This window comes from Dendrobates tinctorius, unplaced genomic scaffold (assembly GCF_039654945.1).
Source record: "Dendrobates tinctorius isolate UK_male_01 unplaced genomic scaffold, ASM3965494v1 ptg000060l, whole genome shotgun sequence".
NCBI lineage: Eukaryota > Metazoa > Chordata > Amphibia > Anura > Dendrobatidae > Dendrobates > Dendrobates tinctorius.
This window is the reverse complement of record NW_027361728.1, coordinates 81,762,588-81,991,970: the sequence shown is the minus strand read 5'-3', so window position 1 is coordinate 81,991,970 and position 229,383 is coordinate 81,762,588. Positions and strand designations below refer to the sequence as shown.

Here is a 229,383-nt window from a genome sequence, read left to right as displayed (position 1 = left end):
GGGAGAAAACTATTGTATGGGCACACGTCGGGGCTCGGAAGGGAAGTAGTGACGTTTTGGAATGCAGACTTTGATGGAATGGTCTGCGGGTGTCATGTGCGTTTGGAGAGCCCCTGATGTACCTAAACTATTGAAACTCCCCACAAGTGACCCCATTTTGGACACTAGACTCCCCACGGAACTTATCTAGATGTGTGGTGAGCACTTTGAACCCCCAAGTGCTTCACAGAAGTTTATAACACTCGGACGTGAAAATAAAAAAATCATTTTTTTCCACAAAAATGATATTTTTGCCCCCAATTTTTTATTTTCCTAAGGGTAACAGGAGAAATTGGACCCCAAAAATTGTTTTGCAATTTGTCCTGAGTAGGCTGATACCCTACATGTGGGGGTAAAACACTGTTTGGGCGCATGGCAGAGCTTGGAAGGGAAGGAGCACCATTTGACTTTTTCAACTCAGAATTGGCTGGAATTGAGATCAGACGCCATGTTGCATTTGGAGAGCCCCTGATGTGCCCAAACAGTGGAAACCCCCAATTATAACTCCAACCCTAACCCCAACACACCCCTAACCCTAATCTGAGCCCTAACCCTAGCCCTAACCCTAACCCTAGCCCTAACCCTAAGGCTGTGTGCACACGCTGCGGATTTTGCTGCGGTTCCGCAGCGGTTTTGGCTGCTGCGGACCCGCAGCAGTTTCTGCTGCGGTGTACAGTACCATGATTCCCTATGGGAATCAAAAACCGCAGTGCAGACGGTGCGGAATTTTCCGCAGTTTTCAATCCGCAGAAAGAATTGACATGTCAATTCTTTCTGCGGATTCTCCTGTGGTTTGCCATCTCCTCTATTGAGGAGATGAAAAACCGCAGGACAAAACCGCAGAGCAATCCGCAGGTAAAACCGCAGGTCTTTTGACCTGCGGTTTCACCTGCGGATTTTACAAAATCCGCGCGGATGAATCCGCACCTAATCCGCAGCGTGTGCACACAGCCTTACCCTAACGGGAAAATGGAGATAAATACTTTTTTTTAATTTTATTATTTTTCCCTACCTAAGGGGGTGATATCGGGGGGTGTGATTTACTATTTATGGCGGTTTTTATATTTGGCAGCTGTCATACGCTAAAAGACGCTTTTTATTGTAAAATAGTTTTTGCATCACCACATTTTGAGAGCTATAATTTTTCCGTATTTTGACCCACTGAGTCATGTGAGGTCTTATTTTTTGCGGAACGAGTTGACGTTTTTATCGGTACCATTTTCGGGCACGTGACATTTTTTGGTCGCTTTTTATTCCTATTTTTGGGACGCAGAATGAACAAAAACCAGCGTTTCATGAATTTCTTTTGGGGGGGGTGCGTTTACACCGTTCCGCGTGCGGTAAAATTGATAAAGCGGTTTTATTCTTCGGGTCAGTATGGTTACAGCGATACCTCATTTAGGTCTTTTTTTATGTTTTTGTCGGTTTTATGCAATGAAAACTATTTTATATAAAAAATAATTATTTTTGCATCGCTTTATTCTGCGAGCTATAACTTTTTTATTTTTTCGCTGATGATGCTGTGTGGCAGCTCGTTTTTTGTGGGACAAGATGACGTTTTCAGCGGTACCATGGATATTTATATGCGTCTTTTTGATCGCGCGTTATTACACTTTTTGTTTGGCGGTATGATAATAAATCATTATTTTTTGCTTCATTTTTTATTTTTATTTTTTAAGGGGTTCGCTAAAGGGGTTAACTAATGGGACAGTTTTATAGGGCGGGTCATTACGGACGCGGCGATATCTAATATGTGTACTTTTATTGTTTGTTTTTTTTTATTATTTCCTAAAAATGGATTTATTGGGGGAATATTTTTTTTTTTGGCGATTTTTTTTTTTTTTTTTTTTTTTTTTTTTTTTTTTAATTATTTTAACACTTTTTTTTTTTTTTTTTACTTTATTAAATAGTCCCAGGTGGGACATCACTGTCCTGTGACAGATCGCTGATCTGTCACATCACAGATCACTGTGACAGATCAGCGATCTGACACAGGCACTGCAAAAGGCTTCCTCATGCCTGCGCTTTGCAGGCACTGAGGAAGCCAGCTTCCTCAGGCCCCCGAAGGCCCCCGTCGCCATCTTGAATTCGGGGGCCTGGAGGAAAGGAGCCCCCCGCAGCAGCGCTGCACATTGCGCTGCTGTGGGGGGCTCAGGGAAGCACGGAGGGAGCCCTTTAACCCCCGGTACACCGTGATCATGTTTGATCGCGGTGTGCAAGGGGTTAACGTGTCGGGGGCGGTCCGTGACCGCCCCTGACACATTGTGCCGGGTGTCAGCTGTGATAATCAGCTGACACCCAGCCGCGATTAGCGGCGCTCACCACGTGGGCGCCGCTGATCGCGGTAGACGTACTATCCCGTCCACAGTCATACGGGCCCGGGTACCGTGGACGGGATAGTACGTCGGATGTCAGGAAGGGGTTAACAACAAAAAAAACAAGCCTCACAATAATAACATACCATACAACGAGGTGCCCTGATGTGAATACACTTAAAAACAGCTGCAAAAGTTATAAAACTGGCACAAAATTAGGCATCAAAGTGGACAATAAAGGGTGTTAATGAAAGGGTTAAATGACTTTGGGCCACTTTTTAACCCCTTAAAAACATCAGTTACTTATTCAGATCTGTGATCAGTTTTATAATTTTTGTAGCTTTTTTAAGTGTATTTACACCACACTGCATTGTATGTTATTATTGTGATGCTTATTTTGTGCTGTTAAACCTATAAAAAACAGAAAAGAAAAAATTGCCGAATAAGAAACTGATGAATAAGAAACCAACTTCAGCCTCGTCAGATTAATAGTGTTACCATCCTGCCCAGTGCCCTCACTTAGCCGAACGCTGCGGGGAGAAAATGCACTTTATTCCCATTCAGTGTTCGGGTTTTAGTCACGGGGTGGAGGCAGCGCCGGTGCGGGTTCAGTCACCGCTCTGAATAAACAGAGTAATGACTGTAACTGCACCCCCGGCCCTGATTGACAGACTTGGGTATACTAATAGATCACAGACTGAATATGAGTCAACAGTGTGATGCAGCAGCAAAAAAAAGCAAATGCAATTCTAGGATGTATTAACAGAAGAATACAGTCTAGATCACGTGAAGTCATTATTTCCCTCTACTCCTCTTTGGTCAGACCTCATCTGGAATATTGTGTCCAGTTTTGGGCACCACATTTTAAAAAAGACATCAACAAACTGGAGCAAGTTCAGAAAAGAGCAACCAGAATGGTGACCGGTCTGCAAACCCTGTCTTATGAGGAAAGGTTGCAGGATTTGGGATTGTTTAGTTTGCAAAAGAGAAGACTGAGAGCTGTCTACAAATATCTAAAGGGCTGTCACATTGTAGAAGGATCAACTTTATTCTCATTTGCACAAGGAAAGACTAGAAGCAATGGGATGAAACTGAATGGGAGGAGACACAGATTAGATATTAGAAAAAACTTTTTGACAGAGTGATCATTGAGTGGAACAAGCTGCCACGAGAAGTGGTGAGTTCTCCTTCAATGGAAGTCTTCAAACAGAGGCTGGACAGACATCTGACTGGGATGATTTAGCGAATCCTGCTTTGAGCAGGGGGTTGGACCAGATGACTCAGGAGGTCCCTTCCAACTCTATGTTTCTATGACAGCCCTCCCCAGTGCAGATATAACAACAAAATGCAAAGAAGACATACACCAAAAGTAGGGATCACCATAGAAAAAAATCACAAGTTTATTTCATAGAAAAGACAAAGCACCAAAAAAATGTAAAAACATTTAAAATATACAATGGTTATTAACCATAACCTGTATAGATGGGAACAATAGCCCTATAAAGTATCCCCTAGTTATACATGAATGACATGTGTAGCATAGGTAAGCATATACAATACAAAACAGCCTTGTATAGAGGTGCAGGTTAGATTCCTAATTACAGACTATAACCATATACTGTACATCATGTTTACATAAATAGCCATCTGGTGTGTACAAGGATTCTAGAAAAAAGCAATCACAACCAAACACTGTGGGGTAGAATTTTGGCACCAAATATCAGTCCACTAGGATAGGGGCTAGTGCACTAGCCAATATCCAGTATATTAAGTAACTCACTAAGCTCTAAAGGTGTGGAAGGGGTGAAGAGATTACAAAAATAGCCAATAGATTGAACATCCCTTCCTCACATACTTTACCACCCCAGACGACAGGCTGAAATAAGACATGCTCACTAAATACAGGTAGCCATTATGCATAGATTAGTATGGAAGGGCAGAGTACCGCTCCCATAACCCGACGCGACTCGTCACCATCGTGACTTCATCAGGGGTAGAGAAGAATGATGGGTCACCGCTCTGAATATATAGAGTAATGGCTGTAACTGCACCCCCGACCCTGGTTGACAGCCCTCCCCAGTGCAGGGAATCAGTCAATGCGAGGGTGCAGTTACAGTCACCGCTCTGTAGACTCAGAGCGGTGACTGAACCTGTGTCGGCACAATCTCCGTGACTGAAATGTGAACACTACATGGAGAATAAAGTTAATTTTCTGCCTGCAGTGTTTGGCTAAGTGCAGGCACCGGGCAGGTTAGGAACACTATTAACCTGCAGATTAATCCCATATCTGGGGTTGATAGCATTTTTTCTGTTGACAGGTTCCGTTTAAGAGGAGCCTCTGAAGATGTCTTGTAACCATGATGAAAGCGTCTGTGGGAGATGTGCTTATATCTCTGCCATCACATCTAACTGTGGAACAAGAGGTCGTAAGGGGCGGAGATAGTGGTGGTGACCGACACCAGTGACACCCCACAGCTTCTACACCCTCCAAGTACGCAGTGAAGGTGTATGCATACACCTCGGCTTCATTGTTGCTCTGCGCATGCCCAGGGAGGCAGCAGTGATGTAAGGACACAGACAAACGCCAGATTTTCAAAGTTGGCGCTAATGACTGACAGAGTTCTGTGTCACCACTGCATCACTGTGAATACTAAGTGGGTTGACAAATTTGGTGCACATACACCCAGCTTACTGGGCATTAACAGGGATACAGAGATTTGCAACTACACATCCCCACACATGCACGTTACCATATACATGGATGCACACATACATCACCAAGTATATACTCACACATACACGTCACTAAGCACACATACAAATGCATTCATATGCACATCACCATGTAAGAGGATGCACACATCACCATATACACACTCATGTCACTATGTACTCACTGATACACACACAAGTCACCACCTACACACTCACATGTCACACATGGTGACACACGTCACCACGTACACACTCATGTCACTATGTACACACTCATGCTCACACAGGTCACCACCTACACACTCATGCTCACACAGGTCACCACCTACACACTCACACCCACATCACCACATACACACTCATGTCACTATGTGCACACTCATACACAAACAAGTCACCATGTACACATTCATATACACGTCACCACGTACACACTCATGTCACTATGTGCACACTCATATATACACACACAGGTCACAACGTGCACACTCATACAGTACACACTCAAGTCACCATGTGCACACTCATGCACACATGTCACCACGTTACACATTTACACCCACATACACACTCATGTCACTATGTACGCACTCATACACACACAGGTCACTACGTGGACACTCATACACACACAAGTGACCAAGTGCACACTCATGCACACATCACCACTTACACATTCACACCCACCTCACAACATACACACTCATGTCACTATGTACACACTCATACACACACAGGTCACCACGTGCACAGTCATACACACACAAGTCACCACCTACACACTCATACACACAAGTCACCACGTACACACATGTCACCACGTACACACTCACACCCACATCACCACATACACACTCATGTCCCTATGTACGCACTCATACACATACAGGTCACCACGTACACACTCATACACACAAGTCACCACGTACACACATGTCACCACGTACACACTCACACCCACATCACCACATTCACACTCATACACACACAGGTCACCATGTGCACACACATACACACAAGTCACCACGTACACACTCATACACACAAGTCACCACGCACACCCACATCACCACATACACACTCATGTCCCTATGTACGCACTCATACACATAGAGGTCACCACGTGCACAGTCACACACACAAGTCACCACGTGCACACTCACCCATAGTGGTCACCACATACATGGTTGCGCATATACACAGTGTCAGACTGAAGAGCATTGGATCCACCAGAGGATTTGATTCAGGGGGCCCCCTTTATCCCCCACTTAAGAGTCCCATGGCAGCTGATTATTCTGGCCATTCTCTCAATTGTTTAAAGGAATTAGGAGGCTACAAGGCTACTGCCATTTGGTATAGCCGGGGTCATGAAGGGGTGGACATGATCTGCAACAATTACTGCCCTTACTGCTGTATGGGGCCCGATCAGCAGCAATACACAGATTGGCTTGCAGGTCAGAGGCCCCGCTCTTGTTCTTCTGCTGAACGGGCCTCATCGTGCACTAAAATACTGTGCACTGGGGCGCACACATCGGCGCTGGACCTGGAGCCTTTTTGGAGCTGTCCACGGCTGTTGGCTGCGCAGCTCAGGCTCGGCTGTAGCCAGGGCCGGTTTTAGGCAAAGTGGAGCCCTAGGCAAAGTTTAAAATGGGGCCCCAAATGCTAACATATTGCACATCACACAGAAGCATTTTGGTTGTAATTACATGCACTGAGTTCAGGACGCTAAATGAGTGTAATCGACAATATTGAAATCATTCAACACTTGTTTCCCGGCCTCTTTCCACCGTCTGAGAAAGAATGATGTGGACAGAACTATCACTAATGGATCACTAGCAGATCACCATACAGTATCATGTTATCAGCAGCACATCTACAGTTTACACCCCATAGTCCTCCATATAATATAATGTGCCCCATAGTCATCCATATAGTGTAATACACTCCTCAGTCCTCCATATAGTATAATATACTCCTCAGTGCTCCATATAGTATAATGCACCACCATAGTCATCCATGTAGTACAATTCATTTCCCATAGTATAATGCACCCCATAGTTCTTCATATAATGTATTCCCCATAGTCCTCGATACAGTATAATGCAGCCCACATAAAGTATAATGCAGCCCCCATAGAGCATAATTCAGCCACCCCACAGAGTATAATGCAGCTTTGCCATACAATATAATGTAACCCCCCATAGAATATAATGCAGCCTCCCTTTTATAGTATAATGCAGTCACCCCTTAGAGCATAATGCAGATACCCCACAGAGTATAATGCAGTCACTCCACAGAATATAATGTAACCCCCCCATAGAATATAATGCAGCCTCCTTCATCTATAATATAACGCTGTAAGCGTCACTCTGTCCGAAGCCTTTATAGACTGCGCAAGCGCGATGCACCTGTGCAGTCTGGCTCCAGACAGAATGAGGCGGTGAAGAGTGTGTATGGCGCCAGAGATGGCAGTACCTTACACTGCATACCGCCATCTCCGACGCCATTCTTACATACTTACCTGACTGGGAGGAGCGTTGCCGCGGCGCTTCTCTTCTGCCGGAGACCGGGGCGAGAGTGCGGTTGGAATCACGCATGCGCATAGCGCGATCCGCCGCCATTTTACTGAAGACACACTATGTGTGTAGTTTTAATATGAGTGAGGGGACCATGCATACCACGATAGGGGAGGTGAGAGGACCATGCTTACCAGGATGGGGGGGTGAGGGGGGGTACCATGCATACCAGGATTGGGGGATGACAGGACCATGCATACCAGGATCAGGGGATGAGCGGTACCATGCATACCAGGATTGGGGATGAGGGGTACCATGCATACCAGGATAGGGGGTGAGGAGACCATGCATACCAGGATTGGGGGGTGAGAGGACCACGCATACCCGGATAGGGGGTGAGGGGACCATGCATACCAGGATAGGGATGAGGGAGTACCATGCATACCATTATTGGGGGGTGAGAGGACCATGCATACCAGGATTGGGGGATGAGGGGTACCATGCATACCAGGATAGGGGGTGAGGGTACCATGCATACCAGGATAGGGGTGAGGGGGCCAAGCATACCAGGATATAGGGGGTGAGGGGACCATGCATACCCGGAAGAAGAAATGGGTGACTTGAATACCAGGATTGGTGGGTGAGAGGACCATGCATACCAGGATTGGGGGATGAGGGGCCAGGATGAAGAATGGGGTGCCATGCATACCAGGATAGGGGGTGAGGGGACCATACATACCAGGATAGGGGTGAGGGGGCCATGCATACCAGGGTATAGGGGGTGAGGGGACCATGCATACCAGGATGAAGAATGGGGTGCCATGCATACCAGGAATGGGGGGTGAGGGTGCATACCAGGATAGGGGATGAGGGGACCATGCATACCAGGATAGGAGGTGAGGGGACCATGCATACCAGGATAGGGGGTGAGGGGACCATGCATACCAAGATGAAGAATGTGGTGCCATGCATACCAGGATTGGGGGGGTGAGAGGACCATGCATACTAGGATTGGGGTATGAGGGGTACCATGCATACCAGGATTGGGGGATGAGGGGTACCATACATGCCAGGATAGGGGGTGAGGGGACCATACATACCAGGATAGGAATAACAGAGTACCATGCATACCAGGATTGGGGGATGAGAGGACCATGCATACCAGGATAGGGATGAGGGAGTATCGTGCATACCAGGATTGAGGGGTGAGGGGACCATACATACCAGGATAGGAATGAGGGGTGTCATGCATACCAGGATAGGAGGGTGGCAGCACATACCAGAATGGGAGACCATATACCAATTAAAATGCTCGCCACCCGGGCGTAGAACGGGTTCATAGCTAGTATAGTATAATGCAGCCCCTCCATAGAATTTGTCAACTCCCTCAGAGTATATTGCAGCCCCCCCATAGAATATAATGCACCCCCTTATATAGTATAATGTAGCCCCTCCATAGAATACAAAGTAGCCCTCCTCATATAGTATAATGCAGCCCCATAAAATTTAATGTAGCCCCCTCATAAAGTATAATGAAGCCCCCATACAATATAATCTAACCCCCTACAGAATATAATGCAGCCCCCCATAGAATACAATGTAACCCCCTCAGAGTATGATGCAATCACCCCCCATAGAATATAATAAATATAATACAGCCCTCCATAGAATATAATGTAGCCCCAAATGAAATATAATACAGCCCACCTCCCTATAGAATATAATGCAGCCCCCCCATAGAATATAATATAAAATGTACCCCCCATGGTATATAACACAGTTGCATAGTACAGTATGTAGCCCAGCCCCACCATGGTATACAGCCCAGCCCCGCATGGTATATATAGCCCAGCCACATATGGTATACAGCCCAGCACCATAGTATATAGCGCCCAGCCACACATGGCATCTACAGCCCTGCACCACATGGTATATACAGCCCTGCATGGTGTATATATAGCCCAGCCCCATATGGTATATACAGTCCAGCCGCGCATGGTAAATACAGCCTAGCCGCACATAGCATACCCCCCCGAGAGTGGCCCTACAGTCCAGCACACACAGCTATATATTTAAAAAAAGAAGAAAAAAAAAACACTCCTCACCTGTCCCCTCCTCCTGCTCTCCCTTGCACACAGTGAGCACGCGATGACGTCATCGCACACCCGCTGTGTCAGAAGCAGCGGGGAATGATGGGAGAGGGAGCGTCAGCTGACGCTCTCTCCTCCATCATTGCTGTGAACTCTACGCCGGTATAGTTCCCTGCGGCGGGGGAGTCGGCGCCGGGGGCAAGCGGGCCCCTCTGCTTCACAGGGGCCCCATAGTGGCGGCATGATGTGCCACTAGCTGGAGGCCCCTGGGGGAGCGGGGGCACTAGGCAGCTGCTTGGTCTGCCTGCCCCTAACGCCGGCCCTGGCTGTAGCTAGAAAGTATGGGCTCCCTGCAGGTCCTGACTACAGCCCACACATTCTAGCTGTCTCAGTAGTGAATGTGCTAGAATGTATGGGCTCCCTGCAGGTCCTGACTATAGCCCATACATTCTAGCTGCTTCACTGCTGAAAACACACTAGACGTCCCGGGTGGGACTGAGGTAAGTATAAAAAACATTTTTGTTTTTTAAATGGGTGAGGTGGGGGGGGAGTGAGACTGTAAATGATGACGTGTGTTTGAGGGGTTACTGCACATGATGAAATGATAGGGGGCTACAAATTATGAAGTAAGGCGGACTGCAAATGATGATGCGGGGGTGATAAGGACTGCAGGCAGATGACGTGTGTTTGAGGGTGTACTGTACATGATGAAATGATAGGGGGCTGCAAATCATGAAGTAAGGGGGACTGCAAATGAAGTAAAGGGGGATAGGGGACTGTAAATGATGAAGTAAGGTGGACTGCAAATGATGAAGTGGGGGTGGTGGGGCCGCAAATGAAGTGAGTGTGAGGGACGTGGGACAGAAATTGAATTGAAGGTGGGGAGAGCAAATAATGATGAATTTTGAGGGTGGGGGAGAAAATGATGTATTGAATGTGGGGAAGAGCAGTTGATAAGGAATAGAGCGTGGGAGAGAGAAGACATGACAATGAATTGGGGCAGAAGGGGCATGTAACTATAATGAATCTGGGTAAGGGTAAGAGTGGGAGGTTAATAGTGGGGGGCGTTGAGGGTAAAGTGACTGGTAATGAATTGGGGGAAAGAATTCAGGTGCTAATTAATGGGGAAAGTGGCTATGTATAGATAGTGGGGGCACAGTGGCAAATTATAATTTATATTTGGAATGAGGTGGTGGACTTTGATATTAACCCCCCCCCCCAAAGGCCAGCGATGGAGCATTGCTAACTTGAAGATTGAAGGTCCTCGGCCCACCCACCCCCAATTTCTAAATTTTGTTATTTTTATTGCTGTATGTTTTATTAGAGGGAAGAGACATGCATCCTTGTAGTTGTGGTGGTTGTTGTATTTAAATATTTGTTGGGTGGCTCAAGCCAATTAAGGACCGAGCCGCTGTTTACAGAATTATTTATTATGATTTATTAATTGTTGATTAAAACAATTAATAAAACATTGCAGCCTGTTTTTACAACACATGGCTTATATCTATTATTTTAAATTAATTTATAGTTAATGTATAGCGTTTATAATCGCATGCAGCCGCCATATATGATTTCCAAGCTGGACAGGGGTCAGCATGGTGACTTAGACGAGTTTGCACAAAGCAGTTTTCTACACATCGGGGGGCCCGTCACTTTGACACGGCATATTGGTTACGAACTCTTATTGACATGTGCCATGATTCTGATTTAAGAGTGGTGCCAAATAGATTTCATAGGAGTAGTTTCTTTGGGCCAAAAGGGTTTAGGGTGTTTGCACAACTAGTAGGCTTATCTATGTGTCCAGTAAAAGCACTGTAGATATGTCGGACAGAAGGGATTCAGACTGACCAGAGGTCGTGATGGACTGGTAACTGATGACAAATGGTGGCAAGAGATGGAAGTAGACACTGGTAGAAACTGCAGTGCAAGGGTCACTTTACCCAAGAGCCTTGATCAGCGTCGAACTGGAGCACCCTTGGGCCCACCAGAGAAAATCATTCTTGGGGCCCACTATGTAGCTACATAGAAATAAATACAAGACCACCAATTGTGTGGTAAAACACGGTAATATCAGAGTATAATATAAGGTAGAACACATCTTAATTACGTAGGAGGGGTTGGGGTAGCCCCCTCATAGAATATAAAGTAGCCCCCCTCATAGAATATAATGCATCCCCCCTCATAGATTATAATGCAGCCCCCCACAAAATATAATGCAACCCCCTCACAAGGTATAATGCAGCCCCCCTCATATAATATAGTGTAGCCCCCAGAATATAATGTAGCCCCCTGAAAGAATAATGCAGCCCTCACACAGAATATAATGCAGCCCCCCACAGAATATAATGTAGCCCCTCATAAAATAGAACACAGCCCCCTCGTATAGTATTATGCTGCCCTCCTCCACCTCCATTATTGTTCTTCACCTCCACCCACATCATTGACCTCATCACCTCCATCATTGCTTTCTCCCCCACCACCACCATCATTGCCCATTCCACCACCTCCATCATTGCCTCCTCCCACACCACCACCATCATTGCCCTTTCCACCTCTATCATTGCTTTCTCCCCACCACTCTCATCATTGCCCTTCATCTCCTCCATCATTGCCTTTTTCCCCCACCACCCCATCATTGCCCATTCCAACACTTCCATCATTGCCTCCCCCGCCACCATCATTGTCCTTTCCACTACAACGATCATTGCCTTCTCCCCCACCACACCATCATTACCCACTCCACCACCTCCATCATTGCCTCCTCCCCCACCACCCACATCACTGTTCTCTCCATCACCCACATCATTGCCCTCTCCAATATACACACACAAAGCATCGCACCACTCTCACACACACACACAGCACCACATGCACGCAGACAGACACACAGCACCACTCACCTCTCTGCATGTTTCCCGCAGCCACAGCATATCCGTTGCTGGCAACTTTCTCTCTGAAACAGCCATGCGCTGAATGATGATGTCATTCAGCTGTGCTGCTGTGTCAGACAGGGAGCACCAGGCAGGAAGCAGGACAGCATCGGATCCCTGCAGCTCTGCTCCACTGTCATTTTCTCATGTAGGCAGCAGAGCTGCAGGGATCGCTCCCTGCCCGCCGATTGCCCTCAGTGTTTGCCGCCCTGCAGGGGCCCACCTTCGGGGCCCCGATGCAGCTGCACTGGCTTTACATGCGGTATGTCCACCCCTGCAGACAGTGTTAGCCTCAGTCTGCAGCTAACACTGCCCGCTATTAAAGTGAAATGAATATTCACTCCTCTCCACGTCCATGAGGGCGTGGGGAAGCATGAATATGCATTTCTCTTTAGCAGCGGCGACAGGCTCCTGTCTCCAGCTGCTGCTCCGCTGACTCATGGGCCCCATAGCAGCTGGGTGTGCCGCTATTAGCGACACGCCACTGGCTGGGGGCCCATGGAGCAGCGGGGGGGCCTTAGGTAGCTGCCAGCCCTGTATGCCAGCAGGTGTAAGTGCCTGGGCCCACCGGAGAATCCTCTGGTTCCCTGGTGGGCCAGTCCGACCCTGGCCTTGCTCCAGAAAGAGGTAAACAGAGTTTGGCCAGCCTGACGAGATATGATAGGGCGACAACCTAATATCGTTGTAGGTGGAGGCAACCGTTCCTTTCCTGAGTGACCCACAGGACTGACACCACTGCTAGAGTATTTGTAGGTAGTGAGAGTGAGGGTCCCTTTTACTAGCAGTGATAACATCACTTAGACTTGCCTTCAGGTGTTTAGTAGAAGACCCAACAATAGCAGTGCCTTCTTGTGCTGTTGTATCACCTACTGTGCTTGTGGCAAAAGTGGAGGTTGTGCAAGTGGGGAAACACACTTATGTATGAAGAGGTATGTAATGATATCTAATTGAAAAAAAACATGTTCTCATAGTAATAACTGTATAGTTAATACATCGATCAAAAAGTAATTTTAACCCTTTAAAAAATTCCTATCTCTGTCTGCACAGCATCAATTACCATCTCATTTTTTGCCCTTTCAATGATGTTTTTGATAGGGCCAATTCAGGAGAATATGTCAAATAATTGCAGATTTTATTGAGTTTTTGCAACTTAATTTGAGAATTGTGGGAGTGCGCATTATTCAGCAAGATGTTCCTGGAAAGTTTTTACTCGAATTCCAAACTTCATCTGACATGGTTAACTTTTCTTAATTAGAATTTCAAAATCACCTTTTCTGCTAAAACTTAACATGTGCACATGTAAATGTTAATGCTTCTTTCCATAGCAACGTGATTTATTTTTGTCTGCTAGAAATATTCAAGGCTCACTATTTATCAAAACCTCCTTGAGCAGCATTGTGCATACAAGAGGCAAGAACAAACGTACCAAGAAAAAACTGTCGGACTAACCAAATCATCGCCACTGGTGCAGATTGTTCCTAGCAAATCAAGAAGGTGCCACAAATGTGCTATTGCTATGCTGTCTGGTTGTTAAGCCTCACTTTACAACTTGACTTCCAGTTTAATAATTTTTGTTCACTTAGATAGCATCATTAATTCCACAGTGCTTTACAGACATCACTCTCCCCATTGGTGCTCACAATCCGAACTTCCTACCAGTATGTCTTTGGAGTGTAGGTGGAAACTGGGAAACCCAGAGTAAACCCACGTAAACATGGGGAAAACATACAAACTCCTTGCAGATGTTGTCCTTGGTGGAATTTGAACCCAGGACCCCAAGCACTGCAGAACAACAGTGCTAACCACTGAGCCACCGTGCTGCTTGTAAACATCTACTCCAATTTCCCTCAATTTGTTACAGGTATTATAGATTTTTTTAAATAATACACTAGGTCATTTTTTTCCTTCATCAATTTCTACTGATTTAACTCTCTTTTTTTAATTCTCCCATGTAGTGATGGGCGAACCCCTAGGTCAGGTGGGTTCAGTCAAACAGTTAAAAAATCTGAGCCAGCAGCTGTGACCACGGTAAAATGTTTACCTCCGGTCACAAGAGTTGGGCTGATGGGAGTACTACTGCCCTGGTCTCCTGTAAAAAAAAAAAAAAAAAAAAAACAAAAAACAAAACAAAAACAAAATTAAAAGCAACCATTTCCCTCACCTGCCCGACATACTGCCCCACACTGTAATCCATGTCTGCAAGAAGTGATTTTCAACCTGGATGGTGCCAAAGTGCAACTGTCCAGACTGAAGACCTTTGAAGGATGAGCTGCTTTGAGCACAGCATCAGTGACTAGCAGGTCACTGAGGTTGTCTTCCCAGCTCACTTCGCTGTGAGTTGGGCCAATGAACTGCGGTGACCTCAGTGAGATTACTGCTAGTACCGTGAGACTTTCTCACAGTGCAGCACTCAGCTCAGTGGGTGCACTGCAGAAATTTTTTTTTATTTTTTTTTACAGGAGACAAGGGCTTCAATGGAAAGGGGAGTATTATTGTTTACTTTCTGTTTTTTGTTTTTGGTTTTTTTACAGGGTTTGAGGGCACTGGAATAGAATGGGAGTAAGAGAAGTGTAACTTTGTTTTTGATTTTTAAATAAAGTAAAACTGAATGCATTTTTAGTTCAAATAAAGGACTTTATTCTGGCTGTGTGTTTACGAGTGGTGTTAGTAATGGATAAGTGTCTTATAGAGTCCTCACCATTACTAACCCATGGGCTTGATGTCACCTAATAATACAAAGATGACATCAACACCACAAATATTAACCTCACTTGCCACCACCACAGGGCAAGTGGGAAGAGCCAGACAAAGTGCCAGAATTTTCTGGGGTGGCTGCGGGTTGCTATTTTTAGGCTGTAGGGAGCCAATATCCATGGCCCCCTACCAGCCTGAGAATACCAGCCCCCAGCTGTGTGCTTTAGCTTGGCTGGTTGTCAAAAAAAGAGAGCAACCCCAAGCTGTTTTTTAAAATTATTTAAATAATTTTAAAAAAATGGCATGGGGACCCCTTTTTTCTTGATAACCAGTCATGATAAAGCTGACAGCTGAGGTTTGCAGCCTGTGACTGTCAGTTTTACAATGCTGGCTATCAAAAATAGAGGGGAACCCACACCACTTTAAAAAAATGTATTTATAGCGCAGTTGTCAGCTAATGAATACTCCCATCAGTGGTGCCTGCTCTCATTGTTATTAGCAGCAGCAGGTGTAGACTAATGGGAGTAGTACTCTGTAACTGGAGGTAAACCTTTTACCGCTGGTCACAGCTGCCAGTGCGCTGACTGGCGATAATAATCTTACCGCCGATCAGAGCCGCCGGTGTTTTCCTCGCGCTGTCATGCAGATGATCCTGATGTTCGGGTTGCCGAATCCGAACAGTAACACAGACTTCCTGGAGAAGTCCGTGCCCAAACAATATGTGTTAGGTACGGCCCTGAACTTTATTGTTCGGGTTGGTCCATCTCTACTCCCATGGCTACATAAGCATCAAAATTAATTTGTTCTGGATGAGAATTACATTAGCTGAGACTTAGGTTTTAGGTTTTCTAATATTGGTGACTTTGTGGAACGGAACTATGTAATTGACGCTGTGGGGTACGGTAGATGGGTTTCTATAAACTCAGAATGGGGTGGATGTGCAATTCCCGTCAGCAGGAAAGGCTAGCATTTCACCCTAGGAATAGTCAATATAATTGAAACAGCCCTTTCATACATTTCAAATTAGACCTTTTCTTGTCTGCATGTTTAATGCTCCTTAACAACACACCTGTCTAGGTGTTTTCATGCATTTCCACCAGTCACATGTACTGTATATCAATGCGTTAGGAGCCTACCCACAATATCTGCTTATAGCTTAAACATTCTAAACACACACCTCCCAACTGTGAAGGATAAGAAAGAGAGAAACCCTTTCTGGTGCACACAGAGTACTGTGGCTATTTTTTTTTACAGCTAAGTCACAATCCTAATACTGGGAGTTTGAGGTCCCAAAGGTGCCCCTCACACACATTAATACCGCGCTCATTGCCCCTTTATACACGCATTATGATTCACCCACTGTTTCCACCCATATAGTATGATGCTCCCATAAAGCCCGTCATGCAGTTTAATGACCTCAAATTCCCCACCCAGTATCAAGGCTGCCACCAGGAATTTCAGGGCCCCATACTGTTCTGGCACCCTCAACTTTGTGCTTAAGAAAAGCGAGTTGACAGACAGCTAAACTCTTTCCTACCAATGCTTTGAGGTAGATGCAGGGAGTCTTTTACAACTTTTATTGATGGGATAAGTGTAAAACTATAAGAAAAATAAAAAGTACTCAGTACAAGGAATACAACATATCTAAAGTACATAGTATTATGTATGGTACAGGACATTCCCAGTGTAAGTGCACAACATGGCGGTAGTATAAACATCTGTAATATCAAAAGACTACTTTGATATGAAACATATAGAACAAAGAAGCTACATAATACAATATGGTGAGCTCTAACAAGGGGAAAATAACTCGCCAACTGTGCTATGTGGAGGTAAACAACCAGATGGGCTGAAAATCAGGGAGAGATAATCAGCATGGCAATATCCATGAGGCCAAAATGGCAGCTGGAGAAGAAGGGGGCAAGACTAATGCAGAGGCTGATGGGAGCTACGGAAGCCTTGATGAGCCTTAAATACTAAATTGCACAGTAAGCAATGAAACAGAAAGTAAACTGTAATTAGAACATTGTCAATAGATGGTGAGTTGGATAAGTTATCACAATACACCACAGTTCTAGACAACCATAGCAAAACTCATTATATGCATTTGTATAAACGCATGACACATACTGGAAAATTTTCAGGCCCCCTTGAGACTCCACTCAGGCTCCACCCCTTGAACCTTCCAAAGTCCCACCACCCACTCTTGGAAAAATTCCACTTCTGCACCGTGTCCCTCACCAATCACACATTAACAGTTATCATCGAACACCATATCACAAACATAGCCAGCAGCTTTTGTTTTGGCTAAAATAACTTTTTAAGGTCATTTCTCAGCACGGCTGCTACTGAAACCCGCCGTTCCATAATACTCATTGCTGTCTCTTATAGAGACGAATGGGAGGCATGAAGGAAGTGGTCACCGTGGATATTCAGCAGAATGTCGGCATGGCTGTCCGTGCCAAACTTCTGCTTGAACATCTGCCATGTGAACTGGCCCTAAACATTATCCCATATGTTGTGTATATGATAGAGGATAAGTATTAGGTTACTAGAATATGCCCTTTGAGACAGGCAACTGTACCTTATTGCAGGCAGGCAGGCAGCAGTCAGCGTTGATCTTAGTAGTACTTAGTTTGTAGACAAGTAGCAGGCAGAGACGTGCCACACAGTCTGCCAGGCCATTTATCAAGTGGCTCAGCTGTGCTGCGTCGGTGCAAGCTACACTTATGTCTCGCCTAGTCCTGGCCCCCCATCTTTGCTTCTGCTCACCGGGCTTCATACACGAGTAATGGTAGTAATGCCCTGATGGCGGCCCTGCACAGTATAATGCTTTCACACTGATCCCACACAAAGTACTGAGAACAGAGTATTTCCAACACACCAGAGTTGTAGTTTCTTTCCTTTATTATCCAAACGCATCATCAGAGCAACGTTTCAGCCAACAAACTGACTTTTTCCAATCATAAGCAAATGGCAAATAAGAGACTTGCTTATGCTTGAAAAAAGCCATCTGTAGGCTGAAACGTTGCTATGATGATGCATTTTGGATCATAAAGGAAAGAAACTACATCTCTGGTGCCTTGGAAATACTCTGTCCTCTGGATGTACTGGTAACTTGGTGGGAAGCATGGTGCCTGTGGCATGGTGCACACACAAAATACTCACCTAGGCATGCTTTGACTATGTGAAGAGCAGATTTCCTGTCTGTGCTATGTGTGTTCCAGCAGATCCGATGTAGAGATATTATGCTTCCTGTGCTGAGCCACAGGTTGGACAGGTGAATGGTGAAGCAGCGAGTTGTAAAGATGCATATACATTTGAAAGCTGGACCTCCTGTTAATGCCCTCCTGTGACTAGACCTGGACATTCCCTGCTGGATCGTATATGGAGGCATGTAAACACTTCTGCCTAGCTGAAAAAAATTTCCTTTTAACAAAGTCCAAATGCCCATTGACCAGACCATGGGAAAACAGTTCTAGTACATTACCCCTGACAATACACAGCTACTAAGTCCCTTGTAATAGTCTCGGAGACTGTAACCTCTGCAGCCCTAGTCTCGTACTCTATGACTGACCTCTCTTAGGGCTTCTAGTTCCAGGATCCTTTCTTCCTCACACCTTCCTTTTATTAGTCAAACAAGTTCTATTACTCCTCAGGATCCAGTCACTCCTTTAAAGGGAATCTGTAATCAGGTTTTTCCCATCAAATCTGAAAATAGCCTTAAAGTAGACACAGACACCGATTCCAGTGATGTCGTTTACTAGGTTCTTAGTGTAGTTTTGATAAAATCACTGTTTTATCAGCAGGAGATAATCACTAGAGGATTAGTGGAGCCTGCTGTAAGGTAGTCAAGCATATTCATAAGTTTTGTATAACCCCGCCCCCATCAATGATGAGTTGCTTTTTATGTACACTATACAGGGGCAGAAAACTGCCAATCAGTGGTGTGTTGGCGGGGTTATACAGGGCTCAGCATTTAGAGAACTACCAGATCTGCAGCAAATAAAAAGGGATTTTTATAAAAATGACAGCAAGCAGCTATAATAAGGGTCTCTGCCCCTACTATCATACTGCTTTCAGATAAAGGAAATCTGCCACCAGATCTTGTTGCTCTAAAGGTACTGTCACACTTAGCGATGCACCAGCGATCCCGACCAGCCATATGATGCGGTCAGGATCGCTGGTGCATTGCTAAGTGGTCGCTAGTGAGCTGCCACACAGGCAGATCTCACCAGCGACATAGCAGGGGTCGGGGGTCATTACTTACCTGTCAGACGAGGCGATCCTGACGTTCTCCCGCCTGTGTCCACGCATCGCTCGTCGGCACCACAGGAAGCCCAGCAGGAAGCTGACGACGAGAAACGGTCCAGGACGTTCTCGCGTGATCAGCGATAATCAGCGGGGGAGCCGGTCGGAGGTAAGTATCACACATAGCGATATCACTGCTACGTCACAAAACCAGTGACGTTACAGCGATATTTCTAGCGATATCGCTTAGTGTGACAGGCCCTTAACTGTTTAAGGATTTTTTTTTCGAAATTTTCCCAAGGCTACATAAGTATCAAAATGAATCTGTTTTCTGGCTGCAAATTGTATTAGCTGAGACTTAATATATTTCAAATGAGATGGCTTTTCAGCCGCCAAAATACGATACCTAATGAAAATGGAAAAGGTTATTAAATATAATAATTGGCTAAATACATTGGCTGAATGCATTATATAAAGGAGACATCTGGAAAAGTGATATGCTTCCCAGCATTTTCATGCTGCATGCAAAATTATTCTGCCAATGGGATTTAGATGCCTGAATGTTGGATGTGGAGAAGCTGCTAAACACCATCACCCGTCCATGTCTGCATTACAATACCACCGATATGCAGCCACTACTATATATTTGAGCCTTTAAAGGGTTGTCTATGTATACAACCCCTTTTTATGAGCTGTATTAGGATATGGGGAGTGATAGATGGGATCCCCATCTGCACTGTGATTCTTTCTTGAAAAGAAACCTGTCGCTTTGTACATACAGTCCGATCTGTGTACAGCATAGTAATAGTATAGAGAAGAAAGTAGCTGAGCAGAATAATATATAGGTTTGGTGAAAAAGATTTAGTCTAACTTATATTGTATTAATTGAAATCCCTGGTGTTTGTATGCATTAGTCCAGTGGGCGGTCCTACTCAGTGATTGACAGTTATTTCTGAAAACAGCCATACAGGGTAGACTGTCAACCACTGAATAGGACCGCCCACTTCACTCATATAAATAAAAACAAATTGGATTTCTATACATAAGATGCAAGTTTTACTGAAACTTTCATTTAAAAATATCTATTAATATGATCAGCTCCCCCTGCTCTACCAACCTCCTGCCTGCAGATCAGATATCCTATTCAACGTGAAAGGTTCCCTTTAAAATTGGCAACATGCTCAGTGCTGGATCCTAGGTGGATCCTGCTTCAGGCAAGCTTGGACTGGCCCACAGGTGGACCCCTGTGCAAGAGTGGGCCATCACCCTCTTATATGAGCAGTACTTGGCATTATATACTTGAATCACTATATACAGACAAAGGCGACATTTAACTCCTTTAACAATCTCACGAGTTCATTGTTATATAAATTTGTGATTAAGGATAATGTTACATTTGCATGTAGCTGAAAAGTGGGGCCCTGTGTGACACAAGTCACTTCTCACGGCCAAGCTGTGAGTCAGAGTGGTCAAGGAGTCCAAGGTCAGAAGCCAGGAGGGTACATCATGAAAAGAGGGAAGAGAAAAAAGTATAGTCAGGTAACATTCCGAGTTCAGAGTACCAGGAGGATAACGGATCAGAACTAAAGGGGTTAAACAGGTAGATGGTCAGAACGAAGTCCAAGGTCAGGCAACAGATCACGCATACATATCTCAAGGCACAGGAAAGCACAAACCTCTTAAACTGAATGTACGTCTTGCAGAGTTCTGGGAGACACAGCTCAGTTAAGAATGGCCATTAACTGCAATAATGAACACATGGAGACAGCTCACAGTCTCAGATTGGATATTCGAGTTGTTAATCAACACACTGAAAGCTCAGCATGCCCCTGTACCAGATTAGATGGTCAAGCTGTCAAAGTACTGACCGCTTCCGCACTCCCCTATACCAGATTTGACGGCCGAGCTGTCAGTAACTGCATCCCAGACACACTGAGGGGTGGAACTGTGACAGTACCCCCTCTTCGAGGGGGGCCACCGGACCCCCAGGCTTCCCAGAAAATTTTAGATGGAAGGCCCTAACTAACCGATCAGCCTTCACATCTCGAGGAGGGACCCAGGATCTCTTCTCTGGTCCGTATCCCCTCCACTGGATGAGGTACTGTAGGGAATTACGAACCGTCCGAGAAAGCAGAACCTTCTGAACCTCATGCTCCAGGCCACCATCTACGGAAAGGGGAGGAGGCGGGGATGAGGGAGACAATGCAGAAGGGACATATTCCTTTAATAGGGATTTATGGAATACGTTATGGATGCAAAGGAATGGAGGAAGCTTTAATCTAAATGCCACAGGATTGACCACCTCCAGGATCTCATATGGAACAATACACTTTGCACCCAACTTTGCCAATGGCACTTTAAGTTTAATGGTCCTAGAATACAACCAAACCTTATCTGCAATATTAAAAACAGGACGCATCGAACATCTTCTATCAGCCTTTCGTTTTTGGCGAATCTGAGCAGTTCCAATATTGCATTGAAATTGCCTCCAGACATCCCCAAGTTTCTGCATGGTGAGCTACACCCCAGGGCATTCAGAGCTAATCCTAGAAAATGGGGATGAAAACCATAATTACTGAAGAATGGTGAGGTCCCGGTAGATTGATTTACTCAATTGTTAAAAGCAAACTCAACGAGAGGTAAAAACAAAGACCAGTCCTCCTGCCGAGCTGCCACAAAGCACCTTAAAATTTATTCCAAAGACTGATTTGTCCTCTTAGTCTTACCATTGGTTTCAGGTTGATAAGCAGATGAAAAAGACCCTAGTTTACTGCAAAAAGCATTCCAAAATTTAGGGACAAATTGTACTCCCCTATCAGATACAATGTTGAGAGGGATCCCATGTAACCTTACATTATGAGAAATAAACAACCTGGACAGTGTGTCTGCATTATGTAATCCTGACAAAGAAACAAAATGAACTTGTTTGCCAAATCGATCAACTGCTCATCAGACATAGGCAAATCTGGAATGAAATCCATGTACAAATGAGTCCATGGTCTTTCAGGAATAGGCAATGGAGCCAATTCCCCAGCCGGCCGGCTATGACTGACTTTGGCGTGTGAGCAGACTTCACAAGCTGATACAAAATCTTTAATATCATTATGCATGGATGGCCACCAAAAAAGTCTAGCAATGACTTTCCTTGTGGCAGTAACCCCAGGCTGACTACTTAAAACAGAGTCATGAAATTCCTGTAACACCCACAATTTTAGGTACACAGGCACAAATAATTTGTACCCTGGAGAAGTGGAAGGAGCCAATGACTGGACTTTACAAATCTCCTCTTCCAATTCCGAGGTTACTATAGACACCACAATAACCTGAGGAATAATGGCGGATGGAGGTTCTGGAGTAGAAATGGAATCTACACTACAAGATAAAGCGTCAGCTTTCACATTCTTAGACCCTGGCCTGAAAGTAATAGAAAAATTAAACCGAAAGAAAAACAAGAACCATCTGGCCTGTCTAGAAGTTAACCTTTTAGCCGATTCAATGTAAGCTAAATTCTTGTGATCCGTGATCACCGTAATGGGATGAAATGCCCCCTTCAAAACATGCCTCCATTTCTCAAAGGCCAATTTGACAGCAAGTAACTCTCGATTCCTAACATCATAATATCTCTCCGCATGTGAAAAATTTTAAAAAAGAAAAGCATATGGACACTGGTTAGTTAGAGTTTTGGACCCCTGCATTAAGATTGCTCCCACTCCGATCTCAGAAGCATCCACCTCAACAATGAACGATTCTTGGAGATCAGGTTGGATCAGAATGGGTGCGGACATAAAACACTCTTTTAATCTTTCAAAAGCCCTGATAGCACACGGCGACCAAACCTTGAGATTTGCTATTTACGTGTAAGGTCCGTAAGTGGTTTAGCAATCTGTGAAAACCCCTTGATAACTTTTCTATAATAGTTGGCGAATCCCAGAAAACACTGCAAAGCCTTAAGAGCGCGAGGTTATGGCCTGCATCTTCCCAGGGTCCATCTTAATCCCTTCTGCTGACAAGATAAACCCCAGGAAAGAGATTTCCTGAACAGAAAAAACACATTTCTTTAATTTAGCAAATAGAGCGTTCTCCCTCAGTCTCTGTAACACAACACGGACATGTTCCTGGTGAGTGTCCAAGACTGGCGAGAAACTTAGAATGTCATCGAGGTAAATCACAACATATCTTCCAATGCAATCAGAGAAAATATAATTCATAAAATTTTGAAACAGAGCAGGTGCATTAGATAATCCAAAAGGCATGACAAGGTTTTCAAACAGATTTTCAGATGTTAAAAAAGCCATTTTCCACTTATCATCCTTCCGGATACATATCAAATTGTAAGCCCCTCTAAGCTATAAGATTAAGTTTAGAAAACACCTTGGCCCCCAGAAGCTGATTATATAGGTCAGGGATGAGTGGAAGTGGGTAAGTATTTTTAACCATGAACTTGTTTAGTTCTCGGAAATCAAGGCAAGGACAGAGACCTCCATCTTTCTTTTTAACAAAGAAAAATCAAGCAGCTGTAAGGGATGAGGAAGGACGGATATGACTAGTGATGAGCGAGTATACTCGTTGCTCGGGTCTCCCTGATCATGCTCGGTTGGTCTACGAGTATTATGGCGTGTTCAGAGATTTAGTTTTCGTCGCCTCAGATACATGATTTGTGGCTGCTGGACAGCTTGAATACATGTGTGGAATGTCTGTTTGTTAGGGAATTCCCACATGTATTCAGCCTGTCTACAAGTCGCAAATCATGCAGCAGAGACGATGAAAACTAAATCTCCGAGCACGCCAAAATGCTCGGAGATAACCCGAGCAACAATGCTACTCGCCCATCACTAGATATGACCCTTCCGTAAACTTTCGTTAATATATTCTTTCATGGCGGTCTGTTCAAGCCCTGACAAATTGCAAAGGTGAGCTTTTGGCAATTTGGCGCTAGAAATAAGATCAACAGCACAGTCATAGGGACTATGTGGAGGTAATATCTCTGCCTCTTTTTCCGAGAACACATTTCCGAAGTCCTTCAGGTACCCCTCCCGACCCCTTTGACAAGTGGAGCATATTTGTACATTTTTTAGACATTTCTTGGAGCAGTTGGGGCTCCATTTCACAATCTCCTTCAGACACCAATCAATAACTGGATTGTGAATTTGAAACCATGGAAACCCCAGTACCAATCCAGCAGGTAAATTATCCAACACAAAACATGAGATGGATTCAGAGTGGAGTACCCCCACTTGGAGAGTGAAATCCACTGTTGCTCTCTTGACCAAATTGTGAGCTAACAGTGTCTTGTCAAGGGCGACGACTTCAAACTAACTGTCCCTAACCCTAACTTCAGAACCAGTCCCGAATCAATAAAGTTAGCAGCAGTCCCACAGTCAATGAACGCCAATGTTGATAACACCTGATTCTCGAAGGAAATCGTATTTATCAGTACTTTATCAAGGGAAGAAAAGTGTACCTGGGAGTTTGGGCGACCTCCTTGGTCGTCACCCAGACTCAGACGTTCTGCCAATGGTTTGGTTGAGGATGAGTTGGGCAATTCTTAAGAAAATGTGCAGAGAGACCACAGTACAGACAGTTCGAGATCTTGTCTCTGTCTTCTCTCCGCAACATGAAGACTGGCAAGTCTAACCTCTGGTAAATGGACCTCCTCTAGTGAAGTATAACATGCGGCCTGCTGTTCACCATGTCTCTCACGGATTCTGCGGTCCATTCATATAGCCCAAGTCATGGCCTCCATCAGAGAACAAGGGGCATCATGGAGGACCAGAGCATCCTTAAATGTTTAGAAAAGACCTCTTTGGAACTGGCACCTGAGAGCAGCATCATTCCATAGAACTTCGGTAGACCACAGCTGGAACTCAGTACAGTATTTCTCAGCTGTGCGACCCTCCTGTGCCAGGTTCATGATCTTAGCCCCCTGCAATCTGGATTCTGTCTGCTTCATCATATATCAGACCTAAACTCTCAAAAAAGGCATCAACAGAAAACCATTCATGGGCTTGTGGGGACAAAGAAAATGCCCAGGTCTGAGGACCCCATCGCAGTAGGGACATGATTATTCCCACTTTCTGGAACTCCTCCTTCAGTCCTATATTATTTTTAATTGTTTTTAATGGCATAAAGATTACTCTGAAAATTTTACCAGAAACTGGAACAATTCTTATTTTTTTCCTGGAGTGTCATTGATTGTTTGCAGTGCTCATATCATGTCATCATGTCAAATCAATAAGCTCATCAGTGACACTGAATGGCTCGTACCGTCAACTCGGGCAGAGATGCTGAGCTCACTGAGTTACCGAAGTCCAGATAGCTCAAACTTCCTGAGGAAGAAAAGAGTTGCCCTTCGAAACGCATTGCTTGGACATTTGATCTATCTCATTCTTCAGACAAATATCTAAGATTTTAAACTTCCAGGATTAAGATTTCTCCAATCCAGGTTCCTGCTATGATCTTGTGGATACATTTGGCCGTACCCACAAGATCCCAACCAACTGGACATAGCTAGTTTTATTATATATTTCTGTGATTTTAATATTTTATTTAATTTTTCCTTCCTAGAATATTGGAAACACTATAATGTACAGTGGTCTGAGCCTCATAATGCTGTCTAACCAGTGATCAGCAGAGCTTCTGCTTGTTCTATGGGAATCAATAAGAGCGTATTGGGAATGGCCCAAATCACAGCATATGATTGTACAGGTGCTTCTCACAAAATTAGAATGTAGTTCTTGACCAAGTTTGCACACACTGCAGCAGGGATTTTGTCCCTGTCCTCCATACAGAACTTCTGCAGATATTTTAAGTTTCATGGCTGTCGCTGGGCAACATTGAGTTTCAGCTCTCTCTAATGATTTTTTATTGGGTACAGATCTGGAGACTGGTTAGGCCACTCCAAGACTTTGAAGTGCTTTTTAAGGAGCCACTCCTTCGTGGCCCTGGCTGCGTGTTTCGGGTCATTGTCATGCTGGAAGACCCAGCCATGACCCAACTTCAATACTCTTGCTGAGGGAAGGAAGTTGTTTGCCAAAATATCACAATACATGACCCCATCCATCCTTTATTCAGTTTGCTGCAGTCATCCTGTCCCCTTTGCACAAAAACACCCCCAAAAGTATGATGTTTCCCCAAACAAGTTTCACAATTGGGATGGTGTTTTTGGGGTTGTACTCACCTTTCTTCTTCCTCCAAACACTGAGTGGAGTTGATACCAAAAAGTTCTAATTTGGTCTCATTTGACCACATGACCTTCTCCGATGCCTCCTCTGGATCATCTAGATGGTCATTGGCAAACTTCAAATGGGCTTGGACATGCGCTTGCATGCCCTGCAGGAGTTTAGTCCATGATGGGTTTGTGGGTTACTTACGGTAATATTTAAGACTGATGTCCCAAAACTTTTCAGGTCATTGACCAAGTCCTCCTGTGTAGTTCTGGAATGATTACTGACCTTTCTCAGAATAATCCTAACCCCACAAGGCGAGATCTTGCATGGAACCTCAGATAGAGGAAGATTGGCAGTCATTTAGTGTTTCTGTAAAGTGCCCAAGCAGAATTGTTGTGGGTGATTTCCTGCCTCCACCCACTCTGACACTCTACAGACAATACATATCCCCATCCCAGTGTGCTGCTGTGTATGAGGTGTATCACATTTACTTCTAGCCTGCAGGCTTCCATTGTCTCCAGGTTTTCCTCTTCTGGAACCTTGGCAGCAATTAAACCAAGGGACACAGGTTTTGTAAAAACAAACTTTTGCTGGATAATTGGTAGTCTTTACACACAGGCATATAGGATAAGCCCCCAATGGGTTGTCATCTTTCCCACAGGTACTGAACACAACTTCAGCCCTGGTTCTTGGTATAGGTAGTATGTCCCTTTTGCCATCTTCACTGGCACGAGTAAGTCTTCTCAACCACTAGCAGGGCACCAGGATTGCAACACCTCCTGCCTCATAGAGTCTGAGTCCATCTTTCCCTGTAACTTTACAGGCTGAGTACGTGTAAGGCCCCCGATGTCCATTTTGAGGTTCCCCCAGGCTGGTGGACTGAATAACAGTGAAAGGTACTTTTGGCAATCCACTGTCTCAAGTATTAGGCCCACATTGTCTCTAGCAGCCCAATACATGAGACCGCCACTGTCACTTCACACTACTGTCCTGCACTGAAATGTCACTTACTCAACTTGGCACTAACTCTCATTTCTCCTCCCCAAACTGGGCTGGTCATTGCAGTTAACCCTGCCTAGGCTGGACTGCAGCCCCAGTGGTTGTTACCCTTGAAAACATACATGAATATAAAATAAATTTAACCTCTTAGAATATCAGTGAGCAGACCATCAGCTCTATCACTCCTACATTTCTTCTATTTTCTAATAATTGTGCTAACAGTTGTTGCCTTTTCACTAAGCTGCTTACCAAATGTCCTGTAGCCCATCCCAGCCTTGTGCAGGTGAAACAAGGTGGCACGGGGTGGTAGTCATGACCGAGTCTATTAAAGCAACAGTCCATAAGCCCCCAACCCTTTGCACATGAAAAAGACAGGTACGGTCTCAATCCTACAGCACAGTTGGCTACTTTTTTCCCACTCACTGCAGCCACTGGGGATGAAGGTCCAGGAAAACACGACAGGCACAGTTCTGATCCAACAGGGAAAACTTTACTGTACATTGAAACAATGCTTCTTGCTCTGTCCCTGCTGTTACTTGAGGCAAGTCAGTATCTGTCTTTCTGATGACTGCCTGGCAGACGGAGGCAGTGATCTGCGGCAGCTTTGTCCCGTCCGAGGCACCTTCTGCTCCTGGCTGTGTGGAGTGTACTGCCCTGGGCAAGCTTGCCCAGGCACTGACTGGAAGACAGGAACCCACAACATATCAGACTCTCACCTACCATGGAAACCTTCAAAAAGAACTTGAAGACCTACCTCTTCTGAGAAGCCTACAACTTGCAGTAACCACCGATTCACCAAACCGCTGCACGACCAGCTCTACCCTCGCCTACTGTATCCTCACCCATCCCGTTGTAGATTGTGAGCCCTCGCGGGCAGGGTCCTCTCTCCTGTACCAGTTGTGACTTGTATTGTTTAAGATTACTGTACTTGTATGTATTATGTATACCCCTCCTCACATGTAAAGCGCCATGGAATGAATGGTGCTATAATAATAAATAATACTAATAATAACTTCCTGTCCCTTTAAGGCTGCTGATCAAACTCACTTAGTTACCCTCTTACTAGCCCTAATCTAACATATGCAGGCTGTATATTACAATGTACAATAGTAAAATATTAAAACAATATCAGACATACAAACACAGCACTTAAATAACAATCATACATCATATTAACAGAGTAGTTTATAGTCAAACCATCAGGGCACCGCATGGGGCACAAATGCCCGGCAAACAGGAGAGAGGGAGCAACTGAGGGTCCCCGCCACCTCCTTACACCGGTCTACAATTTTGTCCCTGGTGTCCTTAGACAGCTCTTTGGTCTTGGCCATGGTGGAGAGGTTGGAGTGTGAGTGATTTAGTGTGTTTTGGGTGGGGTGTCTTTTATACAGGTAATAAGTTCAAACTGGTGTAATTAATTCAGATAATGAGTGCAGAGTAGGAAAAAAAACCTAACAGGTCTGTGAGAGCCAGAATTCTTGCTGATTGTTAGGTGATCAAATACTTATTTCATGCAATAAAATGCAAATTAATTATGTTAAAAATCATATAATTTGATTTTCTGTATTTTTTTTTAGATTCTGTCTTTTACAGTTGAAGTGTACCTACGATAAAAATTCCAGACTTCTCCATTCCTTCTAGGTAGGAAAACTTGCAAAATCGGCAGTGTATTAAATATTTATTTTCCACACCGTATGTAGATCAAATTAATCATGTAAAATTTGTGACATCCTTCAGAATGAGGAGAAAACAAGGTAATTGCAGGCCAAACATAGAATCATATGCTGTGATTTGGACCATTCCAAATACATTCTCATTGATTCACAGACAGCAAGCATAAACTCTGCTAATCACTGGTTAGACAGCATTATGAGTCCCAGATCAGTCATCAGATACCAACCATTGTGCTGTTGTCCAAATTATAAATGAATCGACAGACCTCATGTCAGAAGCGGAGGCTAAAATGATGTATTGTGTAGAGGAGGGAGAACAATATGTTTGGCCTTATTTACAGGTTACCCATTATGTTTTGAAAGATATAATGAATAATTTTGCTTTTTTTGAAAATTTTTTTCTAATATATATGGAATTACAATCCTCACTTCAAAAAGCAATAACACAGGTCAACGAAAAAAATTTTTTTTTCTGGTGTCCAAAATATTTTAATGAATTTGGGGTATTTTTGGGGTGCTGATTCTGAATATGTCATCAGTTTTGCCAGATTGGCTCAAGTTTTTGAGATTTTTGGTATCTTATTTATAGCACTTGTTGGTAAATGCGACGCATCATCTCATTAATTTCTTTGGATTAGTACTTGAACTGAGCAGTTCTCAATATAGTTTTGTGTTAATTAGTGTTCTAAAAGTTTGTTCATAGCTTGATTTTTGCACTAACTTTATGTTGTTGTCTGTTTTCCAGTGAAAAGCATGAACTCATCATGAAGAAGTTGTCTTAACGATCCAGACTCATTCTGTTACATTTGTGGTGAATATACACTGCCAAAACATAGAAGAAACATAACACACTTCGTAAAAAAAGTGTATTTTGCCTATTTTGGGGTTATGCTTGGGGACCAAGACAAGTTTTGGGCACCACACATAGTGTGCAAAGCATGTATCGAATTATTACGAAAATGGAGCAAAGGACAAAGAAAAAGCTTCAAATTTGGTGTTCCAATGGTGTGGAGAGAGCCAAAAAATCATCATGCTGACTGTTATTTCTGTGCAGTGCAAGTGCAAGGATTCAATAAGCATAAGAAACGAAAATGGGAGTAACATGGAATCTGCAAGAAGGCCTGTCCCTCATTGTGAAGATGTGCCTGTACCTGTGTTTACCATAAATAACAGTCATCATGATGATTTTTTGGCTCTCTCCACACCATTGGAACACCAAATTTGAAGCTTTTTCTTTGTCCTTTGCTCCATTTTCGTAATAATTCGATACATGCTTTGCACACTATGTGTGGTGCCCAAAACTTGTCTTGGTCCCCAAGCATAACCCCAAAATAGGCAAAATACACTTTTTTTACGAAGTCTGTTATGTTTCTTCTATGTTTTGGCAGTGTGTATTCACCACAAATGTAACAGAATGAGTCTGGATCGTTAAGACAACTTCTTCTTGATGAGTTCATGCTTTTCACTGGAAAACAGACAACAACATAAAGTTAGTGCAAAAATCAAGCTATGAACAAACTTTTAGAACACTAATTAACACAAAACTATATTGAGAACTGCTCAGTTCAAGTACTAATCCAAAGAAATTAATGAGATGATGCGTCGCATTTACCAACAAGTGCTATAAATAAGATACCAAAAATCTCAAAAACTTGAGCCAATCTGGCAAAACTGATGACATATTCAGAATCAGCACCCCAAAAATACCCTAAATTCGATGAAATATCTTTGGCACCAAAAATGCTGTTGACCAGTGTAATACATTCAAAGATACCTCATTATACATCTTATAACAGAAAAATGCCTCTTCATGGAGTTGCCTACATTTTTTCAAGATGGAAACCTGAGGCTAGATTAAAAGAATGAAGGCTGGAATGGAGGTCTTTACTCTCCAGCACTGAGTGTCGCCGCCAGGGGTGGATTAAGGGTAGCCAGGGCCCCGGGCTGTTCAGACTCTGTGGACCCCCTCGGTCATGTGACGGGGTCGGGAAGTCACTAGTTTTCATGACGCATACGGTGTGTTAAGGGACGGGAAGGGGTTAAATACTGAGGTAAAAAAAACTCTGCAAATACGCAACATGTGCATGATACGGAGGTAAAAAAACACCAAATGCTCAGCGTGTCCACTAGGCCTTACAAATACTGAGGCAAAAACTCACCAAATACTCAGTGTGTGCACGAGGCCTTACAAATACTGGAAGGCTTCCACCCAACATCTAGTCCTGACTCACCTGTACCTAACATCGAAACCAACTAATAGTCTGCAATCACCTGCTGACCTGGACCCATGACCTGTCAGACAAGTTACTTCACATGAGTCACACAGAGGCTTCTGCTTCGTGAACTTCCCCAGATAGAAGAAGCAGCCTCCGATGTGGAGCCTGTGGCCAGATACACAGGAAGAGACGCTCCTCGTCACAGGTTGTGCCCAACATGTCAGCAGAGGGGGTAACGCCACAGACAAGTCGCGGTTTCCTCACACACTGGACACGACGCTGCATCTGGCGACAAACAAGTGCACATTGCGCAATGTTAGTCATGTCCCAGATGTTCAGCATATGGAGAACCATGGGGGGACCAAAAAAGACCTCAGGATTGGAACAGGAGCTTGGGAAAGTGGACAGCGGTCGGAGGGGCAGGGTTTATATAGGGGTCGGAGTAAGTAAATATATATGCGGGCAGCGCACACATGCACAATCCTCAGGTTGTATAACTTTCAACTGGTCAAAACATTTCTCTCAGTAGGCCAAGAAAGAAATGTGGCAGGAATAAAGTACACCTCATAGTAACTTATGTGTGAGGCAGAGGTGACAAGACCCGCCATCTCGTGCCCACCTTACTAGAGGTGCCCACTGCCTACATATAACACAGTTGATGGAAACAGATGACTTCCACTATGATGATTGGTTACCGGCCGCCCGACCACACCCATTTCACAACTAGTCACACCCATGTCCACGCCCCAACCACACCCATTTAGCACTGCTGATCACACTGACTGGTACTGAGGACACAGTGGCTGGTACTGTGGGCACACTGACTGGTACTGAGGAAAAGAAAGAACAGAGAGAGAGAGAAAAAAGAGAGAAAGAAAGAACAGAGAGAAAGAAAGAAGAAAGAAAGAGAGAAACAGAGAGAGAAAGGAAGAAAGAACAGAGAGAAAGAAAGAGGACAGAAAAAAAGAACAGAGAGAGAAAAAAAGAAAGAGGGGAAAGAAAGAACAGAGAGGGAGAGAAGGAAAGAGGGGAAAGAAAGGACAGAGAGAGAAAAAAAGAAAGGGGAAAGAAAGAAAGAACAGAGAGGGAGAAAGAAAGAACAAAGAGAGAAAAAAAGAAAGGGGAAAGAAAGAACAGAGAGGGAGAGAAAGAAAGGGGTAAGAAAGAACAGAAAGTGAAAGAAAGACAAGGAAAGAGGGGAAAGTTAGAAAGATTCTATAAAGATACTTTACCAGCCCGGCTCACATTTTAGTGCCCACCTGAGCCTCCTGGTGCAGGACATATCATGATCCACTCACATGGCCAACATCCCCGAGTCCAAGGTGATCCCGCTTTCCGCGCTGTCGGAGAAGGACATAGGACATGGTGATGATCTGAAGCATTACCTGAAGTGCCTCCATGGTTCCGTCACAATCTCCTCCAGTCAGCTTCCAGCATGTCACTTCTGATAGAATGTCACGTGCGAGTTTTCAAGTGCTCCTCGGGGCTCCGCCGTATACTCCTGTGTCTGCGGGAAAAGTAAGCTCCCGGTCGGGGCAGTGGGGCAGACTCTCAAAATCTGGGACGGTTGGGAGGTATGAATGCTCCCCATCATACACCTTGTACACGTATGGCTCCACACACCTCATAAACACACGGTTCCGCTTTGTATGCCTCGTACACACGGCTTCGCTCCGTACACCTCGCACACACGGCTTCACTCAGTACACACATGGCTCCACTCCGTAAACCTCGTACACATGCGGCTCTGCTCCGTACACCTTATACACACGCAGCCACACTCTGTACACCTTGTACACACATGGCTGTGCTCCGTAAACCTTGTACACATGCGGATTTGCTCCATACACCTTGTACACATGTGGCTCTGCTCCGTAAACGCACGGCTCAGCTCTGTACACTTTGTACACACAGGGCTCTGTTCCGTACACCTCATACACACACAGCTCCGTTCCGTGCATCACGTACACACTTGTCTTCGCTCCGTACACACACGCAGCTTCGCTCCGTACACCTCGTACACACATGTGGCTTCGCTCCATACACCTCGTACACACACGCAGCTTCGCTCTGTACACCTCATACACACACGCGGCTCTGCTCCGCACACCTCTTACACGCACAGCTCCGCTCCGTACACCTCGTACACACGTGACTTCGCTCCGTAAACACACGGCTCAGCTCTGTACACACACAGGGCTCCGTTCTGTACACCTCGTACACACACGCAGATTCGCTCCATACACCTCGTACACACGCGCGGCTCCGCTCCGTACACCTTGCACGTGCGCAGCTCTGCTCCGTACACCTCGCACACACGCGGCTCTGCTCTGTACACCTCGCACAAACACGCAGCTACATCCATCCTGTAAACCCCTCCTGACCCCACACATAATTCCCTCATCCAGCACCATGACAACCTGCACAGCAGTCCCACATACAATACATTGAGAGCTGTGTGCACAGGACATGTGATTATGTCACAGAAGGGGAGGAGTCAGGTGTCACATGATCAGGGGCCTCCGACTGAAGCCCCTGATCATGTAACCCCTGACGACTCCCCTCCTGTTACCTCATCACAGGTACTGTGCTCAAAGAGCAGGGATTTATTAGTGAGGGGCTGGCGCTGCGGTGGCCGGTGGGTCTGGGAGGGTGAGGAAGGGGTCGGTACATGAGGGGGCGTGGAGCTCTGGTGGTGGATTATAATGGGGCAATTTTCCTTGGGCTGGTGGGCCCCCCACACCACTGGGCCCTGGGCTACCTCCCAGATTGACCTCATTATAATTTGCCACTGGTTGCCGCTTTTTCCTTGAATATAATAATAGCCAGAGATTGTTCAGGAGACCACATGGACAATGCCATGAAGACTTGTCTCCCATAGCGCACATATATGGAACGTCATTGGTCTGCAATTGTAAAGGGAGATACCAGCAATGGATCTTGATGAATTTTGTGCCCATGTGCATTGAGTGGCAGTACATTCCTCAGGAAACCATTAATAACCTCATTGATAGCAGTCAAGGCGTGTAATTTTTAGGGACTTCTGTGCTTGATGTTCATATTTGATACTGAATAAATCAAGACGTTTAAGAAAAAAAATTACTTCCATTATTTCATAATTTGCAAATTGTTAACAAGTCTATCCATCCCATTATTTCCGTAATACTATTACTTTTAATTCTTGCTATTGCAATATCAATGTTGAAGTTTCCTGAAACATTTGCACAATATATACAGTTGAAACCAGAAGTTTACATACACTATATAAAAAGACACATATGCATGTTTTTCTCAATATCAGAGATGAAATCAGAATAAACCCTTCCTGTTTTAGGTCAATTAGGATTACCATAATTATTACCATTTGCCAAATGCCATAATAATGAGATAGAGAATGTTTTAAGGCATTTTTATTACTTACCACTGGCGTAACTACCGGGGTAGCAGCCGAAGCGATTGCTTTGGGGCCCGGGTCCCCGGCTCCGAACGGCGCTACCCCAGGGGCGGACCTACCGCCCGTGCAGCCCGTGCATTGCCCGGGGGCCCCAGGGGAGAGGGGGCCCCTCCAGCACCGCATGGCTAATTATTCAAATTAGCCATGTGGAGCACCAGGCGCAAGGAGGAGAGGAGCCAGCCCTGAGGTGAGATGATATCAGCGTTAGTCACGCTGTGCTGCGCTGCTGCTGTGGGGGAGGAGGAGATAGACTATCTCACTCACTGTGCCTGTGGCGCTGGCCAGACGGTGGCTGTAGCCGCAGGTCAGTCAGTCACTTGTGTGTGTGTATGTGTGTATGTATGTGTGTATGATGTATTTGTGTATGTCTGTATGTATGTGTGCATGTCTGTGTGTATGCATGTGTGAATGTCTGTGTGTTTATGTGTGTATGTCTGTGTATGTGTGTGTATGTATGTGTGTATGTCTGTGTGTGTATGTCTGTGTGTATGTATGTGTATGTCTGTGTGTGTGTATGTGTGTGTGTATGTATGTGTGTATGTTTGCATGTCTGTGTATGTTTGTGTATGTCTGTGTGTATGTATGTGTGTGTATGTCTGTGTGTGTATGTCTGTGTGTATGTATGTTTGTATGTACTGTATGTGTGTGTGTCTGTGTATGTGTGTGTATGTATGTATATGTGTGCATGTGTGTGTGTATGTATGTCTGTGTGTGTATGTATGTGTGTATGTCTGTGTGTGTCTGTGTGTATGTATGTGTGTATGTCTGTGTGTGTATGTATGCGTGTATGTCTGTGTGTATGTGTGTGCATGTATGTCTGTCTTTGTGTATGTCTGTGTGTGTGTGTATATGTGTGTATGTATGTGTGTGTGTATGTGTGTATGTCTGCTTGTGTATGTCTGTGTGTGTGTATGTGTGTGTGTGTGTGTGTGTCTGTGTGTGTGTGTGTGTAGGTTAGCCTGGCCCTGGAGGAGATGCAGACATGAGAAGACTATGATGAGGAGAGAAGGCCATGATGCCTGGGGTGATGGGAGAAGGCCATGAGGGGTAATGGGAGAAGGCCATGGGGGGTGATGGAAAGAAGGCATTGATGGGGAGAAGGCAATGATGGGAGTGATGGAGAGAAGGGAGTGATGGGGAGAAGGCAATGATGGGAGTGATGGGGTGATGGAGCAGGCAATGATGGGGAGAAGGCAATGATGGGGAGCAGGCAATGATGGGGAGAAGGCAATGATGGGGAGAAGGCAATGATAGGAGTGATGGGGCGATGGAGCAGGCAATGATGGGAGTAGGCAATGATGGGAGTGATGGAGAGAAGGCAGTGATGGGGTGATGGAGAAGGCAATGATGGGAGTGATGGGGGAAGGCAATGATGGGAGTGATGGGGTGATGGAGTAGGCAATGATGGGAGTGATGGGGAGAAGGCAATGATGGGAGTGATGAGGATAAGGCAGTGATGGGATGATTGAGAAGGCAATGATGGGAGTGATGGGGAGAAGGCAATGATGGGGGTGATGGAGAGGGCAATGATGGGGTGGTGGGGGAAAAAGAAATGATGATGGGGTGGTGGGGCAGAATGCACTGGTGGTGGTGGTGGAAAGGGCAATAATGGGGGTGGTGGAGGAGGAGGAAATGATGGAGGTGGTGGAATGGGCAATGATAGGAGTGGTGGGGGAGAAAGCAAAGATAGTGGTGGGGGAGAAGAAAATGATGGAGGTGGTGAAGAGGGCAATGATGGGGTGGGGAGATGACAATAATGGGATGCGAGGGGAGGAGGACAATGAGGGGTGTGGGGGATTGGGATGTTAGGAAGGGGGACTTATAATGGCCTTAGGAACAGGGGGAGGTGGAGGAAGACGTTATCGCTTATTATGTCTAACACCGTCCCTTAGTATATAGTGTACTCACAGGGCTCACAGGGCTCTATATAATTCAATATGTAAGGGACGGTACAGTACATAAGAGAGGGCACTGTGTAAGGGACAGCAATATACATAATAAAGGAGACTATGTAATATATATACATGTATGTGTGTGTGGCTATATAATATCAATATATATATACAATATATATGTATGTATACATATATATATATATATATATATATATATATATATATATATATATATATATATATATATATATAGCTTTGATGCCATAAAAAGAGGGGGGCCCAGACACATTTCTTGCACAGGGGCCCCAAGCTGTCAGTGTCCGCCCCTGCGCTACCTGGTAGTGCAATTTAATTAAGTACATTACTGCGGCACTCCGGCGGGTGCTGTGGGTGGCCAACACTGTCTTGGGGGCCCGCCGGCCCGGTGCGTGTAGTATAGAGGATCCGGAGCCCCGGCGGAAAAAAATGTACACTATGATTTTGCAGCCTACACTGCATTTCTGTGCCTGCTGTGCGGAGCGAAGCACATATTGGGCCCGCCTCCCTGCCTGCAGCCAGTCACAGAGTGTATTGCTTCAGACTAGTTCAGTCCCACCCCTTCCCTGAGCACTCGCTGTCTATTAGCTCTCTGCAGAGCTGCCTGCCGCATGGACCTCTGGGAATGTCTTGAAGGGGGTGTGTCTTTGAGGGGGTGTGTCTTTGAGGGTGCCCCGTTTAAAAGTTTGCTATGGGGCCCAATCAGTTCTAGTTATGCCCCTGTTACTTACTGCAAAGTCAAAAGTTTACATACATTTCATTAGTATTTGGTACCATTGCCCTTAAACTGAATGACTTGGGTCAAGCATTCAGGATATCCTTCCACAAGCTTCTCACAATGGTTGGTTGAAATTTGGGCCCATTTCTCCTGCCAGAACTGGTGTAACTGATCCAGGTTTGTAGGTCACCTTGCTCGCACCTGCATTTTCAGCTTTGCCCATAAATTTTCGATAGGATTGAGATCAAGGCTTTGTGATGGCCACTTCACAACATTGACTTTGTTCTCCTTAAACCACTTTGCTACCATTTTGGCAGTATGCTTTGGGTCATTATCCATTTGGAAGACCCATTTCCGCCCAAGCTTTAACTTCCTGGGATGTTGCTTCATTATTGCCACATAATCTTCTTTTCTCATGATGCAACCTATTTTGTGAAGTGCACCAGTCCCTCCTGCAGCAAACAACCCCACAACATGATGCTGCCACCCCCATGTTTCACAGTTGGGGTGGTGTTCTTAGGCTTCCATGCTTTTCCCTTTTTACTCCAAATGGAACGATGGTCATTATGCCCAAAAAGTTACATTTTAGTTTCATCAGACCAGAGGACTTGTCTCCAAAAGGACTTTGTTCCTGTGTGCATTTGCAAACATTAATATGGCTTTTTTGCTTTTTTATGTTTCTTTTGTAGTAATGGCCTGTATATGACTGTATTTCCAATCATTGAAATATCCAAGAAATAAGCATTGTAAAGGACCATAGTGGCATGAAAGATACATCATGCTAACTTCCCTTTGAAAAGATGTTTACCAGTGCCAACAGCTAAGAACTCTCATCAACCTTTGTGACCCAGCTATAGCCAAAAAAGAAAGGTCTGACCAGAAGAGGTGTTCTTGGGAGAATTGAAAAAAAAAATGCCTTGAACGTGGAAATAAGGTCAAGTGACTCAACTAAGTATGAAAACATAGGAACATGACCTGGGGTGCAGAAAAATGGCAGCAGGTGCTCTGGACTGATGAGTTAAAACGTGAAATATTTGACAGTATAGAAGGCAGTTTGTTTCACAAAGGACTGAAGAGCGGTCTTATGTGTCTGCAGGCAACAGTGAAGCATGGTGGAGGTTCCTTGCAAGTTTGGGGCTACATTTAGGCAAATGACCTTGGGGACTTGGTCAGGATTAATGGAATCCTCAATGCTGAGAAATACAGGCAGATACTTATCCGTCATGTAACACCATCAGTGAGGTGTCTGATTGGCTCTAAATGTATTTTGCAACAGGACAACGACTCCTACTGTAGAGCCAATGTCATAATTAACGATATTCCGGATAAAGAAAAGCAAGTAATGCTGGAAGTGATGATATGGCCTCCACAGAGCCCTGGACTCAATCACCAAATCTGTCTGGGATTAACTGAAGGCACAGAAGAATTTGTGCAAGTCTACATTCACAAAATCTGTGTGCAAGTGTATTTAGAAGAAATTATGCTGTTTTAAAAGCAAAAGGTCATCACAAATATTGATTTAATTTCAATTTTTTGTTTGTTCATTCACATTCCTTTTTTCTAATTGCTAAAATTAAAGGGGTGATCCAAAACAATACTTTATTTTAATCCCAAGTGTCTGTCTATTTAATGTCATAAACTAATCTCTTTTCTATTAAACTTTAATTAAAAATTACCTACCATTTCTTCACTACTCTGCTTTTTTTTGCTTTTTTACTACTTCCTCTTTGATGATACTTCGTTTGAGAATCTCAGTTTATGCTGGAAAAGCTAAATGAATCGTCATCGGGGTGCAAAGGCTGCGGTCACTGCCACAGCCTCTGCTCCATCCCTGAAACAAGGCGTTATCAGTGATGGGCTAGTCCCTGTTCTACTGAGCATGCGTCAGTTGTCAAGTTGTCAATTCAGACGTATGCTCAGTAGATTTTTGTCTCTGTGCACTGATCATAAGCAACGAACCAGCAAGAGAGTGCACTGTCAGTGCACGTTGTAATAAGAAAACCCAAAGTGCAGGGAAAGCAGAGACCCGTACTGCCCTTGCAAGTGACGTCAGTAGAGCAGGGACCAGCCCTTCCCCTAAAAAGGATGTCACTGAAGACAATTTGTTTCAGGAAGGGGGGCACAGACTGTAGCAGTGACCACAGCTTCTGTCCTCTGATAATGACTTATTTGACTATGCTAGCATGCACTGGGGAATCTCAAATGAAGCACCATCAAAGAGGAAGTAAAAAATAAGCAGTTATAGTAGTGAGAGCAGTAGGGACTTTTAATTAAAGTGTATTAGAAAATAAATTAGATTATGGCATTTAGGATTAAAATAAATATTAATTTCGGCCACCCCTCTAAGCTAATGACATTTATTTGAAAGAAGCCATACTTTGTAGCCATTTTGTGTTAACTGAAACCTTGGTACCTGCTGATATGAAATCTTGCTGCAAGTTTCTTGCAGTCACAAGATGGTTTTTGACCACCTGCCATCTCATGAACCTGGTATCAGCCATTGATACCATTCTTTATATTCCTCCTCCTGGCATACATCTGATCAAAAAGAACCAATAAATTGAGTTTTGCTACATTGTTTTACAAAACAAAATCCCCAAACTTCTATGGCTTATTTATATTCTCTTGAACCTGGAGCTGACTTTTCTTGTAATTTTGGGTCAGCTGAGTTGTATGCCTTGGAGTTTGGGCATGGATGTCTTCAGTATGTACCTTACTGTGCAAAGTGATAACTCTGTGCATGCTGCCACTAGATGCTACAACAGGTCTTTTACAATCACTCGTTTTTGACAACTTTCCTCCCCAGGAATTTGGATGAGTTCCTCTTTCTGCCCCCTCCAGGTAGTGTGGCCAGTGTTCCTATACGTCTGAATTTGTGAACGCTGCTTCCAGGAGTATTTTTAGGAAAATGCAGTGTATTTCTATATCTTTTCCTTATTTATGAAAGCCTGTCTGGGCCAATTCCATAGAAAAATTGTTGTAGTACAATCTGTTGAAAATGCTGTCTATATAGAAAGATGTCAGAAGATACAGAGCAATGTAGCTTGCTAAGGGAAGAAGGCAAGTCACCAGAAGCAGTGTTAATGTTCTTCTCAGGTCCTGACTCTCCTGAAATTCATATGGATGCTACTTTGACACATATTAGTGATGATAATGTCCTTACTGCGATGTAGAACACGATGGCCCTATATAAGTAAAGTAAAATAAATTCCACTTATGTACATATTGATGTAGTCCACATTCAACACTTCTTGTCAATGGTGTTCCTCAAAGTCAGTGGCCTCTTTCAGCAGCATAATACACAGTGCTCTGCTGCACGTAAAGCTCAAGAATGGTTTGAGGAGCATTAGAAAGAGTTTGAGTTGTTGACTTGGTCTCCAAATTCCCCAGATCTTCAACCATTAAAGAATCTATGATGTTAGAAAAACATATTTGATCTACAGAGGTCCCACCTCACAACAGGACTTGATGTTCTACTAACATTTTGGTGCCAGATGGCACAGGTCACCTACAGAGGTCTTGTGACAGAACTAATCAATATTAGCCACATGCTTTATAAAGCATAGCATTATAAATTTAGCCACAGCATCTGACTATTTCCAGGGAGAATATTTAATCCTTAAAGAAGCCCTGCCATGTATTAATTTTTTGAGTGTATAAATATACCCACCTACCCCTGTTTTTTCCGGTGTCTAGCGCCGTTCTTCTCCTCTTCTCAGTGACGTCACCCTTCTGCAGTATGTTATGGTCACGTTGTGTGACCGGGAGGCGGCTTTCAGAAAGTAAGCCCTTAGAGCATCAGTAAAAGAGATTTCTGGTTCACACATAAACCATAGAGTGATCCACTAGACACAATTGTGTACCTACATTACATGCATATACACACACATTTAATAACAATATACATGGGGGTGCTTCTTTAACGACACCTTAGGTATCCCGCTACTTTGCCTATACCTATCTCAGCCCTGGTTATTGCAGATACCTATCATTTTTATTATTAGAGGATGTTTTACACACCATAAATGCCACCATTGAATTTCAGTATCTGGCTGTTGAGTTGCCTGATCTGCAGATGTTATCATATAACCTGAACATGATTTACATAGGCGAAAACAATAAAACACAGCTAGCATTCTCAGAAATGTATCCCATTACTGAATAACCTTGAGTGTCTATCCAAGAATTTACAATTGACATTCACAATTCACAAGCCATGATTGTTTATCTTCTCCACCAAGGTGACCTCCTCACCAGTCACCATCCCCTGATACAACAACAAATTATCCAGCTCCGTGTAATCTCCATACAAGCGACCACCAGAGCAGACGCTGCCATGTCCATCCGTACCATCATTAGTGATGTTCCTACTGTTTACACCCATCACGTAATCATGTCCAAAAATCAACAGTCTCATTCATTGGGTTAAGTCCATTAACCAATTTGGGTTAGTTAAGAGTTTGCCATAAAGACAAATACCGCATGCTGGAAATGACAGTTCTACAAAAGAAGACGACCACCCCAGGAAACATTTTTTTAGCGTTTTAATTATAAATCAAGGATCCTATTTCTAGCTACAGGCTCTGTAATGTACTATTATCATTCTAGCCCCCTGACTGCCAGAGCTGATAGAAATAAATGATTATTAGTGTCAGTGATTACAATTGCCAGAGAAAGGAGACTCAGGAGTGGAATACATTATCCATTTGTCAGAGGCTCTCCAGCAGACTGTGACTTGCATAAATGGCTTGGATCTGAATCAAGCCTCTAACCGTGAAGGGGATATTTCATCCGCTCAGACACTGGCTCAGGATGTGCCTGTGCAGACTGGGAAAACGTGCACATTCCTCAGGACTGGAGGATTTCAGCACCAGGAGCTGTGGACAGCAGCAGCACTGACTGTGGAGGTAGAGAAAGGCAGGCACTGGGGATCAGGGCTCTCCAAGCTCCACACAACCAAGCCACTGAAGCTTTCCTACCACAACCACCTGATACCAGGAGGATTCCTTCACCAGCATCTTCACCAAGGCTGAGGGATCTTCCAAGACTGTGGAAGTTCAGGCTGGGAGACAAAGCAATGCGCTCCCCAGCACACAAGGTGCCCATCTTGCTTCTTAGAAGGGGACATTAAAGGGCATTGCCACTGTTCTACTGATTGTCATATATGTTTGTGGAGATAGCTTTTCTCATTGCGGGCTTCATCCTGTGGGTTAGCCAAGGAATAGCTGCAACTTCATGGCAAGAATAAAGCTCATGCTTCCATACCGGCAATAATCTGGTGTTTGCAAGTTTTCTTTATAAAGTGGATGTGAAATCAGACCAGAAAATGGTGAGTAATTTATATATATATGTGTATGTTTTATGAAAACTGGGCTTTCTACCTTGGATTAGAAATTGTAGTTACGCTCAATTTGCAATTTTTTATTGTTGTGTGTCTACCTTAATGCACTAGATGAGGATACCTGTAATAGGTTTCTCCGGTAGGAAACCTCATTAATAATTCATCCTTGTTGAAATCACTGTTTGTGCCACATGTTGAACTAAACTCTGCGACACCTGTTTATATATTATATACTCACAGATTGAATATAACCTCTAAAATATAATCCTAAGGGTGAAAGGCAGAAGATGTCACAATTCTATCACAGTGGCACACTTTGCATGATAGATTGGGCACAATTTGATAGATATGTTGGACACATTACTTACAGCACCTCTTTGTTGGCTCAATTTAGACAAAATATTTGCACAAAAATTGTGGAACATGCTGTTAATAAATCAGGAGTATTTATGGAAACCACTAAGCGACCGTACCTTTTTTCTAGATAATTTTGAAAAATGGCGCAATAGAGGTCTAAAACATGTAACATATATGGTCACAGCATTTACATCTGTTTGTATATGTTACTCATCTCACAATTTGGTTCTTCGATATTTCTTATATTACACACTGAGTATATTTTAAAGCTGCCCGCATTATTATACTGTATAATGGAAAGTCTGGGGTCGATGTTTCCTTTATATATTCCTGATACACCCAAAGTGTGTAATTAGGTGATATTGGATTGCATATTGGACCACCTCTTCCATGACAACGTACACAATTGCAGAATGGGAGCCACCAAAATGCTGCATGTGTCTGCAATTATTAGGTGACGTGCACAGTTTGGCAGCTGAAAATTGACATTGCCATGTAAATGTCACCCACAGAATTCACATTTATGTCTATAGTGAGTAAAATACATTTGCAAGATTGAATTTGTTTATCCAAACATTTGCTGCTACAAGTTGTCTTCTTCTCGAAGTCTACCACCTGACTGATGCACATCAATGCAGAGTTCATGCCATCTTATTATAGTTCTGAGATGGAGCTTGCACCATTCTCCATTTGGAAATTTCTAGAAAAATATCTTTCCATCTTCACTTTTAATACTTTCCATGTTTATCAGATCCTTCTCAGATTGCAAGTCTTCTGGTGACAAGCTTATTATGGAAGGTCCTGATAGTGTGAACCATGACAGTCAGCTACTATTTATCAGGGGAACGCCTGTGTACATGTTCGTAGTGAGGAATTATATCAAGCCTCTTACAACCATTGACCATTTATTGATTTCAAGAGACAGCAGTAGTTGATGTGATGTTTGGCTCCAGCAAATAGAGGTCAACTACAAGCTCCCAACTGCTTTACATCACAATCAGTATTTCTTCAATAACTACACTGTTTCTTTGCTGAACCACAGTCAAACACAGTCATCTGCAATAAAGGCATATCTGAGGTTTTAGAAAAAATCCAGAGCATAGGTCTTATTGACATATTCCAAGTAATACAAAAATACATAGACGTGAACAATGGATATAAAAATCCCTGTTAAAATGTTAAAATGCCAGGTTTGAGTCACATAAAATCATATCAAGAAGAATCATTTCAGAACTTTTTCCACCTTTCATGTCACCTAATCTGTAAAACTCAAATGGATAATAAACTGAAACATTTTCAGGTGGAAAAAACTATAATAATGTGTTTGCATATGTATGCATAACCCTAAACTATTACTTTGTTGAAGTATGCTTTGAATTTATGACAGCATTCAGTCTTTTTTTGGTGGTAGTCTGTCAGCATGGCACATTTAGAATTAGCAATCTTTGCCTATTCTTCCTTGCAGTAGCGCTCCAAATCTGTCGGTATTCCCTGTGTGCAGCGCCCTTTCAGGTCATCATCAGATTTTCAAATGGATTCAGGTCCATGCTCTGGCTGGGTCATTCCAAATGCAAAATTGACTGATATTTAGAACTGTGCATAATTTCCTCCATCTTGTCTACAGCCCCAATCCATTTTCAGATAAACGGCTCCAAAGCATAATGCTGCCTCCTCCATGCTTCAATGTGTGTATGGCATTCTTTAGATGATGTTCAGTGTTGGCTTAGCATCAAACATACTTTTTGGAATTATGGTCAACAAGTTCAACAAAATAAACACAAAAATCCATTCAAAATGTAACTACAGTGCCTTGCAAAAGTATTCGCTTCCCTGGAACTTTTCAACCTTTTCCCACATATCATGCTTCAAACATAAAGATACCAAGTTTTAATTTTTGGTGAAGAATCAACAGCAAGTGGGACACAATTGTGAAGATGAATGAAATTTATTGGTTATTTTAAATTTTTGTGAAATAAAAAAACTGAAAAGTGGGGCGTGCAATATTATTCGGCCCCTTTAACTTAATACTTTGTTGCGCCACCTTTTGCTGCAATTACAGCTGCAAGTCGCTTGGGGTATGCTCCTCCCCCTCCCTGTCTTGCTCTACACATTTCTTCTTGCGTAGAGCAAGACAGGGAGGGGGGAGCAGTTGAATAAGCCCCGCCCATTGGACCGGACCATGGCAGTTTACATACATCTGAACCGATTTAAAAAAGGGATTTATGCATGAAAGGTGCGGGGTCAGGGGGAAGCAAAAGTATTAAGAGATTCCTTATGTGACACACAATTGAATGATATCATTATATGATATCGCAAAAAAGGGAAGACAGATTCCCTTTAAAAGTCTTATTGTAGACTAAGGCTACTTTTACACATTTTTTGCGGTCTGTTATTGCGGCCCGTTTTTGCAGGCCGTATTGCCGCATTTTGTGTGGTCCGCTAGTGCGGCCCGTTTTTGCAGACCGCATTGCCGCATTTTTTGTGGTCTGCCGCATTAACGGACAGCAAAAAAGCTTGCGGATCGCTGTTTTTTTCCAATACCATGGAAATAATATTGGAAAAAAAACGGCGTTCCATAAAACCGGATGTCACGGTGCACCGCAAAAACATACCTCCATTTGTTTTTGCGGCCCCATTGATTTACAATGGGGGCTGTGGCCGTACACCGTATAAAAGATCAAGCAAGCTCGATCTTTTATGACGGGCGCAAAAACGGCCCTCACGGCTGTACGGCACACGGCGCAACGTGGAATTTTTGCGGGCCGATTTTGCGGCCCCATAGAAATCTATTGGAGCCGCAAAATCTGCCCGCAAAAACACGGTAAGTGTAAAAGCAGCCTAAGGAACACTGTTGGCTATTATTTATGTTGAGGCTCTGTACTCCGCCATCCCCCATGATAAAGGTATTGAGGTAGTAAAATATTTCCTGTCTATGAGGGGCCATCAGTACCTCACCCACAATAATTAAACCATTAAATTGTCACATTTCTGTCTCGCAAGGAACTTTATATTTTTTGATTGGAGACTACCAACAGCTCTGGAGCACAGCAGTGAGGAAGTTCTGTGCTCCATGAATGCTAAATTGCTCCTGGGATGGATGGTAGAGAGAGTGTTTTTTGGTAATGATGACAACCCTGACATTTAAAAGATTAAAATGTGGTCGCTGTACATAGACAACATTTTTGGCATATGCAAAGGGTCAACTAAGGATTTCACTGACTTGCTTAAACTTAACTGTAAAAATCTGTGACTTCATTTCACCCTTGAGATGGATCATGATTATTTACATTTTTTACATGTGCTGATCAAAAAAGTAAATATGGTGAAGTTGAAACTCTTACCTATGGAAAACCCATCGCCGCTAACTCTTTGCTAAAATGGAAGAGCAGTCACCCAAAACTCCTGAAAAGGGTTTATCAGAAGAAGTCAATACTTAAGGATACGTAGAAACTATTCTTCTGAAAGACAAGAGAGCTGAAAGGCAAGTGTCAATAAAGGGAGGTACCCCAAATGAAGGGCTAAGAAGGCATACAATGAAGCCAAGGGAAGACTGGGACAGCTTTCCTTATCCCAGTTCAAAAAACACGTGGTGAGAGAATCACCAGATTTGTCAATGGAGCTCATGAAGTATGAGCAATTTTGGAAGCACATTGGACCATCCTAGATTTATAAAGATAATAAAGACAGGAAAGATCTGTATCCCAAGTGGCAAATACCTGTAGGACAGACTAGAGCATATTCATAGACACCCAAATCAACTACCTGGCTATCTCGAAATACCAAAGTGCTATAGATGTGGAAACTGTGTGTCGTGCCCATATGTAGAGAATGGTGTAAATTTTAGTGGCAACATCACACAAAGGGTGTACAAGATCAATGACTTCATAAATTATCGCACACAAGGAGGAATTTATATAGCACCATGTGCTTGTGGATTGGAATATGTTGTAAAAGCGAGACGCAAGTTAAGGTAGGCGAGTTGAGATACGTGATCACGTGAGGGATATTGAGCCCAATGGAGACACTCCTTGGCTAGATATGTAGATAATATACATAGGGGTAATGTCATGCCAGTTAAATTTATAAGCATTAACAAGGTGCCTAAACCAGCAAGAAGAGGGAATTGGGAATAACTAATTTTACAATCAGAGACAAGGTGGAGCTTTCTTATTAATACTATTTCACGTTATTGGTTTAAATTTTATGATTTTTTTGCTGCTTTATTTAACCAGAACCATAAGTATATGAACGTCTTGAATAAAATGTGATAATCTTCCCTCTCTTTTCTGCATCAGAATATGATACCGTAAATTTAAACTACACACTTAATATCTCTGTCTTATAGAATTAGCAATACTTTTGTAATCAGTAAAAACATCTCCATGTGCCAGAGATAACCTGGGTCAATTATGTAGATTTGACTAATTTTTCTCCAGCCCCATCCCTTTCATTAGGCTTATCATGATACATTGAATGTGAAGGGGACGGAGTTATACAAGTGAGCTGTATCCTGACTCGTATAGAGCAGGGTTTCCCAACTCCAGTCCTCAAGGCACACCAACAGATCATGTTTTCAGGATTTCCTTTGTATTGCACAGGTGAAGCAATTATCACTTGAGCAATAATAAGGAAATCCTGAAAACATGATCTGTTGGTGGGCCTTGAGGACTGGAGTTGGGGAACCCTGGTATAGAGGTTCCTATATTGAAGGGGTGGTTTACATTTCTCTAAAATCAGAAATGACTGGGACTCTTGCAGTTTAGTCAACTGAAAATTATGTGGCTGATGCCAGCGTCTCGGAACAGACAGAATGAATTATTAAGTCTTTTAACCGCTCTACTTTCTTAATTATCACTAGACACTTTTGATTGCTTTGATTGGTGGTGTGGGGGATCACGCTCTCGGTTAGCCGCTTGGAGCACAAAGCCACAGGGTTTTACTAAAAAAAACAAAATGATGCTTATTTCCACTGGTGGTACAGTACCGAAAACAAAACCATAAACTTAAAATCCCTATCCTTGTCCAGGCGGTAGCTAAACAATACAGACCTGGCTGCTCATACACGGCTGAGCTAGTCTCAGGTTGGTCACACAAACAGCTATCGTCCATAGCAACCAGTGATGCTTGCAGTTGGCGCACACTGCCTGTTTTGTCTCTTGTCAGAGAGATTCTGGCTTGTCTCTCCCCAGCTCCAACACAACGCACTCTGGTCACCTTTTTCCAGCTGACTAATTAATGTAAACATCTAGCCTGGTTATATGCAGAGCTAGCCAAGGGCTACTCATTAGGACCTGTGCTGCTAGGATTTAACCAATTGCACGTGGCGCAGGTAAGGCTATTTACTGACTGGTCACTGCTCTTGAGCTGTTATTCTAATATTGTAACCCAGTTTATTCTACAATCTAAAATGTGCACTAGACTGCCCTGATGAATTCTGGTGGAAGAAACGTGTTCGGACGCACATAGGGTCGTCTGAAGGCGATTTACTTGGGTTAAATTTCTCTTGTGTCTCCGCTAGAGAAATTGACGTGCTGCAGTCTGGAAAGATGCGCTGCATATCCGTCTCCGCAGGTGAGCCGCTGGCGTCTGTGGACGCATAGTGGACATGGGATTTCTTGAAATCCCATCCACTATGCTGTAACATCTGCTGCCGGTTGTATGCTGCACAAGTACACAGTGTCCAACCTGCAGCGATTACTGATCATGTGCACATATCCTAAGAGCTTACACTCTACAGGAGATAGAGGACGTAGTGACTTCTGATATGTAAAATAATTCTGGCATACAAACTGCACTCTATTGGAAACATAGGATCTCAGATGGCCCTAGTACTGACTCCACTATACAAGGTATGATAATTCGAAGATGTCATAGCTGCAGGGCAATATGGAGAGGCACAACAGAGTCATACAAAATGAGGTTAGCCTTCTCTCTAACGCTTCAACAGTGTTTGAAATAGTGATTTTTTTTTTTTACCAACCGTTAAATTAAATTTTAAAATGTTCTAATTTGCTTGAAACCGCAAATTTCAGGAAATTTCACTCAAACTCAATCCTCGATTGCTCATCGATAGAGAGTGTTCCCTTTTTTTCATAAACTGCAGACAATTTTCATTTTGGATTGCAGTGTATGTTTTGGGGATTATATATAGACACTGTGACAGGGTCACTGTCGCTTTATGTGAGGGGAGATATGTGTCCCGAAGATTGCTTTCTTCCGTGATGTGAAACCCATAAGTTTCTCTTCAGATGCTATGTGCTGAAGGGGTTAACCAGCCATTATAAGGGTTTGGATTTTGGTGAGCAGGCGAGAGATAGGTGGGACACCTACTCACCATATCTCCCCCTCAAGGGTGTGGTTAGAGAGTTAAATGTGCAGCCACTGTGTTCTTTTTTCTGCGTTGTGTGTTTGGAGAGGACAGTCTCCAGAAGGTTGCTCCAGGAGGACATATGGTGGTCTGAGTGGGCGAACCCCTCAGAGATACGAACCTTTCTGTAATTTATGTTTCATTTTTCCATTATGCCAGAAAGGCCATGTTTATTTTGTTAAACCCTGCTATGGTTTATGCTGTCCTATTATAAACCAGCAGGTGATTTACCCAAGAAGTGTTCCTGTGTCTACCTCTGAAAGCAGCTGAGTGAGTCAACCCCTCACAACACATTGTTTTCCCATAGTATCTTGTGATTTGATGAGATCTAACAACTGTCAGCTTCACTCCTGAAAATAATTCATCCATTTTTTGCTCACAACACTGCATTAGTTGATTATATTGATCTATGTAATGTGCAATATTGCAGTGTAAATCATAGCTCTGATTCTAGTGCTACTGGTTGTTTCAATCCAAACAGACATCATTTGTTGTTTCCACTGACCTTAACATATAATTCAGTTTACACTGTGTAGGTAAATCAGGTCTCTGATCTCTTTTAGAAATGATTGTGGCTTTATATTCTTTTACTCATATCTGATTAAAGGGTACATCTTAAATTAGAGCTTCTCACAATTCTCCTGTTTTTGCTAATAATATAGAGTTGCTATTATTTCCCAATTTATTTGGGAACACAGTTTTTTTTGCAGTTTTTTTGTGTTTTTCTCGTCAGACCATAACACATTTTCCTACATGTTTTTGGATGACTTGATGTAGGTTTTAACAAATACTAGCCGGGCTTGAATGTTTCTCTGTAAGAAAAAGTTCCCATCTTGCTACTCTAGCCCACAGACCAGGAATATGAAGAACGCAGGAGATTGTTGTCACATGCAGTACACAACCAGTATTTGCAAGAAACCCCTGCAGCTCCTTTAATGTTGTAGGGAAATGGACTGACCTATGGACCTGTCTGCAGTAGGAGGGTGAATGCAAAATGTGCAGTGAAAGTACTTGACGTGGACTGCTGTATACGTATGTGGGGAGACAGCTGGAGACAGTGGAAGATGGAGAAGTACTGGATTTGGCCTCTAGGGGGAGACCAAAAACAGCAGGATAAGGAGACGTGCAGTACTGAAGTTTGGCCACAAGATGGATGCAGGGAGCAGTGAGGAAAGGGCTTAACAACAGCTTAAGGCTACGAAACCATAGATTCATGGGGGGCAGAGTTACAGGAGCTCTAGAGGGGAATTCCCAGGGAGGGGAATAAGTAGTGAGAGAGAGTTCCACAAGGAAGCTAGTCCAGGAGGAGGAGCTCAGTAGAAGAGGAGACAGAAGGGAGAGACGGACAGAAGAGGAAGCTCCGGAAGAGACTGAGGAGAAAGACGGTCAAGGGGGTGGCCCTGACAGGAGGTCCACAGGACAGAGAAAGCCCGGGGGGTACCAGACGGACGGACTTGGATATGGGAAGCGCTGTGGCCGTGGGCCTAATGGCAGCCACAGTGAAAGCACAGCTAGAGACGTCACTGTAAGAGGAAAGAGAAGGTGAAAGGTACCCGGGCCTGTGCATGGAAGTTGTGGTGCAGCTGCTGTGTGGTGCTGCGGTTGTCGAGAGGACGGCCAATAAAGAGGACTTGTTGAACGCACATCAGTCTCTGTCTTAAGTCTGTTCGCGGCAGCGAAAAAGGGACCACCCCCCGGTCGGCACACGTACCTACAATGTTGCTGTGAGATTCTTGTGAGCCTCCCAAGCTTATTTTCTTCTTGTCTTTTCATCAATTTTTGAGGGATGTCCATTTCTAGGTAATGTCACTGTTGTGCCAAATTTAAGCCACTCTTTGATGATCGACTTCGGCGTCCAATGGTATATCTAAATGCATTGGAAATGTTAATGTACCCTTCTTCTGACTGATAACTTTCAGTACTGCGATCCTTTCGCTGTGTTGTAAGCTACTTATGCACCATGGCTTTTGCTGAAAAACATAACTAAGAAAATGTCAGGAAAATCCTACTAAAATAGCTAAAATTTATATGCGGTTAATCAGAGTCACTGTAAATGAAGCCAGCTGTGTACTGACTACTATATAACATGACTAGCTGAAGAGCCCGGTGTTGCCCGGGCATAGTAACTAACTGTGGTTAGTTATAACAAATTATAATGATTATATTGCACATAAAAACATTTCACATCATATATTTAACACTACAGATTTGCAACACAAATTAACTAAGCAATTACCTAAGTATCGATAGTATTTTATTTTCAACTCATTCAAGAGCCTTTTGATAAACAACATTTTTGGTTTTTCCTTTTGGTGCAAAGATGAACAGATTTTTGGCAGTTCCAACTCTTGAACAGGCCACGTAAAGTTGACCATGAGAAAAGCATGGAGATTGCAAATCAACCCCTACTACTTTCATGGACTGTCCCTGAGCCTTGTTAATGGACATTGCAAATGCCAGTCAAAGTGGAAACTGGAGGTGTTTAAAATGAAAAGGCAGATCAGATGGAATGAGTGGAATTCTTGGAATGAAAATGTCATCTCCTTTGGCACATCCTGTTGCTGAGCTGTGTATCTAATCCTATCCTGTGTGATACCGTCTACTGGGCTGTGTATCTAATCCTGTCCTGTGTGATACTGTTTGCTGAGCTGTGTATCTAACTCTATCCTGTGGGATACTGTCTCCTGAGCTGTGTACCTAATCCTATGCTGTGTAATACTGTCTCCTGAGCTGTGTATCTAATCTATCCTGTGTGTTACTGTCATGATCCAGGTTGGATTATGACAGATAAATGCCCTAGTAACATTTTTTTTCCTTAAGCTGTGTGCTTAAAGATAGTCTTGCCCCCGGTGGCCATTAGGGTCATTGCACTGTGGTGGTTTCAGTTCTAGTTTTGCCCCCGGTGGCCGTTAGGGTCATTGCACTCTGGTTACTTTAGTTTAGTGCACGTGATTATAAAGCAGGTGTGATTGCTCTGGCTCTGCTATAAAAGAGTGTCAGGTGTTGCAATCACTGTTGGTGATATTGCTCATTTGCAACCAAGTCTAGTGGAGGAAGGAACTACAGAGAGGAGTTCCTTGCAGCTCAGGAGAGCTCTGGTGTAAAGTCTGGTGAAGGAAGGAATTACAGAGAGGTGTTCCTTGCAGCTCTGATAAAGCTTGGAGAAGTAGCAGCAATTCTGGAGGAAAGCTGCATTCTGGTGGTGGACTCTGTTGCTTGGAGCAAGAGCAACAGAGCAAAGCTAAGTGGTGTTATCCCTGTTCGTGACTTCCCTTATGTGTGTTGCAGTGCAGTGGTGGGATTAGTTTCTGCACCATCCATTTCATTAGAAAGGGCTAGGTGCAGGGCGAGCTAGGGTTCTTAGGTTCCAGCTCGGCAACAGGTGCAGAGCCTGTATAGGGACTGTTAGGAGTGTAGAGACTGGCTCAGGGGAGTGCAGGAGGTCTCCACGTCACCGTTCCCTATCGCAGGGCCCTCCATTGTATCGGTTTCCCTGGTGCTTCCCCTTATTATTTAAATTCGCCCTGTTGGAGGCGGTGTATCCAGTTTCACGTGTAATTCTGAAATTCGCCTGCTGGAGACAGTGTATCCGGCTGCACGTTCTATTATTTAAATTCGCCCTACTGGAGGCGGTGTATCCAGGGTCACGTGTGTCAAAGAAATTCGCCCTGCTGGAGGCGGTGTGTCCAGTCACACGTTGACCATCACAGTTACTGTCTGGTGAGCTGTGTATCTAATCCTATCCTGTGTGATACTGTCTGCTGAGCCATGCATCTAATCCTCTCCTGTGTGATACTCTCTGCTGAGCCATGTATCTAATCCTCTACTGTGTGATACAGTCTGCTGAGCTGTGTATCTAATCCTATCCTGCGTGATACTGACTGCTGAACTGTGTATCTAATCCTATCCTGTGTGTTACTGATTGCTAAGCTGTGTATCTAATCCTATCCTGTGTGATACTGTCTGCTGAGCTGTGTATCTAATCCTATCCTGTGTGATACTGGGCTGTGTATCTAATTCTATCCTGTGTGATACAGTCTGCTGAGCTGTGTATCTAATCCTATCTTGTGTGATACTGGGTGTGTCAGAGAGTGGTCTGTGTCTGCACAGTAATAAGTTGTGTTATTTCCAGCTTTACAGAAGGATGATAAACACCATAGAAATTATAAAAATAATAGGCCTCAGTTACCACTACTGTCTACAAGGAAAACTGTTGCTCATAGAAACCAATCACTGCTCAGCTTTCATCTTTTAAACAGCTCTGGTGAAATGACAGATGCTTAGTGATTGGTTGCTATGTGGAGATGGCGTGGCTGACACACACACACACACGCATATACACACACAGACCTACACACATTTATATATATATATATATATATATATATATATATATATATATATATATATATAGATTTCAAATGTGATTTACCTAATTCAGAACACAACCACATCTGCAATTATTAGAAGGTGTTTACAATCATGCAACCACATTATTTTAATTAAGTTATTTTCATTTTCCCTTAATATTATTTCTGTTTGTTTCTCAAAGAATTTGTACAGATTATTGATGACATTAAAGGTGGAAAACCTTCTGAAATGATTCTTCTTGGCAGGATTTTTTTTACATGACAAAAACCTGGCATATTAACAGGAGCGTGTAGACTTTTTATATCCACTAGATATAAAAAGTATTGTAGTAAGAAGTCTTTAAACAATAAGACATTATAAATATATTGTGTGTCAGCAATGTAATCTAATTACAGTATGTAAAAATAATAGTCATACAGTTTAGTTACATACAGTATGAGCCCTGGTGCCCTACAGACCTATACCTATAAGACACGAATGTTAGAAAGGACGCATAGGTGGAGGGTTTCTATTTGCATTGGATTATACACCTCTGCATTTTTATATGGTAGTTTAGCTATGCATTCAACTGATTATATGTACTTTGTATTCCTTCCAGTATGGATTCATAAATACCTGCTTGAAGTCACTGGTGATTGAGAAATATGGAGAAGAAACATGGGATTTACTAAGGTAAGTTATTAGCAATTAATGTATATTACTTATGGTGATGTTTTATTATTAGGTTTTAAAAGAATAATAATTTCACTAGTGTTTTAACTATATTTATATTAATATACTTTAGCTCTACTAAAATGTTGTGTGTGCTAAAACTTGCATTGTAGTTGTTTTAGATCCTACTAAACAAATGTACATGAAGCAGTGGTGTAATAGGTTGGGAAAGTGGTGACTACCCTGGGTACCAAAGTCTGTGGAGGCACAACATTTTTCCATGGTAATGTAAGAGTGTAGTGAGTGCCCGACTAGCAGCCAGCAAGCTAAATGAGAAAAGTAGCAGAGGGTTGCTTTAACAGCTCGGTCAATGCTGCAGATTATTTTTTAGGCCAGCTTAACATTTGCGGATGGCCGAACTGCGGAGGGCTGCGGACTTCCTCCGTTAAGCTCTGCCCACTGCCGCACCTCCTCCGGTCAGCTCTGCCTATGTCTGCATGCGGCCTGCATACCTATCTTTAACATTGGGTAAGCAGGACGTGCGGATGTATGCAGATTCCTCCGCATGTGTCGTTTTGACGATGCGGCGACCTGCGTCGAACCCAACATGTTGCAATTTGATGCGGTCACCGCATCGTCATAACGACGCATGCGGAGGCATCCGCATACATCCGCACGGCCTGCATACCCAATGTTATAGATAGGTACGCAGGCCACATGCAGAGGTAGGCGGAGCTGACCGGAGGAGGTTTCTGCGCGCGCTTTTGCTTTTTAGCCTCAGACACGCCTCCTGCTGCCAAGTGCAAAGGTTGGTCCGGTTCTTTAAGCTTTTCCCCGGACACCAGAGGAGACATCCCCGACAGTTACGGACCCAGCGCAAGAAAGGTACCCCTAGCCCAGTCCTTCTGCTTACAAGGTGAGACCACAAGGATATATCCTTGTATATGCACTTAATGATGGCTCCTGCTTTTCAGCCCTTTTTGGGAGGTGCAGCTCAGTGAATGGATCCCCTATGTCACAGAAAAAGGGATTTTGTTCGCAGTTCAACGAGAGTCAGTGTAAGTTTGGTGCATCGTTTAAATTCAAGCACTGGTGTATAGGTTGATGAGGCAGTCATAGCATGGCCCAATGTTTCAAACAGTTTAAACGAAAGTCAGGCAAGGGTCCTGGAAAAGGGAACACCCTGGTGAAGGTTGCGGCAATGTTCTCTTTTTGAAATAATACCTGGATGCAGAGGCAGGTTCCTTGATTCGATTTGGGTTTTTGGATGTGTTTCCAGGATCCCGTTTAATCCTGGGGCCCCTATATTTAGGCACAGTAATTAAAAATAAGAAAGGGAGCATCCAGATTTAGTAGAGGAAAAGTTGGGCAAGAAGGTGAGATTGGGTTGCTTGGCAAGCCCGTTCAAGAATCCTCCATGGCCTAATTTCAGGATGTCACCTTTGGGGGTGGTTCCTAAGAGGGAACCTAACAATTTCCATCTTATTCACCATCTATTGTACCCAGCTAGTGTTTCTGTTAATGATGGCATTTTCCCCGAGTTGTCTTCCTGTCATATGTGACTTTTGATGGGATAATGGATTTGGTGTAGAAAGTAGGAATGGGGGCACTTATGGCAAAATCTGACATTAAGGCGGCTTTCCGTCTGCTTTCTGCCAACTGGTAGCTTTCATTTGTAGGGCTGCATGTAGGATGGTTAATTTTATGTTGATTGCTGTTTGCCCATGCCTTGTTCTATCTTTTGTTTTTTTATTTTAAAGCTTTTAGTTCAGTAGCCACGGCGTGTAAGCGGTCTCAGGCACATTTTTGTTTACATCTCTCGAGAGATCAGAGCTAATTTGATGATCTGGGATTTATTTTTGGAAAAACACAGCAAGCATTCATTGTGGATGGAGAAGGTAGTGTATATCAGTTGTTTGCAGCTTTATACAGATGCTGCAGAATCAGTTCGTTTTGGGACATTCTTCCAAGAGCACTGGTGTGGGGACATGGCCCAGTGCATGACGATCGACGAATTTTGTAAAGAAGATAGTTTTACTTGAAATCTTTCCTATTATAGTGGCACTTGAGCTCTGGGGGTCTGTGTTGTTTCCATTGCGACAAATTGTTGATGGTTCACGCGACCAACATGCTTTGGGCCAAGTCCCTCCTAGTTGTAGCTTATTTGCATAATTTTGTTTTATTGTATTTGGAATGGAATGTATAGCAAGACATGTTCAAGGGGTGTCCAACGATGTGGCTGACGGGTTGTCTCATTTTTAGTTTGACAGATTTCAGAGTCCGGTGGCTTGGGCAGACGAAGCAGAAGCAGATTGTCCCATCTGGATGTTGAGCTTGATAACTATGTGATTTTCAGTTTAATCAGGCAATCGGTGACTGAGGCTACTTGTTGCCGATATAGGAAAATTTTGGACGAATGGGAGAATTTAGCCATTGAAACTAGTGTGGGTTCTTCTTCTTATAAGGCTAGGATGTTTCTGTTACTGTCTTTGGAGGGTCAGGACATTGGGTCTGGCAGGTCAATCTAGGCGATGACACAAAAGGTGGCGGCATTAGCCTTTTTGTTTAAGTTGTAATTGTCTTTGGGATGTGCTAAAGTATTTTTTGCTTAAGCAGATGTTGCAGGGTTTTCAGAGGGGTTCTTATAGTTGAGATAAGAGGAGGCCAGTTTCCTTCAAATTGTTGGGGAGGATGCTGTGCTGTTTAAAGTCAGTCTGTTTTTCAAACTATGATCTCTTTTTGTTTTCAGCTGCTTTTATTTTTGCCTTTTACAGCGCTTTTTGTATTACTGAATTTGTCTGTCCTTCAAGGCAGGTAGAAGGAGGCTTGTTGTTGAACAATGTGCATTTGATAAAGGACAGATTGGACTGTTTTTTCGCGGCATTCAAAAACGGATCAAATTGGTCAGGGTAATTTGGTGGTTTTGTATGTGGTTCTAGGGCATGATGCCTGCCCTATTATGGTGATAACATGCTTTTTGGATGTTAGGAGTGGTTATACAGGTTCGTTCTTGCAACACCAGAATGGTTCTCCACTTTCCATGCGTTAGTTTATTGCATTGCTGAAGTAATGTTTGTTGTATTTGGGTGAGAATCTGTAAGAGAATGGGCCGCCCTTATTCTGCATTGGAGCTATGACTGAGGCATCACACTGGGGTTTGGATGATGAACTTGTCCACCGTATTGGGCATTAGGAATCTTTGCGTTTACGTAGCTGTTTGGATTTGCGATATATGTTGGGGGTACATATGGGACCAGTATGAGTACTAAAATTGCGTTAGTTGTTTTTTACTATAGATGCGTGCTTAATATGGATCCTTGGCCACTCGTGTCCTGGGGGGCGATGCAAGATGATGTGCATCCTGATGGGGTCGGGTGTTGCCTGAATCCTCACATTATTGCAGAGTGGACAGACCACCGAATATGCTTGTATTACATGTGAGAGGTAATGACATTGGCGTTAGGTCTTCCCGGGAGTTAATTTTGGGATATTAAATTTGATTTATTAATGTTGTCTACTTACCCAGGATTATCGTCATCTGGTCAGATATCGTGGTGTGGATGACATGGAGATACGTGAGATCATTTGACCGATTGAACAAAACAGGAATGGCAGGATGGTGATTTGTCACAGGGAATTGGAGACATCTTTGAGGGATTATTTACAGTGTGAAGGTCTTCATCTCAACGCTCTCAGTGCTAACTTGTGCATGCTGAGTTAGATGGATGGTATTGAACAAGGCTTGGAGGTATGGCAAGTCCAGGTGTCATGCGACCAGGTATTTGGCATGGGAATAGGTCTGGTAGAGGCTTGTTAATTTGCCATGTTCTTCAGTGTGAAAGCAGGGAATAGTGGCTTTTTTCCAGTCCAATGCAATTAGCAGGCCTAGGTCCTGAAAGGTTAGAGGTATTAATTATGGGATATTAATACTCTCTCCTTGGGCTGGTGTGGTGCTGCCAGGGAGATTCGTAAGGTGTAGGGTTTGCCTGCGGCCAAGACCTATTAGCTGTTTGTAGCTGTCATAGAGAAAAATTAAAATCCATAAGACCTCTCCAGAGAGCGGACATATCGCCCTCACATTGAATATATAGGATTAATTATAGCAAAGGAATCCTGTAAGTTGGGGATCTCATAAAATTCTCTAGTGCATCCCATAAACAGCGCCCACATGAGCTTACATAGGGGAGGTAACCCTTATCAAATAAAAATCGGAATGTGGGTATCTGTCATTGACACTCTGGAAGACATAGTTCGCTGTGCGAGTGTTCCATTTTTTTAATTGGAGTGCTTTCATCCATAAAGATAAGAGCTATTCCTTCAGCATCGTGTTTAGTAATTCTCTTTCGATATTCCTTTGTTATTTATTATAATTATATATATCGTATTGTTTTGTTCACATTTTGTATCATCTTTGTATGGTATATTTTTTCTAAACACTACCTTCTTTACTGAATTTAATATATAAAATGCAATAGCTCTGTTCCTCTTGCTCTGTAAACTGCATCCCTGAATCCATAAGCTAAATGTAATGGGTGTCCAGTTGTCCTGTATAAATTATTGGTGGTGTTAGCTAGTGGTTCCCTTTTGTTATTGTGGAGTATACAGTGATTGTATGTATCGTAGTATACAGTATGTATTCCATACGTTGGAATCAGAGGTGTATAGATCATACGCTCACTGTAAGTTCCTCAATAACTGTCTAATTATTCTGGTACTTAGCCTTGCTCTTCCCACTTGCCCTCTAGCTGTGGCAAGTGGGGTAATATTTGTTGGGTTGCTGTCACTTTTGTATTGTCCAGTGACATCAAGCCCATGGATTAGTAATGGAGAAGCGTCTATAAGACATCTATCCATTACTAATCCTATAGTTACATGGTAAATAAATACACAGCCAGAATAAGACATCTATCCATTACTAATCCTATAGTTACATGGTAAATAAACACACAACCAGAATAAAGTCCTTTATTTAAAATAATCACAGACTCCTTTTATTAAATCTCAATTAACCATACTTACTGAATGCCTAATCCCCGATGCCCTCGTCTCCTGCAGCAAAAATAAAATAATAAACCAACATATAATACTCCCTGTCCGACGTAGTCCATTCACCGAGTGTGCAGTAGTCTCATCGAGCCAAGCCTGGTTTTGTACCGCAGCAAGCATGATCCACAGTGCTGTGACCGACAGTACCAGCGGTAGCGTTACCGCAGACAGCCGCTCACACCCGTAGACATGCACATATTCTCCGCTCACACGCAGTCTCCACCCACACATAGTCTCTGCCCACACACTCTTTCTCCTTCTAACCTCATTTCCTTTTCTGCAGCATTTTTGGCAGCACATCCACAGCAAATCTGCAAACCTTTCTACACCTGCAGTTTTGCTGTGGATTTGACTGACTCAATGGAAGTGAATGGGTGCAGAAACGCTGCAGATCTGCAAAAAGAATTGACATGCTGCGGAAAATAAAATGCTGCAAATAAGGACGGAAATTTCCGCAGCATGTGCACAACAATTCAGGAATGCCATTGATTAACATTGCTTTAATAATCACTTGCGGATTTATAGCATTTCCTCTCGGAAAAAATGCTGCAGAAATACAACAAATCCGCAACGTGTGCACATAGCCTTAAACTGAAAATAGCACTTTTTGCGGCCATTATACTGTAAGAAGGGCTGTGTGAGTACTACAGTTGGGGAATCATACTGTGATAGGGACAACATGTTTTGACGGGGATATTGAGGAGGGGAATACAGTAGGTTCATCATACCGTGCGTGTGGAGGAATTCTCTGTGAGGGTATATTACGGTGTTTGGGGGGCACTTTTGTTGGCTTCATACTTTATTGTATGTTCTATCCAAAGTTATTCAAGTCTACGGACATTAATTTCAGACACTGGCACCAACATTCTCTCCTCCCTCCAGACCTTCAGGGGGAAACAGAGCTCTCCCTTTCCTGTTTCCCCCTCTTCACTTTGCTCACCGGGCATCTTCCTACTCTGGCATGACAGATGGTTATAGGAAGAGATTGATTGCGGTTATTTACTGCTAAGTGTGTGCAGCTAAATATAATGTTAAAAGTGCCACCATTTTTCTTAGCCCATTTTGGGGGTTTTGTGTATAATTATGTACAATTTTCCTTTTTTTCCTCTGTTTTTTGTATGTTGATCTAATACACACAAAGGAAATAAACGAGTATAACAAAACGTGTAATTCCAGTAATTTTCTGGGAGAAGTACTTCATTATCTGGAACTATTTCAAGGGTGCCAACACTTTCGGCCATGACTGTAACTGCACATAGGACTGGCCAGCAACACGATCATAACCAGAACTTTCCTCCACCAACAACAGTTTCATCGTTACATGCTCTCAAGTTGACCCCAGAAGAAGCAGATCTTCCCTTGAAAAGTCTTTTGCCTATACACAAGCATGACATAACCTTTATTGGATTATTATTAAAAAATATTGAAAATGCTCTGGATAAAAACTACTGCCGTCTTGCGCATTTCGGATCACTTATGAATCCTTATTCATAATCAGTTTTTAGTAGTACCGCTTCCCAGATGGCTGGTGCCAATTGTTGCTTCTGCTGCTTGCAGCTCCTATATTCTTATTGCCTTTCGCCGTGGTATGGATATGGATATTTTCTTTTATATTACCCCAACCATTGCTACTTTTTTCAATTAATATATTCTTTTAGACTGTAATGCGTTATTTTGTCGAATTCCGTGCGCAAGTGTGCGCATGCGATTTTTTGACGCCGTTGGACGGACCCAAAAATGCAACAGGTTGCGTCTGGCGTGCCTAGGCGCACACCTTAAAAAAAACGCATGCGCATGAAAACACATACGAACGCATGCAAACGCTAGACCATGCGCACGCCATGTTAAACATAGAGGCGCATAACGCATGCGCATGGACGCACACGATGCGCTGGGCAAAAAAATGCTAATGTGAAACCAGCCTTATGCATTTTTTTGAATTTGCGAAAAACGCTGCAAAAATGCTGAAAGTTTTGACATGCTGCGAATCCGAATAAAAGTGTTGGACCTAAAGAAACGTGGAAAAATGCACCATGTCAATGATATTTTAGAAATCAAATTAATTTTGCTACTATTATAAAGCACTGCATTTTTGCATGAAAAAACACACAAAAAAATGCAGCAAAAGTGCTAAAAAAATTCTAACTGTAGAATTTGCTCACTTCACTTTGTTCATGGCTTTTTCTTCCTATCCCTATGGCTAAACTGTGAACTGTGATGTCCTCTCATTTTACAGGTTCACCACAAAATAGCTGTTGCTTTAATAGTTCATCCTGATTGGCTGTGCTATACCATGTGTATAATGAAGGCAGTAATTTTATGCGACCTGGGCATAACAGATTCAACATTCTTTTGAATTTTCCGGGTTCAGTGAATTCCTACAAAATTCAACATAAATTTGATTTGCAATGAATCTGTGCACTCGTCTCTAAGTATCACAAGTTTGCCCAAGACCACGCGGATAATTTTGGATGCTAGGAAAATGTTCTATGGACAGACGTGACAAAAAATGGAGCTTTTTAGCACAAATGCACAACACTATGTTTGGAGGGAAAAGAACAACAACACTGTAGAAAACTGCACAAAAATGCACAACACTGGAGGGAAAAGAACACTGCGCACCAACATCAAAACCTCAGGGAAGGTTCACAGGAGTGTATAAAAATGGGTCCAGAGTTCGATCTGGAAAATGCGGACGATTTTTTTTCACTTGTAATCCATCTGCCATCCATGTGCAGTCCGTGTGCAATCTGTTTTTTTTTTTTTTGCAATAGCTATTAATAATTTACAAGACCATTTACAGTTTCCTGTGCTACAGAATTACAATGTATCTGTAAAAAAACGGATGCTATACCACGTCTCTGTATTGCATCCGATTGTTTTGTGCACCCATAAACTTCAATGACCAAGTCATCTGATTTTCAGAAGAAACTAGTGCAGGCTGCAATCTTTTTCACAAGCAGATTCGGGCATTTAAAAAAAATTGCTCCTCTGCACTGCACCTTTGAATAACAATTGTGCGGTTCTATTTTTCATGTACAGCACTCGGACCGAAAACAGTAGTTGGAACGAGCCCTAACTGTGAAGCATGATGTAGGGGGTATAATATTTTTGCCTTACTTTGCAACTTCAGGGCCTAGCCACTTTGTGATTATTGGGGGAATCATGAATTTGAAGGAGTTTAACACCCAGTGAATGACCTCAAGCTGAAGAGTCGTTGGGTGATGTATCAAGACAAGTCACAGTCCTGACAGTAACTATATGGAGATGTTGTTAAATGACCTAAACAGGACTGTACACACTAGGCATTTCTGAAAAATTGATGAAATGAAATGTATGTGCAGGGAGAAAAGGTCCAAAATTCCTACAAAAGATACAAATGTTATTTGTAGCTACAGGAAACATTTACTGGAGGTGATTTCTAAGGAAAAAAGGGTTTACAGATCATTACATTAGGTTTTGCCTGCACTGTGCATGTTCGCTCAGTGTTCTCAATAAAAGAACATGATCAGTACAACTGACTGTGTATTATTACGGTAGTTTAGTTCTTAGTTTTCTTTCCTTGTGGGAGAGATGCTGCTTTTTTCGTACTTAGAACCAATACATTTTAATTTGCAATCATATTCTAAGGCTAGGCTATCAGTATGAAAGTTCAAAAAAAGTCTCTCTAAATGGAGCTCTCCAGTGATTTGATATCGGTGACACCCGGTACCACCACTGATCTACTGTTATTAGCTCCGAGGGGGCTGGATGTAAACATGGAATGGCTGCTACACATTCATCAGAGCCTCGCAGGTCAGCTCCATTCATTGTTTCCATCCCCAAAACTACGTAATAACAGCAGATTAGTGAGGGAGCCGAGTGTTACCAATACGACATGACATTAGAACCTCTTTCTTGATTCTTCTGTGCTTGATGTTAGTCACATTGGTGTCCTCATTCAAGAATTCCGGCGTCTTAAATGTCTGTGTATGTAACTGTTATATTAAATGTGATGTTGCCGTTCCAAGCAAATGATTGCATGTAATGTACAAGGAAAATTGTTTTACAATAATAAAAATAAGCAATGTACATTATAATCACAGTTTTATGCTTGTGCAATATTACATTTCTTAATTTAGCATCGAGAACATTGTGCGTTGTGAGTCATTAGATTTATTCTTTTAATTTGGTGACAGAATCATGGAATTTGAAGCTGTCTGAAAGTAATTACTTAGATTTATAGCTAATACTTCGAAGGCAAAATTTCTTGTCTTTTACTAGGTGACCGAATGAATACATTTTCCACCTTTTTATGTAATTTATGTCAGATTATTGAGTGTTCTTAATCATATCACTTAAAACAGGGTGAAAACTGGAGTGCAAGACACCTTCATGACGTATGAAGTTTACAAAGATGAAATTACACTGCAATTAGTGGAAAAGGCTTGTCAGATGTTGGGTAGGTGTGCATGAAAAATAGCTATTTTGCCCAATTTACCAGACAGTTTTTGCAAGAATTCTATCATAAAACTGAAATATTTGCGCTCCTCGCATTTTCATAAATGTGAGCTAAGCTTGGACTGGAGGTGCATGGCCAATTACGGCTGGAAAATTATTTGTTGTTATTAAGGCCATAAGAGTAGCTTCAATTATTACATAAATGTTCAATTATTGTAATGGCACATGGCAGCTAAAATATGCACCAAATTCATTAGATAATTAAGACTGGTATGCAAAATATCAGTCTTGATGAATTGATACCTTTGCACTTTGAAAAAATAAATTGTTCTTATTGGTTGATGTTTTTCGAATTATATATTTTACTAATACATTTGTAATATTCAAGAAACATTACATACAGTTACAGACAAAAATTAATTCATACAGAATGCAAATAAGGTCTGTTAGTAAAATGTACACATTTTTTGCTGCTTGCAATCAAACAAGAACATTTTATGTAGCTCAACACAAGTGGTTTCTCTAAATTCAGCACCAAATGACAATTTTACTAACTACTCCTGATTATTCAACCTCTTAATGATAGGAGTCTTTAATAGAGGTGAGCAAACTTATTCGGAAAATATTTGCCTATCTCAAATTCGGCACAAACGTAGCGTATTCATGTTCGGCTTCCCGAACATTTTTCCTCAGTTGGCTAAATTCACGTGCAGTTCGGTAAATGATCGAGTGTCCACTACTGCTGTTGTTAGGACTTTGGCTAGGATAGTGGTACTGTATGCTGAGCGGGGTGGGGGATGTGTTTTGTGAGAGGAGGGGGTGGGTATAGGTCAGAGGAGCACGGACTGTATTTATTTATTTTAAATTATCTTAATATGTGTAGTGTCTGGAAGCATATCATGGTGCAGAAACCATCCACAATGTCCAGACACAAAGGATTCTCTCATTGGTTGCCAAAGTCAGATGTCCCACTCCATATAAAATGGATTTTGTCATTGTAACAGCGCAGAGATGTTGGCTGCTCCTGCTGCAAGTTGTCACATAGTTTGATAGAATCCTATGTGAAATCTACCTTCCAGCATCTAACTAGATTGTGCAGGCAGGAGTTCACATTTCCTAATCAAAATCATTTGGGCTAATATTATGGTGCAGGCATGAGGCCCTATTTCCTGATCAAAAACGGATGGGCTAACAGTGTCTTACAGTCAGGAGGTCACATTTCCTAACCAAAATCGTTTGGGCTAATATAGGGGTGCAAGCACCAGGCTCCATTTCTTGATCAAAATTGTTTGGGCTAATACTGTCTTGCAGTCAGGAGGTCACATTTCCTAATCAAAATTGTTTGGACTAATATTGTGGTGTAGGCAGGAGTCCCCATTTGCTAATCAAAATCATTTTGAACTAATATTGTTGTGAAGGTACCAGACCCCATTTCCTAATCAAAATTGTTTGGGCTAATATTGGGGTGCAGGCAGGAGTCCCTATTTCCTAATCAAAATTGGGCTAATATTGGGGTGCAGGCAGGAGTCCCCATTTCCTAATCAAAATCATTTGGGCTAATATTGTGTAGGCACCAGTCCACATTTCCTACGTGGATAATACTATGCTGTCAGGGCAGGAAGAGGAGGAGGGTGACTCTCATGGCGAGGAGTGGGATAACATAGAGGATGACTATGAGGTTGTAGATCAAACTTGCTGTGAACCTACAGCCATGCAGCTGAGTAGCTCAGCAGAGGAGGTGGAGGAGGAGGAAAATAAGGACGTTACATTGCTGCTTGCTGCACAGACATGGAGTGATGCAACCATGACAAGTGCTGCATCTTCAGCCACAATTCTTGCTATGGTCAGCAGCGGTCTTGAGCCTGCAGTTCGCAGGGGCAGCAAGGTTTGCCTAGCCTGTGCCTTTTTTGAGACTGCAAAGGATGACCCAACTCGCATTATCTGCCAACTTTGCAAAAAAATGACTCGGTAGAAGCAAAAATTGCAATGATTTGACTACATACAAGGGCCAGCACATGCTTGATCAACATGCATTACTCTGGTCTCGCCAACCAGCGGCTGTCCCATCAACAGCTTCTGCTGCTATTTCCTTCTCTGTCACCTTGGCATATGTTCTCAGACAGGTCTCCAGCCACAGTACCTCCACTTATTTCTCCACTACAGTCAGGGAGGGAGAGCCCGGCGGCTGTTATGGAAGTGGAGAATCCTGCTGTTTTTGTTTCAACAAGCCCACCACATCTTTCTCAATCGACCATAACATCTCTGCCTGCACCTCACTCACAGTCCAGTAGTTTGTCGTATTCACCCTAATCCATCCTCAGCACTGCAGCCAGCCCTCGATCTTGCTGTTGTGGTCATGTAAAAGAATGTTTACTCCTACATATGCCAAAGCTAAGAGCTCAAACTCCACCATCTCCAATCTGTTGGCCACGGAAAAGCTGCATTTCTGCCTGGTGGATACAGACAGAAGGATGAGGAGGAAGAGGTAATGGGCATGCATCAGTCAGGAGATAAAGAGGATAATGATCCTTCTCTGTTGTCCATGGTTGGCGCAAGGGGATGGAGGAAGCAAGCTTGAGTGTTACCCCACCATCCACACAACAATGACTTGGACCTCATGGAAGCATCTGATACATGAATGTCTTCTTGTTTCCCTATCTGTAACATGATGACATTTTGTTAGGATGACAAATAGTGCTGACTACTGGGTTGCCACTCTGTTTGATCCACTGTACAAGAGTGAATTTTGCCAGATGCTTTCTCCCTCCTGGAAAGGGACATGCACATATTGGGGTATCTAAACATGCTTGTAGACAATCTTAAGCGTGGTTTTCCCCAAGACAGCAGTGAGGCACACCGTGTGCATCGCAGTTATAGAATTACAACATCGGGAACGTCGAGTCGTTAACTCAAAAAATTAGCAGTAGCAGCAGTGTAAGTGGCATAAGCATTTTCTGTGAGTCGTTTCACTCATATTTTAGACCAACATGTGCACCAGCAGAACAGAGTAGAAGTCTGACACATTGTGAACGACTGGAGAGGATGGTTCAGAAGTATCTCAAGTTTAATATCAATGTGACCACAGGGAATTTGGACCCTTTTGCATTTTGGTCTTCAAAAATAGAAGAGTGGCTTCAGCTTGCCTGTCACGCCCTGTAGGTTTTGTCATGCCCGGCAGCCAGTGTTCGCTCATAACTTGTCATCAGTGTGTGGTGCTGGTGTAGTCCTGATGAATAAGCGCATCCGGCTGTCCCCTGAGAGTGTAGACCACCTAACTTTCATCAAGATGAACAAGTCATGGATTTCCAATTACTGTTGCACCCTAGTCACAGACTTGGTAGACTAGGCAATCCTGTAGTTTTTAGTGGGCTGCATTGATCTCAAGTTACTGCAGTCTGTGACAACTTTGTTGTGGCTTCTGTGCCTGCTGTTGATACTGCTGCTGATGTTACAAACAACTTTTTGAAATGTGGAGACTCCAAGTTGAGCTTCATCTGGTGGGTTGTCTGTAGTAGAATGGGTCTGAGAGGCCCATTATACTATTTCTACTCTCAGGAAATTTATGCCACTTTACTGATGTGTCCCAATAATTATTTGAAATGTGGACACTGCAAGTTGAGTCTCCATCTAGTGGGTTGCCAGTAGTGGAGGGGGTCTGACAGCTTGAGAGGTCCATTATACTTTTTCTACTCTGGGGAAATTGATGACATTTTAGTGGTGTGTGGCAATACTTTTTTTAAATGTTTGAACTCCAAGTTGAGTCTCCTTCATGTGTGTTGCCTGTAGCAGTAGGGCTCCCAGACCACCAGGCATTCACTTACTCTGTCAACTACCCATGTTACTATTGTTAAATGTTTCTAACAATAGTAGTCTACAAAGATGATATTTGTGTCACCTGAGTGTGGCTGAGCAGAAAAGTAGTTTGAGCTGTTGTATGAGGCATCAGGGCTCCCAGCACAGCAGGTTTACACTGGTCTCTCACCCACCTCTTCTTACTTTAAACTTAAATTCAAAGTAGTAAATGTTGGCCCAGACCCCGATATCTCATGCATGGCCCATGGCTGACTTCGGCTGTGCCATTATCAATTTTCTACTGTGGGTGAATTAATGATCAGTCAAATACCTGTGTTATTTTGCTTACATTTTTCTAACATTAGTAGACTACCAATCTGATATTTGTGCCACCTGACTGTGTCTGAGCAAAAAAGAAATTTGAGCTATTGTGTGAGGTATCAGGGCTCCCATCTAAGCAGGATTACACCTGTTTTTCATCCACCTCATCTTAATTGAAACTTAAATTCAAAGCTATAAATGTTGTCTCAGACTCTGATACCTCATGCATGGCCCAGGTCTGACTGTTGCCGTGCCATTATCAAATTTCTACTATGGGTCAATTGATGCCACTTTTCTTGTTTTCTGTCCCTAATTTTGGGAAATGTTTGGACTCCTAGTTGGGTTCCCTTCATGTGTGTTGCCTGAATTTAGCAGGCCTCTCAGAGCACCAAGCCTACACCTGTCACTCATCCACCTGTTACTGATCAATGTTTATTCGGACTCCCATGACAGCACCACGAGAGAGGGGATCCGCCCCATAGGAACAGGAAACCTACAGATACAAAAGGGCGGTACCTCTCCCACGCATCAGTTGGTTTCCTGTTCCTGAGGGGACGGGATCCTACAGAAGAATGGGATCCCAGGCCGGCCAGCCGACACCGGTAGCGAGGGGGTCTCCTACCTCGGCTTGGTTCGGATTTTCTGGAAGACGCCACGGTGGCCCAGGATGGGTATCACGGCGGTGGCGTGGACAGCAGGGAGCGGCGTCCGGAGGATGGCCGTCTCCGGAATTAAGCCGCCGCCGGTAAGTATTTTCCCCCCCGGGATTCCCGGCTCCGGCGGCGCAGATAGGTTGCCAGCGCTGTGCAGAGGGCTGCGACCGGGCGCTGCTCCGGAGCTCCCGGGCGTCCCGCGGAGCTTCCGGCGTTTCCGGGGTAGCGGTGACGTCAGGGGGCGGGCGGAGGAGGCGCTTCCGGGTCAGCGCGCTACTGCGCATGCGCGGCGATCCCAAGATGGCGGCGCCCATCGGAAACGCCGGTGGGGCGCCAGCTGGGGTAGGGAGATCCATTAAGGGGGGGAGGGGCGCGGCATGGAAACTGCTGACCGGAGGAGGGGTATTTAGGCGGGACCCGGGCAGGGTACCTTGCCTTGGCCACATTACTACATGCAGCAGTGTGCAGCAGCAGCAGCAGCAGTGGTGATGGAAAGCGATCGAGAGCAGCAGCGACAGAAGCAAGGGCAGCAGCGGCAGACATCACTGCCGCCCCTGGATGACCTTCGGCAGGTCAAACAGAAAAAGAAAGGGTCCCGTGACAGTAATGCGGGACGAAGTGACCAGTCCACTCGTAAAAGCTCCTCCAGGCAGACAGGAGCATCGGCTGAAAGAAATCCCCCTCGTTCTCCGGTACTTGATTGTGGCACTGGTAAGTGATCTTCGTGAAAGTTCACTCAGTGACGGGACCCCCCTTCTGTGTTTTTCTTTTTCTAGGGAAAAAAAGCTACAAATAAAAATAAACATAGGGAATGCGCACTCTGTGCATGCCCATTACCAGACGCGTGCCTCAAAAGATTGTGCCCCCCCTGTATTCAGCAGACGGTGGCAGAAGAGTCGCCTGCAGTAGCGGCGAGTTTGAGAGACATTGTCAGGGTAGAAATGAGGGAAACCCTAAAGTCCTTGTCTCAGCCGCAAAGTCTAAGGGGCGAGGTCCCGGCGGAGTCTGATTCCTCAGCAGAGTGGAGAAAAAGCAGAGACTCCCAGGCTTCATCTCCCTCGTCCTCTTCAGGAGAAGAGGACTCGGGGCGATTTTGTCTGCCTCTTGACCGGGTAGACAAGCTGGTCAAAGCAGTCAGAGGGACAATGGAGGTAGAGGAGCCTAAGCCCCATTTATCCATGCAGGATGTCATGTTCGGTGGGCTGGAACAGAGGAAGCGGAGAGTCTTTCCGTTAAACCAAAAGATACAGGATCTGATCCACAGAGAGTGGAAAAGACCGGACAAAAGAGGGTCGCTACCACCAGCCCTCAAAAGGAGATACCCCTTCGACGATCCGGCAGTAAGTTCTTGGGACAGAGCCCCCAAATTAGACGCTGCCATTGCGAAGGCATCAAAAAAATCCTCGCTCCCCTTTGAGGACATGGGATCCCTTAAAGATCCCTTAGACAGGAAAGCTGATACCTTCCTGAAAAACACCTGGGAGATGGCGGCCGGGTCCTTAAGACCAGCAGTGGCTTCAACGTGCACGGCCAGGTCCATGATGGTCTGGTTGGACCAGTTGGAGTCACAACTAAAGCAGGGTACATCAAGATAAACAATTCTTGGGGCCCTACCGACCATCCAAGAGGGAGCAGCTTTCCTAGCAGATGCCTCAGCGGATGCAATGAGAATGGCCGCCAGAGCAGCAGGTCTCTCTAACGCAGCTCGCAGAGCCCTGTGGCTAAAGTGCTGGCAGGGAGACATCCAGTCCAGAGCAAAGCTCTGTGCGATTCCATGTGAGGGCGAATACTTATTTGGAACTGTCCTAGACGAGCTGCTTGAAAAGGCGGGGGACGACAAGAAAAAGTTCCCAAACCTTTCATCAGCGTCCTACCGTCGCCCATTTGGTAGAAGGAGATTTGGCCAGGGGAGAAGGCGCAACTCTTCACCTGTTAGAGATCGACCCAGATGGGAAGACAGAAGGAGACGAGGTACGGGCTATATGTTTACACGCTCGTCAAGAGATCAAAAGAAATCAAATCAATGACTAGCGGTTCCCGTAGGGGGTAGACTGTCATCCTTCTTCCCGGCATGGTCGCAGATTACGAATAGTGACTGGGCGCGCAAGGTAATATCCACCGGGCTTAGGTTGGAATTTACCCAGATCCCGCGGGACACCTTTAAACTGACCCCCTTAAGATCTTCTCATCTTGAACAAGCGGCTTTAGAAGCGGAAGTCTTGAGCCTATGTCAGAAAAATGTTCTGGTAGAGGTCCCAGAGGCTGAAAGAGGAAGAGGGTTTTACTCTCCCCTGTTTCTAATCCAGAAACCTGATAACACATTCAGAACGATTATAAACCTTCGTTCCCTTAACGAATTTTTGATTAATCATAAATTCAAAATGGAGTCCATTAATACAACAATAAAAATATTGTTTAAAGGTTGTTTTATGGCAGTCATAGATTTGAAAGACGCGTACTATCACGTACCTATCCATACAGACTTCCAGCAGTTCCTGAGGGTGGCAGTTTCAGTAGAGGGCACAGTACGTCATTTTCAGTATAGAGCCCTTCCCTTTGGTCTCTCAGCAGCACCCAGGGTTTTTACAAAATTAGTGGCCGAAGTTATGGCTCACTTACGAGAGGTTGACGTCTTAATCATTCCATATTTAGACGATTTCTTGATTGTAGGAAAATCGATGGGTCATTGTAAATCCCAGATAGAAAAGGCTAGATCCAGGTTAGAAAACCTAGGATGGATTTTAAACTACGAGAAATCCCGACTCCAGCCCTTAAAAATACAGAAATTTTTAGGATTGATACTAAATTCAGACACTCAGCGGTGCCTGCTACCACTAGATAAATTACAAAAGATACAGGAGCAGGTTCTTCGGGCAATGGATAACCCATCTATGACCCTCAGACAGGCCATGTCCCTGTTAGGTTCTCTAACTTCATGCATCCCAGCAGTAAGGTGGGCACAGTTCCATACCAGAACCCTTCAAAACGACGTCTTGATTAATAGCAGGGCCCTTGGAGGCTCCTTACAAGGTCGGATGTGTCTAAGCCCCTCAACTGTTACATCACTAAGATGGTGGCTTCAGAGCGAGAACCTAGCGTCAGGGGTGCCCTGGATAGCACAGATAACCCGTATTATAACCACAGACGCTAGTTCCTTTGGTTGGGGAGCCCATATGGGGGACATAGTGGTACAGGGCCAGTGGGATTCTAATTCTGAAATCTCATCCAACCAGAGAGAACTATTGGCGATAGAGCGAGCAGTCAAGAAACTCATTATCTACCTGCAGGGCCATCATGTGAGGATACACTCGGACAACCAGGTAGCGGTAGCATATGTCAACCACCAAGGTGGAACCCGCTCCAGCGCTCTGATGCAGATAACAGAACGGCTCCTCCAGATAGCAGAGAGAAATTGTCTATCTTTGACCGCGCTCCACATCAGCGGAAAGGACAATGTAAGAGCAGACTTTTTAAGCCGCAAGGCTCTAAGACAAGGAGAATGGGCTTTGAACAAAGACATTTACCGCCAGATTGTCCACAGATGGGGCCAGCCAGAGGTAGACCTCTTTGCCACCAGAGAAAACAGAAAAGAAAGATTGTTCTGCTCTCTGAACCCCAGGGAAAATCCCCTGTCGGTGGATGCCCTACTGATAAGATGGGACTTTTCTCTGGCATACGCCTTCCCACCATTGAATCTTCTTCCCCTGGTAGTCAGGAAGATCAGAGAGGATCAGGCAAGAGTCATACTGATTGCCCCCTTTTGGCCCAGGAGGACCTGGTTCGCGTGGTTGAGGACCATGTCGGTAGGCGATCCCTGGGTACTACCGAACCTTCCGGATCTCCTCTACCAGGGGCCAGTCAGCCACCCACAAGTAGCAAGACTTCATTTGACGGCGTGGTGTTTGAAAGGTCACTATTAAAAAATAGAGGGTTCTCCAAGAACTTAATTGACACCCTCCTAAGAAGCAGAAAATTAACCACCACTAATATTTATGCTAGGACCTGGAAACGCTTCCTATCCACCTTTCACTTTGACATCAGAGATGGAATTCCCACGAAACATATTCTGGAATTTCTCCAGAAAGGTTTCGAATTGGGTCTCTCCACAAGTACGCTAAAAGTACAGGTTTCAGCCTTAGGGGCCCTGTTTGCAGCTGATATTGCAAAAGATTATTGGGTAGCAAGGTTCATCAGAGCAGCGGCCAGATCGAGACCTATACACAAAGACAGATGCGTACCGTGGGACTTAAACTTAGTCCTTACAGCCATGACAGAAAGTCCGTTTGAACCTTTAGATTCCGCCTCACTAAAGATTATATCCCTTAAAACAGCATTCCTGGTAGCAATAACATCCGCACGTAGGGTGAGCGACATACAGGCACTCTCCAGATTACCTCCTTACACAGAGTTCTTACAGGATAGAGTGATCCTAAGGCCAGATCCAGCATACCTTCCCAAGGTAGCAACACAATTCCACAGGACACAGGAGATAGTTCTGCCTTCCTTCCTCCCTAATCCAACCAACCCTAAAGAGCAGAAACTTCAGGCATTAGATATTAGGCGGTGCTTACTGACATATTTAGCAGCCACGGATCCTTGGAAGAAGGAGAACGCATTATTCCTATCCTTCCAAGGTTCCAGAAAAGGATACAGAGTATCAAAATGCACATTAGCAAGGTGGATTAGGGAGGCTATCTCTCTTGCCTACACAGCAGGTGGCGGTCCGGCTCCACAGAACCTGAGGGCACATTCCACTCGGGCCATGGCATCATCCTGGGCAGAGAGATCTGGAGTATCAATTGATCAAATATGTAAGGCGGCCACCTGGTCATCTCCTTCCACCTTTTTTAACCACTATCGGTTAGACATGGGTGCCTCCTCAGACCTCACCTTCGGGCTAAGGGTGCTGCAGGCTGTAGTCCCTCCCTAAATTAGTTTACATCTCTGTAATTCTCTCGTGGTGCTGTCATGGGAGTCCGAATAAAGTATTAAGTTACGTACCGGTAACGGTATTTTTCGGAAGCCCATGACAGCACCCTTAGTTCCCTCCCTTGTTCACATATAGGGGTGCACTCCTTAGAAGTTTGTTCATAGAATCACCTTATGTGGGAGATGGTATGAAATAATTCTGTTAAATAGGGTAGATAGGTTGTATATATCATATGTTGTGTACTAACCATGGTAGCCTCTCAAGCTCTGTAATCCAACTGATGCGTGGGAGAGGTACCGCCCTTTTGTATCTGTAGGTTTCCTGTTCCTATGGGGCGGATCCCCTCTCTCGTGGTGCTGTCATGGGCTTCCGAAAAATACCGTTACCGGTACGTAACTTAATACTTTCAGCTAGGAATGCTGGTCCAAGCCCTGTCCCAGGCCCTGTCCCATGCATCTATGCTGCACAATTATACTATTTGTATTCTGGGTCAATAGATGCCACTTTTTCTGGTGTCCGCCACTAATTTGAGCTGTTTGAGAAACTTTTTTGCCGCCCTTAAGGTGTTGTCTTTGCTTTTGGTTTAGCCTCCTGTTGAATTCAATAGGGTTCAGGTATGTTCGGCGTACATGTTCGGCAAGCATCAGGACGTTCCCGAACCGAACCTTGAAAAGTTTGCTCATGTCTAATCTTTAACACTAAGTTGAGCACCTTTGTCTGTTCTAATCTGCTTCAAATGTGATGCATAGCCAAACATCAGCTTCAGGAAGCATTTCTGAGTAATCTTAGTCCATTCCGCATGGGCAATGACCTCCAGTTCCCTAATAGTCTTGGTTTTGTGTGGAATTTGGGATATGCTTAGATCACTGTCCTGCTGGAAGGTCCAGTGACGCTCAAGCTTTTGCTTCCTCGCAGATGACATGATGTTTTAAACATGGATTTATTGATACTTGTTTGAATCCATCTTGCACTCCACATTTTGTAGTGGAGCAGCTGCAGAACATTACTGTAGGTAGGGTGTCCTTTTCAGCTTATACTTCATTCTTCCTCCTCAAGACCTACCTCTGACACAAAGCAATCAAACATTAGTGTTTTGTTTCATTGTTCCGCAGAAAAAAATCCTGAAATTTCTATGGCTTATTTATATAGCCTTGAGCATAATGAAGCCAACTTTTCTTGTGATCTTAGGTCAGCAGAGGTGTACGCTTTGGAGTTTAGGCATGGAGGTCTAAAGCATGTCTCTTAATATGTAAAAGTGATATCTCAGTGCCTGCTGCTACCAGATAGTGCTTAAGGTCTGTTTGGGGTCACTCAAGGGTTTATGACCACTTGCCTTCCTAGGAATCTGGTGCCGATATGAACTCTGCTTCCAATTGCATCTCTAGGGGGCCGCTGGAGGTAGAATCTGGTGAGGATGGGCCGCATCAGGTTTTCCACAAGAAAAGCCCTTACAAAAACATTCCAATGTTATCAAATGTCTATATTTTTTCATCTTATTTTGTGTTAAAAAATAAAAATAAATTAACAAAATCCTAAGAAAAAAATAAATCAATCAGTAATAAATAAAATGAAAATAATGATAATACAACAGATATAGAAGACTGAAGAAACCACATATAGTTGCTGACTAGAGAAATGTAATTATTATTATTCAGATTCAGATGTCTGTATTAACAGTTCTTTAACATTTAACTTTCTGAATATAAATGGAACATTCAACATAAACTGTTTTGAACATGGCTTCTTCTGCATACTTATTGCTGCTAGAGATCTGGCAGCGCCTACTCTCGCATAGCCGAGCCACATTTGGCTTAAGGGAGGAAGCATTTGAGACCCTCAGTAGGGCTTGAAGATGCACACTCCTCAACATGTCTAGTTATGTAATGACGTTTCAAATTGTATTTTTTGTGTACTGCAACTTTCTCTGTGCAAATAAGACACGTCGGGATGCCCCTGTGCTCAACAAAGAAATATTGCGCTTCCCACTTTTCCTGAAATTGTCTGTGCTCATCACCAACCTTTCTCTTCACTGCAGGCTTTGAAAAAAACATGTTTGGGGCTGTGTAGTAGATCATTCCACTTGGTGTCACTGTTTCAGTGTTACAATGTTAACCGATTTGTCTTTTCCGCTTTTTTTTCTGTCTCGCTGAGCAGCAATTTCCGCGGCCACCTCCGCTTCTGAGCCTGGGGTAAGGGTGCAAGCTCACAATAAGGCCGGCTGATGTCCCACCTCCGAGATCAATATACCGAACCGCCCCACCTCTCAATCTGAACCCGGCGCATCTGAGTCTGTGGCGCGGTCCGGTCCCTGCTCAGCTGCTCCTGCTGCATGTGTTGTGAGTGTGATTCATACGCCTTGCCTGCTGACAGCAGGCTGCTGTGACTGTGTAGCCGTCATCATACTCACCTCCTCCTGCTGCAGCTCCGATGGTCCAGCGCTGACATCTTCTTCCTGTAGGAGCGCTCGGTCACACATCACATGGTACCGCTCATTAAGCTCATGAATATGGGTGCCACACCTATGAGAGTGGAGTGGCACCCATATTCATGACCTTAATGAGCGGTACAACGTGTGACTGGGATTTCAAATGCGAGACTCGGCCGTGTTTCTCGCATGTGTGATCCCGGCCAAGGTGAGGGCGCAAACTATTGTCTCGAGGGCCCATGAGGTGAGGGCCACAAACTATTGTCCCAAGGGCCGCAGTTGTCCCGCGGGCCGCGACTTTGAGACCCCTGATTTAGTGTCTTTGTTATCTTTTTTGTATCCTTTTTCTTGCTTATGCAAGGTAATGATCTCTTACCTTTCTGGACAAATTTTTTGACAACCCAAGAATATTAGTGAACTGGAGACTATCATTGGCTATGAGATATAGGCTAAGATTCCTCAAGAACACTGCTAGAAGCTGGTGTCTGGCTATACGTCAAGTTTGCAGCAGGTCAGAACAGCCAAAGGTGCTCTACTGAGTACTAAAAATGTTTGTCATTAAGGGGTTGAATAATTCTGTAACTGCAGTAATCAGTAAAAGTGGCATTTTATAATACATTTTGAGAAATTACTTGTTATATTAGTTTTGATGAGATATTTACTTTGTCCTTTTGTTTAACTGGTTTAAGAAAGTTTTTACAATTTGGTAATAAACCAAATTTGCAATGAAGTTTTGTATAATTTAATTGCAAGTGTATATGACCATGCATATACGCGTGGATATTGTACATTGGGTGCCTAGGTATACACATGATACACATGCAGTATTTGAATCATCTGTTATTGATGGAGATTGGAGACACTAATTAAAGTGCAAGGTGAAGAGGAAGACCAGCAACCTAATGGCTTGATACTATCAAGATAACATTGGAGAAGACCCTAGTGGACCTATTTATGCTTGCACAAGATAGCTCTTCCTACAGATCATTCATTCATCAAGTCGCCATAGCTCAACATTGAGACAAAGGCAGTTAAAAAAAAATTAAAATAAATTAATAGGATTATTATCAACTCTTAGGCCTTTTTTTCCTCACAAACTTTGTTCTGTAGGTTTCAGGAAATGACTGGTACCTAAACTACACTACATCTGGACAAAAAACAGAAGGCTTCTCCTTTTGGTTTTACTTCAGCTGATACAATCTAAGACTAAAGCAAGGCACTTACAGTATCTACAGTATGTCCTACTCCCATCAACACCCTACTGGTAGCATAGAAAGAATCAGAAAGTTTAACTTCCAGATTCTTGAAGCCGCATTAGTTTTATGGGATTGAAGAAAGCATTACAGCCTGATAAACTGTGTTTTCTTTCTGCTTTTCCCTTATTTATTTCTACTTTTCTAGTGTTCCTGTAACACAGAAGGAAAATATAATCAGTCAGGAAAATGTAATGTGACAGTCCCCATAGATACTGGAGCTATGGCCGGATTTATGGAGATGTGTTACATTTTACGAAACATTGATTATAGTGGAGGGGGAAGGGTGCAGGAAGAAGAGCATTGATGTAAGACACACTATAGGACACCTGCTTTAGTATAGAATTTTAATAACATTACATACATTAAGTAAAATGCTATTCATAAGGCACCATTAACATAGGGGGCGTTGACAGAAATCATGTTTAAGTATCGTCCCCACATAGCAGAAAACTAAGTGCTGATGATACAAGCTTAGAAAAATGGACTCCCAAATGTATCATTTAAAAATAACAAATGTATTACATCATATTAAAAAAGAACAAATATATATTCATATATAATAACTACTTGCGCTAGCTAGGTAGATCCGGGAGAAACAGCGCTATATCAAATCTGGCTCTGAACTTACACGCGCTGCTTATCTACCGCCGTTAGCGGCTGTCACGCGTGTAGGGGGACGTCTGTCACCGGCCGGGACAGCGTCCGATACGCACGGTTGTGTACCGCACTCTAAAGGACTCGAAAGTTGGCACCTGAATTTAATCTGGTCCGTCAGAACTGCCGCTCATAAACCGCGAAGTGTGCTCCGGGTACTTGCATTGCTGGCTTTATCGCTTGAACTACCGCTGTTGGAACTGCTGCCTTTTCATTGGAACACTGTGGAGCCAGGATTTTTCTTAATCATCTCGTACTCTATGTGAATGAAGGTATTGTTCTGTTTGTGTTGCGATTTGATATAGCGCTGTTTTTTAACTATTGTGGGACGCTATCATCTTGCTTGGGAATAGAAGCGGGTGCATTTATTATACACATCTAAATTTATATACATGTTTCTCCCGGATCTACCTAGCTAGCACAAGTAGTCATTATATATAAACGTTTTTTCTTGTTAGGACAAATTAGGTGGTTTTGTCCATATTTGCTGCTGCTGGTAGCGGGATTTAACGACTTGCGCCTCTATATATATATATATATATATATATATATATATATATATATATATATATATATATATATATATATATATATATATATTCTAAATATATATTCATATATTAGTGTCAAGGTCACCTAAGGAGGATAGAAAAATTGTAACAGATCAATATGATAGAAGCATTATTTAAAACATTATTTCATCATAATTAATATCAAGAAGTATAGAAAGTCGAAAGCGTACCATAAAGTGTAAGTGCAAATAGAGGGAAACTACTGCAATGTGGTATACCCAAAATCAAGTACTAATTATAGGAATGCAATGCAATATGCTAATATATAATCACGGTACATGTAAAGTTCAATAGACATAAGTGCAAATATCATCCATGATATATATAACAATAGTGCCCTCTATTTGAAGCAAAATGCGCGTCGGGACATCGGCAATAATATGAGGATATGAGGCACTTTTTGCTCCCTCTAGTAGTGGCTGAAGACAGAAGGAACATTTGGACAGATTTATGCATCAGGATTCTGGCAAACTGTGCTAACAATCGGCGTACATAAGATGTACCAGATTTCTTAGATAGTACCTTAATACTTTTCAAAAGTGTCTAGAAAAGTGAGAATAGCTAAGTGGAGTTCTAAAATGTGGCAAGTTTATTTTTATTAATAAATGGCACCACAATCTGGAGGCAAAAGCTTGTCTAAAGCTTGTCTATGTTATTTTTTAAATTTGTTGTTTTCTATTTGGGTTCACCTGCATTGCACTACGGGCATATTATAACGTTTTATCTTTTTGTCTAAACAAAGTTTAATGAATCCTTTTTGTTATGTTGCATTTGAATATTAAATTATTCTAGAATATGAATTTGTCTGTAATTGAGACGATATTATTATTTACTATTCCCCAGGTGTTTCGCCAGAGGCTGTTCTACAGCAGTTCGGAGAGTATTTCTTTGAATTCTGTAAAAGGTCAGGCTATGACCACATGCTGAGGACACTAGGCGGAAATCTCTATGAATTTATTGCTAACCTGGATGCCTTACACAGTTATCTATCGTTATCTTACCAGGTGAAACCAATTTTAAAGAAATGTTACAATGTGCTTAGCTAACAATCTGTTTAATTACTGTCAGAGCATGCAAAAATATTAAAATTTGAGAGTCCTCAGTGGTACCTTTTAATAGTTAAATGAAAAGATGGTAACAAATAGCAAACTTTTGAGACTACTCAGGTCTTTTCCTCAGGCATTATATTATGTGTGGTGCATAGAAGGAAACAACATCGTAACTGAAAGAATAAATATTTCCTCTTGGGATTATTCTATGTGATACATTGTATGTATCCAATGGCTTTGTTACATGCTCACACAGTCAGATGTAATGGAGAGTGGGACCTATAATGAGGGCAAAATGTAGGATTCATGTTACTGTGCTATCCTGGTAATAGAGCAGCCTGGTATTTATATGTCTGTATCTCATCCCAAATCGGGTTCAGGATAATTCCTCTCTTTATTTTATTTCCTAAAGTGGATGTTCATGTGAAAAGGGAGGATTGGGCATATTTATGCAACCCAAAGAGGAGAAGGTTGGGACAAACATTTTAGACCTATCTCCTTCATGGGGGAAATAAGTATTTGATACCCTGCCGATATTGCAAGTTTTCCCAGCTACAAAGCATGGAGAGGTCTGTAATTTTTATTGTAGGTACACTTCAACTGTGAGACACAGAATCTAAAGAGAAAAAACAAAGTCCCATCGTATGATTTTTAAATAATTAAATTGCATTTTATTGCATGAAATAAGTGTTTGATCACCTACCAACCAGCAAGAATTCTGGCTCACACAGACCTGTTAGTTTTTCTTTAAGAAGCCTTTCGATTCTGCACTTATTACCTGTATTAATTGCACCTGTTTGAGCTTACTGCTTTTTATAAAAGATTCCTGTCCACACACTCAATCAGACTCCAACCTCTCCACCTTGGCCAAGTGTGGGCTAAAGACTCCAGTGACAAAATTGTAGATTTGCAGAAGTCTGGGATGGGTTACAGGACAATAACAAGCAGCTTGTTGAGAATGCAACAACTGTTGATGCAATTATTAGAAAATGGATGAAAGACAAGATGACTGTTAATCTTCCTTGGTCTGGGCCTCCATGCAGGATATTGACTCATGGGGTAAGGATGATTCTGAGAAAGATCAGGAATCAGCCCATAACTACATGGGAGGACCTAGTCAATGACCTGAAGAGAGCTCGGACCACAGTGTCAAACATTACCGTAACACACTACACTGTTATGGATTAAAATCCTGCAGGACACACAGGTTCCCCATACTCACTCCAGCACATGTTCAGGCCCGTTTGAAGTTCACCAATGACCATCTGGATGATTCAGGGGAGATGTGGGAGAAGTTCATGTTGTCAGATGAGACCAAAACAGAACTTTTGGTATCAACTCCACTCGCCGTGTTTGGAGGAAGAAGAGTGATTACAATCCCAAGGAAACTGTCCCAATCGTGAGAAATGTTGGGGGAAACATCATACTTCGGGGGTAATATTCTGCAAATGGGCTAGGACTCCTGCACTGTATTGAAGGGAGGATGGATGGGGTCATGTATTGTGAGATTTTGGCCAACAACCTCCTTCCCTCAGTAAGAGCATTGAAGATGGGTCGTGGCTGGGTCTTACAGCATGACAGTTAGGAATCTGGTTTCTACAATGCCTATGCAGGAATCCAGATTCTCACATTTGTCTCCAGAGGCTAAGTCCTTCGTCCCTTCTTCTGAGCATGCTCATGGGATGAGCTCCCATTGGAGTTCGGGAGTCAGGTGCTCAGGTCCTGCTCCTGTTTCCATTGGTTATGCTCAGGGCTCTGGGGATTTCCGGCAGGTCCCATACGCTATAAAAAGTGCGCATGGCCGATCCGCCATGCGCTAGTATTCTCATACTTGCTGCCATATGTTTGATGACGGATGCTTGGACTGGTGACTGACTCATTAAATATCCCCCTCCTTGGTTATTACGAATTTGTGAGTGATTGGGTCAGCCAGTAGCAGCGCTAGTGCCAGCGTGCTCAAGCCTCATCCATTGCAGCAGCTAAAGCGTCCTGCATTGCGCCAGCATTTCTGGCAGTGCCTTGCCAGCGGCTCTATACTTGCCGCGCTGCAGTTGCAGCACAGTGTGCGTTCGCGGTTGCAACGCCTCTGCACCAGATGTCTAACGGTACGTCTAGACGGAGTCAGTCTTGGCGACTCCTGTGACCTTATACCGCGTCTGTGTCGCTGAGCTTCTGTGAAGTTCTAACAGACTCAGTGTTTGTATTTGTGTTCTTGCTTGCAGCTCTGTGTGTGAAACAGTCTGCTTTTGCAACATATGTTTATGCTTGCAGCTCTGTGTGTCCAACAGAGCTTGCTCTTGTGCACTAGGTGCAGTCAACCTTGTGCATTTACCGCCTTAGTGCTCTGCCTCTCTCAGCAGCGGTTTTGTCACCTACCGCACGGTGGACCCCGGGCGGCGAACATGCTTTATTTATATTTTTATTTAGCGTGTTCCGCCGTCCTTAACAATGACAATAACCCAAAACACACAGGGCAACTAAGGAGTGGCTCTGTAAGAAGTATTTCAAGGTCCTGTAGTGGCCTAGCCAGTCTCCAGAACTGAACTCAATTAAAAACCTTTGAAGGGAGCTGAAACTCAATGTAGCCCAGTGATCGCCCCGAAGCATGAAAAATCTGGCGAAAATCCGTATGAAGGAGTGGGCCAAGATCCCTGCTGCAGTGTGTGCAAACTTGGTCAAGAACTACAGAAAACATCTGACCTCTGTAATTGCAAACAAAGGTTTTTGAACCAAATATTAAGTTACGTTTTTCTATTGTATCAAACACTTATATCATGCAATAAAATGCAAATTAATTATGTAAAAATAATACAATGTGATTTTCTGGATTTTTTTATGATTCTGTCTCTCACAGTTGAAATTTATCTATGATAAAAATTACAGACCTCTCCATTCTTTGTAGGTGCAAAAGCTTGTAAAATTGGCAGTGTATCAAATACTTATTTTCCGCACTGTAGATTTCAGATCAGCTGCCTATGTCTACCTTATATTTCCTATGTTCTTATTTCTTATTTTACAATATGTATTAAAAAAAATCTTAACTTAAAAAGCATGATTAAAATAAGGTTATAAAACACAACTTTTAAAAAATGACAAGGCCAGTCCGAATAACTGTTTTTAGCTCCACCCCCATGGAAAAAAATATGTCCAGAATATTAAAATAGTTTCTACGGAAATAGGAGCACAATTTAAAAAAAATTCATAGAAAGAATAAATAGTGAAAAACAGACATTTATTTTTTTCTTTATATTTTTCATCGATATCTGCAAAAAAGAAATGTAAAATTGATATATAAATTAAGTCCCATGTGTCACAATAAAAATAGGCAAAATATATTTTGTAGTCCAGTGGGAATTTTTTTTTTAGAGCAGTTAAAATTTCATGTATAATAAAACCCCAAAACATGTCTGGAAAAGAAGGGAGGAAAATGGTCCGGTCATAAACTGGTTAAAGATAAAGTAATGTGTATTTCAGAAATTATTTATCTACTCCTGATTTTCAGCAAAACAATTAATCTCATATATTCGTGTAAAATCCGATCTGAGTATAAGCCGAGGCACCTAATTTTTTCTTTTGCTACGAAAAGCTGGGAAAACTTACTGACTCGAGTATAAGTTCGGTATGCATTATCCCCTCATCCCTATCCTGGTATGCATGGTTCCTCATCCCCATCCTTGTCTGCATGGTACCTTATTCCCATCCTTGTCTGCATGGCACCTTATTCCTATCCTTGTCTGCATGACTCCTTATCCCCATCCTTGTCTGCATGGCTCCTTATTCCCATCCTTGTCTGCGTGGCTCCTTATCCCCATCCTTGTCTGCATGGATCCTCATCCCCATCCTTGTCAGCATGGCTCCTTATTTGCATCCTTGTCTGCATGGCTCCTTATCCCCATCGTTATCTGTATGGCTTCTTATCCCCATCCTTGGTTGCATGGCTCCTTATCCCCATCCTTGGCTGCATGGCTCCTTATTCCCATCCTTGTCTGCATGGCTCCTTATTCCCATCCTTGTCTGCATGGCTCCTTATCCCCATCCTTGTCTGTATGGCTTCTTATCCCCATCCTTGTCTGCATGGCTCCTTATTCCCATCCTTGTCTGCATGGCTCCTTATTCCCATCCTTGTCTGCATGACACCTTATTCCCATCCTTGTCTGCATGACACCTTATCCCCATCCTTGCCTGCATGGTTCCTTATTCCCACCCTTTTCTGCATGGCTCCTGATTCCCATTCTTGTCTGCAGGGCTCCTTATTCCCATTCTTGTCTGCATGGCACCTTATCCACATCCTTGTCTGCATGACTCCTTATTCCCATCCTTATCTGCATGACTCCCCCACCGTCTTTTGTCACAATGACTTGTGTATAAGCTGAGGGAGGTGTTTTCAGCACAAAAAATATGCTAAAAACTCAGCTTATACACAAGTATATGCGGTATAGAGTTTATCGAGAATGATGAGAAAAACAGAATGAAGTGAGAGAGAGTTGTATGAGCTAAAATTCAGAGGAAGTCTCAGAGAACTTACTGCACTGGTTCTACACCGATACATAAGGTTTATAGAAGCTATGTGAGGAAAGACACATCTTGGAGTGTTAAAGACTGATTAACCCCTTAACGACCGCCAATACGCCTTTTAACTTCTTCCTGCCATCCGACGTACTATCCCGTCCACGGTACCCGGGCCCGTATGACCGGGGACGGGATAGTACGTCGGCGCGATCAGCGGCGCCCACGTGGTGAGCGCCGCTGATCGCGGCCGGGTGTCAGCTGATTATCACAGCTGACACCCGGCACAATGTGTCAGGGGCGGTCACGGACCGCCCCCGACACGTTAACCCCTTGCACACCGCAATCAAACACGATCGCGGTGTACCGGGGGTTAAAGGGAAGCAGCGGCAGGGAGGGGGCTCCCTCCGTGCTTCCCTGAGCCCCCCACGGCAGCACAATGTGCAGCGCTGCTGCGGGGGACTCCCTTCCTCCAGGCCCCCGAATCCAAGATGGCGACGGGGGCCTTCGGGGGCCTGCGGAAGCTGGCTTCCTCAGTGCCTGCAAAGCGCAGGCATGAGGAAGCCTTCTGCAGTGCCTGTGTCAGATCGCTGATCTGTCACAGTGATCTGTGATGTGACAGATCAGCGATCTGTCACAGGACAGTGATGTCCCACCTGGGACTATTTAATAAAGTAAAAGAAAAAATAAAAAAAAGTGTAAAAATAATTAAAAAAAAATCGCCAAATAAATTAGAAAAAAAAAAAAATATTCCCCCAATAAATCCATTTTTTGGAAATAATAAAAAAAACAAAACAATAAAAGTACACATATTAGGTATCGCCGCGTCAGTAATGACCCGCCCTATAAAACTGTCTCATTAGTTAACCCCTTTAGCGAACCCCTTAAAAAATAAAAATAAAAAACGAAGCAAAAAATAATGATTTATCATACTGCCAAACAAAAAGTGTAATAACGCACGATCAAAAAGACACATATAAATAACCATGGTACCACTGAAAACGTCATCTTGTCCCGCAAAAAACGAGCCGCCACACAGCATCATCAGCAAAAAAATAAAAAAGTTATAGCTCGCTGAATAAAGCGATGCAAAAATAATTATTTTTTATATAAAATAGTTTTCATTGCATAAAACCGACAAAAACATAAAAAACGACCTAAATGAGGTATCGCTGTAACCGTACTGACCCGAAGAATAAAACTGGTTTATCAATTTTACCGCACGCGGAACGGTGTAAACGCACCCCCCTCAAAAGAAATTCATGAAACGCTGGTTTTTGTTCATTCTGCGTCCCAAAAATCGGAATAAAAAGCGATCAAAAAATTTCACGTGCCCGAAAATGGTACCAATAAAAACGTCAACTTGTCCCGCAAAAAATAAGACCTCACATGACTTGGTGGGTCAAAGTACGGAAAAATTATAGCTCTCAATATGTGGTGATGCAAAAACTATTTTTACAATAAAAAGCGTCTTTTAGCGTGCGACAGCCGCCAAACACAAAAACCGCCATAAATAGTAAATCAAACCCCCCGTTATCACCCCCTTAGTTAGGGAAAAATAATAAAATTAAAAAATGTATTTATTTCCATTTATTTCTAGGGTTAGGGTTAGGGCTAGGGTTAGGGTTAGGGGCGTGTTGGGGTTCGGGTTGGAGTTAGAATTGGGGGTTTCCACTGTTTGGGCACATCAGGGGCTCTCCAAATGCAACATGGCGTCTGATCTCAATTCCAGCCAATTCTGAGTTGAAAAAGTCAAATGGTGCTCCTTCCCTTCCAAGCTCTGCTATGCGCCCAAACAGTGTTTTACCCCCACATGTAGGGTATCAGCCTACTCAGGACAAATTGCAAAACAATTTTTGGGGTCCAATTTCTCCTGTTACCCTTAGGAAAATAAAAAATTGGGGGCAAAAATATCATTTTTGTGGAAAAAAATGATTTTTTTATTTTCACGTCCGAGTGTTATAAACTTCTGTGAAGCACTTGGGGGTTCAAAGTGCTCACCACACATCTAGATAAGTTCCGTGGGGGGTCTAGTGTCCAAAATGGGGTCACTTGTGGGGAGTTTCAATAGTTTAGGTACATCAGGGGCTCTCCAAACGCACATGACACCCGCAGACCATTCCATCAAAGTCTGCATTCCAAAACGTCACTGCTTCCCTTCCGAGCCCTGACGTGTGTCCATACAGTAGTTTTCTCCCACATATGGGGTGTCAGCGTACTCAGGACAAATTGGACAACAACTTTTGGGGTCCAATTTCTCCCGTTACCCTTGGGAAAATGAAAAAATTGGGGACTAATTGATCATGTTTGTGGAAAAAATACGATTTTTTTATTTTCATGCCCTGGCATTATAAACTTCTGTGAAGCCCTTGGGGGTTCAAAATGCTCACCTCACATCTAGATACGTTCCTTAGTGGGTCTAGTTTTCAAAATGGGGTCATCTGTGGGGGGTTTCCACTGTTTAGGTACATTAGGGGCTCTCCAAAGGCAACATGACACCCGCAGACCATTCCATCAAAGTCTGCATTCCAAAACGTCACTACTTCCCTTCCGAGCCCCGACGTGTGCCCATACAGTAGTTTTCTCCCACATATGGGGTATCAGCATACTCAGGACAAATTGGACAACAACTTTTGGGGTCCAATTTCTCCTGGTACCCTTGGGAAAATAAAAAAATGGTGACTAAAAGATCATGTTTGAGGAAAAAATACGAATTTTTTATTTTCACGCCCGGGCGTTGTAAACTTCTGTGAAGCACTGGGGGGTTCAAAGTGCTCACCACACATCTAGATAAGTTCCTTGGGGGGTCTAGTATACAAAATGGTGTCATTTGTGGGGGGTTTCCACTGTTTAGGTACATTAGGGGCTCTCCAAAGGCAACATGACACCCGCAGACCATTCCATCAAAGTCTGCATTCCAAAACGTCACTACTTCCCTTCCGAGCCCCGACGTGTGCCCATACAGTAGTTTTCTCCCACATATGGGGTATCAGCATACTCAGGACAAATTGGACAACAACTTTTGGGGTCCAATTTCTCCTGGTACCCTTGGGAAAATAAAAAAATGGTGATTAAAAGATCATGTTTGTGGAAAAAATACGAATTTTTTATTTTCACGCCCGGGTGTTATAAACTTCTGTGAAGCACTGGGGGGGTCAAAGTGCTCACCACACATCTAGATAAGTTCCTTAGGGGGTCTAGTTTCCAAAATGGTGTCATTTGTGGGGGGGTTCCACTGTTTTGGTACATCAGGAGTTTTCCAAACGCGACATGGTGTCCGATCTCAATTCCAGCCCAAAACGTCAAATGGCGCTGCTTCCCTTCCGAGCTCTGCCATGCGCCCAAATAGTGGTTTACCCCCACATGTGGGGTATCAGCGTACTCAGGACAAATTGCACAATAACTTTTAGGGTCCTGTTACCCTCAGAAAAATAAGAATTGAGGGTGAAAAGATCATTTTTGTGGAAAAAATATGATTTTTTAATTGTATGGCTTTATGTTATAAACTTCTGTGAAGCCCATGGGGGTTCAAAGTTCTCACCACACATCTAGATAAGTTCCTTAGGGGGTCTAGTTTCCAAAATGGTGTCATTTGTGGGGGGTTTCCACTGTTTTGGTACATCAGGGGTTTTCCAAACGCGACATCGTGTCCGATCTCAATTCCAGCCAAAAACGTCAAATGGCGCTGCTTCCCTTCCGAGCTCTGCCATGCGCCCAAATAGTGGTTTACCCCCACATGTGGGGTATCAGCGTACTCAGGACAAATTGCACAATAACTTTTAGGGTCCTGTTACCCTTGGGAAAATAAAAATTGGGGTGAAAAGATCATTTTTGTGGAAAAAATATGATTTTTTAATTGTACTGCTGTACGTTATAAACTTCTGTAAAGCCCTTGTGGGTTCAAAGTTCTCACCACATATCTAGATAAGTTCCTTGGGGGGTCTAGTTTCCAAAATGGGGTCACTTGTAGGGGGTTTCCACTGTTTAGGTACATCAGGGACTCTCCAAACGTGACATGGCGTCCAATCTGAATTCCAGCCAATTTTGCATTGAAAAAGTCAAGCGGCGCTCCTTCCATTCTGAGCTCTGCCATGCGCCGAAACAGTTCTTTCCCCCCCACATATCAGGTATCTGCGTACTCAGGACAAATTGCACAATAACTTTTGCAGTTCAATTTCTCCTGTTACCCTTGGTAAAATAAAAAAAATTGAACCTGAAGTATTTTTTTTATGAAAAAAAGTTAGATGTTCATTTTTTTTTAAATATTCAAAAAAATTCCTGTGACGCACCTAAAGGGTTAATAAACTTCTTGAATGTGGTTTTGAGCACCTTAAGGGGTGCAGTTTTTAGAATGGTGTCACTTTTGGGTATTTTCTATCATATAGACCCCTCAAAGTGGCTTCAAATGTGATGTGGTCCTAAAAATAAAATGGTGTTGTAAAAATGAGAAATCGCTGGTCAACTTTTAACCCTTATAACTTCCTAACAAAAAAAAATTTTGGTTCCAAAATTGTGCTGATGTAAAGTAAACATGTGGGAAATGTTAGTTATCAAGTTTTTTGTGTGCCGTATCTCTGTGATTTAAGGGCATAAAAATTCAAAGTTGGAAAATCGCGAAATTTTCAAAATTTTCGCCAAATTTCCGTTTTTCTCACAAATAAACGCAAGTTATTTGAATGAAATTTTACCACTAACATGAAGTACAATATGTCACGAGAAAACAATGTCAGAATCACCGGGATCCATGGAAGCGTTCCAGAGTTATGACCTCATAAAGGTACAGTGGTCAGAATTGTAAAAATTGGCCCGGTCATGAACGTGCAAACCACCCTTGGGGGTGAAGGGGTTAACGGCGGTAGTTAAGGGCACTTAAACCACAGCGCCGTGAATTCACGGCGCTGTGGAAAAAGTGTATAGCCCCCCCCAGAGTTGGATTTTCTCCAGGGTCTCGGCTGCCGGGGGTAGTCGAGACCCAGAGAACATGATTCGGGTCGGTCTTTACCGACCCCACTTTTGCGATCGCCGTTATTAACTGTATAATGGCAACTGCAAAAAAAAGAAGCCATGATTTTGCATTAACTTTCTTTCTCCTCTGATGTGATCGCACATCAGAGGAGAATGAAATAGGGTCTCTGATCCCCCCGGTTCCTCCCGGTGGTCCTCGGGCCCTCCTGCCTCCTCAAGTGGGCGCCACCATCTTCTTCCTGGAATAAAATGGTGGGTGCATGCGCAGAGTGCACCCACCGAATCTGCCGGCCGGCAGATTCCATTCATTCATTGAATGTACAATTTGATTAATGTGATACACTCTATCACAGTGATCAAAATAAAAAAATAGTAAATAACTTCCCCCTTTATCACCCCCTTAGTTAGGGAAATATAATGAAATAAAGAAAATATATTTATTTTCATTTTTCCATTAGGGTTAGGGTTGGAATTAGGGTTAGGGTTGGTATTAGGGTTAGAATTAGGGATAGGGTTAAAATTAGGGTTAGGGTTGGAATTGGGGTTAGGGTTGGGATTAGGGTTAGGATTAGGGTTAGGGATTAGGGTTAAAGTTGGGATTAGGGTTGGGATTAGGGTTAGGGGTATGTTGGGGTTAGGGTTGGAGCTAGAATTGAGGCGTTTCCACTATTTAGGCACATCAGGGGGTCTCCAAATGCGACATGGCGCCACCATTGATTCCAGCCAATTTTGCTTTCAAAAAGTCAAATGGTGTTCCTTCCTGAGCCCAAACATGTGCCCAAACAGTGGTTTACCCCAACATATGGGGCATCAGCGTACTCAGGACAAATTGCACACCAATTTTGGGGGTCTAATTTCTCCTGTTACCCTTGGGAAAATAAAAAGAGGGCTAAAAAATTTATTTTGTGGAAAAAAATGATTTTTTTATTTTCACGGCTTTGCATTATAAACTTCTGTGAAGCACTTGGGGGTTCAAAGTGCTCATCACACATCTAGATAAGCTCCTTGGGGGTCTAGTTTCCAAAATGGGTTCACATGTTGGGGGTTTCTACTGTTTAGGCACATCAGGGGCTCTGCAAATGTAACATGATACCCGCAGAACATTCCATCAAGGTCTGCATTCCAAAATAGCGCTCCTTCCCTTCCGAGCTCTCCCATGCGCCCAAACAGTGGTTCCCCCCCTGTACTCAGTGCAAATTGCACAACAACTTTTGTGGTCCAATTTCTCCTGTTAGCCTTGTGAAAATAAAAAATAGCGGGCTAAAAAAAATCATTTTTGAGGAAAAAAAATGATTTTTTTATTTTCACTGCTCTGTGTTATAAACTTCTGTGAAGCATTTGGGGGTTCAAAGTGCTCACAACACATCTAGATAAGTTCTTTAAGGGGTCTAGTTTCCAAAATGGTGTCATTTGAAGGTTTTTTCACTGTTTAGTCACACCAGGGGCTCTCCAAATGCGACATGGCGTCCAATCTCAATTCCAACAATTTCTGCATTGAAAAAGTCAAATGGTGCTCCATCCCTTCTGAGCTCTGCCGTGCGCCCAAACAGTGTTTTACCCCCACATATGGGGTATGGGTGTACTCAGGACAAAATTCAAAACAACTTTGTTGGTCTAATTTCTCCTGTTACCCTTGTAAAATAAAAATTTTGGGGCAAAAAAATCATTTTTTTGGAAAAAAAATTTTTTTTATTTTCATGGCTCTACGTTATAAACTTCCGTGAACCACTTGGAGGTTAAAAGTGCTCACCACACATCTAGATAAGTTCCTTAAGGAACTTCCAAAATGGGGTCACTTGTTGGGGGTTTCCACTGTTTAGGCACATCAGGGGCTCTCCAAATGCAACATGGCATCCAATCTCAATTCCAGCCAATTCTGCATTGAAAAAGTCAAACGTTGCTCCTTCCGTTCCAAGCCCTGCCGTGCGCCCAAACAGTGGTTTACCCCCACATATGGGGTATCGGTGTATTCAGGAGAAATTGCACAACAAATTTTATGGTTCATTTTCTCTTTTCACTCTTGTGAAAATTTAAAAAAATTGGTTCTGATGTAAAATGTTAATTTTTTCCTTCCTTCAGTTCCTGTGAAGCACGTAAAGGGTTAATAAACTTCTTGAATGTGGTTTTGAGCACCTTGAGGGGTGCAGTTTTTAGAATTGTGTTACTTTTAGGTATTTTCTGTCATATTGACCTCTTTAAGTGTCTTCAAATGTGATGTAGTCACTAAAAATTTTTTTTTTTAATTTTGTTGTAAAAATGAGAAATCGTTGGTCAACTTTTAACCCTTATAACTTCCTAACAAAAAAAAAAAATTGGTTCCACAATTGTGCTGATGTAAAGCAGACATGTGGGAAATGTTATTTGTGAAGTATTTTTGTGGTATATATCTCTGATTTAAGGGCATAAAAATTAAAAGTTTGAAAATTGCAAAATTTTAAATTTTTTTGCCATATTTCCATTTTTTTCATAAATAAACGCAAGTCCTATCGAAGAAATTTTACCACTAACATGAAGTAAAATGTCCCAAAAAACAATCTCAGAATAAGCGGGATCCGTTAAAGCGTTCCAGAGTTATAACCTCATAAAGTGACAGTGGTCAGAATTGTAAAAATTGGCCTGGTAATTAAGCTGCAAAGTGGCTCCGTCACTAAGGGGTTAAATATCCTGTCGTTAAAGTAAGGGAATACATATCAAAATCCACAGCTTTAGGGCTCATCCCCATTTGCGAGAAAAAAAAACGGTCCGTTTTCTGGATGAAAAAAACGGACCAGTTCTATGCAATTGTCATGAGAGTGTCATGAGAGTGTCATGCGATTTCAGTGTGATTTTCAGTGTAATTTTTCAATATGACATCCGTATGCAATGCGATTTTAACATGAGGTTTTACAAAGAGCAGTCCTCTTCATGTAAAAACTCATGTTAAAATAGCATCGTAAACTAACACTGTACACATCGTTTAAAAAAAAAAACCTTCAAAACACACACACACACACACACACACACACACATATATATATACATAAGAGAGAAAGATAGCAGAATAGCCGTTAATTCATTTGTTGGCTTTTGTGAAATAATTGCAAATGCCGACAGGATGAGACATGGTTTACATATAGTAAACCATTTTATTTCATTTAGTTTTTTATATGTACGTATATACACATATATATCTAATATATAAAGCTCATGTGTGTGTATGTATGTGTGTATGTCCGGGATTGGCATCCGCACCGTCGCAGCTACAGCCACAAAATTTGGCACAGTCACACGTCTGGACCCCGAGAGTGTCCTAGGATATGTTGTGAGGCGAAATTTTAACCCCGCGCATTCCAATTCACCAAACAATTTTGCCCCTATCTACATCATGGGGAAAAAGTGTGTGTGTATCAAGCCCCACCCCTTATTATGATGTCATAATGGTTGCCATGGTGACGCTGATGTCATCATAGGTTGCTAGGTTGCAAGCCCCGCCGCTCATTATGATGTCATAATGGTTGACTATAGGATGGAGGATGTGTGATGGGTATATGGGCACTGGACTATGGGATGGAGGATATGTATGACGGGTATATGGGCACGGGACTATGGGATGGAGGATGTGTGATGGGTATATGGGCATGGGACTATGGGATGGAGGATGTGTGATGGGTATATGGGCACTGGACTGTGGGATGGAGGATATGTATGACGAGTATATGGGCACAGGACTATGGGATGGCGGATATGTATGATGGGTATATGGGCACCGGACTATGGGATGAGGATATGTATGATGGGTATATGGGCATGGGACTATGAGATGAAGGATGTGTGATGGATATATGGGCACTCGACTATGGGATGGCGAATATGTATGATGGGTATATGGGAATGGGACTATGGGATGGAGAATATGTATGATGGGTATATGGGCATGTGACTATGGGATGGAGGATGTGTGATGGGTATATGGCCATGGGACTATGGGATGGAGGATGTGTGATGGGTATATGGGCACTCGACTATGGGATGGAGGATATGTATGATGGGTATATGGGCACGGGCCTATGGGATGGTGGATATGTATGATGGGTATATGGGCACAGGACTATGGGATGGAGGATAATTATAATTTGCTATAACTAACCACAGTTAGTTACTATGCCCGGGCAGCGCCGTGCTCTTCAGTTAGTGTGTATATATATATATATATACACTCACTGGCCACTTTATTAGGTACACCTGTCCAACTGTGTGTTAAGACTTAATTTCTAATCAGCCAATCACATGGCGGCAACTCAGTGCATTTAGGCATGTAGACATGGTCAAGACAATCTCCTGCAGTTCAAACCGAGCATCAGTATGGGGAAGAAAGGTGATTTGAGTGCCTTTGAACGTGGCATGATTGTTGGTGCCAGAAGGGCTGGTCTGAGTATTTCAGAAACTGCTGATCTACTGGGATTTTCACGCACAACCATCTCTAGGGTTTACAGAGAATGGTCCGAAAAAGAAAAAAAATCCAGTGAGCGGCAGTTCTGTGGCCGGAAATGCCTTGTTGATGCCAGAGGTCAGAGGAGAATGGGCATACTGGTTCGAGCTGATAGAAAGGCAACAGTGACTCAAATTGCCACCCGTTACAACCAAGGTAGGCAGAAGAGCATCTCTGAACGCACAGTGCGTCGAACTTTGAGGCAGATGGGCTACAGCAGCAGAAGACCACACTGGGTACCACTCCTCTCAGCTAAGAACAGGAAACTGAGGCTACAATTTGCACAAGCTCATCGAAATTGGACAGTAGAAGATTGGAAAAACGTTGCCTGGTCTGATGAGTCTCGATTTCTGCTGCGACATTCGGATGGTAGGGTCAGAATTTGGCGTAAACAACATGAAAGCATGGATCCATCCTGCCTTGTATCAACGGTTCAGGCTGGTGGTGGTGGTGTCATGGTGTGGGGAATTTTTTCTTGGCACTCTTTGGGCCCCTTGGTACCAATTGAGCATCGTTGCAACGCCACAGCCTACCTGAGTATTGTTGCTGACCATGTCCATCCCTTTATGACCACAATGTACCCAACATCTGATGGCTACTTTCAGCAGGATAATGCGCCATGTCATAAAGCTCGAATCATCTCAGATTGGTTTCTTGAACATGACAATGAGTTCACTGTACTCAAATGGCCTCCTCAGTCACCAGATCTCAATCCAATAGAGCATCTTTGGGATGTGGTGGAACGGGAGATTCGCATCAGGGATGTGCAGCCGACAAATCTGCGCCAACTGTGTGATGCCATCATGTCAATATGGTCCAAAATCTCTGAGGAATGCTTCCAGCACCTTGTTGAATCTCTGCCACGAAGAATTGAGGCAGTTCTGAAGGCAAAAGGGGGTCCAACCCCTTACTAGCATGGTGTACCTAATAAAGTGGCCAGTGAGTGTATATATATATATATATATATATATATATACACACGTCAGTGACACACACATACTGTATATATATATATATAATATATACATAATATATGTATATTATATATGTAACATATGATATATATGATATATATATATATATATATTATATATAGTTACATATCTATAATAATAAATGCCCTAAGCAGCTTCCGGTTGTAACACCTTCCGTCCAGTTGTAACCGGTGACGTCACCGCACACCTCTTTCCATGTTAACCCTCAACACACCACTCCTCCTCAACACACACACTCCTCTCACCTTTCACCATCTCCACTCACGTCCACTCACTCTTTCACTCCACATACGACCCTTTCTCTCACTCCGTCTCTCATACTCACACCGTCATCGCCGCTGATCCACGATCCCCGACATCTTCCGCCGGCGCCATCCTGGATCCAGACGTCCTCCACACCGGCGACATGTTCTTTGTTCTTGAGGCGACGCCATTTTGGATCGGCGAAATCCCGCGATTGTCAAGATGGCGTCGCCGCAAGAACACGTCGCCGGCGTGGAGGACGTCGGGATCCAAAATGGCGTCGGCGAGATTTCGCCGACGCCATTTTGGATCCCGACGGCGTCCACGCCGGCGACATGTTCCTGCGGCGACGCTATTTTGGATCGGCGAAATCCCGCGATACTCAAGATGGCGTCGCTGCAAGAACATGTCGCCAGCGAGGACGACGTCGGGATCCAAAATGGCGTCGGCGAAAACTCGCGAGATTTCGCCGACGCCATTTTGGATCCCGACGTCGTCCACGCCAGCGACATGTTCTTCCGGCGACGCCATCTTGAGTATCACGGGATTTCACAATACTCAAGATGGCGTCGCCGCGAGAACATGTCGCCGGCGTGGACAACGTCTGGATCCAGGATGGCGCCGACGGAAGAAGATGTCGGGGATCGTGGAGCAGCGGCGATGACGGCGTGAGTATGAGAGACGGAGTGAGAGAAGGGGTCGTATGTGGAGTGAAAGAGTGAGTGGAGATGGTGAAAGGTGAGAGGAGTGTGTGTGTTGATGATTAACATGGCAAGAGGTGTGATGCTATCGCATCCTCCCAATGCGATAGCATCGGGCCATAATCTAGTAATATATATTTATATCTAATATATTTAATATATATTATATATTTTATATATTTAATATATTAATATATTGTATATACATATCATATATATAATATAAATATATATAATACATATATATATATATACACGTTAGTGACAAATACAATTATTCTAATGTTGGTTCTAAATTATGGATATGTATTTATTTAATACATGATTATTTCAAGGAGCAAAATGTCATGGGGTCCCCCTATTATTTATAGACAGCAACGCTATACTACGGTAATTGTATATGTCTCTGACATATATATATATATATATATATATATATATACATATTATGTGTATAGACTAGACTATATATATATATATATATATATATATATATATATATATATATATATAAAATGTATCTTATATATGAAATGTGTATGTATGTATATATCTGTAAAATCAATACAAAACCCGACATGAAATGACACATGGTTACATACAGTAAACCATTTCATTTCATGTATTTTTTTATATGTCCCTGACTAATAATTAGATTAGGGTTTTTGTGTAAAATTTGGGAAGCCGGCTTTTGTTCATTCTTACTGTGCAATATATATATATATATATATATATATATATATATATATATATACATGTAAAATATATATTGTTAAAATATATATATGTCAGTGACAAATACAATTAGTATAGTGTTGCTGTCAAATTCAAAGAAGCTTTATTGGCAGGACTAAATACTAAATACTAAATACTAAATACACATTAGTTTTGCCAAAGCAATTGTACAAAAGGGAATAGGGATAGGGACTGTAGGGATGTTGGGAAGGGGCTGTAGGAAAGGTGGATGGGGGCAGATCCAGGATGGGGCTATAGAAGTCCATGGCATAGGGAAGGTGGATGGGGCAGATCCAGGGTGGGGCTATAGAAGTCCATGGCATAGGGAAGGTCAATGGGGGGATGGGGCAGATCCAGTGGAGGGCCATAGAAGTCCCTGGCTTATCATAGTTCTCTTTCTCGCAGTCTATGACATTCGCTCACATACTGCGCTGCTATCTCCACTGCTCTCTCTTCTCCCAGCAGGATATATGTTTTCTCTTCCTCCTTCATGGTGATGAAATCCGGGAAGAGATGTGAGTGTCTCCTGAACTGAGTGTCCCTCACTGCTGAGTATTCGGGGCAGTGTAGCAGGAAGTGGGTCTCATCCTCCAGGGCCTCCTGGTCACAGTGTTGGCACAGTCTTTCCTCCCTGGGCTTGTAGCTCTGCCTGTGTTGGCCAGATTCGATGGCCAGACTGTGGGCACTGAGTCTATATCGGCTCAGGATCTTGCAGTCTCTGGGGTCTGGGAGTTTCTCCAGATATGGGGCCAGTCTGTAGTCTCTCTGTAGACTCCGGTACATGGTCAGTTTCTGTGAGCTGATGATGTCGTTCTTACAGTCACTTATGTACCTCTCCTGGCCTTCATCTACCATCTTCCTGATTCTGGCTTTTGTCAGGATGTTGTGATTGGTGTTCTGGTCAGGTTGGGTTTGGCTGAGCTGTTCCAAGGATCCTGGTTTTTCTGTTTCACCTACATGTGTCAGGGCTTTATGGTGATGGGAGCTTGGATTGCTCCTACGTAGGTGAGCCCGGAATGACAGTGCCCTCTTTAGAACCATTAGGTGTAGAGGGAATCTGCCCAGCTCAGCCCGGCAAGCACTGTTGGAGGTGCTCCAATGGACTTGGAGAAGATGCTTGCAGAATTCTAGGTGGAATATTCCTGTTGGGTTGGAATCCCACCTTGACCAGTCTAGGTAGGTGTGAGGACCCCAGACTTCGCTGCCATACAGGAGGATTGGGGCGATAAATGTCTATAAATTATAGGGGGACCCTACGCCATTTTGTTCCTGGAAATAATCATTTATTTAGTAAATACATGCCCATAATTTAGAACAACACTATACTAATTGTATTTAGCACTAACATGTGTATATATATATCTTTTATATACATATATATATTTTTAGTATATTTTTATTATATATGATATGTATATATAAAATATTAATATATGCATAGATCAATGGATGGTTCGACAGAGAATGTAAAGCCGTACGGAAGACCCTGAGAACAGCCTCAAACAAGAAACACAGAGACCCCAACCACCCGGGTCTGAGGGAAGGCTATGAAACCATACAAAGGCAGTACAAAACCATCCTCAGGAGGAAGAAGCAGAGTTACAGTGCCTACAAGTAGTATTCAACCCCCTGCAGATTTAGCAGGTTTACACATTCGGAATTAACTTGGCATTGTGACATTTGGACTGTAGATCAGCCTGGAAGTGTGAAATGCACTGCAGCAAAAAAGAATGTTATTTCTTTGTTTAATTTTTTTTTAAATTGTGAAAAGTTTATTCAGAGGGTCATTTATTATTCAACCCCTCAAACCACCAGAATTCTGTTTGGTTCCCCTAAAGTATTAAGAAGTATTTCAGGCACAAAGAACAATGAGCTTCACATGTTTTGATTAATTATCTCTTTTTCCAGCCTTTTCTGACTATTTAAGACCCTCCCCAAACTTGTGAACAGCACTCATACATGGTCAACATGGGAAAGACAAAGGAGCATTCCAAGGCCATCAGAGACAAGATCGTGGAGGGTCACAAGGCTGGCAAGGGGTACAAAACCTCCTTTCCAAGGAGTTGGGCCTACCTGTCTCCACTGTTGGGAGCATCATCCGGAAGTGGAAGGCTTATGGAACTACTGTTAGCCTTCCACGGCCTGGACAGCCTTTGAAAGTTTCCTCCCGTGCCGAGGCCAGGCTTGTCCGAAGAGTCAAGGCTAACCCAAGGACAACAAGGAAGGAGCTCCGGGAAGATCTCATGGCAGTGGGGACATTGGTTTCAGTAAATACCATAAGTAACGTACTCCACCGCAATGGTCTCCGTTCCAGACGAGCCCGTAAGGTACCTTTACTTTCAATGCGTCATGTCAAGGCTCATCTACAGTTTGCTCATGATCACTTGGAGGACTCTGAGACAGACTGGTTCAAGGTTCTCTGGTCTGATGAGACCATGATCGAGATCTTTGGTGCCAACCACACACGTGACGTTTGGAGACTGGATGGCACTGCATACGACCCCAAGAATACCATCCCTACAGTCAAGCATGGTGGTGGCAGCATCATGCTGTGGGGCTGTTTCTCAGCCAAGGGGCCTGGCCATCTGGTCCGCATCCATGGGAAGATGGATAGCACGGCCTACCTGGAGATTTTGGCCAAGAACCTCCGCTCCTCCATCAAGGATCATAGAATCATAGAATCATAGAGTTGGAAGGGACCTCCTGGGCCATCTGGTCCAACCCCCTGCTCAAAGCAGGATTCGCTAAATCATCCCAGTCAGATGTCTGTCCAGCCTCTGTTTGAAGACTTCCATTGAAGGAGAACTCACCACTTCTCGTGGCAGCCTGTTCCACTCATTGATCACTCTAACAGTCAAAAAGTTTTTTCTAATATCTAATCTGTGTCTCCTCCCATTCAGTTTCATCCCATTGCTTCTAGTCTTTCCTTGTGCAAATGAGAATAAAGTTGATCATTCTACAATGTGACAGCCCTTTAGATATTTGTAGACAGCTATTAAGTCTCCTCTCAGTCTTCTCTTTTGCAAACTAAACATTCCCAAATCCTGCAACCTTTCCTCATAAGACAGGGTTTGCAGACCGGTCACCATTCTGGTCGCTCTTTTCTGAACTTGCTCCAGTTTGTTGATGTCTTTTTTAAAATGTGGTGCCCAAAACTGGACACAATATTCCACATGAGGTCTGACCAAAGAGGAGTAGAGGGAAATAAAGACTTCACGTGATCTAGACTGTATGATTCTGTTAATACATCCTAGAATTGCATTTGCCTTTTTTGCTGCTGCATCACACTGTTGACTCATATTCAGTCTGTGATCTATTAGTATACCCAAGTCTTTTTCACATGTGCTGTCACTTAGCCCTATTCCTCCCATTCTATATATGCTTTTTCCATTTTTATTGCCCAGATGTAATACTTTGCATTTCTCCCTGTTAAAAACCATTCTGTTAGTTGCTGCCCACTTCTCCAGTTTATTTAAATCTTTTTGAATCCTCTCTCTCTCTTCTCTAGTATTAGCTATCCCTCCTAGCTTTGTGTCATCAGCAAATTTAATCAGTTTACCCTCAATTCCTTCATCTAAATCATTGATAAAGATGTTGAATAATACAGGGCCCAGGACAGAGCCCTGTGGTACCCCACTTGAGACATTCTTCCAACTGGATGTGCAGCCATTTAAGACCACTCTTTGGGTCCGATCACTAAGCCAGTTATGAATCCACCTAACAGTTGCCTTGTCCATTCCATACTTAATCATTTTTTCAATAAGGATTGTATGAGAGACTTTGTCAAATGCTTTGCTGAAGTCAAGATATACTATATCTACAGCATTTCCTTGATCCACCCAATCAGTGATACCGTCATAGAAGGAAATTAAGTTAGTCTGACATGACTTATTAGTTACAAACCCATGCTGACTCTGTTTAATCACTTCATTCTTATCCAGGTATTGACATACATGTTGTTTAATAATTTGTTCAAAGATCTTTCCTGGTATAAAAGTCAGACTCACCGGCCTATAGTTACCTGGGTCCACCTTCTTCCCCTTTTTGAAGATAGGAACAACATTTGCTCTTCTCCAGTCTTCTGGCACTTCTCCTGTTCTCCAAGAATTTTCAAAGATTATAGAGAGGGGTTCAAAAATTTCTTCTGCTATCTCCTTCAGTACTCTGGGGTGTAATTCATCTGGACCTGGAGACTTGAATTCATTTAGGTTAGCTAAGTGTTTCCTCACTATCTTTCTGTTTATAGATATCCTGGATTCTTCTATTCCCTTAATAGGACAGTGAATAACAGTTGATGTTACATTTCCTTTCTGAGAGAAAACAGATGCAAAATAGGAATTTAAAAGTTCAGCCTTCTCAACATCCTGTCTTACCATTTCATCATTTTCATCCTGTAAAAATCCTATAGCATCTTTGACTTTTCTTTTACTTTTGACATATCCCCAAAATCCTTTATTATTGCTTTTGACATCTCTTGCAAGCCTCAATTCATTTTCAGCTTTAGTAATCTGATTTGTGCCCTGCAGGTTCTGCAGACAGCATTATATTCTTCTTTAGATATGCCTCCCTCTTTCCATTTTATAAACATTTTTTTCTTCCTTTTTAGCATGTGCTTAAGTTCTGTGTTCATCCATCCTGGTTTCCTTAAATGCTTCCTATTTTTCCCTCTTTTCGGAATTGTTAACAACTGTGCTTTGAGAATTTCATTTTTCAAGATTTCCCATCCTTCCTGGACATTTTTGTCTTTAAGGATATCCAGCCATTGGATCCCTCCAATTCTCTTTCTGAATCCCTTAAAATCTGTCTTTCTGAAATCTAACCTTGACGTCTGAGTCTTCACAGGTCTTCCGCCTCTAGTTATCCAAAATTCTAAAATTGCATGGTCGCTACCTCCTAGGGTCCCAGCCACTTTTACCTCCTCAACCATTTCCTCCCTGTTTATAAGGATTAGATCCAAGGTAGCAGTTCCCCTTGTTTTCTCCCTTACCTTTTGGAAGATAAAGTTGTCAGCAAGAGAGGATAAGAATTTCCTTGACCTGTTAGTTTTGCCTGAGAGAGATTCCCAACAAATGTCTGGATAGTTGAAATCTCCCATGACAACTATGTCATATTTTTTGGAGAACTTGGCCATTTGATGCATAAAGAGTTCATCCATATCTTCAGCTTGCACAGGCGGCCTGTAGTAAATGCCTACAATGGTGTCCTTTCCATTGTTCTGTCCTTGTATTCTTATCCAAACAGTTTCCACAGAACTCCCAGTCTCTGAAGCTTCAATCTCTGTGCAGATATACGCGTTTCTAACATACAATGCGACACCCCCTCCTCGTTTATCAAGTCTGTTTCTTGCAAATAAGTTGTATCCTTCTAGTCTTGTATTCCAGTCATGTGTATTGTCCCACCAAGTTTCAGTGATTCCAATGACATCATATTTCTTTTCCTGTGTTAGTAGTTCCAATTCTCCTTGTTTGTTGCCCATGCTTTGTGCATTAGCATAGAAACATTTTAGTTTGTGATTGGTTTCTCTTTCTCCAATATTTTTATTAATTAGATTCTTTTGTCTTTGTTCTTCCTTTCCACTTCTAATAGCAGAGTTCTCAATAGCATTTGTCAGGTGTATGGCTTTTTCTGGTCTTTTGCTTCCCTTCCCATGATCTTAAGATGGGTCATCATTTCATCTTTCAACAAGACAACGACCCAAAGCACACAGCCAAGAAAACCAAGGCCTGGTTCAAGAGGCAAAAAATCAAGGTGTTGGAGTGGCCTAGTCAGTCTCCTGACCTTAACCCAATTGAAAACTTGAGGAAGGAGCTCAAGATTAAAGTCCACATGAGACACCCAAAGAACCTAGATAACTTGGAGAAGATCTGCATGGAGGAGTGGGCCAAGATAACTCCAGAGACCTGTGCCGGCCTGATCAGGTCTTATAAAAGACGATTATTAGCTGTAATTGCAAACAAGGGTTATTCCACAAAATATTAAACCTAGGGGTTGAATAATAATTGACCCACACTTGTATGTTTAAAATTTATTAAAATTTAACTGAGCAACATAACTTTTTGGTTTGTAAGATTTATGCATCTGTTAATAAATCCTGCTCTTGTGTGAAGTTTGAAGGCTCTAACTTATTTGCATCTTATCAAACCTGCTAAATCTGCAGGGGGTTGAATACTACTTGTAGGCACTGTACATCTCCACCAAACTTAACCAACTCCAAGACGCCCTCCAAGACAACTCCTTCTGGGAACTATGGAACCACATGGGCACAAAAGACAAGAAAAACAACATCCATATCCAAAATGGCAACATCTGGCTCCAGTACTTCAGAGACCTCCATAAAGACATTCCAAAGGAAGAACTAAGCCAGGAACAGGAAAACATAATGGCAAAACTAAAAGCAATGGAGCAAAAAGTAAAAAATTTCCAAAACCCCGTGGATGCACCTATTACATTACAGGAAGTAGCAGAGAGAATCTCTTCCATAAGATGTAGAAAAGCTGGTGGCCTGGACGGAATCCTACCAGAAATGCTGAAGTACAGGCCGCAATGGGTAAACTCTTCAATATTGTGCTAAGTGCCGGCTACTTCCCTCATACCTGGAATCAAGGTCTCATCACACCCATCCACAAGAATGGGGACAGGTATGACCCAGCCAACTACAGAGGCATATGTGTCAGCAGCAACCTGGGAAAACTGTTCAACAGCATCATGAACAAGAGGATCCTCAGTTTCCTCACCGAGCACAACGTCCTCAGCAAGAGCCAAGCAGGGTTCATGCCAAACCACCGCACTACTGACCACATCTACAGCCTACACAGCCTCATTCAGAGCCACGTCCACAATACAAAGAATGGGAAGCTATACGCCTGTTTCGTGGACTTTAAAAAGGCCTTTGATTCGGTGTGGCATCCAGGCTTATTCCTGGAACTGCCGGAGAGTGGAATAGGAGGAAAGACCTATGATGTTATCAAAAGCTCCCACACCGAGAACCTCTGCAGTGTGAGTGTGAACAGCAGAAGAACAGCTTATTTCCAGCAGAGCCGGGGGGTCAGACAAGGCTGCAGCCTAAGCCCAACGCTCTTCAACATTACATTAATGAGCTGGCTACCGCTCTGGAATCTTCCACAGCACCAGGTCTCATGACGCGCAGGTGAAATTCCTGCTGTATGCAGATGACTTGCTGCTTCTGTCACCAACCGAGAAAGGCCTCCAAGACAACCTTAAAATCTTAGAGAAATTCAGGTCCACCTGGGCTCTACCGGTCAACCTAAAGAAAACCAACATCATGGTGTTCCAGAAGAGAAAGAGAAAATCAGACCAGCACCCTTCATTTATCCTCAACAACTGTGCCCTTACAGGAACTGACAAATATACCTACCTGGGCCTAGAGATTCACCGATCAGGGAGCTTCAAACAAGCCATAGAGACCCTGAAAGACAAGGCATGCAAAACCTTCTATGCCATCCGAAGGAAACTCTACTGTTGTGAGTTCATTTTCCCCTTCACCATTGAGGTCTGATGAACTCCCTCTTCTGGTGAAGGAAGGTAGTGAGGCTGATTAACAAGCACCTGAGCAGAATGATGATGACTGGGTGACTGGAATTGCTGACTGGATATAAGGCAGCCGACGCCCTTCTGCCTTGCGGGTGATTTCTCTGAGGGATTCTAGGAGACCAGTCTGATTCCTGCTCCTCTAAAGCTAAGTTTTCTGCTGTGCTTTTTGCATTTGTGTTTTGGTTTTGTTTTGCCTTGTTTTTCTGGATTTCTGCCATTCCCTGCTGGGGTGAGCTGAATTCCTTTTTGCTCTGTCTTCAGAAAATACCTGAGTACTGATATAGTCTTTTTAAAGCCTAGCGTCTTCAGGGCGTTTTTCCCTATCAGTCTGTTGGCTCTTGTTTTAATAGGGTTTTTGGCGGATTGCAGACAGCAGCTTTTCTATCCTGTCCTATTTAGTTAGCTTGGGCCCCATCATTTGCTCAGCCTATCTTTCTATCTGTGTGAGTGTTTTTTCATCTTGCTTCACCGTCATTATATGATGGGGGCTGCCTATTGCTTTGGGGTCTGCTCTGGGGCAGTTTAAATTTCCCTTTCTGTCTTTAGGCTATTTATTTCTCCGGCTGTGATCAAGGGGTCTAGGGCACCGTAGGAACCCCCACGGCTACTGCTAGTTGTTGTTGTTAGGTTCAGGGGTCTGCAATCTGATAGCTGCCAACTTCTCTGGTTTTCTGGACTTAGCTAGTATTTCTGTTTTTGCTTCCTACGGTGGCTCATGCATAACAGAATCACCCGCCATACCGCAGATCCTAGGGTACTCAATAGCAGGAAAGAATTGTAAAAAAAAAAAGTGTGTATATTTTTTCCTCTATATCTCTGAGGCCGTAGGGGGAATTTTTTTTTCTCTCAATGGAGGTAAAGCAATTGTCTGATCATGTGGAGCAGCTCGCTGTGGAAGTGCGGGGAATTTCCGCCTACCTTGCTCATTCACATGCTGCTGAACCAAAGATCCCTACTCCTGATGTGTTTTTTGGGGATCGGTCTAAATTTTTGAATTTAAAAAATAATTGTAAATTATTTTTTGCCTTGAAGCCTAACTCGTCAGGGAGCTCCGTGCAGCAGGTTAAAATTGTCATCTCTTTGCTGCGTGGCGATCCCCAGGATTGGGCATTTTCTTTGAAACCAGATGATCCTATTCTGACTAATGTGAACGCATTTTTTCAAGCCTTGGGGTTGTTGTATGACGAACCTAATGCTATTGATCAGGCTGAAAAGACCCTGTTGGCATTGAGCCAGGGTCGAGATTCTGCAGAATTGTACTGTCAAAAATTCCGAAAGTGGGCGGTTCTAACTACCTGGAATGATAATGCCTTGGCAGCTCTCTTTCAGAAGGGTTTGTCTGAAGCCGTAAAAGATACTATGGAGGGATTTCCTGTTCCCTCTGGTCTTGACGAATCTATGTCATTAGCCATTCAGGTTGATCGGCGTTTACGTGAATGCAGGACTACACGAGAGGTGTTGCCACCTGTTGAACAAGTGTCTGAACCTATGCAATGTGATAGAGTTTTGTCCAGGGAGCAACGTCAGGAGTTCAGAAGGCGTAATAAGCTGCGTTTTTTTTGTGGAGATGCCTCGCATATTATTTCTGTCTGTCCTAAACGAAAGAAACGTTTTGCACACACGTTTTCTGTGGGTGGTTTTCAACCTAAGTTTCTTCTGGCAATTACTCTGATCTGCTCCCTGTCCACATTTTCCGCCAAGGCTTTTGTGGATTCGGGAGCAGCCCTGAACCTAATGGACTTGGATTTTGCTAAACGTTGTGGATTTCCTATGATACCTCTGCGGACGCCTATCCCTTTGAGGGGGATTGATGCTACTCCTTTGGCGAAAAATAAACCTAAGTTTTGGACCCAGGTGGTAATGTGGGTCGCCCCAGACCATCAAGAAAATTGCAGATTTTTGGTGTTGCATAATTTGCATGATACCATTGTTCTGGGGTTTCCCTGGTTGCAAATTCATAATCCAGTTTTGGATTGGAAATCTGTGTCTGTGGTGAGTTGGGGTTGTCGGTGTGCCCTTAGTGAGGCTCCTGTTTTTTCCACCTCTCCTCAGTCGCATGATGTTCCTGACTATTTGGCGGACTTTTATGATGTATTTAGTGAGAATGAGTCTGCGTCTTTGCCTCCTCATAGGAGTTATGACTGTGCAATTGAACTGAGCCCGGAGTGTAAATTTCCCAAGGGTCGGCTCTTCAATTTATCTGTACCCGAGCACGAGGCTATGCGATCCTATATTAAGTAGGCACTGGAGAAGGGTCATATTAGACCATCCTCTTCACCCTTAGGTGCTGGGGTTTTTTTCGTGGCCAAAAAGGAAGGTTCATTAAGGCCTTGTATTGATTATCGTGCCCTCAACAAAATTACTATTAAATATCAGTATCCGTTACCCCTGATTTCGGATCTATTCTCCAGAGTTAAAGGTGCTTGCTGGTTTACCAAGCTTGACCTTAGGGGGGCGTATAATCTTATCCGCATTAAGCATGGGGATGTGTTATGATTGAGTCACCGTAGGAGGCAAAAATAGAAATGCTAGCTAAGTCCAGAAAACCAGAGAAGTTGGCAGCTATCGGATTGCAGACCCCTGAACCTATCAACACAACTAGCAGTAGCCGTGGGGGGGCTCCTACGATGCCCTAGGCCCCTCGATCACAGCCGGAGGACTACATAGCCTAAAGACAGAAAGGGAAATCTAAACTGCCCCAGAGCAGACCCCAAAGCAAAAGGCAGCCCCCCACATATAATGACGGTGAAGCAAGAAGAAAGAACAAAACACAGACAGAAAGATAGACTGAGCAAAGATGGGGCCCACGCTAGCTTCGATAGGAAAGGACAGGAAGGCTGCTGTCTGCAATCCGTGAAAAACCCTATGAAAATAAGAGCCAACAAACTGACAGTAAAAAAGGCCCTGAAGATGCTAGGCTTCAAAAAAGCTATGTCAGTACTCAGGAATATTCTGAAGACAGAGCAACAGGCAAAAGGAGATTCAGCTCACCCCAGCAGGGAATGGCAGAATCCAGAAAAGCAAGGAAAACAAAACACTAATGCAAAAAGGCAAAGCAGAAATCTTAGCTTTAGATGAGCAGGAATCAGACTGGTTTCCTAGAAGTCCACAGAGAAATCACCCGCAGGCCAGAAGGGCGTCGGCAGCCTTATATCCAGTCATTAACTCCACCCTAGCCAGTCATCATCATCAGCCCCAGGTGTTTGACAATCAGGCTCACTACCTTTCTTCACCAGAAGAGGGAGTTCCTCGGGCCTCAGTAGTGAAGGGGAAAATGAACTCACAACAGGGATGAATGGAAGACGGCGTTTAATACTCCGGAGGGACATTTTGAGTACCTGGTGATGCCTTTTGGGCTCACTAATGCCCCTTCTGTCTTCCAGTGCTTCATGAACGACATTTTCCGAGACTTTGTGGATAAATTTTTGATTATCTATCTGGATGATATTTTGATCTTCTCCAAGGATTGGGATTCTCATGTGGAACATGTTCGGACTGTGTTCCGGATCTTGAGGGAGAATTCCCTGTATGTCAAAGGATCGAAATGCCTTTTTGGGGTACAGAGGATTTCATTTTTGGGATTTATTTTGTCTCTGTCAACTATTGAAATGGACCCGGCCAAGGTACAGGCCATTTATGATTGGGTTCAGCCCACTTCTTTGAAGGCCCTCCAGAAGTTTTTGGGTTTTGCTAATTTTTATCGGAAATTTATAGCAAAATTTTCTAGTATTGCCAAGCCATTGACTGATCTGACTAGGAAGGGTGCTGATGTGTTGAACTGGTCTCCGGAGGCTGTTTCTTCCTTTCAGGAGCCGAAGCGAAGATTCACTTCTGCCCCGGTTTTGCGGCAACCTGATGTCTCACTCCCGTTCCAGGTAGAGGTGGACGCTTCTGAGATTGGTGCAGGAGCTGTTTTGTCCCAAAAGGATCCTGTAACATCTAAAATGAATCCCTGTGCTTTCTTTTCCCGAAAGTTCTCTCCATCTGAATGTAACTATGATGTGGGGAATCGGGAACTGTTAGCCATGAAATGGGCATTTGAGGAGTGGAGACATTGGTTGGAGGGAGCTAAACATCAAGTCGTGGTCCTCACTGACCACAAGAATTTGATTTACCTGGAGTCGGCCAAACGCTTGAACCCTAGACAGGCTAGGTGGGCCTTGTTTTTTACACGTTTTGATTTTGTGGTCTCTTTTCTTCCTGGCACTAAGAATGTTAAGGCAGACGCCCTCTCTAGGAGCTTCTTTGCTGATTCTCCTGTGGTGACCAAGCCTGCTACCATCTTAGGTGAAGGGGTAGTTCTTTCTGCCATCTCACCCGATTTGAGACGTGCTCTGGAAGAGTTCCAGGAGGACAAACCTGAGCGTTGTCCCAGTGGAAAGTTGTATGTTCCTGACAAGTGGAAGAAGAGAGTGATGTCTGAAGTTCATTGCTCTGCATTGGCTGGTCATCCAGGTATTTTTGGTACTAGAGATCTGGTGAGTCGGTCTTTTTGGTGGCCCGCCTTGTCTCGTGATGTCAGGAATTTTGTGCAATCCTGTGGGACTTGCTCCCGGTCTAAACCTTGTTCTCGCTCTAGTGGGTTGTTGATGCCTTTGCCGGTCCCCAGGAGGCCATGGACCCATATTTCAATGGATTTCATCTCTGATATGCCTGTCTCTCAGAGAATGACTGTTATTTGGGTGATTTGTGATAGGTTCTCTAAGATGGTTCATCTTGTACCACTCCCTAAGTTGCCATCTTCCTCTGAGTTGGTGGCCCTGTTTTTGCAACAGGTGGTTCGCTTGCACGGGATTCCTGAGAACATTGTATCTGACAGAGGAGTTCAGTTTGTGTCTAGATTTTGGAGGACTTTCTGTTCCAAGCTGGGAATTCAGTTGTACTTCTCCTCTGCTTTTCACCCTCAGACCAATGGGCAGACGGAGAGAACAAACCAGACCTTGGAGTCGTATTTGAGATGTTTTGTTTCCGCTGATCAGGATGATTGGGTTTCATTTTTGCCCTTGGCCGAATTTGCTTTAAATAATAGAGCTAGTTCTGCCACTTTGATGTCACCTTTTTTTTTGTAACTTTGGGTTTCATCCTCGATTTTCATCAGGGCAGGTGGAGCCTTCTGCCTGCCCAGGTGTTGACACTGTAGTGGAGAGAATGCACCAGATCTGGGACCAAGTGGTGGATAAGTTATCTCTCTCCCAGGAAAAGGCCCAGCGGTTTTCCAACCGACATAGGACCATTGGTCCCCAGTTTAAGGTTGGTGATATGGTTTGGTTATCATCAAAAAATATCGCTATGAAAGTGGCTTCTCCTAAGTTTAAGCCTAGATTTATTGGTGTTTCATAAGTCCTTGTTGAAGAGGTTTGTTGAACCAGTTGTTCCTGGGGTGGCACCTCCGGACCCTGTATTGGTTGAAGGTAACATGGAATATGAGGTAGAGAAGATACTGGATTCCCGTCTGGCTTGACGGAGACTCCAGTATTTGGTTAAGTGGAAGGGTTATGGTCAGGAGGATAATTCCTGGGTCTCTGCCTCTGATATTCATGCCAAAAGATTGGTGCGTGCCTTTCATCGGGCTCACCCTGATCGCCCTGGTGGCGTGGATGATGGTTCGGTGACCCCTCCTCAAGGGGGAGGTACTGTTGTGAGTTCATTTTCCCCTTCACCATTGAGGTCTGATGAACTCCCTCTTCTGGTGAAGGAAGGTATTGAGGCTGATTACCAAGCACCTGAGCAGAATGATGATGACTGGGTGACTGGAATTGCTGACTGGATATAAGGCAGCCGACGCCCTTCTGCCTTGCAGGTGATTTCTCTGAGGGATTCTAGGAGACCAGTCTGATTCCTGCTCCTCTAAAGCTAAGTTTTCTGCTCTACTTTTTGCATTTTTGTTTTGGTTTTGTTTTGCCTTGTTTTTCTGGATTTCTGCTATTCCCTGCTGGGGTGAGCTGAATTCCTTTTTGCTCTGTCTTCAGAAAATACCTGAGTACTGATATAGTCTCTTTGAAGCCTAGCATCTTCAGGGCTTTTTTCCCTATCAGTCTGTTGGCTCTTGTTTTGATAGGGTTTTTGGCGGATTGCAGAAAGCAGCTTTTCTATCCTGTTTTATTTAGTTAGCTTGGGCCCCATCATTTGCTCAGCCTATCTTTCTATCTGTGTGAGTGTTTTTTCATCTTGCTTCACCGTCATTATATGTTGGGGGCTGCCTATTGCTTTTGGGGTCTGCTCTGGGGCAGTTTAGATTTCCCTTTCTGTCTTTAGGCTATTTATTTCTCCGGCTGTGATCGAGGGGTCTAGGGCACCGTAGGAACCCCCCACGGCTACTGCTAGTTGTTGTTGTTAGGTTCAGGGGTCTGCAATCCGATAGCTGCCAACTTCTCTGGTTTTCTGGACTTAGCTAGTATTTCTGTTTTTGCCTCCTACGGTGACTCATTCATAACACTCTACCATCTAAAGCCACCAGTGAGAGTCTGGTTAAAAATCTTCGACTCTATCATCGCCCCAATCCTCCTGTATGACAGCGAAGTCTCGGGTCCTCACACCTACCCAGACTGGTCAAGGTGGGATTCAAGCCCAACAGAAATATTCCACCTGGAATTCTGCAAGCACCTTCTCCAAGTCCATCGGAGCACCTCCAACAGTGCTTGCCGGGCCGAGCTGGGCAGATTCCCTCTACACCTAACGGTTCTAAAGAGGGCACTGTCATTCCGGGCTCACCTACGTAGGAGCAATCCAAGCTCCCATCACCATAAAGCCCTGACACATGTAGGGGAAACAGAAAAACCAGGACCCTCGAAACAGCTCACCCAAACCCAACCTGACCAGAACACCAATCACAGCAACCTGACAAAAGCCGGAATCAGGAAGATGGTAGACGAAGGCCAGGAGAGGTACTTAAGTGACTGGAAGAACGACATCATCAGCTCACAGAAACTGACCATGTACCAGAGTCTACAGAGAGACTACAGACTGGCTCCATACCTGGAGAAACTCCCGGACCCCAAAGACCGCAAGATCCTGAGCCGGTATAGACTCAGTGCCCACAGTCTGGCCATCGAATCCGGCCGACACAGGCAGAGCTACAAGCCCAGGGAGGAAAGACTGTGCCAACACTGTGACCAGGAGGCCCTGGAGGATGAGACCCACTTCCTGCTACACTGCTCCAAGTACTCAGCAGTGAGGGACACTTACTTCAGGAGACTCTCACATCTCTTCCCGGATTTCACCACCATGAAGGAGGAAGAGAAAACATATATCCTGCTGGGGGAAGAAGAGAGATCAGTGGAGATAGCAGCGCAATATGTGAGCGAATGTCATAGACTGCGAGAAAGAGAACTATGATATGCCATGGACTTCTATGGCCCCCACCCTGGATATGCCCCAACCCCCCATCGACCTTCCCTATGCCATGGACTTCTATAGCCTCATCCTGGATCTGCCCCCATGCCCCCATCCACCTTCCCTATGCCATGGACTTTTATAGCCCCATCCTGGATCTGCCCCATCCACCTTTCCTACAGCCCCTTCCCAACATCCCTACAGTCCCTATCCCTATTCCCTTCTGTACACTTGCTTTGGCAAAACTAATGTGTATTTAGTCCTGCCAATAAAGCTTCTTTGAATCTTCGAATCTATGCATATATTATATGCATATATATTCCCTATATCTTTAATATAATATGTTATATATATATTATTTTGTGTGTGTATATATATATATATATATATATATATATATATATATATATATATATATATATATATATATATTATGTACATACAGTGGGGCAAAAAAGTATTTAGTCAGTCAGCAATAGTGCAAGTTCCACCACTTAAAAAGATGAGAGGCGTCTGTAATTTACATCATAGGTAGACCTCAACTATGGGAGACAAACTGAGAAAAAAAAATCCAGAAAATCACATTGTCTGTTTTTTTTTCATTTTATTTGCATATTATGGTGGAAAATAAGTATTTGGTCAGAAACAAAATTTCATCTCAATACTTTGTGATATATCCTTTGTTGGCAATGACAGAGGTCAAACGTTTTCTGTAAGTCTTCACAAGGTTGCCACACACTGTTGTTGGTATGTTGGCCCATTCCTCCATGCAGATCTCCTCTAGAGCAGTGATGTTTTTGGCTTTTTGCTTGGCAACACGGACTTTCAACTCCCTCCAAAGGTTTTCTATAGGGTTGAGATCTGGAGACTGGCTAGGCCACTCCAGGAGACCTTGAAATGCTTCTTACGAAGCCACTCCTTCGTTGCCCTGGCGGTGTGCTTTGGATCATTGTCATGTTGAAAGACCCAGCCACGTTTCATATTCAATGCCCTTGCTGATGGAAGGAGGTTTGCACTCAAAATCTCACGATACATGGCCCCATTCATTCTTTCATGTACCCGGATCAGTCGTCCTGGCCCCTTTGCAGAGAAACAGCCCCAAAGCATGATGTTTCCACCACCATGCTTTACAGTAGGTATGGTGTTTGATGGATGCAACTCAGTATTCTTTTTCCTCCAAACACGACAAGTTGTGTTTCTACCAAACAGTTCCAGTTTGGTTTCATCAGACCATAGGACATTCTCCCAAAACTCCTCTGGATCATCCAAATGCTCTCTAGCAAACTTCAGACGGGCCCGGACATGTACAGGCTTAAGCAGTGGGACACGTCTGGCACTGCAGGATCTGAGTCCATGGTGGCGTAGTGTGTTACTTATGGTAGGCCTTGTTACATTGGTCCCAGCTCTCTGCAGTTCATTCACTAGGTCCCCCCGCGTGGTTCTGGGATTTTTGCTCACCGTTCTTGTGATCATTCTGACCCCACGGGGTGGGATTTTGCGTGGAGCACCAGATCGAGGGAGATTATCAGTGGTCTTGTATGTCTTCCATTTTCTAATTATTGCTCCCACAGTTGATTTCTTCACTCCAAGCTGGTTGGCTATTGCAGATTCAGTCTTCCCAGCCTGGTGCAGGGCTACAATTTTGTTTCTGGTGTCCTTTGACAGCTCTTTGGTCTTCACCATAGTGGAGTTTGGAGTCAGACTGTTTGAGGGTGTGCACAGGTGTCTTTTTATACTGATAACAAGTTTAAACAGGTGCCATTACTACAGGTAATGAGTGGAGGAAAGAGGAGACTCTTAAAGAAGAAGTTACAGGTCTGTGAGAGCCAGAAATCTTGATTGCTTGTTTCTGACCAAATACTTATTTTCCACCATAATATGCAAATAAAATGAAAAAAAAACAGACAATGTGATTTTCTGGATTTTTTTTTCTCAGTTTGTCTCCCATAGTTGAGGTCTACCTATGATGTAAATTACAGACGCCTCTCATCTTTTTAAGTGGTGGAACTTGCACTATTGCTGACTGACTAAATACTTTTTTGCCCCACTGTATATATATTGTATTTTATATATATATATATATATATATATATATATATATATATATATATATAAATATATATATATAATATATATTACATATAAATTATATATATACAGTATATATATATATTATTTTATGTATATATATTATATATATATATGTGTGTGTGTGTGTCACTGACATGTGTGTATATATATATATATATATATATTCTATGTGTTCTAGTTTTTTGTGAGCTGTCATTGTGATTTTCCAAATATATAAGTATATATAGATACACCTATTCTATGTGTATATATGTATTATATCTTTTGTATTAGAACATGTCAGTGTGATTTTACTGTATAGCCGCATATGAATTACCGGCTTTTCTCATCTATCTATCTATCTATCTAAATACATATATATGTGTTGGTGTCACTGACATGTATATATCTGTGTAGTCTATGTGTATATATCTATTCTATCTATTCTTTTCTGAGCTGTAAGTGTGATGTTACTGTACATCGCATATGAATTGTCGGCTTTTCTCCTATCCATCTATCTATCTATCTATCTATCTATCTATCTATCTATCTATCTATTAGAAATACATATATACATGTCAGTGACATACACACATATATATATGTATTTATAATAGATAGATAGATAGAGAGATAGATAAGCCGGCAATTCATATGCGGCTATCATCACACTGACATCTCAAAAAAGAATAGATAGAATAGATGTATACACATAGAATGCATATATATATATATATATATATATATATATATATATATATATATACAGTATATATATATATATATATACATGTAAGTGACACACACACACATATATATATATATATATATATATATATATCTGTGTATTCTATGTGTATATATTCTATACTAACATGTCAGTGTGATTGTACAGTAGCCGGAGATGAATTGTCGGCTTTTTTCAAAGGGCACCCGTGCGCATGGTGCGAGTGCTGTCAGATATTTTATCGCACCTATTGACTTGCATTGGCGATTTTCACCTGAAAATTGCAGCAAATCGCAGCATGCTGCGATTTTTTTCTCAGTCCGATTTCGGCTGAGAAAAAAATCGCAAATGAGATGTCACACATTGCCTAGCATTGGTCAGAGTGCAATCCGATTTTTAATCGGATTACACTCATCCGATTTTCGCACCAGTGAGTATGAGCCCTTACAGACAATATTGCATCTAAAAACTGTCTCTGCCTCATAAAATGCATTAAAGGGGTTTTCACATGAACAGAGTTCATTTTCATCAATAGATCTTGGAATAAAAATAAGTTTCACAATTGGAAAAGAAATGTTTCTGTTCTGCGATAATCTTATAAATGCGTCCCCCTGCATACTGCGTAATGGCTGTGACTGACTGTGCAGGAACATGGTCTGATCATACCACAACTCCTGGTCAGGGGGAAGCAATAAAGAGTATACAGACAGGACAGCATGGGATCACAGCTGATTCTTTTTCCATTCTACATGACGGCACCACGAGAGAGGGGATCCGCCCAGCGAGGACAGGAAACCTTCAAGATAAAAGGGGCGGCTCCTCTCTCCGCATCAGTTGGTTTCCTGTCCTTGATGGTGAACCCTCAAGATGAAAATCTCTTGAAGATTCTGGAAGAAAGAAGAGGATGCCTGGGTCGGGTGATCAATGGCAGGCACCGGTCTGCTACACCCGTCACCAGGTACCGGTAGTCGCCTCGGGGGCCATATATTCCTATGCCCTCCTGAGCGAGTGCATAGCCACAGCCCGTGAGGCAGATACCCGGGTGAAGTCTGGACCTCGGAGACCACGATACGCGTACCCTCCCTGTTGACCGACATGCCCCATAGACGTCCACGGAGGCCACTTTTGTGCTCCCTCCCTGTCGACAACCAGTGGCCATGCAGCCCGTGGGGCACATCGGTGCCCGGGCAGATGAAAGTCTCCTCGGAGGACCCTTTGGAAATCCATCCCTGTCGAGCGCAAGTCGGACACCGGGGCTGCCCAGGAGAGTACCTGCAGTATGGAGGCTTCCGCAGATGACAAGGTCCATGGGGGGCCACAGGTATGAGGGCAGCAGCAACAACAGGTGTCAGGGCGATGGCAGCATGGGAACGCTGCGATGGCCTAGGCGCGTACCGGAAGGCACGTGCAGCTAATAGGGACACCTGAATGCGGTGGGAATGCCGGCAGCAGCGCGTTTTCCAGATGGAGAGGTCGGGAGCGTGCACCGGATGTAGAGGAGGCGCGACCCGGAAGTAAAATCTGCGGCACCCGGGAGGCAGCAGGGAGCACGCACAGGAACAAGCGCGGTAGGCCATATGATAGGAGGTGCGCACTGGAAGTGCCGGGTGCGCGCGTGCAAGTAATTTTCGGGCATGTACACAAGGGGTGAAGGCACCGGGTAAATAGCGTGCACCGGATGTGATTGCTGGGTGCGCGCAGAGACCAGCTGTAATGCGCAGGCGTGGCATAACCAGGAAGCGCAAGCGGCCGGCAGGTGCAGGATCAACCAGGTGGGGCAATTAATTAATTAAAAAAAACAAACGCCAATGCTACTATTTAAAGGCAAAAGGAAGTGCTGGCAGGCGTCACTACACCAGTATTGGGTTGGATGTGACTGCTCTCATCACAAAACAGCAGCAGCAACTAAGCAGTTTATAGAATGGAGAGCCCTTCGCCAGAGCACTTGCAGCCGTGCCAGGAGGCGAAGGAGAGGCGGTCGCGCTCGGAGGAGAAGAGTCAAACACGCCGCAGCAGCAGTGGGAGCCGCTCAGGCAGCGCACGGGCGGATCGTCGCCGCAAAAAGGAGGGGTCCTTAGTCTCTTTGGGAGACAGTGAGAAGACCAGTCAGCCTCCAAATCGGTACCCATTTTGTGAAGCGTCCGAGTGGTGAGTGAGCTTCGAGAAAGTCCAGCACTCTAATGTCTGTTCTCTTTCTCTCTCTCTTGTCTCCTCTCTCCCCTCTTTTACATACATTGGCAGGGTGGAGTATAGGAGGTCCCTAAGAAGAGTAGGGAAAAAACTAAAAATAAAGAATGTCCTTTATGCAATAGTCCCTTAGGAGCATCCTGGAATAAAAGATTGTGCCAGGATTGTATTAACAAGACAGTAGCGGAAGAGACACCCTCATTCTCTGACAGTCTGAGATCCCTAATTCAAACAGAGGTTTGCAAATCAGTGAGGGCATTACAATCAGCGGATATGGATAGCAAAACTAGAGATAGATCCAGCCCCTCAGTGGTCTCTCAGGAGGACTCCACAGGGTCAGAGGAGGACTCAGATAAAATCCGCTATTCAGATAGTAGTTCTGACGAGGAAGACACATTCCCAGTAGAAGCTACAGATAAGCTTATAAAAGCAATCCGGTCTACTATGGGGCTGGTAGATGAGCGAGCAAAAAAGACAGCTCAGGAACTCATGTTTAGTGGACTACAAAAGAAAAAACGTAGAGCCTTCCCTATTAATGAACAACTGGAAGGACTCATAAAATGGGAATGGGAAAAACCAGAGAAGAAGTCCCAGATAATCAATTCCCTAAAAAGGAGGTACCCCTTTGAGGAAGAGGCATCCTTGTCCTGGGATAGAGCTCCAAAAATTGATGTAGTGATATCAAAAGTCGCCAGGAAATCCTCCCTACCCTTTGAGGATTTAGGTTCTCTAAAAGAACCTCTGGACCGAAAGACAGACAATTGTCTTAAAACGGCCTGGGAGGCCTCGCCTGGGGCACTAAGGCCCGCCATCGCGGCCACTTGTGTGGCTAGGTCCCTGAATATATGGGTGGACCACCTGGAAGACCAGCTAGAGCAAGGAGTCCCCAGGGAATCTATTCTGGAAGCATTGCCGGCCATCAGAGCAGCGGCAGTCTTTCTCGCTGAGGCTTCAGCAGATTCAGCCAGGCTAGCAGCAAAGTCAGCGGCCTTAACCAATGTAGGACGCCGGGCAGTATGGCTCAAATGCTGGCTGGGGGACACTCAGGCAAAGTTGAAACTCTGCTCTCTGCCATGTGAGGGAAATTTCATGTTTGGACCGGCATTGGATGACGTGTTGGAGGAAGAAGAATTTCCCAAAACAGCCATTTCAGGCCTTTCGGTGCTCCTTTCAGAAGGGCCGAAAATTCAGAAGACAGCAGTACAGGGATCGAGACAGAAACAATTCTGACAAGCGATCCAGAGGTGGGACAGGCTTCTATTTCGGCAAGCCCTCCAAAGACGCCAAAAAACCCTCCCAGTGACGGTCCTTCTCAGGTGGGGGGAAGGCTCTCTCACTTCCTCCCTGCCTGGGAGAGGATCTCATCCAGTACCTGGATCCGACAAATAGTAGGGTCGGGTCTGGAATTAAGATTCCACCACTGGCCGCCACGAAGATACATGCAGACTCCAGTACAGTCATCTCAAGAAAAACAAGAAAGTCTGGAAGGAGAAGTACTATCACTTCTAGAAAAACATGTCATGGAAGAAATTCCGGAAAAAGAGAAGAAGGAAGGTTTTTACTCCCCCCTATTTCTTATAAAAAAGCCAGACAATTCCTGGAGGACCATTATAAACTTGAAAGGCCTCAACAAATATCTGATAGTTCCATCATTCAAGATGGAAATGATAAGGTCAGCGGTGAAGCTCCTCTATCCTCAGTGCTACATGGCAGTCCTGGATCTCAAGGATGCTTACTATCATGTCCCGATCCGGCAACAAGACCGCAAATATCTCAGAGTGGCGGTCCAGATAAGGTCTCAGTGGCATCACTTTCAATACAGGGCTCTGCCCTTCGGTGTAGCGACAGCCCCCCGAGTCTTCACAAAATTAATTGCAGAGGTCACAGCGCATCTCAGGGAAAAAGACACTCTGGTGATACTGTGGCGCCCCCAGGGGTATGGCCGCCACAGTGGCTTTGCCTTCCTCCAGGGGAAGGGTAATGCCAGGCTTGGAGGCAATGATGGGTCTCTCTCACAGTCAATCCATACATGCAACACAGTTCAACTCCAGGCCAGCAGGGGGAACTCTGAACCAGGATTAAGGGGAGGGGTGCTCTCTGAGGGCCAAGAGGAAGGAGTGGTTAGTTAGTCTGCAGAGGGTGAGGTGTGCAGACATGTAGAGAGAAGCTGGAGGTTGAGCTGCGGAAGGCGAGCTCCCTCAGCTTGAGAACGCATGAACTGGAGCCTGGTCTCCACGGCTGTACGGATACTAAAGGTCCTACAGCAGATACCAGAGGAGTAGGAGGCTGTAAATGCCCTACTCCCATCTAAGACTTGAGGCACAACAGCAGCTTGGATAGAGAGCCAGGACTCAGAGAATGGAGTCCCCGAGAGAGGCTACAGCTATCTGCCATGCAAGTACAGTTCTTGGGAACATCTGACAGGAGGAACTTCAGAGTAACTTAGTACTGGAGTGCTTCATTCAAACAAGCGTTAGGAAGGAGACTGCACAGCCCGTCTGCTGAGAGAGAATCCCTGAGTTGCTTCCAGGCTAGCCTGCTCCGTTACCATCTGTAATCAGGACCCTGGACTGGAGTTATCAAGTAAAGGTACAGAAATTGCACCCCGCTGTGTCTTGTCTGCTTCCTACCTTTCCGGCACTGCTACATCCCCGTGCCAACCACATCTACACTGCCCTGGGACTATAGCTTCACCTGTGGGGAGCTATTACATCTTTGCTGCACCATACCATCTGTGCCAGCGGATCTGTCTGCAGCGTCGGCTTAACATCTCCCTTGCCGAGCACCACAGGTGGTGTCACGAACTATTCCATTCCATTAACTACATTTCCCCATTACTTGGGCGCCCAGGGCCACGGACCGGGTCACTGCTGCTGTGACACATTCCCCTGACACCGGCCCGGTACCGAGTACCCCACAGCCCTGGGAGGGCAACCCAATTTGGCATCACGAACAGGATTACGGAGCCCGGTATCCCCGGGTCCTGTGTGCCATAGACTTTGTTTGTGTAAAAGACTGTGTGAAATTGGCGCCAGTTGCCGCCATTGCCGCGCTGCTTGGCGCGCGTGGGAAGAAAGAGGCGGGCCTTCGTGGGCGGAGCCTGCCGCAGAGCGCGAAGAAGTGAAGTGCCACGCGGGAAGAGAGGACAGCGCGCGAGAGGAGGAGGAGCTGAGGCCTACAGCCTGGAGCGTCGGGCCTGTGAAGCGGCCGCCGGTGAGCTCCCACAACCCCCGGCCCTAGCAAACGTTAACTAGGGGGGAAGAGGATGTCCGCGCCGAATGGCGATGCAGCGGGAGGCGCTGTTGTCAACCCCGCAGCACCGCCAGGAGGAGCGCCCACCGCAGCGGTCTCCATAATGCCGCTGTCTATGCCCTACATACCGGGAGCGGCCTGGCTACCGCAGTACTCGGGTGAGTCGCATACCCTGAGTGAATTTAAAGAGAGACTGTGCAGTTTGTTTAAAGTATACCCTCTGTCTGAAAGCCAGATAGTGAATATCCTGATTGGACAGCTAACGGGTGCAGCACAGAGAGAGGGGGAAAGCCTGGCAGGACACTGATAAAGAGACTGTTGCAAAGATCCTGGCCAAGCTGAGGAGCACCTTTGACACCCGCACTGCAGCTGAAATCAAGATGAGGTTCTTTGGCTGTAAACAGAAGGCGCAGGACAGTATCAGGGATTATGCTCTCAACCTGCAGGAGGCGCTGCGAGCAGTTAAGCAAGTTGATCCTGACAGTCTAAAGGAAGAAGATAAACTGTTAAAGGAGTAGTTCATTGAAGGACTCCTATCTAGTACCCACAGAGGACAGTTGCGTATTACAACCCTGCAAAACCCTGATCTGAACTTTGCTGATTTTAAAGACAGGGCTATTCGGGTACTGCAGGAGTCCTCTGACAGCCGTCCAGCGCCCCCTAGGCGCTAGCGATCACCTACCGTCAGGAAGAAACATCTTTTCCTTCCATCCCTGTGGAGGCTGATGCACAGACTCTGGATAAAGATCCAACTGAGGAGCTGCGTCTTCAAGTCCAGGAGCTGACCAAAGGGATGGCTGCACTTACCAAAACCATGCAGTCCCTACAAGTGTCCTCCAAAGAAAAGATCCAGCTTGCTTCCGGTCCAGAGGATGTCCCTTGGCTCCGGAGGAGGAGAACCCCGCCACTTCAAGGAAGGAACAACGATCGCTATGACCAGGACGGACGTCCCATCAGTCGTCGCTGCTAAAAGGCAGGTCATCTTGCCAGGTACTGTCCTTTAAACGAGCAACCCCTGGGGCAAAGGGCCAACCCCCAGGAGTAGGATCCCCAGGCCCAAAGAACTGGAGAGCCAAGTATGTGGGAGGGAGACCAATCCTTCCTGTGGTGATTGACGGCATCCCCATGAACGCTTTGCTGGACACTGGCTCCCAGGTGACCACTATGCCGTACATTCTGTACAAGAGGCATTGGGCTGATTCTGAACTTATCTGTGGCCTAACTGATGAACTGACAGTAGTTGCTAGTAATGGTCAGTCTTTACCGCAGATAGGATGTAAAGAAATTACTGTCAAAGTGGGGCGGGTAGAGCTAAAGTCTCAAGGTTTAATAGTTGTTGATATTGACCGACGTGAATGTAATCCCATGATGACTCTTGGTACAAATGTAATTGAAAATTGTCTGTCCGAGGTTATTGTCTTGTTGCAACAGGTGGCTGAGACTGCTGGTTCCGGAGAACAACGAGTCCTGCAGAAGGAGATCCGAGCCCTGATGCAAAGGCAACAGGTAGAACTCTCTGGCGGAGAGATCGGCAGCGTCAGAGTGAGTGATGCTTTTCCCATTGCAATGCCCTCCAGATGTTAAATGTTGGTTTGGTGTCGGGCAGCTATAGGCCTTAGAGGGAGAGATTACCATGCGTTGGTAAAACCAGTATACTCCGAGAGCAGGCCCACTGTCCTGACAGCCAGAGGGGTGGTTGATGTACGAAAGGGGAGAGTACCTGTACACCTTTTGAATTGTGGGGGAAGAGGAAGCCATAATACCTCGGTACGCCACAGTTGCTAAGCTACTCACTGTTAATAACAACTCTTTGCAGGCAGCAGAACCCTTGGTCTCATCTGATCAGGTGGAGGACAATGGCTCTGTGAAGCAGCCAGATGAGTGGTGTCAGCAACTGCAGGTGGGAACTGACTCTACACCTTCATAGCAGAAAAATGGGGTTTACAGAGTGACACAAGAGTATGAGCGGGTATTCAGCAAACACCCACTAGATTTTGGGCAGGCAAAGGGGGTTCAACATCATATCCCCATGGAAGACCATCCACCCATAAAGGAGAGGTACAGACCTATACCCCCAACACAGTACCAGTGTGCTAAGAGTATGTTGAGGGAGATGAAGGAGGCAGGGGTCATCAGAGACAGTTGTAGCCCCTGGGCAGCTCCAATAGTGTTTGTAAAGAAAAAGGATGGTACCATGAGAATGTGTGTTGATTACAGGAAAGTTAACAGCATTACACATAAAGATATCTACCCATTACCTAGAATTGAGGAATCATTAGCTGCACTTAAAACTGCTAATTACTTTTCCACCTTGGATCTCACCGGTGGGTATTGGCAGGTTCCCGTGGCAGAGGCAGACAAGGAGAAAACAGCATTTACCACTCCAATGGGTCTCTGTGAGTTCAATTATATGCCATTTGGACTCTGCACTGCTCCAGGAACATTTCAACGGCTGATGGAGTGCTGCCTGGGACACATGAACTTTGAGACGGTCCTGTTGTACCTGGATGATGTCATTGTTTTCTCCAAAACCTATGAAGATCATCTGGAGCACCTGGCTGAAGTGTTTGAAGCTTTGTCCAATTTTGGCCTGAAGGTGAAGCCCTCCAAGTGCCACCTCCTGAAGCCCAAGGTGCAGTACCTCGGTCATGTGGTCAGTGCAGAAGGTGTAGCACCAGATCCTGATAAGGTCACAGTCATCCGGGACTGGCCAAAGCCCAGCAACCTTCATGAAATACGCCAGTTCCTTGGACTGGTAGGCTACTACCGAAGATTCATCAAGGGCTTTACTGAAATAGCCACTCCTATGCAAAATCTCCTGGTGGGGCAGTCCAAGAAGACCAAACAGAAAAATTCCACCTTTGAATGGACTGAAGAGTTGGAAAGGTCCTTCACCAGATTGAAGATGGCTCTCACAGGAGACGAAGTTCTGGCCTACCCAGATTATGACAAACTCTTTGTGCTGTACACAGATGCCAGCAACGTGGGACTAGGAGCAGTACTGTCACAGGTACAGAATGGGAAAGAAAGAGTGATCTCCTATGCCAACAGGAAGCTGCGCCCCACTGAAAGGAACCCTGATAATTACAGTTCTTTCAAGTTGGAGTTCCTTGCCATAGTCTAGGCTATCACTGAAAGGTTCAAGCACTACCTAGCCTCTGCCAAATTCACTATCTTCACGGACAACAATCCGTTGACGCATTTGGACACTGCAAAACTAGGTGCACTGGAACAGCGATGGATGGCTCTGCTATCGAACTATGAGTTTACCATCAAGTACCGGGCAGGGCACAAGAATGCCAATGCTGATGCGCTGTCCAGAATGCCTAACCTACCAGAGGCAGGAGAAGACCCTGAGGCTCTTGAAGAGAGAGAGCTACCTCCCTTCCACCGGCCACTTGCAGCCCAACGTGCTCAAGGAGTGAGGAACCGAAGGTCTGGCTTGAAGGAGGTCACCCTGAGTCCATTGCCCCATCATGATTGGGCAGAAACGCAAGATAGTGACCCTGCAGTCCGCCTGGTGAAGGAGCTGCTGACACCAGCTGACTCACATCCAGAGTCGGATGCTCCTGAAGAAACTCAGCAGTTGTGTAAGGAGAGAGGCCGGCTGTTCATTTATGAAGGGAAGCTGTGTCGGAGGAGTATCAATGCCCGCACTCATGAGCTGGTTTGGCAGGTGGTAGTCCCAAAGAGAGAGGCATCAATGGTCCTGGAAGCATACCACAATGGAGCTGGACACTTCGGATGGAAGAAGTTGGAAGTATTGCTCCGAGAGAGGTTCTACTGGGCTGGTAAGAGGAAAGCCATTGAGAGGTGGTGCCGGGAGTGTGGGCAATGTAACCTGCGCAGAAAGGATCGAGACATCCAGAGAGCTCCTCTACAGCCAATCATCACCAATCAGCCCCTTGAGTTGCTAGCCTTGGACCATGTGAAGCTGGTTCCAAGCCGGTCAGGCTACATCTATGCACTTACCATTGTGGACCACTACTCTAGATTCCTGGTAGTTGTGACTGTCAAAGATCAAATTGCCAGGACAGCGGCCAGAGCGTTCCAGCAGCACTTCTGTAGACCACATGGGTACCCGGAGAAAGTGCTTACAGATCAAGGTCCAGCTGTCGAGGCAGAAGTGTTCCAAGAATTCTGTAACCTGTATGGTTGTAAGAAGATCTGGACAACGCTGTATCACCCACAGACCAATGGCATGTGCGAGAAGATGAACCAGGTAGTGATTGACCTCCTGAAGACTTTGTCCTTGGAGGAGAGGAATCTGTGGCCAGAGAAGTTGCCCGATCTGGTGGACCTCTACAACCATATCCCAGTGAACTCCACCAACTGTACCCCAGCCTATTTAATGAGAGCCAGACCTGGTAAGCTGCCTATTGACTTAGACATGGGAGTCCTGACACCTGAAGTAGCGTCACCAGATGTTGATTGGGACACGGAGAGGCAGCAACAGTACCGGAGAGTTCAAGAATGCGTGGAAAGGAGTCTGGCTCAGGCAAGGCAAAAGCAGGAGAAGCTTTACAATCAAAATGCACCTGCCGTTCCTTTGTCGCCAGGGGAGCAAGTCTTGAAAAGGAAGAGAAGATTGCACAAGTTGGATGATCAATGGGAGGCTGAACCTTATACCTCTCTGCCCTCGAACTTTGATAATACTAAGGTATGCCTTGTGAATAAAGATGGAGGAGAGACCTCAGCAGCGGTATCGAGAGATCAATTGAAGTTGTGTCCTGACTAGTTGAAGGAAAGGAAAGAGGAACCAGATAACATCCAACCCATAGTGGAAGAAGAGAAGGTCAGCACAGTGCTTGGAGAATTCCCTGCGAATTGGACTAAAGTAAACGATGCTATAGTGGTGCCAGTGTTGATCTTTCCTCAAGTGGTAGCACAAGAAGACGTGACTTAAGAAAATCAGGAAAATCAGGTAGCAGATGCCACACCAGCAGTGGAGCCAGAGAACCCTCGCCCTGCCAGTGGTGAATCTGCCATGCCCCTGGTGAGTCTAAGAGTCCATAGGAGAAGGCTACCCAGTTTGCCCACACAAGGTATACCACCCCTTAGATATCGCATATAGCAAAATAGAAAAATGTAAATGTTGAAATTGTGTATGTAAATATGTAACTGTTTTTCAAGTTTTGTGCCTACAGGTAACCTGTAAGAGTTTCCTTTGGAATTTGTTTTATGGACACTGAACCACAGGACTTGTGTGTGATCAAAAACTTTTACCATTTGCCCAGGAATGAACCATGGACATTGATGCTGGACTTATCATCATAGGACCATTTTTGAAGCACTTGGTTTTTGTACATTTTTCGCTTTTAAATCTTGTACAATTATTATTGTAAATGTTTTCATATGTTTCCTGTTTTTTGTTCAGCCCAGGACTGCTGACTTGCACTAGGGGGGAATGTGGCGCCCCAAGGAGTATGGCCGCCACAGTGGCTTTGCCTTCCTCCAGGGGAGGGTAATGCCAGGCTTGGAGGCAATGATGGGTCTCTCTCGCAGTCAATCCATACATGCAACACAGTTCAACTCCAGGCCAGCAGGGGGAACTCTGAACCAGGATTAAGGGGAGGGGTGCTCTCTGAGGGCCAAGAGGAAGGAGTGGTTAGTTAGTCTGCAGAGGGTGAAGTGTGCAGACATGTAGAGAGAAGCTGGAGGTTGAGCTGCGGAAGGCGAGCTCCCTCAGCTTGAGAACGCATGAACTGGAGCCTGGTCTCCACGGCTGTACGGATACTAAGGGTTCTACAGCAGATACCAGAGGAGTAGGAGGCTGTAAATGCCCTACTCCCATCTAAGACTTGAGGCACAACAGCAGCTTGGATAGAGAGCCAGGACTCAGAGAAGGGAGTCCCCGAGAGAGGCTACAGCTGTCTGCCGTGCAAGTACGGTTCTTGGGAACATCTGACAGGAGGAACTTCAGAGTATCTTAGTACTGGAGTGCTTCATTCGAACAAGCATTAGGAAGGAGATTGCACAGCCTGTCTGCTGAGAGAGAATCCCTGAGTTGCTTCCAGGCTAGCCTGCTCCGTTACCATCTGTAATCAGGACCCTGGACTGCAGTTATCAAGTAAATGTACAGAAATTGCACCCCGCTGTGTCTTGTCTGCTTCCTACCTTTCCGGCACTGCTACATCCCCATGCCAACCACATCTACACTGCTCTGGGACTATAGCTTCACCTATTACATCTTTGCTGCACCATACCATCTGTCCCAGCAGATCTGTCTGCAGCGTCGGCTTAACATCTCCCTTGCCGAGCACCACAGGTGGCGTCACAAACTATTCCATTCCATTAACTACATTTCCCCATTACTTGGGCGCCCAGGGCCACGGACCGGGCACTGCTGCTGTGACACATTCCCCTGACACCGGCCCGGTACCGAGTACCCCACAGCCCTGGCAGGGCGACCCAATACCATATCTGGACGACTTCTTAATAGTGGGAAGAAATTTCTCTCACTGTCAAGAACAAGTCAAAATAGTGATGGAGACACTACAGACCCTTGGTTGGCAACTGAACCTCAAAAAATCCAAACTGGTACCAGCAATGATCCGGAATTTTTTGGGCCTAACAATGGACTCGGTGGTGCAGGAGTGTCGCCTCCCAGAGGAGAAAGAAGGGAAGATCAAAAATCTAATCATGGCAACATTAAAAAAAAACAGAAATGACTCTGAGAAGGACCATGTCAGTGTTGGTGTCCTTAACTTCCTGCATACCAGCAGTAAAATGGGCCCAGTTTCACACAAGAGAACTTCAGTAGTGTGTTCTACAAAACGACCTGAGGCTTCAGGGGCAGTTAGAGCAGAAGCTCACCCTCCCGGACCCTGTACTCCAGTCACTCAAGTTGTGGTTACAGATAGAGTCCTCTCCAAGAGGAGTGCCCTGGACATACACAGCCACACAGCCTCCAGAGTAGTCACAATGGACGCCAGTCCTTGGGGCTGGGGAGCCCATCTAGACACACGGTGGCTCCAGGATCCCTGGGTCCAGGAGGAAAGAAATCTATCCTCAAACGAGTGGGAGCTACTAGCCATCGAAAGGGCGCTGGAAGGATTGTTGACACACCTAAGAGGACATCATGTGAGAGTCCTATCAGACAACCTTACAGCAGTCTCATATGTGAACCACCAGGAGGGCACCCGTTCTCGGTCCCTGATGCGAATAGCAAAAAGGATCATGACTCTAGCAGAACACCAGTTCCTTTCATTATCGGCCCTGCATATTCGAGGCGTAGACAACCTGAAGGCAGACTTTCTGAGCAGGAACCACCTGAGGCAAGGAGAATGGTGCCTAAAAGAGTCCATTTTTCAATGGATTGTGCATATGTGGGGGAAACCCATCATAGATCTCTTTGCCTCAAATACCAACAAGAAGGTTCAAAAATTCTGCTCCCTAAGTCCAGCAGACAGGCCGTTGGCAGTAGACGCCTTCAGGATAAAGTGGACACCAGGTCTCATGTACGCCTTCCCTCCAGTATGCCTCATTCCAGCAGTTCTGAGGAAGATCAGGGAGGACCAAGCCAGAGTAATTATGATAGCTCCCTTTTGGCCGAAAAGACCGTGGTTCTACTGGCTGAGAGTGATGTCGGTGACGGACCCACGGGTGCTCCCAGAGGACCACGACCTGCTAACACAGGGTCCCTTCTATCACCCTCCTAAGTCCAGGCTGCATTTGACAGCCTGGAATTTGAAAGGTCACAGTTAGAGAAAAAAGGTTTCTCAGTGGGGTTAATATCCACCTTACTCAGTAGCAGAAAACCAGTGACTACAAAAATTTATAGAAGGATATGGAGAAAATTTGTATCTACCTCAGGCCCGATACGGGAGGGAGAAGTACCGATGGGGCAGTACTGAAGTTTCTGCAGAAGGGTTTAGAGTTGGGGTTAGCTGTCAGCACCCTCAAAGTTCACGTTTCAGCCCTGGCAGCATTATTCAACTATGACCTGGCAAACAATAGATGGGTGGCCAGGTTTATCCGGGCCTGAACTAGAGCTGACTCTGTCCCGTCTCCTATGCCTCCTCCCTGGGATTTAAATTTAGTTCTATCATCTGTGACAGAAAGTCCATTTGAACCACTAAACGCAACATCAGATAAAGTGTTAACTTTAAAGACAGCTTTATTAGCGGCACTCACATCGGCCCGTAGGGTTGGGGACTTACACGCAGCAGACCCGCCATACACTCAGGTCATGGACGATAGAGTTGTGTTAAAATTAGACCCAGCATACCTCCCTAAGGTAGTGTCGAAATTCCACAGTACTCAGGAGATAGTCCTACCATCCTTTTCTCCTAAGCCCGGTAACCAGAAGGAGGAGAGACTTCATTGCTTAGACGTTAGGAGATGTATCCTACAGTATTTAGAGATGACAAAACCTTGGAGAAAACAGAGGGCCTTATTTGTCTCATACCAGGGGGCAAGAAAAGGCCTTAAAGCCTCTAAGCAGACTATAGCTAGATGGGTGAGAGAGGCCATCATGCTAGCGTATAGTAGTGCAGGCAGGGCTGTTCCAGAGGGCCTAAAAGCCCACTCCACGAGGGCCATGGCGACGTCCTGGGCTGAGAGAGCTGACGCCTCCATCGACCAAATCTGTAAGGCGGCCCCTTTGTTCCTCTCCATCTACCTTTTTCAAACATTACAGATTAGACCTATCTGCTACCTCTGAACTCACATTCGGGAGAAGTGTTACAAGCAGTGATCCCTCCCTAAAGAGAATACAAATCTCTGTAACTCTCTAGTGGTGCCGTCATGCCGTCATGTAGAATGGAAAAACACGGGTATTACATACCCGGTAATGTGTTTTTTCATGAGACATGACGGCACCCTTATATTCCCTCCCTATTGATCATGTCATTAGTTGGGTGCATTATTAGCATTATACACTCCTTGGTGTTGGAAATTTAGTAGTGTAAAGGATGTATTATTTATGTGTATACTAACCTGCGGAGTTCCTCTAGTGCTCTGTAAAAATGCTTATGCGGAGAGAGGAGCTGCCCCTTTTATCTTGAAGGTTTCCTGTCCTCGCTGGGCGGATCCCCTATCTCATGGTGCCGTCATGACTCATGAAAAAACACATTACCAGGTATGTAATACCTGTGTTTTTGTCAGGTAAAACATTGCTTAAAAACAAGCAGGGAAATGTTTCTTCTCACAGAAAGAATCAGCTGCAATCCCATGATGTCTGTATGCTCCTTTGTTACCTCCCCTGCCCAGGAGATATGGTATGATCAGACCCATGTCCCTGCATGGTCAGACACAGCCATTACACAGTACACAGGGGGGTCAACATTTATAAGATTATCTCAGCACAGGAACATTTTTATTTGACACATCAAACAAGTAATTTTTATTCCAAGATGTATTTATTAAAATGAACTTTGTGGGAAAACACCTTTAAGGGAATCTGTCACCAAATTAACAACTTTTTGCTTACAGTCAGCTGTCCCACAATGACCCATGTGCTCTTGTTCTGTACAGGCCATGAATGCCCCTTCTTTCAGGGTAGAGATGAATGATGATGGCTCAATGCATCTGCATTATTACTCAGACAGAAGAGGACTGTGTCACATTGTTCCAGGTAACACCACTCCACATCTTATTCTTAACTGATAAGGCTATGTGCACACGCTGCGGTTTTTGCTGCGGATCTGCTGCGGTTTTGGCCGCTGCGGATCCGCAGCAGTTCTGCAGACAGTGTACAGTAGCATGTAAGTCTATGTGATTTACAATCTGCTGTGCACATGTTGCAGATTTTTAACTGCGGAAAAGCTGCAGTTTTGCATCCGCAGAAAGAAATGACATGTGACTTCTTTTCTGCGGATTCTGCTGCGGTTTACCATCTACTCCATTGTAGAGGTGATAAACCGCAGGGGAAAACCGCAGGCCAATCCGCAGGTCATTTTACCTGCGGTTCCGCAGATACAAATCTGCAGACCAATCCGCAGCGTGTGCACATAGCCTTAATGTAACAAGCGATGTGCGTGTAAATAACACTTGACGATTGTTGATATTGTACTTTGCTTAATGGCTTAATTATTGCATAATTATCTTTTCCTGCTTATGTATAGTGGATCTTTCGGCCTAGCGTGATGCCCTATATAAGATTACTATATTACAGCTACGGCGCATTATGCTGTTTGCCTGCTAAGAATATTGAAAGAAGACAGGAAATATAGGCCAGGATTAATTGAGACTGGCGTTATACATGACCATGTGAATGATGGGGTGTGATGGAGAAAGAGGAGCCCGGTGCGTTAGGAGCTGCAGGTCCGCTGTCCGTTATCTTTTGCAGCAGTGATGTCATCTCTACAGCGCTGCAAGTAAATAACTAAGGTCTTCGAGTGATTTGTGCCTTCAACTTGGGCAGCGCAGCTGAGCTCAGATATCGGCTGCAGCGCTGTCGACATGATGTCACCGCTGCAGACAGTAGCAGACACTAAGAGCAGCGGTGGAGACTCGGAGCTGGATGCGAAGACGGTGAGTAAAGCAGATTTTGAGTATTTTATTTTGCGCAAACTGCACGCAGGAAACAAAGGTTTTCAGAGACCAGAAAACCCCTATATTCTTGGCGACTGATTATGCATAATAGAACAGGCTATAAAAATGGGCTTGGCTGCTATAAACATTAATATATCTATTTTTCTATTGCTTAGGTATTATGGGGGCAGTAGCATTGGACTTTTTCAAAACTGAAATTTCAATGGAGATAATAAGTCAATCAGATGAGGAAGAGAGAACAGGAAAAAAAGAACACATTGTTTTTCTAGTTACTCAGCGACCAATAGTTCCACCCAAATCTTCCAACAAACAGACATCGCAACAAAATAATAAACAGGTTTGTCGCTATTTTCTCCTGTTTGCTGCTAGTGTTCTCATTTCCATAGCCGTGGTGATGGAGTACTTGAATTTATGCACAGTATGTCCTCCAGCAAGAAATTTGGCCTTGAGAGAAAACAATAGTCCCCATATGTCTCCTACTGTGTGAATGATGTACAATTTGATAGTGGCGGCAGACTGCGCCAGAAGAAGGATATTTCATGCATGGCTAAGGATGTGAGATATAACAGAAGAGCTGCAGATAGCAGATGTATTGAACAGTCGTGGTGTGAACAGTATCTATTGGATCAGTCTGAGAATGACAGTGAAGCCGACTGCACCTGGGTCTTTTCCTACGCTGCCTGCATTCTTGGCCCATAATACACCCGCATCATCCAAACCATTTTCTTCATTTTTATATCTGTGCTACAAAACAGCTCCTTGTAGTTTGACCGTTAGGGCTCGCTCACACGAGTGATGATTCTCTCTTACAAGAAAATCGGATCAATTATAATAATGAACAAAATATGAAAAGAGTCAGCCCACCTGTGTGAAGGCTTCTCCACATCCATACCTGCAAGGAAATATTTTTTTTATACATGTATTAATAAATTTTGGGTTTTAACCATTAATTTCCCGCTGGATCTCGCTATTTTTACCAATTATAATAATGACACTTGGCTTAAACGCTGATGAGAGTTAGATCTGATTGTCAGTTTACTATGATCTGATTCTATCACATGGGAGAATTTTATCACAGGAGCAAAGAAGACGGAGAACTTAATTTCTCCATCTTCTCCATTGACTGTGTCTGCATAAATCAGACTACGCTCGGTTGACATCCGAGTGCAGTCCGATGTTTTACACACACCTGTAGACTTAAATGGGTGTACGTGATCTGACTTGCAGAGCCACTCACAGCATGCAGCGATTTTTTTTTTCTCATGTCGATTTGAAAAGATTTTATCCTCTTTCTGACCTTGGACATACTATTCCATCCATGTGCCCTGGGACTTACTGCCCATGGACGGAATAGTACGTCATACGCAATCAGCCGCGGTCACGGGGGTAGCGCGGCTGATCGCGGCCGGGTGTCAGCTGATTCTCACAGCTGACACCCGGCACTAAGTGCCAAGAGCAGTCATGGACTGCTCCTAGCACTTTAACCCCGGGCACACTGTGATCAAACATGATCGCAGTGTTCCGGTGGCATGCAGAAGCATCGCGCACTCCTGTCGCTGATCTGACACAGTGCTGTGTAAAGTGTCAGATCAGTGATCTGACATGATATAATGATGTCCCATCCTGAGACAATGTAATAAAGTAAAAAAAAAAAACGTGAAAAAATATTTTTTTTAAATTCCTAAATAAAGATAAAAAAATTCCCCAGTAAATACATTTCTTGATGTAAATAAAATAAAAGAACAATAAAAGTACATATATTTAGTATCGCCATGTCCGTAATGACCCGACCTAGAAAACTATGCCACTAATTAATCCCTTTATTGAACCCTAGAAAAAAAAGGCAACAAAAATGGTTTGTCATCATAACGTCGAACAAAAAGTGGAATAACACACGATCAAAAAGATGGATATAAATAAACGTGGAACCACTGAAAATGTCATCTTTTCCTAAAAAAAGAGCCGCCATTACAGCATCATCAGCGAAAAAATAAAAAAGTTATACCTCTCAGAATAAAGCAATGCAAAAATAATTATTTTTTGTATAAAATAGTTTTTATTGTATAAAAGCGCCAAAAACATAAAATATGATATAAATGAGGTGTCGCTGTAATTGTACTGACCCGAAAAATAAAATTGCTTTATCAATTTTACCACACACGGAATGGTATAAACGCCCCCTCAAAAGAAATTCATTCATTAATTCAATTAATTCTGCCTCCCAAAAATGGTAATAAAAAGCGATCAAAAAATGTCATGTGCCCGGAAATGGTGTCAATGAAAACGTCAACTCATCCCGCAAAAAACAAGACCTAGGCCAAAATATGGAAAAATGTGGTGATGCAAAACCTATTTTTTGCAGTGAAAAGCGTCTTTTAGTGTGTGACAGCTGCCCAACATAAAAACCAGCTATAAAAACCTGCTATAAATAGTAAATCAAACCCCCCTTTCTCACCCCCTTAGTTAGGGAAAAATAATAAAATAAAAAAAAGTATTTCCATTTTCCCATTAGGGTTAGGGTTATGGGTATGGTTACGGTTGGGGCTAAAGTTAGGGTTACGGTTGGGGCTAAAGTTAGGGTTAGGGTTGGGGGTAAAGTTAGGGATAGGGTTTGGGTTGGGATTAGGGTTAGGGGTGTGTTAAGGTTAGGTTTGTGGTTAGGGTTATGGCTAGGGCTGGGGTTATGGATAGGGGTGTGTTGGGGTTATGGTTGGAGTGAGAATTGGGGGGTTTCCACTGTTTAGGCACATCAGGGGCTCTCCAGACGCGACATGCGTCTGATCTCAATTCCGGCCAATTCTGCATTGAAAAAGTCAAACGGTGATCCTTCCCTTCCGAGCTCTGCTGTGCGCCCAAACAGTGATTTACCCCCACATATAGGGTATCGGCGTACTCAAGACAAATTGGAAAACAACTTTTGGGGTCCAATTTCTCCTGTTACCTTTGTGAAAATAAAATATTGGAGGCGAAAAGATCATTTTTGTAAAAAAAAAAGATTTTTTGTTTTTACGGCTGTACGTTATAAACTTCTGTGAAGCACTTGGGGGTTCAATGTGCTCACCACACATCTAGATAAGTTCCTTAGGGGGTCTAGTTTCCAACGTGGTGTCTCTTGTGGGGGGTTTCTACTGTTCAGGCACATCAGGGGCTCTCCAAATGCAACATGGCGTCCAATCTCAATTCCAGCCAATTTTGCATTGAAAAGTCAAACGGTGCTACTTCCCTTCCTCGCTCTGCCATGCGCCCAAACAGTGGTTTACCTGCATAAATGGGGTATCAGCGTACTCAGGAAAAATTGTACAACAACTTTTTGGGCCCAATTTCTCCTGTTACCCTTGGTAAAATAAAAAAAAATTGGATCTGAAGTACTTTTTTTGTGAAAAAAAGTTAAATGTTCATTTTTTTTAAATATTACAAAAATTCCTGTGAAGCACCTGAAGGGTTAATAAACTTCTTGAATGTGGTTTTGAGCACCTTAAGGGGTGCAGTTTTTAGAATGGTGCCACTTTTGGTTATATTCTATCATATAGACCCCTCAAAGTGACTTCAAATGTGATGTGGTCCCTAAAAAATATGGTGTTGTAAAAATGAGAAAGCGCTGGTCAACTTTTAACCCTTATAACTTCCTAACAAAAAAAATTTTGGTTCCAAAATTGTGTAAATTAGACATGTGGGAAATGTTATTAAGTATTTTGTGTGACATATCTCTGTGATTTAAGGGCATGAAAATTGAAAGTTGGAAAATTGCGAAATTTTCAAAATTTTAGCCAAATTTCCATTTTTTACACAAATAAACGCAAGTCATATCAAAGAAATTTTACCACTATCATAAAGTACAATATGTCACGAGAAAACATTGTCAGAATCACCGGGATCCATGGAAGCGTTCCAGAGTTATGACCTCATAAAGGGACAGTGGTCAGAATTGTAAAAATTGGCCCCATCATTAACATGCAAACCACTCTCGGGGGTTAAGGGGTTATTAAACTGATACATTGATAGCTGTGATCTGATGACAAATTGCAGAGAAATGCATGTTTTTTTGTAATGTGCAAATAAGGTGATAAGATCTCTGGGCAGGATAGAGATCTCCTTGAGAGTCTGCATCTGAAGCTTACCATTGATGCAACCTGTGCAGGCCAAATGGTAAGGGGGCGCACTGGCACCTCTACAACAGCAAGCAGTTTTTGTAAAATAAGTTATAATTTAAATAAGTAATTCTTGCTTTGGGGGGTACCCCCTCGTTTATGTGATTGCTCCATATAATGCAAATGTTTTACTTTGCTCTCCTGCCCGGACAGAAGAATAGGACAATTGAATTACATGCAGCAATAACTGCTGACACTTCAATACATCACTTTTTCTTCTTTTATGTTCAACTTTGAATGCCATTTTTATTCCCTACCACTGAAGCACCTCTTCTCAGCCACATTTTCCAACCATATCTCCTAGCACATTATGGGTTGATATGATGAAATTCATGTAAATTGGATGCAACTTTGATTTCACTTCTTTACTTTTTAGGTGATTTGGCATTCAATCTTAAACTAGTTGATGATTTTGATTTCCATCACTTTGTTCTCAACAATTTCCACAACTTGCATAAGTAAAGATTTTCTACTTTGTTCCCTTATTTTTATTTGAGCAGTTTATTTATGATAATCTGAATCATGCACTTCAAAGTTATTCACATTACTAGAATAGTAAACACAGATCTGTCAACAGATTAAAAATACAGAACTTGAAAAAAATAATAAATAGATCACTTTAACACGGTGAGACTGGTGCACGTACTAAGGAAATTCAAGTCAGAATTGCTGTAGAGTCCTGATATTACAATAAGAATTGTTTGAATCAAGCTAAAGAGTGATTGAGTTCATGATTCCAAGTATATTCAGTCTTTGCCCCATCCAGGGGGATTGACCGGTTCAGCTTGTACTGAGCAGTGTGAGTTCTCAGCAGCAGGAGGGACACAGTGGAGCTACCAATCAGACTAGGTGGGTAAAGATTTGTGTTTCAACTTTCAAAACTGATTATGCAGCCATCTGACATGGATTTTACAATAAATACTCGAGTCTCCATAGTTCTAAGAGATTTATGAAATAAATGTATGGAGTTTGTATTGTGAGATCTGGAAATAGATCCTGTTTAATTTTAATTCAGATTAGTCTTTTTCTGTATTCTTCTAATGTTTGCTTAGTTGTTCCTTCTTGCTTAGGTGCCAATAGAGTTGTGGTCTCTAAATCTATCTCTTACTGTTGAGCCATGTGTTCACTGAGAGGCTGTTTGGTTTTAACTCCATATAGGACATAGTAAGACTAAGTTCTCACAATGAGCTTTTGGTGAGCTTTTGACGCTGCAGAATCCCTACACCTATTATTTAAATTAGGTTACTTGCACTTTTTATTGTGTTTTTTTGTGCGCTTTTTTTAAGATGTGTTTTTGATGCTGCATTTTTTTCTCTTGTTGGTGTGTCATGTTATAAATAAAGCTGCTTTGTTTTTTTTATACTTCCTGGTATTTGGCTTTGACAAAACTTTATTGACATACCTACGTGCAGATTACAGCTGTTTTTGATGCTTTTCCACTTTAGATGTTTCGTTTTTTACACGCAAAATTTCCGCAAACAATATGAAGAATTTCGGCACAGAAAACTCAAAGAACCTGCAAGAGAAATTGACATTCTGCAGATATGAAACACACTTTACAGGTCAGTTTACACTGTATTTAAAAGAAGTACAGTGGGCAGGAGATTTTTATAAATCCCATCCACTTTGCTGGAACTGTAAGACACTACGTTTTTGACGCAGCAACAATGTACAACTTCAAAAACTCACCTAAAGCTCATCATGGGAACATAGCCTTATTCATCCAAAGCCAGTTGCTTCTGTTGTATTTAGGTGTAGTACGGCATATGTTCCTGTAGTTACTATATGTACTGCGATATACGGTACTTTTAGTCTCTCTAGCTCCAAGGATCGCTTCAGCTAATATCTGTTGCAGAGTTGTCCAGATTCTCAGGGTGTACAATTAGACATAGTGGAGCAAGAGAAGGGATCTAATCTCACTCCAGTGGATTTGCTTTATATGACAATTGAAAGAACGTTGTCACAATCCATTTTTGGATCTGTGTCAGATTCTGGATTCTCTTATATAAACTTTTTTCCTTTCAGGCCATCTGGGGTTAATATTAGTTTTCCCCCCGGTGGCCGCTGGTTTTACTACATGTTTGGTTAGTCTGAGTCGGCTGATGGTGACCACTCCCACCTTCCTATAAAAGGTCACCTGAGGCATCAGCTGGTGTTGGTGATACACTTCCTTCTGGATACCAACCGTGGTCAAGACAGGAGCTGGCTGAGAGCAGTGGTGCTTCAGCTGAATGCTGATCTGGTGCCTTACTCTGCTGCTTGGTGCATTGCAGCAGATAAAACTAAGTTTTATTTTTTAGTTGATTTAACCTCGAGGTGTCTGTCTTATCTTTCCTTTGGTTTTTGGTGAAGTTCACTTTTTTCTCTGCCTCACCTCCTGGGGAGGGGGTTGGGGGTTTAGCTCAGGGCTAAACAGGAAATAGGGACAGGTCGGTGACTTGGGCCTCACTACCACAAAGTGTACCCCCAAGTTAAGGAAAATCAGGGCACCCCCATTAGCCTGAGGAGCAGTTCAGGGGCCCTGGTTCCTCATCCCCTGTTTTCCCTCTACTGCCCTGTGACAACGGTTCAATTCAATATCATTTTGACTATAGATTTTTAATTGATTGTGGTTTACCATATTCACTATCATTGTGACGAAAGTAGGCTATTTCTACAGTTCCAGTAGTAACTTCATAACAATTTTTCTAGATTACTTCACAGAGCATTGAAAATGCTGTTAATAAACTTCGAGATAGAGCAAACCAAGTATCTGTGTGTCCCGTAAAGAAGAAAAATCATTGGGGGACTATTAGAGGAATTGTGCAGTTTGGAAGAGGTATTTACACTTGCAAAGTCCTTTTGTTACCTTTTCAAGAAGAATTAATATGACATTTTGTTGCATGAAACAATTGTGTCTTGTAATATATGGTGTTTGCACTGTGTTTTATCTTTTGTATTGTGTGTACAGACTGAGGAAATGCAGCATTAAAATTTAAGTTCGGGACATTAAAACTTTTATTTGTGCTCGTAGCTCAAAGTATGAAAATGCATGAGAAAACCTATGAGAGAGTGCCTGCCTAAGGGGTCTTTCACAATACATTCTGGCACCCATTTGTGGGTCTCATCAGTGCTTACATTCAAACCGCCGCAAAACAGGATTCAGACGTGTACGCCTACTGGAGACAGACACTTAGACGCAGTCTACCACATCTGAGTGTCCACCTCCAGTATGCCAACATGCTTGAAAATGATGCACGACAGAGCACACATTCGCATACGCCTGAATACAGTTTTGCGATAATGTTTAACAAATAAATGCAAAAAAGTCCCATGTTTGTTTGTTTTTTCTCTCTCTATCTATATTTTAATCTATTTATCACAAATAGATTATACACAGATAGATAGATAGATGGATGGATGTTATAGGCTCACCAAGTGAGGTGAATGTAAACTATAGATCTGGGTTTGCAGTAGAATTAGATTTACAAGACAGCATGTGGATCAGTGAGAACCAGGCCACAAGTTATGCAGGATGGCATATGGGCCACCCAAGCTTGAAGCAGCATATGCAGCTGGAGTGCAGTGACATATAGAAACAGCTGAGAAATATATGCAATCAGGTACCTTGCAGTGGAAGATGGTTAACCTCAGGAATAACAGAGACGTACAGTATATGCAATCAGGTACCTTGCAGTGGAGGTAGATGGTTAACCTCAGGAATAACAGAGACGTACAGTATATGCAATCAGGTACCTTGCAGTGGAGGTAGATGGTTAACCTCAGGAATAACAGAGACGTACAGTATATGCAATCAGGTACCTTGCAGTGGAGGAAGATGGTTAGCCTCAGGAATAACAGAGACGTACAGTATATGCAATCAGGTACCTTGCAGTGGAGGTAGATGGTTAACCTCAGGAATAACAGAGACGTACAGTATATGCAATCAGGTACCTTGCAGTGGAGGAAGATGGTTAGCCTCAGGAATAACAGAGACGTACAGTATATGCAATCAGGTACCTTGCAGTGGAAGATGGTTAAGCACAGGAATAACAGAGATGTACAGTATATACAATCAGGTACCTTGCAGTGGAAGATGGTTAAGCACAGGAATAACAGAGATGTACAGTATATGCAATCAGGTACCTTGCAGTGGAAGATGGTTAAGCACAGGAATAACAGAGATGTACAGTATATGCAATCAGGTACCTTGAAAGCAGCAGTGCAACACAACCACAGGAGCAGCAGAGTTGTAGTATGCAATAGTTCTAAGAAAGCAGTGCCAAATAATTAATCAGGTACCTTAATAGCAGAAATGAGTTGGTAACAGAGCTATGTGTATATTAGCAACAGGATTCACTGGATTGAGCTAAAAAGTAGTATCGGTATGCTACAGTAGAAAGCAGTCAGGAGTTGTAAGAGGATAATTAGCTACTTGCTTGAAGCCAAGTCTAGAGGAAGATAGCTCCTGTAAATAGCATGTGGTAGCAAGGTGCTGGTATACTTCCTAAATACTCTGGCAACGCATTACTGCCTAAGTTATTCTCAAAAGGCCTTGGGTGATGAAAGAGATGCTTTCGAAACTACCAGAAAGAATAGTGCTGAGGGAGTTGGCCATACGAGAAGGGGGCAAAGCCTGGCAATGGAGATAGATAGAATGTGATTATTGCTTTAAAAATATAACACAATCTGAAAGAAAACCCCTCCAGCATTAAGCCTGGTATAACTGATATTTTTGAGGAAATAATGCAGATTTCTTGCCCTCTGTGAGGACGATGTCTCCACTCCTACAAATGTAACGTCTTCACCCTTTCTAGCTAATTCCACTAGTTTCGCTCCATAAACTCAGATATCACTTTATGTCTTATCTGCTGAATTAGTTTTATTACATTGCCAATCCCATCAGTACACAGACTCGGCGGCTGCCTATCACTTTGTCACTGACCCTGATCTTAGCTGATGATATTTCCAATTACTAACCTAATAGAATTAACATGAAGTTTGTTGCAGGTAAAATGTTAAGAGGATTTCTGCCTGTGTATCCAAAGTCTCTGTGGGTCGACGTTAAAACATTTTGTAATGGACTTCCATTTCATATAGTGTTTGATGAAGAGGTAAGAGATTCCATCTAACTACGCTGAAATCATTCGTCATTGAGCACTATTACTACAGTTGTGTTATAATAAGAGCGAGAATAACTGCATATGTGCAGCAGAGGATGCTGGGAAGTAATGGCCAATGAGCGATGTATGGATAGCAAGGATGCATGTATTTCTAATTATTATTATTATTTATTTATATAGCACCATTGATTCCATGGTGCTGTACATGAGAAGGAGTTACATACAAATTACAGATATCACTTACAGTAAACAAACTAACAATGACAGACTTATACAGAGGGGAGAGGACCCTGCCGTTTCGGGCTTACATGCTACAGGATGGTGGGGAAGGAGACAGTAGGTTGGTGGGTTGGCAGCAGTTTCAGTGTTGATTGAGGTGAGATCACCGGTAGTGGTGAGAGAGAAGGAGGTATCGGGGTCATTGCAGGCTGTAGGCTTTCTTGAAGAGGTGGGTTTTCAGGTTCTGTCTGAAGGATCCAAATGTGGTTGATAGTCGGACTTGTTGGGGCAAAGAATTCCAGAGAATAGGGGCTATTCAGGAGAAGTCTTGGAGGCGGTTGGGTGAGGAGCGAATAAGTGTGGAGGAGAGAAGGAGGTCTTGGGAGGACTGGAGATTACGTGAGGGAAGGTATCGGGAGATTAGTTCAGAGACATATAGATGGCCTTGTAGGCCAGTATTAGTAATTTGAACTGGATACGCTGAGGGAATGGGAGCCAGTGAAGAGATTTGCAGAAGGGAGAAGCGGAGGAGTAGCGAGGAGAGAGATTAATTAGTCGGGCGGCAGAGTTAAGGATGGACTGGAGAGGTGCGAGGGTGTTAGCAGGGAGTCCACAGAAAAGGATGTTGCAGTAGTCAAGGCGGGAGATGATGAGGGCATGCACAAGCATTTTAGTAGACTGAGGGTTGAGGAAAGGACGGATTCTGGAAATATTTTTGAGCTGGAGGCGACAGGAGGTAGAATGAGCTTGGATATGCGGTTTAAAGGACAGGGCAGAGTCAAAGGTTACTCCGAGGCAGCGGACTTCCGGTACTGGGGAAAGTGTGATGTCAATAATTTTTATAGCTAGGTTGGGTAAGGAAGATCTGAGAGATGGAGGAAAGATGATGAGTTCTGATTTGTCCACATTGAACTTGAGGAAGCGAGAGGAGAAGAAGGAGGATATGGCTGATAGACACTCTGGGATTCTGGACAGCAGAGAGGTGACGTCTGGGCCAGAGAGGTAGATCTGGGTGTCATCAGCATAAAGGTGGTAGTGGAATCCGTGGGACTTTATGAGTTGCCCCAGACCAAGTGTATAGATTGAGAAGAGTAGGGGTCCTAAAACAGAGCCTTGGGGGACTCCAACAGAGAGAGGATGGGATGAGGAGGTGGTGTGGGAATGGGAGACGCTGAATGTGCGATTGGAAAGGTATGAGGAGATCCAGGATAGGGAAAGGCCTTTGATGCCAAAGGTGGAGAGGATCTGTAGTAAGAGGCAGTGGTCAACTGTGTCAAATACAGAGGACAGGTCTAGAAACAGGAGTATAGAGTATTGTTGTGAGTTCATTTTCCCCTTCACTACTGAGGCCCGAGGAACTCCCTCTTCTGGTGAAGAAAGGTAGTGAGCCTGATTGTCAAACACCTGGAGCTGATGATGATGACTGGCTGAGTGGAGTTAATGACTGGATATAAGCCTGCCGACGCCCTTCTGGCCTGCGGGTGATTTCTCTGTGGACTTCTAGGAAACCAGTCTGATTCCTGCTCATCTAAAGCTAAGATTTCTGCTTTGCCTTTTTGCATTAGTGTTTTGTTTTCCTTGCTTTTCTGGATTCTGCCATTCCCTGCTGGGGTGAGCTGAATCTCCTTTTGCCTGTTGCTCTGTCTTCAGAATATTCCTGAGTACTGACATAGCCTTTTTTGAAGCCTAGCGTCTTCAGGGCCTTTTTTACTGTCAGTTTGTTGGCTCTTATTTTCATAGGGCTTTTCACGGATTGCAGACAGCAGCCTTCCTGTCCTTTCCTATCTAAGCTAGCTTGGGCCCCATCTTTGCTCAGTCTATCTTTCTGTCTGTGTTTTGTTCTTTCTTCTTGCTTCACCATCATTATATGTGGGGGGCTGCCTTTTGCTTTGGGGTCTGCTAAATCTTTAGATTTCCCTTTCTGTCTTTAGGCTATGTAGTCCTCCGGCTGTGATCGAGGGGCCTAGGGCATCGTAGGAGCCCCCCACGGCTACTGCTAGTTGTGTTGATAGGTTCAGGGGTCTGCAATCCGATAGCTGCCAACTTCTCTGGTTTTCTGGACTTAGCTAGCATTTCTATTTTTGCCTCCTACGGTGACTCAATCATAACAGAGTATTGTCCGTTTGATTTGGCTGTAAGTAGTTCATTAGTAATTTTGGTCAGGGCTGTCTCAGTGGAGTGATGGGGGCAGAAACAAAATTGTAGATTGTCAAAGAGCAAGTTAGATGATAGGTGGTAGGAAAGTTCAGCATGGATATGCTGGTCCAGGAGTTTGGAAGCGAATGGGGGCAACGATATTGGGCAATAGCTGGCTTTTTAAGGATAGGTGTGATTGTGGCATGTTTGAAAGCAGAAGGGAAGGTACCGGACGTTAGTGATAGGTTGAAGAGGTGGGTTAGGGATGGGATAAGTGTGGTGGTGAGGTTGGAGAGGAGGTGGGATGGGATGGGGTCGAGTGCACAGGTTGTGAGGTGCGATTTGGAGAAGAGACGACTAAGCTCCTCTTCAGTGATGTTATGGGGTTTGGGCATTGGTCTGGCATACAAAGGGGTTGTGGTGGTTGAGTGATGAAGAATTGCCTTGTTTGGTCAATCTTGTTTTTGAAGTGTGTGATAATGAATTATATGGGAACAGTCCTGCATAAAATGTTTGCTATATATTAGAGGTCCGCAACCATAGAGTTGTTCAACTGTGGCTGTAATGTTTTCTGCAGCAAGTGGCTGCATTTGTTATGGGGTGACGCTACCTGGGTCTATATTAAGAGGACTATGGCTGATGAGATTGGTATGGTGACCACTGTTATGTGAGTCCTGTGGCTTGTTCCAATATGGGAATATCGTAGCTCGTCATATAATGGGTGTTGAAGTATTTAATTATCTCAATCTAGAAGTTTCTGGGATTTCTCTAACGGGTTGGGGATGATACAAAAAGAAATGCACAGAAATGTGACATCAGCCGACTCTGATCTGCTTTGTCATTTGTTACATGTAGTGATGAGCGAGTATACTCGTTGCTCAGGTTTTCCCGAGCATGCTCTGGTGACATTTGAGTATTTTGGCGTGCTCGGAGATTTAGTTTCTGTCTCCGCAGCTGCATTATTTGCAGCTGCTAGCCAGCCTGAATACATGTGGGGATTGCCTGTTTGTTAGGAAATCTGCACATGTATTCAGGCTGTCTAGCAGCCGCAAATCATTCAGCTATGGAGACCGAAACTAAATCTCTGAGCACATCCAAATATTCGGAGATCACCCGAGCATGCTCAGGAAATCTCGAGTAACGAGTATACTTGCTGATCACTAGTTATATGCATACCTAAAAAACATTTTAAGGTGGCTCCACAAGTGCGTTCAGTCATAGAACATACAGAATAATCAATGATCTTCAAATCATACAGCAAAAAAATCTTAATATTGACTCTAGTTTGCAAAGATTTCTCCATCATTTCACCTCTGAAAATGTCCATTTTGCCAAACCAAAAGACAACTTATTCAAGACATGGTATCCACATAGCATGAGACAGATTCCTAAGAACATTCGGTCTCACTGTAACTTTTCAATGACAAAGTCTAAAAATAATGTAAATAAGGCATAACATATATCCTGATATGACACCACTGACACTGACCTGTATCACTAGCCATGAGGAGCCCACTTGGCCAAAGGCCTCTATTAAGAAGGTTCTCATAGAGGTTGACTCGTTTATTTTAAATCTAGTCTGCACTGATGGAAACACTCATATCTGTTCCATGAAGCAACACAATTGAACGTTTGGTGCAGAAATGCCTGTTTATTTAATCAAATAGTAATGGGGGTCAAAATGTTGTACAAGATAGGTACAAGGAATTTCAGATAATACGAACCATAGGGTCCATATAGGACAAGCCATAATGCTCACCCATGTAATAACAACAGTGCATACCTAGCAGCCATACTACCTACAGAATATCAAAGAAGTCCTCCAAACTTAGCATCCATATAGAACCAGCCAGCTTGGCCTTAGTCATAGAGGTCTCAGTGCCCCAAAATAACAGTCATATTGCTCACAGCCATACAGCTCCAGAAAAATAACAACAGAGCCTTTGGCTATAGTGCGTATAAAATGGGGCAGTGATATAGTTTCCTGCTACAGGAGGGACTGACTTTACACTAATTTATATTCATGGAAAAGTATCTCTACTAAGTACTGCCAGTTATTTGGTAGAATATCTGACATATTTAAAGCACCACTCCAGCATTTTTTTTATTGCAGCACTGAAGTGGTGCAACTAATCTAAGTTCCCTGCCCCTAGTATTATACTGACAAGCTGCCATCGTCACTTTTTATCGGCGCCACTCCGTTGGGTCTTCTGCAGGGTGTGACAGATATCAGCCAAATGGCACATTATTCAGTCTCCTAACCTGCAGTCAGTTACTGGATACTATAACGGGTGGTAATGGGCAAAGGGTGGCCAAAAGCATAATAGGCACTCACGGCAAATTGGCCATCAAGTGTATAGCAAAACTAGAGAAAATTTTTTTGTTGAAAGCAGCAATATATTGGAGAAATGTGATGCTATTTGCTTGTGTTATGTTACATTATAACTATCTATTCGCATTTTCAGCTGAGGGTGAAGCAGGCTGGTGTGAGCATACAAAGGATTGTTCCTGGTCTGCAGACCATGGGGATTCGACTAGATCAGTATTTCAGCACAGTGCACCCTGAAGTTACCCTGACTATTTCTAATGTCAGAAAGTTCATTAATAGTCAGTTTGTATTTAGGACAAAGCGAGAGATGATGCCTGAGTCTTGGAGGGAGCGGCCAATGCTGGAATTGAGAGGTATTGTTTTTAACTAGTTTATTCCTAATATCTACATGTGTTCCTTAACAAAAAAAAGTATATAAGAAGTTTTTGACATTTATATTAGGTACACAATGGAAGATAATGTAAGTAATTATAGGGTTTTCTTGCCATTGATGTTCAGGAGTGCACTGTTCCCTTGCCTCCCGGCTTTTTGCTTGCCAGAGTTGATTTTTTTTTAAATTATCCGATGAGAAGCATAACTATTTAAACAGCTGAAATATTTTCTTAACTAGTGTTTTTTTCCTAATTTATATCCAACTGTTTTGTCCATTATTATATTGTAATAATTTTTATGCTATTATAACACCTGCAATATTGCAGGGGAAAAATGTCTATTGCTCAGTTCCGCTCGTCTAGGTTTTTTAGGGTGCATCGCATTCTGCATAAGAAAAAACGTTTTATGTTGCAGTTGATGTAATTGAGTTTTTCAACTTCTAATAAAATACAGCTGCTGACTAGCCTCAGTATCACTGGTGGACACAGACAAAAAAAGGGCAAAAACAGTATGTGGGCCCTTTGCAGTCCAATAGCTCATTATAATGCACAATTCTACTTACTTTGGAGATAGAAATTGGCCCCCTTAGCCCTTGTACACCCGAGCGGCTGTATTGCACCCAGGTTATGCCAAAGGTATGTCCGCTCCTGCTCAACATCATGGGTGGATCAGCAGCAAAAAAAAGTGCTGTTTATTTTGTTTATCTATTTTGCAGCTGTTTTACATTTTTTCACATGTTGGGTAACCCTTTTACAAGTTTTATTTGTGATGGTCTTGGCTGTTATATTAGCTTACATATTCTAGGTTCAACAGCTTAAATGCTTGTGGTTTCTTACCCATTCAGACTGGTGCAGCACTGTCCTTGCAGCCTTTAACATAAATGTGAATGCCGTGAGCTTCACGGTTGGTGATGTTGATCAGTTTCTAGTTTTCATAATCTCAGATACTTATACAGAGCAGGGAATAGATGAGTGTGTGTCTGTCAATTCACAGCTTTATAAGTTATCTGAACTTTAATTATGGAAGTGTTCTTAAAGGCCAAAGTACATGGGCCCCTTGGTGCTGGTCATCCTTTTTGTGTGTCATATAGATGTAAGAAGAACCAGACCACGGGTACCTGTTCTGTGCCGGGTCTGGAACTGTCTGGGCTGTCTCCTCTGTTGTCCGGGGGAAAGCTAATGAGACCAGACAAACTGACACATCCGGGAGTAGGGGATGTGGCTAAGCGGCTGCAGCCACAGCGCACGCGGAAGTACTTAGTTTTGGCAAGAACAGACAGCGCGCGGCAGGGAGAAGTGAGTGCTCTAGCCCTCGAGCCCGGTGACAGAGGAGACCCACGCCCGTAGATCCCCACGGCGACTAGCAGCATCCACCAGGTGAGACGTGCAGAACGCCTGTTGGTTGCCCTGAAGCGAGGTGCCAATGCTCCGGGCTCATGAGTACCGCACACGCATCACCTCAGAGAGACTCCATGTGGGACCGTATGCTGTGCCCTGATTTCCCAATATACGTCCACTGGTCTATGTTAAACCCGAAGAGCAGGGCTGCCACTAGGAATTTCGGGGCCCCATACTACTGGTAAAATTTTCGGGGCCCCCTTGAGACTCCGCCCAGGCTCCACCCCTCAAACTGTCCAAAATCCCACCGCTCTCTCTTGGAAAAACTCCACTTCTCACCAATCACACATTAACAGTTCCCATCACCAGATCACACATATAGCCGGCAGCTTTTGTTTTGGCCAAAAGATTTTTTAAGCCGCCACCATAACACGGTAGACTCTTTTGGCCATGCCCTAATCTACTGTAACCTATTAAATATTTGTTAAAATATGTGATACAATTTAGGTATATTTTTATTTTTCAATTTTTAAAATGACCAATAATATCACATACAAGGAACAAATACCGCTACACCATGTCCAGACCACGTATTACCATCACATACTGACCTATAATACCACATACAAGGAACAAATACATCCACACCATGACGAGACCACATATTACCACCACAGTGACAGAATAATATCACATACAAGGAACAAATACCGCAACACCATGTCCAGACCACATATTACCACCATAGTGACTGAATGCTACAATACTGATCAGTAATAAAAAAAACACGATACTATCACCTTAAGTGCCATTATACACAGGAGATCTGTACTTAGTATGCAGTGTCTGTGTACAGGTAATACAGTAGTGATCAATGACATTATACACAGGGTCTCTATACAGTGTATAGTGTCAGTGTATAGGTAACACACTAACTCACCAGTGATGTCTCTATGTGAAGTCCTTCATCTTTGTTTTTCATCTTTCATCCAGCACAGATCGCCATCACTTCTTCCAGCCAGGGCTCGTCTCTGCAGGAAATAACACAGTTACCTAGAGCTCTGCTTGCAGAACACATTACTTATTTTTGCCAATTTCTACATTACATCACATGAAGAAAAAAAGGCGACATAGTGTCGCTCTACACAGTAAGAGGACCACCCCCCCATTTAAAACAGTATACTCAAAAAATAAAATAAATACATCACTGCAGTAATAATATCCCTTAATTAGACCCTGTGGTAATAATATCCCCCATCCTAGCCCCTGTGTGTCTCATTCCTGGCTTCAGCCATACGTTCTCCTATCCCACCCTCATGAGTATCCATTCTGCCCCATATGATCTCCCCATCCTGCCCCATCTGTCTCCATCGTATCCATCCTGCCCCATGATCCTGCATGATCTGTCTCCAACCCTGCCCCATCTGTCTCCAACCCTGCCCCAGTGTCTCCAGTCATGCCCCCATGTCTTTGATCCTGCCCCCTGTGTCTCCAATCATGCCCCGTATCTCCATTCTGCCCCATGTCTCCAATCATTCCCTGTATCTCATTCTGCCCCTTCCTGTGTCTCACTGTCACATTCTGCCCCGTGTCCATTCTGCCTCCTCCTGTGTCTCACTGTCACATTCTGCCCCCATCGTGTCCAGCATTCTGCCACATTGTGTCCAGCATTCTGCCCCATTGTGTCCAGCATTCTGCCCCCATCATGTCCAGCATTCTGCACCCATCATGTTCAGCACTCTGCCCCATTGTGTCCGGCATTCTGCCCCCATCGTGCCCAGTATTCTGCCCCCATCGTGCCCAGCATTCTGCCCCCATTGTGCCCAGCATTCTGCCCCATCTTGTCCAGCATTCTGCCCCATCGTGTCCAGCATTCTGCTCCATCATGTCTGCATTCTGCCCCCATCGTGTCCAGCATTCTGCCCCATTGTGTCCAGCATTCTGCCCCATTGTCACCAGCATTCTGCCCCATAGTGTCCAGAATTCTGCTCCATCGTGTCCAGCATTCTGCCCCATCGTGTCCAGCATTCTGCCCCATCGTGTCCAGCATTCTGCCCCATCGTGTCCAGCATTCTGCCCCATCGTCACCAGCATTCTGCCCCATCGTCACCAGCATTCTGCCCCAATGTGTCCAGCATTCTGCCCCATTGTGTCCAGCATTCTGCCCCATTGTGTCCAGCATTCTGCCCCATCGTGTCCAGCATTCTGCCCCATTGTGTCCAGCATTCTGCCCCATCGTGTCCAGCATTCTGCCCCATTGTGCCCAGCATTCTGCCCCATTGTGCCCAGCATTCTGCCCCATTGTGCCCAGCATTCTGCCCCATCGTGCCCAGCATTCTGCCCCCATCATGCCCAGCATTCTGGCCCCATCGTGTCCAGCATTCTGCCCCATCGTGACCAGTATTCTGCCCCATACTGTCCAGCATTCTGCCCCATCGTGTCCAGCATTCTGCCCCATTGTGCCCAGCACTCTGCCCCATCATGCCCAGCATTCTGCCCCCATAGTGCCCACCATTCTGCCCCCATCGTGTCCACCATTCTGTCTCCATAGTGTCCAGCATTCTAACCCATCGTGTCCAGTATTCTGCCCCATCGTGTCAGCATTCTGCCCCCATCGTGTCCAGCATTCTGCCTCATTGTCACCAGCATTCTGCCCCATTGTGCCCAGCATTCTACCACATCGTGTCCAGCATTCTGCCCCATCGTCACCAGCATTCTGCCTCATTGTGCCCAGCATTCTTCCCCATCGTGCCAAGCATTCTGCCCCCATCGTGCCCAGCATTCTGCCCCCATCATGTCCAGCATTCTGCACCATAGTGTCCAGCATTCTGCACCATTGTGCCCAGCATTCTGCCCCATTGTGCCCAGCATTCTGCCCACCATTCTGCCCCCATTGTGCCCTCCATTCTGCCTCCATCGTGTACACCATTCTGTCCCCATCGTGTCCAGCATTCTGCCCCATCATGTCTGCATTCTGCCCCCATCGTCACCAGCATTCTGCTCCATCGTGTCCAGCATTCTGCCCCATTGTGTCCAGCATTCTGCCATCTGCCCCGGGGCCCCCGGATCGCCACTCTCAATAAATAAAAATTAAAAAAAAACACAAGTTCTTCTTACCTGGCCGCGCTCCAGCGGCGAAGCTCCGTTCCACCATGCAGAAGCGCGCGCTCGCCGGCGGCTGACAATGACGTCAGACGGCGGACGTCAGCTGCCAGCCTCCGATTGGCTGGCGGCTGTTAGGCTGTTAACTATTGACGTGCGGGTGCGGACCCGCATGTCAATAGCGATCAACTGCCGCAGCGCCGAGGGCCCGGTTTAGCGTGCCAGTAGGTCCGGGTGAGCAGAGGAGACCGGGCCCCACACGCCAGTCAGGGCAGTAATGCCCTGATGGCGGCCCTGCCAAAGAGTGCCGAGACCTATACCCTCGTGGCTGCATCAGTAGATGGACTAAAGGCTCAGCAGAAAGTACCGGAAGTCGCCAGAAGACAGATCCTTGTTATCCATAGGACTTCATCGGATCAGCATCGCACCCGCCATTGTGGGCACCATCTTTGGTTCAGCAGCATCCATGACCCAAGAACTAACCTACACGATAAGTCAGCCAAAAGAACTTCTGTTGTTATAGTTACTGCTATTTTCCCCCATCATATACCCTACGTTTATTCACCTATTCCCTCATTTAAATTGCTTTATCTACCTGCGTGGAGTATTCCCCTGTTAATTAAATCCTTTAACCCTTGCTTTGCCTCTGTTGCCTCACTGCATCCCACGACCTGCTCATATAGATGGATCTGCTAAGGATTGAAAACCAGTCAACCAAGTCCATAACACTTCATTATGGGGATAGTACAAAGTTAACACTGAAGCAAAACCAAAGAAATGATCTTGAACACATGTTGGTGGTATAAGTGCAATGCATAAGGTGTGCATTCACACTGAGGCCATTTGTCAGACAGAACATAAGCTAAAAACAAAATGAGCAAATACCCTGAAGTAAGTAAATAGTAAGAGTACATATAAATATCATAGGCTAACTATCTGACACTGCATTGATCAAAAAAGCGTAAAAGCCATCCCACCTCAACAAGGTGTACCCAATCAGGATGGACTCTAACTCTTGTAGTTCACCTATGTTTCAGCAGACCTCAAAATAGATGGCGACAGACCAGTACCCAGACCTGATTGTTTTGCAACTGTCCGCTAAAAGCTATATAGACAAGATACCCAGCCCAAAAAGGGGGAGCCATGCGCCTGTATTTAAAAAGTACAAAAAACTAGAGCAAAACCAAATATATGAGCCAGAACACATGGTGGTATACAGTAATTGCTACTTATGCAAAGCAGGGAATAGAGGAGTGTCTGTCTGACAATTCACAGCTTTATGAACTATCTGCACATTCATTATGGAAGCGTTCTGGTAGGCCAATGCCCCTCTGGGCCCCTTGGTGTTTTTCAGCCTTCTAGTCTTTCATATGGATAGATCTGCTAAGGATTGAGAACCAGGCCACCAAGTCCACAACACTTTCTTATGGGGGGTAGTGCAGTATTGCAAAGTTAACACTGAGTATTTGAATTTGCAGAAACACATTGGCAATACATGTAGTTCAAGATCCATATTATGTTTTGTCTTTAGGTCAGATGATATGGATGGAGTCTCTTGAATGCATGCTCTATCTGTGCTCTCCTCTGCTGCGCAACTTGCATGAGTTGGAGGAGAGGCAGATGCACATCTCTGACATAGCTCCTCATGATGTCACTCGGGACCTTATTCTACTGAACCAGCAAAGATTGGCAGAGATGGAGCTATCTAACCAGCTTGAGAGGAAGAAGGAAGAACTGAGAATACTGTCAAAACATTTAGAAGAAGAGAAAAAAAAGACAGAAGCTTTACTGTATGCCATGCTTCCAAAACATGTAGCCAACCAACTGAAGGAAGGCAAGAGAGTAGAAGCAGGTGAGTTCCTATTTATTTCTCCGTTTCTTGATCCTTTTTACCCAAATTACAATTCAAAATTTAATAAATAAGGTAAAAGGAGAATTCCATGAGTAAGTGGTGCGATATCGTATTACATGCTCTCTGGTCCTGCAACTGAGGGACACTGCAGCATATTTGGCTGCAATCCCCTGACTGCTTGGCCCCTCTTCATTCAGGTCTTGTGGGATCTCCCATGGGATGACGCCAACAGAAGGTTATTCCAACCCCCAGGAGCTGTCCCTGCCCCACTGTTACATGGGACCTCGTGTGACCGGCAGTACATCTGGTCTCTCCAAGATACCCGGACCTATTCCCGCCCTCCATCCCCATTTAGATGTTTGTTTGTTTTTTCAAGTTGCAGCTGCGGAATGGGTGGTGACTTTGATGGTGATGATACCTGCACCGGGGAACCGGAAGGCAGATAATTTCCCTACACCCAGTTGGTTGGCAAATTATTGCCTGGTGTTGAGCTGCAACCATAATCTTATGCCATGTAAAAGAGGAGAGTTCTTGATAATATCTCTCCAATAAAGCAGTTATGTTTCCGAGAAGAAATGGTGTGGTGTCATGTCATGTGAGTCAGGGGTCCGGGTCTCAGCAGTCTAGCAACTGTAGAAAATGTGCTCTGTCATTGTAATATTAAGGTTAATAACTGGAATCTAATCCCTCATAGAAAAATCCCATAAATATCTGTGGTAATTTTATTGTGAGCATACAGATTTCCCTTATACATGAACTTCCAATTTTCTATTTTGCAGGTGAATTCAAAGAATGTACAATACTGTTTAGTGATGTGGTCACATTCACCAACATTTGTGCTCAGTGTGAACCTATCCAGATCGTCGCCATGTTGAATTCTATGTATCTTCGATTTGACAGATTAACAACCGTGCATGATGTCTATAAGGTAGTAGTTTCAAATGAATATGCATGAAGTGGTTTCAAACGTTAGAAAAGTTGACCCCAAATGTTTCCTGTACCTTAAATTAACAAGTACAGATACAATAAGGCCACGTTCACATATTCAGTATTCGGTCAATATTTTACATCAGTATTTGTAAGCCAAAACCAGGAGTGGGTGATAAATCCAGAAGTGGTGACGTGTTTCTATTATACTTTTCCTCTGATTGTTCCTCTCCTGGTTTTGGCTTACAAATACTGAGGTAAAATACTGACCGAATACTGATAGTGTGACCATGGCCTAATACTCACTAACCCAACTGCAGCACCAGCGCTCTAACAATGCTTTAATCTCTGTGTCTTGGCTGCAGCGGTAGTGTTATGTCGAGAGCTCACATCACTTCTGCAGCCAATCACCATCCTCAGTGGCATGTGACATGTACTTCAGCAGAATTGCTTAGCTTAGAGATTGGCTGCAGTGGTGATGTGAGCTATTGTCATGATGTTACTGCAGCAGCCAAAACACAGAGACTAGAGCAGTGCCAAAGAGCTGGAGCAATGGAGGTTGTGTACAGGGCAGGCGTCAGCACTCGGGCAAGTTCTGGGGCCCTGGCGAGATGGGAGGGGCCCACTCACGCTGTCTGGGATACCCGCCGGCGCCGCCACGTGCCCCATGTACCAACCCCATCCTGCGCCCTCCCCCAGGGATCCACGCAGTCCCTTACAGCCAGCAGTGATCATCGCTGCGGCTGTAATCTTGTGTGTGGCACAAGACCTGTGATGAGGTCACAGGAGGGGAGGAGTCAAGAGTCACATGATCAGGGTGGCTGCAGGACTCTCCTGTGCTGGTCGCATCATTATGGTGCTGGTCTGGATGAGCTATAGTTTCTGTGTGGGGTCAGGAGGGGTTTACAAGGTGGATGTAGCAGAGCTGTGTGTGTACGAGGTGTACGGAGGGGAGGCATGTGTGTACGAGGTGTACGGAGCGGAGCCGTGTGTGTGCGAGGTATACGGAGCAGAGCCGTGTGTGTACGACTTGTATGGAGCGGAGCCGTGTGTGTACGAGGTGTACCGGAGCAGAGCCGTGTGTGCACGAGGTGTACGGAGCGAAGCCGTGTGTGTACGAGGTGTACGGAGCGGAGCCATGTGTGTACGAAATGTACGGAGCTGAGCCATGTGTGTACGAAATGTACAGAGTGGAGCCATATGTGTATGAGGTGTACGGTGCGGAGCCGCATGTGTACGAGGTGTACGGAGTGGAGCCATGTGTGTGCGAGGTGTACGGAGAGGAGCCTTGTGTGTGAGGTGTGCGGAGCCGCATGTGTACGTGGTGGTGTACGGAGCGGAGCCGTGTGTGTAGGATGTGTACAGAATGGAACCCTGTGTGTACGGAGCTGAGCCGTGTGTGTTTATGGAGCGGAGCAGAGCGGGGGTGTACAAGGTGTACGGAGCGGAGACGTGTGTGTACAAGGCATACAAAGCGGAGCCGTGCGTGTACGAGGTGTATGGTGGGGAGCATTTATACCTCCCGAGTCCCAACCATCCCGGATCCAGCGAGACAGTCCCGATTTTGAGAGAGAGACTGCCCCAGCTGGGAGCTTACTTTTACCGCGGACATAGGAGTACACAGCGGAGCCCCAAGGAGCACTTTAAAGCTCGCACGTAACGTTCTACCGGAAGTGACGTGCTTGAATCTGACCAGAAATGAGGTAATTTCAGGAGGATATTGTGACGGCACTTTAGGGAATGCTTCAGATCCATCACCGTGTCCTCCTCTGACAGAGCAGACAGCGGGATCGCCTTGGAATCGGGGATGTCGGCCATGTGAGCGGATCATGATATGTCCTGCACCAGGAGGCTCAGATGGGCACTACAATGGGAGCTGGGCTGCTATGGTATCTTTATAGAATATTTCTTTCTTTGTTTCTTTCTCTCTCTCTCTGTTCTTTCTCTCTAATCTTTTTTTCTCTCTCTCTGTTCTTTCTTTCTCTTTCTCTGTTCTTTCTTTCTCTCTCTCTGTTCTCTTTCTTTCCCCTCTCTTTCTTTCCATCTCTGTTCTTTCTCTGTCTGTTCTCTCTTTCCTCTCTTTCTTTCTCTCTCTGTTCTTTCTTTCCCCTCTTTCTTTCTTTCTTTCTTTCTTTCTTTCTTTCTTCTTTCTTTCTTTCCCCTCTTTCTTTCTCTGCTCTTTCCCCTCTTTCTTTTTCTCTCTACCTCTCTGTTCTTTCTTTCTTTCCCCTCCTTCTTTTTTTCTCTCTCTCCCTGTTCTTTTTTTCTGTCCACTCTTTTTCTCTCTCTGTTCTTTCTTTCTCCGTTCTTTCTTTCCCCTCTTTCTTTCTCTCTCCCTCTCTGTTCTTTTTCCCCTCTTTCTTTCTCTGTTCTTTTTTCTGTCCACTCTTTCTTTCTCTGTTCTTTTTCTTTCTTTTTTCTTTCTCTCTGTTCTTTCTTTTCCTTCTTTCTTTCTCTCTTTGTTCTTTCTTTCTCTCTTTGTTCTTTCTTTCTTTACCCTCTTTCTTTCTCTTTCTCTCTGTTCTTTTCTCTTTCTCTCGCTGTTTCTTTCGCTCTCTGTTCTTCCTTTCTTTCTCTCTGTTCTTTCTTGCTTTCTCTCTCTGTTTCTTTCTCTCTCTGTTCTTCCTTTCTTTCTCTCTGTTCTTTTTTCTCTTTCTGTTCTCGCTCTCTATTCTTTCTTTCTTTCTTTCTCTCTCTCTTCTTTCTTTCATGAGTACACTACTAATCAATAGCCTCATTCACATGAACGTGTTTTGCCACAGAGCGAGTGTCGTGGTATGTGTTAAAGGGGGGGGCCCACTGAGACTCTTTTGCCCGCGGGCCTCAAAAACCTGGAGCTGGCCCTGGTTGTGTATTATCCATCTTTGTTACTTTACCTTACAAGAATCATTGGGGGTCTACTTTTATAAAAGTGGAAAATCCCTTTTAATATTTATTAGGATGTAAAGCTTAATTGCTTATCCCAATTCCTTTTGTCCCACTAATGCCAATATCCTCTTAGAATAAAGACCCCGTTACACATAACGATGTCCCAGCGATCCCACCAACGATCCGACATGATGGGATCGCTGGGACATCGTTAGGCTGATCGCTGGCGAGCTGTCACAAGACAGCCCCTCCAGCGATCAGGACCAGCGACGCTGGACGCTTGTTTCTAATATAAACATCGGGTATCCAGGAGCCGCGGCTCCTGGATACCCGCTGTTTACCTTGGAAACCAGCGTGTACGCCGGTTTCCAAGGTAAACAGCGGGTATCTAGGAGCCGCGGCTCCTGGATACCCGATGTTTACATTAGAAACCAGAATCCAGCATCGCTGATCGCTGGTCTCTCGCTGCCACACGCAGTGATGCGTGCTGGACAGCGGGAGACCAGCGATCGAAAAACGGCACAGGCTGATGCTGCACGATCAGCGATAACCGGCAGGGGGGCCGGTCGCTGATCCCCGTCACACACAGCAATCTCGCTGGCGAGATCACTGTGGTGTCACAAAATCAGCGATTTCGCTAGCAATATCGCTGTGTGTGACGGGGCCTTAAGTGTGGGAAGAGAAGGTTGAAGATGGTGCCCTTGGTCAGGAACGGACTGGGGCTGAAATTCAACCCTGGCATTTGAAATCACACAGGCACCTGCTGTCCCCGTCCCCAAGCACCAGATGGGATATATTACCTTGGATGGAGGAAAGCAAGATTTACTACAAGACCAACATTTCTAATGATACTCGAGGCCTGCTGGGATAAGTGACGGAGTCAGCGACTTTGTGCTCCGTCACAACTCTTAACAGTATGGGTGTCTTCAGGACATCGATTCTGTTAACAACGTAGCAGACAAGGCAGCCCTCGACCAGAATTGCCAGATGGCCAGTCCGGCCCTGCCCTTGTTTGTATTTGAGCCCAGTGCTGCGAGGCGGCAGTGCTAACTCCTGGTTCACCATGCTGATGTTGACCATAGCTTAATTTCTCATTCTGTTACTCTCACTTAATAATTTTAAGTAAATACCTATTTTCTGGTTCCCTCTATAATAAAGGTGGAGACTATTGGCGATGCATACATGGTTGTGGGCGGTGTACCAGTTCCTGTTTCTACACATGCGGAAAGAGTTGCAAATTTTGCTTTGGGAATGATACTTATGGCAAGAGAAGTACAGAATCCCATCACTGGAAATGCCATCCAGGTAAACATTTTGTTCTCAGACTTGGATTACATAAAAAAACAACAAAAACAAACAGCTCATTTTCTGGAATACAGGATAACATGAATGAGATGCCCCGCTGACAGAAGATCCCTGCTGACTTGCCTATCCAAGTAGTAATCGGCTGCGTTCAAATTGTTCCCATGTAGCTGTGACACAAATCTTTCTTTGTGTTCCAGCATCAGGTGCTCGGAACTCCGTCCAGACTAGGTTTGGATCATCAGAGGGAGACAAGAGATGGGCGTCCCAGCTCCTAATATCAGTCTTTTATTTAAACTTTCTTTTAAAACATATTATACGGCAAAATCCTCAGTAAGCGTGGATGTGCACTAAGGCACTGCAAGTCTAGCAACACGTTTCGATCGTATAGATCTTTGTCACAGCTAAACTTCAAAACACAGCATGCAGTCTTTATATATTGTATAAACCAATCATATGATTGCCTTCTGTCAGATGACAGAATGTATTAAGGTCCTGAAAGGTCAAACACACAATCACTGATACACTGTACCGAAAATGCTGTGAGAAAACAGATAGATGAAAAATTACATTCCATAAAATTAAAATCAAAAAGCAAGATCATCAGTAGTGAAACATAATTTCATTTCTGTTATTGAGACCAGTGGAGTATCTAGTTTCTAGATTATATATCCAGAACGCTTTGGGTGTAAGTAGGCGTCTTTTTATATCGCCTCCGCGCCTAGGATTTTTTAAATGTTATAAATCTGAGACAATTAAAAATGAAGTATCACCATTATGATGTGAAATGAAATGTTTATGGATTAATAGCTGACAAAGACCAAGCCACACGGTAGACTAGTTGGTAAGTGAGTCCCCACAGCTTCTCCCCACTCGCTACCCTTGAGTGGTAGATCTCTTCCTGTACACGCAGTCAGGTGCAAACCGGTCACTGCAGGAAAGTGGGTGGGGAGAAGCCGCTGGGGACCACCTATCTGGCAGCTATTAAACTATTTGTTTCTCTGAAATGCCCCAGAGTTAAATATATACAGCTCTGGCAACAATTAAGAGACCACCACATCAAAACCCTGTCATGGGCAGCCCATTCTCCAGACCTGAACCCCACTGAAAACCTCTGTAATGTAATCAAGAGGAAGATGGATGGTCACAAGCGATCAAACAAAGAAGAGCAGAATCAGTGTGAAAGACTGGTGGCAAGCATGGCAAGACGCATGAAAGCTGTGATTAACAATCATGGTTATTCCACAGAATATTGATTTCTGAATTCTTCATGAGTTAAAACATTAGTATTATTGTTTCTAAATGATTATGAACTTGTTTTCTTTGCATTATTTGAGGTCTGAAAGCACTGGGTTTTTTTTAATTTTGACCAATTTTCTTTGTCAGAAAAAAAAATAAAAAATTTATTGCTTGGAAATTCAGAGACATGTTGTCAGTAATATATAGAATAGAAGAGCAATGTACATTTTACTCAAAAATATACCTATAAAGAGAAAAATCAGACAAACTGAACATTTGGAAGTGGTCTCATAATCTTTGCCAGAGCTGTATATATGGCTGAGCCAGTGTCTGATACATCATGCCTGTGGATTGTGCAGTATTTATCACCTGTCAGGTTCCCTTTAATTCTTTAGGGTTTTCTCTTGGAATAGAAAACTAAGTACTGTAAATAAAGAAAATGTTATTATTAAAAAATTCCTAAATAGCTTGAATTAGCAAGTAAAGCTTGCTTTGTCTAGGGAAATCACTACTGTACATTATAGTATCAGCGTCTTGTTACACTGGCAGAAACCAGTCCTGGAATGTGAACACAGGCAGGAGGGCTGTGACCTGAAGATTACCTATACCACGCAGTGTCAAGCTATATCCGAATCCTAACAGCGCAGCGTCGTACTGCATATGCTCATCAGCACCTGCCTTACTGACATACTCAGAAACATTTAATAAAACTGCTGTCCTTAACATTGACTATAATGATTGCTTTCCTAGGAAAAACAAATGCTATTTGCTAATAAAGAGTATGTAAGTTTGCTTATATTGTTATCTTATTTATTCTCTATTACTGGACTATCCATTTAAAGGAACCTGACATATCGGATAATGCTATTAACCTGCAGATGTAGAGTTAATCTTCAGTTACTAGCATTAGCATAGTCCCCGGCTGCTGTACTGAAAGTGTAACAATCAGGAGCAAATTAACTTTATTCCTCCTGGGAGCCACTGGCTTTCAGTCATGTGGGTATGCCGACATGGATACAGCCACCAGTCACTATACTGAGACAGCCAGCACACCCCAACACTTTGACTGACAGCCAGCTCATCAATGAATCAATTTCAGAGTCATCTGTCCGCCTCATTGCCAGAGCGTGCTTACAGCTGCCAATCATTAATTGAAAGCCAGGAGATTAAATTAATTTTCTCATTGAAGCTGCACTGTCACTATTCCAGCTGGGCATGCTCATAACGCTCTTAATCTTCAAATTAACCCTATATCGGCAGGTTAATATAGCCTTATCTGAGATGACAGGTTGCCTTCAAATACAGATTATCCATTCTTAAGGGGGCTTTACACATAGCGATATCGCTAGCAATATCGCTAAAGCGTCACCAATTTTGTAACGCAGCAGCGATATTGCTAGCGATATCGCTACATGTGATACTTACCTCCAACCGGCTCCCCCGCTGGTTATTGCTGATCACGCGAGATTGGCCTGGTCCATTTCTCGTCGTCGGCTTCCTGCTGGCGCCGACGAGCGAGCCATGGACGCAGGCGGAAGACGGACACCCTCGCCGCGTCTGAAAGGTGAGTACGACCACCAACCGCTGCTGCATCGCTAGTGAGATCTCCCTTTTTGGCAGCTCACTAGCGACCATTTAGAGATGCACCAGCGATCCTGACTGGGTAATATCGTGGTCGGGATCGCTGGTGCATCGCTAAATGTAAAGGGGCCTTAAGGGTAGGCCATCACGGTTTGATCCTGACTCCTACGACCCCCACCATTTAGCTTAATTAATTGTCTCAAGTGCTACTGTGAATGGCACATCCCCTTCATTGCTTACAAATGTCATCACATTCAACTTGCATACAGCTGTTCCAGGCATCTTATTCCTCATCAGTGAAAACTATCACTCCGAAATAGGGGTTGTGTAGAAACTAAGAAATATACTCTTTGGCCCCAAGTCATCACATGTCATTTATCAAAGTCACACTTCTATTTTTGTCTTCAGGCATGCGCTGACCTACTTTCCCCCATAGGTTAAAATGGTTTATGCTATTCATGAATTTTGCCCAAAATCAAAAATGGTCATTAATTTTGTCTTTAACCAGTTTTTGAGACTTTCTAGAGCCAAAAGTTGTACATATGTCTTAGTTCCCCCTCACGTGTACATATTTACGGTATGTATGGCATCTGTTTTTTTCATGAATACCACAAGTACCCATTATAACCCATGGTGATCCTCATAAATCCATGTTTTCACATAGATTGTGTGTCCGTATGAACCACATGGAAACATGTCTGTATTTTCCGGCAGCACAGATGACAAGGGCAAGTACAAGTCTATGGGTCCGTGAAAAACACGTACAGCACACGGATGGTGTCCATGTGCTGTCCATATGCTGTGTGGTGGAAAAACAATGATGAATTGGGACCTTTGCTTCCTTATGTGATGTAAATTTATGTGATGGAGACTTTTTTTGTCTTGAAATTATCCTATAGATCCGAGTAGGGTTACATACTGGCCCAGTGTTAGCTGGAGTTGTCGGAGAGAAGATGCCTAGGTATTGTTTGTTTGGGGATACTGTGAATACTGCTTCTAGGATGGAAAGTCATGGTGTTCCCAGTAAGATTCACCTGAGCCCAGAAGCCTACAGGTAAACTCCATTCTCTAATTGTTAAAAAGCTTCATTTGTTTGCATGTTATAGTTTTCAAGGTGGCTGGTTTGTCGTTGTTTCTAAATATTAAAAAATTCCTAATAAGAATCATAAAAAATTAAATCCCCAGCAAATAATTCTATATGTCAAATAATTTAGCAAATGTTTAATCTTAAACAAAATTTTCTTGATTAAACAATTCAACCACCCTGTGTATACAGCTTCTAGGCACACATATGGCTCTCTGTGGTAGCAGACAACTAATAAGCCATGTGCAGTTTGATCCCTCCGGAATATCCAACAGATTTTTTTTAATCAAGACTTTTAGTCGATTTGCGTCACTTTTTTTTCTTTGAAATATAATGTATCAATAAATATGTGTAATAATTGGATCGTCTTTATGGTATATTGTTCAGTGGGGCCGTGCTGAAATCTTCTTTCTTAGAGGGAAAGTAAATATAATCCTTCATAGTTCTTTTCTTAATAAGAAGTTAAGTGGTTGTCGATGACTCAGGAGAGACCATCGATATCTGATCTTTGAGAATGCTACGCCCATCCAGAAGGTCTCGGGGATGCTGCTGGAACACAGCAGCTCTGTCCTTTCTATGGTGGCCGTGGCCGGGTTCTGTCGATTCACCTTCTAGTAAAATGAATTGAGGGATGGATCTGTAATACCACTGTAGATTTGACGGAGTTAGTGTGTTCTGATAGCATCGGATAATTTCCTTTGCCTCTGATATCAGCTGATCGATGGAGGTTCCAGGTGTCATATCCCCATCAATCAGATGTTGATGGCTTATCTTGAGGATAGGTCATCAATAGAATCATAGAATCATAGAATGGTAGAGTTGGAAGGGACCTCCTGGGTCATCTGGTCCAACCCCCTGCTAAAAGCAGGATTCACTAAATCATCCCAGACAGATGTCTGTCCAGCCTCTGTTTGAAGACTTCCATGGAAGGAAAGCTCACCACCTCTCGTTTCAACCTGTTCCACACATTGATCACCCAAACTGTCAAAAAGTTTTTTATAATATCTGTTGTGTGTCTCCTCCCATTCAGTTTCATCCCATTGCTTCTAGTCTTTCTTTGTGCAAATGAGAATAAAGATGATCCTTCTACAATGTGACAGCCCTTGAGATTTTTGTAGACAGCTATTAAGTCTCCTCTCAGTCTTCATTTTTGCAAGCTAAACATTCCCAAATCCTGTAACCGTTCCTCATAGGACATGGTTGGCAGACCGGTCAACATTCTGGTCGCTCTTCTCTGAACTTGCTCCAGTTTGTTGATGTCTGTTTAAAATGTGGTGCCCAAAACTGGACACAGTATTCCAGATGAGGTCTGACCAAAGAGGAGTAGAGGGGATAATGACTTCACGTCATCTAGACTGTATGCTTCTGTGTAACGAATGGAAGCGGAGGCAGAGATGGTGAAGTTCACATTCGTTTTTATTTTTTAAGTGGAAACTCGGGACCACGGTACAGGGGGCTCCGAAGGGGGCGTGACTAGTGAGCCCCAGGCACCCGTATTAAAGCCCCTCAGGCAGGGTCAGAATGGAATACCCGGAGGACACAGGTGCTACCTCCAGTTAGACCCCGAACACGTGGCAGCTGTCCCAGTGGGACCAAAAGGGATAACAAAGGTTACAGCAGAGTCCGTAATGCGCGGAGTCCTGGATCCGGTTAGTTGGTAAGGAGTCGGTTCCAGTGACCTTCACACAGTCCTTGGACTCGGATGGCTGTAGGCGGAACGGGATGGCTTAGGCCCAGATGGTTGCAGATATAACCAGGTAACACAGGATACTGATATCCTGTGGAGACAGAGAGCATTAGACAATGCACAGAGACTGCAGATGCAGCGCAGACAGGTTAGCATGAGAAGCGGATGTAGCAATGATTGATACTCGATACTCCGGCGCTCTCCCTATGGAGGAGAGGCCAGAAATAGCAGCCAGTGCGCTGCCATTGGTTGATTGCATTTTTTGAATAATGCACGCCGCCCCTTTAAGAAGGCAAGAGAGCGGGCTGGTGTGCCCTAATAGTCTTAGCTACAGATCTCCTCACAGGACGCCAGGAGGAGGAGGCAGGAGGGAGGACAGAACGCTGAGCAGCAGCATGAGAGGCTCGAGGCGAGTGCCCAGAACGGAGAGCAGCGGCAGGCCTGGACGCAGCGCCAGGACGGGGGCCAGGTGTAACAGCGGCAGACCTGGGCGCAGCGCCAGAACCGGTACCGGGTGTAACATTCGGTTAATACATCCCAGAATTGCAGTTGCCTTTTTTGCTGCTGCATCACACTGTTGACTCATATCCAGTTTATGATCTATTAGTATACCCAAGTCTTTTTCACATCTGCTGTTGCTTAGCCCTATTCCTCCAATTCTGTATATGCTTTTCTCATTTTTAGTGCCCAGATGTAGTACTTTGCATTTTTAAAAACCATTTTGTTAGTTGCCCACTGCTCCAGTTTATTTATATCTTTTTGAATCCTCTCTCTCTTCTCTATTAGCTATCCCTCATAGCTTTGTGTCATCAGCAAATTTAATCAGTGTACCCTCAATTCCTTCATCTAAATCATTGATGTTGAACAATACAGGGCCCAGGACAGAACCCTGTGGTACCCCACTTGAGACATTCTTCCAACTGGATGTGCAGCCATTTACGACCACTCTTGGCGTGCAATCACTAAGCCAGTTACGAATCCACCTAACAGTTGCCTTATCCATTCCATACTTAGTCATTGTTTCAATAAGGACAGTGTGAGATACTTTGTCAAATGCTTTGCTGAAGTCAAGATATACTATATCTACAGCATTTCCCTCATCCACCCAGTCAGTGAAATTACGTTAGTCTGACATGACTTATTAGTTACAAACCCATGCTGAATCACTTCATTGTTATCCAGGTACTTACATACATGTTATTTAATAATTTGTTCAAAGATCTTTCCTGGTATAGAAGTCAGACTCACCGGCCTATAGTTCCCTGGGTCTACCTTCTTCCTCTTTTTGAAATTAAGAACAGCATTTGCTGTTCTTCAGTCTTCTGGGACTTCTCCTGTTCTCTAAGAATTTTCAAAGATTATGGAGAGTGGTTCAAAAACTTCTCCTATCTCCTTCAGTACTATGGGGTGTAATTCATCTGGACCTGGAGACTTGAATTCATTTATGTTAGCTAAGTGTTTCCTCACTATCTTTCTGTTTATAGATATCCTAGATTCTTCTATTCCTTTAATAGGATAGTGAAGATCAGTTGATGTTACATTTCCTTTCTGAGAGAAAACAGATGCAAAATAGGAGTTTAAAAGTTCGGCCTTCTTAACATCCTTTCTTACCATTTCATCATTTTCATCCTGTAAAAATCCTATAACATGTTTGACTTTTCTTTTACTTTTAACATATCCCCAAAATCATTTTTTATTGCTTTTGACGTCTCTTGCAAGCCTTAATTCATTGTCAGCTTTACTAATCTGATTCGTGCCCTGCAGGTTCTGCAGACAGCATTATATTCTTCTTTAGATATGCTTCCCTCTTTCCATTTGATAAACATTTCTTTCTTCCTTTTTAGCATGTGTTAGTAGTAAGAGGACCCAGCTCTCGTCAAAACGCCCACTTCCGGTTTTTGACAGGTGCACGCCCCTTTTTGACACCTGCCACTAACCCCACCTCTCTTCCGGTCTAAACCCCTCCCCTTTCTCCTCCCACTCACCGCCCCTCTGTGTGTCAATATCTGTTATGTCACTTCCATCCCCACCCCGGAAGCAGCCCTATCGCCGCCCCTCTGTGAGTCAAAACCTGTTACGTCACTTCCGTCCCTGCCCCGGAAGCAACTCCATTCAGCCTCTGTTGCATCCCCCATAACAGCCCATGCACTGCCCATCTTGTGGGGTTATGTGTCTGTCCCTGTCTCCACCGCGGCCTTCGTCTATAATGAATACTGTGCAACTGACACGCCTTTTGCAAGGAAATTCCGTTACTCGGCGTATGTATGACACACAGAGGGGTGGCGAGTGGGTGGAGGATGGGGAGGAGATGGGAGGGGTTTAGAACGGAAGGGGGGAGGGGTTAGTGGCAGAGGTGTCAAAAAGGGGCGGGGCACCTGTCAAAAAACAGAAGTGGGTGTTTTGATGAGAGCTGGGTGCTCTTACTACTTGTGTTTAACTCCTTCACGACCAATGACGCCACATAGGCATCATGAAAACCTGTGCCAATCTGACCAGTGACGCCTATGTGGCATCATGAATTTAAAGCCCCCCTGCAGGTCAGGTGACCGGGGTCACTAAAAGGTCACCCGACCCACAGATACAGGGGGCTTTGTTCTTCACCACAGGGGGCGTGGCTTCGCCCCCACGTGGCTACGATCGCTCTGATTGGCTGATTGGCTACAATCGCTCTGATGTGCCGCCGCTGTCATTATCTGCTCCCCCCACCATCCCTCCGCTCCCACGCCTTCAGATTACCCCCCTCCCACCCCCCGGTACTTGCCGAGTGCCGCTGTGGCTCCCTGTGTCCGCCGCCATTTTGGTAAATGGCGGGCGCATGCGCAGTGTGCCCGCCGGCTGCAGATTCATTCATTTTGATCACTGTGATAAACTCTCAAAGTGATCAAAATAGAATGAAAAGTAAATAAACCCCCCCCTTTATCACCCAAATAAGCAGGAACAAATAATAAAATAAAGAAATTATTTTTTATTTTTCCATTAGGTTGGAAATAAGGGTTAGGTTTAGGGTTGGAATTAGGGTTAGGGTTGGAGTTAGGCTTAGGGTGGAATTAGGCTTATGGTGGAATTAGGGTTAGGGTTGGAATTAGGGTTAGGGTTAGAACTAGGTTTAGGGTTGGAATTAGGGTTAGGGTTGGAATTAGGGTTGGAATTAAGGTTAGGGATAGGGTTAGGGGTGTGTTGGGGTTAGGGTTATGGTTAGGGTTGGGATTAGGGTTAGGGATGTGTTGGGGTTAGGGCTGTGGTTAGGAGTGTGTTGGAGTTAGGGTTGGAGTTAGAATTGAGGAGTTTCCACTGTTTAGGCACATCAGGGGGTCTCCAAACGCAACATGGTGCAACCATTGATTCCTTCCAAGTTTGCGTTCAAAAAGTCAAATGGTGCTCCCTCCCTTTCAAGCCCCGACGTGTCCCCAAACAGTGGTTTACCCCAACATATGGGGTATCAGCGTACTCAGGAAAAATTGCACAACTTTGATAGTCTAATTTCTCCTGTTACCCTTGGGAAAATAAATGATTTTTTATTTTCACGTCTCTGCGTTATAAACGTCTGTGAAGCACTTGGGGGTTCAAAGTGCTCATCAGACATCTAGATAAGTTCCTTGGAAGGTCTAGTTTCCAAAATGGGGTCACTTGTGGGGGGTTTCTACAGTTTAGGCATATCAGGGGCTCTGCAAACGTAACGACGACCGCAGACCTTTCCATCAAAGTCTGCATTTCAAAACGTCACTACTTCCATTCTGAGCCCTTACATGTGCCCAAACAATGGTTCCCCCCATATATGGGGTACCAGCGTACTCAGGACAAACTGGACAACAACTTTTGGTGTCCAATTTCTCCTGTTACCCTTGTGAAAATAAAACTTTGCGAGCTAAAAAATTATTTTTTTGTGGAAAAAAAATGATTTTTTATTTTCACAGCTTTGCGTTATAAACTTCTATGAAGCACTTGGGGGTTCAAAGTGCTCACCACACATCTAGATAAGTTCCTTGGGGGGTCTAGTTTCCAAAATGGGGTCATTTGTGGGGGGTTTCCACAGTTTAGGTATATCACGGGCTCTGCAAATGTAACATGATGCCCGCAGACCATTCCATCAAAGTCAGCATTTCAAAATGTCACTACTTCACTTCCGAGCCCTGAAGTGTGCCCAAACAGTGGTCCCCCCACATATGGAGTACCGCCGTACTCAGAAAAACTGGACAACAACTTTTCGGGTCCAGTTTCTCCTGGTACCCTTGTGAAAATAAAAAATTGTGCACTAAAAAATAATTTTTTGAGGGAAAAAAATATTTTTTATTTTTACGGCACTGCGTTATAAACTTTTGTGAAGCACTTGGGGGTTCAAAGTGCCCACTATGCATCTAAATAAGTTCCTTAGGGGGTCTAGTTTCCAAAATGGGGTCAATTGTGGGGGTGCTCCAATGTTTAGGCACACAGGGGCTCTCCAAACATGACATGGTGTCCTCTAACAATTAGAGGTAATTTTCATTTCAAAAAGTCAAATGGTTCTCCTTCCCTTCTGAGCCCTGCCATGCGCCCAAACAGCAGTTTCTCCCCACATATGGGGTATTGGTGTACTCAGGACAAACTAGACAACTTTTGTGGTCCAATTTCTCCTGTTAGTCATGTGAAAATAAAAAATAGCGTGCTAAAAAATCATTTTTGAGGAAAAAAAATGATTTTTTATAGTCACTGCTCTGCGTTATAAACTTTTGTGAAACACTTGGGGGTTCTAAGTGCTCACTACACATCTAGATAAGTTCCATAAGGGGTCTAGTTTCCAAAATGGGGTCACTTGTGGGGGTTTTTCACTGTTTAGGCACACAGGGGCTCTCCAAACACGACATGGTGTCCGATAACGATTGGAGCTAATTTTCCAATCAAAAAGTCAAATAGCGCTCCTTCCCTTACGGACCGTGCGCCCAAATAGTGGTTTATGACCACATATGAGGTATCTGTGCACTCAGGAGAAATTGCCCAACAAATTTTAGCATCCATTTTATCCTGTTGCCCATGTGAAAATGAAAAAACTGAGGTTAAAAGAAAATTTTTGTGAAAAAAAGTACTTTTTTTTTTACAGATCAATTTTTGAAGCACCTGGGGGTTCAAAGTGATCACTATGCATGTAGATAAGTTCCTTTGGGGGTCTAGTTTCCAAAATGGGGTCACTTGTGGGGGAGCTCCAATGTTTAGGCGCACAGGGGGTCTCCAAAGGCGACATGGCAACCGCTAAATATTCCAGCATGTTTTCCATTCAAAAAAGTCAAATGGCGCTCCTTCCCATCTGAGCCCTGCCATGCACCCAAACAGTGGTTTATGACCACATATGAGGTATCAGTGTACTCAGGAGAAATTGCCCAACAAATTTTAGGATCTATTTTATCCTGTTACCCATGTGAAAATGAAAAAATTGATGCTAAAAGAAAATTTTTGTTGGAAAAAATAAAATGTCCATTTTTTCTTTCCACCTTGCTTTAGTTCCTGTGAAACATCTGAAGGATTAATAATCTTCTTGAATGTAGTTTTGAGTAGCTTGAGGGGTGCAGCTTTTAGAATGGTGTCACTTTTGGGTATTTTCTGCCATATAGACCCCTCAAAGTGACGTCAAATGTGAGGTGGTCTTTAAAAAAATGGTTTTGTAAATTTTATTGTAAAAATGAGAAATCACTGGTCAACTTATAACCCTTGTAACTTCCTAACAAAAATAAATTTTGTTTTCAAAATTGTGCTGATGTAAAGTAGACATGTGGGAAATGTTATTTAGTAACCACTTTGTGTCACATAACTCTCTGGTTTAACAGAATAAAAATTCAAAATTTGAAAATTGAGAAATTTTCTAAATTTTTGCCAAATTTCTGATTTTTTCACAAATAAACGCAAAAATTATCGACCCAAATTTACCACTAACATGAAGCCCAATATGTCACGAAAAAACAATCTCAGAATCACTAGGATCCGTTGAAGCGTTCCTGAGTTATTACCTCATAAAAGGACACTGGTCAGAATTGCAAAAAATGGCCTGGACATTAAGGTCAAAATAGGCTTGGTCATGAAGGGGTTAAGAGCTGTGTTCATCCATCCTGGTTTCCTTATATGCTTCGTATTCTTCCCTCTTTTCGGAATTGTTAACGATTGTGCTTTGAGAATCTAATTTTTCAATATTTCCCGTCCTTCTTGGACATTTTTGTCCTTAAGGATATCCAGCCATTGAATCCCTCTGATTCTCTTTCTGAGTCCCTTAACCCCTTCCTGACATCTGACGGTATATCCCGTCCATGGGACCTGGGCCCCTATGCCCATGGACGGGATAGTACGTCGGGCGCGATCAGCGGCGCCCACGTGGTGAGCGCCGCTGATCGCGGCCGGGTGTCAGCTGATTATCACAGCTGACACCCGGCACAATGTGTCAGTGGCGGTCACGGACCGCCCCCGACACGTTAACCCCTTGCACACCGCGATCAAACATGATCGCGGTGTACCGGGAGTTAAAGGGAAGCATCGGCAGGGAGGGGGCTCTACCGTGCTTCCCTGAGCCCCCCACAGCAGCGCAATGTGCAGCGCTGCTGCGGGGGACTCCTTTCCTCCAGGCCCCCGAATCCAAGATGGCGACGGGGGCCTTCGGGGGCCTGAGGAAGCTGGCTTCCTCAGTGCCTGCAAAGCGCAGGCATGAGGAAGCCTTCTGCAGTGCCTGTGTCAGATCGCTGATCTGTCACAGTGATCTGTGATGTGACAGATCAGCGATCTGTCACAGGACAGTGATGTCCCACCTGGGACTATTTAATAAAGTAAAAAAAAAATAAAAAAAAGTGTAAAAATAATTAAAAAAAAAATCGCCAAATAAATTAGAAAAAAAAAAAAATATTCCCCCAATAAATCCATTTTTTGGAAATAATAAAAAAAAACCCAATAAAAGTACACATATTAGGTATCGCCGCGTCCGTAACGACCCGCCCTATAAAACTGTCCCATTAGTTAACCCCTTTAGCGAACCCCTTAAAAAATAAAAATAAAAAACGAAGCAAAAAATAATGATTTATTATCATACTGCCAAACAAAAAGTGTAATAACGCACGATCAAAAAGACGCATATAAATATCCATGGTACCGCTGAAAACGTCATCTTGTCCCGCAAAAAACGAGCTGCCACACAGCATCATCAGCGAAAAAATAAAAAAGTTATAGCTCGCAGAATAAAGCGATGCAAAAATAATTATTTTTTATATAAAATAGTTTTCATTGCATAAAACCGACAAAAACATAAAAAAACGACCTAAATGAGGTATCGCTGTAACCGTACTGACCCGAAGAATAAAACCGCTTTATCAATTTTACCGCACGCGGAACGGTGTAAACGCACCCCCCCCAAAAGAAATTCATGAAACGCTGGTTTTTCTTCATTCTGCGTCCCAAAAATCGGAATAAAAAGCGATCAAAAAATTTCACGTGCCTGAAAATGGTACCAATAAAAACGTCAACTCGTCCCGCAAAAATTAAGACCTCACATGATCCGGTGGGTCAAAATACGGAAAAATTATAGCTCTCAATATGTGGTGATGCAAAAACTATTTTTACAATAAAAAGCGTCTTTTAGCGTGCGACAGCTGCCAAAAATAAAAACCGCCATAAATAGTAAATCAAACCCCCCGTTATCACCCCCTTAGTTAGGGAAAAATAATAAAATAAAAAAAATGTATTTATTTCCATTTTTCCATTAGGGTTAGGGCTAGGGTTAGGGCTAGGGGTGTGTTGGGGTAGGGTTAGAGCTAGGGTTAGGGTTAGGGTAGGGTTAAGGTTAGGGTTAGGGCTAGGGTTAGGGCTAGGGTTAGGGCTAGGGGCATGTTGGGGTTCGGGTTGGAGTTAGAATTGGGGGTTTCCACTGTTTGGGCACATCAGGGGCTCTCCAAATGCAACATGGCGTCTGATCTCAATTCCAGCCAATTCTGAGTTGAAAAAGTCAAATGGTGCTCCTTCCCTTCCAAGCTCTGCCATGCGCCCAAACAGTGTTTTACCCCCACATGTAGGGTATCAGCCTACTCAGGACAAATTGCAAAACAATTTTTGGGGTCCAATTTCTCCTGTTACCCTTAGGAAAATAAAAAATTGGGGACAAAAATATCATTTTTGTGGAAAAAAATGATTTTTTTATTTTCACGTCCGAGTGTTATAAACTTCTGTGAAGCACTTGGGGGTTCAAAGTGCTCACCACACATCTAGATAAGTTCCGTGGGGGGTCTAGTGTCCAAAATGGGGTCACTTGTGGGGAGTTTCAATAGTTTAGGTACATCAGGGGCTCTCCAAACGCACATGACACCCGCAGACCATTCCATCAAAGTCTGCATTCCAAAACGTCACTACTTCCCTTCCGAGCCCCGACGTGTGCCCATACAGTAGTTTTCTCCCACATATGGGGTATCAGCATACTCAGGACAAATTGGACAACAACTTTTAAGGTCCAATTTCTCCTGGTACCCTTGGGAAAATAAAAAAATGGTGACTAAAAGATCATGTTTGTGGAAAAAATACGAATTTTTTATTTTCACGCCCGGGCGTTATAAACTTCTGTGAAGCACGGGGGGGTTCAAAGTGCTCACCACACATCTAGATAAGTTCCTTGGGGGGTCTAGTTTACAAAATGGTGTCATTTGTGGGGGGTTTCCACTGTTTAGGTACATTAGGGGCTCTCCAAAGGCAACATGACACCCGCAGACCATTCCATCAAAGTCTGCATTCCAACACGTCACTACTTCCCTTCCGAGCCCCGACGTGTGCCCATACAGTAGTTTTCTCCCACATATGGGGTATCAGCATACTCAGGACAAATTGGACAACAACTTTTAAGGTCCAATTTCTCCTGGTACCCTTGGGAAAATAAAAAAATGGTGACTAAAAAATCATGTTTGTGGAAAAAATACGAATTTTTTATTTTCACGCCCGGGCGTTATAAACTTCTGTGAAGCACTGGGGGGTTCAAAGTGCTCACCACACATCTAGATAAGTTCCTTGGGGGGTCTAGTTTACAAAATGGTGTCATTTGTGGGGGGTTTCCACTGTTTAGGTACATTAGGGGCTCTCCAAAGGCAACATGACACCCGCAGACCATTCCATCAAAGTCTGCATTCCAAAACGTCACTACTTCCCTTCCGAGCCCCGACGTGTGCCCATACAGTAGTTTTCTCCCACATATGGGGTATCAGCATACTCAGGACAAATTGGACAACAACTTTTAAGGTCCAATTTCTCCTGGTACCCTTGGGAAAATAAAAAAATGGTGACTAAAAGATCATGTTTGTGGAAAAAATACGAATTTTTTATTTTCACGCCCGGGCGTTATAAACTTCTGTGAAGCACTGGGGGGGTCAAAGTGCTCACCACACATCTAGATAAGTTCCTTAGGGGGTCTAGTTTCCAAAATGGTGTCATTTGTGGGGGGTTTCCACTGTTTTGGTACATCAGGAGTTTTCCAAACGCGACATGGTGTCCGATCTCAATTCCAGCCAAAAACGTCAAATGGCGCTGCTTCCCTTCCGAGCTCTGCCATGCGCCCAAATAGTGGTTTACCCCCACATGTGGGGTATCAGCGTACTCAGGACAAATTGCACAATAATTTTTAGGGTCCTGTTACCCTTGGAAAAATAAGAATTGAGGGTGAAAAGATCATTTTTGTGGAAAAAATATGATTTTTTAATTGTATGGCTTTATTTTATAAACTTCTGTGAAGCCCATGGGGGTTCAAAGTTCTCACCACACATCTAGATAAGTTCCTTAGGGGGTCTAGTTTCCAAAATGGTGTCATTTGTGGGGGGTTTCCACTGTTTTGGTACATCAGGGGTTTTCCAAACGCGACATGTCGTCCGATCTCAATTCCAGCCAAAAACGTCAAATGGCGCTGCTTCCCTTCCGAGCTCTGCCATGCTCCCAAATAGTGGTTTACCCCCACATGTGGGGTATCAGCGTACTCAGGACAAATTGCACAATAACTTTTAGGGTCCTGTTACCCTTGGAAAAATAAGAATTGAGGGTGAAAAGATCATTTTTGTGGAAAAAATATGATTTTTTAATTGTATGGCTTTATGTTATAAACTTCTGTGAAGCCCATGGGGGTTCAAAGTTCTCACCACACATCTAGATAAGTTCCTTAGGGGGTCTAGTTTCCAAAATGGTGTCATTTGTGGGGGGTTTCCACTGTTTTGGTACATCAGGGGTTTTCCAAACGCGACATGGTGTCCGATCTCAATTCCAGTCAAAAACTTCAAATGGCGCTGCTTCCCTTCCGAGCTCTGCCATGCGCCCAAATAGTGGTTTACCCCCACATGTGGGGTATCAGCGTACTCAGGACAAATTGCACAATAACTTTTAGGGTCCTGTTACCCTTGGGAAAATAAAAATTGGGGTGAAAAGATCATTTTTGTGGAAAAAAATATGATTTTTTAATTGTACCGCTGTACGTTATAAACTTTTGTAAAGCCCTTGTGGGTTCAAAGTTCTCACCACATATCTAGATAAGTTCCTTGGGGGGTCTAGTTTCCAAAATGGGGTCACTTGTAGGGGGTTTCCACTGTTTAGGTACATCAGGGACTCTCCAAACGTGACATGGCGTCCAATCTGAATTCCAGCCAATTTTGCATTGAAAAAGTCAAACGGCGCTCCTTCCATTCTGAGCTCTGCCATGCGCCGAAACAGTCGTTCCCCCCCACATATCAGGTATCTGCGTACTCAGGACAAATTGCACAATAACTTTTGCAGTCCAATTTCTCCTGTTACCCTTGGTAAAATAAAAAAAATTGAACCTGAATTTTTTTTTTATGAAAAAAAGTTAGATGTTCATTTTTTTTTTTAAATATTCAAAAAAATTCCTGTGACGCACCTAAAGGGTTAATAAACTTCTTGAATGTGGTTTTGAGCACCTTAAGGGGTGCAGTTTTTAGAATGGTGTCACTTTTGGGTATTTTCTATCATATAGACCCCTCAAAGTGGCTTCAAATGTGATGTGGTCCTAAAAATAAAATGGTGTAAAAATGAGAAATCGCTGGTCAACTTTTAACCCTTATAACTTCCTAACAAAAAAAAATTTTGGTTCCAAAATTGTGCTGATGTAAAGTAAACATGTGGGAAATGTTAGTTATCAAGTTTTTTGTGTGCCGTATCTCTGTGATTTAAGGGCATAAAAATTCAAAGTTGGAAAATTGCGAAATTTTCAAAATTTTCGCCAAATTTCCGTTTTTCTCACAAATAAACGCAAGTTATTTGAATGAAATTTTACCACTAACATGAAGTACAATATGTCACGAGAAAACAATGTCAGAATCATCAGGATCCATGGAAGCGTTCCAGAGTTATGACCTCATAAAGGTACAGTGGTCAGAATTGTAAAAATTGGCCCGGTCATGAACGTGCAAACCACCCTTGGGGGTGAAGGGGTTAAAATCTGTCCCTTTAAAATAAAAAAGTAATGGTAAAATTCTTTAACCTACTTCTTTTATTATGCAGATGCCTATCATTTTGTAGGGGTCCGCTCACAGGAGCCAAACAATAGAACCTCATCAGAGGTCATTTGATAATATGTTAACAGCAGACAGATCACGGTAAATGATGCAGATTGAGCGATCTGTAAGAGAATATTCAATCATAGGCTGTTGTTGTTCTTGGCAGCGCAAATCCTGTTTACACATGATGATGAGCTGCCGAGAAAGATGATTTTTAAACTAGCTTAAAAATAATTTCACTCAACGAACAAGCACTTTACCTGTTTATTGGGTGATTGGCAGCCTGAGTAGAACTGTAAGATAATTATGAAACAAGTGTTCCTAGGAATGCTTATTCATGATAATCTTTCAGCGTAAATGCAATTTAAGGTGTTAAAATCGCCTTCACTATACAATTTGCAGACAATCTATTTCTGTTGCCCAAGTGACACTCTTATGTTTCACTGTAATTATTGCATATGTAATGTTGTATTATGTGGATCTTTATTTAAGTGGGGTACTGTAGTCTCCATTAATTAGGCTACATGGCGCCTGGGAGAATTGTACTTGAGACTATGTTGCTGCAGGATGCTTCCGTTGACTCTTTTTTTGGGAGAAGTCTGGTAGACATTATGCTAGATGCATAGGCTTGCATCACTTGGTGTAAAGTTCTTAGGTCATCTAGGTTAAAGGAACGGTTTGGCCGAGCTCTGTGGCAAATTTTGTGTGGTCATCAGTGATGACAACCTTTCATAAAAGTGAGATTTCATTTCATCATATTTTTGTAAGTCATTAGAGAGGTGGTGGGATAAATATGTCCTAAGATGTGTAGGTTAGAGCAGGAGGCTTTCTGTCTTGGTCATGTCGCACATGATGAAGTGTCCCGATGCCTTGCTGATTGTGAGGGCTCGCGGGTTGGAGAGAGGAATGAGTGACATCTTAGAGTGGCACGCCATTAAGACTCTTCAGTAAAATTGCTCTTGTGCCTGAAGAGTAGTATATAGTACATGATATTACCTTAGCCACCAAATCTTCTCAACTACAAGATATCCCCACCAAATACATATGGGTAACACCGTGGATTAGAAGTTACGTTACAAGTTGTTCATTAAGAGTGTCCAGTAGGTATTGCAAGTGTTGGCCACAGACAGGCAGGAGCCATACGTTAGAGGTCGCCTTCAGCCATTGTGTACACGCCCACACTAACACTAGGAGCACTTCACCGCAGTCACCCAGTGTCAGTGTGCAGGCGCAGACTGGAGACCCAGCATTCGCTCTGGGCCTTAGAGATAAGTCAATAAATGTGAGGTATTTGTTGTGTTATACAAATAGGAGGGCGTAACGGTGCACCAAGGCATAAGCAATGCTAAGGGTGCAACAAAGCGCTCTCATTTTCATAGCAAATAAAAGTTAAGCTAAATTTGCTGAATATGAATAAGATAGGGGCAGCTTAAATACCATTTTGGGGTTCTTAGACTTCCTTTAAGGTCCATTTGATCCACATGTGTAGGGAAGGTGGACTGACGGGTGGACCTGTTTGCAGTGGGAAGTCAGAGGTGTAGTGTATTGTGTGTGGACTGTTAGAGTAAAAGATGGGAAACAGCTGGAGATAAAGAGGAAGAGTGTATTATTGGAGTTTGACCATTAGAGGGCAGTGGAGAGTGTGAGGATGGGACTGAACAACTGCCATTGGCTAAAGAAACTGTCAAGTCATGGGGGCGGGGTTACCAGAACGGGAGGGATAAAAGGCTGAGAGAAGGTTCTGGAAGGGTCAGTCAGTGAGAGGAGTGCAGGAGACAGGAAGGTCTGCTGAGGAGAGAGGACAGAAAAGAAGCTCCAGAGGGGACTGTCAGTGGGAACAGGTCACGGGGGGGTGGCCCTGACAGGAGGGGCCGCAGACAGAGACAGACTGGTGTACCATAAAACGAACCGACTCAGACTGGTAAAACGCTGTGGTGGTAGGCCTAGGGCAACCACAGTGGAAGAGCCGCGAGGGACGTTAATTAGCTAAAGGAAGAAAGTGAAGGTACCCGGGCCTGTTTGCGAAGTCGGGCAGCTGCTGTGTGGAGCTGCTGAGTCTGTCGAGCAGCTGCTGTGTGAAGCTGCGGAGTCTGTCGAGCAGCTGCTGTGTGGGTGAAGCTGCGGGTCGTGGAAAGTACGATCAATAAAGAAGACCTGTTGGACACGATCCTTTCTCTGTCTCGAGTCTGTCTGCGGCCAGTAATGGACCACCCCCCTGTCGGTTGCCCCTACCTACACATCATTATTATGAATGAGGGTCCTAGGAAAGCTTGTTTCACGATAATCTCGCAGTTTAAATAGGTTACTGATCACCCTGAAATTGATCTTTTTTGCAGCACAAAAGATTATGGTTCTCGCCAATGCACTGCCTGTGTAAACAGGACTCAGTGCTGAGAGTAATGGCAGCCTATGCACACTGAGTGATCTATTGGTCTTATCTGAAGTGAGTAACAAATCATTACCTCAGTGAGACACTTTTTTAAATAAAAAAGCAGACTACTTTAATAGATCATTCACATCCACCTTAACAAAGAGCCAGATAGACCTACAAGATTGCAGGTGTTCTTGGAATGAAGCGCAGGAGGGAATTACAATTACTGACAGATTCGGAGCTCATCTGGCAATGTCAGAGGCTAAGACTTTAGCATTTTCATTATTGCCCTATAAAAGTGAACATGACAGAGGCGGATATTTATGTGTTTACACTTCAGAGCTCCATTTATGCTTCCTGGCTGAAAAATGAAAACCCAGGAGAGATGTTTTATAAAGGAAAAATTCTGCGTGAGGTTTATTCTTTCTATTGTTAAGACATCATGCCCCAGAGAAGCTCATAAATAATTTTTCCTTGTCTTATCTATTTCTTATTGAGATGTCTGAAAGATAAAGAATTTGAAATCGTTGCACGGGGAGAAATCGATGTAAAAGGAAAAGGCAAAATGTGCACGTACTTCCTGGTGAGAAATGTAACTGCTCAAGAAAATGAGATTTTAGGAAGACCAGCGAAGGAGAATGATTCAGGAAGGGAGTCTTCACAGTCTCTACATGATGATCTCCGCAAGGGCAGCTTACAAATGACATGTCCTCAAGGTAAAATTGCAGTGTATGACCATTTACAGTTCAAATATCCAATCTACAGATCAGCTATAATATTTGATACTCTTGTACAGCGACACAGGAAGAATTCATCCAGAATGCATGCCCTCCCATTCCAATGCACTATGATGACAGTCTACTCTTCATAGACACCGGGGGGCACAACGACCTGTCGCGTGAGTATTGTTTCAGCATTATAGTTACACCGTAAAACAGTAGTTGCTCAAAGAGCTTTCTTTAGGGCTTCGAATCCTCTGTAGAAAAATACCCTGGTAGTACCATTGCTCTAATTGAGCCATTTATAGACTGGCAAGCAATGATGTATACAGCACACCGGAAATAATATCAAAAACTCAACACTAGAGTTGAGCGATACCGTCCGATACTTCAAAGTATCGGATCGGAATGGATCGACCGATCTTAAAAAAAAGTATCGGTATCGCCGATTCCGATACAGGAAGTCCCATTCAAGTCTATGGGACTTCCGGTATCGGAATAAGAAAAATCCTGTTTTTCCCTTGTACAGCCTCTCTGGGGTCTGTACGGGCCTTTCGGGGGGCTGTGCCGGCCTGCCAGGGGGTCTGTGCAGGCTCCGGTGGTCTGTGCAGGCCTGCCGGGGGGCTGTGCAGGCTCCGGTGGGCTGTGCCGGCCTGCCGGGGGGCTGTGCCGGCCTGCCGGGGGGCTGTGCAGGCTCCGGTGGTCTGTGCCGGCCTGCCGGGGGGCTGTGCCGGCCTGCCGGGGGGCTGTGCAGGCTTCGGGGGTCTGTGCAGGCATCGTCCGATGGGACTACAAGTCCCATCGGGCGATGCCTGCTACCATGACAGTGATTGACACATTAGCCAATGATGGGACAGTAGTAGTCCCATCATCCGGCTAATGTGTTGAATGTAAAAAAAAAAAAAAAAAATTACATGCTACATACATACAACATGCATACTACATACATGCTACATTCATACTACATACTACATACATGCTACATTCATACTACATATATACTACATGCAACATACATACTACATATATACTACATGCAACATACATACTACATATATACTACATGCATGCAACATGCATACTACATATATACTATATGCTACATACATACTACATATATGCTACATACATACTACATATATACTACATGCATGCTACATACTGCATGCTACATACATACTACATGCTACATACATACTACATATATGCTACATACATACTACATGCATGCTACATACATACTGCATGCTACATACATACTACATGCTACATACATACCACATATATACTACATACATACTACATACATGCTACATACATACCACATACATACTACATACATACTACATGCTACATACATACTACATATATACTACATGCATGCTACATACATACTACATGCTACATACATACCACATATATACTACATACATACTACATGCTACATACATACTACATATATACTACATGCATGCTACATACATACTACATACATACTACATGCTACATACATACCACATATATACTACATACATACTACATACAATACATTCATACAATACATACATAGACATACAGTACATATAACATAGAGTAACATACTTACCAATACTTGTCACATTGTTCCCCGAAGCCATTGTCTTTTACGGAATAAATATTAACATAACAAACCACAAAAATACTCACCCACGATCCGAAGCAGTCCACGAGTGTGTCCCACGACGATCTTGGGTAGAGAACTGCAGCATCAGCTGTTGCTGCCGTTCTCTACGGGCTGCAGGAATCCAATGACGGAAGGTAGGTATCCTTCCGCACTGTATTCCTCCGCCACTTAAAAAAAAAAAAAAAAGTCCCTAGTCTCACTTTATGCCATTGCTGCGTGGGAATTTCCCACACAGCAATGGCATAAAGTGAGACTAGGGACTTTTTTTTTTTTAAGTGGCGGAGGAATACAGTGCGGAAGGATACCTACCTTCCGTCATTGGATTCCTGCAGCCCGTAGAGAACGGCAGCAACAGCTCATGCTGCAGTTCTCTACCCAAGATCGTCGTGGGACACACTCGTGGACTGCTTCGGATCGTGGGTGAGTATTTTTGTGGTTTGTTATGTTAATATTTATTCCGTAAAAGACAATGGCTTCGGGGAACAATGTGACAAGTATTGGTAAGTATGTTACTCTGTTATATGTACTGTATGTCTATGTATGTATTGTATGAATGTATTGTATGTAGTATGTAGTGTATATGTGGTATGTATGTAGCATGTAGTATGTATGTAGTATGTATGTAGCATGCATGTAGCATGCAGTATGTATGTAGCATGCATGTAGTATATATGTACTATGTATGTAGCATGTAGTATGTATGTAGTATGTATGTGGTATGTATGTAGCATGTAGTATGTATGTAGTATGTATGTAGTATGTATGTAGTATGTATGTAGCATGTAGTGTGTATGTAGCATGCATGTAGTATATATGTGTTATGTATGTAGCATGCATGTAGTATGTATGTAGTATGTATGTGGTATGTATGTAGCATGCATGTAGTATGTATGTAGTATGTATGTAGTATGTATGTAGCATGCAGTATGTACGTAGCATGTATGTAGCATGTATGTAGTATATATGTAGTATGTATGTAGCATGCAGTATGTATGTAGCATGTATGTAGCATGTATGTAGTATGTAAGTAGTATATATGTAGTATGTATGTAGCATGTAGTATGTATGTAGCATGCATGTAGTATATATGTAGTATGTATGTAGCATGCATGTAGTATATATGTAGTATGTATGTAGCATGTAGTATGTATGTAGTATGTATGTAGTATATATGTAGTATGTATGTAGCATGTAGTATGTATGTAGCATGCATGTAGCATGCATGTAGTATGTATGTAGCATGTAGTATGTATGTAGCATGCATGTAGTATGTATGTAGTATGTATGTGTTATGTAGTATGTATGTATGTAGTATGTATGTAGTATGTATGTAGCATGTAGTATGTATGTAGCATGCATGTAGTATGTATGTAGTATGTATGTAGTATTTTTTTTCTTTTTTTTAACATTTAACACATTAGCCGGATGATGGGACTACTACTGTCCCATCATTGGCTAATGTGTCAATCACTGTCATGGTAGCAGGCATCGCCAGATGGGACTTGTAGTCCCATCGGACGATGCTTGCACAGACCCCCGGACATCAGCACAGCCCCCCGGCAGGCCGGCACAGCCCCCCGGCAGGCCGGTACAGACCCCCACAGGGTGCACAGACCACCGGCAGGCCGGCACAGCCCCCCGGCAGGCCGGTACAGACCCCCACAGGGTGCACAGACCACCGGCAGGCCGGCACAGCCCCCCGGCAGGCCGGTACAGACCCCGGGCAGTCCACACAGCCCCCCGGCAGGCCGGCAGAATCATAGAATCATAGAATCGTAGAGTTGGAAGGGACCTCCTGGGCCATCTGGTCCAACCCCCTGCTCAAAGCAGGATTCGCTAAATCATCCCAGTCAGATGTCTGTCCAGCCTCTGTTTGAAGACTTCCATTGAAGGAGAACTCACCACTTCTCGTGGCAGCCTGTTCCACTCATTGATCACTCTAACTGTCAAAAAGTTTTTTCTAATATCTAATCTGTGTCTCCTCCCATTCAGTTTCATCCCATTGCTTCTAGTCTTTCCTTGCGCAAATGAGAATAAAGTTGATCCTTCTACAATGTGACAGCCCTTTAGATATTTGTAGACAGCTATTAAGTCTCCTCTCAGTCTTCTCTTTTGCAAACTAAACATTCCCAAATCCTGCAACCTTTCCTCATAAGACAGGGTTTGCAGACCGGTCACCATTCTGGTCGCTCTTTTCTGAACTTGCTCCAGTTTGTTGATGTCTTTTTTAAAATGTGGTGCCCAAAACTGGACACAATATTCCAGATGAGGTCTGACCAAAGAGGAGTAGAGGGAAATAATGACTTCACGTGATCTAGACTGTATGCTTCTGTTAATACATCCTAGAATTGCATTTGCCTTTTTTGCTGCTGCATCACACTGTTGACTCATATTCAGTCTGTGATCTATTAGTATACCCAAGTCTTTTTCACATGTGCTGTCACTTAGCCCTATTCCTCCCATTCTATATATGCTTTTTCCATTTTTATTGCCCAGATGTAGTACTTTGCATTTCTCCCTGTTAAAAACCATTCTGTTAGTTGCTGCCCACTTCTCCAGTTTATTTAAATCTTTTTGAATCCTCTCTCTCTCTTCTCTAGTATTAGCTATCCCTCCTAGCTTTGTGTCATCAGCAAATTTAATCAGTTTACCCTCAATTCCTTCATCTAAATCGTTGATAAAGATGTTGAACAATACAGGGCCCAGGACAGAGCCCTGTGGTACCCCACTTGAGACATTCTTCCAACTGGATGTGCAGCCATTTACGACCACTCTTTGGGTCCGATCACTAAGCCAGTTATGAATCCACCTAACAGTTGCCTTGTCCATTCCATACTTAATCATTTTTTCAATAAGGATTGTATGAGAGACTTTGTCAAATGCTTTGCTGAAGTCAAGATATACTATATCTACAGCATTTCCTTGATCCACCCAATCAGTGATACCGTCATAGAAGGAAATTAAGTTAGTCTGACATGACTTATTAGTTACAAACCCATGCTGACTCTGTTTAATCACTTCATTCTTATCCAGGTATTGACATACATGTTGTTTAATAATTTGTTCAAAGATCTTTCCTGGTATAGAAGTCAGACTCACCGGCCTATAGTTGCCTGGGTCCACCTTCTTCCCCTTTTTGAAGATAGGAACAACATTTGCTCTTCTCCAGTCTTCTGGCACTTCTCCTGTTCTCCAAGAATTTTCAAAGATTATAGAGAGGGGTTAAAAAATTTCTTCTGCTATCTCCTTCAGTACTCTGGGGTGTAATTCATCTGGACCTGGAGACTTGAATTCATTTAGGCTAGCTAAGTGTTTCCTCACTATCTTTCTGTTTATAGATATCCTGGATTCTTCTATTCCCTTAATAGGACAGTGAATAACAGTTGATGTTACATTTCGTTTCTGAGAGAAAACAGATGCAAAATAGGAATTTAAAAGTTCAGCCTTCTCAACATCCTGTCTTACCATTTCATCATTTTCATCCTGTAAAAATCCTATAGCATCTTTGACTTTTCTTTTACTTTTGACATATCCCCAAAATCCTTTATTATTGCTTTTGACATCTCTTGCAAGCCTCAATTCATTTTCAGCTTTAGCTAATCTGATTTGTGCCCTGCAGGTTCTGCAGACAGCATTATATTCTTCTTTAGATATGCCTCCCTCTTTCCATTTTATAAACATTTTTTTCTTCCTTTTTAGCATGTGCTTAAGTTCTGTGTTCATCCATCCTGGTTTCCTTAACTGCTTCCTATTCTTCCCTCTTTTCGGAATTGTTAACAACTGTGCTTTGAGAATTTCATTTTTCAAGATTTCCCATCCTTCCTGGACATTTTTGTCTTTAAGGATGTCCAGCCATTGGATCCCTCCAATTCTCTTTCTGAATCCCTTAAAATCTGCCTTTCTGAAATCTAACCTTGACGTCTGAGTCTTCACAGGTCTTCCGCCTCTAGTTATCCAAAATTCTAAAATAGCATGGTCGCTACCTCCTAGGGTCCCAGCCACTTTTACCTCCTCAACCATTTCCTCCCTGTTTATAAGGATTAGATCCAAGGTAGCAGTTCCCCTTGTTTTCTCCCTTACCTTTTGGAAGATAAAGTTGTCAGCAAGAGAGGATAAGAATTTCCTTGACCTGTTAGTTTTGCCTGAGAGAGATTCCCAACAAATGTCTGGATAGTTGAAATCTCCCATGACAACTATGTCATATTTTTTGGAGAACTTGGCCATTTGATGCATAAAGAGTTCATCCATAGCTTCAGCTTGCACAGGCGGCCTGTAGTAAATGCCTACAATGGTGTCCTTTCCATTGTTCTGTCCTTGTATTCTTACCCAAACAGTTTCCACAGAACTCCCAGTCTCTGAAGCTTCAATCTCTGTGCAGATATACGCGTTTCTAACATACAATGCGACACCCCCTCCTCGTTTATCAAGTCTGTTTCTTGCAAATAAGTTGTATCCTTCTAGTCTTGTATTCCAATCATGTGTATTGTCCCACCAAGTTTCAGTGATTCCAATGACATCATATTTCTTTTCCTGTGTTAGTAGTTCCAATTCTCCTTGTTTGTTGCCCATGCTTTGTGCATTAGTATAGAAACATTTTAGTTTGTGATTGGTTTCTCTTTCTCCAATATTTTTATTAATTAGATTCTTTCGTCTTTGTTCTTCCTTTCCACTTCTAATAGCAGAGTTCTCAATAGCATTTGTCAGGTGTATGGCTTTTTCTGGTCTTTTGCTTCCCTTCCCATGTTGTTCTAGTTTAAAGCTCTCCTTACAAGTGTAGCAAGGCGACTTCCAAATACATGCTTACCAGTCTTCGTAAGGTGCACCCCATCTCTAGCAAGTAGTCCATCGTATAAGTAGTTCACTCCGTGATCCAGAAATCCAAATCGTTGCTGACGGCACCATCGACGTAGCCAGTTGTTCACCTGCAGAATCTTATTCCACCTCCTTGTTCCATGGCCATCCACTTGGAGGATGGAAGAGAAGACCACCTGCGCTCCCAGTTCTTTCACTTTCTTGCCTAAGTCTTCAAAGTCTCTGCAGATGGTTTCCAGGTCGTTTCTTGCAGTGTCATTTGTCCCCACATGTAGTAGCAGGAATGGGTAGTCATCTGTAGGTCTGAAGAGTCCTGATATCCTGTCAGACACATCTTTAATTTTTGCACCTGGAAGACAACACATTTCTCTTGAAGTTATATCCGGTCTGCAGATAGCGGCCTCAGTTCCTCTCAACAGGGAATCCCCCATGACCACCACTCTCCGTTTCTTCTTCACAACATTTTTCTTTCTCCATCCAGGAGGACTCTGAAGGCGTACAAGGTTGCTGCTTGTTGGCAAAGTCTTATCCTGATGTATTTCTTCATTGTTTTCCTGCGTGAGAGCCTGGTACTGGTTTCTGAGCAGTATGGGTGCTGACTGCCTCCTGATCCTCCTGCTTCTCTGGGTCACATGTCTCCATTCCTCTGTTTCTTCAGGTGCACTTCGAATTTCTTCTCTTTCTGTAACATGAAGAGATAATTCTGCTCTGTCCAAGAACTCTTCACCTTCCTTAATGATCTTCAACGTAGCTAACCTCTCTTCGAGATTTTGCAACTTTTCCTCCAACAGGGACACAAGCTTGCATTTGTGGCATGTGAAGTTTGGCTTTTCCACTGGTAAGTCTGTGAACATGTAGCAAGAAATGCAGCTCACCAAATGGCTCCTGGCCTCTTCCATCTTGAGATTTCTTAAAAACGATGAAAGATGAGCCCAAATTTTTCCGATTTCCTCTTTTCAGCTGCAACGGCCAAAACCCAGTGATCGTTGAGCTCGCGGAGACTCTTCACTTATCCCAGAAGGCACTGGGAATATGCAAATGATCTCCTCAAGACTCTTCCCCTGGTTTTCCGATTTCCTCTTTTCAGCTGCAACGGCCAAAACCCAGTGATCGTTGAGCTCGCGGAGACTCTTCACTTATCCCAGAAGGCACTGGGAATATGCAAATGATCTCCTCAAGACTCTTCCCCTGGTTTTCCGATTTCCTCTTTTCAGCTGCAACGGCCAAAACCCAGTGATCGTTGAGCTCGCGGAGACTCTTCACTTATCCCAGAAGGCACTGGGAATATGCAAATGATCTCCTCAAGACTCTTCCCCTGGTTTTCCGATTTCCTCTTTTCAGCTGCAACGGCCAAAACCCAGTGATCGTTGAGCTCGCGGAGACTCTTCACTTATCCCAGAAGGCACTGGGAATATGCAAATGATCTCCTCAAGACTCTTCCCCTGGTTTTCCGATTTCCTCTTTTCAGCTGCAACGGCCAAAACCCAGTGATCGTTGAGCTCGCGGAGACCCCCGGAAGGCCCGAAATGACGGCGCATCATGATGCGCACACACCGCGCATCATGATGACGTCAGGCTGTCAATCAACTTTGAACTTCCGATTCCGATGCCGACTTCCGATATTGAAAAAATATCGGAAGTCGGTATCGGAATTCCGATACAGCAAGTATCGGCCGATACCCGATACTTGCGGTATCGGAATGCTCAACACTACTCAACACTCATGTTTTGCTTCAATAACTTTAATTGGTTTTGCAGTTCATAATCAACTAATGTAACATTTCGGTCAAGTTTTTGAGCTTCTTTGGACAATCAAATTGCAGATGTGGTAGGAAAATTACATGGTTAAGCAAGGCTAGGAATTGTGGGATAAACTATCGGTGGAAAGGAATCTTCATGAAGCAATGAAAGAGTGGTGAGTTGTTGATATCATTATTATATGGGGTAAAGTCTTACTTGAGCACACTCTTCTGAAAGAGCGCCATGCTCATCTTATGATAATGGCATATAACTAAAACTTTGACTGTTATTAGCTTACTGGGAGTTAAAGGGGGTTTCCCACAAATACAGCACATTTTAATTAATTGATATTGGAATTAAAAATCATTTCCACAATGGGATATGTTATAAAATGTTCCTGTGCTGAGATAATCTTATAAATGGGTACCACGGTGGCTCAGCCGTTAACACTGCTGCCTTGCAGCACTGGGGTCTTTGGTTCAAATCCCACCAAGGACATCTGCAAGGAGTTTGTATGTTCTCCCTGTGTTTGTGTGGGTTCTCCGGTTTCCTCCCACTTTTCAAAGACTACTGATAGGGAGTTTAGATTGTTGACAATCAAAAGCAACATAAGCCAGCTCACCACACTTCCACCGCAGACCTCGGAACTCCGTCTGGACTGACGTGAGACAAGTAGGAGAGAGCAATTAGTTCCAGCTGCGTGTAAAAATCTTTATTTCTTCAATAAAATGCATAAATCTTCATAATGTGTGCCACAACATGGACAACGGCTACGCGTTTCGATCTGTAAGATCTTTGTCAGAGCCATAAAGACACATTGATCTTATCTGCTTTATATAATACATGTAGTCCAATGGCATTCATAGAATACAATCATGTGACAATCTATAAAACTACAAATCACAATTTTAAATGTATAAATTAAAACATATTTTGAAAAGACAATAATTTGCTCTTTAACAGTAATGGAGCATTAGGTCATTTCGTTTGTTCAGACCTTGCGGAGATCGAGTATTAAGGTGATAAATCCAAAAAGCCTCTCTTGTTAAGAGACGTCGCTTGGAGTCTCCACCACGGAAAGGAATTTTAACCTGTTCTATTCCCTGCACTCTGAAACCAGAGATATTGCGGGCATGGTGTGTGATGAAGTGCTGGGATACAGCTGATAGATTGCGATTTAGATTATTTATATTATAAATGTCAGATAAATGTTCCCTAATGCGCACCTTCATTTTTCTAGAGGTGCAACCTATATATGACAATTTACATATTGTGCAATCTATTTTATATATTATATTAGTAGAATTGCAGTTTATATATTGTTTTATATTGTAATACACTGTCTTCCCAGCATTAGAAAAATTCTTAGTAACGTTTGCATATCTACATGTCTTGCAATTAGTTGTTCCACACCTAAAAAAACCCTTGTATGTCAACCATGTTTTATCTGATTTTTTATTATTATTTTCAGAAAATAAATTGGGCGATAATTTATCGCCCAGTGTAGGAACTCTCCTCGATACTGTATTTATACCCGGCGCCAAAATTTCTGCTAGTTTGGTGTCCTCATATAGAATAGGTAAATATTTATTAATGATTTTTTTAATATGTGAAAATTGTCGGCTAAACTGAAAACAAATGTAAGGTTTTTTGCCTATAATAGACTCATTAATATTTCTGTTAGTAGAAATCATGTCAGTTCGATTTTTGCTTTCTATTATTTTCCGTGCTCGATTTAAGGACCAATCTGGATACATGCGATTTTTAAGTTTTTTACTCATATGTACCAATTCACCATTTAAATTACTTTCTTCACTGCAATTGCGTTTAACCCTCGTATATTCCCCCACCGGTATTGCTTTAAGGATATGCTTATCATGTCCACTAGTCGCATGAAGGATGGTATTCCCACTATAGGGTTTATGATGCGTTTTGGTGGAAATTATTCGGCCTTCAATACCTGCCAAATCCAAATCCAAGAAAGATATATGATCCAGATTGGATTCATATGTGAATTTAATGTTATACTCGTTAGAATTTAGATAATGAATAAAGTGTGGTATGGCAGATACATCTCCACCCCAAATTATTAGGGTATCATCGATATATCTACCATACCATACCATTTGACTATAAAAAGGATTAGAACTGAAAAAAATAAATTCATATTCCCAATAAGACATAACCAAATTAGCAAGAGATGGTGAAAATTTGGCTCCCATCGCCACTCCTTTTAACTGTAAATAATAACGCTGGTTAAACGAGAAAAAATTGTGTGACATTAGAAATATGACTACTTGCAAGACATAATTAATCAAATCTGAAGAATAGTTGCTAAATTTTTCCAAATGAAATTGTAGCGCCCTCATCGCTAGTGTGTGAGGAATGCATGTATATAGTGATACTACGTCACAGCTCAACCAAGAATATGAAGACAACCAAATTTTATCAGAAAAAATTTGTAATGCCTGCTTAGAGTCCCTAATATAGCCAGGCATCCTTTGTATGAGGGGTTGCAATAATGTATCCACCCATTGTGATAAATGCTCATGAGCTGAACCAATGCCCGAAACAATTGGACGCATAGGAGGAATGCCAGCATATTTATGTATCTTGGGTACTCCATAAATAATTGGGAGCACCGGTTTTTCAACTTGCAGAAAATCTGCTTGTTTTTTGGTAATAACTCCCAATTCTAGACCCTCTGCTATAATTTTATTAGTTTTCTCACTGAACTTCTGAAGAGGATTATAGTGTAATTCTTTATATGTTTGTTGATCTGATAACATCTCTTTCATTTTATCACAATAATCTTTAGAATCTAAGACCACCACCACCCCACCTTTGTCTGACATCTTTATGACTACATCTGTCACCAATTTAAGTTCTCTCACGGCTACAGATTGTTTCATAGATAAATTTTTAAATTTATCTGATTTACTATTATTCTGGTTAAATAGAGCCTGCAATTCTTTTTCCACTATATCCTGAAAGCGGTTCATACATTCAGATCTCGTCTGGACCGGATAAAAATAAGGATTTTTTGTAAGAAAATTTGATGACTGATTTGTATATTCCATATCCCTATCTTTTTCCGTGTCCAAATCTTGTAAAGATACTAGAGAAACCTGCTCCTGAAAATTCATGTGCAGGAATTCATTTGACACTTGCTGAGTGGAATGATTAAATTCTTCTTCCTCAGTCATATTTGTTGATGGATCATTCATAAAGTGTTTTTTAACAGTCAAGTTGCGCATAAATTTGTTCACATCTAATATAGTTGTAAAGAGGTCAAAGTCTTGATCTGGAGCAAAGTTCAATCCCAGAGTTAAGACTTGTATTTGTTCCGTAGATAAATTTCTAGATGACAGATTTAACACATTTTTGACTACTTGGTCGGGTACTTCTTCTTGCGGGTGGTGATTCCTAGCACGTTTATGGTGCTTTCTACCCCCGCGTCTCTTGAGTTTTTTGAATAATGGTGATCTCTAGTTGTAGTGCCTGATGCATTTTCATTTAATGATACATCTGAAGCACTTAGATTATTGTCAGAGGAGTCCGGGTCAGAAGACGTGAAAGAAACATGCGGTTTGGGTACTCTAGATTTAAAGTGTTTGCGTTTCTTGTGAGCATGGCTTTGCTTCAGTATAGATTTGGGAGTTAGATTGAAATTATCCCAATGGCCCCATTCGTATACTTTGTTGCTGGTATAATCATTTATATCTCTCGCAAATTTTTTCTTCTTGCGAGTCATGATTTCTTCCTCCAAAGCCGTAACCTTTTCATTCATTTTTTCTATGGAGGAATCAAATTGTGGCAATTTCTTATATTCCAGCATGGATAAATTTATTGCTTCCATCTCCTGTTGAATATCTTTGAGTTTGCTCTCTTCCTGCCGAACAATTAGTTTCATTAGATTTAGAGCGCAATTACTTAGAATAGTGTTCCATTGTTCCCTGAATTCATCAGAGTAAAACGTAGTAGGAATTTTTTTAATACGCAGACCTCTTGGTACCATTTCCTTAGATAAATAGTTATTGAGCGTTGCATGATCCCACCACAATTTAGTTTCCTGCACGAGGAGTTTTTCCAGTTTACTTAAACACTCGTTGAAACCTGACACATTGCTATTCAGCTCTTGCTGATTGGAAAAAACCTCTGCAGCTTTTTTCGATCGATCTCTTTACAAATTTTTTCTGATAAAATTTGGTTGTCTTCATATTCTTGGTTGACCTGTGACGTAGTATCACTATATACATGCATTCCTCACACACTAGCGATGAGGGCGCTACAATTTCATTTGGAAAAATTTAGCAACTATTCTTCAGATTTGATTAATTATGTCTTGCAAGCAGTCATATTTCTAATGTCACACAATTTTTTCTCGTTTAACCAGCGTTATTATTTACAGTTAAAAGGAGTGGCGATGGGAGCCAAATTTTCACCATCTCTTGCTAATTTGGTTATGTCTTATTGGGAATATGAATTTATTTTTTCCAGTTCTAATCCTTTTTATAGTCAAATGGTATGGTAGATATATCGATGATACCCTAATAATTTGGGGTGGAGATGTATCTGCCATACCACACTTTATTCATTATCTAAATTCTAACGAGTATAACATTAAATTCACATATGAATCCAATCTGGATCATATATCTTTCTTGGATTTGGATTTGGCAGGTATTGAAGGCCGAATAATTTCCACCAAAACGCATCATAAACCCTATAGTGGGAATACCATCCTTCATGCGACTAGTGGACATGATAAGCATATCCTTAAAGCAATACCGGTGGGGGAATATACGAGGGTTAAACGCAATTGCAGTGAAGAAAGTAATTTAAATGGTGAATTGGTACATATGAGTAAAAAACTTAAAAATCGCATGTATCCAGATTGGTCCTTAAATCGAGCACGGAAAATAATAGAAAGCAAAAATCGAACTGACATGATTTCTACTAACAGAAATATTAATGAGTCTATTATAGGCAAAAAACCTTACATTTGTTTTCAGTTTAGCCGACAATTTTCACATATTAAAAAAATCATTAATAAATATTTACCTATTCTATATGAGGACACCAAACTAGCAGAAATTTTGGCGCCGGGTATAAATATAGTATTGAGGAGAGCTCCTACACTGGGCAATAAATTATCGCCCAATTTATTTTCTGAAAATAATAATAAAAAATCAGATAAAACATGGTTGACATACAAGGGTTTTTTTTAGGTGTGGAACAACTAATTGCAAGACATGTAGATATGCAAACGTTACTAAGAATTTTTCTAATGCTGGGAAGACGGTGTATTACAATATAAAACAATATATAAACTGCAATTCTACTAATATAATATATAAAATAGATTGCACAATATGTAAATTGTCATATATAGGTTGCAGCTCTAGAAAAATGAAGGTGCGCATTAGAGAACATTTATCTGACATTTATAATATAAATAATCTAAATCGCAATCTGTCAGCTGTATCCCAGCACTTCATCACACACCATGCCCGCAATATCTCTGGTTTCAGAGTGCAGGGAATAGAACAGGTTAAAATTCCTTTCCGTGGTGGAGACTCCAAGCGACGTCTCTTAACAAGAGAGGCTTTTTGGATTTATCACCTTAATACTCGATCTCCGCAAGGTCTGAACAAACGAAATGACCTAATGCTAAATTACTGTTAAAGAGCAAATTATTGTCTTTTCAAAATATGTTTTAATTTATACATTTAAAATTGTGATTTGTAGTTTTATAGATTGTCACATGATTGCATTCTATGAATGCCATTGGACTACATGTATTATATAAAGCAGATAAGATCAATGTGTCTTTATGGCTCTGACAAAGATCTTACAGATCGAAACGCGTAGCCGTTGTCCATGTTGTGGCACACATTATGAACATTTATGCACTTTATTGAAGAAATAAAGAAAGATTTTTACACGCAGCTGGAACTAATTGCTCTCTCCTACTTGTCTCACGTCAGTCCAGACGGAGTTCCGAGGTCTGCGGTGGAAGTGTGGTGAGCTGGCTTATGTTGCTTTTGATTGTCTACAGTGGATTGCCTTGCCCCCTACTTCGTGTTATCATTATTTCAGACATTGTGAACTTTATTGTATCATAATTAGTGTTGCCCACACGGAACAGTATTTTTTAAGGTCACGTTTTTGATATGGCCACAGACCTGAAAAGAGATCGATCGAAAAAAGCTGCAGAGGTTTTTTCCAATCAGCAAGAGCTGAATAGCAATGTGTCAGGTTTCAACGAGTGTTTAAGTAAACTGGAAAAACTCCTCGTGCAGGAAACTAAATTGTGGTGGGATCATGCAACGCTCAATAACTATTTATCTAAGGAAATGGTACCAAGAGGTCTGCGTATTAAAAAAATCCCTACTACGTTTTACTCTGATGAATTCAGGGAACAATGGAACACTATTCTAAGTAATTGCTCTTTAAATCTAATGAAACTAATTGTTCGGCAGGAAGAGAGCAAACTCAAAGATATTCAACAGGAGATGGAAGCAATAAATTTATCCATGCTGGAATATAAGACATTGACACAATTTGATTCCTCCATAGAAAAAATGAATGAAAAGGTTACGGCTTTGGAGGAAGAAATCATGACTCGCAAGAAGAAAAAATTTGCGAGAGATATAAATGATTATACCAGCAACAAAGTATACGAATGGGGCCATTGGGATAATTTCAATCCAACTCCCAAATCTATACTGAAGCAAAGCCATGCTCACAAGAAACGCAAACACTTTAAATCTAGAGTACCCAAACCGCATGTTTCTTTCACGTCTTCTGACCCGGACTCCTCTGACAATAATCTAAGTGCTTCAGATGTATCATTAAATGAAAATGCATCAGGCACTACAACTAGAGATCACCATTATTCAAAAAACTCAAGAGACGCGGGGGTAGAAAGCACCATAAACGTGCTAGGAATCACCACCCGCAAGAAGAAGTACCCGACCAAGTAGTCAAAAATGTGTTAAATCTGTCATCTAGAAATTTATCTACGGAACAAATACAAGTCTTAACTCTGGGATTGAACTTTGCTCCAGATCAAGACTTTGACCTCTTTACAACTATATTAGATGTGAACAAATTTATGCGCAACTTGACTGTTAAAAAACACTTTATGAATGATCCATCAACAAATATGACTGAGGAAGAAGAATTTAATCATTCCACTCAGCAAGTGTCAAATGAATTCCTGCACATGAATTTTCAGGAGCAGGTTTCTCTAGTATCTTTACAAGATTTGGACACGGAAAAAGATAGGGATATGGAATATACAAATCAGTCATCAAATTTTCTTACAAAAAATCCTTATTTTTATCCGGTCCAGACGAGATCTGAATGTATGAATCGCTTTCAGGATATAGTGGAAAAAGAATTGCAGGCTCTATTTAACCAGAATAATAGTAAATCAGATAAATTTAAAAATTTATCTATGAAACAATCTGTAGCCGTGAGAGAACTTAAATTGATGACAGATGTAGTCATAAAGATGTCAGACAAAGGTGGGGTGGTGGTGGTCTTAGATTCTAAAGATTATTGTGATAAAATGAAAGAGATGTTATCAGATCAACAAACATATAAAGAATTACACTATAATCCTCTTCAGAAGTTCAGTGAGAAAACTAATAAAATTATAGCAGAGGGTCTAGAATTGGGAGTTATTACCAAAAAACAAGCAGATTTTCTGCAAGTTGAAAAACCGGTGCTCCCAATTATTTATGGAGTACCCAAGATACATAAATATGCTGGCATTCCTCCTATGCGTCCAATTGTTTCGGGCATTGGTTCAGCTCATGAGCATTTATCACAATGGGTGGATACATTATTGCAACCCCTCGTACAAAGGATGCCTGGCTATATTAGGGACTCTAAGCAGGTATTACAAATTTTTTCTGATAAAATTTGGTTGTCTTCATATTCTTGGTTGAGCTGTGACGTAGTATCACTATATACATGCATTCCTCACACACTAGCGATGAGGGCGCTACAATTTCATTTGGAAAAATTTAGCAACTATTCTTCAGATTTGATTAATTATGTCTTGCAAGCAGTCATATTTCTAATGTCACACAATTTTTTCTCGTTTAACCAGCGTTATTATTTTACAGTTAAAAGGAGTGGTGATGGGAGCCACATTTTCACCATCTCTTGCTAATTTGGTTATGTCTTATTGGGAATATGAATTTATTTTTTCCAGTTCTAATCCTTTTTATAGTCAAATGGTATGGTATGGTGGATATATCGATGATACCCTAATAATTTGGGGTGGAGATGTATCTGCCATACCACACTTTATTCATTATCTAAATTCTAACGAGTATAACATTAAATTCACATATGAATCCAATCTGGATCATATATCTTTCTTGGATTTGGATTTGGCAGGTATTGAAGGCCGAATAATTTCCACCAAAACGCATCATAAACCCTATAGTGGGAATACCATCCTTCATGCGACTAGTGGACATGATAAGCATATCCTTAAAGCAATACCGGTGGGGGAATATACGAGGGTTAAACGCAATTGCAGTGAAGAAAGTAATTTAAATGGTGAATTGGTACATATGAGTAAAAAACTTAAAAATCGCATGTATCCAGATTGGTCCTTAAATCGAGCATGGAAAATAATAGAAAGCAAAAATCGAACTGACATGATTTCTACTAACAGAAATATTAATGAGTCTATTATAGGCAAAAAACCTTACATTTGTTTTCAGTTTAGCCGACAATTTTCACATATTAAAAAAATCATTAATAAATATTTACCTATTCTATATGAGGACACCAAACTAGCAGAAATTTTGGCGCCGGGTATAAATATAGTATCGAGGAGAGCTCCTACACTGGGCGATAAATTATCGCCCAATTTATTTTCTGAAAATAATAATAAAAAATCAGATAAAACATGGTTGACATACAAGGGTTTTTTTAGGTGTGGAACAACTAATTGCAAGACATGTAGATATGCAAACGTTACTAAGAATTTTTCTAATGCTGGGAAGACAGTGTATTACAATATAAAACAATATATAAACTGCAATTCTACTAATATAATATATAAAATAGATTGCACAATATGTAAATTGTCATATATAGGTTGCACCTCTAGAAAAATGAAGGTGCGCATTAGGGAACATTTATCTGACATTTATAATATAAATAATCTAAATCGCAATCTGTCAGCTGTATCCCAGCACTTCATCACACACCATGCCCGCAATATCTCTGGTTTCAGAGTGCAGGGAATAGAACAGGTTAAAATTCCTTTCCGTGGTGGAGACTCCAAGCGACGTCTCTTAACAAGAGAGGCTTTTTGGATTTATCACCTTAATACTCGATCTCCGCAAGGTCTGAACAAACGAAATGACCTAATGCTCCATTACTGTTAAAGAGCAAATTATTGTCTTTTCAAAATATGTTTTAATTTATACATTTAAAATTGTGATTTGTAGTTTTATAGATTGTCACATGATTGTATTCTATGAATGCCATTGGACTACATGTATTATATAAAGCAGATAAGATCAATGTGTCTTTATGGCTCTGACAAAGATCTTACAGATCGAAACGCGTTGCCGTTGTCCATGTTGTGGCACACATTATGAAGATTTATGCATTTTATTGAAGAAATAAAGAAAGATTTTTACACGCAGCTGGAACTAATTGCTCTCTCCTACCAGTTTAGATTGTTGGCCCCATCGGGGACAGCGATGACAATGCGTGCAAAAACTGTAAAGTGCTGCGGCTGCGGAATATGTTGGCACTATATAAATAAAGAGATTATTATTATTATAAATGTGCCCCTGCTGTGTACTGTGTAATGGCTGTGTCTGACTGTGCAGGAACATGGTCTGATGATACCACATCTCCTGGGCGGGGGGAGGGGGGAAGTATACAGACAATACAGCACAGGATTAGAGCTGATTATTTCTGTGAGATAAAACATGTCTCTACTTGTTTTTAAACAATGTTTTACGTCACAGAAAGAATCAGTTGTGATCCCTGCTATCCTGTCTGTATACTCTCTTTTGCTTCCTTCCCTGCCCAGGAGCTATGATATGATCAGACCATGTTCCTGCATGGTCAGTCACAGCCATTACACAGTACACAGCAGGGGTACATTTATAAGATTATCTCAGCACAGGAACATTTTATTTAAACACATCCAATAATGGAAGTCATTATTGTTACAACCAGGGGAAGAGTCCTGAGGAGATAATTTGCATATTCCCAGTGCCTTCTGGGATAAGTGAAGAGTCTCCGCGAGCTCAACGATCACTGGATTTTGGCCGTTGCAGCTGAAAAGAGGAAATCGGTAAACCAGGGGAAGAGTCCTGAGGAGATAATGTGCATATTCCCAGTGCCTTCTGGGATAAGTGAAGAGTCTCCACAAGCTCAACGATCACTGGATTTTGGCCGTTGCAGCTGAAAAGAGGAAATCGGTAAACCAGGGGAAGAGTCCTGAGGAGATAATTTGCATATTCCCAGTGCCTTCTGGGATAAGTGAAGAGTCTCCACGAGCTCAACGATCACTGGATTTTGGCCGTTACAGCTGAAAAGAGGAAATCGGTAAATCGTGTGCCGAATTTTGGCTAATTTTTCATTGCTTTGAAATCTCTTTAATAATAACAATATGGAAGAGGCCTGGAGCCATTTGGTGAGCTGCATTTCTTGCTACATGTTCACAGACTTACCAGTGGAAAAGCCAAACTTCACATGCCACAAATGCAAGCTTGTGTCCCTGTTGGAGGAAAAGTTGCAAAATCTTGAAGAGAGGTTAGCTACATTGAAAATCATTAAGGAAGGTGAAGAGTTCTTAGACAGAGCAGAATTATCTCTTCATGTTACAGAAAGAGAAGAAATTCAAAGTGCACCTGAAGAAACAGAGGAATGGAAACATGTGACCCAGAGAAGCAGGAGGATCGGGAGGCAGTCAGCACCCATACTGCTCAGGAACCAGTACCAGGCTCTCACTCAGGAAAACGATGAAGAAATACATCAGGATAAGACTTTGAACACAAACAGCAACCTTGTACGTCCTCAGAGTCGTCCTGGATGGAGAAAGAAAAATGTCGTGAAGAAGAAACGGAGAGTGGTGGTCATGGGGGATTCCCTGTTGAGAGGAACAGAGGCCGCTATCTGCAGACCGGATATAAATTCAAGAGAAATGTCCTGTCTTCCAGGAGCAAAAATTAAAGATGTGTCTGACAGGATATCAGGACTCTTCAGACCTACAGATGACTACTAGAGTTGAGCGATACCGTCCGATACTTCAAAGTATCGTATCGGATGGTATCGGCCGATCTTTAAAAAAAGTATCGGTATCGCCGATTCCGATACCGGAAGTCCCATTCAAGTCTATGGGACTTCCGGTATCGGAATAAGAAAAACCCTTTCCTGCCCTTGTACAGCCTCTCTGGGGTCTGTACGGGCCTTTCGGGGGGCTGTGCCGGCCTGCCAGGGGGTCTGTGCAGGCTCCGGTGGTCTGTGCCGGCCTGCCGGTGGTCTGTGCAGGCTCCGGGGGGCTGTGCCGGCCTGCCGGGGGGCTGTGCCGGCCTGCCGGTGGTCTGTGCAGGCTCCGGGGGTCTGTGCAGGCATCGTCCGATGGGACTACAAGTCCCATCGGGCGATGCCTGCTACCATGACAGTGATTGACACATTAGCCAATGATGGGACAGTAGTAGTCCCATCATCCGGCTAATGTGTTAAATGTAAAAAAAAAAAAAAAAAAAATAATTACATGCTACATACATACAACATGCATACTACATACATGCTACATTCATACTACATACATGCTACATTCATACTACATAAATACTACATGCAACATACATACTACATATATACTACATGCATGCTACATACATACTGCATGCTACATACATACCACATATATACTACATATATACTACATGCATGCTACATGCATGCTACATGCTACATACATAACACATATATACTACATGCATGCTACATACATACTACATGCTACATACTACATATATACTACATGCATGCTACATACTACATGCTACATACATACTACATATATACTACATGCATGCTACATACATACTGCATGCTACATGCATGCTACATACATACTACATGCTACATACATACTACATATATACTACATACATACTACATACATACTACATGCATGCTACATACATACCACATACATAACACATATATACTACATGCATGCTACATACATACTACATGCTACATACATACCATATACATACTACATGCATGCTACATACATACTACATGCATGCTACATACATACTACATGCTACATACATACTACATGCATGCTACATACATACTACATGCTACATCCATACCACATATATACTACATACATACTACATACAATACATTCATACAATACATACATAGACATACAGTACATATAACATAGAGTAACATACTTACCAATACTTGTCACATTGTTCCCCGAAGCCATTGTCTTTTCCGGGATAAATATTAACATAACAAACCACAAAAATACTCACCCACGATCCGAAGCAGTCCACGAGTGTGTCCCACGACGATCTTGGGTAGAGAACTGCAGCATCAGCTGTTGCTGCCGTTCTCTACGGGCTGCAGGAATCCAATGACGGAAGGTAGGTATCCTTCCGCACTGTATTCCTCCGCCACTTAAAAAAAAAAAAAAGTCCCTAGTCTCACTTTATGCCATTGCTGTGTGGGAAATTCCCACGCAGCAATGGCATAAAGTGAGACTAGGGACTTTTTTTTTTTTAAGTGGCGGAGGAATACAGTGCGGAAGGATACCTACCTTCCGTCATTGGATTCCTGCAGCCCGTAGAGAACGGCAGCATCATCTGATGCTGCAGTTCTCTACCCAAGATCGTCGTGGGACACACTCGTGGACTGCTTCGGATCGTGGGTGAGTATTTTTGTGGTTTGTTATGTTAATATTTATCCCGGAAAAGACAATGGCTTCGGGGAACAATGTGACAAGTATTGGTAAGTATGTTACTCTATGTTATATGTACTGTATGTCTATGTATGTATTGTATGAATGTATTGTATGTATGTAGTATATATGTGGTATGTATGTAGCATGTAGTATGTATGTAGTATGTATGTAGCATGCATGTAGCATGTAGTATGTATGTAGCATGCATGTAGTATATATGTAGTATGTATGTAGCATGCATGTAGTATATATGTAGCATGTATGTAGTATGTATGTGGTATGTATGTAGCATGTAGTATGTATGTAGCATGCATGTAGTATATATGTAGTATGTAGTATGTATGTAGTATGTATGTGGTATGTATGTAGCATGTAGTATGTATGTAGCATGCATGTAGTATGTATGTAGCATGCATGTAGTATGTATGTAGCATGCATGTAGTATGTATGTAGCATGCATGTAGTATGTATGTAGCATGCAGTATGTATGTAGCATGTATGTAGTATGTATGTAGTATATATGTAGTATGTATGTAGCATGTAGTATGTATGTAGCATGCATGTAGTATATATGTAGTATGTAGTATGTATGTAGTATGTATGTGGTATGTATGTAGCATGTAGTATGTATGTAGCATGCATGTAGTATGTATGTAGCATGCATGTAGTATGTATGTAGCATGCAGTATGTATGTAGCATGTATGTAGTATGTATGTAGTATATATGTAGTATGTATGTAGCATGTAGTATGTATGTAGCATGCATGTAGCATATGTAGTATGTATGTAGTATGTATGTAGCATGCAGTATGTATGTAGCATGTATGTAGTATGTATGTAGCATGTAGTATGTATGTAGCATGCATGTAGCATGTATGTAGTATGTATGTAGTATGTATGTAGCATGTAGTATGTATGTAGCATGCATGTAGTATGTATGTAGTATTATTTTTTTTTATTTTTTTTTTAACATTTAACACATTAGCCGGATGATGGGACTACTACTGTCCCATCATTGGCTAATGTGTCAATCACTGTCATGGTAGCAGGCATCGCCCGATGGGACTTGTAGTCCCATCGGACGATGCTTGCACAGACCCCCGGACATCAGCACAGCCCCCCGGCAGGCCGGCACAGCCCCCCGGCAGGCCGGTACAGACCCCCACAGGGTGCACAGACCACCGGCAGGCCGGCACAGCCCCCCGGCAGGCCGGTACAGACCCCGGGCAGTCCACACAGCCCCCCGGCAGGCCGGCACAGCCCCCCGGCAGGCCGGCAGAGACCCCCGGAAGGCCCGAAATGACGGCGCATCATGATGCGCACACACCGCGCATCATGATGACGTCAGGCCGTCAATCAACTGAACTTCCGATTCCGATGCCGAATTCCGATATTGAAAAAATATCGGAAGTCGGTATCGGAATTCCGATACAGCAAGTATCGGCCGATACCCGATACTTGCGGTATCGGAATGCTCAACACTAATGACTACCCATTCCTGCTAATACATGTGGGGACAAATGACACAGCAAGAAACAACCTGGAAACCATCTGCAGTGACTTTGAAAACTTACGTAAGAAAGTGAAAGAACTGGGAGCGCAGGTGGTCTTCTCTTCCATCCTCCCAGTGGATGGCCATAGAACAAGGAGGTGGAATAAGATTCTGCAGGTGAACAACTGGCTACGCCGATGGTGCCTTCCGCAAGGATTTGGATTTCTGGATCACGGAGTGAATTACCTATACGATGGACTACTTGCTAAAGATGGGGTGCACCTTACGAAGACAGGAAAACATGTATTTGGAAATCGACTTGCTACACTTATAAGGAGAGCTTTAAACTAGAACAATGCGGGAAGGGAAGCAAAAGGCCAGAAAAAGCCATACACCTGACAAATGCTATTGAGAACTCTGCTATTAGAAATGGGAGGAAAGAACAAAGACAATAAAATCTAAATAATACAAATATTGGAGAAAGAGAAACCAATCACAAACTAAAATGTTTCTATACTAATGCACAAAGCATGGGCAACAAACCAGGTGAATTGGAACTACTAACGCAGGAAAAGAAATATGATGTCATTGGAATCACAGAAACTTGGTGGGACGATACACATGATTGAAATACAAGGCTAGAAGCATACAACTTATTTGCAAGAAACAGACTTGATAAACGAGGAGGAGGTGTCACATTGTATGTTAGAAACACGTATGTCTGCACAGAGATTGAAGCTTCAGATACTGGGAGTTCTGTGGAAACTGTTTGGGTAAGAATACAAGGACAGAACAATGGAAAGGACACCATTGTAGGCATTTCCTACAGGCCGCCTGTGCAAGCTGAAGATATGGATGAACTCTTTATGCATCAAATGGCCGAGTTCTCCAAAAAATGACATAGTTGTCATGGGAGATATCAACTATCCAGACATTTGTTGGGAATCTCAGGCAAAACTAACAGGTCAAGGAAATTCTTATCCTCTCTTGCTGACAACTTTATCTTCCAAAAGGTAGGGGAGAAAACAAGGGGAACTGCTTCCTTGGATCTAATCCTTATAAACAGGGAGGAAATGGTTGAGGAGGTAAAAGTGGCTGGGACCCTAGGAGGTAGCGACCATGCTATTTTAGAATTTTGGATAACTAGAGGAGGAAGACCTGTGAAGACTCAGACGTCAAGGCTAGATTTTAGAAAGGCAGATTTTAAGGGATTCAGAAAGAGAATTGGCGGGATCCAATGGATGGATATCCTTAAGGACAAAAATGTCCAGGAAGTATGGGAAATCTTGAAAAATGAAATTCTCAAAGCACAATCGTTATCAATTCCGAAAAGAGGGAAGAATAGGAAGCATTTAAGGAAACCAGGATGGATGAACACAGGACTTAAGCACATGCTAAAAAGGAAGAAAGAAATGTTTATAAAATGGAAAGAGGGAGGCATATCTAAAGAAGAATATAATGCTGTCTGCAGAACCTGCAGGGCACGAATCAGATTATTAAAGCTGACAATGAATTGAGGTTTGCAAGAGACGTCAAAAGCAATAATGAAGGATTTTGGGGATATGTCAAAAGTAAAAGAAAAGTCAAAGATGCTATAGGATTTTTACAGGATGAAAATGATGAAATGGTAAGACAGGATGTTGAGAAGGCCGAACTTTTAAATTCCTATTTTGCATCTGTTTTCTCTCAGAAAGGAAATGTAACATCAACTATTCTTCACTGTCCTATTAAGGGAATAGAAGAATCCAGGATATCTATAAACAGAAATTTAGTGAGGAAACACTTAGCTAACCTAAATGAATTCAAGTCTCCAGGTCCAGCTGAATTACACCCCAGAGTATTGAAGGAGATAGCAGAAGAAATGTTTGAACCACTCTCCATAATCTTTGAAAATTCGTGGAGAACAGGAGAAGTCCCAGAATACTGGAGAAGAGCAAATGTTGTTCCTATCTTCAAAAAGGGGAAGAAGGTGGACCCAGGCAACTATAGGCCAGTGAGTCTGACTTCTATACCAGGAAAGATCTTTGAACAAATTATTAAACAACATGTATGTCAGTACCTGGATAAGAATGAAGTTTTTAAACAGAGTCAGCATGGGTTTGTAACTAATAAGTCATGTCAGACTAACTTAATTTCATTCTATGACAGAATCACTGATTGGGTGGATCAGGGAAATGCTGTAGATATATTATATCTTGACTTCAGCAAAGCATTTGACAAAGTATCTCACACAATCCTTACTGAAAAAATGACTAAGTATGGAATGGACAAGGCAACTGTTAGGTGGATTCATAACTGGCTTAGTGATCGGACCCAAAGAGTGGTCGTAAATGGCTGCACATCCAGTTGGAAGAATGTCTCAAGTGGGGTACCACAGGGCTCTGTCCTGGGCCCTGTATTGTTCAAAATCTTTATCAACGATTTAGATGAAGGAATTGAGGGTAAACTGATTAAATTTGCTGATGACACAAAGCTAGGAGGGATAGCTAATACTAGAGAAGAGAGAGAAGATTCAAAAAGATATAAATAAACTGGAGCAGTGGGCAGCAACTAACAGAATGGTTTTAAACAGGGAAAAATGCAAAGTACAACATCTGGGCAATAAAAATGAAAGAAGCATATACAGAATGGGAGGAATAGGGCAAAGCAACAGCATATGTGAAAAAGACTTGGGTATACTAATAGATCACAGACTGAATATGAGTCAACAGTGTGATGCAGCAGCAAAAAAGGCAAATGCAATTCTAGGATGTATTAACAGAAGCATACAGTCTAGATCACGTGAAGTCATTATTGCCCTCTACTCCTCTTTAGTCAGACCTCATCTGGAATACTGTGTCCAGTTTTGGGCACCACATTCTAAAAAAGACATGAACAAACTGGAGCAAGTTCAGAAAACAGCGACCAGAATGGTGACCGGTCTGCAAACACTGTCTTATGAGGAAAGGTTGCAGGATTTGGGAATGTTTAGCCTGCAAAAGAGAAGACTGAGAGGAGACTTAATAACTGTCAACAAATATCTCAAGGGCTGTCACATTGCAGAATGATCATCTTTATTCTCATTTGCACAAGGAAAGACTGGAAACAATGGGATGAAACTGAATGGGAGGAGACACAGATTAGATATTAGAAACAACTTTTTCACAGTTAGAGTGATCAATGAGTGGAACAGGCTGCCATGAGAGGTGGTGAGTTCTCCTTCAGTAGAAGTCTTCAAACAGAGGCTGGACAGATATCTGTCTGGGATGCTTTAGCGAATCCTGCTTTGAGCAGGGGGTTGGACCAGATGGCCCAGGAGGTCCCTTCCAACTCTACGATTCTATGATTCTATCTATTGATTATAATGTACTTTGTGTGAATCCCCTTTAAAGTGGTTCAATCGGCATTTGATATCGATGACCTATCCAGAGGGTAGGTCATCAATATCAGATTTCTTGGGATCCAACACCCAGAAATCCCACCAATCAGCAGTTATTAGCTACAGTAGTGACCAGATTCGAACATTGAATGGAGATGCACTGCGCAGCCCCTTTCAATGTGTAGCTGCTGCTGCTGCCAGGTACTGGAGATCAGACTCTATTCTTTTGAGCACATTAGGTCATGTTATAGGGAAGTTGGGGTGTCTTGTGAGGAACTGTATATTAAGGCTGAGTTGCTTTGTCACACAGATTAGTGTAGTGCTCAATGTCTAGCTTATAGATTTTTGGTAAGGCCAATACCATTAGATCACATGTGCTGACCAGCACCATATAAATGCACTACACAAAGACAAGGACCCCAAATTCCACAAGCCAACACTAAAGGGTCTGTCTGCACCTTGGAAAAGATGAAAAAAGTGCAACAAAAAAGTTGGTGAAAAAAATGTAAAAAATGTATGAGGTGTCTGTCGAAATTTCAGTCAAAGTATGCAAACTCGCGACTCACAAAGCTTAGTGCCATTGCCTTTAACCAACCTGCTTTATGCCTGGTCAAGTATAATATTTTGGTTTGCACCAAGTCCATGTGTGTAACTGGGTCTCTAGTCCGAACCTCTTACAATCTAGGGTGGTTGCTGGCATTCCTCACATAAGGCATACAGTCGTACAAGTTCATTGTATAAGTCATCATTTGTCTATTGCTGCACATAATAATTAGGAAATGCTCTTAAAGACAATTTGTAATCAGAAAATAATTTATTGTTTATACCAGGTTTTTATGTTAAATGTATTTTTTATTTTTTTATAGTGTTTTTTCAATGTGCTATATGACTATGTATATTAAAAAAAAATAACTTGCAGTTTTCACTCTAAGCCTTATGTCAAATATTAGACTCGCAATTCCTGTTCTTTTCAGCAGCCACAAAGACTTAAGCAGCTTGGTTCAGATCCTATTGAATTGTGTAGAAATATTTCTCTATTGCTTCATTGGGGGACACAGGAAACCATGGGTGTATGGTGCTGCTAATAGGAGGTTGACACTAAGCAAAAAAGTTAGCTCCTCCCCAGCAGTGTACAACCCTCCAACTGGCAAGAAGCTCATCAGTTTTACCTTAGTGTCAGTAGGAGGTGGACACAGGGATGCTCTCAGCCCTGTTTCTACCTTTTAGGTTTTGTTGTTTTTTATTAATGATCTCTCTTTTTCAGATACAGCTTGTGATTTTGGGCAATGGAGTGTAATTGATCACTCCGTTCTCCCCCCTAGAGACTGGGAGCGCAGTGTGGGGTTGCGTCACTACTGTACCCTCTTGTGTCTACCAGGCAGGGCCCGATGCCTCCTAACACATCAAGAGTGTTTGGGGCATCCGCACAAAGGAAGATGTGGACTGGTCCTTGCCACTACACCCTAGCCTGCTCGCTACAGAGCCAGACGTGCAGAGTAGGAAGACAGTATTGGTACCTTATAGCCGCCCGACATACAGCCCCGGGACAGGTACCCTCCAGCCGCCTGTCCCTCTGGGACATCTGATGACCGACTTCATTATTGTGCTGCAAAAATGGATTCCCAGGGCCTTCAGGACAGGTATCTCTCCCAATATGTCTCGGGAAACACGAGGGGGGTCCCCTTAAACACAATAGTGATATGGTGTTTCTTAAAATCGTGATGCAGTTATAGCCCAGCTGTGGCCCCTCGCCACCCTGCTCTCCCGACGGACTCTTTTCTAAATTTATTCCCTGGCTGGTTCCGTGGCCTGCTTCCACGATCGGTACTTGCCCTCACCATTTAGTCTGCCAGTTGCGCAATTTGTGCAAAGGTCATTGTAAAAGGAAGGGGAGGAGGTGAGCTGTAAATATACTGAATTTAGAGATGTTATTACTTTTCATTGAGATACTGTCTATGATGATAATGAGACTGCTGAAAAGACTACAGGAAATATGAGTCTAGTATTAAGCCTCTTGGCAAGTTTGAAAATTGGAAGATTTTTGATTTTCTTTCATATAGACAGTGATATGAAAAATTGAAAAACATTATCAAAAATGTTTAACTAATAGTTAAAAAAAAACTACCATATTTTATGCATTATAAGACGCAATTTTTTTTCCCAAATTTGGGGGGGAATGGGGGTGCATCTTATAATGCGTATTTACCTTACCAGTACCGTTGCTGCAGGCTGGGATGAGGGGGTGCCCGGCGCTGCTGCCCGGGGTGTCTGGTACTGCTGCCCGGCGTGTCCGATGCTGCGGGGCCTCTGCACAGGAAACCACGGCACTGTGGGGGGCTCTGGCCTTTCATGAAATGTCGGCGGACACCCCGGGCAGCAGCGTCGGACACCCTGGGCAGCACCTCCGGGCACCCCAGCAGCACCGCCAGGGAAAACCCGCAGCATTGGACACCCACAGCACAGGACACCTGCAGCGGCGCTATGCACATCGGATACCCCCTCATCCCAGCCTGTGATCTGCAGTATCACCCCACTCCTGCCTCCTCCAGCAGCAACCCTGTGACCCCGCTTCACCGCAGCCACCAACCCAGGTAAGCAATAAGATGCATGGATTATAAGAAGCACCACCATTTTATTAAAACAAAAAAAATTCCTATTTTTCTTCTCAAAATTTGGGGTGCGTCTTATAATCCAGAGGAGTCTTATAATTCGAAGGATACTAATTATGTAATAGATCATTTTTGATGATACATTTAATATAAAGCTATGTTCACATTTACATTGAAGCCCCTGTCTAAAATTCTGCCATCTTTAATAGGAAGATTAGAGCTACGTGCATCAATGTCTTCTCAACAAAATAATAGACACCATAACAGCTAGTCCTTGCTATGTGTCATTCTTCTATATTATCTGAAATTACAGATTGTCAGTTAGATCCCTTCCTATTTTTTCAACTGCTTTTGTCAAAGTAAAAATACTACTCATCTCCAAGAAAGACCTAATACACAACAGGGCAGATTTACCAAATAGCCTAAAGGAAAAAGTGTTTGTTGCTCATAGCAACCAATGATAATCACACTGTGATTTTCTTTGCTATGAGCAGCAAAAACATTTTTTCTTTTAGACAGTGTTTTTTTTGCTTTCATTATTAATGTGTTAAAAAAATAATAAAAAAAGCATCTGGAGATTTTGAAGTTAGCTCCAATCTCAGCAGGTGGGTGTCAGCTGTACACCATAGCCGTCACATGCTGGGTATAAAGCCAGCTCAACTTTATCCAGCCCCATGCTCCCTGCACACAGTCATTGCGCATATGGAGAAGCTGGGGAATGAGGCAGAGTAATATTTCATCACTTCATTCTAATGCACTGTGTGTATTGTTTTCTAGGAAAAATATGTCCTACAAAGGACTATGGGAAAGTCCAAAATGGCCGTCGGGTTGAAGATGATTGTTTGAAAAAATCAAGAGATAAACTGGAATCTGATAATGCTCATGTCAGATCGCACTTCTGTGTTCTCATTTAATATCTACTTGAAGAGGTTTTCCAGGACTTTAATATTAAAGGCTAAATCGGTGTTCCCATCTCCAAGATCCTATCCCAATATGTAGTGGGTGTAATAATATTATCAAATGACGCCAATTAGAAATGTAGTATAGCTTTTCTGCTTCACTATGTCTCTTTCCTCATGTGCAGGCATTGCAGGACTGTAGGTATCCTAGAATAAGAACCGCAAGGTTCGAAACGCGTCTGCTTATTCTCATTGATCCCTGAGTAGGGCTGTATGCTACTATGCTGTTTTTAAAGAATTTGCTTCAATAAATTACAGATTTTATGGAGCAAAAAGAGCTGGAATATCTCTTTGATCGATTGCTAATCCTGCTGCACTCAAAGAAAGGCACAGCCAGCTCACCGACAACCACCGCAGGTGCACGGAAATCCACGTTGATCAGACATCCAGCATATGAATAAAAGAAAATGTTCCAGCTCCTTAAAACTAATTCTTGTCTTTATTAATCCATGCTTAAATCAAATAGGTGATAAAGTGCTCCCCAAAGCTTTGAAAAAGATCATTATTGATTGAAACGCGTCACTCTCTTCCCCGTGTTTGGCAGTTTTTGGGGAGCACCTTATCACCAATTTGATTTTATCATGGATTAATAAAGACAAGAATTAGTTTTAAGGAGCAGGAACATTTTCTTTTCTTCAATCCTGCTGCACTACAGACTTCTCGTGCTCTGGTTCCTGGACGAGATTAATGGGTGAGCTGACTTTTATTGCTATGTTTTCTTAGGTATCCATGGTTACGACCAGTGACATAGTGACAGATAACTAGTTGCTAGTGGTTGTAACCGTGGAGATCTAAAGTATATCTAAAGTTCTGCAATACCTGCAGATGAGGAAAGAGATATAGTGAATCAGAAAAACTGTACTACATTTCTAATTGGAGGGATCTGCTAATATTATTATTATTATTTCACCTACGACATATGGCACCCATTCTTCATTCAAGTGAATGCGACTGAGTTCGGCTGCTACATATTGTTTGGAGCTGTGCCTGGTAAACAATGTAGGGGACCCTTAATCAACTAATCATTGGGGGGTGACCTTTAATGATGTGATATTGATTGCCTACTCTAAGGATAGCTCATCAATATCAAAGTCCCGGAAAATCCCTTAATTTGTTTAATCATCCTTTGGCATACTGTAATATACTGTTAAATATGCAATACATTTTATTGGGGATTCCCTTTCTTGGGGTCCAGAAGCAATGATACCTTGGGGACTGATTTCTACACTGACTCTACCAGTTGAGCACCACCAGTTTAAACTCATAAGAACATAAAGAATGTATTTTATATTCCTTGTATGTAGATTGCATACTGTTAACTCTGACCAAAGTGGCTATTTGTTTTCATCTGATTCATTTTTATTACATACAGTAATTATGCACACGTGCAACTCGTCTTTATCGGAAAGTGTGATTTACAGGTTGTCTGTCTAAAAAATGTTATCAATGTGAACTGGACAGTTGCTAAATCCTTGCTTCAGTGGTGCAAGACTAAAATATTTCTGTGGAGTTCTAAATAGTATGGGACCATATCACAATTGACGTAAATTTGGATGAAATGTTTGTAGGAAAGGTTCTAAAGTATGAATGTTCCCTGAACATAGGTTAGCCTCTATGGCTACGTTCATACTGCATTTAATGTGTACAGTCAGCGTGTGCTCAAAGAAAGGCTCCCAATATTCAAGCAGAGTAGGGTATAGTGGGCTGGACATCGACAAGAGAGTACTTGGCCTAGAGTAAGCCCGACTCTGATGCGACAGCATTGGTTTTCTAACTGTATCAAAATGCATAGCTGCCTACACATTTTTATGCAGAAGAATATCATGAAAAATATATTAAGTGGTGAATGTTTTTCGAAATGACACACTATAAACATGAGTTGCATTCGTTGGAACACTGCATTCTACGTGTGTTGTGTGATTTACCCAATTCCGCACTGACGTACTGTACACATTAAATGCAATGGGAACAGATCATAACTGTCAATGCTACCCTATGCCCTAGGATTTCAGCACTGAAGTAGACCCATAATACTTGTATATTAAAAAACACCCAATCCTAATTCCATCTTTTTTGTATTGCTTTAAATGTAATCTTTCAGCTCATTCGCTACCCCCACCCAACCACCTCTCAAGCGTGTATAGGTTATTATAAGAACACAAGCGAAGCCAGATATTTAGAGGAGTTGTCCGGCCTTAGACAAGTCTGCAATCACTGTATATGACTGCAATGTGATTGATGAAAGCTGCAAGAGTTGTCTGTACATGATTCATTCCAACGTCTCGGTCAGAATGACCTTTATCAGGGCCATTATGAAGGAGCAGATATAAGAACACTGCACAAAGTACTTCTGGGCAATGGTATGTACGTATAATATTCAGCTTCTTCTACCACTGAGCACGAAATTCGTTTCTTGTCCAATGTGTGCCGACCATGTTACTCTTATCCTCTATGTGACTGCAAACTTGTGAATCCTCACAGCGCGTGCACTGCTTGTTGTCTGGATTCTCCAATGTATATGATTTGTATATGGACGCATGCCAGCTAGACGTATATGGTTTCGCTCAATGCAAGTGAATTGAGCAAGGTCGGACACGTTTAGTCGGAATTTGGCTAGAATTATGCAAATCACATAATTACAGTCACAAGGCCACTCGCTCCCTACTCTGTCATTGGAAAGCATATAGAGTGACAACAGACTTGTACCCCAAAGTCAGACAACCCCTTTAATAACCAAAGCCACTGCTTTCTTATAAAGTAACCTACTTTTGAAACTGATATGCAAATGAATCTACAAGTGGCCTGGGTGGGACAGAGCACTTCAATTGCCTTAGCTCCTAGATCCAGTCTCAACTTTACTCTACCCCCCACTAGGTAATTAACATACCGCTACAGTGCTAACTAACCAAAAATCACTTTTTTCCATGGAGGATTTTGACTGAGAATGGAGCTGGGATTTGAGGCAGTGGAAGTGCTTTGTCCCGCCCAGAGCACTTGAATATCACTTCTAAAGTCAATTTCTCTGTGAAGGAGCAGCAGTTTTTGTTATTCAAGATAGGTGCTTATAACCAATACACACGTAATCCGTTTGGGGAGGTAGAATAAGCCGTCAAATTTCCTTTACGACACTTTCATCTTGTATTTGTTTCTAATAGTAGTTTTCTGTTATTAGAGAAAATGTGCAGTATGTTAATATGACGTGTTAAATCCATCATATCTTCTAAAGTTAGGGTGCCAATTTTTTGTCTTCCAGTAATAGAAGCATGAACCCCTTTGTTTCGGAAACACTTGACAGTCTTTCCACGATGTACAGTATATCAAAATGTAATATTGCCATTCATTGCCTGTAGCACTTTTGGATTAATGACGAGTCAATGTGCCATGATTTGGAGAGCTTTTCCTTATTAGTACATTGCAGCTTCACAGCTGGTCCAATGTAGGGAGCCATTGACTGACCTGTTACATCTTACTTTCAGTACCGTCTTCACAGTGAGACAACATAAGAAAAATACTTTGTCTTCCACCTAGTTCGATACTGTTTTATACACACTAGTGGAATTTGTCCCAAACATTCTAGTATGTTGTTCTAGTATTTAGCTTATGTGTTGAACAGATAAAAGGTGATTTACTGGAAATTTGAGAGACGTACCGGACTTCAAGCCAGTATTTTATGGGAAATGGTTTATTTACAGAAATGAAATGAAACTGTATGAATTGTAACAAAAAGATAAATCACAGTCGTTCCTTACGCAGTTATAGGTGGATTTAGAGAGAACCTGTCACCAGATTCACGCTGCCCAAATTGCAAGCAGCATGAATCAGGTCCTGGCTGCATGATTGCAGACAGATATATTTTTTCTCTGCATTTCAGAGAGAATATACAGTCATGGCCAAAAGTTTTGAGAATGACACAAATATTAATTTTTACAAAGTCTACTGCTTCATTTTTTCTAATGGCAATTTGCATATACTCCAGAATGTTATAAAGAGTGATCAGCTTAGCAGCAATTACTTGCAAAGTCAATATTTGCCTAGAAAATGAACTTTATCCCCCAAAACACATTTCAACATCATTGCAGCCCTGCCTTAAAAGGACCAGCTAACATCGTTTCAGTGATTGCTCCATTAACACAGGTGTGGGTGTTGACGAGGACAGGGCTGGATATCAAACCGTCATGATTAAGTAAGCATGACACCACTGGACACTTTAAAAGGAGGCTGGTGCTTGGCATCATTGTTTCTCTTCTGTTAACCATGGTTATCTCTAAAGAAACACGTGCAGTCATCATTGCACTGCACAAAAATGGCCTAACAGGGAAGAGTATCGCAGCTAGAAAGATTGCACCTCAGTCAACAATCTATCGCATCATCAAGAACTTCAAGGAGAGAGGTTCCCTTGGTGCCAAAAAGGCTCCAGGGCGCCCAAGAAAGACCAGCAAGCGCCAGGACCATCTCTTAAAAGTGTTTCAGCTGCGGGATCGGGCTACAAGCAGTGCAGAGCTTGCTCAGGAATGACAGCAGGCAGGTGTGAGTGCATCTGCATGCACTGTGAGGCGGAGACTCTTGGAGCAAGGCCTGGTCTCAAGGAGGGCAGCAAAGAAGCCACTTCTCTACAGGAAAAACATCATGGACAGACTGATATTCTGCAAGAGGTACAGGGAGTGGACTGCTGAGGACTGGGGTAAAGTCATTTTCTCTGATGAATCCCCTTTTCGATTGTTTGGGACATCTGGAAACGGCTTATTCGGAGAAGAACAGGTGAGCGCTACCACCAGTCTTGTCTCATGCCAACTGTCAAGCATCCTGAAACCATTCATGTGTGGGGTTGCTTCTCAGCCAAGGGAATGGGCTCTCTCTCAGTCTTGCCTAAAAACACAGCCATGAATAAACAATGGTACCAGAATGTCCTCCAAGAGCAACTTCTCCCAACCGTCCAAGAGCAGTTTGGCGATCAACAATGCCTTTTTCAACATGATGGAGCACCTTGCCATAAAGCAAAGGTGATAACTAAATGGCTCAGGGAACAAAACATAGAGATTTTGGGTCCATGGCCTGGAAACTCCCCAGATCTTAATCCCATTGAGAACTTGTGGTCAATCATCAAGAGACGGGTGGACAAACAAAAAACTTCAAATTCAGACAAAATAAAAGCATTGATTTTGCAAGAATGGACTGCTATCAGTCAGGATTTGATCCAGAAGTTGATTGAGAGCATGCCAGGGAAAATTGCTGAGGTCCTGAAGAAGAAGGGTCAACACTGCAAATATTGACTTGCTGCATTAACTCATTCTGTCAATATAACCTTTTGTTACTCATAATATGATTGCAATTATATTTCTGTATGTGATAAAAACATCTGACAAACACACATAAAAACCAGAGGCCAGCAGATCATGTGAAAATATAATATTTGTGTCATTCTCAAAACTTTTGGCCATGACTGTACTTTAAAGATCCAGCCGAGGATCATTCTAATAGATGAGATTAATCTGTCTATGCCCCCAGATAGCTCTTCCCTGCACCCCTCTATTTAATTGACAGACCTTTCAGTATGTAAGAGACCTGTCAATAAACTAGGACACTGCTGGAAGAAAGTGGCTGGGGGCAGACCTGGACTAGTCTCATCTCCGGCTATGCTCCCCAGTGTCCCACCAAAATCTTTAAAGTATATTTTTTCTGGAATGCAGAGAAAAATACAACTGGCTGCCATTATGCCGTCAGGGCCTGATTAATGTTGACTGTGGTTTGGGCTGCATGAATGAGGTGACAAGTATTTTTTAACATATAATGTGGACAGAAATTCCATGTTCTGGTCTTTTTCCATACCTCTGCTTAGTTGGCTCTTCATGTCTGCTGAGTTGATGGATCCTTCTGGAGAAATTACTCACTCATTATATGTCTTCAGTCCTTACAATTCGGTTTACCCTCCCACCTCACAGCAGGCAGTCTCACCGACATATAGTGAGAAATTGCAGCTGCATCTCCATCCTCTCCACTGTTTCTTGTATTTACTGTAAATGTTTGATTGTTCGGAGGAATCACAGTGAAGAAAAAAGCAGAGATAGAGCACAGTCATTAAAGCACCACTCAGGGGTGATCATATTATTTGTGTAGCCTGTGCAGCAGGAGGAAGAGGGGCCCATTTCCACCACCAAAACTGGTGGAATTGTGCATTATGGTAAGCTATTGGTCTACAAAAGGCCAGAACAGTGCAGGCAGAAGAGCTTCTACTGTTCTAGCACAGGTACCCTCTTTTGTCTGTGTCCGCCACTGGCATATTAGTAGCACTGGAGTGGTGCTACTAATTTAAGTTCTGAGACTCTAGTATTGTACTTACCAGCTGCTGTCTTCAAGTCTTCCTGGAGCTGCTCTGGTCCCACGCCAATCTTCTGAAAGGAATTTCTGACCGACCAAAAGTCAGAGGTAACGGTCGCAAGCTCTAAATGTAAATCTATGAGAGTCTCGTTCTGGCTCTCATAGACTTACATTGAGTTGTGACTCCTAGATCGTCTTCAGCTCTTCCTGGTGCCTCTCTGGTTCCACACCGCCATCTTTTGACTTCAACTCTGACCGGAAGTCAGAAGTAGTGGTCAGAAGTTCTCAATGCAAGTCTACGAGGCCTTGTTATGGCCTCGTTCTGGTTCTCATAGACTTACAATGAGTTGTGACTATCACATCACTCTAGCAAACACTGGGGCGATCTGGCAGGTCACAAACTGCTGGAGACAGACCAGAGCGGTGCTGGGAACAGCTGAAGACCACGGCTTGTAAGTACAATACTAGGGGCAGGGAATTTGTATTAGAAGCACCACTCCAGGGCTACAGTGAAATAAAACACTGGAGTGGTGCTTTAATGCAATAGGTGTGCTTAAGTAAAATAATTTCAGTCTCAACTTTTTGCTGTTAAGCATTGTGCAATTCACTTTAAGTACCTATCTATTAAAGACCCTTTGACAGTTTAATTAGGCATTGATATATCTACAGAGAAATAACCAGATAACATATTAGCAGTATCAGAGAGTCAGACAGCCAGAGCATGGATAATGTCCATTAATTGACGTGTTGATAGGCTTCTCCTGTGCCGCTAATTTACATTTAGTTCCATTTCCTTTTGCGGTCCTGCGGTGAGACACATCAGCTGCTGTCAATAATGAAAATGCTGAACATGAACACATATTTAATGGGATCAATATTATTTTCTTATTGGTTGGTGGAGGAAGTGCCTGTATGTGCCCGCTATGAGCCGGGGGTAGTGTGAGATAACAGCTGGTGGAGGAGATTACTAATTACAGGTCTCCTTGGCACTAAAGGCTTGTTCCGCCAGTATGACAGCTCTGAAATGGCTTTTCACTGTTTCTGTGTTTATTGTGTGTGGACATATTGAATAAAACATTGCATGCATCGAGATTTAACCTTCAAATATCTGCTCAGCAGGTTGACAGCAAAATATGCGAATTATCAGTTTGAGATTGACCCAACATTTGGTTTTCAGTCACGAATGTAAAAACTGCAAGAAGTTCAAGGAATATAAACAGCTGAAAATTATTCAGATTTTCCCAGGTTACACCTGAAATGGAAGTACAGTCAAGGTTGAGATACAAGGTCTTAAGGAGCATGCAACGGGCATTCAAACAACCACCAATATCATTAAAACTTTACCGATTGGCGGTTGTATCGTGCCACCAGTCAGTCCGTATGGACTGACCTTTGGATAAAACTATACCACAGAGTACTGTATACTGTAGAAAGAAGTGTTAGTCTCATTTTCTATGTTATTCTACTTTGCAATAATTACAATTAATTTTCAGGTCATAAATCTCAGCCCCCCTAAAACTGTACTTACTGAGGGTTCCAAAAAGCAATGAATAGTTAGGAGTGTAGACTTGTAGAATAAAACCCTTGGTGGCTCCATGTATTGGTGTTATTATTCACCCACATCATCTTGTTTTTACCAATCTGGTTTCCCTGGAGCCTTGTTGGGGTTTCTAAGAAAAGTGCAGCAGCAACAAATGTCTCTTTCACAGTAGGAAATAGATGTGATCTTGGTCATAGATGCTTGATATAAGTGTAGGCAAATGAAAAAAATTATGGAACTATGATGTAGGAAGGAGCACAGGGGTTTCCTGGGAAGGGGATTTTGTATGTATTTCCCTCATAATACAGTTGGATGCACAGGTAGAAAGACATGCTCACCTAGCTGGATCCTTAAAAACTTTGCGAACAGCAGAGAGACTTTTTCTTTGTACAGTTAGCAGTGCACTGCACCATATGTAAAGTTGGCCATACACATGTTGATCCCTATTACCCCAGCTATTTCTTGGGACTTCACCACAAACCCAAATATTCAGCCAAATTGAATAAGAACTGGCCTACATTCCCCATCAGTGGACACAACAGGGTGAATACGTGCAGTCCTGGCTAAATGTTTTCATCCACGGGAGATAAAAACAACTGGTCAGTGGGGGTGCTGGATATTGGACTTCCACTGATCTGATCCCAAAGATAGGTCATCAATATCATATGACCAGAAAACCTCTTTAAGTAGGAGACTCCTGGTAAATACGATTTTGAGAGATGGAAAATTAACCCCCAACACTGACAGAATACGCTGGATTTCTTGCAATTCTTTTTACTGTGTTACAACTTTGAGGCCTTCAGGCAGCCTGGTAAATGGAAACTGTTATAGGTAACTTGACATCTTGCCCAGGCCCCACAAACACACAACATGTATTTAATTATGCTGCGACCTTTCCTAATAAGCCCTTTTATTGTCTGATTGATTTGTGCATATTTTTAAAAAACTTTTCTAACTGTGTTGGTGATTTGCTAATTAGTGGGTGACTAGTTGTGAGGGCGTTGTTTTGCCCAGATTAGTCTTCCCACTAATCATGCTATCATGCCCCGTGGGCATAAGTTAAATGATCAGCAAGAGTGGCCTCACTGCTGGTTCTTTGCACATCTCTGCCACTCTGACATTGCGTAGTAATCCATCATCAGTACACTGCGCGTGCCCAGGGAAGCAGTGGCAATGATGGACTCCGCCACCTGAGGGGTGTGATGACATATTGATGGGATGGCTAGTCTAGTGAGCACACTGCCCGCACGACAATTTACCCACAAGCCTATCATCAGCACAGCTATATAATTCTTTTTGCAATATGCAGAAATTAATTGGACAATAAAAAGGGTTTGTTAGGAAGGATAGTAGCATAGTAATAAATATATGGTGGCGGTTTGGGGAGCATGGGGAAGCCGTCAGGTTTCCTTTAAAACATGTCAATGTCAAGTGTAAAAAATAATTATCTCATTGTTTTCATGTGTGATCATTTTGTATTTGGAGCTCACAGAACCTGTAGATGTTCTTCATGCACTTTATTTCGACTGTCAGCGCTATATGATATATGGACAATTTCTTGTCATTTATTTCCATGTTCATTCAGAATAGTTGATATATTTGTAATAATGGGTGATTTTATATGTTTTACGTATGTCTTTCTACGTCTGTATAATCAGATAACTTGTTGTGCAGTACGTCTTTGTATCTGTGTTTGCTTGTCTCGTATCCAAAAGTACGAAGTTCATGGACATTTAGGTTTGATAGGATCATCTTTTTAACAATTCTGCTAATAGGCTTTATAGACTCAAACAAATGATCCTTATAAAATGTGACAGTTTTTGCAATAGCCGCATTAGCAAACGTTGCTGGCTATCATTACACATATTAAATTAAGCAATAATCATCATCCACAGAAAATAATTATCAAGATGCCCAATAAATGTTCCAATTAGTAAAACACATTTCCATCAGTTGGACCTAACCATTCAGTTACCATAAATGGAATTATTATCTATATAAACCACTTATAACTGTACAATTAGCTATTCTATTTGTAAGCTACAGTAAACGCATCATACAGAGCATTTTTCAGGATGCATTGATGTTATGGAATGGGCAAAGAATAGGGCACAATACTTGTACAGTGGCACACAAATTACTGATAAGCTTGTATCACAGGGCCACTTCATGTACAGTCACTGTGCGCCAAAACGTTCTATACTTCTGTATTTATCTGGTTAATGGAACATGAAAAGTTTTTTTTCTCTATTCAGAGACAAAACTGTTTTTCTTCACTGTAAATCTCCTATTTAAAAAGGGCCCAAAACTTCTCAATAGGGTTTAGATCAGGTGCCATGGGGCCATGTCATTATTTTTTTCATATTTATGCCCTTTACTGGCTATTCAAGCAGTGAAAATGTTGATGTATGCATTAAAATCATGTGTTTTGTTTAAAGATTCAGATACTTTTCTTTACCACAGCTTGAAGAAAGTGTCTTATAAAAGCTGGCAGTAGGTTTGCGATTTAATTTTGAATCCATCTTCATCCTGAAAAGGTCCAACTAGCTCATCATTAATAATACCAGCTAATAACAGCACCCCGCCTCCACCTTGCTGGAATCTGAGTCGAAGAGGAGGTCTGTGGGCGTTATTGATCTAGCCACGAACTCATCCATCTGGTCTGTCAATAGTCCCTTTCATCTCATCAGTCCATGAAACCTTTGAAAAAATCTTCAGGTATTTCTGGTTCCAGTCTTGACATTTCAACTTCTGTGTCTTAGTCAGTAATGCCTAATAATTATGCACATAGCGTACATCCTTACTGAGCTGTACCAAAAAAGTTGCAAGAATTAAAAACCCATACGCATTAGATGGCTGACTTAACCGATTAAAAGTTATAGCCAGCTCACCCAGTCAGTCGTCTTTAGGAGATCCACTTACTGCCAGGAAGCCTCACGGAGTTGAAATGGGAGAGGCACATCCATAATGCAATAGCCACAGGAAACAACAAATAATTCCAGTGGATTCTTCCTACTCGGCAACTAAAATCCATTTTATTGTGTAATCTTTTCTAGGACCTAGAAGAAGACCTAAGAAGGTCGAAATGCGTTGTCTGCACCCATAAAGCATCAGTGTGAGCTTTTCTTCTGATCCCCCTGTGTACAATAAGGATTTCTGCTAAATGGAATATTTATTAAAAGATGACACAATAAAATGTATTTTAATTGCCGAGTAGAAGGAATCCGCTGGAGTTATTTGTTGTTTCCTGTGACTTAACCGAGTCTCCTATACACAGGAGTGCTCAATTGGCTGAGAGCTCCTGTGTTCTTTATGAGAAAGCTGACATCTGACACGTTAGTCAATGGCTTATCTCTGGGAAAAAAATGCAGTCGCCAGTCCAAAAATGGAAATAACCTATTGACACATCCCCATCAGTGCCCTCATACACATTAGGTCAGCTAATTGATATTGGCGGTTTGGCTGACATTTGTCTTATGTGAATGGTGGCCCAAACACTCCCTTCTCGCACATAATACTGCTTATGCTCAGTGCTCTCTGCTCCATTTAGCTTCTCCTGAAGCATTTGATGGAATAAAAGATATTAATTACTTAAAGGGGTATTCCCATCCCCAAGATCTTATCCCACTATGTAGTAGGTGTGATAATATTATAAATATATTAGCAATTAGAACTGCAGGATAGTTTTTCTGACCCGCTATGTCTCTTTTCTCATGTGCAGGTATTGCAGGACATTAGGTATTCGTGGTTACAACCACTGATATAGCTACTTGCTAGCTACAGCGATTCCAAAGAACTTTTTGTTCATTATAGAGAAGGAGATTACTCATATGGTGTTCTGCAATGTGTGCTATAAGTTTACAGTTTTGCCAGAGGAAAAGACAACCGTTACGTGCCAGAAATGCAAGCTTGTGACTCTGTTAGAGGAAAAGGTGTAAAATCTTCAGGAGAGAATAGCTACACTGAAACTCATCAAAGAAAATTATGATTTCCTTGATCGAGCTGAAGAATCTCTTCAGAATGTTTCAAGAGAATAACTTTTCACTGTTCCTGCAGAAGCTAATGACAGAGTAGAAATAACTATTCAGAATGTTCAAAGAGAAACACCTTTTACTGTACCTGCAGAAGAAGAGAAATGGAAGCATATGACGCAAAGAAGCAGGAGAATGAGAAGACAGTCAGCACCCATACTACTGAAGAACCGCTACTTGGCTCTCATGCAGGACAAGTTTGAGGCTGAACATCAAAGAAATGCTTTTCCAACAAAGAACACCCCAGTAAGAAATCAGAAGCCTCTTGAACAGAGAAAAAGAACTGCTGTGGTGAAGACGAAAAGGAGAGTGGTAATCGTGGGGGATTCCTTACTGAAAGGAACAGAAGTCGCTATCTGCCGACCAGAAATTACCTCATTAGAAGTGTGCCCAAATCAAAGATGCCCAAATCAAAGATGTGTCTGATAGGGTATCAATACTTCAGGGCTACAGATGACTACCCTTGACTACTAATATACAGTGGAACAAATGACATAGCAAAAAAATACCTGGAAACTATATGCAGAGACTTTGAAGACCTAGGCTGGAAAGTTAAGGAACTGAGAGTGAAGGTTGTCTTCTCATCCATCTGCCCAGTGGATGGACATGGACCAAGGAGAATGAACGGGATTCTACAGGTGAAAAATAGGCTATGTTGATGGTGCAGTGAGCAACATTTTGGGTTTCTTAACCATAGAGTAAATTACCTGTATAATGGGCTCCTTGCTAGAAATGGGTTGCATCTTACTAAAACAGGAAAACACATATTTGTTAGACACCTTGCTACACTCATCAGGAGAGCTTTAAACTGCAGCAATATTGGATGGTAAATATATGGCCAGGAAAAAAATATCCAGCTAATGAATTCTTTTGAGAACCCTGCTATTAGAAGTGGAAATAAAGAACAAAAACAACAAATTCTGAATGAAAATGGAGAAACAAGAGAAACAGACTACAAATTAAAATGTGTCTGTACAAATGCACAGAGCATGGGAAACAACGAAAATTTAAGCTGCTAAAACAGAAAGAGAGATGATATCATAGGCATCACTGAAACTTGGTGGGATGATAAACATGATTAGAATACAAACCTTGAAGGTTACAATTTACTATAAACATGATTAATAAAAAGGGAGGAGGTGTTGCATTGTATGTTAACTAGTGTTGAGCATTCCGATACCGCAAGTATCGGGTATCGGCCGATACTTGCTGTATCGGAATTCCGATACCGACTTCCGATATTTTTTCAATATCGGAATTCGGCATCGGAATCGGAAGTTCAAAGTTGATTGACAGCCTGACGTCATCATGATGCGCGGTGTGTGCGCATCATGATGCGCCGTCATTTCGGGCCTTCCGGGGGTCTCTGCCGGCCTGCCGGGGGGCTGTGTGGACTGCCCGGGGTCTGTACCGGCCTGCCGGGGGGCTGTGCCGGCCTGCCGGTGGTCTGTGCACCCTGTGGGGGTCTGTACCGGCCTGCCGGGGGGCTGTGCCGGCCTGCCGGTGGTCTGTGCACCCTGTGTGGGTCTGTACCGGCCTGCCGGGGGGCTGTGCCGGCCTGCCGGTGGTCTGTGCACCCTGTGGGGGTCTGTACCGGCCTGCCGGGGGGCTGTGCCGGCCTGCCGGGGGGCTGTGCCGGCCTGCCGGGGGGCTGTGCTGATGTCCAGGGGTCTGTGCAAGCATCGTCCGATGGGACTACAAGTCCCATCTGGCGATGCCTGCTACCATGACAGTGATTGACACATTAGCCAATGATGGGACAGTAGTAGTCCCATCATCCGGCTAATGTGTTAAATGTTAAAAAAAATAAATAAAAAAATACTACATACATACTACATACATACTACATGCATGCTACATACATACTACATGCTACATACATACTACATGCTACATACATACTACATATATACTACATGCATGCTACATACATACTACATGCTACATACATACTACATATATACTACATGCATGCTACATATATACTACATGCATGCTACATACATACTACATGCTACATACATACTACATGCTACATACATACTACATACATACTACATACATGCTACATACATGCTACATACATACTGCATGCTACATACATACTACATACATACTACATACATACTACATACATACTACATACATACTACATGCATACTACATACATACTACATACATACATACTACATGCATGCTACATACATACTACATGCATGCTACATGCATGCTACATACCACATACATACTACATACATACTACATACATACTACATGCTACATACTACATATATACTACATGCATGCTACATACATACTACATGCTACATACATACCACATACATACTACATACATGCTACATACATACTACATACATACTACATGCATGCTACATACATACTACATGCATGCTACATACATACTACATGCATGCTACATACATACTACATATATACTACATGCATGCTACATACATACTGCATGCTACATGCATGCTACATACATACTACATACATACTACATGCTACATACATACCACATATATACTACATACATACTACATACAATACATTCATACAATACATACATAGACATACAGTACATATAACATAGAGTAACATACTTACCAATACTTGTCACATTGTTCCCCGAAGCCATTGTCTTTTCCGGAATAAATATTAACATAACAAACCACAAAAATACTCACCCACGATCCGAAGCAGTCCACGAGTGTGTCCCACGACGATCTTGGGTAGAGAACTGCAGCATCAGATGATGCTGCCGTTCTCTACGGGCTGCAGGAATCCAATGACGGAAGGTAGGTATCCTTCCGCACTGTATTCCTCCGCCACTTAAAAAAAAAGTCCCTAGTCTCACTTTATGCCATTGCTGCAAATATCCAGATATTTGTTGGGAATCTCAGGCAAAAGTAATGTGTGCAGAAAATTCTTGTCTTTTGCTGACAACTTTATTTTTCAAAAGTTAGAAGAGAGAACAATAGGATCTGCAATCGTGGACCTAATACTTACCAACAGGGAGGAAATGGTTGAGGAAGTAAAGGTGGCTGGGAATTTAGGAGGCAGCGATCATGCTGTCCTCGAATTTTGTATTACAAGGGGAGAATGACTAATAAGGACTCAGACTTTAAAGTTGGACTTCAGAAAAGAAGATTTTAATTTACTCAAAAAGAGGGCTGCATCCTCTAAAAGACAGAAATATTTATGTATATCTTAAGAAGAATATAATGCTGTTTGCAGGGAATGCAGGGCGAGAGTTAGAAGAGCTAAAACCAGTAATGAAGTGAGGTTTGCAAGGGAGACCAAAAGCAGTCAAATAGGATTTGGGGGGTATGTCAAAAGCAAAAGTCAAAGATACTATAGGATTTTTACACAATGAAAAGGGTGAAGTGGTCAAAATTGATGTAGAGAAGGCCGAACTTTTTAAATTCCTATTTTGCATCTGTGTTCCCTTTCAAAGCAATTACAACATCAACTGGTCTTTGCGGTGTCATCAAAGAATAAAAGAATCTACATTATCTATGAACATAGAGATGGTAAGAGAACATATAGCTAAATTAATTTAAATTAATTTAAATCTCCTGGTCCAGATGAATTGCAACCTAGGGTACTGAAAGAGTTAAGGGGGCTTTACACATAGCGATATCGCTAGCAATATCTCTAAAGCGTCACCGATTTTGTGACGCAGCACCGATATTGCTAGCGATATCGCTACATGTGATACCTCCGACCGGCTCCCCCGCTGGCTATTGCTGATTGCACGAGATCGGCCTGGTCCATTTCTCGTCAGCTTCCTGCTGGCGCCGACGAGCGAGCCATGGACGCGGGTGGAAGACGGACACCCTCGCCGCGTCTGAAAGGTAAGTACGACCGCTGCTGCGTCGCTAGTGAGATCTGCCTTTTGGCAGTTCACTAGCGACCATTTAGCGATGCACCAGCGATCCTGACCGGGTCGTATCGTTCGTGGTCGGGATCGCTGGTGCATCGCTAAATGTAAAGGGACCTTTAGTAGAGTAAAGGGGGTTTTACACTAAGCGATATCGCTAGCAATATCGCTAAAACGTCACCGGTTTTGTGACGTTATAGCGATATTGCTAGCGATATCGCTATGTGTGATACTTACCAGCGACCGGCTCCCCCGCTGTCCATCGCTGATCGCGCGAGAATGCCCGGCTCCATTTCTCGTCGGGCACTTCCTGCTGAGACTTCCTGCTGTGACGACGAGCGACGCTGGACGCGGGGGGGAGGACGCAGGATCGCTGTGTGTGAATGGTAAGTATTGTGCGCTGCGTCGCTGCTGCATCGCTGTGAGATCTTTCTGTATGAAAGCTCACTAGCGATCATTTAGCGATGCACCAGCGATCCTGACCGGGTCGGATCGCTGGTCGGATCGCTGGTGCATCGCTAAATGTAAAAGGGCCTTAAATTGCAGAACCACTAGCAAGAATCCTTGAAAAATCCTAGTGCACAGGAGAAGCCCCAGAAGATTGGAGAAACAACATTTGCCTTTATATCTTCAAAAAAGGAAAGATGCCAGAAAATTACAGGCTTACTTCTATACCAGGAAAGGTCTTTGAACAAATTATTAAACAATATGTATGTAAGTACTTAGATAAGAATACAATAATTAACCAGAGCCATCATGGGTTTGTAGCAAACAAATCATGCCAGACTAATCTAATTTCCTTCTATGATTGAATCACTGACTAGGTGGATTAGGCAAATGAGGTAGATATAGTATATCTCTACCTCAGCAAATCATTTAATAAAGTATCTCATAATATCCTTATTGAAAAAATTACCAAGTATGGAATTGACAAGGCTACGCTTAGGTGGATTCATAACTGGCTCAGTTATTGCACTCAAAGACTGGTAATAAATGACTGCACATCCAATAGGAAGAGTGTTTCAAGTAGGGTACCACAAGGCTCTGTCCTGGCCCCAGTGTTGTTCAACATTGTTATAAATGATCTAGCTAATGGAATTTAAGGTAAACTGATCAAATTTGCAGATGATGCAAAGCGATGAGGGATAGCTAATGATAGGATTCAGAATGATCTAGATAAGCTTGAACAATGGGCAGCAACTAATACAGTGTGTCCATAAAGTCATGGTGCACTTTTGACCAGTCACTGGAAAGCAACAAAAGATTATAGAAATGTGAAATCTGCAAAAAATAAAAGGAAAACCCTCCCAGTTTCATACCTATTCAGTGCAGCTTGATGTGGGCTTCATTTGTTGCCCTACATACATCCAAATGATAGTGAAGTTCTTGCCACACACGGGTAAGGACGTCTGGTGTAACAGAGTGAATAATGTCTGTGATTCTGTTTTAAGTGATTAATGTCGTTGTTACGTTCAGTGTACACATGTTGCTTCACATAACCCCAAAAGTAAAAGTCTAAGGGCTTCAGATCCGGGGATTTATTGTATACTTTCCTGTGACTGGTCAAAAGTGCACCATGACTTTTCTGACACACTGTAGAATGGTATTTAATAGGGAGAAATGCAAGATTCTACATCTGGGCAAGAAAAATTAAAATTACATCTACAGAATGCGATGAAAAGAACTAAGCAACAGCCCACGTGAAAAAGACAGGTATACTAATAGATCACATACAGCATATGAGTCAACAGTGTGATGCAGCAGCAGAAAAGGCAAACACAGTTCTAAGATGGATTAAGAAAAGAATAGAGTCTAGATCACTTAAAGTAATTAAGAAAAGCATAGAGTCTAGATCACATAAAGTAATTATCCCCCTCTACTCCTCTTTGGTCAGGCCGCATCAGGAATACTGTGTCCAGTTCTGGGCACCACATTTTAAAAAATACATTGAAAAACTGGAGCAAGTTCAGAGAAGAGCTACCAGGATGCTGATCAAACTGCAAAGTATGTTCTACGAGGAATGGTTAAATGATCTGGGAATGTTTAGCATTCAAAAAAGAAAACTAAGAGGAGATAAGATGACCCTGAAGGCTCTTTCCAAATCTTAACATTTTATGATCTATAATTCTATGATTCTAGTTGTTGTAAACAAAGGATAGAAAAACTATCCTACATTTCTAATTGGAGGTATTTCCTAATATTATTATAAGACTTACTACATATTGGGATAGGATTTTGTAGATGGGAATACCCCTTTGAAAGGTAACAAAGACCTATTTGCATTACCAGTATTATGTGTAGCGTAAATGTAAGGACTTCAATTAATACCTGCAGAGTGATGTCAGTGAAAGGGACAACTTCTGCTGTAGTGTATAGCAATAGTTGATTTTGCTGCTTTGCTAAGGTAAACTTTGTAAATTTACATTTAGGGAATAAAGTGATTTACAATAACAAATTATGTTGTGGTACCATGTTAGCCAGAAAAATCTATGTAAATACTTTTATACCCAACAATGACAAAAGCAGTCATACATTTATTGGCTAACCAGAAAATAACACGTTTGCAAGCTTTCAGAGCACAGAGGCTCCTTTTTCATCCAGAATTACAAATGAATTAATAAAACAAACAAAAAAAAAAGATGTACAAGTCTTTGACATTAGGACTAAATTTAACACCTGGATTTATGACTCACTACATGGATACAATTCATACCTTCACCAGACTGAGTACAGATAACTAAGAAGAACATTCCCACTGTCTCTTCATTTGGAACAAAATACCTAATTTGATTTTCTTGGCTTATCTTTAGGAGGTATCACCCCTACCACCTCATGAAACAAATGTCCTGCTGTAATATCTCTTAAATGTTGTGCTTTTGTCTTATTAAGGGGTACTTCACACTAAGTGAGATCGTTAGCGAGATCGCTGGAAAGTCACCGATTTTGTGACGCAACAGAGACCTCGCCAGCAATCTCGTTACGTGTGACACTTAGCAGTGACTAGGACCCCGCTGCGATGTCGCTGATTGTGCTCGAATGTCCTGGGGCATTTTTTGATCGCTGTTGTCCCGCTGGCCAGCGTGCATTGCTGTGTTTGACACCGACGAGCGACCTCGTTAGCGACTCAGAAATCATGGACGCAATCGGGAGTCATCAGAATCGCTGCTGTGTGACCAGGTCCCAATGACTGCCGAGGTCGTTGTATGGATCGCTGGATCATTGCTGCGTCGTTGGGTAAATCTGACTGTTTGACAGCTTACTAGCGACCATTCAGCAACGCACCAGCGATCCTTACCAGGCCGTATTGTTGTCAGGATCGCTGGTGCGTTGCTAAGTGTAACGGTACCCTAATTCATTTGTAATCTTGCCTGAAGAAGGAGCCTCTGAGCTCTGAAAGCTGGCTTGCAAGCAAATATTATTTTCCGGTTAGCCAATAATGAGAATACTTTTGACATTGTTGGGCAGAAAAGTATTAACAAAGGAATAAAGTTTAACTGTAGTCGCACTTTAAATCGGACCGCTATCCCAGTTCTGTATGTGAATTTCCAACTAAGAACCTAGTAGAAGAGAAACTCATTTAAAAGAAAATATTATTCCCTGAAACTTTTATGCTGTGAATTTATATGTTTAATTTCATTGTAATTAAAACCATAAAACATACCCTGGAACTTCTGTAATAACGTGCCATATTGGTTCATTCATATTACATTGCGTATTGTTATACATTTTGAAGGTGTAAATATACTTTTGTATGGAGCATTTTTAGCTGAAATGATTTGCGTACATTATTTGTATTTTGGTGTTGATGTATACATTTTCATCCTTTGTAATAAAATGCACATTTTTTGCATTAAACATTTTGTGGCTTATTTACGTTGCTATAAAATTATTATTTTACATTTTATGGTATTAGTTATGGAAGCAGACAATGAGATTTACATTTCAATTGATATAAAATTTATTTTGTATGCAAATAATTATGCAGTTAGATCATTTACGTAAAGCTAGAAGTATTTCCTGTATGCGGTTAGATTAAATCATTAAAACATTATAATAAGAAGTGAAGTAGGTCAGGCATTTCTACAATACATTATGACGCTTGTGGGAAACGAGATTAAAATTATATAATACATCAGAGCCTCTAAAGCAACAGGGATCTTACCTGCAGAAACAGCATATTAACATCTCGAGGAAATCTACAGTATATTACATAGAAGTGTCACATCTTTCAGATGTGTAAATTCCTCCTCATCATCACATTATATGATAAATTAAAATTCTACCCAAACAGCTCAGGGTAGCTTTTAAAGCATGACTCAAATATTAGCAAGCTAGGATATTCATCTGTGTAAAAATCTGCTTCAGACTTGTATACCTCATCAGCACATATCAATGTTGTGGCTACCCAGTTAAGCAAGTTGAAGATGAAATGTTCTTTAAAAGGTCTAAAGTTAATGGTGACACATTCCTGTGAATTTTAGGGAATATATATATACTACATTATGGCCCGATGCTATCGCATCGGGAGGATGCCATAGCATCACACCTCTTGCCATGTTAACCCTCAACACACACACTCCTCTCACCTTTCACCATCTCCACTCACTCTTTCACTCCACATACGACCCCTTCTCTCACTCCGTCTCTCATACTCACGCCGTCATCGCCGCTGCTCCACGATCCCCGACATCTTCCGCCGGCGCCATCCTGGATCCAGACGTTGTCCACGCTGGCGACAAGTTCTTGCGGCGACGCCATCTTGAGTATCGTGAAATCCCGCAATACTCAAGATGGCGTCGCCGGAAGAACATGTCACCGGCGTGGACGACGTCGGGATCCAAAATGGTGTCGGCGAAATCTCGCGAGTTTTCGCTGACGCCATTTTGGATCCCGACGTCGTCCTCGCCGGCGACATGTTCTTGTGGCGACGCCATCTTGAGTATCGTGGGATTTCGCCGATCCAAAATAGCGTTGCCGCAGGAACATGTCGCCGGCGTGGATGCCATCGGGATCCAAAATGGCGTTTCGCCGACGCCATTTTGGATCCCGACATCCTCCACGCCGGCGACATGTTCTTGCGGTGACGCCATCTTGACTATCGCGGGATTTCGCCGATCCAAAATGGCGTCGCCGCAAGAACATGTCGCCGGCGTGGAGGACGTCTGGATCCAGGATGGCGCCAGTGGAAGAAGATGTCGGGGATCGTGGATCAGCGGCGATGACGGCGTGAGTATGAGAGACGGAGTGAGAAAAAGGGTCGTATGTGGAGTGAAAGAGTGAGTGGACGTGAGTGCAGATGGTGAAAGGTGAGTGGAGTGTGTGTGTTGAGGGTTAACATGGAAAGAGGTGTGCGGTGACGTCACCGGTTACAACTGGACGGAAGTTGTTACAACCGGAAGCTGCTGAGGGCATTTATTATTATAGATATACTGCTCCCTTTATTTTTTTGAGCATTATATATATATATATATATATATATATATATACACTGCGTTCCAAATTATTATGCAAATTGGATTTAAGTGTCATAAAGATGTAATTTTTTGTTTTTCAAATAAACTCATAGATGGTATTGTGTATCAGGGCTCTTTGGATCACTGAACTCAATCTCAAATTCCTGTGATAATTAGTTTACCAGGTGAGCCCAATTAAAGGAAAACTACTTAAGAATGATGTTCCACATTATTAAGCAGGGCACAAGTTTCAAGGAATTTAGGATAGAAAAAGGACCTCTCTGCTGCTGAAAAGCATCAAATAGTGCAATGCCTTGGTCAAGAGATGAAAACATTAGATATTTCCCAAAAATTTAAACGTGACCATCGTACTGTTAAGAGATTTGTGGTTGATTCTGAGCACAGACATGTTTGTGCTGATAAAGGCAGAATGAGGAAGGTTTCTGCCAGGCAAGTTCATCGGATTAAGAGAGCAGCTGCTAAAAAGCCATTACAAACCAGCAAACAGATATTTAAAGCTGCTGGTGCCTCTGGAGTCCCTCGAATCTCATGGTGTAGGATCCTTCAAAGGCTTGCTGTGGTGCATAACCCTACTATTCGGCCACCCCTAAACAGTGCTCACAAGCAGAAATTGTAGCAGTGGGTCCAGACATACATGAAGACTATTTTTCATACAGTCTTGTTTACTGATGAGTGTCGAGCAACCCTGGATGGTCCAGATGGATTGTTGGTGGATGGCCACTATGTCCCAACAAGGCTGCGACTTCAGCAAGGAGGAGGAGGAGTCATGTTTTGGGCCGGAATCATGGGGAAACAGCTGGTAGGGCTCTTTAAGGTTCCTGAAGGTGTGAAAATGACCTCTGCAAAGTTCTGTGTATAGAGTTTTTGACTGACAGCTGTCTTCCATGGTATAAAAAGCAGAAATGTTCCTTCAGGAGCAAAATCCTCTTCATGCATGACAATGCACCATCTCATGCTGCAAAGAATATCTCGGAGTCATTGACTGCTATAGGCATAAAAGGAGATAAACTCATGGTGTGGCCACCATCTTCCCCTGACCTCAACCCTGTAGAGAACCTTTGGAGTATCATCAAGCAAAAGATCTATGAGGGAGGCAGTTCACATCAAAACAGCAACTCTGGGAGGCTATTCCGACTTCATGCAAAGAAATCCAAGCAGAAACTCTCCAAAAACTCCCAAGTTCAATGGATGCAAGAATTGTGAAGGTGATGTCACAGAAGGGTTCCAATGATAGCATGTAACTTGGCCTGTTAGGATGTTTTGGAGTTAAATAGCTTTTTTGTTCAGTGAATGTGACCTCCTAATGCTGCAAATTCCACAAATGAACATTTTCAGTTCTTTAAAACAGATCAAATGTTTAGAAATTCTACTGTGCCTAATAATTTGGAACAGTGCAATTTGAGTTTTTATTCATTTTGGAGATTATACTGCTATCATTGGGAGGTTTCGTCAATAAAATTTGATGTATACTCTAACGGGTGATGACTTTTATTAGAATGACTGTCATTTGTACTGACTATTTAGGAAAATCATAGAAAAATATCATTTGCATAATAATTTGGAACACAGTGTATAATATATAAAGCTCAAGTGTGTGTATGTATGTATGTATGTGTGTATGTCCGGGATTAGCATCCGCACCGTCGCAGCTACAGCCACAAAATTTGGCACAGTCACACGTCTGGACCCCGAGAGTGTCCTAGGCTATGTTGTGAGGCAAAATTTTAACCCCGCGCGTTCCAATTCACCAAACAATTTTGCCCCTATCTACATAATGGGGAAAAAGTGTGTGTGTATCAAGCCCCGCCCCTCATTATGATGTCATAATGGTTGCCATGGCGACGCTGATGTCATCATAGGTTGCAAGCCCTGCCGCTTATTATGATGTCATAATGGTTGACTATGGGATGGAGGATATGTGATGGGTATATGGGCACTGGACTATGGGATGGAGGATATGTATGATGGGTATATGGGCACGGGACTATGGGATGGAGGATATGTATGATGGGTATATGGGCATGGGACTATGGGATGGAGGATATGTATGACGAGTATATGGGCACGGGACTATGGAATGGAGGATGTGTGATGGGTATATGGGCACTGGACTATTGGATGGAGGATATGTATGACGGGTATATGGGCACGGGACTATGGGATGGCGGATATGTATGATGGGTATATGGGCACGGGACTATGGGATGGAGGATATGTATGATGGTATATGGGCATGGGACTATGAGATGAAGGATGTGTGATGGGTATATGGGCACTCGACTATCGGATGGCGAATATGTGTGATGGGTATATGGGCATGGGACTATGGGATGGAGGATGTGTGATGGGTATATGGGCACTCGACTATGGGATGGAGGATATGTATGATGGGTATATGGGCACGGGCCTATGGGATCATGGATATGTATGATGGGTATATGGGCACGGGAGTATGGGATGGAGGATAATTATAATTTGCTATAAC

The 229,383-nt window shown here is 43.0% G+C and overlaps 1 protein-coding gene across 1 annotated transcript; it reads left to right on the top strand.

The window, feature by feature from the left end:
- Nucleotides 1-42,429: 42,429 nt before the first annotated feature.
- On the top strand, nucleotides 42,430-206,459 carry LOC141092706 (guanylate cyclase soluble subunit beta-2-like). The gene is made up of 16 exons (XM_073579096.1): nucleotides 42,430-43,036; nucleotides 54,742-54,815; nucleotides 64,187-64,281; nucleotides 79,727-79,887; nucleotides 129,142-129,241; nucleotides 130,317-130,498; nucleotides 137,001-137,127; nucleotides 139,299-139,402; nucleotides 144,232-144,448; nucleotides 150,438-150,758; nucleotides 151,538-151,686; nucleotides 155,712-155,858; nucleotides 159,575-159,729; nucleotides 175,793-176,010; nucleotides 176,091-176,192; nucleotides 205,453-206,459. The coding sequence occupies exons 1-16, from the start codon at nucleotides 43,034-43,036 to the stop codon at nucleotides 205,587-205,589; spliced, it is 2,292 nt and encodes a 763-aa protein (XP_073435197.1). The 5' UTR covers nucleotides 42,430-43,033; the 3' UTR covers nucleotides 205,590-206,459.
- Nucleotides 206,460-229,383: the final 22,924 nt, after the last annotated feature.

Excerpts from the sequence above, each read along its gene's own strand:
- LOC141092706 (XM_073579096.1), top strand. Across the intron at positions 137,128-139,298 it reads AATTGTGCAGTTTGGAAGAG|GTAAAATGTTAAGAGGATTT; the intron begins GTATTTACACTT and ends AGTTTGTTGCAG. Across the intron at positions 139,403-144,231 it reads ATATAGTGTTTGATGAAGAG|CTGAGGGTGAAGCAGGCTGG; the intron begins GTAAGAGATTCC and ends TCGCATTTTCAG.